The sequence below is a fragment of the Saccopteryx leptura genome, chromosome 1 (genome assembly GCF_036850995.1).
Source record: "Saccopteryx leptura isolate mSacLep1 chromosome 1, mSacLep1_pri_phased_curated, whole genome shotgun sequence".
In the NCBI taxonomy this organism is placed as follows: domain Eukaryota; kingdom Metazoa; phylum Chordata; class Mammalia; order Chiroptera; family Emballonuridae; genus Saccopteryx; species Saccopteryx leptura.
Window position 1 is genome coordinate 59,909,136 of NC_089503.1, and position 288,358 is coordinate 60,197,493.

Consider the following 288,358-nt stretch of genomic DNA (forward strand, 5'->3'; position numbering starts at 1 on the left):
ATGGAGAAATAAAGATGACTAGGTTTGGAAGCTTGAGAAACTGGTAGGATAGTTCCCTTTAACTACACGAGGGAAAGAAGAAGAGCTGTTTTGAAAGGAGGGTGGAAAACAGTGACTTTCATGACGTCTCCATCAGGCAGTGGAATATGCAGGGCTGGACTCAGGAGGTCTAGACTGCAGAACAATTTGGGAGTTTCAGCTAGAAAAAAGTGTGAGGTGGGAGGAACACTTAAAATGAGTTGAGGAGGTCTGAGGCCTGACCTACAGGAATACCCACAGGTAAGCCACAAACAAGGGGGAGGACTCAAAGGATGAGTCAGAGAAAGAGCTGGGGGAATAGGGAACAACCAGGAAAAGTACGTTTTTTCCAGCTCAAGGAGGAAAGGAGTTTCAGAAAGGGTCCAGGAGAAAGATATGGAGATGAGGAATGACAAAAAGCTGTTATTGTTGGCAGTTTGTTTCTGGTCACAGTAGGCCTACTCTCAGCCACAATAGCTACCCTCATGTCTAATGAAGCACTGAGACAGGGTTCTGGATAATTTACCTATCCCCACTCACTTTACCTTTAGTTATCAGGGTCTTGCAGAATAAATAAGTGTAATTACTTCATAAAGTTTAATAGTGCTCAGGATTTTCAGTAAAACCCTCAAGTTCTCGACTTCATTTGGTTGAATAAAAGGAAAATGCAAAGAGTGCCTGAGGACCGGATATATAAAGTATAATAAATATTAATAAAGTTTACCCTACTACCAACCAAGTCGAGGAAGAATCTTCTCCGGCCACACCCCTCATGAATATGTAGATAGCGCTGCCCGCCGCTCACTGCCCCTCCCTCTACTCCTCTCCCTCGCAACGGACTCTCCCCTCAAACGGGAAACAAGATGGCGGCGGCCGGTCCGAGTACGAGGGCCTCTTCCGCGGCAGCAGCGGCAGCTCTCAGTCGGCGGAGCCGGCGGGGCCGTTGTGATGAGATGGCCGCAGCCAAGGCTGGGACCCCGGGTCCGGCCTCTGGCTCGGCGCTGCTGGTGATGCCGCAGCCGTTGCTGCAGCCACCGTCGCCGCGGGAGGAATCGGGCTGTGCCCGGTGCCTGGAGACCCCCGGGGAAGCGGCGGCCTTGCCTTGCGGCCACTCGCTGTGCCGAGGCTGCGCCCAACGCGCCGCCGACGCAGCGGGCCCTGGTTGCCTGCGCTGCCGCGCCCGCGGCCCGGGTTGGGCCCGCCGTCGGGCCCGCGACAACGGCCAGGCTAGCGCGGAGGTGCTGGGCGAGCGCTCCCGCCGCGGCCATCCGGAGCGCTGCCGCTCGCGCCGGGACGGGGGCGCGGCCGCCGCGGGGCCCAGGCCGGAGCAGGAGCCGCGCGTCGCGCCCACGGAGCCAGGTGGAGCTTCCCCTCCTCCCCTTTGAGTCCCGAGCGAGGCCGAGCGCGCCCAGCCCGGCCTGGTTAGCGGGTGGAGGGTCCCAGGCCCCACTGCAGCGGGTTTGGAGAGTTCTCGAGGGGCTACAACCGGGCTCTGCCCAAGTGCATTATCTGTTTCTGAATTTTGAACTTTGGAGTGAAGTGCGGGCCTCGATGGATCTGGAGGGGCATTGAGGGGTACCTGCGCCTTACGTAAGTCAGAAATTTAGAGCGAACCATAGCATTCTTGTAACAAGTTAGGGGTAGGTTGGAATTGCTGTGTGGAAGGAGGATAATGAACTTACACGGGCCGTAGAGGATCAGAGAAGTGCTGGGTTCAGTGCTGGGTTCAGAGCTTGGGGTCGACTTGCTTGTGGGCCTGAATGGACCATTGAGAGGTGTGGGGTATCTGGAGTTGAGGGAACAGGTTGAGTTGAGGGTGTGAAGGGAGCCAGCTTTTCAGACTTGAGAGTAGAGTGGGTTGAGGGAAGGAGCCCACGTGCAGTTTTCACAAAATCTGAAAAAAATGCATGTTTAGCACAGAGTCTGGCACACAGTGAGGAAACAATATTAAATAACGGCAATATATATGTATAATAACGCTAATAAGATCCAGTGGTGCTCGAGGAAGAAAAAACTAGACGGGGTTTAAAAGTTTAGGAAACCGAGATTGGTTGCCGACGGCTTCTTTTATCTCCGTGGCAGTTAGGTTTCCTAGTTCCCTACTATGATCCTGGCAATTAAAAGTTTCAGAACTGTTGCCTTCAACTTTGCCTTTCCTAACGCCCACAGCTTGCCACTCTTTGGTCCTGAGCTTAACATAGAAAGTGCCCCGTTTAAAACACGAAACAAAACTGTTACAGCTTAATTTAGGACTCTGAGGCACGCCCAGTCAACGCATCTCCACTTTGATTAAAAAAAAAAAAAAAAAAAAAAAAAAGCTTACCTAGGAGATAGGAGATTTTCAAGAAACATAATCAGGAAAGGCCAGATATTTGCATTTTTTTGTATTGGAAATTCTGCCATGTGTTATTTACAGTAGGGTAAAGGAGGAATTGCTTGTGTATGAAAGTGCAGTCCTTAGAAACTACAGGTTCCAGAATGCAGCCTGTTTTGATTCAAGCAGACACCTGCCACTGTTCTTTTATTTCTGCGTCTTACTTTCTGTGTTTCCTCTTTTAAGCTTCATGACATTCTTATGAGACAGGTACTTTTATTTCCATTTTAGATGAAATTGAGACCTGGAGAGGTTTCATCCTAAAGATAAAAACCCAATTCTACCTGATTCCTGCTGAAATCAGGGATAGACGACTCCTCAAATGTCATTTAACTCGTGGATGCTGTGTGACTATCTCCTGTGCTGTTTAATTTGCTTCAAATTCTGAGATCATGTCCAAATAATAAGACAGTATTTTTCTGGTCTTTTTATTATTAGTACTCTTGACTATATGGTCAAATAGGATAGGAATTTCTATTTTTAATTTTAAAGCCTGGACTCCCTTGCGAAATATCTGGTCTGAAATTTGAATCATGAGTATGACTTGAGATTTGTGCAAAATTCTTCCCTTGAAAAAATTTATCAGCCCTGGTCAGTGCCTCAGTGATAGAGAGTTGGCCTGGTGTATGGATGTCCTGGGTTTGATTCCTGGTCAGGGAACATAGGAGAAGTGACCATCTGCTTCTACCCTCCTCCCACTCCCCCTTCTCTCCCTCTTTTCCTCCAGCAGCCAGTGGCTCAGTTGGTTTGGTGTTGCCCTGGGCGCTGAGAATAGCTCCTTTGGAGTGCATTAGCCTCAGGTGCTAAAAACAGCTTGGATCCGAGCATTGGCCCCAGATGGTGTTGCCAGGTGGACCCTGGTGTGTGTGTGAGGGGGTTGGCATGTGGGAGTCTGCCTCACTATTTCCTCCTCTCACCTAAAAAAAAAAAAAGGAAAAATTTATCAAAGTGTATCAGTGATTAAGGAAAATTATATAAAATAAGATTCCAAATTAGGATTTATTGAGTCACTGAGTATCCACTGAATTTCTAATTACTTTATATGTTTATATAAGTACCCTAATGAAAGAGATTTTTTTTTCTTAAATGTTCTTGTTGGATCACTAAGTGTATATAATTACATGCTTATTAAGTCAATGTGTTATAGAAGAATAGAATATTGTTGGACAGGATTTGGGAATTATCTTTTAGCTTCAGCATGTTGTCTGGACTTTTATGTTATATACAATATTTTTTAAATTTAAAGTTGTAGTAGGCAGTGCATTTGCATAATTTAAACAATATAAGAAAGTACACAATAAAGTTTCTTCCTACCCCTTTCTTTATTTTCCCACTCCCACCAAAGAATCTTATTTATTCTTCCACAGTTTCTTAATGCTTAAATATGAAATTCAGATATATTTTATTTTTTGGTCTTTTTACACAAAATCTTGTATATTATGCACACTGTTCTATAACCTGCTTTTTTCATGTAACAATGATGGAAATCTTTTCATATCTGTACATAGAAAGTTTATTCATTCTACTCACAGTTGCAAGGAATTTCATTGAATGGATATAACATAGTTCGCTATCTGTTAGTGGACATTAAGGTTGTTACCTTTTTTTTGCCATTATAAATAATTGTTTATAAAATCTTTATATAAGTGTGTGTGTTCATTTTTATGGAGAGGTCACCTGTAGCTTTCACCAAATTCTCAAAGGCTTACAAAGAAAAGGTTAAAAGAACCATTGCTTTAACTCAGATCCCTCATTCTACAGCTGAGAGAAATGAGGCCCAGAACATAGAGTGACCAGCTAAAGGTCATCATGTGTTAGTAGCCGATAAACAAGGACTGAAAGGGTAGCCCATTTTTAAAGGCTAATACATAGCCTAATTCACAGTTAAATGCTTATGATGGCTTTTTCTTTTCTTTTTTTAATTATGAAGTGAGAGGCAGGGAGGCAGACAGACAGACTCCTGTATGTGCCTTGACCAGGGTCTACCCTTCAAGCCCCCTACAGGGCGATGCTCTGCTTATCTGGGGCTGCTGCTCTGTTGCTCATCCTAGCTATTTTAGCGCCTGAGATGAGGCCATGGAGCCATCCTTAGTGCCCAGGGCCAACTTGCTTGAACCATTTGAGCCATGGCTATGGGAAGATGATACGGGTGGGATGGGGGGAAGGAGAGAGAAGCAGATGGTTGCTTCTCCTGTGTGCCCTGACTGGGAATTGAACCCAGGACTTCCACTCCGAGCCAATGCTCTACTGCTGAGCCAATCAGCCAGGGCTGCTTATGATAGCTTTTAATAGGGAAAAATACCTGTTTCATAAATATTTATATTACACTTTTAGGAGTGGGGAACAAAATTAGCAATTTTAGGTATATTCAGAAGTACTGCTTTTAGTATACTTTTGTCAAAGTTAGGTCAGTTGATAGAAGAAAGGTCAGGCCTGCTCTGTAATACTGGAAATGAAATTTTGTAGTAAATACACTGATGTTTAAGTGAAATTCTTAAAATTAAAGAAATTTTGTTGAAGTCCCATGACTTTTTGGAGTTGTATCATTCTATGAGCGTTTGCTTGCTGAAAATTTTGGTTGTGCCATTGACATTTTTGTTTTTTGCCAGCTTGGTAAGCTCTAAAGTTCAGAACATTAATAATTCCTGTGTAAAATGTTTTACTTCATTCTTATATGCATTGTCAGTTTGCTTTTGGATATAGTATCAGTTGGTTGTGTAACACTGTGTTTGCAGGCTAAGTCAGTGATCATTTTAAGATGGACCCTGACTTCAACTTTATGTGTTTGAAGATCTGCAGCTCATTGTATATGAAGTATTTGGACCATCTTGAGCAATAATCAGCAAGTATGAATGCCTACTCTTTGCCAGGCACACAGTTCTAGATCTTTGGAGACATCTGTGCTTGAAATATACAAAGATCTCTCTGAGCTTATATTCTAAATTTAGAGGCCATACTGGTCCATTATGGATTTTTAAAAAATGGACATTTACCACACAGGCGTACAGATTTGCAACTATGTACAACAGTAACACTTACACCCCATTGTTAATAATTAATGAATGTTAAGAATTCATTTAGCCTTATGATTTGAAATCAAGCATGATCATGCTAAATTATACTGCCTTTGAACTTGAAATCAAGACCTTTTTAGGACAGTTCTTTTTCTCCTACCATGGGTAATAATAATTAGAAAAGTTAGACAAAGGATGATGAATATTTTTAATTGGTAGTTTGAAACTTTTATCTATTTGTGGTGTTAAAAGTGCATTTCAAAAATTGAATAGATAAAAAAAATTGATAATGCCTCATTTATCCCTTCTCTTTATCCCATCCCAAACTCCCTGTTCAGGATTAGCATTTATACATTTAAGAAATTTCCTCTTGCCTGACCAGGCAGTGGCGCAGTGGATAGAGTGTCAGACTGGGATGCTGAGGACCCAGGTTCGAGACCCTGAGCTCACCAGCTTGAGTGTGGGCTCACCTGGTTTGAGCAAAGCTTACCAGCTTGGACCCAAGGTCACTGGCTTGAGCAAGGGGTTACTTGGTCGGCTGAAGGCCCACGGTCAAGGCACATGTGAGAAAGCAATCAATGAACAACTAAGGTGTCACAACGAAAAACTAATGATTGATGTTTCTCATCTTTCTCCATTCCTGTCTGTCTGTCCCTATCTATCCCTCTCTCTGACTTTGTCTCTGTGAAGAAAAAAAAATCTTTCTGTGTAAAACAAGTACTTCTGGTTTATTACTCAGTTGGCAGACAATGTTTGCTATGTGTGCAGCCTAAATATCATTTAAGACTAATGAATAATGAAATCATGTGATTATAGTGTAAAAGGACAGGAATTTTTCTGGCCTGTACGGCTTTGTTTTAAAATGTATAAAATGACTCAACATTTTATTCTTAATGACATGTATTCCAGAATTTGAGTGTCCTTATGTGTTATACTAATGCAGGAAATATTTGTCCTGTGCTTATGTGTTTTTTAAAACTCAGGATGAGATTACTTCACCAACTAAGCATTAATCACCATTGAGGGAATAGTTCCATTCTATAGAATTAATGATAGAGCAGCAGGAAGTTAGGAAGTATTTGTTTTTGTTTATTTATATTTCTTGTCTAACTTCTGGTTAATCTTGGAAGAGTGTGTACCTTGAAATCATTTATATCTGAGTTTGCTTGCATGTAGGATATGTTTTTCAAATTTCATTTCACTAATTCAGTGAGAATTTTGGGGCACACACTGTATAAGGTAATACAATAAACAAGATGAATAAGAATGAGATGTTCCTTAAGATTCCACAGTTTGGTTGGGGAAACACAATATCAAATAACAATACACAGTGGTAAGTGAGGTAAATACGTGATGCCAACAGAGTATAGCAGCAATATTCAACCTTTTTCATCTACGGCACACATAAACTAATTACTAAAATTTTGTGGCGTACCAAAAAATATTTTTTGCCAGTCTGAGAAAAAGATAGGTATAATTTTTATTCATTCACATCGGGCAGCTATTGTGTTTGTTGGCTGTCATTTTTTTATTTGACAGTCTAGGGGAAAGAGGTCAGTGCCCCTGACTAAATATCCAGTATTGCATGTTTTAAAAATTCCTGTGGCACATCAGTGTACCTGGCATGACACATTGGTTGGAGATCGCTAGAGTATAGGAATGGGACAACTGACAGTCTGGAGGAAAACTGAAGAAGGTGTTTTGAGCTGAATGTTGAAAAAAGCAAGAATTTACCAGGTTAGAGGAAGGGATGGCCGAGCCAGACAGAAGAACCTGCATATACAAAGGCATAAGGTGCTTGGCATATTCAAGGACTGATAAGAAATTAAATATAGATGGATGTGGGACTGGAATGGGAAAAAGGAGAAGAGACTGTAGAATTTAGATCATGAAGGGCATGGTATATCATGCTAAAGGAGTTTGGGACTTTATCTTATAGGTTAGTGTGATGCTGTTAAAGATTTGTAAGCAGTGGAATTACATCATAATGTGGTTTCGAAAGATAATTGTTGTTGCCTGGCCAGGCGGTGGTGCAGTGGATGGAGCATCGGACTGGGATGCGGAGGACCCAGATTCGAGACCCCGAGGTCGCCAGCTTGAGTGCGGGCTCATCTGGTGTGAGTGGAGCTCACCAGCTTGGACCCAACGTCACTGGCTTGAGCGAGGGGTTACTTGGTCTGCTGAAGGCCCATATGAGAAGGCAATCAATGAACAACTAAGGTGTTGCAATGAAAGACTAATGATTGATGCTTCTCATCTCTCTCCGTCCTGTCTGTCCCTGTCTATCCCTCTCTCTGACTCTCGCTCTGTCTCTGTGGAAAAAAAAAGAAAAGAAAATTGTTGGAGTGTGAAGGAAAGATGTGAGTAGAAACTGGAGGAAAGGAGTCCAGTTACGGGACTATTTTAGTAGTGCAGGCAAGAGATGAAGAGGGGCTGGAATAGACTAAAGCAGTGGCTTTGGGATGTTTCCTTGAATCACTCATTAATTTAGTAACATTTTGAAGGCCTTCGGTGTACTAGGCACTGGAGCTACAAATAAAAACAGCATGTCTCAAAGTCAGTGTAGTTGGGAAGATTGGCATATAAACACGCAACTGAAATGTGTAATAAATGCAGTTATAACTGATTTAAGAAATAATTGTAGAAGGCAATATAGTATAAATAAAGCAAGTTCTGGAGGCAGACTACCTGTGTTCTAACTTTAGCTCTGCCATTTATAGCTGTGTGTCATTGCTTAACCTCTCTGGACCTTAGTTTCCCCATTTTGAAAATGGGGATAGTAATAGTAACAAAATTGAAAGATTTTTAAGATTGAGTTATTAGAATGCTTGGTTCTTTAAATGGCCCAATAAATAAATGTTAGCTATTTTCACAAAAAGAGAACTCAGCTTCAGTAAAAGGCAGACACTTAACTACCAGTATTCAGTTAGTGGATGAGGGCAGAATAAAGATGAGGGAAAACAGTACATTGAAAAGCATAGGAGTATGAAACAAGGAGTTCTAGGGATTGTAAGTAGGAGTGGTTGGAGTAGAGAGTACATGATTGAGAGTGGAAGGGGTGGGGTTGGCAGAAATAAACAGTTCCTGGATAATAGTAGACTTTGGATGCCATGCTAAGGAATGAGGAACCACCAAGAGTTCATCTGCATTTTAGAGAGATCACAAGTATGGGTGTAATGTAGCAGATGGATTGGAGAGCCCAAATTCTCTTCTGACAAGATGGCTGAGATAAGCTGAAGGCTCTTCTACTACAAATATCAAGAAGAGCTGAGTGATACAGAACAGTTCTTTTAAATGCATTCCTGAGCTTGTAGAAAAGACAGGAAAATCCCCAGGTTCCAGAAACAGAAATGGAACTAAAATCCAAAACGAGTAAGCCCTTCAGCTCTTGCCGTGTTGCCTTGGAGCAGGGTGAAGGGTGTGGAGTGAAGGCTTATTTCTGGTTTTCTATTTCTAGCTGATTGCATTTAAACCATGTGGAAGAAGGAACCAAAACTAAGACTTCTGCATAAAGCTGGGGTCTTGATGTGCTTCATCCTAGGTGATAGGGTAGACTAGAGAAAAATCTTTTCACTGACACAAGTCAATAAAAAGAAATCTTGTTTTAATTTGCCTGGGTTTTATGCAAAGAGGAAATGGGGGGGAAAAAAGCTTACCTGAGAAATTGAAGCACAAGACCTATGCCCCACTCATATTTGGGGTCTGAATTTATATTATATGGGTCAGGTTTCTCCATGCTGGGAAATTAATATAAAAGCTGGCTCCAAGCTAGTGATACCCCTGGGTCACCCAAAGAAAGGCAAAACAAGATTCCAAGGGGTACTCCCATATCTCAGGCCACAGGGGATTTTTACAGAAGTAATGAGGCCAACTGAAGATGAATTTATAATTAAAAATTACACACAAGAGAACAGTTTTCTACCACAAATGAGAGAGAATAAGCAAAAGGATTTTAGCTCCGAGAACTGGGATAGTAGAATGGCAGTTTGAAAGATAATTTAAATGACCATACTTTAAGTAACTAAATATATTTAAAAAACAAACTGACACCCAAAGAAATGAATAATACATTATGAAACAGGCACATTTGAAAAAGAATTAAACAATGAAAAATACACATGGCCCTGGGCAGTATGCTCAGTTGGTTAGAGCGTCCTCTCCATACGCTAAGGTTGTGGATTTGATCCCCAGTCAGGGCAGATACAAGAATCAAACAACAAATGCGAAATAAGTGGAACAACAAATTGATGTCTCTGTCTCTCTGTCCCTCCCTCTCTATAATCAATAAGAAAAATTAAAAATATGTGGGTTAAAAACAAGTAATAGTTTGAAGAAAAAATCAGTAAGCAGGGAATTAGAAGTGAATAAATCCTGAGAATGTGAAACAGTAAGATGAAGGAAAATCTAAAAGAACAGGAAGACCCAACATCTAATATTAATTCCAGAAGGAGAAAAAAATGAAGGAGATGTAGAATTTAAAGAGACAACAAGGAGAATATTTTGGAATTAATAAAAAGAGATGAATCTTGAGGCTTAAGACTCATGAATCCCTAGCAGGAATTAAATGAACAAAACGAAACCTCACAACTAAATGCATTGCAAAGAACCAAAGACACTATTAAAAGCAACCAGAAAGGAACAACAATCAGTCTGAGAGTAGATCTTTCTTAACAGAAGAGGCCAGAAGAAAATTGAACACTTTTCCAAGTGTTGAGAGATCTGAATTTCATACTCAGTTAAGTTATTCAAAAGTGAGGGCAAAATAAAATATTTTTATATAAACAAAAATATAGAGACTTCACCACACTTTCTGAAAGAACTGTTAACAGTGTACTTCAGGAAGAAAAAAAATGTAACTTAGGGCATAGAGTAGGATACAAGAAGTCATGGTGAACAAAAATCAGTAGGTAAACTTAGCAAACATTGACTATATGAAACAAAAATAATTATGACTTAATTTGTGGGGGCTAAAACCAAAGTGGGACTAAAATACCAGGCAAGTATGAAATGTAAGCTGGGAGGTGGCGGGAGAGCAATTGATCAGCATTGAAGAGTTCTAAGGTTCTATATATAGTTCAATAGAGATGTTGATTAACTTTATGCTTTCACTCAGATACATATTAAAAATTTATGGGTAACCACTAAAGAAAAAGAAATGATGTATAACTTGACCTATTATAAAACCATAACCCTCCCACATTAGAAAAATATACATTTTTTTTTTCTTCATTTTTCTGAAGCTGGAAACAGGGAGAGACAGTCAGACAGGCTCCCGCATGCGCCCGACCGGGACCCACCCGGCACGCCCACCATGGGGCGAAGCTCTACCCACCAGGGGGCGATGCTCTGCCCATCCTGGGCTTCTCCATGTTGCGACCAGAGCACTCTAGCGCCTGGGGCAGAGGCCACAGAGCCATCCCCAGCGCCCGGGCCATCTTTGCTCCAGTGGAGCCTTGGCTGCGGGAGGGGAAGAGAGAGACAGAGAGGAAGGAGGGGGGGGGTGGAGAAGCAAATGGGCGCTTCTCCTGTGTGCCCTGGCCGGGAATCGAACCCGGGTCCCCCGCACACCGGGCCGACGCTCTACCGCTGAGCCAACCGGCCAGGGCCCTATACATTGTTTTTAAACAAATGTGAGGCATTGATATAATTTGGCACAAATACCCAAGATTTATATATAAACTATGTTATCTGACTCAATACAATACACTTAGGAATTAATAACACATATAGGCAATTCCCCTGCTTCCAATTTCTTGTTTGAAAATTAAAAAGCAAAAACAAAAACTTTTAAATGATGTATAGATGAAGAATAAAATCATGATTATAACTGAATAAAAATAGGAACCCTGCCTGTCAAAATCTGTGCAATACACCTGAAACAATACTAAGAAGAAAATTTAAGTGCCCATATCATGTATCATTGAATCTTAAGCTGCCATGCTTTCTAAGATGCACTATTATTTTCCAAACACAATGCCTTGCTACCACTTAGGCTTTTTAACTTTATACTTAAGAATTCTCATAAATGTAGTTGGATGTAGATTTAGCATATCACTGGTGCATATATTTATAAAAGGAAGTGAATTAATAAATTAGAATATTCCTGTGACTTCTTCATATTCAAAGTCTGATTTTTCTAAATAAGAGTGCTCCACAGCTATTTCCAGCATTTTTGTTTTTCAGACTGCTGGCACTCAGAAGTTTTGATGCTGATACTTTATTGAGTTTGCCAGAAGTTATCAATGAAAGGTTTTCAGGTGTGACTTGTAGCTCTTCCTCAGATGGTCGGTAAAAGTTTTTAACATTAAGAGGTTACAGTTGTCTAGTCATGCCGCCAGGGATAATCACCAAATCACTACATATTTCTTGAAAGCTTGTTCTTTATCTTTTTTTATTTTTGTATTTATTTGAAGTGAGAAGCGGGGAGGCAGAGAGACAGACTCCTGCATGCGGCCGCCTGGGATCCGCCTGACCGGGATCCACCTGGCAAGCCCACCATGGAGTCCCATAGCAACCAGAACCATTCTAGCACCTGAGGCTGAGGTCATTGAGCCGTCCTCAGCACCCAGGCCAACTTTGCTCCAATAAAGCCTTGACTGCGGGAGGGGAAGAGAAGGTAGAGGGGGAGGGGTGGAGAAGGAGATGGACATTTCTCCTGTGTGCCCTGGCTGGGAATCGAACCCAGGACTTTCACACGCCAGGCCAGTGCTCTACCACTGAGTCAACCGGCCAGGGTCAGCTTGTTTTTTATTTTATGTTCACTATGGGAGCTATGACAGTGGCATCATCACTGCTGCCTGGCTGACAGTGACTATAAGATTGCAGTTAAGCCTGACCTCTGGTGCCCGGCCCAGTGGATAAAACATCAACCTGAACATTAAGGTCACCAGTTTGAAACACTGCACTTGCCTGGTTAAGGCACATACGGAAAGGAACTATCATGAGTTGATGCTTCCCACTTCTTCCTCTTCTTTCTCTTTCTCTCTCTCTCAAATAAATAAATAGATGGAAATTATAAGAACACCCCAAAGCTCTGGCCGGATAGCTCAGTTGTCTGGAGTGTTGTCCTGAAGCACGGAGGTTGCCATTTCAATTCCTTGGTCAAGGCACATACAGCAGCAGCAGAGAGAGAAAATGTTCCTTTCTCTCTCTCCCTGCCCCCCCTCAAAAAAAAAAGGAAAATCTCCACTTCAGATATGTTAATATGGAAAAGTGTATATCCTAGAACCTATAAGGTACTTACATAGGAGAAAGGCAGAAAACAACTGAGTTAGTAGCCAACTTAAGAAGTTAGAAAAGGAACAGCAGATTAAACCTAAAGGAAGTATTGTAGAAGATAGGAAAGAATAAAGATAACAGAAATGAATGAATAGAAAACAAGAGAATCAGCTGAAATCTAATTGATGAATTAACATAGCATCTATATTCAAATCTGGCAAAACTGGTCAAGGAAAAAGAAAAAGGAAGAAGGTACAAATAATATTAGGAGTGAAACAGGGAATACATCTATAGATAAAGATTTTTAAAAGCCCATAAATATAGAATATGAAAATCTTTATGCCCATGAATTGGAAAAATTGTACAAAATAGTTTCCAAAAAAAAATGGAACCTATCACAGCTGACTCAAGAATAAGTAGAGCCTGACCTATGATGGTGCAGTGGATAAGGCATCACTTGGAATGCTGAGGTCACTGATTTGAAGCCCTGGGTTTGCCCAGTCAAGGCACATACAAGAAGCAACTACTACTATGAGTTGATGCTTCCCACACCTCCCCCCTTTCTCTCTCTACTCTCTCTAAAATCAATAAATAAAATCTTAAAAGAAAACAGATACATGAAAAGATGCTCATCTTCACTAGCTATTCGAGAAATGCAAATCAAAACTGCAATGAGGTAACACTTCACACCTGGTAGATTAGCTATCATCTACCAGACAAGTAATAAGTTGTTGGAGAGGCTGTGGAGAAAAAGGAACCCTCATTCACTGCTGGTGGGAATGCAAACTGATACAACCATTTTGGAAGACTGTATGGTGGTTCCTCAAAAAATTAAGAATAGAATTACCAATATAGCCCAGCAATCCCTGTAGTGGGTATCTACCCCCTAGGCACCCACGTTCATTGCAGCATTATTCACAGTGGCCAAGACATGGAAACAGCCAAAGTGTCCTTCGACAGAGGATTGGATAAAGAAGATGTGGTACATATATACACTGGAATACTATTCAGCCATAAGAAATAATGACATAGTGTCATTTACAACATGGATGGACCTTGAGAACATTATGCTGAGTGAAATAAGTAAATCAGAAAAAGCTAAGAACTATGGTTTCACACATAGGTGGGATATAAAACTGAGACTCATGGACATAGATAAAAGTGAAGTGGATATCAGTGGGAGGGGGTGTGGGGGAGAGATGGAGGAAGGGTATAAAGAGGGACAAATATATGGTGATGGAAAATGATTTGACTTTGGATGATGGGTATCAAACATAATCAACAGTTCAAATGCTATAGAAATGTTTACCTGAAACCTATGTACTTTTATTGATCAATGTCACCCTGTTAAATTTAATTTTCTAAATAAAATTTTAAAAAAGATAAAAAACTAGAAAATGTGAATAGGAATTAACTAAAAAAAAGGACTGAGTAAATAAGTGATTTGTGGATACAATGAGTTAAATCCAGAATGTGGAAACTACATGACAGATGGTTTATTTTCTTCTACAAATATGTGAAGAAAAAGCAATAGAAGGGAAATCTATAGAATAAAAGTTAAGCAGTTTAAGTGGATGAACTTATTTGGATCCTGATTTGAAAAACTATAAAAACATTTGATAGGAATTGAATACTGGTTGGATGTCTGATGTTATTAAAGGTCATTAAGCTCTTAGTGTGAAATTAGTTTTCTGGTTACATATTTTAAGAGTCCTTATCTTTAAGAGAGATGGGCCTGACCTGTGGTGGCTCAGTAGATAAAGTGTTGACCTGGAATGCTGAGGTCCCTGGTTTGAAACCCTGGGCTTGCCTGGTCAAGACACATATGGGAGTTGATGCTTCCTGCTCCTCCCCACTTCTCTCTCTATCTTTCTCTGTCTCTCCCCCTCATCTCTCCCTTTTCTTTAATGAATAAAGTCTTTAAAAAGTTAAGAGAGATGGTAAAATATATAAGTAAGATGATATGATATCTGGGATTTGCTTGAAAATCATTCAAAGGGAGAGGGGACAGGTAGTGATTAAAGGAATAGATGTAATAAGATTGCCAATGAATTGATAATTGAAACTGAGTGATGGATATATTGGGTTTTATATAATGGTCTCTAATAAATATTTGAGACTTTACCATAACAAAAAGCAAATTTTACCTATAAAAAAGCACCATAAACAGATGGTTTTAAAGGTTACCCAAATATTGCAGACTATTCTAGGGACTATAAAAATTGTTTCTAGCCTGACCTGTGGTGGCACAGTGGATAAAGCATTGACCTGGAATGCTGAGGTTGCTGGTTTAAAACCCCAGACTTGCTGGGTCAAAGAACATATGAGAAGCAGCTACCACAGTTGATACTTCCTGCTCCTCCTTTCCCTTTCTCTCTCTTCTCTCTCTTTCTCTCTCTCTAAAAAAAAAAATTGTTTCCAAACTTATTGGGGAGCTGTTACAATTTGATACCCAAATCATACAAAGACAGTATAAAAAAGGAAAAATACAGGTCAATCTCATGAATGTAGATTTTTTTAAAAATCCCAAATGAAGTATGCACTGATCTAGTAATATATTTAAAAATTACAATGAAATAGCATTTATTCTGGGAATAGGGGTGCGTAATAATATAATGTAATTCACCTTATTAATAAACTAAAGGGTAGTAAAACCATATGATCATCTTAAGAGATTCTCAAAAGAGCATTTGCAGCCCTGTCTGGGTAGTTCAGTTGGATCATGCATTGTCCCGATATGGTCAGGGCATGTATAAGAATCAACCAATGAATGCATAAGTAAGTGGGACAACAAATTGATCTCTATCTCTCTCTCTCTCTCTCTGCTCTTCTCTCCCCCACTTCCTCTCTCTCTAAATCAATCAATAAAAATTTTCAAAACATTTGCAAATTTACTATTCATTTATTTAAAAAGCTAGAACACTTGCAATAGAAAGAAACTTTTTTAAAAAATGGAACTTGTCAATAAGGATGATGAGTGGCTAATAACAGCCAAGGCCATTTGGGAGCACATTACTTTATGAAATATTAAGCTATTATAAATGGTAATTAAAAGAGGTATTGATGTCATAGATAGTTGAATAACCATGTTACATAATTAGAAATTACAAAAAAAAAAATAGAGTCCAGTATCATACTCTCATATATTTGAATTTGGGAGATGACAGGTGGAATTATAAAATTGGTCGGGCAGAGATTACCATTTTCAGAGATTACCATTTTGTTATGGATAGTAAGCTAACTTTTAGAAAACAAGAAAAAATAGATCTTCAGACCATGCACAAAATTGATTTAAGGTCAAACTATAAAACTGAGAAAATACTAGGAATATGTCTATGAAAGTGGGGTTGAGAAGGATTATTTATATGAACAAACAAGAAAAGGCATAAAGGAAAAGATTGGTATTTGGCCACATAAAAAAACCCCAAAAACTTTTGTATTATAACAGATGATATGAAGTAAGGAAAAAAAAAACTACACGGTGGGAGAAAATATTTGTAATAAAATAACTGACAAAAGCTTACTATCCAGAATTTATGAAGAACTACACATCACTATGACAGACACCTCAGAAAAATGGTGAGGGAATCTGAATACACATGGTACGGAAAAGGAAAACTGAAAGCCAGTAAACATTTGGAATAATAATCAGTATCATTAGTAATTAGAGAAATGTAAATTAAACCAATGATGTAAATTAAACCACTGCCTTAGGATATCACTCACATATATCCTGTGTATCTGAAATTCAGTACATCTCTTTAGGTCCCTATTATGGTTCTCTTAAAATGCAGGTATTTATGAGAGATAGAAGTAGTTCGTGTAGAGAAGTGATTCTCAAAGTGTGCGCCAGGGCACACTGGTGCGCCCTAGAAGATTTCCAGGTGTGCCCTATGGTATTCCAGAGAAATATGTACCTGTTGGAACCAACAGGGTTTTTGGAGTTTAGATTTTTGGAGGACAGAGGTGTGGGGAATTGGCTGTAAACTGTCTGCCCAAACCCCCACCTCACTTGCCTGATTAGGTTGCAAAAGGCTGTTAAACTGTAGTGCTGGATTGTTTACACTACCTGCCATGTACCCTGGAAAGACTGGAGGCAAGTTTCTTCTATCCTTTGTTTGGTGTCAAGTTAAGATGATATGTATGGTGGGGTTTTCTGCACTCAACACAAGAGTAAAAAGAGAGGAATTCTTCAACATATTAATGAGGAAATGAGAGTTTGCCTTTCAAATATATGCCCAAACATGGAAGAAATTGCTAGGACACATCAGGCTCATGTTTCTCATAAAAACAAGAATAAAAAAACTTAACACATTCGTGCCGTGACCTGCCGAATTTACTAAATCTTACTAAGAATGTATCTATATATGTAAAAAGATAACTTTTTTGCCTTTTTTATTTTTTTGGTTTTTTTATTTTTTAACCCCTCTTTTTTACAAATTCTAAAAAGCATAACTCAAAAAATGTAACAAAAAGGTTTTTTTTTTTTGTATTTTTCTGAAGCTGGAAACGGGAGAGACAGTCAGACAGACTCCCGCATGTGCCCGACCGGGATCCACCCAGCACACCCACCAGGGGGCGACGCTCTGCCCACCTGGGGGCGATGCTCTGCCCCTCGGGGGCGTCGCTCTGTTGCGACCAGAGCCACTCTAGCGCCTGGGGCAGAGGCCAAGGAGCCATCCCCAGCGCCCGGGCCATCTTTGCTCCATGGAGCCTTGGCTGCAGGAGGGGAAGATAGAGACAGAGAGGAAGGAGAGGGGGAGGGGTGGAGAAGCAGATGGGCGCTTCTCCTGTGTGCCCTGGCCGGGAATCGAACCCGGGACTTCTGCACACCAGGCCGACGCTCTACCACTGAGCCAACCGGCCAGGGCCCAAAAATGTTTTTTAATGTCAGAATAAATTTAATTTTGTTGTATTTATTTTGTTTAATTACCATAAAAGCACACTTGGACTTTATATTTTTTCTTTAATATTTGACTTATTATAACATATTTCTCAGAAATTTGTATATAGTGTGCCTACAATTATTTGTAGGATTTTTAAATGTGCCCCGACTTCAAAAAGTTTGAGAACCACTAATGTAGAGTATGAAAGATTTATCAAATTTTTGCATTCTTAAAGTTGGGGTAGTTTTGTAGAGGGGAGAATTAGTATTTATGGAATTTACTATGTACTATGTTCTACATATTAGGTTTTATAGTTTACTTACTATACATTTCTAGAGTGCCTACTATCTGTAAGGCATAGAACTAGGTGTTTAAAAAGGTTGGACTTAGCAAGAATGTATAAAAAAAATTTTCATACACAATAAGTGTGCTCAGTCTGTTTTAGAAGAATTGGTTAAAATACGTGTTAGACAGTTGTGATGGAAAGCATAGTGTTTGCTAATTATTCTGATGAAGATGATGTGAGTTTGTCCAATTTCAACATCTCACTATTCTTGTTTTCCAGAGGAAATGGATACTATTACTGTGAAGATGTATGCTAAAGCTGAGCAGGCTTATTCCAGATTGATACCTTCCATACAACTGATATTAGTGGTTTTGATTTGTTCTTAGGCTAAAGATTCTGTTTGTTTATCAGACTACACCCACTCATTGAACTCTTTTGTGCCTGTACTATAAACTAATCCTGGGGTTCTTTATAGGTCTTTCTTGGTGACTTTATTGAGCAGTTTTGATAGCATGGTGAGGATAAAAAAAAAAAGGCCCTAATAGAATGGGTTGAAGTCCTAATAGAATGGGTTGAAGTTAGAATTAGAAGTGAGAAAGCAAAAACAAAGACAATATAGATTAATTTTTGGAGGAGTTTGCTTTAAAGTTGGGGGGGGGCACAGAAACATGGGTCAGTACCTGCTGGGGGACAGGAGCTCAGGAGGTTTTTTAAAGCCAGATGATACTATGTTATGTTGTATGTTAGATTTGTATATTACCATAGCAGAGAGGGAGAAATTGATGGTACTGGAGAGAGTAAACTAAATGAGCTACAGGCATGAAGAGGTGAGAGAAAATGAGATCTTAAATACTATGTGTTTAGGGGAGGGGTTTGATCTTTTACTGTACTTGAATAGGGGATACTTCTGCCATTCTGGTGACTGGGTACTCATTACCTTCTTACTTTTGGACAATTTTAATTGTTTAAAAGTTTTCAGACAACAGTGTGGGGACTGTAGGAGGACAAGAGGAATAAGGGGACATAGAGAAGGGTAGAGGGGTAATAAATGGTGATGGAGGGAGACTTGACTTGGGGTGAACACACAATGCAATATACAGATAAAATATTGTAGAATTGTGCACCTTACCCCTGTATAATTTTCTTAACTAATGTCACCCCAATAAATTCAATAAAATTTTTTATTAAAGTTTTCTAGTGAATCAAAATCTGCTTCCCTAGTTCCAATGTTCAAGTATTTAAGGACCATGAGTATTTCTAAGTTTTACATTAAAATTCTCAAATTATTCTCTTTGGTCCCCTTCCTCCCTTTCTCAAGATCCTGGTCATACCACATTCCTTAGAGTTTTTGAAATATCGTATGTTTTTATGAAAACTTTGATCTTTTGTCACCTATAATTATTCTACCTATGATATTCTGCCTTCTTATCCTTCTGTCAGATTATATTTGTCTTTTAAATGCAGATGAAACAAGTGCTCTGTGAAATTTTTTCTCACTCAGATGTGAGTCAGTTAACTTCCTTTGTGCCACCATGTGAGTGTGTGTATCCCTTATGTCACTATTTCAGTTCCTTGTTTGGTTCCTTGTTTGTGTGTCTGTCTCTGGTACTATACTCAACTCTTTGAGGTCAGGGATTATATTTTTGTATACTCAGCACTTAATATGGTACTTAGAATGTGTCAGATACTCAGTAAATGTTTGATGAAAGGAAAAGATTCCTAAAACAATTCTTAAAAATGTACTTTGGGTACTATGTCATGATTTCTTTTCTTTTTTTAAAAATTTATTTTTGTGACAGACAGAGAGAGTCAGAGATAGGGGTAGATAGGGATAGACAGGAAGAGAGAGAGATGAGAAGCATCAATTCTTTGTTGCAGCACCTTAGTTGTTCATTGATTGCTTTTCTCATATGTGCCTTGACCAGGGGGTTACAGCAGACGGAGTGACCCCATGCTCAAGCCAGTGACCTTGGGCTCAAGCTGGGGAACCTTGCTCAAATCAGATGAGCCCACGCTCAAGCTGGTGACCTCTCGGGGTCTCGAACCTGGGTCCTCCGCGTCCCAGTCCAACGCTCTATCCACTGTGCCACCACCTGGTCAGGCATGTCATGATTTCTTTATCTTTCTAGTTAGTCATCTTTAAATATGCCATTCAGAACTGACCCTTAAATAATGGCTGACTAATGCAAAGTGTATTGGGGTTTTCTGTCTCTTTATCTGGATGCTAAATTCTTATTAATACCGCCAAAATTGCATTGGTCTTGCTCATACTGAATTTGTAGGCAAAACTGCTTTTCTTCATGTGCTGCTATTAAGCCAGTCTTCCTCATCACATGTGTACAATTAAATTTTTAAGCCTGAAGACAACTTATATCCAATTTTGGTTTTTATTTTTCTGAATAGCAGTGGGCTTACTTTCCCTTTACTTCCATTTTTTCATTTCTCTTGTGATTTTTCTAGTATGTGGTCTGTAAAATTACTATAATAAAACCTTAAAAGATTGAACTCCATTAATTTGGAGTTTATTTGGAGTTTACTAAAGGTTACCTTTTCTTTAACTGTAAAGAAAAGCTTTACTAAGTTCAACTCCCTTCAGACAACAAACTCTTTAAAAGACTTTAGTACAAAATGGTGCTGGTATTAAAACATTTTCTCATTGGTTCGTTTAACAAAAGAAATTTTAAAGCCACTGTCTTACACTGAGACACATACCTAGAGATATCTTTAAGGAAATCTCCTCCTTTTGGGAGTCAAAGGTAGAAGCACAGAATTACAACACGGGTAATGAATGCTACTACAAGTAAGATAAATGCTGAGTTGTGAGGGCCTACAGGAAACTAATACAGTTCTCTGGGTTGGTGGGAAAAGCTTCACAAAGGAAAGGGCAGTAAACAGGGTGTTTTATTTTTCCTTTTTCCATTGATTTGAGAGAGGAGGGGAGGAGGGAAGGAAGGGGATAGAGAGAGAAGCATTGCCTCATTGTTCCACTTAGTTGTACACTCATTGGTGCCCTGACCAGGGATGGAGCCCGTGACCTCAATGTGCCAGGACAACACTATCCACCTAGCCACCCAGCCAGGTGGGTTTTGAACTAACTATCATATAGCGAGGAGAAAAAGCATTCTGGGAATAGGAAGTGGCATATATAAAATCATAGAGGAAACACAGGGTATGGCATATATAGAAAGAGTAACATGTGTGGAGGCTGGGAAGTGGAAAAGATTAAGAGAATGTTAGAAAATGCAGCTGGAATGGTAGATTGGGTCCTATTTATAAATCTTGGGAGGCAGAGAGAAGCCAGTGAAAGTTATTAAGCAGGAGGATAATTGGGGTTAGGTCTCTGTTATAAAGAACTAGGGAAACAGTTTGAAAGATCTATAGATGGAAAGACAGAGTCTAAGCAACATAGAGGCTATTTAGGCTGCTATTTAATACACACAGGATGTGTACCGATTAGATATTTGAGGATTAGACAGGTAAACAATCCTGATAGGGTAGGTGTTCCTCCTGTTTTATGGATGCAGAAACAGGCTTAGCAAGGATAAATACTAGTAGGTATGGAGCGAGTGAGTGGTAGATTTGAACGTAGGTTGGCATGGTTTCAAATCCTGCACTCTTTCTAATTTTGGTATTATTCCATTTTATGGACTAGTGTGAATGATTCTTTGCCTCAAACAAAGCAGAAATGAATTTGTATTGGAACATGGCCAAAGGAGTTTGTACTAGGGTGATGGTGGATATAGTGATGGGTACAAGCACATGACCTTGGTTGGCTTAGGTCTGCAGGGCCTTTATCTCTGCAGCATTGCTATAACTACATTTGCTTCTGTGATGTCCTTTACTGTGTGCCTTGTTTTACTTTGACTATTATTCAATGTGGGCTGCCTGTCTAGTTGTTTGGGACATTTCTGGTTTCAACAAGGCATCTTATTTACTGTTTAATACCTACTTTTGTAAATCCTGTTGATCTCTACTCTCTTACTTTGTCTTTCTCTAATCCAAGGGTTTTAGTCAATCTGGACTGCTAAAACAGAATATCATGAACTGGGTGGCCTATAAAAATTTTTTATTTCTCACAGTACTGGAGGCTGGAAAGTCAAAGATCAAGATGCTGATAGATTTGGTGTCTTGTGAGGACCCACCTATTGGTTCATGGACAGCTGTCTTCTTGCTGTGTCCTTACTTGGTAGAAGGGCAAAAGAGCTCTCTGAGGTGTCTTTTAGAAGGACACTAATCCCATTCAAGAGGAGTTTGCCCCTGTAATGAAATCATCTTTCTTAGGCCCATGTCCAAATACCATCATTAGGTTTCAGCGTGAATTTCAGTGGGACACAAATATCACAAACATTCAGTTTATAGCACCGAGAGTCAGCAAACTATGATCAACAGGACAGGTCCAGCCTGCTGCTTATATTTGTAAATCAAGTTTTACTAGAACATAGCCATATTCATTTATATTGTCTCCAGCTCTCATGTTGTAACAGCAGAGTTGAGCAGTTGTGACAGAGACCTTACGGACTACAAAGCAGGAAATAATCACTCTTTGGCCATGAGTGTACATAGCCTCAGGCTGTTGATGACGCATTTTTCTTTTTGGATATAGGTACAAATCAGCATTAATTTTTTTTTTTTTTTTTTCAGTTTAAGCGAGAAGGGAAATAGGCTCGCATGTGTGCCCTGACCAGGATCCACCCGGCGGCCCCTGGTGCTCTGCCCATCTGGGGCCCATGCTCACAACCGAGCTATTTTTAGCTTCTGAGGTAGAGGCTCCATGGAGCCCTCAGCCTGGGCCTGGGGCCAACATGCTCAAATCAATCGAGCCATGGCTGCGAGTGAGGTGGGGGCGGGGGAGAGAGGAGAAGCAGATGGTCACTTCTCCTGGGTGCTCTGAATGGGAATTGAACTTGGGACTTCCACATGCCAGGTCGATGCTCTACCACTGAGCCAACCGGCTAAAGCCCAGGTTAATTCTTTAAGGTAAGAGAGCAAGATACAACTTGAATTTTAATATTATCATTAATTTTTATCAGCAGTTAATTTAATAAGTAAGCATTGTCCAGTTGCCCCCTGATATGTAGAAAAAAAATACAGTACCCTTTTTTTTCCTCTTGAATGCCTTATCCTTTCCTTAAATTCTGAGACATTCTATCCCTGAAAAGGTTAAGTAGAATTTTTCTTTTTCCTTATAGGGAAATAACCAACATTTAATGAGTGTCCATTATATACCAAGCACTTACCAGACGTTAAATCATGTCATTTTATTTATTTATTTGTTTGTTTATTTATTTATTTGACAGAGACAGAGTCAGAGAGAGGGACAGATAGGGACAGACAGAAAGGGACAGAGATGAGAGGCATCAATTCTTCGTTGTGGCACCTTAGTGGTTCACTAATTGCTTTCTCATATGTGCCTTGGTGTCTACAGTAGAACGAGTGACCCCTTGCTCAAGCCAGCAACCTTTGGGCTCAAACTAGCGACCATGGGGTCATATCTATGGTCCCATGCTCAAGTCAGCGACCCCATGCTCAAGCCAGATGAGCCTGCATTCAAGCTGGTGATCTTGGGGTTTCGAACCTGGGTTCTCCGTGTCCCAGTCTGACGCTCTATCTACTGCACCACTGCCTGTTCAGGCTCATTTAATCATTTATAACAATTAATTTGAGGAAAAGCATTATCTTTTTCAGATATGCGGAAACTGAGGGCTAGAGAAGTAGTGTGTGCAAAGTCAGTATTGATAAGTGATGGAGTCTGATTAGTCTCCACAGCCCAGGATCTTTCTACTTAGAAAAGTTATTGGACATACTCATGTGGCTGGTAAAGTGTTATAGTTTAACTGAGTGACCAGACAGGCATTCCTGATACAGTTACTAAAGTACCTCCCTCACACTCTGCAAAGAAGATTCTGCTCAAATTTGGAATTGTTACCAAATTAAAGAATACCCTAGTCCCCAATCATGACATATTAATAAGATTAAACACGGTGGTATAATTATTGCCGACAGGATGAGTTCTTAGCTTAATGTTGAAGGTTCTCTATAATCTGGCCCCAACCTACCTTTTTGGACTATACAACTTTCCTATATAAACTTTCTGCTTTAGCGGAACAAAAATTGATATAAATATTTACTATCCAGCCTCCACACTTAAAAAGTTTTAATTGTGGTAAAAAACACAACATAAAATTTACCATCTTAACCTTTTAAGTATGCATTTCAATAGTGTTATCACACTTTTGTCATACTCTGTTGTTCATGTGACTTGTTCATACTCATCTGTTCACTTATCTAAGTTTTGCTGGTGAGACTCAGCCTGATACCTTCTTAAAGCCTTTCCTTTCCATCCCAGTCTCTGTCTCCTCCGACGGATATGGCAACATTTGCTTTAAGATTAATTTGGCAGTTGTTTATTTTGTGACATTGCATCTGTCATCGTCTCTGTAGTTATTTTAATCTGTTTTTTAGAAACTTCTTAATGAATTTTGCTCACCTAGTAAGTTGTATTATAAATGCTTTGGGGAAAGGGTCTCATGCCTTTTTGTGTGTGTTCTCCCTTCTGACAGTACTGCCTTCTTCTTTACTGCTCAATCTCTTTTTAACTTCCTATTTCTGGTAACTGTTTCAATGATTCTTACACACTTTTATGTAAAAACTTGATCTCACCACTAGTATTTTCTTTTTCTCCCTTTGCGATTTCAATAGTAACAGTACTGTTTCTTTTTCCATTTGTTATTGCCATTTCTGTTTAATGTTTTTTCATGTTTTAAACGATGTCATATTTCATATGGAAACTTGTATCTCATTTAATTTAAACGATTTCCTACCTTATTAAAGCAATGTCATGTTATTAAAAATTCTTTCTATGTAATTTTAATGGCAGAATAATAATACATTGTATGGACTACTGATAATTAGCCTAACCATTCCCTGAATATTGGATATTTAGGTTTTTTTCAGTTTTTGTTTTATAATTATGAACATGCCCCAATGAGAAATTTTTTATGTAAAAGTGTTTCTATATTTTAGGTTTTCTTACATACCTAGAAATTAAATTATTAGGTCTAAAGTTATAAACAGGTTTTTAAAATGTGGGCTCTGACATTTTGATTAGTTCTTCGCTAAAGCATAATTTTAAAACATAAGTAGTGTAAGTTAATGTAGTAGTAATCTGTGGTGTTAATTATGGTACTTAAGTAAGCAGCCTTAAAATTTTATATTGATATATTATTATCATTTAACTTTTTCTCTAAGTCTATATACTTCCTCTTCTTCCCAGATAAACACTCTTATATTATCAGTTGTAAATTGATACTTGTCTTGGGCAAGTGGGTAAATGAGAAATTGCACTGGTTTAAGACAGTTGGTGCTTGGCTGTCATCTGTACTCTTGGCGAGTTAGTAGTAAACCAAAAATAGTATATAAAATAGAAACCACTTTAGTTTGGTTTTAGAACACATTTGTGGTTCACTTCCTATATTTCTACTTTCCAGCTTCTTCTGGTGTGCTTAATTTCACATGAAAATTTCTCCTTCTGCATATCCATTTGACAGTGGTTGTTTGGCAGTTTAGAAAATAGTATAAGCAGGTGACCTTGAGATTAATACGGATAATGGCCCTTTGTTTTTGGTGTATCTGCACTAGACATACTCTTTACTACCTTTTGGTGTTCTGTGCAACACTTAGATGTTTAGTTTTATAATTCTTTGATGTTCTATAATTGTTTTACTCACATGTTTTTCCTTCCCTAGTGAGACTGGAAGTTTTTTAAGGACTTGTACTACTCATGTTCTACCTTTATTATGTACCTTTTGTGAATTTCTCAAAGGAGTATCCTGTACTTTTGTTTTCTTTCTCATTGCTCATTTCCTCTTTAGTAATGGTTTGTGCTTCCATGGTAAGGATCTTGCATTCTCTACTGCTTATAAAGAATGTAGATTTTGCTTCTGGCTATGAGGAAACAGACTGAAGCAGACCAGAACTACTGCTGAGAATAACTAGAAAAGCCTGATTTAAAAAAAAAATCTATATGAAGACATGGATAAGTTGTCAAGGCAGACAGGACTTCAGACATTTGTGAATTTTTGGCAAAGGGAGAGTGCAGCTATTAAGAACCAGAACAGCCAGCAGAGCTTTCCTCATGGATCTAGAAATAAAAAATAAATGTAGTTCAGGGCTGCCAAGGCAACCAGAACTTGAGAGGCCAGATACTAGAGAGAAAGGAGGCATACCCCCCTCCCTCTGGTCCCCCCCACCTACTTTTTTATCTTGAGGCATTTGCTGATTCTTAAACTATGCCGAGTAAAAGGAAAAGAGGCTTCACAGAAAGCTCCTAGAAAGCAAATCACTTTTTAGCAGTTCTCCAGTGTTGAGAAGAAAAAAATCAGGACCAGGAACATAGGCTTGGTAGACACCCCTAGACTTTCAGTTGGACCCTTGAATGGCTCCAGACTAGGATAGAAGGAGCTTTACAAAGATTGCAGCCTGCCTTGAATCAGCTCATGTCCTGCCCTCATTCTAACTGCCTGTCAGAGTATATGGTGAATCCTCTGCAGGAATATAATACCATCCAGAGCCTCGACAGTTTTTCATACACGATGAATGACGTAACAAAATTACCAGGTAAACCAAGAAACCACTCCAGGAATAAAAAAAAGACAGTATAGAAATGCATTTGTGGTATACCAGGTATCTGAAAATTTATTCAGTCTGTCTCTAGTTGAAGGACATTTAGGATGTTTCCATTAGGATGTTCTTTAGTATTGAGTGATTTTTAGTGAACATTCTTATATGTATACCTTTGTACATATGTATGGTATTTATCTTTAAGATAAAGGATGTCCTTGCTAACTCTTGCCTTTATCAAACTTCTTTTATCTTTGCTTATCTGATACATTAAAGCATTTTGGTTTAAAATGTTTTAACATCTTGAAATATGAGTGAAATTGAACAGTTTCTAATGTGTTTATAAGTCATCTAAGTTTATTTTTTTCTATTAACTGCCTGTTCATGCCCTTTGCCCATTGTTATATAGGGTTGTTGACTTAAAAAAATTATGAAAGAGGTAGTAAGACATAGTTAGAACACCGATCCTAGAGCCAGATTGCCTGGGTTTAAATCATAGCTCTTTCACTGATAGCAGTGTAACCCTGGACAACTTAAAGGCTCTGTGCCTCAGTTTTCTTATTTGTAACCTGTTGATAGTATCTCCCCATGGGGTCATTATAAAGACTAAATGAGTTAATAAATACACAGTCCTTAGAATTGGGTTTGGCATAATGTGCTACATAACTGTCAGCCATCATAATGATGCTGCTGATGGTGACAAATGAAAATTGGCCAGAGATTTTTGTATTTGCCCAAGGGCAAATAGCTAGTAAGTGGGAGAATTCAGATAAAGGTCTAGGTCTTAAGACTCTTAAGTCCAAAATTATTTTCTATTCAGCTGCACTGGTAAGTTGAATCTACAGAGGAAGAAACTAAAACAGCCAGGTACCAAGGGATGATTGGTTACCCTTGGATTTGAGAGTTGTTAAGGTAGCATCTTCCCAATAAAGTTCAGTGAGTTTCTTTTCTAATTTTGGACTGAGTGTGAATGCTTTGACAATGAATGATACAATTCATTCCTGAGGGTTTGGTGTAATTAGAAAAATGCTTGTTTTCTAGTCTGGTTTGTTTGTTTGCCTTTATTGATAACTAGTCTCCATGCCCCAGAGGAAATTCTTTTTAAGAAGGACCTTCAAGGAAGAATAGCTGCTTCTATAGTTTACATTCGGCTGAATGCAATGAATAATCAGCTGAAGTCACTAGCCACAGGTGTGTCATTCTAAAGGCATCATATTGTTAGAGTTTCTCTTCCTGTTAAACATAGTAGTAGTCAGAGGACAGTCATCAAGAAAGTACTTGAACCATTGGGTTCATTTACTAATACCAAAATATTCAACATCTTATTGCCACCTGAAGTAGTTGCTAGCAATTTTTTTTTCTCTGTGAGGTGAAGGAAGGGTGAGTGTTTGTTTCTTTGGCACTGAAACTTGAAAATCCCTGTAGAGCTAGCTGGTGGAGGGACTGGTGAGTTGGGGACCACTTCCTTGGGACTAAGAAATAAGGAGGGTGGTGTTACCTTTTTTAGTTCTTTTGATATTTTGTTGCTCTGGTTATTATAATTACTTTTAAATAATTTGTTTTTATAACAGTTTTAGTTTCACAACAAAATTGAGAGGAACGTACAGAGATTTCCGATATTCCCTGCTCGCATATATCCATAGCCTCCCCCATCGTCAATGTCAGAATGGTAGATTTGTTACCAGAGATGAATCTACAATGATGTAAGCACTCAAGAACCATAGTTTAGGCCCTGGCCGGTTGGCTCAGTGGTAGAGCGTCGGCCTAGCGTGTGGGAGTCCCAGGTTCGATTCCCGGCCAGGGCACACAGGAGAAGCGCTCATCTGCTTCTCCACCCCTCCCCCTCTCCTTCCTCTCTGTCTCTCTCTTCCCCTCCCGCAGCCGAGGCTCCACTGGAGCAAAGTTTGCCTGGGCGCTGGGGATGGCTCTGTGGCCTCTGCCTCTGGACGCCCCAGATGGGTGGAGCATTGCCCCCTGGTGGGCATGCGGGAGTCTGTCTGACTGCCTCCCTGTTTCCAACTTCAGAAAAATACAAAAAATAAATAAATAAATAAATAAAAGAACCATAGTTTACATTAGGGTTCACTCTTGGTATTATACATTCTGTGGATTTTGAAAAATGAATAGTGACATATATTCATCATTATAATATTACAGAGTATTTCACTGCCCTAAGAATCCTCTGTGTGTTGCCGGTAGCTCCATCCTTGGCAGTATTTGGTGAATGTAAATTGGTATTCCTCCCCTACCCCTGCCCACTTTTTTTATTTTCAAATAAATCAAGGCATAGTAAGATTTCAGTCAGTATGTGGAGTTCCTACTTAGTCTTTTTCGTGAACTTTGAGATTTCTTAATAAATACAGATATTTCAAAGTGAATTTAGCTTTTCACTCACAATGCAGTATATAGAGATATGTTGTAGAATTGGGCACCTAAATTTGTATAATTATGTTTACCAGTGTCACCCCAGTAAAATTCAATTAAAAAAGAATCTGGGGAATAAAAATAAGAGGTTTTAAATTTGAAAAGATTTTAGCTTTTCATAGTTGGATTGTTATCATTGTTTCTTATAAATTGTACTTGCAAATAGTGACAATATCTTTATGTCACTAACACCAGAGACAATTTTATAGGTATTAGATTCTTCTGCATGTCACTACTGGCTGAAAGAGGTTATAAAATATTTTCACTCTCATTACAGTCACTTGATCCTCATAATAGTCTGTCATGATAGGTATTCTGATTTTACAGAAGAGGAAGTTGGGGTTGGCTTATCCAAGACTCTGGAAGCTTCTAACTGTATTACACTCTATAATGAAGATGTTAATTAAGCTCTTTAGACATTTTGTTCCAAATGTCAGTGAGAACCATTTCAGACAAAGCAAAATGTTCAACAGTAAAATGAACATCATTTCCACCAGGTTATTATTAAGGTTTTTTTTAGTCCATTGTGTTGGATAGTACACTTATTTATTTATAAGTCTGAATATCATTATGTTCCATATGTTGCTTCCCAAATAAAATAAAGATTTTGAATTTTTAAAAGTAGATATGAGAAGAATCTTATCTTTTGTACCAAAGACTATGCTAGAATTTATTATATCTTGGCCTGAGGAATGTCTTTCCAAATATGATGTAAAATGTAGAAGCCATAAAAGAGAAGTTTGATTAATATAACTACATAAAAATAACCACTATAAGCAAAGTCAAGACCAATGATAGAGAAAGTATTACTATTCATGTGACATAAGACTGGTTTTTCCTATATAGAGAGAGCTTTACCAAATCAAGAAGAAAAAGTTAACTCAGTGGCAATAAAGGAAATTTATATACATTTCATGTCAAAAGAAATGTAAATAACTCAAACATGAAAAGTACTCAATTTTACTCATAATAATATGTAAAATTTCACCTACTAGATTGACAAAGCTAAAAAGTTTCAACATTGTTGGAAAAGGTGTGAAGAAATGGCGCTTTCATTCATTGCTGGTAGGACTATAAATTGATACAAACTTCATGAAGGAAAGGTGATTTTGTGTTGTCTGTCAGAATTACAAAAACACATAGCTTTTGACCTCAGTAGTTTTGATTCCAGCATTTTAATCTATGGATATACTTGCAGGCTTTCAAAATGATACATATGCAAGATCATTCCTTATAGCATTGTTTTCATAGCTCTCAAGATTTAAACTCACCTTGATGACCATATTTTGGTCCTTGCCTTTATTCTTGGTACTAATTTGTCTTCTCTCTTCTTTTTGTTTCTTAACCAATTTTACTAGAGGTTGGTTTATTGGTCATTTCATATAAAAAAAAGAATCAGCAGGGTTGATAGTTGTAATCTGTAGAAATTGACTCTGGCAAACTTAAGCAAAATATTGAGAAAGAAAATTGGGTAAACCAGAATAATCAGCCAGGAGCTAGAAAACTTGACTTAGAAAATAGCACTTGGATTCAAGAGCAAGCTCTATATAATATGAATTCTTTGAAATTTTTTGAAATTTCATTGTGACCTAGTATATTTTTAATTGTTCCTTGTTTGCTTTAAGGAATATATATTCTGTTCATTGAGTGAATATAAAGTTTGTTAATTTTATTATTCAATTTTTTAAATATTTTGCTAATTTTTGGTCTGCCTGATCTATGTGTTATATTTTCTTACCGTTATTTTGGATATATTAATTTCCCCTTATAACCATATCAGTTTTTGCTGTGATGTATGTTCATTAAGTTCATGATTATTATATCTTCTTGATGGGTTGCCTTTTAATTCATTATGTAATTTCTGTCTTTGTTCTTATTAATGCTTTTCTCTTGGTGTTGCCATGCACTAGTTCTGGGGCCTTGAGCAAGTCATTAACCACTCATTTTCCTTATTGTAAAATGTGTATAATACCTGCCTTATGAAGTTTCTGTGAAGTTTCACTGAGAAAATATATATGAAGTATCTTACATATAATAGGTTCAACATAAAAGGGTTGAAAGTATTTTTTGCCTTAAGGGTTTTTCTTTTCCTTGTCTTCTTCCCCTTCTCTTTTAAAGCACCTAATTTTAAATACTGTTACAGTGGTTGGCAAACTCATTAGTCAACAGAGCCAAATATCAACAGTACAACGATTGAAATTTCTTTTGAGAGCCAAAGTTTTTAAACTTAAACTATATAGGTGGGTACATTACTTATCAAGGTAGCGCCCACACATGATGTTTTGTGGAAGAGCTACACTCAAGGGGCCAAAGAGCCGCATGTGGCTCGCGAGCCGTGGTTTGCTGACCACTGGCCTAGAATGCTTAAGGGACCTGATTATGATAGTCATCAGGACTTTTTTTTTAAGTGAATGAAGGTGATGGAATGTTTTATTTCCCAAAGCTTGGGTCTAACAATTCTCTAATACTTGGTAGACCTTTACTGTTTTCTGCACCAGCATTAGGTGCAGTGTTTTATATCTAAGTAATTTCCACTCTTCTCAGGTGTACCAAATAAAGTCTTTCTAAAATAGGTGAATCAGCTGAAAATAACAAAGGTCATCTTTTTGAGGAGCCTACTTTTTTGTAAGTACTTATCAACCTCACTGGAATGTAGAGTTATTAGTAAATCAAAATAAATACTGTTTCGATCACTAAATATATATACGGGTATATAGAAGTGTGTACTTTCTCCCTCCTTTTTTTATTTTAAGGTGAGAGGAGGGGACATAGTGAGGCAGACTCCTGCATGTGCCTCAACTAGGATCCACCTGGCAATCCCATCTGGGGCCAATGTTTGAGTACCAAACTATATTCAGCACCTGAGGCCAACATGCTCCAGTAGAGCTATTCTAAAGTGCCTGGGGCCACACTCAAACCAATTGAGCCATTAGCAGCAGGAGGAGAAGAGGAAGAGAAGGGAGAATGGGAGGAGGAGAGAAGCAGATGGTTGCTTCTCCTGTGTGCTCTGACTGAGAATCGAACCCAGGATGTCTATACCCTGAGCCAATGCTCTATCCACTGAGGCACTAACCAGGGCCCCTCTCCTTTTTAACAACATTTAAGACTTATCCTTTATTCTTATTCTTTCTTTTTTTTATTTTCTATTTTTCTGAAGTGAGAAGCAGGAAGGCAGAGAGACAGACTCCTACATGCTCCCTCCCTGTATCCACCCGGCAAGCGCACTAGGGAGTGATGCTCCACCCATCTGGGACGTTGCTCCGTTGCATCCAGAGCCATTCTAGCGCCTGAGGCGGAGGCCGTGGAGCCATCCTTAGCACTCGGGCCAACGGAGCTCCAATGGAGTCTTGGCTACAAGAGGGGAAGAGAGAGACAGAGAGAAAGGAGAGGGGGAGGGGTGGAGAAGTAGATGGGTGCTTCTCCTGTGTGCCCTGGCTGGGAATTGAACTCAGGACATCTACACGCCAGGCTGACTCTCTACCACTGAGCCAACCGGACAGGGTCTATTCCTGTTCTTAACTTGAATTTTTATCATCTATTTATATAATCAACATATATTGCATGCCTCCTGTGGGCCTGGATATCTTGGATTCAGAATTATAGCTGAGAAAATATGGCATCTATATTGTAACTAGGGTTGAAAGGGAGAGTGTTTTAGAAAGATAGTTATGCTCAGTCTCTGGAGAACCTTGAATGACATGTTGAAGAGTTTTGACTTTATTTTCTAGGCAGATCAAAACCACTGAAGGCTGTGAAGATAACAAATCTGGTTATATACTGAAAATATGTATAGACTGTGTACAAGAAAACAGTCCGGTGGCAGTACTGAAAAGAAAACAGAAAAATACAGTATTATGAATAAAACTTCAGCTCATTTAAAATGTTATTTTGTAACACTGAACTAAGAGTGTTAAATACAGTTTTTCCTTAAGGTCTTTTAAATATGTTACTTTACCAGTGAGCCCCTTCCAGGCCACTCTAAATAAAATAATCTTTTTCTTTAATTTTACATTGATTTTTCTCCATTGCATTTAGTACTGCCAGTTGTGTTACATACACACACTTATTTGTTTCCCTTTACAATATTGTAAACTCCATATGAGCAAGGACTTGATCTGTTCACTGCTTCTCCCCAGTGATCAGAACTGAGCCTGGTTTACACATTTTAATAATTATCTGTTGAATGAATGAATGAATATTTAAATTAAGATGACAACAATTTTTTTTTTTGTATTTTTCTGAAGTTGGAAACGGGGAGGCAGTCAGACAGACTCCCGCATGTGCCTGACCGGGATCCACCCGGCATGCCCACCAGGGGCCGATGCTCTGCCCATTTGGGGCGTTGCTTTGTTGCAACCAGAGCCTTTCTAGTGCCTGAGGCAGAGGCCACAGAGCCATCCTCAGTGCCCGGGCCAACTTTGCTCCAATGGAGCCTTGGCTGTGGGAGGGGAAGAGAGAGACAGAGAGGAAGGAGAGGGAGAGGGGTGGAGAAGCAGATGGGCGCTTCTGCTATATGCCCTGGCCGAGAATCAAACCCGGGACTGCTGCACGCCAGGCCGACACTCTACCACTGAGCCAACCTGCCAGGGCTGACAACAATTTTTGATGTAGTTTATAATGTGAGGAGAGCAATAAGACTAGGTGTTGGTTGGTTGCTTCCTAGAAAGTTCTGTTAAAAATTGTGTTCTTTTTCTCTTTCTTCCAGAGTTTATATTCAGAACACCAATCAAATTAAGCAAGCCTGGGGAACTTCGTGAGGAATATGAAAACCTAAGAAAGGTATAGTATACATATTATCAAGCCATTCATTTTCTAAAGTAAATTGAAGTAGTAGCATTAAAGAATGATTAGTGGGAATTTTTATTTATCGAGGTGTTTTTAAAATTTGCAGTGCAGAGCCTGTCTTTCTCTACACTAGCTTATGGCAGCATAGTTAGATTGTAGCTATAATGGAAGTAGAGGAAACCTTAACTAGGAACCGCTTTAAGCTGTCCTTTCAAAGATGAACGTGTAGCTCATAGTGCCTGTCACACACCTGCTGCAATAACTGGTCATCAAGAGAAGTATTCTTGACATTTAAATGTTAGTTAAAAGCTAACATTAGAGCTTTACTAATAATAGCTTGTATTATTCTTCCTTATCTCGCAAGGATCTTCTAATTACATGTAACAGGCATTCTCTTTTATTGCTTTCTCTGTTGTAGAATAACTGTAACTTAGGCCAGTAAGCAGGTAATGGAATAATTTCCCTTGGGAAAGCTTTTACCTGTGTCCACATCATCTTATTTTGAGTGTTTTCAAGCTAATTGTCCGGGAATCACTTAGAGAATTAATACCCCAAAAAGGCTGGTAATAAAAAAACTATTAGAAACAGAAAACCAATACAGTAAAGTTGCAGGATACAAAATCAATATACAAAAGTCAATTGCTTTCCTATACGCCAATGATGAAACTTCGGAAAATGAATTAAACAATTCATTTTACAACTGCAAAAACAATATCAAAAAATACCTAGGAATAAACTTAACAAAGGATGTGAAGGATATATATATTGAAAACTACAAAGCATTATTGAAAGAAATTTAAAAAGACACAATGAAATGGAAAAATATTCTATGTTCATGAGTTGAGAGAATCAACATAGTTAAAATGGCCATATTAGCCAAAGCAATATACAAATTTAATGCAATCCCCATCAAAATCCCAATGTTAGTTTTTAGAGAAATAGAGAACAAAAACTCACCAGGTTGGTATAGAACCATAAAATACCCTGAATACCCAAAGCAATTCTGAGGAAAAAGAATGAAACTGGAGGTATCACACTACCTGACCTCAAATTATAATATAGAGCCACGATAATCAAAACAGCATGGTATTGGCAGAAAAATAGACATACAGACCAGTGGAACAGAATTGAGAGCCCAGAAATAAAACCACATAGATATGGACAAACCAGCTTCAACAAAGGAGCCAAAACCACACAATGGAGAAAAGAAAGCCTCTTCAATAAATGGTGCTGGGAAAATTGGGAAGCCACATGCAAAAGAATGAAACTTGACTACAGTTTGTCCCCCTGCACAAAAATTAATTCAAAGTGGATCAAAGACCTAAATATAAGATCTGAAACACTAAATTACATAGAAGAAAACATAGGTACTAAACTCATGGACCTTGGCCGTAGAGAACAATTTATGAATTTGATTTCAAAGGCAAGGGAAATAAAGGCAAAAATAAATGAATGGGACTGTATCAAAGTAAAAAACTTCTGCACAGCAAAAGAAACTGACAACAAAACAAACAAGCAGCTATCTAAACGGGATGATGATATTTGCAAATAACAGCTACGATCAGAGGTTAATATCCAAAATATGTAGAGAACTCACGAAGTTCAGCAACAAACAAGCAAACAATCCAATTAAAAAATGGAGGACCCAAACAGACACTTCTCCCAAGAGGACATACAAATGGCCAACAGATATATGAAAAGATCCTTATCTTCATTAACTTTTCGAGAAATGCAAATCAAAACTAACAGATACCTCACACCTGTTAGATTGGCTTTTATCAACCTGACAGTATGTAATAACAAGTGTTGGAGAGGCTGTGGAGAAAAAGGAACACTCATTTGCTGCTGGTGGGAATGCAAATTAGTACAACCATTATGGAAGAAAGTATGGTGGTTCTTCAAAAAATTAAAAATAGAACTACCATATGACCTAGCAATCGCTCTACTGGGTATCTACCCCAAAAATTCGAAAACGTTGGTACGTAAAGACACATGCACCCTTATGTTCATTGCAGCATTATTTACAGTGGCCAAGACATGGAAACAACCAAAGTGTCCCTTGATAGAGGATTGGATAAAGAAGATGTGGTACATATATACAATGGAATACTACTCAGCCATAAGAAATGTTGCCATTTATGACAACATGGATGGACCTTGAGAACATAGTGAAACAAGTAAATCAGAAAAAGCTAAGAACTGTATAATTTCACACATAGGTGGGATATAAAACTGAGACTCATGGACATAGAAGCATAGTGGATACAAGGGGGGGATAGGGGAGTGGTAAGGAGAAGGGAGTAAAAAGGGACAAATATAAGGTGATGGAAAATTATCTGACTTCGGGTGATAGGTATAAAACATAATCAATAGTTCAAATGCTATAGAAACGTTTACCTCAAACATATGTACTCTTATTGATCAGTGTCACCCTGTTAAATTTATTTTCTAAACAAACAAAAAGGCTGGTAATAAGAGTTATGTTACAGATTTGTATCATCCTTCCTCTAGCCCTCTCTTCCTGAAGCACCATCGCTTACCCACCTTCATAAATAATTAGATAATCATTCTATATGTGGATATTTAATATTTTATAAAGATAAGTATTCCACTTAATCTAAATCAGACATTTTCATAAAACAGAGGTGAGACAGTAACATTATTTATAGCATTTTTATATTGAATGAAAAAATCAGTATTAACAAGTTCATGTTAGCCCTGGCTGGTCACTCAGTTGGTTTGAGTGTCATCCCGGTGCACTAAGGTTGTAGGTTTGATCCTTGGTCAGGTCACATACAGGAACAAGGCCATACTTGAGAAAAGATGATAGAAAACTGTGCTCATATAGTCTATATATTCTTTGAGCTTTTTAAAAATGAGGATGTCATGTGGGTCCTCATGCTCCTTTTATATTGGTATATGGTACTGATTTTTTGTTAGGTTTATTTATTTATTTATTTATTTAGCGAGATAGAGAAAGGGAGGGTGGGGCAGACAACAAGAAGGGGGAGAGATGAGAAGCATGAACTCGTATTGTGGCTCCTTAGCTGTTCATTGATTGCTTTCTCATATGTGCCTTGACCGGGGGGCTACAGCTGAGCCAGTGACCTCTTGCTCAAACCGGCAACCTTGGACTTCAAGCTAGTGACCTTTAGGCTCAAGCCAGAGACCATAGTGTCATGTTTATGATCCCACATTCAAGCTGGAGACCTCGAGGTTTTGAACCTGGGTCCTCAGTGTCCCAGGCCAACATTCTATCCACTGCACCACTGCTAGGTCAGGCTGTCTTTTAGGTTTCTTAAAAAATCACTTTCAAAGCTTTTTTTCTACATAGTAAGAAATTATTCTCAGGGACCACATCCAAAGAACCACAGATTTCTCCTAAATAAAATTCCTGACTATGCAGATGCTTAGTTTAATGTAACTTTTCAAAAACTTGGAGAATGTGGAAATTTTAAAAGTATTAGCTTGAATATAGAGAGAAAACAAGGACTGGGAGGTAAAAAAAAAATGAGTTAAAGCAGAAGACAAAGTAAGAACAGAAAATTTTATAAGCCTAGAGAGAAAGAATAAACCTTGGAGAACTGTACTTTGTTCCTGTTAGGAGAAAGAGAGAAAGATAGCTTTAAAAGGGACTGTTGGCAAATGTTGAAGGAAACTAGAATGGTCTCACCCTGTATAAGGTGGATAGGATTTATAACCTGTGTCATTTGGGTTAAATAAGAGCGATAGGTCCTTCCCCGCAAATATCCAAGTTATCCTGCATCCATTTCATAACCTGCAAAATTGAAATTCAAGTCGTAAAATCAAAAGCACTAGTGGCACATCTATACAGTGGAATACTATTTAGCAATACAAAGGAATGAATCATTAATACATGCTACCACATGGATGAACCCCCAAAAGATGCTAAGTGAAAGAAGCTAGATACAAGAGACCATATTATATAATTCCATTTATAGAAAATGTTCAGAATCTACAAATGTGTAGAGACAAACAATAAATTCATGGTTAGTTGAAGTAGGGGTAGGAATGGGAATTAACAAGAAATGGGTATAAGTGATTTTATTACAGTGGTGAAAAATTTTAAAACTGATTTGTGGTGTGTTCCACAACTTGATAAATTTACTAAACATCATTAAATTATACACATGAAATGGATGAGTTATATAATATGTAAAATATGCCTCAATAAAGTTATAGAAAATTTGCAAGGACTAGACATTTGTATGGAGAATTTGATAAGAGAAAAAGATGTCTCAGAGTGCATATTTCTAAAACAAAATAAATATATAATTATCTGGATGAATCTCTAGGGGAGGAAGGTCTTTAAAAGTTGGTACTGGGCAAGGGATGGTAAGTGGGAATTAATTCTACAGAACTCACCATTACTAATTTGATCTGTAACATACTACTAATAAAATTTTATTCGGTATACTTTATTATCTTGTATAAGTGGCAGTATAACCCTTTATAAAGGCTATAAAAAGATAAGAAATTTTATTTTTCTAATTCTGGTTCTTTTAAAAGGTATTTACTTAATCATCATTGATTATGCTACCCGTGGGGTAGTGTTATGCTTACTATGTGTTTCTAAATTTTTTGATTCTATGAATAGGTTTATATTTCTAAGTATGTTTAAAATTTTCTTTCTACCATACGTTATAGTTTAAAGTAGAAAAGTAATGCAGAAATATGCAGAGCAAAATGTGAAAGATTTTTTTCCTTATTTCCCATTCTCTTTCCCAAAGGAACTGTTGTCAATAGTAGATCCTTTACTACTTATACATGCACATGCACACACACATGCATGCACTCATGCTTTTAGTCTTTAGTATAGATGAGATCATGGTGTGTATTCACTTATTGATTGTGTCCCTACTGTATGCCAGGTGTTGAGGGGGTGGGGATACAGTGCTGAATATGATACTCAATACTCGAGGTACTTGCCCTCAGGGAGATTCCATTCTAGTGGGGAAGACAGACATTAAATAAACAAACACGTACTTATATATATGTATTAATAAAGGAGAATAAGAAGAGTTAAGGGAGTGAAAGGAAAATTTAAGGAGCCACAAATAGACTGTTTTAGATAAGAGTGATCAGGGAAGGTCTGTCAGAGAAGGCACCATTTAAGTTGTGACATGAAAGAAGTGCAGGAGCAAACTAAGTAAAGGTATGAGGAAAGAGCATTCCAGGTAAAGGGAGCAGCAAATGCAAAGACCCTGAGACAGAAACGAGTTTGGCTTTCAAGGAACAGTGTGGCTGGAGCTGAGTGTGCAAGTGGTGAGTGGACGGGTGGTAGGAGATGAGCTGAGAGAGAAAGGACTAGTTGACCTGGTAAGGAGTCTAAATTTATTTAAAATGTGATGGGAACCTAGTTATATGATCTGGCTATTACTTTAAAAAGGTTTCTGGTTGCTGTATGGGGAATAAGTTGTATTGGGCCTAAGAGTTAGTAGTTACCGTGAATAGTAGAGACCCCAAAATAATGACTCAAACAAATTTGGAGTTTTGTTTTTCTCAAGTAACAGAAACTAGGCCTGGGCCGGTTGGCTCAGTGGTAGAGCATTAGTCAGGCATTTTGGAAGTCCCAGGTTCAATTCCCATTCAAGGCACACAGGAGAAGCACCTATCTACTTTCCCACCCCTACCCCTTCTCTCTCTGTCTCTCTACCTCTCCTGCAGTCATGGCTTGATTGACTTGGGCAAGTTGGCCTCAGGTGCTGAGGATGGCTCCATGGCCTTACCTCGGGCACTAAAAAAAAAAAAAAGGTGGCACCGATTGCAATGGCCCCAGATGGACAGAGCATTGCCCCCTAGTGGGCTTACCTAGTGAATCACAGTCAAGGCACATGTGAGAGTCTGTCTCTCTGCCCCTATTCCTTTCACTAAACATAAATAATAAAAACAAAAAAGAAACTGGATGTAGGCAGTCCTCAATGACATCAGGGATTCAGGCTCCCTTTGCCTTTCTATTTAGACATCTTCAAATGTGTCTGTCTTACTGTAGTTAAGTTTGCTGATTCTTCTCTAGAATCACATCTAGACAGAAGGCAGGAAAGTACATGTCAGCTGAATTGGGTCTTTTTAAAGAGCTTTCTTCAAAGCCCCACCCAGTGACTTCACCTTTTTTTTTTTACATTCCAGTGTCACAGACTTCCTGTAGCTGCCAGGGAGGCTCGGAAGCATGGTGTTTTGCTGAGTACATTACCTCCCTAGCAAATCTGGGTTCTCTTATTAAGGAAGGAGAGACTAGCTATTGGGTAGACATCTGGCCATCTCTGCCTTATTGGATCAAGAATGGAAATAAGACCAATTAGGACACTTTTGGAATAAGCAGTGTGTTGTGTTTAACAAGCGTTAGGGTTTTGCCAGAAATATGTTGGAGGGAGAGATGCAGTGGACTTGAATGTCTAAACAGGTAGTTGGTATATATAGTTTTGGGACCATGGGTTTTTTTTTGTTGTTGTTTTTTTAAGTGAAATGAGGGGAGATAGTGAAACAGACTCCCGCATGCGCCCCAACCAGGATCCATCCAGCAACCTGTCTGGGTCCAATAAGAATCAACTGGGCTATTTTTAGCACCTGAGGCTGACACTGACCAACAAGCCATCCTCAGCGCCCTGGGCTGACACTTGAACCAGTTGAGCCACTGGCTGCCAGAGGGGAAGAAGGAGAGTAGGGGGAGAGACGGGGGGAGAGAAGGAGATGGTCGCTTCTCTTGTGTGTCTGACTAGGGATCAAACCTGGGACATCCATATGCCGTGCAGACGCTCTAGCCACCAAACGGTCAGGGCTGGGACCATGGTTACTTGAGGGAATTGAGAACAGGAGGTACACAATGGTCAGTGAAAATGTTATATGGTCAATGGACTGGAAGTTTTAATGGTGATAAAGAATTGTAAAAGTAGGGTTACTAGCATAAAGGTAAGCTGGAAAGCCGGGAAGTGGTGGGCTAAATATGAGAGGCAGTGAGACTGGGAGGTGGTTTAGTTACTGGAGATGACAAGGTTTAGGGTATGATCATAGGAGTAGATAACTAAGTAGGATGGAAGAAAAGATTTATTTAGAAGGAAGTGAAGGAACTGATAGAGTATACTGATATTGAAGTCTTCAGGAATGATCACTGAAGTAGCTGGAGAGAAACTTAGATGATAAGTTTTTCTGTGAATTAGAGGATTTGACAGAGGTAGGTAGGTAACTAACATAAAAAAGGGTTATGGGTTTGTCAGTCTATAAATACTTGAAAGAAGCTAAGATTTTTGAGGGATATAATCTTTCTGCTTTTTTTTTTCTTACTAACAATATTTTTTTTTTTGGAGGGGAGGACTTTTATATAAATTCTTTTTCATCCTGAATGATGTTTCATAGTATGGATGAGGCATAATTCACTTAACCATTTATTATTATTGGTCATTTAAATTGTTTCCCATTTCTCTCAATTTAAAAGAGATGCTGCACTGAACACACATGAACATAAGTGAGCAAATACTCCCTTTAGGTTAAATTCCTAGAAGTGAAAGTGCAGATTTAAAGAGTATATACACTTTGTATCTTGGTGGATTATCAACAAATTACCTTTTAAAAAGACTTTTTCAGCTTACTCTTTTAGTAACAGTAAAAGAGAGACCCCCTTTTCAAATCTGTGCTTTAAACCATTGTCATTTTTAATATTTTGTTAATCTGCTGGGTAAGATGATTTCTTATTTTTTTAAATTTACATATCCCTATTATTAGGGAGAAGCATCTTATGCTTACTGGCCATTTATATGTTTTGGGGAACTGCTTGTTTATAACCTTTAGATATGAAAACCAGTTCCATCTTTTCGGTATTTGTGATTTTGACTGCTAATGTCATGCTTTTTTGTTGCTTTTCTGTGCTTTTATAGATATAGTGTATTAAAAAGAAGTTTTCTGACATTTTATGACATTTTATGACATTTTTAACTGAAGGGAGAATATTAGCATGTGCTCAGTCCTCCGTCTTGCTACATTGAGGAATTATTTATTCTTAAAAAAATATGTGTATATGTGTGTGTGTATATATACATATATATACACACACACATACACACACACACACACACACACAAACATACATCTTTTTTTGTGACAGAGACAGAGAATGGGACAGATAGAGATAGACAGACAGGAAGTGAGAGAGATGAGAAGCATCCATTCTTCATTGTGGCACCTTAGTTGTTTGTTTATTGATTGCTTTCTCATATGTGCCTTGACGGGGGCGGGGCCTACAGCAGACCTAGTGACCCCTTGCTCAAACTGGTGAGCCTTGTTCAAACCAGATGAGCCTGCGCTCAAGCTGGCGACCTCGGGGTTTTGAACCTGGGTCTTCCGCATCCCAGTCCATTGCTCTATCCACTGCGCCACCGCCTGGTCAGGCACAAACACACATTCTTGTTACATCCTTGTCTGAAGTAAATATTTTGAAATGAAAAAAATTTTCAGGGAGAAATTATTTTTCAATATTGATTTCATTTGATTTATTCTATATGAGATTGTGAGTCATTTTTGTCTTTTGAAATAATTGATTCATTTTTTTTTTTTTTTTTTTTTTACAGAGACAGTGAGTCAGAGAGAGGGATAGACAGGGACAGACAGACAGGAACAGAGAGAGATGAGAAGCATCAATCATTAGTTTTTCATTGCGCGTTGCAATACCTTAGTTGTTCATTGACTGCTTTCTCATATGTGCCTTGACCGTGGGCCTTCAGACTGAGTAACTCCTTGCTGGAGCCAGTGACCTTGGGTTCAAGCTGGTGGGCTTTTGCTCAAACCAGATGAACCTGCACTCAAGCTGGCGACCTCGGGGTCTCGAACCTGGGTCGTCTGCATCCCAGTCCGACACTCTATCCACTGCGCCACCACCTGGTCAGGCTGATTCATTTCTTAAGTTCTATTTATTTGTTGGATTAAGCTTCTTATTTACCCCAGTATTTTCTCTGCTTATACAGTTTGTTAGGTGCTTAACCTTGACCATGTAGTTAAGTAATAGTTACTTTATGTTAAGAGTTGGGAAATATATGATCCAGCATGCTTTTGTCTGTCTTTCAATCAATAGACTCTGGAAGGTTGAAGGTAGTGAGGGAAAGAACCTTGGCTTCTAGACTGCTTATCTCCCTGGTTTCTGTAGGAGGAAAGATGAACTGCTTTCAGTAATTCTGTGGATCACATGAGTGGTTTAGGCTTTCTCTCAATTGGCTTACTAACCTATTCATTTTCTTTTTTCTCCCTCCCCACTGGTTCATTTTTTAGGAGTATTTTTCCCCATTGCTAGCTAAATTATTCAAGTAGTAAGCATGCAGTTCTTAGCCAGAGTGCAAGGTAATCAGATATGGTCAATGAGTTACTGAAATGAATAATGTCTCTATAAGGCAGACATTAACTTTTGTGAAGGAATTTTTTTAAAGGTAAATAAACTTTTAGGACCTAATTATGTATAAAATTATATATTTTTAAAATTCCTTTTATTTCTGCCATGAACTGTTAGAATATAATGTACTTTATTAAAACTTGAACATTTCACTTAAATCTATTTGGCTGTGTAATGAATCATGAGCTGAATGTTGAGCTGGCCGTACCCCCAACCCCTCCATTCATTCATTCACTCACTCACTCACTCACTTACTTTACTTATTTACTTATTTTATTTACCTGGTAAGTTTATGTTATGTCACACTGCAGAAGATCAGGTTATTTGCTCGTTTAAAATATTTTTTTTTTCGCCTGACCAGGCAGTGGCGCAGTGGATAGAGCGTCAGACTGGGATGCAGAGGACCTAGGTTCGAGACCCCGATGTCGCCAGCTTGAGTGTGGGCTCATCTGGCTTGAGCAAAAAAAAGCTCACCAGCTTGGACCCAAGGTCGCTGGCTCAAGTAAGGGGTTACTCGGTCTGCTGTAGCCCCACAGTCAAGGCACATATGAGAAAGCAATCAATGAACAACTAGGGTGTCACAACGAAAAACTGATGATTGATGCTTCTCATCTCTCTGCGTTCCTGTCTGTCCCTATTTACCCCTTTCTCTGACTCTCTCTCTCTGTCCCTGTAAAAAATTAAAAAAATAAAATAAAATAAAAAATATTTAAAAAAATTGTTTTTCCTGTTAGGCTAAATTTTAAGATGGATCTGTTTGTTTAGTCTCTTTAATTCTCCACTGCATATAATATAATACTACATCTTGCACATAGGTAGTTATCATATGCTGACTGAATTGAATTGTTGGTTATATAGTTTCAGAGCCACCTCTTAAGAGAAATGACTTATGTAAGGATGGATAGCTGGTTCATGACAGAACTAGTGCTATTTTATTCTAGAGTTCTTTTGCTACATTTTTTTTTTCTTCCTCTCAAATGCTATGTAGTAATCTTTGAGGAAATGCTTACTTTCGGCATGTGTTTAAATGCCTCTTTCTGGAACCAGAAAACAGATACAGAATCTCCTACATCTTTATGAGTAGGTAAACTATATAATACTAAAAAGGAAAAAACTCAAAAGAATAAGTTTTCATTTTGACTGCATGAGGAAAGAACAGTTGTTTTATAGGATGCTCAAATCTAAAAATGTTAAACATGTTTGTTTTTTTCTTTTGCTACTTACAACTACCCAGATGAGGAAAAACAACTTTATCAAGTAATGTGCTTTTTTTTTTTAAATAACATTTTTTATTTTTTTATTTTTTACAGAGATAGAGAGTGAGTCAGAGAGAGGGATAGACAGGGACAGACAGGAACGGAGAGAGATGAGAAGCATCAATCATTAGTTTTTCGTTGCGCGTTGCAACACCTTAGTTGTTCATTGATTGCTTTCTCATATGTGCCTTGACCGCGGGCCTTCAGCAGACTGAGTAACCCCTTGCTGGAGCCAGCGACCCTGGGTTCAAGCTAGTGGGCTTTTCCTCAAACCAGATGAGTCCGCACTCAAGCTGGCGACCTTGGGGTCTCGAACCTGGGTCCTCTGCATCGCAGTCTGACGCTCTATCCACTGCGCCACTGCCTGGTCAGGCTTGTTTTTTATTTTTTATTTTTATTTATTCATTTTTAGAGAGGAGAGAGACAGAGAGGGAGAGAGAGGAGAGAGAGACAGAGAGAGAGAAGGGGGGAGGAGCTGGAAGCATCAACTCCCATATGTGCCTTGACCAGGCAAGCCCAGGTTTTCGAATCAGCGACCTCAGCATTTCCAGGTCGACGCTTTATCCACTGTGCCACCACAGGTCAGGCCAAGTAATGTGCTTTTTAAAGAAAATAACTCATTTGGGAAATTAAAGCATGATCAAATTTAATCAGAATAGCAGGTTATTCAGGTTATATCTGCAATGTGCTCTTTCCTTGTTTCTTTTATTTATTAGAGGAGAGGATCAGTAGTTATAAGATTACTAAATTAGTATAGTAGTTACTATGGGTTAGAAAATAGTTTAAAATCATTTCAATGCTAGTGGAAATTCAAACTAGAGAATTTTTGAGAAGCTGTTGCAACTCTGTCTCTAGTAGAAAACAAAATATTTTGTTAAATGTTTTATTAGTGAGGGTTTTAGTAAATTAAAATAGCTTTATTTTTTCCTGTTTATATAAAAGTAAGTAGAATTGTAAAAGTCTATGAAAAAAGTTTAGATTATAAAATATTTTGCCATTTTAATCATGTTAAGTAAAATTCAGTAGCCTTAAGTATATTCACAATGTTATGCAGCATCACTGCTATCTTTTTCCAAAAGTTTTTGATCACTCTAAACAGAAACTCTGTACTCTTGAATCAATATTTCCCTATTTCGCTATCCCCCAGCCACTGGTAGCCTCTAACCTACTTCTTATTTCTACAGATTTGTCTCTTCTAGATTTATAAATGAAACCATACAATATTTGTCCTTTTGTGACTGGCTCATTTTACTTGGCGTACTGTTTTCAAGATTCAGCCACACTGTAGCATGTTTTAATATTTTGTTCTTTTTTATGGCTGAATAATATTCCGTTGTATGCATATATCACTTTTTGTTCATCCATTCATCTCTTGATGGATGAACAAAACAGATACAGAATCTGGAACATTCTGATTTGGATCATTTTCACTTTTTGGCTATTGTGAATAATGCTACAATGAACACTGGCATACAAATGTCTGTCTGAGTCCCTGTTTTCAGTTATTTTCCATGTATTCCTAGGAGTAGAATTGCTGGGTCATACAATTATGGAATGTTTAATTTTTTTAATTTTTTTATTCATTTTTTTTTTAGAGAGGAGAGGGAGGGGGAGAGAGAGAGAGAGAGAGAGAAAGGGAGAGAGAGAGAGGAGAGACAGAGAGAGAGAAGAGGGGGAGGAGCTGGAAGCATCAACTCACATATGTGCCTTGACCAGGCAAGCCCGGGGTTTCGAACCGGCAACCTCAGCATTTCCAGGTCGACGCTTTATCTACTGTGCCACCACAGGTCAGGCGGAATGTTTAATTTTTTGAGAGATCATCAAACTGTTTACCACAGCAGTTGCACCAATTTACATTTCAGTCAGCAATGTATGAGGATTTCAATTTCTCCACATTCTTGCTGGCACTTACCTATTTTTTTTTTTAAATTTTAAAACTTTATTGCTTGATTTTAAAGAGAGGAAGGGAGGGAGAGAAAGAGAGATAATGCGTTCATTTGTTGTTCCACTTTGTTGTGTATTCACTGTTGCTTCTTATACGTGCCTTGACTGGGGATTGAACATGCAACCTTGGTACTTCGGGATAATGCGCTAACCGACTGAGTCAACTGGCCAGGACTTTTTTTCTTTTTTTAATAGTCATTCAGTGGGTATCTCATTATGGTTTTGATTTGTATTTTCCTGATGAATAGTGACGGTAAGCATCTTTTTATGAGTATTTGTATTTCATCTTTGGAGATACATGTATTCAAGTCCTTTGTTAATTTTTGAATTGGGTTTTCTTTTTGCTGAGTTGTTAAGAGTTCCTTATGTATTCTGAATACTAAATTCTTATTAGATGTATATATGATTTGCAAACATTTTCTTGCATTCTATAGGTCTTTTCAGTTTTTGTTAATGTTCTTTGCACAGAAATTTTTATGAAGTCCAGTTTATCTGTTTTTTCTTTTGTTGCTAATGCTTTTCTATTTGGATTTTTCACTCAGCATAATTTGAGATTTATTTACTTTATTGCATGAATCAATGGTTTAGACTTTTTAATTGATAAGTAGTATTTCACAGTATGGTTTTGTCAATTTTTTTTATCTTATTGATAATTTGTCTTATTGTTAATTTATCTTATTGTTAATTTATTTACTTATTGATAGACACATTTGGGTTGTTTTCAGTTCTTGGCTGTTAAAAACAAAGCTACTTTGAGCATTCATTTACAAGTCTTTGTGTAGACATGTATACAGTGTGTCCGTAAAGTCATAGTGCACTTTTGACTGGTCACAGGAAAGCAACAAACGATGATAGAGCCTGACCGGGGGGTGGCGCAGTGGATAGAGCATCAGACTGGGATGTGGAAGACCCAGGTTCGAGAACCCGAGGTCTCCAGCTTGAGCGAGGGCTCATCTGGTTTGAGCAAAAAGCTCACCAGCTTGAGCCCAAGGTCGCTGACTCGAGCAAGGGGTTACTCGGTCTGCTGAAGGCCCGTGGTCAAGGCACATATGAGAAAGCAATCAATGAACAATTAAGGTGTTGCAATGCGCAACAAAAAACTAATGATTGATGCTTCTCATCTCTCCGTTCCTGTCTGTCTGTTCCTGTCTATCCCTCTCTCTGACTCTCTCTCTGTCTCTGTAAGAAAAAAAAAAGATGATAGAAATGTGAAATCTGCACCAAATAAAAGGAAAACTCTCCCAGTTTCATACCTATTCAGTGCAGTTCGATGTGGGCTCACGCACAGATTTTTTAGGGCTCCTTAGGTAGTTATCCCGTATAGCCTCTACAGACTTGTCACTGACGGCCTACCAGAACGGGGTTTCTCCACCAAACTGCCGGTTTCCTTCAACTGCTTATCCCACCGAGTAATGTTATTCCTATGTGGTGGGGCTTCATTAAAAACATGCCGATATTCACATTGCACTTTGGTCACGGATTTGAATTTAGTGAGCCCCAGAACACACTGAACTTTCCTCTGTACTGTCCACATCTCGACTGGCATGGCTGTGGGCTGCTCCACTGTATACACGGTGTTATGTCATCATCTGCGCATGCACACATGCTGCCACATCATCTTACAGAAACTGGGAGGGTTTTCCTTTTATTTGGTGCAGATTTCACATTTCTGTCATCTTTTGTTGCTTTCCTGTGACCGGTCAAAAGTGCACCATGACTTTACGGACACACTGTATTTCATTTTCTCTTAGGTAAATACTTGGGCATAAAATGGCTAGATTATTTGATAGGTGTTTGTTTCATTCTTTTTTTTTAATAAACTGCCAAACTTTTCCCAAAGTGATTTTACCATTTTAATTCCTACCAGTAGTGTATGAAAGTTCTGGTTTCTCTCAATCTTTGCCAACATTTGATATGGTCAGTCTTTTTAATTTTAGCAGTTCTAATTGGTGTGTAGTGATATCTCATTGGGGTTTAAATTTATATTTTTCTAATGACTAATGTTGTTAAACATCATTTCAGGTGTTTGCCTTCTGTATATTTTATTTGGTTTATTTGTTCATTCAAACCTTTTGTTCTTTTTTTAAAAGTGGGTATGTGCTCTAGCCAGATAGCTCAATTGGTTAGAGCCTTGTCCCGAAGCGCAAAGATTGCCAGTTTGATTCCTGATCGGGGCACATACAGGAACAGGTCAATGTTCCTGTCTCTCTTTCTCTCTCTCTCTTCTTTTCTCTCTAAAATCAATAAAAAAAAAATAGTGGGTCATGTATTTTGAAAGATCTTAATATATTCTGGGTACAAGTCTTTTATCAGGTATATCCTTTGCAAGTATTTTCCTCCTGGTCTGTCAGTCTTTCTATTCTCTTAGAGTCTTTTAAGGAGAAATTTTTACCTTTCAAAATTACAGTTTATAAATTTCTAAATTTTTTCCTAAGAATTCTTTGCTCAGCTTATGATCACAAATATTTTCTCCTATTTTTCCCTTGAAGTTTTATAGTGTTAGGTTTTACATTTAGGTCAATGCTTCATTTTTACTTAATTCTTACATATGGTGTGGAATATAGATCCAAGTTGCTTTTTGTGAATATGGATGTCCTAGTTGTTTTAGTACCATTTGTTAAAAAGATTCCTTTCTCCACTGCATTTTCTTGCACCCTTGTTAAAAATCAGTTATCTATATACTTGTGGGTTTATTTCTCGGCTCTATATTCTATCTGTACCATTGATCTGTTTGTTTTTACACCAATACTATGCTGTTTTGACTAACTTTATAGTAAGTTTTGAAATCTGGTAGTATAAATCTTTTTTGTTTTCTTTTTCAAAGTTATTTTGGCTATTTTTGGTTCTCTCTATATGCATTCGCATTTAAGTATTGGCCTGCCAATTTCTACAGAAAAGGCTGCTTGGTTTTTTATTGGAATTGCATTGACTCTATTGATCAGTTTGGGGAGAATTGACATTCAATAACATGGAGTTGGCCTGACCTGTGGTGGCGCAGCAGATGGGGTGTTGACCTGGAATGCTGAGGTCACTGGTTTGAAGCCCTGGGCTTGCCTGGTCAAGGCACATATGGGAGTTGATGCTTCCTGCTCCTCCCCTTCTCTCTCTTTCTCTCCTCCTAAAAATGAATAAATTCTTAAAAACAAACAAACAAACAATAACATGGAGTCTTCAGACCCATCAACATGGTGTATCCAACTATTTATTTAGGTCTCCTTTCATTTCAGCAATGTTTTGTGGTTTTCAGTTTTCAGCTCTTTTGTTAGATTTATTTTAGGTATTTTATATTTTTGATGTTACTATAAATGGCATTTAAAATTTTTAATTTCTAATCGTTTATGTGAGTATATAAAAATACAATTGATTTTTATATTGTGATATTCTATTTTACAGCCTTACTAAACTCATTTAGTAGTTCTAGTAGCTTTTTGTAGATTGTAATGGATTTTCTTCATGGATTATGTTGTCTGAAAATTATGGCTTATTTTTGGATGACTTTACTATCAGATTTCAAGACTTAATATAATGCCAGTTATCAATACAGTATGGTATTTACATAAGGAAAAACATATAGGTCAATGGAGTGGAATATAGTCCTGGGATAGACTCGCTCATATATAATCAATTTATGTTCACAAAGGCATGAAAATAATTCAGTGGCAAAAGAATAGTTTTTTAACAATGGTACTGGTATAAACAATATCCTATGAATAAATAAAAGTGAATCTTAATCTCTATACAATATAAAAAATAATTCAAAATGGATCATGTACTAAATGTAAAAATTATAGCTATACAGAAGAAAACAGCAGAAAAAGATTTTGACTGTGAGGTAAGCAAAGATTTTTCTAGACAGGAACACAAAAAATCCTAGTAACATTAGAAAAAATTGATACATTGGACTTTATTAAAATTAAAAACTTCCATTCATTAAGGAAATGAAAAAGCAAAGCAAAGACTGGAAGAACATATTCTCAAAACGTGTATCTAACAATGAAGTTGTATCCAGAATTTATAAAGAAATCTTGCACATAATAATAAGGTTAAAAAAGGTTAAAAGATTTGAACACATACTTGACAAAAGAAGATATGTAACTAAGCACATGAAAAGATGCTCAACATAATTAGCTGGCGGGAAATACTTATTAAAACCACAATGGGCCAGCCTGTGGCAGGCAGTACAGTGGATAGAGTTGGAACGCTAGGTCACTGGTTTGAAACCCTGGGCTTGCCCCTGGTCAAGGCACATACACAAACATTCAGTGAACAACTAAAGTGAAGTAACTATGAGTTGATCATTCTCATTATACACCCCACCCCAACAAGGGGGTCCTTGTGTTATGACAGTCTTGGCATAAGACGTTTTGAGTTTGTGATGCTTACTCCCATAAGAACTTTAAAAAATTGAGATGTGTTTTGGCTTACACTGTTAGCATTGTACGTTTTTTTACACTCATTTTTTTGGTCATTTTTTTCTGTTACTACAGTACAATATACAGTACAGTATATTTATGTCTTTTTCTTTTTCCTGTGGCATAGTTGTGTTTTTATGTCCTTTTCCTTTTCCTATGGCTTAGTTGTGCTTTATGATTTTACAATAGTGTTAGGATAAGTGACTTAGGCTAGGGTGAATTTCGACTTATACCAAAATTTGGGTTATGTCACTGTCATAGGAACAGAATTGTGTCGTAACCCAAGGAACTCCTGTAAATAAAAGCTTAAAAGAAAAAGGAAAACCCTGATAGTATGAAAAACTTCCAGGAAAATATACTTTACCAATATAGATCTCAATAGAAGTAGGAAGTCTAAACAGAACAATATCTACAGAAGTAAGGGAGGAGTGTATAAGAATGTGAGAATGTGAATCACCTGGATTGCTCATGCATTGCTAGTGACAGTAAACAGGCATGCCTCATTTTATTGTACCATACTTTATTGCTTCTCACAGGTGTTGCATTTTTTAAAAATTGAAGGCAAGACTCACCACCAGCAAAACATTGCAACTTGCTTTATTGTGATATTCGCTTTACAGTGGTGGTCTGAAATCAAACGTGCAGTCCATCCAAGGCATGCCAGTAAAGTGGTATAACCACCATGGGAAACTTTTGGGTAGTTGCTTTATAAATTTAAACATATACTTACTATGTGATCTAGCAATTCCACTTGTAGATATTTAGCCAACCAGAATAAAAACATCTGTCCACAAAGGACATGAATGTTCATAGCATCTTTATTCATAATATTCCAAAACTAAATATAACCCACATGTCCAACACTTGAACAGATAAACAAATTGTGGTACATTTATACAATGGAATACAGGGTGGGGCAGAAGTAGGTTTACAGTTGTGAATATACAAAACACAGTTTATTTTTGTATACTGCTCACATAAATTAGGGGATATTTTATTGCTTCATTCTCATTTTGAAATATCCCCTAATTTTTGTGAGCTGTATATTATAATTTCTTTTCCCATATGAACAACTGTAAGCCTACTTTTGCTCTACCCCATACAACTCATCCATAAAAGGGATGTCTTAATAATAAACTCAGTATTGTTGATAAATCTCAAAAATATGCTGAGTGAATGACACAGAGGAATCTATGCTGTATAATTTTATAAAGGAAAAACTAATCTGTAGTCATAGTTACCAGATTAGGGGTTGCCTAAATTTGAGTGGGGTGGAAGACTGATTGCTGGTGGGCTTGAAGAGACTTCCTTGGGTGGTAAAAAATGTTCCATATCTTTTCTCTTTTTCTTTTTACAGAGACAGAGAGTCAGAGAGAGGGATAGACAGGGACAGACAGGCAGAAATGCAGAAATGAGAAGCATCAATCATTAGTTTTTCATTGCGCGTTGCAACACCTTAGTTGTTCATTGATTGCTTTCTCATATGTGCCTTGACCGCGGGCCTTCAGCAGACCGAGTAACCCCTTGCTTGAGCCAGCAACCTTGGGCTCAAGCTGGTGAGCCTTTTGCTCAAACCAGATGAGCCCGCGCTCAAGCTGGCGACCTCGGGGTCTCGAACCTGGGTCTTCCGCATCCCAGTTCGACGCTTTACCCACTGTGCCACCGCTTGGTCAGGCACATGTTCCATATCTTGATTAGGGAGATGGTTACATGGATATATACATTTATCAAAACTCATTAAGCTATATACTTCCTGTAAGCATTCATTTTATCATATGTAGATAATACCTTAACATAGTTAATTTTAAAAATTAATTCTTACTGGATTGTAGATTTAAATGTAGAAGGTCAAATAATAAGCTCCTTAAAAATAACATAGGAGAATTTCTTGAACAGGATATAAAGGCGCTAACATTAAATTAAGCTGCATTAAAACCTGGAACTTCTTGTCTTCAGAAGACACTAAGAGTGTGGAAAAGGCAAGCAACTGTATAAGGGGGGAAAGGTATATGTGCATACACATACATAAATACACATACACACACATATATTTTGTACAGTAGTCCCCCCCTTACTTGTGGGGGAGATGTTCCAAGATCTCAGGGGATACCTAAAACTGCAGATAGTACTGAATCCTTTATATACTATGCTTTTTCCTATACATATACATCTGTGAAAAAGTTTAATTTATAAATTAGGCACAGAAAGATTAACAGTAATAACTAGTAATAAAATAGAACAATTATAACAATAAAATAAGGGTTACTTCAACACAAGCTCTGTGATACCATGACAGTCAATCTGATGACCAAGATGGCTACTAAGTGAACAGGTGGGGAGCATATACAGCATTGATTTGCTGGCATTGCGAGATTTCATCTGCTACTCAGAACCGCACAAAATTTAAAACTTATGAATAGTTTATTTCTGGAATTTTCCATTTCATATTTTCAGACCATCATTGACTGCAGGTAACTGAAGCTGCAGAAAGTGTAAACACGGATAAGAGGGTACTACTGTATGTATTTTTTTCTTGAAAATTGCCTTATATCCAAAAAAATATGAATAGCTCTTATAAATTACTAAGGAAAACCCCAAATAGCTAAAAGAAAAAGGCAACAATGTGAACAGGCACTCTATAAATGAGAATTTACAAATAGTAAACATGAAAAGCTGCTCCACATCTTTGGAAGGGAAATGCAAATGGAAGTCATAATGCAATACCAGTATATTCTTACCAGAATGTCTGAAATAGACAAGCTGAAAGCAACGATCCTTCTGCTACTTTGGGGAGTGGGAGAGTAATTTGTACCAGTTTAGAAAACTATAGCAGCATACTCATAATTTAGGACTAAATAGTTTCTCTTCTAGAATATACCCCACAGAACGGTATGTGTATGAGGATACATATTCAAAAATGTTCATAGCAGTTTATGTGTAAATAGCCAAAAACTAGCATATAATACTATAATACTATAAAATAGTATTTATAGATACTATAAAACAATGAGAAAGAACAAAATATATGTACCTACATGGGTGAATCTCACAACTAGAATCTTGACTGAAGGAAGATTTAATGCATATAAGATTTCACTTGTGTAAAATTTAAAATAGGTATAATGATTTTTTTTGGTGTTGGAAGCTAGGATTGTGGTTACTTTTGGATGAGGAGTTGGTACGGGGTACCTGGTAATATATATACCATTTCTTGATCTGGGTCAGGGGTCCCCAAACTTTTTACACAGGGGGCCAGTTCACTGTCCCTCAGACTGTTGGAGGGCCGGACTATAAAAAAAACTATGAACAAATTCCTATGCACACTGCACATATCTTATTTTAAAGTAAAAAAACAAAACGGGAACAAATACAATATTTAAAATAAAGAACAAGTAAATTTAAATCAACAAACTGACCAATATTTCAATGGGAACTATGCTCCTCTCACTGACCACCAATGAAAGAGGTGCCCTTCCAGAAGTGCGTCGGGGGCTGGATAAATGGCCTCAGGGGGCCGCAGTTTGGGGACCCCTGATCTGGGTGGTCATTGCCTGTGTTGATGATTTGTATACTTTTCTGTGTATAATGCTTTGATTTTTTAAAGTTTATTTTTAAAAATTATGGCAAAGAAAAGATATTTTCAGGAAATTTCCACTGTATTCTTGATACTGTGACTGAGTATGAGATTAATGTACATAAGTCAATAGTTTTTCTCAAGTAATTAGCATCTGAAAAAAGAAGCAATAAAAATCATTTCACTTATAGTTGTGGGTAGCTCTAGTTCATACAACCTGAGATCTCCTTGTAGGGAGCCAACTGCTTGCCTCTTGCTTTTAGCTCTTGTTATAGCTGTAATTCCTACTTATAAGAACTTAAGTTGTTCAAACCAGTATGAGTATCTACCACCATATGGAGCAAACTTTGGTCATTGGGAGGTGGAAATCAGTAGATATATGATTCCCTTTTTTTCACTGAAAAATGACAGTTTTGAGATGCATTGCAAAGTCTTGTTTTGTCCTCTGTAACCAATGATTGGGCTAGTGTTCATGCATTAAACCTTCTTAATAGACTCTGCTCAGCCCATCTCCCCCCATAACAAAGAATTATCCAACCCAAAATATCAGTAATGCTGAGGTTGAAACACCCTGTGTTTCTGAAGCCCTGGTATCTGAAGGCAATGGTTTGCTATAAAATTCAAGCTCCTCCATATTTAATCACTATGACTTTGGAAAATAACCACTGAGTATTAATTTTTGTGTTTATAAAATTATAATTATAGATACAAACAGAGCCCTTAAAGATTAAATGAGGTAAGCTCTATAAACTTTAATTCCTGGACCATAGAAGAGTTTCATATACAACAGCGTCCTTGATATTTTTTACTCAAATTTATATGCTACTTTCTTTTCCTTTTTTTAGATTTTATTTATTCATTTTTAGAGAGAGAGGAGAGAAAGAGAAAGAGAGAGAAGAGGGGGGAGGAGCAGGAAGCACCAACTCCCATATGTGCTTTGACCAGGCAAGCCCGGGGTTTCGGGCCAGCAGTCTCAGCGTTCCAGGTCGGTGCTTTTTTCCGCTGCGCCATCACACGTCAGGCCATATGCTACTTTCTGACACACTCAGAAGCATTTTCCATGAGTATAAAAATTATTTCCTAGAGATCAAGTTCTCACATCCTTATAAATAATTGCTGAAAGGACAAAAAAATAACTTCTATAAAACCCAGCATAAAGAGAAAATACCAACATGATTCATGTGAAAATTTAAATGGATATATGGTTTTTTCCATTGTATCAATATAAATTTTTAGCTTTGTTAAGATGGTGCTGTGTTAGCAGAGACTTAGCACTGCAGTGAAAAAGTGGTTTTTCCAGCAACACAAGTCTGTTTTCAAAAACTTTGAGAGCAGCAATAAACATTAGGAGGTAAAACGATACATCCTAAAACACTTAGAAAAGCCAAAGGACATAGTATGTAAATACCATAAAGCATTAAACAAATTAACACTAAAATATATAAAAGAAAATTTATTATTTATTATTTTTCATTGTAACATCTGTGTGTATATATATATTATTGGGGGCTGTCCTGTGTATTTAGGATGTTTAGTAGCAATCTTTGGCCTTTTAGCCACTAGATGCCAGTAGCACACATACTCTACCCTTAAGTTGTAATCAAAAGTGTCTCCAGAGATCGCCAGAAGTACCCTGAGAGTCAGTCATTGGTTGAGAACCACTGAGATAAACCTAGATTTGAATTCCAACTCTACAGTTATAACTCTGAATTTGAACACATTACCAACTTTGACATACACTGTCATTTAAATTTTGTTAAAACCCCGGGTAGTAAAAAGAGAATGAGATGATTAGGAAAGGAAACTCTTGATGTACTGTAAGTATGTGGCAAGACACAACATTAAGTACTTTATTAACTAATTTACTTCTTATAATAATATCTGTAAAGGAAGTGGCATTATCTGTTTTGTAGCTGAGTATATGAGGGTTCATTTTCCAAAGATCATCTCGCTGATACAAGTGACAGAACCACTAGAATTCAGGTTTTTATTCCAAAGCCCATCTTATTTTTATAATGCCATCTGACCACCTCCAAATGAGGAGCATATGCCTCTGCCTTAAATTTCTTTGTAGGTCATATATCTTGACCTATTCTCTGGACCATGGACAATAGCATAAATTATAGGACATTGGAACTGTGATAAAGTCATTTTTTTCTATTGCGACCAGGCCTAAAGACCTGTCTTGCCTAGCCCCACTTTCTGTACCTTTGTGGCCTACATCTCTGCTCTTCTCCTGGCTCAATACATTTATATCTGGTTTAGGGAATAAGAAAGTTTTTAGGTTCAGCCTCTTTTAGCTAAATGAATAATCTTTATTTTTTGATTGTGTATTATCTATAGTTTTGTATTGCTCGAGAATACAGAGCACTTAAATCTTAAGCCATGAAACATATGCTTGGCAAGGGCTGACTTAATTAAAAATTAAGCCTGACCAGGTGGTGGCACAGTGGATGGGGCGTTGGCATGGGACACTTAGGACCCAGGTTCAAAACCCGAGGTCTCGACCATGGAGCCACCAGATTGAAGCCCAAGGTGGCTGGCTTGAACAAGGAGTCACTAACTTAGCTGGAGCTTTCTAGTCAAGGCCCATACAAGAAAGCAATCAATGAACAACTAAGGTGCCGCAACTATGAGTTGATGCTTCTCATCTCTCTCCCTTCCTGTCTGTCCCTCTCTCTCTCTCTCTTTCTCTCTCACTCGCTTAAAAAAAATAAATTAAGAAGGCTTTATATTTAATAAGGAAAATAGTCTTAAAACTGCCCTGTGATGTTTGTTCTAATACACTACTGAAAAAAAGATATTTTTAAGTCTATAGTTGCCTGAAATTTTACTGTCTTTGTGTGATTTTTATTTTTAGCTGAAAGAAGAAAAATTACAAGAGGAGAAAACCTCCGAAGGTCAGATCCACAAGCTGTTACCAGAGGATACTGAAACAGTGAAAAGGAAAATGGAAGAACAGAAAAAAAGAGATGAACCATTAGTACTGAAAACAAATATGGAGCGTGTAAGTAGATCACTTTTTTGATGAACATCTATCTCAAAATGAGCAATTAGCCGAGGTGATGTGGATTTGAAAAACTTATGTTGGTGAACTGTGAGACTAGTAATAGTCATTGACTGTGAAGCTTAAGAGTAGAGAGAAACTTAGCATCCAGATGTAACCTGAAGAAAGTAATTTATGAATGGGATAATGAGATTCATGTGGAAGGATTAAGGGAACAGTGAAGGGAAAAGGTGAAAGGAAAAACCTAGTATTGTATAGTATATTAATTGTGGTAAATTTTATACATAGATTGTCATTTTGACTTATGTGTTATTTATTATTTGAGTTTTGTCTTATATCCTCTACTATATTTCCTTAAAGCTTGAATTTCCCTTTATTCTTTATAATGCCCTAAGCAGTGCAGTGCTAGATATAAGATATTACAGTATTTCCCCACATATCAGATGCACCCTTTTTTGAAAAATTTGGGGTCTAAAAAATGGGTGCTTCTTACAAGTGATTGTAGTTATTTTACTTGCATTTCCTGCTTTTTTTGCGCTTGTTTTTTGCACTCATTGTTATAGGTTTTTTTACTTGTCTGGGGACAGTTTGACACCAGCAGGAAGACTGAAGAAACCAACTATAGGAGAACTTTGTACCTGGGTGAAAAGATCCTGGGATAATATCAAGATTGAGATCATTTAAGAAGTGTGGCATTTTAAATGCCATAGATGGAACTGAGGACGAGGCAATATATGAAGACAGTGATTCATCATCAGACACACATGAGGATAAGTTAATGGATGGGAGTTTTGACAGTGATGAGGAATTGTTTGAATTTTATGATGAATAAAACTTGAGTTTGATAACTTTATGTAATACTTTTTTTTTTCCAAATTTCGGGCCCCAAAATTAAGGTGAGTCTTATACATCAGTTGTCCCCAACCCCCGGGCCGCGGAACGGTACCAGTCCGTGGGCCGTTTGGTACCGGTCTGCAGAGAAAGAATAAATAACTTACATTATTTCCGTTTTATTTATATTTAAGTCTGAACAATGTTTTATTTTTAAAAAATTCCCTCTGTTACATCTGTCTAAGACTCACTCTTGACGCTTGTCTCGGTCACGTGATACATTTATCCATCCCACCCTAAAGACCGGTTCGTGAAAATATTTTCTGACATTAAATCAGTCCGTGGCCCAAAAAAGGTTGGGGACCACTGTTATACATGGAAGTGTCTTATACATGAGGATATACGGTAGATTTTATTAGATTAGATATTTAGTTTAAACTTTAACCTAATTAGACTTCCGTTTGAGCCAAATCTTGCCTGAATTTCTCTCATTACTTATTTACCAAGAATATTACTGGAAAAGGTGTAAGTAGTATGTTTAACTTATGTAAGAAAGCACTTTTCATGTATGGACATGGAGATCATTATGCTAAGTGATCATAAACTAGTCAAACAGAGGAAGACAAAACTCTTCCTATTAGATTCCACATATGATTTCACTCATGTGGGATTTAATGAACAAAATGAACTAATAAGCAAAATAGAGACAGACTCATAGAGAGCAGGCTGAAAGCTAGGGGTATGGTGGGGGGTTGGGTGAAGGAGGTGGAGGGATAGAGCAAAAAAAGACAAAAAAAACACTATGTTCATTAGATTCCACATACACTATATGTGCGTCTTATACATGGGGAAATATGGTAAGTGAGAGCATACAATACTGTATTTGTCTTTCTCTGCCTGGCATATTTCATTTAGCATAACAATCTCCAGGTCCATTCATGGTGTTGCAAAGGTAAGATTTTCTTTTTTTCACAGCCACGTTGTATTCCATTGTGTATATGTACCACAACTTTTTATCCATTCGTCCACTGTTGGACACTTGGGCTGCTTCCCGATTTTGCTTATTGTAAACAGTGCTGCAATAAACATGGGGCTGTATATCTTCTTTTGAATTAGTATTTTGGGATTCTTAGGATCTTTTCCTAGAAGTGGGATACCTGGGTCCTAAGGCAGTTCCATTTTAAATTTTTTTATTAAATGCCATACTGTTTTCTACAGTGGCTGCACCAGTCTGCATTCCCACCAGCAGTGTGGGAGGGTTCCCTTTTCTCCACATCCTCACCAGCACTTGTTTGTTGATTTGTTAATGAGATTCTGACTGGTGTGAGGTGGTATCTCATTGTGGTTTTAATTTGCATTTCTCTGATAATTAGTGACATTGAACATTTTTTCATATGCCTTTTGGCCATCTGTATGTCCTCTTTGGAGAAGTGTCTGTTCAGTTCCTTGGCTCATTTTCTAATTGGATCATTTACCTTCCTGTTATTGAGTTTTATAAGTTCTTAATAAATTTTGGTTATTAACCCCTTATCAGATGTATAGGTGAATATGTCCTCCCCTTGAGTGGCTTGTCTTATTGTGTTAATGGTGTCTTGCTGTGCAAAAGCTTTTTAGTTTGAGATAGTACCATTTGTTTATTTTGTCCTTTATTTCACTTGCCCATGGATATATATTGACAAAATATTGCTACGAAAGATATTGGAGAGTTTGCTGCCTGTGTTTTGTTCCAAGATTTTTATGGTTTCATGACTTACGCTGAAGTCTTTTTAAGTCTTTTATCCATTTTGAGTTTGTTTTTGTTAATGGTGTAAATTGGTGGTCTAGTTTCATTTTTTTTGCATATACTTGTCCAATTTTCTGAACACCATTTATTTAAAAAACTGTCTCCATTGTATATACTCTTGCCTCCTTTGAGACATATTAATTGGCCGTAAAGGCATGAGTGTATTTCTGGGTTCTCTGTTCTGTTCCATTGATCTGTATGCCTGTTCTTATGCCAGTACCAAGCTATTATGATGACAATGCACTTGTAGTATAACTTGATGTCAGGAAGTGTGATACTTCCCACTTTGTTCTTCACTTTCAAGATTGCTGATGCTATTCAGGTTACTTTTTGGTTCTACATAAATTTTTGGAATATTTGTTCTATATCTGTGAAGTATACCATTGGTGTTTTAATAGGAATTGCACTGAATTTATAGATTGCTTTGGGTAGTATGGACATTTTAATGATGTTAATTCTTCCTCTCTATGAACATGGTGTATGCTTCTATTTGTTTTTATCTTCCTTCATTTCTTTTTTCAATGTCTTAATTTTCCAAGTACAAGTCTTTTCCTCCTTGGTTAAATTTATTCCTAGGTATGTACTTTATTTATTTACTTATCTTTTTGTTGCAATAGTGAAGGAGATTGTTTCCTTAATTTCTCTTTCTGACAATTTATTGTTGGTGTATAAAAATGCCATTGATTTCTGAATATTAATTTTATATTCTTCCACCTTTCTTGAATTCATTTATCAGGTCTATTAGTTTTTTGACTGAGACTTTAAAGTTTTCTATGTACAGTATCATGTCATCAGCAAATAATGACTGTTTTACTTCTCTTCCAATTTGGATGCCTGTCATTTCTTTTTCTTGTCTAATTGCTGTGGCTAGGACTTCCAGAACTATGTTGAACAAGAGTGGTGAAAGGGGCACCCCTATCATGTTTCTGATCTTAAGAGAATTGCTTTTAATTTTTGCCCATTAAGTATGATGTTTGGCTATCAGTTTGTCATATCTGACCTTTATTATGTTGAGCTGTGTTCCCTGTATTCCCACTTTGCTCAAAGTTTTGATCATAAATGGGTGCTGGATATTATCCAATACTTTTTCTGCATCTATTGATGTAATCGTGATTTTTATGTACCATTTTGTTTATGTGATGAATTTCATTTATTGATTTATGATTTTTTTTTAAATTCAGTGAGAGGAGGGGAGGCAGAGACAGACTTCTGCATGAACCCCAACTGGGATCCATCTGACAAGCCCACTAAGGAATGATGCTCTGCACATTTGGAGTGTTGCTCCATTGCTCAGCAACCGATGTCTTAGCACCTGAGGCAGAGGCCATGGAGCCATCCTCTGTGCCCAGGGCCAATTCACTCCATTTGAGCCATGGCTATAGGAGGGGGGTAGAGAGAGATAGAGAAGCGAGAGGGGCGCCTCTCCTGTGTGCCCTGACTGGAAATCAAACCCTGGACATCCAAATGCCAGGCCGACACTCTAACACTGCACCAACCGGCCAGGGCCCATTTGTGAATATTGTACCAGCCTTGCCTCCCTGGAATAAATCCCATTTGATTGTGATATATGATCTTTTTAATGTATTGTTGGATCTGGTTTGCTAATATTTTGTTGAGAATTTTAGCATCTATGTTTATCAGGGGTATTGGCCTATAGTTTTCCTTCTTTGTAGTGTCTTTACCTGGTTTTGGAATGAGGATAATGCTTGCCTCGTAAAATGAGCGTGGAAGTCTTCCCTCCTTGAATTTTTTGGGATAGCTTGAGGACAGGTGTTAGTTTTTCTTTGAACATTTGATAAAATTCACCTGTGAAGCCATCCTGTCCAGGAATTTGGTTTGCTAGTAGTTTTTGATAACTATTTCAATTTCATTTGTTGTCATTGCTCTGCTTAGGTTTTCTGATTCTTCCAGATTCATTTTTGGAAGATTGTATGTTTCTAGGGATTTATCCATTTCACCTAGGTTGTCCAATTTTTTGGCATATAGATCTTCATAGTATTTTCTTACAATCCATTGCATTTCTGTGATGTTAATTGTTACTTCTCTTTCATTTCTAATTTTATTTGGGTCCTCTCTCTTTCTCCCTCTTTTTTTTTTTTTTTTACTGAGAGAGAGAGTCAGAGAGAGGGATAGATAGGGACAGACAGACAGGAATGGAGAGAGATGAGAAGCATCAATCATCAGTTTTTTGTTGCGACACCTTAGTTGTTCATTGATTGCTTTCTCATATGTGCCTTGACCGCAGGCCTTCGGCAGACTGAGTAACCCCTTTCTCAAGCCAGCAACCTTGGGTCCAAGCTGGTGAGCTTTTTGCTCAAGCCAGATGAGCCTGCACTCAAGCTGGTGACCTCAGGGTCCTGAACCTGGGTCTTCCGCATCCCAGTCCAGCGCTCTATCCACTGCGCCACCGCCTGGTCAGGCTCTTTTTTTCTTGATGAGTGTGATTAAAAGGTTTATCAATTTTGTTTACCTTTTCAAAGAACCAGCTATTGGTTTTATTGATCTTTTGTTTTTTCTTTTTTAGTCTCTGTGTCATTTATTTATGCTCTGATCTTTATTATTTTCTTCCTTCTACTTCCTCTGGGCTTTATTTGTTGTTCTTTTTCTAGTTCTTTTAGGTGCAGGGTTAGATTGTTTTTTATTTGGGCTTTTTCTTCTTAAATTATGCCTGTAATACTATGAACTTCCCTCTCAGGACTGCTTTCATTGTATCCCATAGGTTTTGGGTCGTTGTATGTTCATTTTCATTTGTTTCAAGGAAAATTTTTATTTCTTCTTTGATCTCATTGTTAACCCATTCATTATTTAATAACATGTGATTTAGCATTTGAATATTTTTCAGTTTTTCTGTTGTAGTTGATTTCTAGTTTCATGCCATGGTAGTCAGAGAAGATGCTTGATATGGTTTCAGTCTTCTTAAATTTTTGAGACTTGTTTTATGTCCTAACCTGTGGTCTGTCCTAGGAAATATACCGTGAGTCACTTGAAAAGAATGTATAGTCTGCTGCTTTGGGGTGAAATGTTTTGAAGATACCAGTTAAATCCAGTTGATCTAGCATGTCATTTAAGGCCACTGTTTCTTTGTCTGGAGGATCTATCCATTGTTGGTAGTGGAATATTAAAATCCCCTACTAATATAGAATTGCTGTCAATCTTACCCTTTATGTCTGTCAAAATCTGCTTTATATATTTAGGTGCTCCTATATAGAGTGCATAAATATTTACAATGGTTATATTCTCTTGTTGGATTGATCCCTTTATCATTATGTAATGACCTTCTTTGTCCCTTACAATAGCCTGTTTTGCAGACTATTTTGACAGATATAAGTACTGCTACCCCAGCTTTTTCTTCATTTCCATTTGCATAAAATATTTTTTTCCATCCCTTCTCCTTTAATCTATGTTTATCTTTGTTCTGAGGTGGATCTCTAGTATACAGCATATATATGGGTCTTGTTTCCTTATCTATGCAGCTACCTTATGCCTTTTGATTGGAGCACTCAATCCATTTACATTTAAAGTTATTTATTATTAATAAGTACTTATTTATTGCCATTTTATTCTTTAAACCTATAATCCTCTTTCTCTCGATTTCTTTTTTCCTTTGTTCTTTTTATAGCGAGCCTTTTAACATTTCTTGCAGTACTAGTTTGGTTGTAATGAATTCCTTGAGTCTTTTTTGTCTGGGAAGCTATATCTTCTTCAATTTTAAATGATAGCTTTGCTGGATAGAGTAGTTTTGGTTGTAGGACCTTTTTTGCATCACTTTGAATATTTCTTGCCAACTCCTTCTGGTCTGAAGTGTTTCTGCTGAGAAGTCAGATGTCATCCTTATGGGGGCTCCTCTGTAAGTAATTAATTGCTTTTCTATTGCAGGTTTTAGTATTTCTTCTCTGTTTCTTAACTTTGGAGTTTTAATTATGGTGTGTCTTAGTGGGCCTCCTTGAGTTCATCTTTAATGGGACTCTCTGTGCTTCTTGAACTTGTGTGACAATTTCCTTCATCACTGTGGGGAAGTTTTTGGCTATGCTTTCTTCAAACAATTTCTCTATGCCTTGTTTGTTCTCCTTTAGGAAACCCTATGATGTGGATATTGTTCTAAGCCCTTTTTTTTTTTTTTTTTTTTTGCTGCTGTTTCTATGCTTACATTTATCTTGTCCTCTAAATCAGTGATCCCCAACCTTTTTTGGGCCACGGACCAGTTTAATGTCAGAAAATATTTTCATGGACCAGCCTTTAGGGTGGGACGGATAAATGTATCACGTGACCGAGACAAGCATCAAGAGTGAGTCTTAGAAGGATGTAACAGAGGGAATCTGGTCATTTAAAAAAAATAAAACATCATTCAGACTTAAACATAAATAAAACGGAAATAATGTAAGCTATTTATTCTTTTGCTGCGGACTGGTACCAAATGGCCCACAGACCGGTACCGTTCCGCAGCCCGGGGGTTGGGGACCACTGCTCTAAATTACTGATTTGATCCTCTGCTTCATCCAGCCTGTTGTTGATCCCTTCTAGTGGTCTTCTTTTATGATATTGCATTTGTCATTTCTGACTAGTTCTTTTTATGATTTCAGTGTCCTTTTTAATGCTTACTATCTCTTCCTTTAAGTTGTCATTATGATTATCAATTCTCACTTTAAAATCCTTAAGCATCCTAATAATCATTATTTTAAACTCTGTGTCTGGTAGTTTGGTTACTTCCATTTCATTTAGTTCTTTTTCTAGGAAATTCTCTTGTTGATTCATTTGGGTCATATTTCTTTATCTACCCATTTTGTCTGTGTATTAGATAGCTCTGCTCTGACTTTCAAATTTGTTGTGGTATCTTCATGAGAAAGATGGGCTCAGTGGTACTGACCTCCACACCACCTGAGTTCCTTACTCTAGGTATGCATCTTGAGTGTTATATTTACCCTCCTGCAGTATGTGAGTGTTGGCTTAGCAGTAGAGCATTGGCCTGGCATGTGAAAGTCCTGTATTCAACTCCCGGTCAGGCCACACAGAAGAAGTGACCATCAGCTTCTCCAGCCCTCCCCCTTCTCTCTCTTTCTCTCTCTCTCTCTCTTTCTCTGTCTCCCCTCCCACAGCCAAGGCTCAAATGATTCGAGCAACATTGGCCCCAGGTACTGAGGATGGCTTCATGGCCTCACCCTAGGTGCTAACTTAGCTCAGTTGATGAGCAATGGAGCAATGCCCCTAATGGGCAGAGCATTGCCCCATAGAGGGCTTGCCAGATAGATCCTGGTCAGGGGCACATCTGGGAGTCTGTCTCTCTGACTCCCCACCTCCCATTTTATAATAATAAAAAAAGAATGCATGAGTGGGGTTATCCCTTCAGGCTGGCTGGTTTTAAGGGACAACCTTGATCACAGGTATTAGACACTGTGCAGCGGCTGTCCTTTTGGGTGTATTTATTCTCCACAGTGTCTGATGCCTGCTGGACTCCTTTTGGCATACCGCTTGTGTAGCTAGTTGAGTCTAGCATTGGTGCGTTCTGTCACTCACTACTGATTGTATTGGTTCTGAGTCTTCTTGGGCGGGGTTCGGATATGCTTTGACATCAGGAGTTTGTAACCCATTGTGGGCTACCTGTCTGGAGCGACTGCTCTGTGTTCACTGTTTGTGCCTGCAGTTTCAGTACCTGGGTAGTGTGGGAAGGGCCAGCCTGTGTATAAGGATCAGCTTCCTCCTGCTTAGCGCTAACAGCAGCTCTGTAAAAGGGCCCAAGCTCATAAGATTTGCCTCTAATTTTCAGCTGCTCCACCTCCTCTTGTAGCTGCCTGGTCTTCCCACAGTGTTTTGTAGAAAGACTATAGTGTGGGCTCAGACTGGCCTCACCCCACCAACCCCTCTACAGGTTGCAATCTTGATGGATTAGGACAGCTGATGTTGGAAATACAATGTTTGTGGGACCCCCTACTTCAGGGATCTCTTGATCCTGAAGAGTTCAGTATGGGGAAAGTGACTCCTTCTCCAGATCCTAATCCCTCAGACACTGCTGGATTCTCCAATTCTATTTCTTCCCAGTGAGGTGAACAGCAGGATTTGATTGGGTGGGGCTGACAGTCCCCTCTACAGAAGTTCTTCCAGCTGGGAAGCTCCTGGTCTCAGGAAGAAAGACTGAGTGTCCTTCCCTGGGGCTGATTGTGACCCCTCCCCCAGTAAGTGGCTAAGCCCCTTGACCAGTCCCAACAGTAGGCTCCAGAAAACCCACACATTGAATATCTGTGCTCCAAGTCTCTCTCTCTTCCTCCTGTGGAACCTAAGCCCAGCAGGACAGGATATCCAGGACCTGGTCTGGCCAACTGTGAAGCTCCACCCTGTCCAATGTGCACGTGAGCCGCTGTGCCGGTGCTGACCACAGAAAACAGAACTAGCCTCAGCTGGGCCTGGTATCCCACGAGCTCTCCCTTAGGACACAACACCAGCAAGAGTTGTTAGGTCCTGAACTGATGTGCTCTGCAGCTGGACACTATGTCAGTCTTGGGCCTCCCTGGAGAGAACTTGTCACAGACCAGGGCAGGACCCTGCCAGTGACTGGCCCTCAGCAACCTTCTTGGCTCTATAAGCAAACCAGTTTGTGGATGCTCTACACCTAGGCTGGCTTTTACCGCATAGAACCTTGGGGCAAGTCGGCAAAAGGCCCAAGGTTCCCCGAGAGCTGCCTCTTGCTCCCTCTATCTGCAGGCTACTTGTCAGGCTTGGCCACTGAAGTAAAACCTCTGGCAGTGTCTAAAGCCTGGGGCAATTCAGGGTTTAGGAAAGATGGTAGGTGTGGCTCCCATCCTTTGGCCCCAGGTTTCAGTCTGTCCTGACTTTTTTAACAGATCTCAGTAGGTTTGGCCAGCAGGAGTCAGTGGGTGTGGCCTCTGAAACCTAGAGATGTGATCTGCCTTCAGTCCAGGCAGTTTCTACTGAATCTCCTGTGAGGTGGAAGCACCAGTCATACTCTTGGGAGTGTGTGGGGGAAAGCTCTGGCCTCAACACCAGAAACTGAGTCACTGACGCACCCCCTACTACCTGGCTTCTCAGAACGGCTCAGTCTCCTTAGTGTGGGGACTGCAACATCCAAGAAAGATGTCAAGTCCAGCACCGGAGAATGACTCAGTACAGGAGTTCAGTTGTTCATCCCCCACAGAGTCTCTCCCTGGGCCATCAACTTCACACAGTCCCCAGGCAACTCTAGGCCTCTCAGCTCTCCCTCTGCCGGAGCCCCAGGTAAGTGGCTGTGAACAAGATTTTCTGTGTGGGCCATTTAAGATGGAACCTGCATCTCTGAGAGCTCCCCTCTTTTTCACAGAGAGAAACCTTCTTCTTTTTACCACCAAATGCTATGTGGGCACCTCTTCTAGGCTCAGGTACTCTAGGCTGGGGCTTAGGACCCTTGCCTCTTAGGGCAAACCTCCCTGCAGTCAGAGTCCCTCTGGGCCCTCAGCCACTGCTTGATCTGGAAGTGGGGCAGCCCTTTTTCATTTTCACCCTTCCTACCAGTCTCAGTGTGGCTTTTGCAACTCCTTGGTTACAGACTCCTCTTCATTTAGTCCAGAGTTGGTTTTTCAAGATGTTGTTCTTAAATTTAGTTGTAAACCAGTTTGGTCCTGGGAGGTGGCAGTTGGGATGTCTGCCTAAACCATCATGATCTTGGAATCCCCAAAATTAAATTATTTAAGTTTTCTTGGAATGATAGTATTTGCTGATTATCAAAAGGCATGTGAGGCTTCTTGAATCCAGTTGTAATAATAATTTTTATTATTAAAAACAACTAATTCTATTTTATAGGGTATCAACCTTCTAAAGATTCAGTTTAACAAACATAAAATGCTTGTATACTCTTAATAATCTGTTTATTGGGAACTACAAAAAGATTGCTACCAGAGACGCTATTTGACTAGGAAGGCAAGAATGAAATATATGAGTCTTCTGCATATAGTATATGTCTTCTGATATCCCCAATTATGGTCTGTGGTCTCTAAAGACTGCAGTTCTGCCTGTGACTTCACCCCCACAAGACTGTCCATTAGCCATCAGGTAAAACAACCTAGATGTTCATTTACCTTTGTTCTGGGTTTTTGATAGAAAGAACCTGCTGATTTGGCCTTATCAGATCCACGTTTTCTCCAGGAAATGGTCTCTAGTATTAATTCATGTCAAAACTGGGAAATTGGTATAATGATTTTTTCTTTTGCCACTACCATCTTTGAAACAAAAATCAATTACATCAACCTAATTTTAATCTTAAAAGGAATCAGGAAGTGCAAATTCTCATTTATGTTGGTAATAGCCAGTTATAAAAATTCTCTATGCAAAAACACATTGAATAAAATCTGATCTGTGGTCTGAGTGGTGGTGGCACAGTGGATAGAGCAGGGGTCCCCAAACTACGGCCCACGGGCCGCATGCGGCCCCCTCAGGCCATTTATCCAGCCCCCACCGCACTTCCGGAAGGGGCACCTCTTTCATTGGTGGTCAGTGAGAGGAGTACATTGACCATCTCATTAGCCAAAAGCAGGCCCATAGTTCCCATTGAAATACTGGTCAGTTTGTTGATTTAAATGTACTTGTTCTTTATTTTAAATATTGTATTTGTTCCTGTTTTGTTTTTTTACTTAAAAATAAGATATGTGCAGTGTGCATAGGGATTTGTTCATAGTTTTTTTTATAGTTCGGCCCTCCAACGGTCTGAGGGACAGTGAACTGGCCCCTGTGTAAAAAGTTTGGGGACCTCTGGGATAGAGCATTGTGTGGGATGCTGAGGACCCAGGTTTGAAACCACAAGGTCACTGGCTTGAGCGTGGGCTTATCTGGCTTGAGTGCAAGTTCACCAGCTTGAGCACAGGGTCACTGGTTTGAGTGTGAGATCATCACGATCCCATGATTGCTGGCTTTAAGCCCAAGGTTAATGGCTTGAGCAAGGGGCCACTGGCTTGGCTTGAGCCCTGCAGTCAAAGCACATATGAAAAGCAATCAGTGAACAATTAAAGTGATGCAACTCCAAGTTGATGCTTCTCATCTCTCTCCCTTCCTCTCCCTTCCCCTCTCTTAAAAGTAATCTCATCTATGAACACTTCAAATTTTAGATTTTTTTTTTCTGTTTGCTTTCATAATTCTGAGGATTTTTAAGTAGGTTTAATTTTGCTTTAAAAATGTTAAGAGCCTGACCAGGTGGTGGCGCAGTGGATGGAGCGTCGGACTGGGATGCGGAAGGACCCAGGTTCGAGACCCCGTGGTCGCCAGCTTGAGCACAGGCTCATCTGGCTTGAGCAAAGAGCTCACCGGCTTGGACCCAAGGTCGCTGGCTCCAGCAGGGGGTTACTCGGTCTGCTGAAGGCCCATGGTCAGGGCACATGTGAGAAAGCAATCAATGAACAACTAAGAAGTCGCAACGCGCAACGAGAAACTGATGATTGATGCTTCTCATCTCTCTCCGTTCCTGTCTGTCTGTCCCTGTCTATCTCTGCCTCTGTAAAAAAAAAAAAAAAATGTTAAGAATTTTTGCTGTTGAATAGATAATTTCATTTAGTTTAGCCAAGACTACATTCAAATTGGGACCAGAGAAAACCTCAAGTATACTTCAGCGGAAGCCAGATGAAAGATTGTATTTTATATAGTGTGTTATGACTAAAGTGGATTATTTCACTCTTTTGTCCCCCAAACCTCAGGGACTGGACTCCCTGTTTCCTCTGGACTTAAATGAGAACTCTTCACCCCAACATTGAGATCCTTAGTATTATTCTAGCTTATATTTCCACCTGTTTGTATCCCAAAACTCTATGAAATGGAGCTGTTCGCTTTCCCCCAAATATATACTGTGTTTTCCCTTCTTAGAGTCTTTGCGCTCACATCTTCATCTCACTGAGAAGTCATCCAGCTTACCTGTTGAAAGGCTATTCATCTTTCTATGTCCAGTTCAAAAGCTGTCACGTTCCTGTGACCTATAGGGATTCCTCACTCCCATCATCCACAGCACTTATTTCATTTATTCTCCTTTATCTTGTAGTTTTTTGTGTGTTTGTGTTTTTCTACTAGATCTGTAAGTGTCTTGAGTATAGGAAATGTCTTATTTTAAAATTCCCTATCGTATTTTATGTATCACAAGTGTTTGATACATATTTATCAAGTTGAATTCAAATGGAGGAAGTAAAGTGCTTATTCCAGAATCAGATTATCATCTGTTATTTGTTCAGAATGGAAATAAAATGGGTAATGTTTAATTTATGATTTGTTATGCTACAACTAATAATAATAATGTAAATTATTGGAAAACAACTTGGTATAACAATTATAGTTGTACCAAAAAATATAAAACAGAAGTGAAAAATTGCTTGTCATCCCAAAATCTAGAGATAACCCTTGTGAACATTTTAGTAAATGGTCTTGCCAGACTACTTTTCAAAGTGCATATAAACCACATATATATTTTTTCACTTTAGAGAATGCAAGCCAGTGTACATATTGTTTTAAACCTTTTTTAAAAAATAAACTATTACTTTGTGGATGTCTTTGTGTGTAAATAAAGAACCCTATATCATGGTTTGAGCAAAGCTCACCAGCTTGGACCCAAGCAAGGGGTCGCTGGCTCGAGCAAGGGGTTACTCAGTCTACTGAAGGCCCATGGTCAAGGCATATATGAGATAGCAATCACTGAACAACTAAGGTGTTGCAACGCACAATGAAAAACTAACGATTGATGCTTCTCATCTCTCCACTCCTGTCTGTCCCTCCCTCTCTCTGACTCTCTGTCTCTGTAAAAAAAAAAAAAAGAACCCTATATCATTATTTAGTGGTCTCTTAGTATTTTTTACTGTAGAATTTAATTTCTTTCCTGTTGATGTTTTGCTATTTTATTTATTATTTTTATTTATTTATTTATTTTTTGCTATTTTAAACCACTACTGTGATTAGTTCCTTCAAATCAGGGGTTGGGAACCTATGGCTCGCGAGCCAGATGTGGCTCTTTTGATGGCTGCATCTGGCTCACAAACAAATCTTTAATAAAAAATAATGTTAAAAATATAAAACATTCTCATGTATTACAATCCATTCATTTCCTACCGCTCATGTTCATGGTTGCAGGTGGCTGGAGCCAATCACAGCTGTCCTCCATGACAACACCAAATTTTTATTGGATAATGCATAATGTAGATGGGTCGTTGTATGGCTCTCACAGAATTACATTTTAAAATATGTGGCGTTCATGGCTCTCTCAGCCCAAAAGGTTCCTGACCCCTGCTTCAAATAAATGATCAGACATGGAATGACCAGGTCAAGGGGAGTGTCCTTTTGAAGACTTTGGGTACTTATTCATTTGACCTCCAGGAGGTTTGTACAGTTATATTCCCACCAATAGTCAAGTACTAAACTAATTTCCTCACACCCTTGCCAAATGTGTATTGTCATTTGTTTAATTATTTTAGGTAAACTTAAAAAATATTTTTTTGGGGATTTTATTATTCATTTTAGGAAGTCGTTAGTGCTATAGGTTTATTTTTATCTAAAGGGAAAGATGAGAAGTAAATATCTTTTTATCTTATGGTTCTAGGTTTTGTGAGGGTAGAAATAGAGAGACATGGAGGGTATTTTCTGTTTACATAGTTATTTATAATATTGTAAATGTATTTTTCAATAATTGAAAGTAACCTAGGATATTTCTATTATAATGCTCAAGTTTTTAAAAAATATTAATAGCATTTAAATTGATAAAAAATATAATCATCTTTTGAGTACTTATTACTTGTTAATGCACTAAGTGCTTTTATATAATCTTTGTGGTTTATACAATCTTTATAGTAGATGGAGCAATCTTTATTTTATAGATGAGGAAACAGGCTCAGAAAGGTAAAACAACTAACCTACAGTGACCAGGACAGCTAAGGAATAGAGCTGGGATTTGAACATTCTTTTATTTGGTACTGAATTGACTATATGGGAACACCTAAATAGAAACAGCCATTATTGAGCCCTGTTGAGCCAATAGATGTCAAACCTTTTTCTTCTTCTCAGAATTGATAAAGAGAATATTATATAAAATTTGGTAATGGGTTAGTACTGTTAAAAAGTTTCTCCAGTCAACAGTTTGTACAGCAGGATTCTTTAAGGAGTGGTGCCCTACAAAATTGAAAAGCTTCCCTGTAAACTGTAATCCTTCACCTTATTTCTCATTTTGGTAGTCATTTGGTTATTAGACAACTGGTTAATCATTAGATGATTAGACTTTTTTTTTTACCCATTCTATAATGGTATTGGGAGTCCTAAAGAAAAGATGGTCACTTGCTCTCACAGTGTTTATTGTCTAAAGCAGAAGACAGATTCTTAAATCAGAAGCTTCAGTTCAATGTAATTGGTTGCTCCCTCTAAAAAAAAAACACTCTCATATTGAATCCTGAGGCAAATCCTCACTGTATGTTGTATGCAAAAGGCACATGTAAAAGAAACTTCAGGCCCTGGCTGGTTTGCTCAGTGGATAGAGCACCAGCCTGGCACATAGACATTTGGTTTGATTCCAGATCAGGGCACACAAGAGAAGTAAGCACCTGCTTCTCTTCCCCTCCATTTCCCACTTCTGTCCCTCTTCCCCTCCCCCAGCCAGTGTCTCCATTGGTTTGAGCATCAGCCCCAGGCGCCAAAAACAGCTCGGATGATTCGAGCATCAGCCCCAGATAGGGGTTGCCGGGTGGATCCCATTCGGAGTGTACGTGGGCGTCTGTCTCACTATCTCCCTTCCTCGTAAAAAAGAAAAGAAAAAAAATTTGGAATGACTTGGGGAAAAAACCACTTCAAACGTAAATTGAAAGACTTAAAAAGAGACTAAAATAAAATAAAGGTAAATGAATGAGTATCAAGATGGAAATAGGGGTATTTGGGAGCCCCTTCAGAGAAAGAGACATTTAAGATGCCTCTGAAAGAGCAGTGAGAATTTTACAGGCAAAGAATGTGGAAGGGGAATATTAGGCAAAGGGGGAATAGCCTACCCAAACAAATAGAGGTTTTGAAAGACTATAATGTTACATGTGGGGAGTAAAAAGTAGTTTGGTTGTACTAAGAGCTCAAATAATTCCCTGTGTGGCAATTGGTGTGAGGAAAAACTGTGAAAGAAAGTTGAGTCTAGTTTTGAAGATTAATGTATTATGCTGAGGTGTTGAGACTCTATCCTGAAAGTCACCAATAGTTAAGCAGGATTCCATGTGCTTGATAGGATAGTGCAGAGGAAATTGGAGGGAATAAAGGCCGAAGACAGTGAGACCAGTAAGTAGATTATTGCAATGGTTCAGGCAGAGGATGATGAGAATCCAAGGAAAGGCAATGACAATTGAGTATACATGGGAAGATTTAGATCTGAGAGACATTTTAGCAGTAGAATGGAGTAGAATGAACATGGAGCAGTTTGAAGACAGATTTAAGTACCAGTGGTAGCTCTTTATTTACTCTACAATCCTAGGCAAATTAACTACACTGAGCCTCAGTATTCCATCGTTAAAAGAGAGCTAATAATTCCCTTTTAATAGAGGTGATATAAACAGTAAATAAAATAAAATATTTAGAAGTGTTGGGGTACTCAAAACTTCTATGCAGTGCTGTTATGATTTCAAAGAAGGGGGAAGAAAAGAGTCATACATGACACCAAGGCTTCTAGCTGGGTTGGTAGTGGGCTCAGAGAAGATACATAGTGATTCTATTTTTGGATATATTCAATTTGAGCTACATTTAGGATATCCAGATTGGGATCTCCAGGAGGCAGCTGGAAACATAAACATAGACTGCAGCTCAGACAGAGTGACATATAATAGAGAGATTTGAATCAATAGCTCTGGGAGATTCAATGGGAACCCCAAATGGACAGTGTTGTCTCCCTTCTCTCCTGCCAGTGTCCTGCACGTCTCTCAGACTCAGAGAATGAAGAACCTTCCCGAGGCAAGATGACACAGACACACCGCTCTGCATTTGTTGCTAAGAACAACTCCTACTCCTTAGCTTTCCTGGCAGGGTAAGAAATTGATACTGAATTCCATCAGGATTCTTTCGTTTGGGGGTATGAGACAGAAGGGACTGGGGGAGCAAAAGTATTTGTTGTAGCCACTTTCGGGGAGGTGGGAGTAGGGAAAAGAGGTGGGAACTGGTTTTAAACACAGTTGAGGGACAAGGGACTCATCTGAATTATTTTTATTGAGAGGTAGGGAGGCAGACAGATAGATTCCCTTAGGCACCCCACCCGGCAAACCTCCTACAGAATATGCTCCCTTGCTCTGGCTATTTCAGCACTTGAGGCAGGGCCACGGAGCCGACCTTACTTAGCACCCGGGGCCCACTTCAAGCCATGGCTGCTAGAGGGAAGAGAGGGGAAGGGGAAGTGAGGGGAGGGGTGAAGAAGCAGATGGTCGCTTCTCCTGTGTTCCCTGACTGGGAATCAAACCTGGGACTTTTATACACCTGGGCTGATGCTCTACTGCTGAGCCGGTCACCCAGGGCCTTCATTTTTAAAGAAAAGTAAACTTTATGTATTTCTGGTATCCTCAGAGTAAGACTGTGCTAACGGATCTGCTGCAAAGTGTAAATTTTCCATTCTGGGAGGAAACAATAAGGCCTCACTCAGCTAGCAATGTCCATGGATTCTCTCTGTGGCCTTTTTTCTCTTAGTAGGAAAACCAGAGTTGGTTCAATGGCTGGAACCAAAATATATAGATAGGTTTCAAGAGAGCAAACTGAAAAGTTTTTAAGACCATTGTCAAGGCACCTCTTGATTCTTTTAGATTTTGCAGGCCCTGGTAAAGTGAGGAGGGGGTAATTGGATTGCATGTTGGATGACTGGGGAATAATGAAGGGTTGGAGGGAAGGAAGGAAAGGAAGAAATGGAGGAAGAAGATAGGAAGCAATCATTCATTCAACAGGAATTTTGAGAGCAGCTACTACGTGCCATGCTCTATTTTAAAATAAAAATGAAGACAATCTTGACCCTATTTTGTTATCTTTTTTGTTGTTGTTTAAAGCTGACATTGCTCACCCTTATTTCTAGGGTTCCTCTCTTCCTTCCCAGCAACACTGTGAAGTACAGTAGTCCTCTTTTCCTGCCGCTATAGACGTATACCTGGACCTTATTTGAAGGCTTTTTATTGCTAATCACTAATAAATATGACCAAACAAAGCTACCAAGTTTAAGAATGTTATAAAGTATATACTTTTATGATCCCTGATGTAGTTTTTGTATATATTCTTTTGGAGCAGTCTGACTTCTCCTTATTTCTCAGAGTAAAATTCATTACCTTCCTCCTTCCCTTCAATGCCTCCCTTCTCTAGGTAATGGTAACTCTTTCTTCCAGGAGGGCCCTTTCCTAAAATATTTATTCACTCATTTATTTGTTGTATTGTAGCCCCTTAGGCTTGATGTAATCAGGGCCCAATAAGTAAGATATAAGCCAGTTTACATTTATGATGAAGATGAAACTCTTGCTTTGTATTGCTTTGTATATGTGAGTTGAGCTATAGATGCCCTCTAATGTTAAAAAAGGTTGCTTGACTAAGAATTGTCAGCTGCTAATTGTGAATATGGACCCCCCCCCCCATTTATAGCAGGCGTACCTTAATGATTATAAAAGGAATCTGTTAAAGAGAGATAAAGACCATGCCATTCTTTCAGTCAAATCATAATAAATACTTCCTGAAACAAATGTTGCTTTAGGCAATCTCTGATTAATTAATATCTCATAATTTGGAATGACTTGGAAAAGAAGAAAATTTTATTACAACCCAAATATGATAGATACCAAGGCCAAATTGCCTGTTAGTTGGAGTAGGTATGAAACAGGTGAATTACCAATTCCAGTCTCTACCTTTGTAATTCATTCTTTTACAGCTAGTTGCAGGTTAATATATCACTACCTAGAAATGCCTATAAGGGAATTTAGGAAATTCTTCTCTAAAGGGCAAAACCTAAAGCCTATATGGTGGGGTTGTGTTTTTGATTATGTGTGGCTCTGGAATACCTGTAATATATCTTCATTTCCTGCTCTTTGGCCCACCCTTGCCCTTATCCTATATTGCTGAGCCACATTCACTTAAGAGTTTACTGTTAAGAAATGTTTGTGATCAGTTTTACACATTTCTGGATTTCAGTATTCATTTTTAAAAAATAGTCAAGGTTGTGGGCTGAATTCAGTTATTAGTATAGTTATTAAAACAACTGGATTTGGTTGGTAGAAAATAGTTTGCTGATGCCATGGAAACCTTAGGTTGGAAAATCTATTATGGTAATATTGTGAATTGCATCTCTTGTTTAATCAACATGCTTTTCTCCTTAGGTAAGAAAATTATTAAGTTCTAGTTGCAAATGTTATTTAGGAAAACAATATGGAGTTGTTGGTGTTGACAATGAGATGTAGCATATGGATGGATATATTGAAAAAGAATTAGTTTGGTGATGGTCGCACAACAATGTGACTGTTAACTTAAAATGGTGGCCCTGGCCGGTGGCTCACTGGATAGAGCATCATCCTGGCATATCAACGTCCAGGGTTTGATTCTTGGTCAAGGCGTACAGGAGAAGCAACCATCTGCTTCTCCCCCCTTCTTTCTCCCCCTTCTCTTTCTCTTCCCCTCCTGCAGCCAGTGGCTCTATTAGTTCAGGCATCAGTCCTGGGCACTAAGAATAGCTTCTTTGGAGCTTATCAGCCTCAGGCACTAAAAATAGCTCAGTACTCGAGCATTGGCCCCAGATGGGGTTCTCAGGTGGATCCTCATCAGGTTGTATGTAGGAGTCTGCCTCACCATATCTCCTCTCACCTAAAAACAAACAAACAAAAGATTAAGTTGGCAACTTTTATGTTCATTATATTTACCACAATAAAAAAGAATTAACATTGTTAATAGTTTTTGGATATTTCAAATGCATTTTTTTTTCTGTCTGTTAAGCAACAACAAAAGAAAAGGTTTTCTCTGCAAGTTATTTTCATAAAGAGTGTTTACATGTAAAAGTTTCAAGTTTTAACAACTTTATATGAAATAAATCTGCATTTTTTTTTTACTTCTCTACTTTATAATTTAAGCCCAAAAACATGGAGGTAAGAGTGAGTAGACCTGATAGAATGGTTATTGTGGAAGGAATCCATCAGTAGATTCTGGCTGTGCCAATAGCTTGGTATATTTTCATTTGAAAAATTCAAAGCAAAGAGGCTTTGCAGCACTATTATTGAAGTTCTATAACTCTTCAAAAACAGAACTTCTAAATAGGAAGTTAAGAGTAATAGTTAACCCCAGGTCATTTCCAAGTTAATCACAAAACATATGTTAATTGAAAAAAAATAACTTGATATACAATTGTAAAGTTAAATTTTATTTTAAATATCTGAACAGGTTTTACGTTTAAAATTTATTTTCCTTTACTCCTAATTACTGTTTTCCCTACTAGAGTTAAACAAATAACCTGGTTGCATATTTTCCTAAAATCTCAGCCTGGAAAAACTCCCTGTTGAGCTACATATAAGCGTTACATGTCATTTGTATTTCCTATTTGCTTTGGCTGTTAGGACAGTTTTCAGTTCAGTCATCATGGCTTTAGTCAACATGTTATATTTAATTTATTCATTTTAGAAAGGAGAGAGAGGAGAGAGAGAAGGGGGGAGGAGCAGGAAGCATTAACTCCCATATGTGCCTTGACCAGGCAAGCCCAGGTCAACATGTTATAGAACAGAGAGTTTGTCCACCTGGTGCGAGCACAGCCAAACACTACCCATCGAGAATTGCAGAGAAGATTGGCATTTTATTATGAATTGTGCCACTCAGCTAATGCTCAAAAGCATGTGAAAGCACTGATGGGGTAAGTTTTAATTGGAGGACCTTGAAGCTTGGCCATTTATAATAAAGTGGGGGCGGTCATCACAGGGTCTTCCTAGACAACGAACCCTCCATTCCTGATATTGATTCTTAGGTTGGCTGAAGTGGGGTTCGTGTACAGTGTCGTATAAAAAGTATTCTGTTGGACCTGCACTTGGAGAAGCTTAGGCTTTTGCAGTAAGATTTATCAGGGTTGAAATAGAAGGTTGTTTACAAGTTCCCAATGTCTCACTTTCTTCCATCTTGCCATGGAAAAAGTCCAGAATTGTCTTCATTAAGCCCAGTAAAAAAAAACAACAAAAAAACCCACCGAAGTCCAGATATTGTGTCACAGTTTAGCCCATATCAAAGCTTAGTCCAGTCCAGATGCTGCTCAAAGCCTATACTTGGGAGATCATCTGGCTGCCAGCCCACAAAGCACAATTAGCACCTTCCCAAGCAGGAAGGCAGAGACGCATGGAAAAAAGGTCAAATCTCTGTTAACCCTGTGTTTATTATGTTGGGGCTCAGAAGGACTACCTTTCCTTAAACTAACCAATCAATTTCTTTAAAATTTTGCAGGCTTGTGTTGGTTCCTCCCACTAACCAATTAGATCCTTCTTCTAGGTTAGATTGACACAGTTCTGTGGTGGCCATTCTGGCTTCCACTGTGCTGCCTTAAAGTGGAAGCACAGAATCGCGTCCCTCCAGCCCTGGACCAGCAGTGCCTTGGGGAGATTCCTTCCAAACCTGAGCGCAGAGTGCTGAGGCACAGTGGACACCGATGGCACAATAGATTCCTGAAATGTGCAATTGAGCCTCTGAACACTTTATCCTTATAGCAAATTAAGCTAAATGGGATGTTGCTGCTTCTTACTTAAGCAGGCTTTCCAAGTTTTATAAAATAAAATGTCCAACTCCCTTTGCTCTCTTTCCCCATCAATATCTAGCTACCTGCCTACACGAACACTTCTGAAAGGGTTCCTGTGTTCAGGTTCTGGTTATTTCCTGGTCCTCTGGTTTCAGGTGTAGCTGGAGGTTCAAGTTCTCTCCTCTGGGCATGCTTCAGCTGCATGACTTACAGTTTTGGTCTGTTGTCCCTGAAAAACTGCTCAGTATCTCATTAAACAGGATAGGACCATTCTGAGCTGGTTCTTTGGTTACAAATTCCCGTTTTGTTGTTCATTCCTCAGTCTTGAGGTAGACAGGGCAGCCAGGTCCAAGTTCCATTAAGATGGAGGATTAGCTTCAAGATGCAGTCAGATATGTCCACCCATTGCACTCCTCTTATGGCTCTTACATTCTCATGCGCCTACCTTGTACACAGTGGTCATTGAGCCTTACAGGGGGCCGTCTGGGTGTTTAATTTACAAGCAGAGACCGTAGTAATTGTACGGGTAAAGTGGGCCAAAATACCTGTACCCTGATATGAGATAAGGATAAAGAGTAACTTTTGTTATTATGTCCCGCAGGACCCAAACCATGATGATCATTGGGGAGCATGTAGTCTAGGTGCAGTTTGTAATCGCAAGGCTCAGGAAAACTACAGTTTTAGTTGTGAACACTTCCGAGTCAAAGGATGGGAGAAAAATTGGAAACATATTTGGAGCATCATAGGCAGATACTGGAGGAAACTAACATAACTCAGGATCCAGTCCAGTTTACAAGTAGAAAACAAAACTCAAAAGACAATGAATAGCATTAGACTCTAATATCCACAAAGGTATATTATAGTTTCTATTGAAATATAATTTTTCTCTCTAAAAAACCACCTCCATTTTTACCAAAGATAACCAAATTAAGACTAATTTATTTACAGAATAAGTCTAATTTCAATAAATTTGGCTTATTTGTATAAGCCCAGCAAGAATAGTAACTAGCCACATAGGCACTTTTAAATCTGCTTTGCTGGAATTCTTTTCATAGCAATCTTCAGGTTGAACTTAAAATAAAAATAAAGCTTCTCAAGGCCAGAAAAACAATGGAAGGACTTGCCATCAGAGGATTTCTACAGTAGTTTGGGGCGAATTCCTCTCTTCAGGTGCTCAACGTTTCCTGAGGTTCTTTCCTCTATAAATAACAAGTACAGTGGCCTTCTCTGTTATTACTAAACATGTTCTTCCACTTGGTTGTGTGAAGGTGGTGAATATCAAGCACATTGTCCAAACTGGAGAAAGTTGCTCGCATTTGCAGTTTGAGTGGGTGCAAAAGACTCTGCTAAGCGGCCTATCATAGTGGTTTTGGTGTGATTTCCTGTCCACAGAGCATTTTAGCCCAGATTTCATCAGGATCAATGGGGGATCACTTTAGCTGGCTAAGACACACCTTACTCTCTAACAAGACATACCCTGTTTCACTTGGGGGAAGTTGCCTGTCTAACCCCTATTCAAGCAGCCTCTCTCTTGGTTCAGTATCTTGAGGGGCTCTGAACAGGAGTTGATGTTTGCCTTTTGTTAGCTCTGGCGCTAAGGCATCAGGCTGTAACCTTTAACAGACAAAGCCAGAGGATCTTCCTTTGCAGAAGTGCCTCAGCCTTGTTAAGGAGTCAACCCCACACTATCAATATTATCGGCCAAATTCATTTTTCTAACTGCCTAGGCAATAACTTTTGCCTACCCATGCAAATTAGAAGATTGTTAAAAACCCTGCAGCTGAGAGGGCTTAAGGAATGGAACTGCTTTGTACCTAATTGCAAATATTCACATGTGTTTGGTTAGGCACTGTTGTCCTGTATTACTAATATTTTTACATCCTGGTCTCTAGCTCTTGAGCCACAGTTGACCAGTATGTAGATACCACTCTGTTCGAAAGGATATATTCCAAAGCAATACAACTTTGGCCAAAGAGTCTTGGCCTCCTTTTGATATGTTATTGCTAGAGCCGTCTTGTTGGCTATTATTTCTAAAATTATTGAAAGATTTCTAATCACATTCATTATCTCCTACTCCCCACTGGAGAGATAAGGTCCTGCCAAATACTGTCCAAAAGCTGTCTTCCTCTATGTTAAGTAGATACTCAGAATACTATGGATAGTTAGAATATTGTAGATAGAATATTGAGGAGCTTCCCCTTTTGAGTTGGTTGAATAAATTTAAAGGAAGCCAATTAAATTTTATATGTACAAAGAAGATGGTTTTATTTTTTCATGTAGTACTTGACATATGAATGAAAATATGTAATATCCCTTACAATTTTTTTACATTTGTTTTTTTGCTGGTTTTTTTTTAATTAATTTATTTTTTACAGAGACAGAGAGAGAATCAGAGAGAGGGATAGACAGGGACAGGCAGACAGGAACGGAGAGAGATGAGAAGCATCAATTATTACTTTTTCATTGCGCATTGCAACACCTTAGTTGTTCATTGATTGTTTTCTCATATGTGCCTTGACCGTGGGCCTTCAGCAGACCAAGTAACCCCTTGCTGGAGCCAGCGACCTTGGGTTCAAGCTGGTGGGCTTTTGCTCAAACCAGATGAGTCCACGCTCAAGCTGGCGGCCTCAGGGTCTCGAACCTGGGTCCTCTGCATCCCAGTCTGACGCTTTATCCACTGCACCACCGCCTGGTCTGGCAGGAGATGGTTTAAAGCAAGTGGAATATATAAAAATACAGGCAAGTAAATTGAAGACAAGAAGGCAAGGAAGTGAGTTGAGCCTTATCTTTTTTTTTCCTTTGTATTTTTCTGAAGTGAGAAGCAGGGAGGCAGAGAGACAGATTCCTGCATGCACCCGACCGGAATCCACCTGGCAAGCCCAGGCAAGCCTACTATGGGGCGATGCTCTACCCATCTGGGTCGTTGCTCCATTGGAACCCGAGCCATTCTAGAGCCTAAAGCAGAGGCCATGGAGCCATCCTCAGCATCCAGGCCAATTTTGCTCCAATGGAGCCTTGGCTGCAGGAGGGGAAGAGAGAGGTAGAGAAGAAGGAGAGGGGGAAGAGTGGAGAAGTAAATGGGCACTTCTCCTGTACGTCCTGACCAGGAATTAAACCTGGGACATCCACACACTGGGCCAATGGCCAGGGCAAGCCTTATCTTTTGTTGGCTGTCTTCTACTCAGTAATTTGAGATCTGTTAGGGGTTTGCATGAGTATTCCGACTGTTGGTACATATCTATGGTAAACAGCAGCATGTCACCTCTGATTTCTGGAAGCCTTCTGAATGATGTTTTTGTAGGCGGTGAGGCTGTCCTGCTGTCCTTAAGAGCCAGGTCAATGTAACAGAGGAACAGATTCTTAAAAGAACCTGGTATAGCCCTACCTGGTTAGGCTCAAACTGATTATCAAGATGTTTGTGCTTCCATGATTTAATAATACCTATCTCTGGGACTGATATGATGGAAAGGTACATTAGTCAAGTACATCATCCTTCTAGAAGCAAACATATAAATAGCTATTAAAATTAGACCTAAGGACTGCCTATAAATAACAAAAATTTGCCTGACCAGGTGGTGGAATAGAGCGTTGGATAGAGCAGTGGATAGAGCGTTGGACTGGGATGTGGAGGACTCAGGTTCGAAACCCAAGGTTGCCAGCCTCCTGGCACGGGCTCATCCCTCAGTTGGTTAGAGCATCAGCCAGAAGCACAGGGGTGTGGGTTGGATTCCTGGTCAGGGCACATACAGGAACAGATACATGTTCATGTCTCTGTCTCTCCCTCTTTCTCTGTCTCCCTCTCTCACTAAAAATCAACCACTAGTAATAAAAAAATTGAGAACATATCTTTGAGGCATTTCAAGGGGTCCACTGGAATAAACCAGAACCCTGGAAAGTTTGTCAAAATATATCAAAGGTTTGAACATTTGACTAAATAGGATCGTAAGTCATTAGGGAGCAATACTTAATTGCCCATTTAACCAAAGTGACAATAGAAGTCAAATATAGAAGTTTTACATAATTGTTAGCAAAACTTAGTTCTTACTAAGTTTTAAGAGATTGTTTTCTTTAGTAATCAAGGACCTGATTAAGACAACATAAAACAGAATCTTTGCTTTATAGACAGTATCTGTAGCAGACCAATAGTCCAAGAAACTCTGTTCTTCATAGCAGAGAAAGAAAATAAAACTCTAATTTTATATCAGCTTACTTTTGCTATTTCTTTTCTCAGGATTCCTTTTCCATAAACCTTCCACAACTTTCTTTTTTACATTCAGATTTTGTCTTTTTTTTTCCCTTTCTCATTCTGAAACAACCAGCTGCACTTCAGGATAAAATTCCTTTCCCTCAAAACTATACCATATTTCCCCATGTATAAAATGCTCCCATGTATAAGATGCACCTTAATTTCGGGGCCCGAAATTTGAAAAAAAAAACGTATTACATAAAGTTATTGAATTCAAATTTTATTCATCATTAAAAAACGAGCGCAAAGACAACACACACGAAAAAGCAGGAAATGCAAGTAAAAAATCTACAACCACTGTATAAGACGCACCCAGTTTTTAGACCCCAAATTTTTCAAAAAAGGATGCATCTTATACATGGGGAAGTACAGTAAATAAACAGTCCATACCTTATACCTTTTTTATTGAAAACATTTTCTTTCAGATTAACTTATAATTCTTAACCCTTAAAAACCTTAATTTTTAATAACTAAAAATATAGTCAATTAGCATTCTTTAGATTTGCAAATATATGAATACATTTTATAATCTCTAGAAACAGGCTTTTGTTAGCAATTACAATTTTTTAGAAACATTTTTTTAAAATAAAGCACAAGACATTTACTGATAGATCCAAATTTATATTTTAGTTTCTCTGTAATAGGAAGCCAAAAGTAGGTAAACTATACTTACCTAGCAAGTAATGTTTCATCATTTCATGTTATTTGGAAATATCTTAGATATTCAATAATCTATATATATATTTTTTTGTGACAGAGACAGAGACAGGGACAGACAGACAGGAAGGGAGAGATAAGAAGCATCAATTCTTTGTTGGGGCACCTTAGTTGTTCATTTGATTGATTTCTCATATGTGCCTTGGGCCACAGCATATCGAGTAACCCCTTGCTCTAGCCAGCGACCTTGGGCTCAAGCTGGTGAGCCTTGCTCAAACCATATGAGCCTGTGCTCAAGCTAGCAACCTTGGGGTTTCGAACCTGGGTCCTCCGCATCCCAGTCCAATGCTCTATCCACTGCGCCACTGCCTGGTCAGGCTCAGTAATCTTTTAAAAATTTTTATTTTTTGAGAGATTGATTTTAGAGAGAAAGAGAAAGGGAGAGAAATGTTGATTTGCTGCTTCACCCACCCATGTTTTCATTTACTGAGTCTTGTCTGTGCCCTGATCAGGGATCCTACCCACAACCTTGGCATATCAGACCCACACTCTAACCAACTGAGCTATCCAGCCAGAGCCTCAATTATTATTATTTAACTTAACTTAGTAAAACTCTAAAGTTCAAGGTACCAAAGAGATTTAGAAAACCATTAAAGAACACATACAACATAATTACTGCTAGAGTTAACTAAAAAGAAAGTTTTTAACCCATTTAAAATTATTTAATCTACATATTTGCTCCTAACAATTAAAATTAAATTCAGATTACTTATGAAAATTTTATCATACCAATTTTTTTAAAATTTTTTTTTTGTGGCAGAGACAGAGTCAGAGAGCGGGACAGACAGGCAGAAAAAGAGATGAGAAACATCAATTCTTCGTTGCAGTTCCTTAGTTGCTCATTGATTTCTCATATGTGCCTTGACCAGGAGCTACAGCAGACCGAGTGACCCCTTGCTTGAGCCAGCGACCTTGGGCTTGAGCTAGCGACCTCAGGGTCTTGAACCTGGGTCCTTCGTGTCCCAGTCCGACGTTCTATCCACTGCACTACCGCCTGGTCAGGCTCAAGTTAATTTTCTTTCTTTATTTATTTTTGTATTTTTCTGAAGTTGGAAACGGGGAGGCAGTCAGACAGACTCCCACATGCGCCCTACCTGGATCCACCTGGCACGCCCACCAGGGGGCGTTGCTCTGTTGCGACCAGAGCCATTCTAGCGCCTGAGGCAGAGGCCACAGAGCCATCCTCAGCGCCCAGGCCAACTTTGCTCCAGTGGAACCTCGGCTGCGAGAGGGGAAGAGAGAGACAGAGAGGAAGGAGGGGGGAGGGGTGGAGAAGCAGATGGGCGCTTCTCCTGTGTGCCCTGGCCAGGAATCGAACCCGGGACTCCTGCACGCCAGGCCGACACTCTACCACTGAGCCAACTGGCCAGGGCTGATCAAGTTAATTTTCTTACAAATTTTGCAATAGGGATAACACGAACTTATTTGGCTAATAAACTCAGTTGGGATAAAAGTATTATTTAATTCAGGGGTCCCCAAACTACGGCCCGCGGGCCGCATGCGGCCCCCTGAGGCCATTTATCCGGCCCCGCCGCACTTCCAGAAGGAGCACTTCTTTCATTGGTTGTCAGTGAGAGGAGCATAGTTCCCATTGAAATACTGGTCAGTTTGTTGATTTAAATTTACTTGTTCTTTATTTTAAATATTGTATTTGTTCCCGTTTTGTTTTTTTACTTTAAAATAAGATATGTGCAGTGTGCATAGGGATTTGTTCAGTTTTTTTTATAGTCCGGCCCTCCAACAGTCTGAGGGACAGTAAACTGGCCCCCTGTGTAAAAAGTTTCGGGACCCCTGATTTAATTGATGATTCTAAAAATATGCCTATTTATCCAAACTCAAACAAAATATTTAATATAAAATATTTTCCCACATCACAAGATTCTGAAAAGCACTTGGGTTAGTTTATGTTTTTGAAAATTCTCATGTATTTTTTTAAGTCCTCTCGCTCTCTCTCTTTCTCTCCCTCCCTCCCTCCCTCTCTCCTCTTCCTCCTCCCTGCCTCCCCCTTCTGCAGTCAGGGCGCTGAGGATGGCTCTCTGGAGCCTCCCCTCAGGCACTAAAAATAGCTCTGTTGGGAGAACGGCCCTATGGCGGGGTACATGCAGGAGTCTATCTCCCCTCCTCTCACTTGGAAAAGAAAAAAAATTATAATCAATCATAGAATTCACTCCTTTGTCTCTTAAAGGCCTGAGGGCCTTTCCTTCAACTGTGCCGCCCTTAAGGTGGACTTGTCAACAAACACAAACAGAGAATAGATAGCAAGTGTGCACAATAAAGTAGGAAGGCTCAGAAAGTAAAAACAGTGGGGCTTCAGAACACCTGACTGACTGTCAAGGGCCAGATTTCCCCAGAGGAAGATGGCCCTGGGAGCCTGAGTGCAAGATGGCGGCTGCCACCTCCGGAGACAGCTGGGGGAGGGGAATAAGCGTCAGATGCGGGTTTACCCCCGTGTTTGATCTGCCAGTGGGGCCCAGCCACAAAAAGAAAAGGGCTTTTTCCCTTTGAGGGTGGCTACAGTGAACACGGCATGGGATAAACCATGACTGGGTACTGAAGTGGGGCCACAATGGTCAGAGCACCATCCAAACCGCCAGAACCCGGGAGGTGTGGGTTAAACTGACGGAGTACCACACGGATTCCTCTCTGGCACCGGAACCGGCACCGGCAGCGTGAGTTCTGACAGCCTGGGAGGGGTGTTCAGTCCCCAGTCCCCTGGGAACAACTCGGGGTCCGGGGAGAGCAGCGCCTCTCTTCTGTGTGGTGAGGAGGCTTTCACAAAGGAGTCTGCTATGGTCACTCAGAACTTTAGTTCCTAAAAGTAAAATCATTTAAAACAAGAACAAACAACATACCTCACCGATATTCAACAAACAACATACCACACCTCCACCCTCATACACAACTTGCATACTTAATTTGCCCGTTCTAGACCAAGCTCAAAACTCATTTCAAGTTAGAAACAAAATTCCGAGGCTGGGTTCAAACACACCAATTTCAAGCTCAAGTACCAAGGTAACTTCCCCAGCCAGTTCCCTCCTGTAACCAGAGGGACATTCCCAAACGACCCAAGGGGAAGGCTCCCTGCCATGGACACACACGATGTACTCACCGGGCGACCTCTCCTCAGCTGAGCAATGGAAGCGGTTTCTCTCACTGAGCAAGGGAAGCGCCGTAGGTCAGCCGCGCCGGCTCAAGATGGCAGGTGAGTCCCTGGAACAGCCAAGCAGCTGGTTTGACAGAACCTGAAGAGACTGCCACCGGCCAGGAGGCCAGGAGTCCCTGAATAGCAGGCGGATCACCCGCTGCGGGCTAGGACGCCCGTGGTCGCCATTTTGGTTGCGGAACGGAGAGTTCCTCTACTGCTGCGGACAGAGCCAAACATTAAACACCAATAATTGCAGTAGAGAAATGTTGGCTATTTTATTATGAATGGTGCCAACTCAGGAGAACAGGAAGCTGATGCTCCAAAGCCCGAACTCCCCATCCAGAGTTCAGGGTGTGTTCTTAAGAGTAGAGGGGACAGGTATGCGGAAGCGCTGGCGGGGCAAGTTTCAATTGGAGGGCCTTGGAGCGTGGCTGTTTCTGGTGAGGGATGTCGCCACAGGATCTTCCTGGAAAACAGATCTGCTTCTGGGAGGGTTCCAGTGTTCAAGTTCTGCTTATGTCCCAGTCCTTTGCTTTTGGGTGCAGCTGGAGGTCAAAGTTCTCTGCGCATGCATCAGCTGCATGCCTTAATAGTTTTGGTCTGTTGTCTCTGAAAAGCAGCTCAGTATCTCGTTAAATAGGATAGGACTGTTTTTGAGCTGTTCTGCGGTTGCACATGGCCCATAATTTTTAAAACAATATTTGTTGATATAGTCTTCCCATGTTTATTACTTAATGTAGTCTTTATTTTCCATTAAAGCCAGTCTTTATGTATTTTTATTGTAAGTCACTTGAATTTCTTCTTGGAAATAGAATAACCATAAAAAAATATATATAATCAAACCATCTATCCTCTTTGCAGTTTAAAACAATAAAAAGAAAGTGATGCAGTAATGCTAGTCCTGCCGTGCCATAGAAAGTTGTATCTTAAGTAAATGGTGGCTAGCAAGATTGCTGGCACATGATAAGGCATTGTTGCTGCTATTTTATCTTTTAGAATGTGGACTCCTAAAGCTGAAAAGGGCTTTAAATGTCTTATCTAATTATTTTGTTTAATGGATGAGAAGACTAAAGCCCAGAGAAAGAATATGGCTTGCCAAATCTTAGAGAGCTAGATTAGTAGGAAACTAATTTAGAATTGAGATTTCTTGGCTCTTTCCACTATAACCCATTGTCCCCCATGACCTTCTTAAAGATCCCTATGCTGCCTCTGTGAAAAGTAATAGAATATGGTTAGAAAACGAAAATAGCTTAAGGAGAAGTGATGTGGAACTTAAGAAGAATGAGAGGTTTCTGAGGTGTCAGTAGTATCCCTGACATATTAGAATAGAAATGTCCTGGTAGTTTTCAGAGGGGCCTGGCAAGATGGTGAGGGAACTTGCCTTTTCCCAGTGCATCCTGCCATGTTAAGTGTTTTTACATACCTCATTTCATTTAGTTCGTACATTAAGCCTAGAAGATTTGTAATATTCTCATATTACAGCTAAATAAAATGCAGTTCAAAGAGGCTAAGTAACTCATCCAAGAACTTATCACCTCTGTACAGTGACAGACAAATTTGGAACTCAGGTTTCTCTTTATGTAAACCTATGCTCTATCAAACCATTCTCAGAATCCTGTGACAAAAGGCCCTGTGCTTGGATCTTTGCCTTGAAACAATCTACCTTTGTAACAGAAAGTTGTCTTTCTTCTTTTTGATGGATAATTTATATCCTGTCTTGTTCTAAAAAGATACAGGGTTGCTACAGAGATCCAAGAAGCTGTCCAGTTATCATGGTGTTTGAGGGGACTCAAATCCTTTTGACTTATGCTATGGAAATAGCGTTCCTATCCATCTATAAATGAATTATAGTGTATGTCCAGAATAGAGAAATATATAGAGATAGAATGTAGATCAGTGATTTCTTAGAGCTGGAAGAAAGGGTGGGGTTTAGGAGTATTAGCTAAAGGATATGAGGCTTTTTTATGAGGTGATGGAGATGTTCTTTATGAGGTGGTGGTTAATAACTGAATATAGTAAAAACTTAAATTGTACACTTAAAAAAAGAAAAGAGTACTGGTGAGCACAATGCACATAACCCAGATTATAAATATACAAGGGGAGGATTTTAATAAAATCTCACCCATTTCTGGTTGTATGGCAGCTACAACTAGGCCTAAGGAAGCTGCCAGTTTCATTCAAATGTTTATGTGGGATTGGGAGAGTGGTCGGTGAGAGGCTGCCTTTATAGGGCGATGTTGAAGTTTTCTACCTGTTCCAAAAGAAATCTCCCATTAGGTAGTACAACTCTCACATTATTTTTTTAGGTTCAGTGTTGAATTTTCTTGGTGAAGTGCAGTCATGTAATGCAGGTTGGCCACCCCTTTATTCCTATTAATAATAGCATTAGTTCATCAGATTGAAGCCATCTAGCAAGGTGATGTGACCAGGAGACATAGGATGAGAGGGTGTTGAATGACAGCAATAACACAGAAATGCTGGAATGGAAGCCATTGTGGACAGGCAGGACAGGCTTTTTTGCTAGAGATGTAGGGAGAGGAGAGGGACACAAGGAATATACCTTATCACTACCTTTGTAAAATTTCCCGGCATAGTAAAACTTTAAAAGTAAATCTTCTGCGAAAAAAAAAGTAAATATGATATATTCCATTCCAAAGCTAAATAGAACTATTCAGGGAAATAATTTCTGTTTGGGATCATCTGCATCATTATGTATCCACCTTGACTTCTGGCTTTTCTAACCCTGCTCTCACTCCATTCCAGGTAATTAATAACTCTCTCTTTTATGCCAGTCTGTCTTTTATTTTTATTTTTAAAACATTTTGTTCTTTGATTTTAGAGAGAGGGGAAGGGAGAGAGAGACAGGAACATTGAGCTGTTCCTGTATGTGCCCTGACCAGCCATCAAACTGGCAACCTCTGCACTTGGGCTGACACTAATCAACTGAGCTTTCTGGCTGGGCAGGTGCTATTCTGCCTTTTAGGCACACTTTTTTGTTATATATCATTTCACTGTATTGTACTGAATTATTTATTTGTTTGCCTCACTGGACTCTGATTCCTTAAAAGCCTAGACTGTGCCTTATTATTCTCTGTGTTTGCTGTCCAGATAGTGCTCATCTGTGAGTGGCATATAGAAAGTGTGTGATCAATGCTTATTGAATAGAGTTGTATCACAGGTATAGATCAGTTGCAAACCTTTGTAAAAGCATTATTCTCACCAGACATGTATTAGGCAAGAATTGGAGAGTGGGAAACAAAGGTGAGGAATAAGAAAAATCAAGAATTCCTACTGGCAGTTTATGGGGTAGGTGAGAGTCATCTGCACATAATTCTTATTAAGATTAATGTTATAAAAAAAAAGAAAGAAAAAAAAGATTAATGTTATAACACAGGTACTGTGAGTATTGCTTTGGATTATAAAGTCATAATGTAATGCATGCATAAGATAAAAAATCATGTGTTCTTGAAATCTCTTAAATCACCAGGATTTAGGAAGCTAAATGTAATGGATTAAGTGAGAAACTACATTTAGTTTGGACTCCCTATATAAAGATCTAGTGCACTGCTGTGCATTTTGTAGGTACTTAAATATTTGTTTCATGGCTGATTTAGATTGCTTTGCAGAGACGTTTAGAGGAAACAAAAATCTGTTGTTTTCAAAGGTGATTGAACACTGTATCTACCCTATTAAGGAAGGTGAAGTATCCCTAGATCTCTCAAAACATAAACAAAATAGCCATTGGTCTTGTGTCATTTAATCAGTCTCAGTTGCAGACAAAGGCTCAAACCAAATGTCTTCTCTGGAGAACTCCTTCTCTTTTGACAAGATTTATTCTTCATTCAAAAAAATTTATTCTTCATTTTGTTTCCTTAGCTAGCATTTGGGCTACTCTTGACTACTTGTCTTTTCTTTCTTTATTTTTTTTTAGGAACCTAAAGGTAGAAAGGAGTCAGAGCTGCAGTGACACTGCTCAGGACAGAGCAAAGAGCAGACTCCGAGCAGCCCCAACCAGCAAAGCCAAGGTAAACCTCGGACGCAGCCTTCTGGGACTTTCTAGTCCCATCCCATAACCTACTGCCCAGAGTCATGGAAGAAACCATTTGATGAGAACAGGCAGAATGGGTTCTAGACATACTAATTATGCTGGAGAATTTTACAAATAGGTGCGAGGGAAGAGAGTTTGCATTAATGGCCAGATGGGTGGCATGAGGGTTGGTAGAAGAACGTTTTTTATAAGTTCTAGATGACTTTTTTATCCTATAGATTTTCAGTTTTATTACTTCAAGTGTTTGGGAATTTCTGCAAATGGTGTACATTCTAGGGTAGGGTTTTCCCCATTTCTTAGGCTCATATCACTTTTTATCCCTCTTCTTTTCCCCCTATATATGTATGCATGTATAATCTTTTTACTCTCTTTCAGGTCACAACTGTAACCCCAACCTCCAACCCTATTATTGGTGTCCTATTGTCCACTCAGAACAACCGCTGCCTCTCGGCCCCTGACTTGACCATTGAAAAGCGCCTGCCTTTCAGCTCCCTCTCCTCCTTGGTGTCCCTACATAAGCCTGAGCGCTCCATCAGCCCTGAGAGCAATGACAGCATCTCTGAAGAGCTCAACCATTTCAAGCCCATTGTCTGCTCACCATGTACTCCTCCTAAGAGACTGCCTGATGGCCGCGTGCTAAGCCCCCTCATCATCAAATCAACACCCCGCAACCTGAACAGAAGTCTGCAGAAGCAAACTTCTTATGAGGCCAGTCCACGGATCCTTAAAAAGTGGGAACAGATCTTTCAGGAGCGGCAGATCAAAAAAACCCTTTCGAAAGCCACCCTTACCTCCTTGGCTCCAGAGACAGGAGAAGACTTGCTAGTCTCAGATGTTATCGATTCTAGCAAGGAGAAGCCACTTCTGGCTTTAAACACAAGACTGTCCAGTGGGCATGTACTCTCTGAGCATACTGGACCCACCCCTGCTGACCTGGACTATTTCTCCTCTGTGAGCCAAACAAAAGCAGAACAGGTCAGTGACAGTAAAAGGAGTGCTGAGATCCCAGTGGAAACCTGCTGTTCTTCAGAACTCAGAGTGGGAGCCAGTGGCACTCTGGAGAGAGAGCAGTTTGAAGGGTCAGGGTCAACCCCAGATGCCAAGTTAGACAAAGCTTATATAAGCACAGCCATGAAAGTCTCAGCAGTTCATCCAGTGCTGCCCCAAAACAGTGTTTTGGATGGGGTCCTCAAAACAAAGAAACAGCTTAAGACAGTGAACCATTTTGATCTGCCCAATGGTGTTCTGGCTGACAACCTAGGTGATGAGCCACTCCCTTCCCTGCGTCGAGGCCGGAAAAGACACTGTAAGACCAAGCACTTGGAACAAAATGGGTCCCTTAAGAAACTGCGACAAAGCAGTGGTGAGGCGGGTCTGGCCCCAGCAGATCTAGTAGTACAAGAGATGGAACAGAAATTGCAACAAGAGGAAGAGGACCGACAGCTGGCTCTGCAGCTGCAGCGCATGTTTGACAATGAGAGGCGGACTGTGAGTCGGCGAAAAGGAAGTGTGGATCAATATCTCTTACGGTCCAGCAACATGGCTGGGGCCAAGTAGCCCCTTGTGAACAGTGTTACCTATTTTTAAGAGATTTTGGGGCTTGATCTTTTATCCTGAAGAGTGGAGTGTTCTCTGGGTTTCTGTTAATGGCAAAACACCGTGATGTGGTTCTGAGAGGTTCCAGAGCCTTTGTAGTCTGTATCCAAGGGAATTGTGTCTTTGCCTCCCTGTGACCCGGGCCAGAAGCACTCCCCACCCCCTAAGTAACCCATGCCTGAAGGCTTCTAGGCCAAACCTGGCAGCACCCACTTGGAATGAGATTCAAGAGCACAATGGCCAGAGTTAGAAATGGTAGAGGAAAGAGGGGATACCTTCTCAAACTGATAGACCTCCTAACAGGGTGAATTTTTAAATCAGCCTTGCAGATAAAAATAAGTTCCATCTTTTTCAAGAAAGTGGAACAGTGTAGTTCTTTGACAGTTCCGAAAAGATTATGTTAGCCCTTCTCCTGACCCTTGCCACAAGTAAATATTTCTAATGAAATCAGTTGAGTTTTAGGAAAGCTAATTAACATTCTCTGTTAAAAAGTAACATTCAATTAATGCTAGATAATTGACAGACCATTTCAGTCGTTAACTTGGTCTTGCCGGGAGACCTAACATGTAAGTGGGATTAACCCCATTTTTAGATGATGAAACTGCAGTTCAGGTGTTCAGGTTCTCTCAACTAAGTGGCATAGCCCAGACTGACCACTGGGTCTCCTGACCACAAATCCCATGGATTTTCCACACTAACAGGTTGCCATATGGACTGCAACCTAAGGTCCTGCCAGGGAAGCCTAGGGAAAGCTGGCCAGGTAATGAGTACCCTTTGTGTAAAATCCACGTGCGGATCATTGAGATTTCTTGGAACTACCAACATATCCTGTGCAGTTAGCCCTACCCCCACAGTTTATAGCCTTCCTTTTGCCAGATTTCTACCTGTGAGATAAGGACAGTTGGGCGTCATTATTACTCTCCACATGACCAAGGGGTTATCTGCAATGTTGACCTAAAGTCCAAAAACTTTGCCCGGAAGTCAGGCAAGAACAATGCTGAAACTCCATACTGTGGAAATAAGGTATCTAGCTGGATGCAGCTAGTAAATTCAGTCCCATGGACCTTTGGGGTTTATTTTCCTTAGCAGCTGACACCGTGTGTCTTTGCATCCCTGGTGGTGCTTGGTGCTTCTGCCCATCTGGGCTCATTGAGAATAAGGATAAAGATATTGTAGGGGAACTCAGATGGGCTGGCATTCCCTGTGCATGTATGAGCTGTTACTATAAAGTCATGTGACTGGCATTTAACAAACCTTTCAGAGCTTATATATCCCAATGTATGTTGTCCCCCTTAAGTGGCCCCAGCAGGATACTGCATAGTTTTTCCAATGATGTTCCCACTGGTGAAAACATTTCTGGAACTGTCCTCAAAGTCTAGAAACATCTAGAAACATAAGACTCCTAAAATATTAGAACTGGAAGGGACCTTAATGGTCATGTATTCCAGTTTCTTATTGTTAAGGCAGAAGCTGAGATCCAGAACACTGACTCACTGATCAAGGTCACTAGAGACTTACTCTATCACCTGATTTTGCTTCCTCTCAGGAGATTTGCCTTGAATCTTTTCGGGTTATGGGAGAGATAATTTTAAGTTTGAAACTAGTCAGAAGCTGTTTGAAGCCTCTGGAAGAAAAGGAGGGTTAACAAGAGGGTTTGGAGTCAGGAATGAGGTGCATCTGTAAAGTAGTCAGAGCCATTTTCTTGAGCAGCTCATGAACAGTTCCCAGAGAGAAGTTCCAGAGATGTCTTAAGCATTTTGGTGATCATTGAAATATGTGGAACCTCCTCAGAGACAGCTTTGGTGGGGAGTCACTCACCTGAATGTATGTATTCTGTGTTCTCTGTCTCTGCGTTGCACATGTGCAGATGTATGTTTAAAAAACATACATCAGTATCAGTCTCATTACTTTATATTCACACCACTTCAGTTCTAGGTCCTACCAGCCACATATGCCCTCCAAAGGCTGCTGGAGGGCATATTTATGCCCAAGATAGAAGAGCTAGCACTGGTCTGCAGAAGACAGAGAGGGTGACTCACTAAATGCCCTTAGAGAAAGCTTCAGTTACTGCCACTTCAGATAGTTCCTTTTTGATCTTAGTATTATTGGGAGACTAGTCTCATTGATAGTAGCAAAGACACTTATTTTTCCACTTGTCACTTTTTTCTGTATCTCTAATAATTTGAAAAATACTTTTCAGTTGGAACTGATTTTTGTTTTTGGAAAAAAGATAAATATTTTTAATAGAAAAAGATATATTTTAAATATTTCCCCAGAGTAATTCTTTCATTTTAAGAAATTGCATAGTAGTAGCAGCGAGTTTTAGCTTCAGGTGCAGAATTAAAAGCTACTTCTTGTTAAGCAAATATCCCAACTTCTGCATCCAGCTTACTGCTTTTCCCCCTTGGCCCTGCTGTGGTGCCTACGATGGTATTGACGGTTAGTCCTCCAAATATAGGCAAAGCAGTTTAGGTTAGGGAGGGACGAGGCTTCATCTTTAATCTGCTTGGCTTTGGAGGAGGCAAAAACCACTAAGGTATTATCTATATTTTAAGATGCTTCCCATACTTAATAACTAAAACCAGAACACTTCTTTCTGAAAATTTTCTCTCCTGTTGCTTTATTGTCAAGTTGGTCACAAATGGAGTTGTTGACATGAATTCTTTGAAGAAAAAGAATGACAAGGTAGGAGAATAGAATCATGGGTGGAGGGTTTCTCAGCTAGAATGAAACACACTATTTCACAAATCAAATATTTCTCACATATTAGGATCTGATCACCATACAAATTTCTCATGTTCTACTAACTGTTCCTTGTGTATATGCATTCTTTGTTTTTTCTTATTAAAGGGGAAGTTATGAGAGGTTGGAGGATGGAGGTCATTCTGATGGGAAATCTAAGAAATGTACCCTGAGAAGGGGGCTTTCAGCCCTTTTCATAGAGTGGGAAAGTCACTTTGGGAACGTGTTTATGACTCCGTTGATTGTATCTGTTGGAAGAAGTCATCTGGGCTTGTTGGGTTGGTGTCAAATCAGGGGAGTATGTACCTAGCCCCTGCCTCTTTCATATAACTGCCTCTTTTTAAAAGGTTAATTCTTCTTGGGTGAGGTTTCCTGCTTTTGTAAGTGGCTTCATTTATTTTTTTTAAACTTAATTTAAAATTTTTTGCCTGGAGGGAACGCTAGTGATAAATGCCTTCTGTGTTTTTTGTTCATTTTCTCTAAAAGAAAAATGCCCTCAAGAGATTAAAGCTGCTTAATAATTGCTTATGATTACAAACTGACTAAAATGGGAAGCGGCCACTGTGTGTGACGGGGAAGCTGCTGACGGAAGGCTGTGTTGTTTGTCCTTGCTGTTTCATGTGACAGACATTCCTGAGCTGCTGACTCGTGCCAGCTGTGTGCTGGGTCACTGGGTCACGGAGATACAGAGATGGGAAGGACATCCTCTGCTCTTGTGGAGCTCAATGCCTAATGGAATGTGTACTGCTCACAAAAACTAGGGGATATTTCAAAATGAATATGAAGTGATAAAATATACCCTACTTTTTGTGAACAGTGTATTTGAATGTATAGGTGGCCGGAGAGTTTGTTCATGGTCTTACGGAAGGCCACTTCTTTCATAGTGATGATCATGGATGGTCCCATTCAAGACACTGTTCAGCACCAACAGGCTGCCTTGAACATTTTAGATACTTCCATCAGTATTTGTGAATTTGATTCCAACACTGCTTTCCACTTCCTACCTAATTTTACCAGAGGAGAATGAATTTTATCCTCCTGGGATTCTAGAACATTAAGATCTCTTCAGAAGCTATAATACATCTGGCATAAGCCCCAAGAAATGAGGCAGGTGTGGATCCCTGATATGGTTCGAGGCCCACATCTCAACTTAGTGAGCACCTAACCTCTTCCTCCGTCAGACCTCTCAACTGGGGCTGGCAGCAGCATGTAATGTCTTTCCCTTCTCCTGCCTGGCTTCTCATGGAGATGGAAGGCCAGCAGGAGAGGAAGGAAAAAAAATCAGAAGGCTGGATCATAATCATAAAATGTGATGTAGCTGGAATGGGCATGGAAATCATCCACGTCAGACCCTCCTCGCCACTCCTCCTTTTTTAAGAAACGAGGAAGTTGATGGCTAGTGCCCTGTGCCCTATTTTGTTATAGTTTTCTAGGGTCTGAATAAATAGTCCTTTAAGTTACATACGCTAACACACAATTGGGTAATGAGGAGGAGGAGGGACACACTCAAATGATTTAAAGGCTTTTTAACAGCTTTTCTTACTGATTTTTTCAGTTAGAATTGAAATGTACCTATATCCCCCTGAATATACCCAGGTAGGGAAAACTCCCATAGTGTGAGCAATGTGAATATGGAATCTTAGGAAAAGATATATTTTTATTAGAACAGTTATTTTAACTATCAAGGATTAAAACACAGCCAGCCCTTCATTTTTCTTTGAAAATCAAGAACTTAAGGACTTAAATCATTCTCAGCCAGTGTTTTCCTTCAACCCACAGAGTGGTCTTTTGGCCTGGTTTTTAGAAGTGAGTATAGCTGCTTATAAATTCTTGGGGCTCAATGAGAAAGCAGGTCTGGGGGGTTGGGGAGAAGTGGGATGCTAGGGAAAGAGGCTGCTGAATATATTTTCCTCCAAAGAGGATCCAGAAATGTATCTTTACACATGGCTATTATCCACTGTAACTTTCTGAAGGTGATTGTTCTACAAAAAATGCTATTTCAAGATATATAGAGGTCACCAGTTTAGAGACTGGTTAAATTGGATGAAGGAAAAGTGCCAAGATTATATGTGCACATTGTTTTATGTATTATCAGTATTTTTTCTTACTAAGAAAAATATTTACACACTTTGCTTTGTGAGTAAATGCTTCCTTAATGTCTTGTCAGTAAGTGTGGGAGGCAACCTCAGACCTGAGACAGGCGCCTTCTCTACCTTTTCTGGTGTCGTAAATCAAGAACTAGTTAGATAAAGCCAAGGTAAGGATGAGCCTGCTCATCTTCCTTTCCTCGAATTTAACAAGGGGCGAGAACAGGCAATGTACTCCTCAAAGACCAAACTGTTAGAGCTGCAGAAGCCGCGGCTGGGTCCTGGCTTCTCTGCTGACGGCAGCAGAGTCCGTCCCTCGCTGGCCCTGCCCACCTTCCAATGGGTCATCAATGGGACCTGCGCTCTGCCTCAGTGGGGTCAGCCCTGGCCTCCAGCAGAACACTTAAAGTGCCTAAGAGAGAGGGAGTAACTCAAGGAAAAAAATGTTCTCATAAATGCCAACTTTTGGAAGGGGGAGAGAGAGAAACATCAGCCCATTGTTCTACTTCACTGGGCACTCATTTGGTTGTTTTTTGTATGTGCTCTGGCCAGGGACTGAAACCACAGCCTCAGTGCACCAGGACAATGCTTTATCAGCAACCAGCCAGGGCCTACTCGCAATTCTTTATATAACACTTGTCCTAGGGCATTTTCCCTTCCCACCTAGAAATAGAAAACTGGTTGTATATTGGTTTTATTCAACCTGCTGTGTGCAGTAGGATTGGAGAAGGGGCCTGGATCCTTGTGTACTGTCACTGCTGGCCACCTCCGCTCATCATAAAGAACATTTTGACAAATACAGAGGACTTAGAACAGGGCATACCCTGTCAGGATGCTTCTGCCAACGAGGAAATGGCACGGAATCAAATGGGACAATGTGTTGTTTATTTAAATGGTACCAAAGTACATTCTTTAATGGATGTTTACCTGTTTGAGGAGAGGCCCAAGTTGAGAATATAGTAAAGCAAACTCATAAAAGTAAATGTTCTCTTTCTAGTCAAAAGTCTGATCAGTGGAGAGCAATCTCAGGCAAATCTGGGCTAAACTTAGACTATATATGTTTCATTTTTGATGCTATCTTTGCTCTGGGGAATGCCCCACGTTGGAATGTCTTGCTTTGGCAATCAGAATGATGGGAGAAATTAGGTGGGACAGGGTTTCCATGGTATACAACTACATCTTCTGAGTTATTTCCAATTTACAACTGTTACTCATGTTCAACCATTCTTCTAATGAATGCACCAAGAAATCATTTTAGTAAAGAACAAATGTATAGTATGACATTGTCCTTGTAGGGCTTTACTTAGAACATCTGATTTTTAAAAATACTGTCTTTTGGAACCATAACTCAGGTATCAAAATCCCTTTAGTGTCCATTTCTCATCCAACAGAGAACAAATGTATCCATTTCAACTAAACTTGTAAAACCAATTTGAAGGACTGATGTAAGTGTCTATGCCATGCAAGGTAAACCAGCATTTGAGGGACCTTTGACATAATCTGGCCCAGCCTCTTCCAAAGAGGGTTGTTAAAATGACTCACAAAAAACAATACAGCTGCCTGGCCTGTGGTGGCACAGTGGGTTAAGTGTCCCCCTGAAATGCTGAGGTCGCTGGTTTGGAACCCCGGGCTTGCCTGGTCAAGGCATGTGTGGGAGTTGATGCTTCCTGCTCCTGCCCCCTTTCTCTCCTCTCTCTAAAAATGAATAAATTTAAAAAAAAACAAAAAAACAATACAGCCAGTTGGAGGTATGAGAACAGAACTTGATTGTCCCTTGGCTCCTAAAGTAACAGACAATGCTCTACATACCACACTCATTACTTTCTGGCCTGATGCTGAGAAAGGGGTGGCCTTCACTTTGGATAGGAAACTGGCCTTGACATATCTGGAAGCTGGGTTTTCTGACTCCAGAGCTAGTGATTGTTTTTTTTGCAGCCTTGGCTCAAAACCTGAGGGTGGCGCCATCCTCCCTCGCTGGCTGTGGCTAACAGTATAGTTCCAGCTGCTTTCTGAGTTGGCTTTCCACCTGGACTGGGCCTCACAGGGCTAAGAGATCAGAGTCTTCCCTCTGTACCCACTGCAGGGGTGGGAGGTAGCAAGTATCACGAGACACGATCTGCATCTAAATCAGTTGTCTACTGTGGCCACAACTGACTCCGGGGTGCTCACTTGCGCCTCGGATAAGAGATATGGAAAACATTTTGAAAAATTGATGAGAGAAACTTGCTTCTGCTTTGCTCTTGTTAGAAGGCTGGAGAAGGCTCAGCAGAGTGGCAGCCAGCTTCCCCAATGCTTATGAAGAAGGAAGAGGGCTGTGGGGGGAGAGCCAGCCAAGGGAGATGATCACTGTGGTAGGTCAGACCTGCTGGGGAGAGTGACTGTGCTGATGACAGGGAGGGAGCTACCACCCAGAAGGCCTTCGTGATTAATTATGAATGCCACTTCATTTGATAAATCTAGTCTGATGCCTTACTCAAATAAGGACTAGGTCATGTCTATTCAAAAGCACAAAACTCAGGAAACCAAGTGACTGAAATTTGCTCAGTGAAGAACCCTACCTCAAAGTTTGTTTTTTAACACCTGAAAGACCCATAGAAATTGCGAACTCTATGGCTGCAATGGTAAGGTTAAATGAGCTGCCCTATGTTATACAGCAAATAAGGTTAAATATTGAACCCTGTTAATGTGACTGAGTCCGATGACTCTGGAATCTTAGAAAAGAGTTAGACACTAGTGGTAAATGACTGAATGACTTCAGAGATGCAGTGATTCATTGAATGGGAGGGTGAGTTAGTCTGATACTCTGCCTTAAAATAGCAGGCAGATTGAAGTACTGTTTTCTTGACAGGAACATGGTGGTTTTAAAGGAAATCTGAGGCAGTACCTGTAGGAACATGCCTAGCACTGGCTTCAAGTGTCTTAGCCCATAGCTGTGTATAATCTCACTATTATAGCCAGCCTGAACTATTTCCCATTTTGCCCACATATTCAATCTTATTATTCCCTGGATTCAGGCCCTGGGCTGAGCACCAGTGGTATCATTTCTTGGTACAATTCAGTGTGATGCCCAATGAGATTATCTAGGTCACAAAAAAGGAAAGCCCAGTTCAGTGTGGGAGGAGAGTTCAAGGCTAAAAGGATGAATAAGAAGCATTAGCTCCCAGGTGGTCTTACCAGGTCTTAGCCAGGTCTCTTCCTAGATAGGTAGCAGAGTTGCTGTGTACCCTCCTAGCGGCTTCCTCCCTGGGAGCATGATTTGGCATGATTTGGTTACATGTGGTAGAAAAGGGGCCAGCACTCTACACTCACTCTGTAAACAGCCTCCATGATGGCAAAGCCAATAATCAGGAATTCAGAATGACTTTGGCAGCCTGTCATCTTAGTTCCAGGCTGAGACTAAGATGAAGAAATTTTTAAAATCCTGCATCAGACATCAAAGGTCAATTTCAAGTAAAAAACCAAAGTTTTTTTTTTTTGTTTTTTTTTTGTATTTTTCTGAAGCTGGAAACGGCAAGAGACAGTCAGACAGACTCCCGCATGCGCCTGACCGGGATCCACCCGGCACGCCCACCAGGGGCGATGCTCTGCCCACCAGGAGGCGATGCTCTGCCCCTCCGGGGCGTCGCTCTGCTGCAACCAGAGCCACTCTAGCGCCTGGGGCAGAGGCCAAGGAGCCATCCCCAGCACCCGGGCCATCTTTGCTCCAATGGAGCCTTGGCTGCAGGAGGGGAAGAGAGAGACAGAGAGGAAGGAGGGGGGGGGGCGGGGGTGGAGAAGCAAATGGGCGCTTCTCCTATGTGCCCTGGCCGGGAATCGAACTCGGGTTCCCCACACACCAGGCCGACGCTCTACCGCTGAGCCAACAGGCCAGGGCACCAAAGTTCTGATATTAGTAGTCTGCTGTTAAAAGCTGAAGCCGTAATGTCATTGGTTTCAAGGGTATGCAAAAGGCAAAATGTCTGGCTGTATAAAAATATCCTGGCCAGAGAAGGGAGTGGGCACTGCTGCTGTGAGCTGCTGGACCTGGCTGGAGGACCGCAGCCGGGTACTTTGAGTAGGGGAAAGCCCTCAAATCTAAGTCTGTGAGAGGCAGTCTGTGGAATAACAATGTTAGGAGTGTTTGGCCAGGATAAATGTAGCCTTTTCAGGATGTTTTCACACTGGTGAAGGGTAGGCCTTGCTGAACAGAGAGAACAGATACTTTCTTAGCCAAAAAGCAGAGCTAGGACAACTGAGGGACTTAGGCAGACAGCTTAGCCCAATGGCTAGAACTATATATAGCTTTACCAACAAAGGAAGGGACAGCCTTCGGAGGGAGTGAGCTCCCTGCCACTACACGTACAAGCAGGAGCTGAAAAATCTGTTGTGTTTACAAAAGGCTTCCTGCCTTGAGGTTGGAATAGGATGCTCCCAGGAGGAGCCTTTCAGGCCTGAGAGCCCACGGTCTGATAGTGTTTCTGAGGAGAGTGGTCCAGTTCTCCAGAACTGGAACCTAGTGAGGATAGTGTGAATGATGGGGTAGCTTCTCCCTCCTGACATTAGGGGCAGGGTGATTTGGGACCCCAGATCCAAGGTGGTGCACCAGCAACATGTTCCTGCACAGGAGTGCTGCTGTGCTGTATCTGCCGGGTGCCTGTGTGAATGAGTGATGACTGACTGCAACTTATGTGTATGTGACTGTATGATTGAGAATGTGTCTGGTATGGTAAATATTTAATGGGCCACATATGTGAGGTTGGTTGAATATGATAGTATGCAAATGTTCTGTGTCCTAATAGAACCTCATGCTTGAAATACAGCATATATTCTGTACTTCTTCTGTCAGATCTGTGGCTACAAGACTATATTTCTGGCCCTGGCCGGTTGGCTCAGTGGTAGAGAGTTGGCCTGGCGTGAGGGAGTCCTGGGTTCAATTCCCGGCCAGGGAACACAGGAGAAGCACCCATCTGCTTCTCCACCCCTCCCCCTCTCCTTCCTCTCTGTCTCTCCTTCCCCTCCCGCAGCCAAGGCTCCATTGGAGCAGCGTTTGCCTGGGCGCTGAGGATGGCTCTGTGGCCTCTGCCTCAGGCGCTAGAATGGCTCTGATTGCGGCAGAGCGATGCCCCAAGATGGGCAGAGCATCGCCCCCTGGTGGGCAGGGCGTCGCCCCCTGGTGGGCGTGCCGGGTGGATCCTGGTCGGGCGCATGCGGGAGTCTGTCTGACTGCCTCCCCGTTTCCAACTTCAGAGAAATACAAAAAAGAAAAAAAGGAAAAGAAAAAAAAAAAAGACTATATTTCTATAATCTCCATAATTACAATTTAGGTTGTGGAAGTTTGTTTTTTGCTAATGATCCCAAATTCTTGTATCCCTGCTTTCTGGACTCAGGGAACTTAAAGCCTGCTTTCCAGGTCCAAACTGAAGGTACCTCTAGGACAGCAGCCTTAGGACTGAGGATTCTCCCAGTGTTGATCCCCTAATGCACATCTCTGGAACCCCCCACCCCAGCCCCAGTGGCCTTCTCGAGTCTCTCCTCTGTGGCGTTGACTACTGAACACTCACAAGAGTGGGACAACCCCACAGGCTGCCTTGGCCAGAATTATGTAGTTTACTTACATAGTTGACATTGGCCAGAACTAGTTTACTTAAGTAGCTGACCTAACATAGCCCCAGGTTCTGTATTACAGCACAGCTCATCATGTTTACTTATGGGGCTTGTTTGTGATCTAGATTAGAGTCCCCTGTGAAACTGCACGTAAGTCCTCTCCTCAGCTTGTCCCAATTTGTGGCCATGGCTAACTGATAAGGGAATTCCAATCCTCTCTTCCTCCCTTCCCCACATTTGCCCTCACAAGAGAAAAAGCTATCCAACAGGAAAAGCACCATTTCTGGAGATTGACGGCCTCAATTTTGCCACCCTCCCCCCACCCACCCACCCACCCACACACACACACACACACACACATTAGTGGCTGTAGGCGAGTTAACTTCTCTGAGCTTTAGACTCTGTATTGCTTCTCTTCCATCAACTCCCTTTTCTATCCCAGTGGTCAGTCAACACAGCTCTGTTGGACACACGTAACTCAGAACTCAGGCAGGTTTGCCACCGGACTGCAGGGATCTTTCCCCAGTGTAACAGCCTGGCATAGGCCCAATAAGAACATGGACTACCCTGCTCTGTGCACCCACAATTTATTGCTGCTGGGCCAGGCGTGGGTCCTGCCAGGCCTGGGAGAGGAGGTCCTGACGAGCTCCCCACTCTGGCGGCCGGCCAGCCTGCAAGGCTGAGCTGAACTCTGAGGCCCACGCCCAGCTGAGCCTGCCCGAGGCTCTGTCCAGAGTGCGCAGCCCTCAGGGAGGGTGTGGGGCACAGGCCGGGGGGCACATGGCCCTGTATGCGGCTCTAGCCTTTTGTGTCACTGGCCGATTCCGATTCCGGGCAGAACTCATCCATGAACTGGAGGAAGCGGCCGAACTTAGGCGGGCCCTCATTGAGGGCCGGGTGGGCTGGGGGCGGTGCTGCGGCCCTGAACACGGTCCGCAGCGAGCCACGCACCAGATCCCGGTAGCGTGCGCGAAACTCCTTCAGCAGCCTCTTGGCCTCCAGGTACTGCTTCTGGTTCTCCAGCCGCCGCCCTGCCCGCTGCTGCAGGACAGCGCCTGCAGGGAGAGAGCCAGGAGGGGCAGGCTCATTCTGGGTCTTACCTAGCCCAAGGCAGTGGGGGGCTGGATCTGTTGTCCCCTAGAAAGTGGGATGGAGTGACAGAAGGGTGTTCAGGGAACTGGCTGAAAATGGCCTCTCCAGCTTGGGGCATTAGGAAGCCAGCAGGTGCCCCCTCCTGATGCTATTCTATCTCAAGCCTTAGTTCCAGTCCCTTACATGCTGCCTCACTCAGACCCCCATCTGCACAGGCGAAGGGCTAGGACAGATGCTCCTAAGGGCCCTTCCTGCTCTGACATAGGCCTTTGCCTTATGCCAGCAGATAATAAAGTTCTAGATCTTGGGTTCTGGTGGCTGACGACTAGGGGCCAGAGCCATACCTAACGGAGCTTCTGTGATGTTCCGGGGGTCATGCATACGAAGGAGGATGTCATCCAGCAGCTGGGCTCGAGTCTTCCGTGGGGGTGGGACAAGGATCCTCTGGGCCTGATAGAAGTTGAAAGGAGAGTGTTATCCCAGCCTGTGATCAGTCTTTCTGGCCTCACCTCATATGCTCGCAGCCAGAGGCCTAGAAGCAAGTGGGGACTCTGGGAGAGCACGGACCTTAGGAGGCTTGGAGGTGACAGCCACCTCTGCTCCTGTGGGTATCCCCAGTGGGTATTTGGATACTCAGTGAGGTGAAGGTTTACCCGTTTCTCCTTGGGAACATAGGGTTTCTGAAGAGCGTCCATCTTGGGCTTGGAGGAACAGGACAGGAGCGGGTGCTTCAGTATGTGCTTCAGGGCCCGTGCATTCTTTTGGATTCCTACTGCAGCAAGGCAAGGTGGAGGCCAGGCACTTTGCCCTCCTTCTCCTAGATCCCTCCCCCAATCTCTTCATCCCCCATAGACTAGAGGGGGGAATGGGTAAAAAAAAGAAAAGCCCCACATCTTTCCCTGGTCTGTTGCAGTGTCAGAAGTGCCACCATTCATGCAGTGAATACCAATCTCCTATGAGCAAAGATCCCAATGGGAAAATAGCATTGGAGTGGGGAAAGGAGCTGCCCCCAGTATAACCCCATTAGCTTCAGGGGGGTTAAACTGAAGGGACTGATACCCAAGAGAACACAGCTGAGCATCAGTTCCTTTGAAAGTACCAGTACTGTTAACACATCAGGATGAAATAAAGGACTCAGAGAGGGCACTGGCTAGAGTCTCTGAATAGCTGTGGCTTCCCAAAGCCATTTAAATCCTAGGCCAGGAGTCCTGACATGTAAGGCTCTAAACCAGGACACCCTCAGGGCCCTTTGGCAGATACTCATATAGAAGACAGCACCCTGGTCTGGAAAAGAGTCTTGTCACCAGTCTTGGCTTTGCCAAGACTTGATCTGGGCTGTGGAGATGGCCCCTACCTTGGAGGCATTCTCCTCACATACCCTTTGGCTCAATGAAGGCTGGATCAGGGTTGGCTGTCAGCAGCTCTTGGTAGCCATTGTATTTGCTGGAGAGTGAGGCAGATGTAAGCTTCCTCTGAGACCTCTTCACCTCTCTGGGTGCTGGGGTTGGTGGTGGTGGTGGTATTTGGTCCTTCTCTACCTCTGAATCAACTCTCTGGAGGATGGAGTAAGGCAGCCCACTCACCTGTGCCCAGGAAGAAAAACACATTCCTTCATTCTACTAACACTTCTTATCAGCTCTATGTGAGTCCCTATATGGGGCTCTGTTAAGGGCAAGAACCAAGGCTGGGTAAGAGGAGAGAGACATGAAAATAGACAATAACCTATACCCTGATACATCTGTAACAGAAGGGAGCACAAAGGTTCCAGGTGAGCTCATAGGAAGCCCTAACCCAGCCTGGGGTGTCAGGAAGCTTCCTAGAAGAAGTAATGCCTTAGCCTGAACTAAGTCTTGAAGAATGAGGAGAGCCATCCCAAGGCAGGGGTGGGAGAGGTGTGGGCTGCAAGAGATGAAAAGGAAAGACTTTTGCAAGCAAGGGATAGTATGATACTATTGAAGCAAGGTGCACAGGTAAGACAGTAAGGTGCATTAAGGGGAACTTAATATTAGTATAGTTGGAGTATACCATGAAGCCATAGACAGCTGGAGAAAAATCAGAGCCCAAACCATGAGAGACCTTCAATTGCCAAGCTGAAGGTGTTTATTTTGTCTTGGTTTATATTTTCTTTTTTTTTTAATTTATTTATTCATTTTAGAGAGGAGAGGGAGAGACAGAGAGAGGGAAGTGGGGGAGGAGCTGGAAGCACCAACTCCCATATGTGCCTTGACCAGGCAAGCCCAGGGTTTCGAACTGGCGACCTCAGCATTTCCAGGTCGATGCTTTATCCACTGCGCCACCACAGGTCAGGCGGTTTATATTTTCTTTATCCACACTATGATGGACAGCAAAGCGTTTTAAGGGAGTGAGTAAACACTGTCTGGAGTCACATTTTTAGTCTACCCCAATAGGTTTTATAAAGAAACAACTTTATGAAACCTGTATTACATGTAGGATATAGTTATACACATTATTAAAACTTATGGCTGCCTAAAAATAAAAAACTAGAAAATATGAATAGACCTATAACAAGTAAAAAGATTGAATTAGTAATTTTAAAACTTCCCACAAAGAAACACCATTGACTAGATGGCTTCAGTAGTGAATTCTACCAAACATTTAAAGAAGAATGGACAAGGTAATAGAAAACAATCAGAGCAGCAAAATAATAATAATAATAATAATAATTTTAAAAATTGAGAATAATCTAAGGGACCTCTGGGACAATGTGAAGCACAACAACGTCTGCATCATGTGATCCCAGAAGGAAAAGAGAAACAGCAAGAAATTGAGAATCTATTTAAAGAAATAATGGCTAAAAATTTCCCTAACCTGGTGAAGAAAAACGATACACATGTCCAGGAAGCACAGACAGTCCTAAACAAGATGAACCTAGAGGCCCACACCAAGGCCCTGGCTGGATGGCTCAGTGGTAGAGCATCTGCCTGGCATGTGGAAGTCCCAGGTTCGATTCCCAGCCAGGGCACACAGGAGAGGCACCCATCTGCTTCTCCCCCCCCCCCCCCCGTTTTCTATCTCTCTCTTCTCTTCCTGCAGCCAAGGCTCCATTGGAGCAAAGTTGACCCAGGTGCTGAGGATGGCTTCATGGCCTCACCTCAGGTGCTAGAATGGCTTCAGTTGCAATGGAGCAATGCCCCAGATGTGCAAAGCATCACCCTCTAGTGGGCTTGCCAGGTTAGGCACATGTGGGAGTCTGTCTCTCTGCCTCCCTGCTTCTCACTTCAGAAAAATACAAAAAAAAAAAAAAAAAGCCCACACCAAAACACATCATAATTAAAATGGCAAAGGTTAAAAACAAAGAGAGAATCTTAAAAGTAGCAAGAGAAAGACAGACAGTTAGTTACCTTTAGGGAGCTCCCATAAGACTGTCACATGATGTCTCAACAAAAACATTACAGGCCAGAAGAAATTGGCATGATATATTCAAAGTGATGGCCTACAATCAAGACTACTCTACTACCCAGGAAAGCTATGATTTAAAATTGAAGGTGAAATAAAGAGTTTCCCAGACAAGAAAAAACTAAAGGAGTTCATTGTGATTACAAAATCATTATTACAAGAAATGTCAAAGGGTCTTATAAAAAAGAGAAACACACAAAGAATAAAATGGCAATAAATATGTATCTATCAATAGTTACTTTAAATGTAAATAGCTAAATGCTCCAATGAAGAGACATAGCCCTGGCCAGTTGGCTCGGTGGTAGAGTGTTGGCCTGGTGTGTGGAAGTCCTAGGTTCGATTCCCAGTCAGGGCACACAGCAGAAGCGCCCATCTATTTCTCCACCCTTCCGCCTCTCCTTCCTCTCTATCTCTCTTCCTGTCTTGAAGCCAAGGCTCCATTGAAGTAAAGTTGGCCTGGGCGCTGAGGATGGCTCCACAGCCTCCACCTCAGGCACTAGAATGGCTCCAGCAGCAATGGAGCAACGCCCAGATGGGCAGAGCATCGCCCCCTGGTGGGCATGCCAGATGGATCCTGGTCGGGCACATGCAGGAGTCTGTCTGACTGCCTCCCTGCTTCTAATTCAAAAAATACAAAAAAAATTTAAAAAAAATGACATAGCATAGCTAAGAGAATAAGAATACAAGACCCATGTATATGCTATCTATAAGAGACCCACCTCAGAATGAAATACACACAGACTGAAACTAAAAAGATACTTCATGCAAATGGAAAGGAAAGAAAAACTAGAGTAGCAATACGTATATGAGACAAAATACTTTAAAACAAAGGCTATAATAAGAGACAAAGAAAGACATTACATAATGATAATGTATGTATGGATCAATCTAACAAAAGGATATTACCATTGTAAACATTTATGCACCCAACATTGTAGTACCTAAATACACAAAGCAAATCTTGATGGGTATAAAGGGAGACAGCAACAGTAATACAGTCATCACAGAGGATTTTAACACCCAATTGATATAATAAAAAGATATTCAACAAAAAAATCAGTAAGGAAACAGCAGCCTTAAATGCACATTAGACCAGATGGATTTGATTGATACAATTAAATACAATTAGCAAGTAGGTTTATAGTTGTTCTTATGGAATACATTAATTAATAATAATTCAAGAATAAACTCTGTACTATGTACTTGCAACTGTAAACCTATTTTTATCCCACACTGTATTTTTGGAACATTCACACCAAAGCAGTGAATATACATTCTTTTCAAGTACACATGGAACATTTTTCTAGGATAGGCACAAAACAAATCTCAGTAAATTTAAGAAGATTGAAATCATATCAAGCATCTTCTCCAACCACAACAGTATAAAACTAGAAATCAATTATAAGAAAAAAAAACTGAAAATAACACACAAACACATGGAGGCTAAATAATGTTACTAAACAATGAATGGGTTAACAATGAGAGCAAGAGAGAAATCAAAAGTTACTTTGAGACAAATGAAAATGAACACACAAGAACCCAAAATCTATAGGACAGTGTGAAAGCAGTCCTAAGAGAGAAATTCATAGCAATACAGGCCTACCCCAAGAAGCAAGAAAAATCTCAAATAAATAATCTAAGCCCTGGCTGGTTGGCTTACTGGATAGAGTGTTGGCACAGTATGCAGAAGTCCCAGGTTTGATTCCTGGTCAGGGCACACATGAGAAATGACCATCTGCTTCACTTCCTCTCCCTCTCCCTCTTCTCTCTCTTCCCCTCTCTCAGCCAGTGGCCTGATTGGTTTGAGCGCTGACCCCGGGCACTGAGGATATCTCAGTTGGTCCGAATGTTGGCCTCAGGTGCTGAGGATAGCTCTGGTGATTCAAGCATTGGCCCCAGATGGGGGTTGCCAGGTGGATCCCATTTGGGGTGCATGCAGGAATCTGTCTACTTCCCCTCCTCTCACTTAAAAACAAAAGCAAAAAAGAATAGAACCTTAAACCTAAAGGAACTAGCAAAATAACAACAAACAAAGCACAAAGTGAGTAGAAGGAAGGAAATAAAGATCAGAACAGAAATAAAGAAAATATATACTAAAAATAATATAAAAAGATCAATAAAATAAAGAGCTAATTCTTTGAAAATATAAACAAGACCAATAAACCTGTGATCAGATTCATTAAGTAAAAAAAAGAGAAGACTCAAATAAATAAAATCAGAAATGAAAGAGGAAAGGTACCAACTGATACCACAGAAATAAAAAGGATTGTAGGAAAATATTATGAAAACTATATGCCAACAGATTGGACAATCTGGAATAAATGGATAAATTCCTAGAAACATACAATTTTCCAAAACTGAATGAAGAAGAAACAGAAAATCTGAACAGACTAAATACAACTAATGAAATCAAAGCAAAATCAAAAAACTTCCAGCAAACCAAAGTCCTGGACTGGATGGCTTCACAGCTAAATTTTACCAAATATTCAAAGACTAACACCAATCCTACTCAAACATTACCAAAAAATTCAAGAGGAGGGAAGGCACCCAACCTCACTTTATGAGGCTAGCATTATCCTAATTCCAAAACCAGATAATGACACTACAAAGAAAGAAAATTAGAGGCTAACTCTGATGAACATAGATACCAAAACCCTTACTATTAGCAAACTGAATACAGCAATACATTAAAATGATGATACACCTTGATCAAGTGGGATTTAGTCCTGGGAGGCAAGGTTGGTACAATGTCTGCAAATCAATTAATGTGATCACAAACAAAATGAAGGATAAAAATCACTAGATCATATCAATAGATACAGAAAAAACACGACAAAGTATAGCACCCATTTATGATTAAAATTCTCAGCAAAGTTGGAATAGAGGAAACATACCTCAACATAGTAAAGGCCGTATATGGCAAACCCACAGCCAACTTCATTGAGGGCACACACAGGAACAGATTGATGTTCCTGTCTCTCTCTCTCCCTTCCTCTCTTGCTAAAAACAATAAATAAAAAAATTTAAAAAGATTTAAATGTAAAACTCAAAATGATAAAACTCGGCCCTGGCTGGTTGGCTCAGTGGTAGAGCATTGGCCTGGTGTGCAGGAGTCCCAGGTTCGATTCCCAGCCAGGGCACACAGGAGAAGCGCTCATCTGCTTCTCCACCCCTCCCCCTCTCCTTCCTCTCTGTTTCTCTCTTCCTCTCCCACAGCCAAGGCTCCATTGGAGCAAAGTTGGCCCGGGTGCTGAGGATGGCTCTGTGGCCTCTGCCTCAGGTGCTAGCTCTGGTCGCAACAGAGCAACGCCCCAGATCAGCAGAACATCCCCCCCTGGTGGGCGTGCTGGGTGGATCCCGGTCGGACGCATGCGGGAGTCTGTCTGACTGCCTCCCTGTTTTCAGCTTCAGAAAAAAAAATCTCCCCCCCAAAATCATAAAACTCCTAGAAGAAAACATAGGCACTAAAAGCTCTGACATTTCTCTTAGCAATATTTCTTCTGATATGTCTCCTTGAGCAAGTGAAACAAAAGAAAAAACAAATTGGACTCTATCAAACTAAAAAGTTTTTGTACAGCAAAGAAAACCATCAACAAAAGGAAAAGATAGCCTACTGAATGGGAGGACATATTAGCCAATAATATATCTGATTAGAGGTTAATATCCAAAATTTATAAAGAACTCATCATAATCCAAATAAAAAATGGGCAGAGTACCTGAAGAGCTTCTCCAAAGAGGACATAGAGATGGCCAATAGACATGTGAAAGATGTTCAACGTCATTGTCAGAGAAATGCAAATTAAAACCACAATTAGCCTGACCAGGTGGTGGCGCAATGTGGTACTGAGACACAGAGGATGCAGGTTTGAAGCCCCAAGGTTGCTGGTTTGAGCGCTGTCTCACCAGCTTGAGTGCTGGGATCATAGACGTGACCCCTTGATCACTGACTTGAGCCCAAAGGTCACTGGCTTGAAGCCCAAAGTTGCTGGCTTGAGCAAGGGGTCACTCAGTCTGCTGTAGCCCCCTGGTCAAGGCACATATGAGAAAACAAAAAGTGAACAACGAAAGTGCCCCAACAAATACTTGATGCTTCTCATTTCTCTCCCTTCCTGTCTGTCCCTATCTGTCTCCCTGTCTCTCTCTCTCTATCTCTGTCACAAACACAAACCAACAAACAAAAACCCCACAATTATATATCACCTTACCCCTGTCAGAATGGCTAGTATCAATAAATCCACAAACAATAAGTGTTGACAAGGATTTGGAGAAAGGGGAACCCTCGTGCTGCACTGCTGGTTGGAATGCAGACTGGTGCAGCCACTATGGAAAATAATACGGAGGTTCTTCAAAAAATTATAAATGGATCTGCTGCCTGGCCTGTGGTGGCGCAGTGGAGAGAGCATCAACCTGAAATGCTGAGGTCACCAGTTCAAAACCCTGGGCTTGCCCGGTATGACAAGCAATCAATGAACATCTAAAATGAAGCAACCATGAGTTGGTACTTCTTGAGACCCCCTACCCCTGTAAAATCAATAAATAAAATCTTTTTTAAAAAATGGAACTGGCTCTTGGTTCCTGGGATGATTAGCATGAGAGAGCAGAGGGAGCAGAGCAGAGAGCAGAAAGAGGCCATGTGGCCAGGAGAAGCAGCAAAGATGGTGGAGTGCTGAGTGAGATGCCAGTTTGTGTAGAGTTTGTATCTGGGATAAAGAAGGAGATGGGGAACTGAGGAGAATAAGGCTGATGAGCTAGAAACCTTTGATTCTAGGAAACTTGGATAAGTCAGTAGCTTTGTGAGCACTGAATGTGAGTGGGTTTTGGAGCCCAGTGTGTGTTTTTACTTGCCCACCGGGTGCAAGCTAGAATTAAAGCTAATGGCCCACCAAAAAAAAAAAAAAAAAAAAAAAAAAAAAATGGAACTGCCTTATGACCCAGTGATTTCACTTCTGACTACATATCTGAAGAAACCCAAATATATGTGTGTGTGTGTGTGCAGTGTTATCTACCATAGCCCAGATATGGAAGCAGCCCAAGTGCCCATCAATAGACAACTAGATAAAGATGAAATGGTACATATGTACAATGGAATATTATTAGCCATAAAAAAGAATGAAACCTTGCCATTTGTGACAGTCTGGATGGACCTAGAGGGTATTATGCTAAGTGAAATAAGTCAGAGACAAATTCACTTATATGTGGAATCTAAAGAACAAAATAAAGAAAACTATACACACAGCGAGCAGACTGACTGTTGCCAGAAGGAAGGGGATTTGGGGGATTGGGTGAGAGAGGTGAAGGTATTAAGAAGCACAAATTGGTAGTTATAAAACAGTCATGGGGATGTAGAGTACAGCATAGGGACTAAAGTCAATAATATTGTAATAACTATATATGGGGCCAGGTGAGCATTGGAAATATCAGGGGAACACTTGTGTATGATTATCTAACCACTATGTGGTACACCTGAAACCAATTCAAAAAATATTAAAAGTAAACTGTAATTGAAAAAAAAAATTTGCTACAGCAGAGATGAGGAGTAAAACAAAATATCAAGCATATTCAGGGATTTTTTAAAAATAAGAGTTAGAAAAAAATCAAGAAGAATGAATGCCAGTCCCTCACAAACTCTTCTAAAAATTAAGGGAAGAGGGAATACTCAAGGTCAGTTTTACCCTGAAACCAAAACTAAAGACAGACATAAGAAAGGAAAACTACAAACATATCCTTATGAATATAAATACAAAATCTTCAAAAAATACTAGCACACTGAATGAGCAACATATAAAAAGAATTTATATGTCACCAAGTGGATTTATCCCCAGGTATACGAGGTTGGTTTAATACTTGGAAATCAAATGTAATAATATGCTATATAATTATATAAAGTATACAAACCACATGATCATCTCAACAGCCACAGAAAAGAACATTTGGCAAAATGTAACACCCCTTCAGGATTAATAACACTTAAATCAGGAATAGAAAGAAATTTCCCATACCTGATAAAAGACCTTTATGAAAAACCCACAACTAACATTATAATTAATGGTGGAAGACTAAAAACTTTCTCACTAAGATCAGGAATAAGACTAGGATGTCAGCTCTTTCCGCTTCTATTCAACATTGTACTTGAGGTTATAACCTTGGTAACTAGGCAAGGGGGAAAAATGACTCAATGTTATTGCTTTAGGCAGTACATCTCTGAGAGCAGCAGTGTGTGATGTGCATGCTTGTGTGACAGAATCACCCTTGGACTTACTCTTTTCCTGTCCATACTGTTCTTTCATACAGCTCCCAGTTTATTTTTTTAATGCTTACTTGTGTATACTCGACTGCAAGATGTTCTGTTACAGTTCACAAAAATGCTTTTATGTGTATGAATATGTAGGTCACTATAAATCACCTGTGGAGTAAGAGATGAATGGAGGACTAGACATATTGTAAATGTGTGGCTGGATGTATATCTTGGACAGATCTGGCAGACTGGATGTGGGGTGACCAGGGAGGGCAGCGATACAATAATAAAGTTGTAGGGGGTGCTGCCAACTCCTCCAGCCTTGTGTTGCCCTTTTCCTACATGTCGCCCTTCTGTTGCACGGACACTGAACCATTCGTGGTTCTTCGTGTACATTTTAGTTTCCTTCCTCTGTATCCCGCTCCATGCTGTTTACTCTGCCCAGCAGCCCTTGTGCTGTCTTCACATTGTTCACTTCTCCTCTGCCTGCAAAGCTCATCCCATTTGGACCTCTTTCAGAAAGCCTGCCTTTCTGGTCTGCAGCAGAGGCATGCCCCGTCCTCTAGGTTTCCAGCCCCCGAGTTTCTTACTCTGAGCGGTGACTGTGTGCACTATTGCTGTCCATCTCCCTCGTTTATAAGGACATCTCAAGGCAGGACCATGTCTTATCCATTTGTATTCCCAGGATTCAGAGGCAGCATCAGAAGTGAGGTGCCCTTAAGCAGATAGACAGAGGCAACAGCAACCCTTTCTAAAACTGGCCAGAACCACACCCTAGCCAGACCCCAGGTGTTGTCTCTGCCACGGGACCATGACTTGTCCCCATAGGTACCCCCATCAGTAGCCACGGATAAGTGGGTCTCTTAGAGGGCCTTGCAGGGTGCTGCCTTCTGGTTTCCAGACCTGCCCTGTGCTTGCTCACACATGTAGATGCCTACAGTAGTTGGGCCATGTAAGGGCTGCGCAGGAACCTGTGGGGGCCGGGAACAGGTGGCCAGGGCCAGGTGGGTCAGCACCTGTGTCAAGAAGATGGACTGTGTGCTCTTGGTGTCATCGTCTGATGGGTACTCTGGGCTGAGGTGGCCAGCAGTGTCGCTCCGGCAAGACGCGATCTCTTCACTAAGCACAGTGGAGCTGGAGCGGATGGGAGGAAGCGGCACGAAGGCCCGGTGGGACAGAGAAAGGCCCCTCAGGCCCTCGATGGGCACCTCTGGCTTCAGAGCACTGTCTCTGGCAGGGGGCAGCAGGTCAGCCAGCTGTGACTCCAGCCTCTCTGCGGGAGACTTGACTGTGACAGCAGGTAGGTGATGAGGAATCAGAGGTTGCTTTGGCACCTTTGGGACTTGGGTTTTCACCTGTCATGGGAGAAGGACTGGGTTGGTTTGTTTCCTAACTGGAATCTCTCCTCCTGGAGCTTACCAGCCTAATGCCACCTGGTACAGTGATCAGAACACTGGGTGAGTGCTCAGGGGGGGTGGGAGGGAGCAAAATCACACTTACTGGGCATCCATGATGTACCCTCTACAAGACATGTGTTGTTTCATTTAGACCCAGTGAGTAATTATCCTCATTTTATAGAAGGGGAAATGGGCTCAGAGAGGTAAAATGACTTGTCCAATGTCACAGAGTTTTTCAGTGGCAGAGCCTGGATTATGTAATTCCTGTCCTGGATTCCAGGTCTAATTCTGAACCCTGACCATATCACTCTGGTCCTCAGTAGCCTTATCTCTCTGTTCAAGGTTGACACACGCCCTTGACCCTTGGGGACTCCTGGGGCAAGTGAGAGATGGTCCTGCATCTTCGAGAAGGCAGCAGCAGAAGGCCCCTTCAGGATGCTCGTCCCTGCACCTTATGTAAAGATCCATAAGGTAAATCTCTCTCAGGGTTCAGGACCAAGGAATCAACTTCTTTCTTGCTGAACTGCTCAGCTTCCTTCATTAGCAAAAGCTTGTCATCCTTCCTCTCTCCTTCTTTGCCTCAGCTGCCAGGAGAGAGCTATGTGCTGTTTCTCTCAGCTGGTCTTTGTACCACCTCCCCTCCCAAGTTACATGGTGGTTGACTTTATTCTTTGCCAAAGGTATTTGGTCCACTGCTATCTACCATTTATTTGGCAGATAATGTAGTATAGTAGAAATATCCTAAGCACTGTTGTTAGAAAAATACGGGCTGGGCCCTGGCCGGTTGGCTCAGTGATAGAGCGTCGGCCTGGCGTGCAGAGGTCCCGGGTTCGATTCCCAGCCAGGGCACACAGGAAAAGCGCCCATCTGCTTCTCCACCCCTCCCCCTCTCCTTCCTCTCTGTCTCTCTCTTCCCCTCCCGCAGCCAAGGCTCCATTGGAGCAAGGATGGCCTGGGAGCTGGGGATGGCTCCTTGGCCTCTGCCCCAGGCGCTAGAGTGGCTCTGGTTGCAACAGAGCGACGCCCCGGAGGGGCAGTGGATCCCGGTCGGGCGCATGTGGGAGTCTGTCTGACTATCTCTCCCCATTTCCAGCTTCAGAAAAATACAAAAGAAAGAAAGAAAGAAAGAAAGAAAGAAAGAAAGAAAGAAAGAAAGAAAGAAAGAAAGAAAGAAAGAAAGAAAGAAAGAAAGAAAGAAAGAAAGAAAGAAAGAAAGAAAGAAAGAAAAATACGGGCTGGAATGCAGTTCTAGCCTTTGAGCATCCACCTCCTTCTCTTGAAATGGGAGAACAGTCCCTGCCCTGCCTGTACTGCAGAGTGCTCCCCAAAGAGATGACGTATGCAAATGTACCTAACTAAAAAGTGAAGGAAGGCTGTTATAAACAATATTTGCTTTTTGAAAATATATAAAACTGTAGTGTTTAGACTTAAAGCCTAGGGACCCAGTCTTTCCTCAGAACCCACGCTGCAGCTGTCATTGCTGCTGGGCGGAAGCGGCAGCACTTCCTCTGCCTGTCCCAGGTCAGCGCTGGAGCGGGCGTGGGTGGGGCGCCGCGCTCTGTCTACTCCTCCACCACTTCCCCAGCTCCTTCTCGAGGAAGAACGGAAGAACGGAGAACGTGATGCAGCAGAGGCTGACAGTCACTGGGGCCTGGGTGCCTGGTGACCTGGACGGGCCAGCATCACGGGCGGAGTGTTTTATCTCCCATTTGTGTTCTCACACGCAAAGGGCTCCCACAGCTTCTTGGTTACGTGTTGGGTGGATCTGGCCCCCTCTGGCAGGTTCTCCATTTTCCCCAAGTTCTGTCCATGCCTAGGCCTGAGGGAGGGCCAGCAGCCTTCGTCCATGTGACTGACTGAGTAAAGACTCAGAGTCTGCTGTGTGTATCAGCCCATCTCTGTAAGCACATTGGGACAGACAGGCAACTCCAATTTAGCTAAAGACAGTCTGCACTGGAGGTTGAATGGTGTTTGCCTAGATGCACAAAGCATTGGTTTCTCATCTGGCCACTGGATTTGTGTTTATCCTCTATTAATCAGAACCTAAGAGGCTCTCTGGACCTACACACTAACTTTTAATAAGTAAGTTATTTCACCTGCTTCCTTGTCTGCTGTGAGGATTATGGGATGGCACACGTGCAAGCGCTCAGCAGAGTACTGGGCATGGGTGCTCTGAGTGTGGGAGAGGATTATGTACTTAGCCTCTGCTCACTCTGATTCTACCCCTTCCCAGCTGCTCACAGGAAGGGAGGTAGTTGCCTAAGAGGAGGCAACAAACAAGGGGAAGATGATGGAAACCCTTTGAATTTCTGTCTTTTTCTGGTTTTCATTGCTTCTCAGGTCCTATGAGGGCTTCCAACAAGAAAGAGCTGGGCTGGACAGAGACAGGCTATAGAGCGGGTGGCAAGGGCAAGACTGTATTTAACTTTTGTTACCAGCAACACCCAGTCCAGCTTTGGGCTGTAGGAAGGAGGAAGGAGCATTTCGCAGAAATTTCTGAAACCTAGCAGATGAAAGGGGGATTGGATTTAACCAGTGGTGGGATTCAAATAATTTAACAGCTGGTCCTCTGCCCTAATGACCATTTCGTATAAAAAAAAAAGATATACTGAAAGGCAGTTTATTATTTCATGCATTTAATACTTAAATAAGAATAATAAAAGAGAGGCCCTGGCCTGTTAGCTCAGCAGTAGAGCGTGGGCCCGGCGTGTGGAAGTCCCAGGTTCGATTCCTGGCCAGGGCACACAGGAGAAGTGGCCATCTGTTTCTCCACCCTTTCTCCTCTCCTTTCTCTCTCTCTCTCTCTCTCTCTCTCTCTCTTCCCCTCCCTCAGCCAAGGCTCCATGGGAGCAAAGTTGGCCGGGGCACTGAGCATGGCTCTATGGCCTCTGCCTCAGGTGCTGATGATGGCTCCAGTCGCAGCAGAGCATCACCCCCTGGTGGCCATGCCGGGTGAATCCCAGTTGGGCACACACAGGAGTCTGTCTGTCTGCCTCTCTGCTTCTCACTTCAGAAAAAATACAAAAAAGAAAAAAAAAAGAACAATAAAACTGTTAAAAAAAAAACTAGATTAGGTTATAAGAAAGAGTTTTAAAATATTAATGAAAAAATATTCAATAATACCTGACAAAAAACAATACAAGTTGTCACCCCCTGGTTGTTTGGCACTTTTTCTGTTTATGTTATATATTTGCTTATTGAAGTAACAAACACAAGAGAATTAAAATGTAGTATTTCATCAAAGGTATAATGAGTCTTATGAAATGAACAAATAAATATTACAAGCATAGTTTTGTCAAATTTTTTCACCTATTACTACGAGTACTTAGAATATGCTGTTGCACAAATGAATGTTAAAAAAAAGAGTAAGGCCTGACCAGGCGGTGGCGCAGTGGATGGAGCGTCGGACTGGGATGTGGAGGACCCAGGTTCGAGACCCCGAGGTCTCCAGCTTGAGTGCAGGCTCGTCTGGTTGGAGCAGAGCTCACTGATTTGAGCCCAACTGGCTTGAGCCCAGGGTCGCCGGCTCGAGCAGGGGGTTGCTCGGTCTGCTGAGGGCCCGCGGTCAGGGCATATATGGGGGAGCAATCAATGAGCAGCTAAGGTGTTGCAACACGCAACGAAAAGCTAATGATTGATGCTTCTCGTCTCTCCGTTCCTGTCTGTCTGTCCCTGTCTATCCCTCTCTCTGACTCTCTGTCTCTGTTAAAAAAAAAAAAAGAGTAAGGAATGTAATTTGTGATTTCCACATTGGGTGGCTGCCCATGCACCCACCTTAGAGAGAACCCTGATTACAAGTGCCATTTTAACAACCAGTTAGTGGAACTCACCAAAAAATTAGGTATTGGTTCTGCCAAACTGGGGTGAACTTACTGAATCCTACTACTGGATTTAACTTACTTTCTGGCATCTAGAATGCAAGTCTAAGACCATTGGCTGGGGAAGATACAAAGGGAACCAATTGCTCTCAACATTAGAGAATGCTTCTTAAGATTCAGACAGGAAACCCTGGCTAGTTGGCTAAATGGTAGAGTGTCAGCCCGGTATGTGGATGTCCTAGGTTCGATTCCTGGTCCGGGCACACAGGAGAGGCACCCATCTGCTTCTCCAACCCTCCCCCTCTCGCTTCTTTCTCTCTCTCTCTTCCCCTCCTGCAGCCATGGCTCAATTCGAGTGAGTTGGCACCGGGCGCTAAGGATAGCTCATGGCCTCTGCCTCAGGCACTAAGATCTCAGTTGCTGAACAATGGAGCAATACCCTAGATGGGAAGAGCATCGCCCCTATTATGCTTGCGGAGTGGCTCCCAGTTGGGGCGCATGGAGTAGTGTGTCTCTCTGCCTCCCCTCCTCTCACTGTATTAGAAAAAAAAAGGATTCAGGCAGAAGGCATGCATTCTGGGCCTAGCACAGCCTTCATGACTGCCACAGGTGGTTATAACGTGCACTGGTATGGAGTTGGGAGTTTATCGCGAAAGCATCTGTTGCTTCATCCAGTCCTCTCAGCAGCTCTGAGAAGTTTTAGAATTGAGAAGCTGAAGCTCAGAGAGTGAAACTCTTGCCCAAGGTCAAACAGATATGGGAAGTGATGGGGCCAGGCTCGTACCTGGGTCTTCTGATTCTCCCCACATCTTCATAGCTCCTTCTCTGGGCCTCAGTTTCTCTGTAAAATTAGGGGTCAGACTCAATGGCCTGCAAGGCTCCTCCTGACTCCGCCTCTCCTGCCTCATCCTTCTCTGTATTAATAGATTAAGGAGAGGAGAAGACACTACTGCTAATACAAACCTGATGGCAGGATTCCGGGCATTGCGGGAGATGTGGCTCTATCACCAGGTTAGTCCACATGCATTGACACAGGCTCCATTCTCTCTGGGGTTGGGGGCCCCACCTTGGAAGCCTTACCTTCCGCGAGGCCTTCCGTGGCACCAAAATATGATGCTTAGCCTTCACTATCTTCCTTCGAATTAAGTGGATCCCCAGCCGCTCCTGGAGAAAGCTTTTTAGCAGTGGAGGGAGCCCTGATGAGAAAAGTTTATAGTTAGCTAGCATTTCCTGGGGGTTTACTATGTGCCAGACACTGTTCAAATTGCTGTACATATATTACATATATTAACATACTTAATTATCACATCAACCCTAGGAGGTAGGTACCCATATTATTCCCATTTAATAGGTAAGGAAACTGAGGCACAGAATGGTCAAGGAGTTTGCCTAAGGCAGTGCACAGATGGTGTGGTGTAAGGACTAGAACTCTGCTACTGTCACCTCAGGGCCTAGGATTCCAAAATGCCTTCAGCTGCCTCGTCTTTGACAGTGGCTTCCACTGTATTCAGTGTGCTTAGGATGGGACAGCCTTGCCCTTCCCAACTGGTAAATAAGGTTACAACAGACTTGATGTGTGTCCAAAAGCAGGGGGTTGCTTAAATACCTCATGTAGGATCTAGGTAAGACCTTTCTTGCTGTGTGACCTTGGGCATGTCCAAAACCGCACTGATTCTCAGTTTCCTCTGCTGTGCACAGGGGCAGTAGTGCCCGCCCACAGCGTTGCTGTCAGGAGGAGTGGGTGTGGAGCAGTGCTCAGCAGTGTCTGCTGTTTTCTCCATCCCCCTTGGCCACCCACAATGGGAGCAGAGCCCAGGGCTTGGCATCGATGAGGTGGGGATGAAGGTACCCATACTGTTTCCTGGACACCGGGCTGGGGGGTGGCAGCTTTGCAGGCACCATACCTCGTCTGTGGGTTACCAGAGGGTTGTTATGAAAGATGAGCTCACAGAGAGATGGGAAGAGGGCTACAGGCAGGATGGCATCTTCCTTCGCAATCTGTGAGGCATGCAGGAGAGAGCACTGGGTTGACATGTCCCCCCACCTCTGCCCACGTGCCTCTGGGCTCACGCCACAGGGCTACATGCTTGCTAGGACTGGGGTGAGGCTGGGGAAGTGACGTGCTGTGGGCGGGACTCATGCTGGGCAGCCTCTTATCCCTGCAATTTCACCTGCTCACACCCAGAACACTTGGCCCCTCCTATCTGAAATTCCATCATCACTGTTCCACATTTGAAAGTTAAGAGTTTTTCTCCCTTCTCCACACTGGTTATGTAGCCTATACCAAGTATTGAGGATACTGGTAGCAAAATAATAGCACATCTAGCTCTTGTCTTGCAAGGAGTCTGGAAGGTAGGCAAGGCACTGACTTTGACCTCAGGAAACAATTTGTCTGAGACTTCTTTTCCTCCGTGTACCCTCTGCATCCCCTGTCAGTCTGTCAGCAGCACTTCTGATGATCTCCTTCACTGAAGCCTGTCCTGGGTACTAATCTAGGGAGGGACAGGGGACAGGGGGTCAGGGGAGCCCATCTATCTAAGGGATAAGCAGAGCCCATGGTAAGGGAGGCTTCATGGCTGTCTGAGGCTCAGAGGCCAGTACACCCCTGTAAGGCCAGCCTCAGAAGGACAAAAAATACACAGTCCTTGTTGAGCAGAGTGGCTGGAACATCTGGGGACAACCTTGGGGAGAATGTCTATTAGGAAAAGAAAGTATGAGAGCTATGAGTGTCACCGGGACCAGGAGTAGGGCAATGACATTCCAGATGCCTGGATACACTGAAAGCTATAGGGTCAGATTCAGGACCCATAGAAGGCACTAAGGTCTGCAGGCTGCAAGGGCAGCACTGCACTTTGACTTCCTCTGGAACTTCACTGTGCTTCACTCGGTGATGCAAGTGTGGGCCAGACTAAAGCTAGTTACTGTCTTTCGTTTTTGTTCATTCAATCATATAGTTACTGAATGCCTACATGGGCCAAGCATTGGGTTGGGAATGAATAAAACATAACTTCTGTCCTCACGGAGCACTGGAAGAAATAGTAACATTAAGGAGAGTGGATTTACAACTATGATTAGTGCCACGAGAAAGAGGCACATGAAATACTTGGGTGGTCTGACCTGGTGAGGGAGATAAGATAAGGCACTCCTGCCATCTGAAGGGTAGGTTGAAGGTAATCAGTGAATGCAGTGGGGGATGGAGTATGTGGCAGAGAAAACTGTATTAACCAAAACCATTTCCTCTCCTTCCTGGGCACACAGCTAGATTGTGCATCTTCTTGTCTACCAGGCAGCTAGATGTGGTCATATGACTCAGTTCTAGCCAATGCAACCTCAGTGGAGTGATAAATGTCATTTCCAGGCATAGCCTGTTCAAAACCTTCTTCATGATCCTCTATATCACTCAACCACCTATCTCCAGATTCATAGGATCCAATAAAGGACTCTTAAGACTCTATGGGATGCCAGAGCCATAGCCAGAATGGACCTGGGTCTCTTGATGATTACGTGGAAGGCTACCAGCCAACCAAGAATATCCCGAGTGGATTTTGTAAAAGTGAGAAACAAACTTTTGTTGTAGGTCACTGAGATTTTAAAGTTTGTTGCAGCAGCTAGTATTACTCTACTTAACACAGAGAGGAAATGTTCCATGCAAAGAGAGCAGTGCGTGAGAGCCCTGACAGCAAGGAGGAGGAAAGCCTGGTGGAGGGATTTGAAGGAGGCTAGCATGACCGAAGCAGAAGAAACAGGCACTTCCTGCAAATGAGACCAGTGATGCAAGTATGGGCCAGACGAAAGCTAGTTAAAGATTTTGTTTGGTCCTTGGGGAACCTATTTGATGAATTTTTAGAAATATAAGCACCTAAATCTGACAAGACTTGTTAGAGGAGATATGGGTGGGGAGGAGTGATGAAAGCAGAGAAGTATCAAGGAGGAGAACCAGGTTTTGGCTTGAGAAACTGGGTGGACATTGGAGCTATTCCCTAAGGCATGGAGCAACAAAAGAACGTCAGACTTGAAGGGGAAGATCATTAATTCACTGTGGATACATGTTCTTTGGAGGTACCTTTGAGATTTCAAAGTAGAGATTCATGTAGGCAGTGGCTACACTGGTCTGGAGTACAGAGGTGGTCCACAATGGAGCTATAAATTTGTGAGTCACTGTTCATAGGCCAATGGGTATGTGAAGTCATCCCTAGGGAGAGAGTACCGAGTGAGAGAAGAAAAGGAACAAGGAGTGTGCTTTGACCATCTAGACCAGGGGTTGGCAGACCTTTTCAGGGAAGGGCTAGGTAATAAATACTTTAGGCTTTGCAGGCCGTCCAGACTCTGTTGTAACTACTATATTTCAACTTTGCTGTCGTAGCACAAAAGCAGCCACAGACAATTCAGAAACAAATAACTGTCGTGGCTCTTTTTCAAAAGAACTTTATTTATGCACTCTAAAATTTAAATTTCATATAATTTTCATGTCATGAAGTGTTATCCTTCTTTTGATTTTTTTTTTTTGTATTTTTCTGAAGCTGGAAACGGGGAGAGACAGTCAGACAGACTCCTGCATGCGCCTGACCGGGATCCACCCGGCACGCCCACCAGGGGCGATGCTCTGCCCACCAGGGGGTGATGCTCTGCCCCTCCGGGGCATCGCTCTGCCGCGACCAGAGCCACTCTAGCGCCAGGGGCAGAGGCCAAGGAGCCATCCCCAGCGCCCGGGCCATCTTTGCTCCAATGGAGCCTTGGCTGCAGGAGGGGAAGAGAGAGACAGAGAGGAAGGGGGGGGGGAGGGGTGGAGAAGCAAATGGGTGCTTCTTCTATGTGCCCTGGCTGGGAATCGAACCCGGGTCCCCCGCACGCCAGGCCGACGCTCTACCGCTGAGCCAACCGGCCAGGGCCTCCTTCTTTTGATTTTTTACAACCATTTAAAAAATGTAAAAATCATTTTTAGCTTGAAGACTATACAAAAACCAGGATGGGAAGATACAGCTCATGGGCCAAATCCAGTCCCCGTCTGTTTAACAAAGTTTCATTAGAACACTGCCACGCTCATTCATTTATGTATTACCTTTTGTGCTACAAGAACAGAGTTGAGTTGCTGCAACAGAGTAATACATTTACTATCTGACCCTTTACAGAAAAAATTTGCTCACTTCTTATCTAGAAGCTAGAAAAGGAGGGAAGGAGGATGAATCTACAAAGAAGCCTCATATGTGTTGATATATACTATAAAAAATGATATATACTATAAAAAAGTGGTTAAAGAGGGTGCAGTCTATTGTATACAAATCAAGTGGTCAAGAAACAGTCAAACAGGATGGAGGATGGAAATTTTAATTTCATCAGGATGTAAAATTCCATCCATCCAAATCAGGCGGCTAGAATGGTGAAGAAAGCTACAATTAAAACTGGTAGAAAGCTGAAAGATACACAGGGCATATGTGTCATATTTTCTGTGAAATTAAGTTCCAGCTGAGATATGGGCTTAGGATTCTGGCTGATATAGTAAGAAGAATTTGGCCATCAGGCTAGCTTGTCCCCTACAAGGTGAGTTGAGTGCCCCTAGAAATAAATTTAGATACCAATGACAAATTGAAATTTCTACCCAATTTCATTGGGTTGATGAGAATATAACTTAATCAGAAGTAAATATGGTTAAAGATTGAGTGAAAGTGTTGGTTCCAGTCAAGATGGCAGTGAAGGTAAATGTGGTACTCGAATCTTCCCACAACTACATCAAAATTATAACTGAACTACAGAACAACCATCATTCAGAATGCCTGAAATCTAGCTGAACAGAAGGTAGTCCTACAGTCCTTCAACTAAAGATATAAAGAAGCCATAAGACTGGTAGGAGGGGCCGAGGGGAGGAATGGGCTGATCCCACACCCAAGTGTAGCAGATAATAATCGGGAGGGATTTCTGGCTGTGGAAGTCCCCGTTGAGGAGTGAGGGGTCCTAGCTCCCTACCAGGCCCCATAGGCCAAGATTCCAATGCTGGGAAGAAGGGTCTCCATTACTTCTGGCTGTAAACAGCAGTGGAGATTACGGCTGAATGAGACAGAGGGCTGCTGGAATCCCAGGCATTCCTCTTAAAAGGTTTGCACACTGACTCACTTGCTGATGGGTTCATTCTGAGCTCCAGTCCTGGGGAAGCAGCTCAAAGGGCACCAGGGACATATGGGAAGGAATGGAATTGTCTAGCTTCAAAACAAGAGCTGGAGGGGAAGCTTTCTCCCAGATAGAAGTGCTGGCAGAGGCCACGGTTCTTTTTCTAAGACCTTCCCTCAACAGAGCCAATAGGTGGGTGCCATATTTAAGTCTCCGTCAACTTGACTAATACTGTTCAACTAGCCCTGGTGATTCCCTGAAACTCTGTCCCACCCAACCTGTGCCCCCCCCCCAAGCTGTTTCCAGTGTCTTTTCCATACAAATAGCCTGTCTTGGCTCATGCTTTAGACTTTCCTAAAATCTCTCAAACAAGCAGAATCTGACTTCAGTATGCCATACCACTTGTTAAGTGGCCCCAGGCCCATCTTAGTGGCATCCAGCCTTGGTTCACAGCTTGGCCCCTCCTGGATACCTCCAACCTCAGCACAAGATGATGCCATTTGTAGACTGCTTTATAGTTTATGCTGGTGGCCCTGGCCAGGGCATAGGTGGAGGCTGACCTTGGCCTGCACCTCCTGGGAAGCCCCAGAGCCAGAGCACCCAATGGGCAACTTCAGACCACATTGAAAAACCACCCTCCCACCTCCATAAGCAACACTCTCAAAGGGTGAACTCAGCAGGCACAGAGCTCTGCTGAAGTAAGTAAGTCCTGCTTCATGAGGTTGGCCACTGTACAATTGATCCACCACAGTGATCACAGCCAGTCCTCACAGCTGATTGGCCTGGGAGTCAATATCTGCCATAGACCTGCCAACAGCAATCAAGGAGGGTATACACAGCCTACATGGGGGGTGAAACCTGGAGCCTACAGGACACCTACTACATAAGGCCACTCTACCAACGCTACCTAATACACAGAAACAAACACAGGCTTCCTAAAAGAGAAGACAGAGAAACATGTTCCAAATGAAAAAACAGAACTCAAAACAAAAAACAAAAAACTAACAAAATGGAGACAAGCAATCTACCAGATACAGGGTTCAAAACACACTTGGCAAACTTAGTGAAAATTATAACAAAGAGATAGGAAACTAAAAAATGGAGAGAGAAAACATTAAAAAGTCCTGGCTGGATGGGTCAGTTGGTAGAGCTACATTTCAAAGCACAGAGAAAACAAAAAGAAACTAGACAAAAATGAAGAATACTTTATAGGGAATTGATAGTGGAGTAGATGAAGCAGATGATCAAATCAAGATTTGGATGACAGGAAGCAGAAAACATCCAATCCTAACAGCAAGAAGAAAAAAAAAAAGAATCTAAAAATTAAGGATAGTGTAAGGAGCCTCTGGGACAACTTCAAGTGTACCAACATTTGCATCATGGGGGTGTCAGAAGGAGAAAAGAGAAAGCAGAGAATTGAAACCTACATGAAAAATAATGATGGAAAACTTCCCTAACCTGTGAAGGAAACAGACATACAGTACAGACAGTCCCAAACATAATGAACCCAAAGAGGCCCACACCAAGAAACATCATCATAATTAAAATGCCAAAGGTTAGAGACAAAGAGAGAATCTTTTCTTTCTTTTTTTTTTTTTTTTTACAGAGACAGAGTCAGAGAGAGGGATAGATAGGGACAGATGGGATTGAAGAGAGATGAGAAGCATCAATCATTAGTTTTTCGTTGCAACACCTTAGTTGTTCATTGATTGCTTTCTCATATGTGCCTTGACTGTGGGGCTACAGCAGACTGAGTAACCCCTTGCTCGAGCCAGCGACCTTGGGTCCAAGCTGGTGAGCTTTGCTCAAACCAGATGAGCCCACGCTCAAGCTGGCAACATCGAGGTCTCAAACCTGGGTCTTCCACATCCCAGGCTGACACTCTATCCACTGTGCCACCGCCTGGTCAGGCAAAGAGAGAATCTTAAAAGTAGCAAAAGAAAGGCCATACCTACAAGGGAGCTCCCATAAGACTGTTGATTTCTCAACAGAAACTTTGTAGGCCAGAAGGGATTGGCACAAAATACTCAAAGTGATGAAAAGTGAGGGCCTACAACCAAGATTACTCTACTTAGCAAAGCTATCATTTAGAGTCAAAGAACAGGTGTTGAGCTTTCCAGACAAGGCATGGCTAAAGGAGTTCATCACCATCAAACCAGTATTATAAGAAATGTAATACTGAATACTAAAGGGTCTTCTTTAAAAGATAAAGAGAACAAAGATTAAAAATATGAATAATAAAATAATAATAAATACATATCTATTAACAATTACTTTAAATCAAAGTGTTAAATGCTCCAAAAAAAAAAAAAAAAGACACATGGAGGCTGAATAGATAATGAAACAAAACCCTTACAACATATGCTGTCTACAAGAGACTCACTTCAGATCGAAAGACACACACAGATTGAATGAGATGGAAAAAAAATTTCATGAAAATGGAAACAAACAAAAAGCTGAGGTAGGACTACTTATACCAGACAAAAGGCTATATAACAAGAGACAAAGAACAACCCAGCAACTCTACTTCTGGGAATTTATCTGAAGAAACCCAAATCACTAAATGGAAAATACATATTCATTCATATATTCATTGCAGCATTATTTACAATAGCCAAGATATGGAAGCAAGCTAAATGTCTACCAGTAAATAAATGAATAAAGAAGCAGTGCAAATATACAGTAGAATATGACTCAGCCATTAAAAAAAAAATGAAATCTTGTCATTTACAACAACACGGATGGACCTAGAGAGTATTGTGCTGAATGACCTGAGAGAAAGACAAACGTCAGATGTTTCACTTAGAGGTGGAATCTAAAAAACAAAATGAACAAGCATAACAGAAATAGTCTCCTAGATAAAGAGAATATTTTGGGATAGATGTTGTACTACAGAGTTGTACACCTGGAGCCTGTATAATTTTATTAACCAATGTCATCCCAAAAAACTCAATATGAAAGTAAAAAAAAAGAAGATATGGGAAAAAACTAAAGAAACCATTTTGATGGTTGCCAGATAGAAGAGGGGTTGGAGGGATGGGTGAAAACGGTGAAGGGATTAAGTACACATTGGTAGTAACAGAATAGTTAGGGGGTGTGAAATACAACATAGGGAATATAGTCAATAACATTTAATAATTATGTATGGTATCAAATGGGTACTTGATTTATCAGGGTGAACACTTACTAAGTTATATAATGTCTAATCACTGAGTTGTACAGCTGAAACTAAAATAATATTGTATGCCAACTATAATGAAAAATAAAAAACTAAATAAGAAAAGGTTGAAAATGGTTATTTTTGACAAAAAATTGCTAGATATCTGAGTGGATATTTTGAGCATAAGTTTCTGTTTGAAAGTAGAATTGGCATTAAAATTTGTAGTTTTATATATATATATAGAATGTTAATTTCAATTTCAATAAAGGTAGCTATGAGTATTCCTTGATATGATCATTCATCTAACAAACTTACTGACCTTTTATATTAGTTGTTATTTTAGATGATGGAGATAGCTATAAGCAAAAAAAGTTATAGATCTAAAAAAAAAAAATACATTCTGGCAGTAGACAACTGATAACAGACAAAAAGATATGTGTGTTAGGTGGTAAGTGCCATAAAAGAAAATACCATTTAAAATCTCAAGTGAGAATACAGAAGAAATGGAAAGAGTGTTGCTCCTCTCCTCACGAGGAAAAAAAAATAAGTTGATATCATAAGTCTTGAGTCCAACAGAGAGCTAAGGTCTCAGGCCAATTAAGTGGCCTGAAATCTAACAGACTGGCAACTCGAAGGAGAGATGGGACACAGACACTGACTCACATGTGGCAGAATGTGGGAGGAAGAGATGGTGAGTGCTGTATACACATTTAAGAAGAAAACAGCTAAAGATTTTAATGAATTGCTAAAGGCCGAATGTGGGCTAGAGGAAGAGAACAGGCTGCAGACACAAGGGGAATTCAGAGCCACTTGTGTGTGAAAGACTGGACCCAGGAAGGGGACAGGACGCCTTCCTCAGGGTGCAGGCCTGGAGGAATTGAACAGCTGCCCACTGAAGGAAAGGCAAAAATTCTTGCCAACTCTTCTTCCCAGTAAACAAAAGGCTTAAGTTGCTGAGGAAGGTCAGCAAACTCTGTTGGGCCCAAGGCTGAGGGCCCTGCATGGGGGGATGTGGGGTAGGGGGAGATGGGAAAATATTAAAACCTACTACTCCTGGTGTAGGGGCAGGAAACCAACTGGGGCCCACTACATTAGAGGTCTTCTACTGATGGGGGAGGGGTAGAACCACTGAGAAAGACTCATTCTTGAGACCCAGGAACCAACGGTCTACTTAAGACTGGGCTTGGACCCTCTTGTTGGCCCTGTTACCACCAGACTAGCCAGCACTAAGCAACAAACAAAAATGGTCTATTAATGGGGAAGGACAAGAGTGTGGAGATAAACCCTTCACTGTAGGAACCCAGGGAAGGCTGCAAGCTGAGGACAGAGCAGGAACACAGGAGAATGTGCTGTCACCCCAGCAAAAACCAACTATATGCTGTCTCAAAGAGAAGTTCTTTAAATACCAAGCCATAAATCAGTTGGAAGTATGAGGAGAAAAAAAGATACACCATGACAATAGTAAGAGTATGCCATGTATGTATATTAAAACCAGACAAAACAGATATCAAGACAAGGAGTATTATCAGAGGCAAAGGGTGAAAATCATAATAATGAAAGGATCAACACATCAGATAGATATAAAAATTCTAAATGTTCAGTGTAGAGCTTCAGAACATATGCAGCAAAACTGACAAAACTTGCCTGACCAGGTGGTGGCGCAGTGGATAGAGAGTCAGACTGGGATGTGGAGGACCCAGGTTCAAGACCCCAAGGTCGCCAGTTTGAGTGCGGGCTCATCTGGTTTGAGTAAGGCTTGCCAGTTTGAGCCCAAGATCACCGACTCAAGCAAGGGGTCACTCAGTCTGCTGGAGCACCCCCATCAAGGCACATATGAGAAAGCAATCAATGAACAACTAAGGTGCTGCAACAAAGAATTGATGCTTCTCATCTCTCTTCCTTTCTGTCTGTTTGTCCCTTTCTCTGACTGCCTCTTTCACACACACACACACACACAAACAAAAACAAAAACAAAAAACCTGACAAAGCTTAAGGGAGAAAAAAACAAACCCATAGCCATGACTGCAGATTTTAATATGCAGCTCTCAGTAACTGATAAACAAATAGACAAAACAATGGTACAGAAAAGATCTGAGCGACACTACCACCTCTTTAATAGATATTTATAGAAGATTGCCCCCCCAAACTGAAGAATACACATTTTTTTCTAAATATACATGGAATGTTCATGAAGATAGAATACAGAGTAGACCATAAAACAAGCTTAAACAGATTTCAGAAGAATAGAGTCCTATAGCTCATGTTTTCTGACCACAACAGAATTAAATTAGAAATCAACAAATACAAGACATGTAAAAAAGCTCCATTTATTTGAAAATTAACTCACTTCTAAACAACCTATGGATCAAAGAAGAAATCATAACAAAATTTTTTAATATTTTAATTGAATGAAAATAAAAATATAAATCACAATTTGTAGGGTGCAGCTTAAACAGTGCTTAGAAATTGTTTTATATGCTTATATTAAAAAGTAGAAAGGTTTAAATCAATGGCCTAAAAGTACACTACTTGGGAAACTAGAAAAAGAGAAGCAAATTAAATTCAGTGTGAGTAATACAAAAATAAAACTTTGAGCAAAAATAAGTAAAATGGAAAAAGACAAAAAGAAATAATATCTAACAATTGTAGATCAATAAAATGTGAGAAAAGACACAAATTGCCAATTTCAAGAATGAAAGATAGCCTGATTAGTGATGGCACAGTGGATAGAGCATTGACCTGGGACACTGAGGTTCCAGGTTTGAAACCCCAAGGTCGCCGGCATGACTGTGGGCTCATCTGGTTTAAGCTTAGGCTCTCCAGCTTTAGTAGGGGGTTGCTGGCTGTTGGCTTCAGCAAAGGGTCTACAAGTTGATACTTCTCATCTTTCTCCCTTCCTGTCTGTCTGTCTGTCTCTCTCTAAAAACATTTTTTAAAAAGGAATAAAAGAGGGACCCATCATACTTCTATGGTCCTATACTTTGTATAAGGTGAGAAGATCATTCAATGGGGAAAGAATAGTCTTTTCAATAAATGATGTTGAGAAACCCCTATTTCATACTACTTTTAAAGTGTAACCCAAAAGAGATAAAAAACCTAAATGTCAGAGCTAAAACTATAAAACTTTTAAAAACACTTGTGAACCGAAACAAAGAAGAAAAGAACCAAACAAGACACAGAGCTACCAGAAAACAAAACATAAAATGTCTACAGGAAACCTTCAAGTGTCAATAATTACCCTAAATGTAAATGGACTGAACTCTCCAATAAAGAGGCAGAGAGTAGCAGATTGGACAAGAAGCAAAACCCAACTATATGGAACCTTCAAGGACAAAAGTAGACTCAAAGTGAAAGGTTGAAAAATGATTCTCCAAGCAAATAATATCCAAAGGAAAGCAGGTGTAACCATACTCATATCTGATAACACTGACTTCAACAACAACAAAAATAACCAGAGACAAAGATGGATATTTCATAACTAGAAAGCCCGGCAGTCATACAAAATGACCGCTGTTCTAGATATTATAAATTGTAATTAAAATGATTTGTGCAAAGGTGTCTGCTAATTCAAACTGAATTACCCAGGGCAGGCGGTGAGGACACCCCTTTGCTTAGTGCCCCACGGGGTTTCCCCCTTCTACTTGCTTAATTGCTTAAAGTAGAGTGCAATGAAGGAAACCATTGGTGGTACATTTCTTAAGAGCCACCGCTAGCTCAATTAATAAAGGTGATTTAAATATGTTTTAATCCTTTTTGCGTTTCGGTCAGCATTACTCTGTCGTTTTTTTGCATTTCTCTCCTGCCTTTGTTCAAGGGACTCATTTTGTCGAGACAGGCTTTTTTGTCTTGCATCTGAGGCAAGCCTTGTTTCTCTATGCTCATCAGTCTCATTTTGCCGAGAAAGACGCATTTGCTCTGCGACTGAAGCAAGCCTTGTCTTTCTCTGCTCAGTGGTTTCTTTTTGTCGAGAAAGCCGTTTTTGTGCAGCTTTAGCTCCTTTTCTCTCCTCTTCGGTGCTGTATTTTCTAGGAGGCATTCTTAAAAGAAATTACGTTAAGACATAGTTTTTATGTAAAACAGATGATTGCCAATGCAAACAAATGTTCACCTTCCCCCTGACACGCTCAATTTGCGTTCAGCCTTAAATTGTTTCAAAAGCAGATGATTGCCAATGCAAACAAATGTTCACCTTCCCCCTGACCTGCTCAATTTGCGTTCAGCCATGGCAACTTCACCCCATTGGCTAGTACAGTTACGCAAGCAACCAATAAGCTATCGGTGACAAACTGACACTTAAGCCGCATATAATAAAGATAATAAAGGGGACATTGTATCAAGAAGACATAACATTTCTTAATATATATGCACCAAACCATGGAGCACCAAAGTATATAAGACATCTACTAACTGATCTAAACATAGAAGCAGACAAAAACACAATCATACTTGGAGATTTCAACATATCATTGATGACTTTAGATAGATCATCCAAACAGAAAATCAATAAATAAATAGCCTTAAATGACACATTGGACAAAATGGACATAACAGACACTTACAGGACATTTCATCCCAAAATATCAGATTATACATTCTTCTCTAGTGTGCATGGGATATTCTCAAGGATAGACAATATGTTGGGCCACAAAACTAACATCAACAAATTCAGGAAGACTGGAATTATACTAAGCATATTTTCTGACCATAAGGCTTTGAAATTAGAATTTAACTGTAAAAAGAAAGTAAAAAAACCCACAAAAAATGTGGAAATTAAACAACATACTTCGAAAGATGACTGGGTCAAAGAAGAAATAAAAGCAGAGCTCAAAAGATATACACAGCTTGACCAGGCGGTGGCACAGTGGATAGAGCGTCGGACTGGGATGTGGAAGACCCAGGTTCGAGACCCCGAGGTCGCCAGCTTGAGCGTGGGCTCATCTGGTTTGAGCAAAAGCTCACTAGCTTGGACCCAAGGTCACTGGCTCGAGCAAGGGGTTACTCAGTCTGCTGAAGGCCCGTGGTCAAGGCACAAATGAGAAAGCAATCAATGAACAACCAAGGTGTCACAACGAAAAACTGATGATTGATGCGTCTCATCTCTCTCCGTTCCCATCTGTCTGTCCCTATCTATCCCTCTCTCTGACTCTCTCTATCTCTGTAAAAAAAAAAATATATATATATATATATATTAAAAAAAAGATATACACAAGCAAATGAAAATGACAACACAACATATCAAAATTTCTAGGATGCAGCAAAAGCAGTAATAAGAGGGAACTTTACATCATTACAGGCTTATATCAAGAAACAAGAGAGATCTCAAGTAAACAACCTAACATCACATCTTAAGGAACTAGAAAAAAAAGAACAAAGGCAACCCAAAATCAGCAGAAGAAAGGAAATAATAAAAATTAGAGCAGAACTAAATGAAATAGAAAACAAAAAAACTAGAAAAAATTAATAAAACAAAGAGCTGGTTCTTTGAAAATATCAATAAAATCAACAATCCAGTGGCTAGACTCATTAAAGAAAAAAGAGGAAGGACTCATATAAACAAAATCTGAAATGAAAGAGGAGAAATTACCACAGATATCACAGATATACAAAAGATGATAGTAGAATATTATGAAAGATTATATGCCACCAAATTCAAAAACATAGAAGAAATGAATAAATTCCTAAAACTATACAATCTTCCTAGACCAAGTCACAAAGAGGTGGAAAACCTAAATAGGCCTATGGGCAGGGAGGAAATAAAAAAACAATTAAAAACCTCCCAAAAAACAAAAGTCTAGGACCAGATGGCTACACTAGTGAAGTCTACCAAACATGCAAAGAAGATTTGGTACCTATCCTTCTCAAAGTCTTCCAAAAAATAGAAGAAGCAATACTCCCTAACACATTTTATGAGGCCAACATAACCCTCATACTAAAACCTGGCAAGCACAGCACACACATACACAAAAACTACAGACCAATATCTCTAATGAATACAGATGCAAAAATCCTAAACAAAATACTAGCAAATCAAATACAATGACACATTAAAAAAATTATATATCACTATCAACTGGGATTCATTCCAAGAGCACAAGGATGGTTCAACATATGAAAATCAATTAACATAATACACCACATTAACAAAACAAAGAACAAAAATCATATAATGATACCAATAGATGAGAAAAGGCATTCAACAAGATACAATATCGCTTTATGTTTAAAACTCAATAAAATTGGAAAAGAAGGAAAGTACCTCAACATAATAAATGCCATATATGACAAACCATCAGCTATTATTATACTAAATGGTGAAAAAAATGAAAGCTTTTATTTTAAAATCAGGAACAAGATAAGGCTGCTCACTCTCTCCACTCTTATTCAACATAGTTCTGAAAGTTTTAGCCAGAGTGATCAGGCAAGAGAAAGAAATAAAAGACATCCATATCGGGAAAGAAGAAGTAAAGGTATCACTTTTTGCAGATGACATGATCCTGTATATAGAAAACTCCAAAGACTCCATCAAAAAACCATTAGAAACAATAAACCAATACAGTAAAGTCTCAGGATACAAAATCAATACACAAAAGTCTATTGCTTTTCTATATGCCAATAATGAAACTTTGGAAAATGAACTCAAAATAACAATTTCTTTTACAACTGCAACAAAATAAATAAATAAATAAAATACCAAGGAATAAACTTAACAAAAGATGTGAAGGACATATATACTGAAAACTACAAAACATTATTGAAAGAAATTGAAAAAGACACAACGAAATGAAAAATAAAAAAAATATTTCATGTTCATGGATTGAGAGAATCAACATAGTTAAAATGTCCATATTACCCAAAGCAATATACAAATTTAATGCAACCCCCACCAAAATTTCAATGTCATGTTTTAAAGAAATAGAACAAAAAATTACCAGTTTTTATGGGACCATAAAAAAAAACCCAAATAGAGCGTCGGCCTAGCATGCGGAGGACCTGGGTTCGATTCCCGGCCAGGGCACACGGGAGAAGCACCCATTTGCTTCTCCACCCCTCCGCCGCGCTTTCCTCTCTCTCTCTTCCCCTCCCGCAGCCAAGGCTCCATTGGAGCAAAGATGGCCCGGGCGCTGGGGATGGCTCTGTAGCCTCTGCCTCAGGTGCTAAAGTGGCTCTGGTCGCAACATGGCGACGCCCAGGATGGGCAGAGCATCGCCCCCTGGTGGGCAGAGCATCGCCCCTGGTGGGCGTGCCGGGTGGATCCCAGTCGGGCACATGCGGGAGTCTGTCTGACTGTCTCTCCCTGTTTCTAGCTTCAGAAAAATGAAAAAAAAAAATGAAAAAACTCCAAATAGGCCCTGGCCAGTTGGCTCAGTGGTAGAGCATTGGCCTGGCATGCAGGAGTCACAAGTTTGATATCTGACCAGGGCACACAGGAGAAGCACCCATCTGCTTCTCCACCCCTCCCCATCTCCTTCCTCTCTGTCTCTCTCTTCCCCTCCTGCAGCCGAGGCTCCACTGGAGCAAAGTTGGCCCAGGTGCTGAGGATGGCTCCATGGCCTCTGCTTCAGGTGCTAGAATGGCTCTGGTTGCAACAGAGCAACACCCCAGATGGGTAGAGCATCGCCCCCTGGTGGGCATGCCGGGTGGATCCCGGTCGGGCGCATGTAGGAGTCTGTCTGACTGCCTCCCCGTTTCCAACTTCAGAAAAATACAAAACAACAACAACAACAACAACAACAAAACCCAAATAGCCAGAGCAATGCTGAGGAAAAAGAATGAAAATGGAGGTATCATACTACCTGACCTCAAGTTATGCTATAGAGCTACAATAACAAAACAGCATGGTATTTTCAGAAAACAAACATACAGACCAATGAAACAGAATCAAGAGCCTAGAAATAAAATTATATACAGTGATACCTCGGTTCTCGAACGCCTTGACTTTCGACCAAATCGGTATTCGACCAGGAAATTCGAGAAAATTTTGTCTTGGAATCCGAACAAATATTTGGAACTCGAACGTCCGAGATTAGCCGAGTTGAGCCGAATGGCGTTCATTCGGCCGAGCGCGCCTTGCCTGCGTCATCAGTGTGAGTCACGCTTTGTCACGCTTTGTGGAGAGAGAGAATCACGTTTTTGTGGAGAGAGTCACGCTTTGTGGTGAGAGTCACGCTTTGTGGTGAGACTCACGCTTTGTGGAGAGACTCACGCTTTGTGCACGCTTTGTACACTGAATTTAACCCTTAGACATGGGTCCAAAGAAAGCCAGAAGTGGTAATGCAGACAAAGGTAAGCGGAAAGCTGTGAGAACAACGATTGAGCTGAAAAAAGAAATCATTGCCAAATATGAACAGGGCACACGTGTTTCAGATCTGTCTGCTGAGTATGGCATGCCAAGATCTACTATCTCAACTTTCCTTAAGAATAAAGCTGTTATAAAGGCTGCCAATGTTGCCAAAGGTGTTACATTGTTAACAAAGCAAAGGCCTCAGATAATGGAGGAAATGGAGAAGCTGCTTCTTATTTTCATTAAAGAAAAAGAGTTAGCAGGTGACAGCATCAATGAAGTCGTTATTTGTGAGAAAGCACCAGTAAATAGGCATATTTTTGGGGCTTGGAACAAATTAATCCAGTTTCCATTATTTCCTATGGGTTTCATTGTTTCGGTTCTCGAACAATTTGGTTCTCGACCGTTCTCCCGGAACGAATTATGTTCGAGAACCGAGGTATCACTGTATATGGACAAGTCATCTTTGACAAAAAAGCCAAAAACACACAACAGAGAAAAGAAAGCATCTTCAATAAATGGTGCTGGGAAACTTGGAAAGCCACATGTAAAAGAATGAAACTTGACTACAGTTTGTTCCCCTGCACAAAAAGTAATTCAAAATGGATCAAAGACCTAAATATAAGATCTGAAACACTAAATTACATAGAAGAAAACACAAGTACTAAATTCATGGATCTTGGCCATAGAGAACAATTTATGAATTTGACCCAAAGGCAAGGGAAGTAAGGGCAAAAATAAATGATATCAAAGTAAAAAATATATCAAAATAAAAAGCTTCTGCACAACAAAAGAAACTGACGACAAAACAAACTGACAGCCAACTAAAAGGGAGATGATATTTGCAAACAACAGCTACAATCAGAGGTTAATATCCAAAATATATAAAGAACTCACAAAGCTCAGCAACAAACAAGCTAACAATCCAATTAAAAAATGGGGAGAGGACCTGAACAGATACTTTTCCAAAAGGACATAGAAATGGTCAAAAGATATATGAAAAGATGCTCATCTTCACTAACTTTTTGAGAAATGCAAATCAAAACTACAATGAGATACCACCTCACACCTGTTAGATTAGCTATTATCAACAAGACAGGTAGTAACAAGTGTTGGAGAGGCTGTGGAGAAAAAGGAACCCTCATTCACTGCTGGTGGGAATGCAAATTAGTAAAACCATTATGGAAGAAAGTATGATGGTTCCTCAAAAAATTAAAACTAGAACTAGCACATGTCCCAGCAATCCCTCTACTGGGTATCAATCCCAAAAACTCAAAAACACTGGTTTGCAAAGACACATGAACCCCCATGTTCATCACAGCGTTATTCATAGTGGCCAACATATGGAAACTACCAAAGTGTCCCTCAATAGAGGACTGGATATAGAAGATGTGATATATATATATATATACAATGGAATACTACTCAGCCATAAGAAATGATGACATAGTGTCATTTACGACAACATAGATGGACCTTGAGAACATTATACTGAGTCAATGAAGTAAATTAGAAAAAGCTAAGAACTGTATGATTTCACACATGGGGGGGGATATAAAACTGAGACTCATGGACATAGATAAAAGTGAAGTGGTTACCAGGGAGAGGGGATGTAGGAGAGGAGGTTGGGAGGAGGGGGTGGGGGAAGGGTGTAAAGAGGGACAAATATAAGGTGACGGAAAATGATTTGACTGGGTGATGGGTATGAAACATAATCAACAGTTCAAATGCTACAGAAACGTTTACTGAAACCTCTGTACTCTTATTGATCAATGTCACCCTGTTAAATTTAATTGTCTAAATAAAATAAAATTTAAAAAGCCTGGCAAAAAAAAAAAAAAAAAAGTAAAGACAAGACTTGGGAGTTTAGCTGGACCAACTGCTTGCCTTAGAAGGAAAGTGAGCAGAGAGTACCTTCAAAGTTGCCTGCATTGGAGATATGAGTAGAGCTCAACTAGTGGGGTTTACAGGAATTTAAACAGGACATGGATATTGGCAAAGTATGTTGACGTAAATATGTTAAGGAAAAACATGTTAAGTCTGTTCTATGGACTTTACATCTGCTGTACCCTAGGGCTAGAACATTTCTCTACACTCTACCCTTAGTCTTCACCTCACTAAATTCCTTGATGCAGATCTCAGCTTAAATATCACTCTCTCCAGAACCTTCCCCAACCTCAAATATTAGGTTAGATGTCCCCCAACCCCGTCATATACTTTATAGCACTGTTTATTGCTTCATAACACTAAACATGCTTATATTGTGGTTCTTTGTCCAGTATTAGTCTTCCCTATAAGTAACAAGCCCCATAAAGGCAGAGGCCCAATATTTCTTTACACAGCTGTGTACCCAGGGCCTAAAAGAGCCTGATATATGGTAAGTGCTAAATAAATATCTATGGCTGAATGGGATTGACTCCTGCTTTAGCCTATACTCCCTCTACTTCCTCTACCCTGAGAATTCCTGAGCCCTGACACCTGTACTGCAGGGAATCAGAGGGCTGGACTTCAGGCCACAGCAGCTGGCTGGCATCCCCTCCTTTCTGTGCCCCTGAGGAAATAGGTAGGGAAGCAGGGAGTCACCTTGTTGTAGGCCAGGCTAAGGTATCTCAGCTCTGGGAAGGGTGGGGCCAGCGTCTGGTTCCTGGACTTCAGTGACTTCACAGGAAGAATCTTGAATATGGGAGGAAGTGAATATATCTTGGTTGTCTTAAAAGAAGAAAAATATCAAAGTCAAAGTGCCTTGATGATAAAGAAGTTGAAAGCTGCCAAGGGCCAAGAGACTCTTTCCAATGGCATATGGTGGAAAGAATGAGCGCTGACGATAGGCTTGTCAAAAGATACATGTTGGGTCATAAAGGAAGATGTCTCCAAGGGCGCATGGTTCTGGCTCCAAGTTCTCTGAGGTCACATGTGAGCTAATTCCCCAGTACCCAAAGTTCCAGTTTCAAGTTCCTTGAGGCCAATGGAAAATATAGCATTGGTGTAGATATTGGAGTGCTTGCCCCCACTTCTCATACTCTGCTCTATAGCAGCTTATCCTGAATTGGACCCTCCCTCTACACAACTGGGCAAACATCTCGCCAGAGGACAAAGGGACAGTTGCTTGCATTATTAAGGGGACTCTTCCTAGTGGGGAGATGGAGAAGAGTGACCTGAGTCTTGAACACATGGGCTGAAGGGTTAGCTCACTCCTTTCGGGGATGGAACAACAGCTAAGTCCTGAATTACTTTAGGCAGACTCTCTAGGTAACTTGCAGGGTCATCTCAGCACAACCCAGCTTGCCTCAGGATCAACATGTTTGACCAAACAGAAAATTGAAATTGCTAGATTAATCACACCTAACTTAGCTCACTCACTGATTCCTTGAGCTAGATGGAATCAAAGAAAATTATAAAGTGCCGTATTTCCCCATGTATAAGATGCACCTTAATTTTGGGGCCTGAAATTTGAAAAAAAAAAAGTATTACATAAAGTTATCGAACTCAAGTTTTATTCATCATAAAATTCAAACAACTCCTCATCACTGTCAAAACTCCCATCCATTAGCTTGTCCTCATTTGTGTCTGATGACAAATCACTGTCTTCATATATTGCCTCGTCCTCAGTTCCATCTATGGCATTTGAAATACCACACTTCTAAATGACTTGACAATGATCTCAATCTTGATATTATCCCAGGATCTTTTCACCCAGGTACAAACTTCTCCTATAGTTGGTTTCTTCAATCTTCCTGCTGGTGTCAAATTGTCCCCAGAAGACTTCATCCATTGGTTCCATTCATTTCTCACGGCAGCTTTGAAGAGTTTGTTAATGCTGACATCAAGTGGTTGGAGGTGGGATGTCAAGCCTCCAGGTATGATGGCAAGTTTTGATTTTTGCACTGTAGCAATCTTCTTTGTGTTTTTTGTTATGTGTGCCCTGAACTGATCAAGCACCAATAGGGCAGGTTTATGTAAAAGCCCACCTACTCTCCTTCTCCAAACTTTATCAAACCAAATCTTTATCCCATCATGATCTATCCAACCCTTGTCATGAACATGGACAATCACTCCTCGAGAAATGTCTTCTTTTGGCATTGTTTTGCGTTTGAAAATCGGCATAGGAGGCAGCTTGGTTCAGTCGGCACAATAAGCTAGAACAACTGTATAATGGCTCTTTTCATGTCCACTTGTCTTCACAGTGTTCACCCCCTTCTTAACAGTTCTGTTACTTGGGACATCAAATTGAAGGGGGACTTCATCCATATTTGCAATCTGTTCCAGTTCAAACTGATGTGTCTTCCGACATTGAATGACAAAACGATGAGATTCAAGGACCTTCTGCTTATAAATTTCAGGCATCTTTTAGGCAAGTCTGGTATATGTACGCATGCTTAGTCCATTCCATTTCATGAACCTGAAGCACCAACTGTGTCCTCCTTTGAAATCAGTAACTTCTTTTTCATCAGCAATTCTTCTGGCCTCATGCTGAACCATCTTTGTGGACACAGGAATTCCAATTGCCCTTTGCTCTTCAATCCATATCTTCAATTCCCTCTCTAAATCAGGCCATTTTGCTGACTTGCCTCTCATTGCCTTCTTCTGCTGTGGTGTTTTCAGTAGTGTTTCTTCTTCCTGTAGCCAGTCTCAGATCGATTTCTCAGTTGGAGAAGGACTAAACTTATGTTCACCAGCACTATTTCCATTCACTTTTGCAAACTGGATCACTTTTAACTTGAATTCAGCACCATACAAAAATCTTTTCTGAGCCATTTCTGGGTAGAACGTGGCAAAATATAACCTACTGTAATATACCGGTAACAACTGTGAAACAAAAGCGGGAAGTGCAAGTAAAAAAAATCTACAACCACTGTATACAACGCACCCAGTTTTTAGACCCCAAGTTTTTTTTTAAAAAGGGTGCATCTTATACATGGAAAAGTACAGTAGATACTGGGCTAATGACTGACTTCAAATGAACTGGATTCTGTTCCAAGCTCCATTAGTAGTGACTACTTGGAGAGAAAAACCAGTATTCTGGACTAACAAAAATAAAGTGTCTAAGCCAGTGGCACCAAGGATTAGACCCTGGATGATGGTGTTTTTGGCAAGGATCACTCACTTTAGGGGGCTCTAATTAGGAGTTAATAAAATCCATCCTGTGGGCAACCTCACTTCAATGCCACCTTGATCACTGAGGCAGCAACCTCAACCTACGGAGTAGCCCCTGCTGTCCTGAAAGCTGGCCTGCAGCCGTGGGAGGCAGGCCCCTGTCTGTGGTCCAGCACTGCGTCTCCACAGGCCACACAGTGCCCGGTATGTGAGAGGTGCTCAGGAAACACTTGCTCAATGAATCGGCTTCCTCGATGTGGTATGTATAACTGTCTCTCATGGCTCCATTAGCTTATTTTTGTTCATTAAAATTAATGTTCTAATTCAAGTCACAGACATAAAACAAACAGTTCCTACCTCTGAGGCTGAAAATCCAGGGTAAGATGTGAACACAACCTCTGCAACAAAAGAGAAACAGAACAAAGGTGGGGGAGAGCAGGGAGTGACCCCAGAGGCCAGGGTCTCGGTCTGCCGCCCACTGTGTGCAGGGTCCCTCCTAGAAGGGGTCCTCACTGGCCCTCAGCTCCAGTACTAACTGCGAAGAGGAGCTGGCTGTGACATCTGTCAGGTATACAGCCCTTTGCACTTAAAATCCAAACTCCTTGGCAAGTCCTCAGAGTTCCTGCCTCACCTGACCCCTGCCTACTTTTCCAGTCTTATCTCATGCTACCCTGCGTCCTCCCTTACTGTATTTCAGTAAGTAAGATACTTACTGAATACTCACAAACTGCCTTTTTGACTTTGCAATATATAAGCTCTTTCTAGCCTAAGAACCACTAGGCAGTCAGAATTGATCAGAAAGCAAACCGTTTCTTAGAAGAGAGAAATGTGGATATAAGATGTTGTCAGAGGATTTGAAAATACTAGTTGTTATATTAGTAGAAATAGAATGTGTTAAGACTGTGAATGCAGGAGAAAGACTAAGAATAACCAGCAGCACAGTAGTAAGGAAGAGGCTGCGGAGTGATTTTATTCTTGGGACCATCAGAATGAGATGAACCAGGACAGGGCTGAGTTCAACCTAATAAATCAGAGTGTTGGCTGAGACTACAATCTGTGCAGGCACCACTCACCTTCTCTCCAGGTAAGAAGACCCCTTCCATATGTTAATGAAATTATACTGACAAACATTACATGAAATGACATTAAAAATAATATGGGTGGAACACAAGCCCTGGCCGGTTGGCTCAGCGGTAGAGCGTCGGCCTGGCGTGCGGGGGACCCAGGTTCAATTCCCGGCCAGGGCACATAGGAGAAGCGCCCATTTGCTTCTCCACCCCCCACCTCCTTCCTCTCTGTCTCTCTCTTCCCCTCCCGCAGCCAAGGCTCCATTGGAGCAAAGATGGCCCGGGTGCTGGGGATGGCTCCTTGGCCTCTGCCCCAGGCGCTAGAGTGGATCTGGTCGCCGCAGAGCGACGCCCCAGAGGGGCAGAGCATCGCCCCCTGGTGGGCGTGCCGGGTGGATCCTGGTTGGGCGCATGCGGGACTCTGTCTGACTGTCTCTCCCCGTTTCCAGCTTCAGAAAAAAAAAAAATGGGTGGAACACATGGTATAAATAACTTCTCCGGTGATGAGGGACTGGAAAGGATTTTAGGAAAGGTTTGTACCAGGAACAAAGTAGGGATTAGCAGGAGGATGGGCCATGGTCACAAGTGTGGGTGCTGAAGAGAGACCGTCTGGGAAGCAGAGAGCCCCGCCCCTAGGAAGATGGGCTGCATCATGCTCTGCCTGAATGTGTGTCCTGCCCGTGCCCACGGTCTCAGGAAGCAGCCCCAGATACCAGACCCTGCATCCGAAGGTTCTCATTGGGGACTGTTCAACAAAAAGATGGACAATTAAGAATCTCTTAATATTTGAGGAAAATTAACACTATGAAAAAGTTATTGCATAAGAAAAACAGAAAAACTAGCATCTGAAAAGAAAAAAACAGAGTTTAGTTTAACAAAAGAATAAAAGAATTTAAACAGAATAATTGTATCCTCTGAGGAATTCGAAAGGCTATTTCATTCCTAAAACAAAAGCAAGGGAAAGACTCTATTAACAATTTTGTGAATTTAAAATATGATAATCAAATAAAAGACATAAAAAATGTGCTGGATAAAAGAACAGGCCCAGTTGAAGAACTAATTCATAAAAGGAAAGGTTAAGCTGAGAGACTCTCTCAAAATGCAATGCAAAGGCAAAGAAATATAAAGTATAACAGAAGAGGAATAGAAGACAGACACAGAGCTTTAAGCATATAATGGATTTCACAGGAAGATGACAAAGAGAACGGAAAGGAGAAAATAAAGAAAATTTCTCCAAGATGAAGGAAACCACACATACGTCTTTGATTGAAAGAAACTTTAAAATACCTCAGAGGATAAACAAAAAGAGTTGTATGTGCAGATGCATCTGAGTAAAATTTTCCAAGGATAAAAGGGATATATTAAATTTCAGTCAGCAAACATAGGTTTCCACAGAGAGATTAGAATCAGATTGGCAACAATAGGTCTAGCGGGCAAGGGAGTACTATCACCAAAGTTTTAAGGGAAAATAATTTCAAAGCTAGAATTCTCTATTCAACCAAACTAGCATTTAAGTCTGATAACAAAATGAAGGTGATTTTTCAATATTTTCAAAATTCAGAAAAATCTACTACATGTAAACTCTCTTTTAAAGAATAATTCAAACAGCAAAACGAAAAGCAACACACAAAAGGAAACTATCTTTGTGATTATGAGAAAGAGAGCTACTCTACTTTATTTTTTCTTCTTTTTCAAGTGAGAGGAGGGGAGATAGAGAGACTCCTGCATGTGCCCTGACTGGGATCCACCCAGCAACCCCCATCTAAGGCCAATGCTTGCAACCAAGCTATTTTTAACAACTGAGGTGGCGGCCAGGACCTATCCTCAGTGCCTGGGCCTGGGCCAACTGTGCTCGAATCAATCGAGCCATGGCTGTGGGAGGGGAAGAGAGAGAGGGAGAGAGAGAGAAGAGAAGGGGGGGAGAAAAGCAGATGGTCGCTTCTCCTGTGTGTCCTGACTAGGAATCTAACCCAGGACATTCACATGCTGGGCCGACACTCTACCACTGAGCCAACCGGCCAGGGCTGGGAGCTACTTCTTAAATAAGAACCCAAAGGCATAAACCATATGGTAAAATTGTGTAATTTATTATAATGGACTCAACTGTATCCCCATCAAAATCATATGTTGAAGTCCTCACCCCAGGATCTTGAAATGTGATTATATTTGGAGATAGAGCCCTTAGAGAGATAATTAAGGTTAAATGAGGGCATTAGGATAGGCCTTTATCCAATATGAATGGTTTTCCTATATATAAAAAAAAGGACATTAGGACACAGACAATACAGACAGAAGAATGACCGTGTGAAGACAAAGCAAGAATGTGGTCATCTATAAGCCAAGGAGAGAGGCCTCAGAAAAAAACCAAACATGCCAACACCTTGATCTTAGATGTCTAGCTTCCAGAACTAATACATTTCTGTTCATTAAGCCACAACCCCTTGTTGTTCAAGAATCAACTGTATGTGAATTTTGAATCAGGCAAAACTTATGTATGGTGATAGAATGAGGGTTATTCTTGGAGGAGGTACTGACTGGGAGGGTTCCACTTGGGATGCTAGAAATGTCCTATATTGTAATATGGGTGGTGGTTTAAAAAGTATAAATATGTAAAAGTTCAAGTTCTACATACCATTTCTGTATTTCACTCTATATATTTCTATAAATAAATGTTTAAAAATATATACAGTGTGGTAATGGCACAGTAATAGAGAACTAGATCAGGGGAGCAGAATATATAATAAAGGTGACATTTCTTTCCTTTTCTGCTCTGAATGTTGCCCTCTGGCTGTGGTCCTTGGCACTGCGGCGGCCATCTTGAGACCTCAATGGGAAGCAGCCTACCAAGACGAGCAAGCTGGCCAAGGATGGCAGAAAAGAGGATGGAAAGAACCTGAGACCCTTGAGAACATCAATGACTCCAGAATTAATCATCTCTGGAAAGCCTTACCTCTGGGTTTCTTGTTAACAAATAAACTTTTAATTGGATTTAAAAAGCATCTTAACTGAGAAATAGTTAGGAAGTCACTGAAATAATTCATGTGAGACCTCTACATCCTCAGGCCCAATAGCTTAAGTGCAGCAGCTCCCCAGGGAGCCACAGACTTTCAGAATAAACTCGAAGAAGCTTAACCCCACCACGGGGCTAGCATCTCCGGAACAAGGGCATCATTCACCTGTCCGGTCATCATCCTTTCTCAAGGGCAGTACAGTATAATCCGGTTGCTCATCTGAGGCTTCAGACATTCTTGACTCGGGCTGCAGCATGGATTGGGGACCTTTCTGATGACTGCCCCTGCCCTCAACGCAATCTCCCGACATGTCTTGGAGCAGAACCTGCTGTAGGTGTGGGATCCGGAAAATCCTGTTTTGGTCCAGGCTTAATTTCTTCAGTCTTCAGTTAAGGAAAGTGAAATCAGAATCACAGCAATAATTAAACCTCAGGGACACTACCAAGCAACTTTAGGGACAGAACATGGAATCAGTCTTGGACACTTACTCCTCCTGTGTGACCTTGAGCCAGTGGCTTACCCTCTCTGGGCCTCAAAATCCCTCTCTCTAAAATGGGGATAATATTTATTAACTCTTCAAGGTCCTTGTGAAGATGAAATGAGACAATGTAAATGTGCTGGCACAAAGTCGTGGTCAGTAAATGGTAGCTGAATCCGAAGTAAATTTTCCAAGGCTCTAAAGCTTAACCATTTACGTGCCATTATTTTCATTACTTCAACCAAAAAAGCAGTTAAACTTATCTTTCTGATACTGCCTCTTTATTTTTCTCTCTCCTCTCTCAGGGTTAGGATCCTGCCTCTGGTAATATCTCCTCCTATCCTTTTTTCTCTTTGCTGCTTCTAATCCAGTCACGTGATCAGAAATGTCTGCTGATTCTCTACTTTTATGGCTGTGCTAAAGCTCAGAGGGGAGAAATGACTTACCCATGGCCACACAGCAGAGATAAGTGGTGGAGCTGGAATTTAGACCCAGGCCTTCTGGCTTCCAGAGCAGCACTCAGGGTGTCAGATAGGCTGGGGGGTTATGGAGGGCCCTGCAGAGAGAGGCTGTGGCTTTACCTCCTGAGCCCAGCCAGGCTGGCGAAGCAATTGGGGTTGGAGAGTTTGTTGTCATCCAGCATCAGTGTCTCCAGTGCTGGGAACCTCAGGAGGTACCTCTTGTTTGTCAGCGATGTTACAGATGCCTCCCTGTGAGTGCAAAGATCTTGGTTAATGAGCAAAGGCAGGGGACAAACTTCACCATTCCCAGGAAGAAATGGAAGATAAAGAATCAATCAAGAGGTCCAATCAGCTTGAAAACTTCTATAGTGGCCAAGAAAGGTCCCTCAGAGAAGGGTCAGAACATGTAGCTCCTTCCCCAACCCCACTCACACATACAGTCTTCTGCACGGAGAAAGGCTGCACACACTCACTGACGGGCTCTGTGAGACTGGGGTGGGACAGGACGGGGGCACTTGCAGTGCTCATGGAAAATACCAGAGTGAAGCGGTCTAACCAAGTCGGGGGAAGCATTCTGCAGGGGGAACAGTGCCAGTTTTTGGGTCAGGACAGACACTGGGTATGTTCTGTCACCCCAAGGATGATCAGCATGAGAGCCCCAGGAGACGATGCCCTTGGCATGGACAGCAGCTTGGCCCCTGAGCGGGAGAGGTAACGCAGGCTGGCTGCAGTGAGACTAAAGAGGCTTCATAAAATGTACACAGCAGGAAAAAACTGAGAAGTCCCTTTTTAAACTTAAACTCTGAGGATTCCCAGAAACACCCAGGAGTGGGATGTAACAGGCTGAGGCTCTGAGTCACACAGTGGGGCAGGAGGGAGTGGCATTCTAGGTACAACCATTAATGTGACCTCATTTTCGTTCCCAGGTGGATGAGGCCTAGATAATTCTTTTTTTAAGTACACAAAGGTAGATGACTCAAACCATGTTTCCATTCTATCCCCTCCATATACCCAAATAAACCCACACACAGACATCCAGTTACCAAGACATATAGATACAAACAGCAAGAGGAAGCATTTCCTCAGAGCTTACTGCCTCCCTGGCATTGTGTTAGGTGTTTTATGTATGTCCTCTCAGAATGGCACTATGGAGGACAGGTGTTATCTCCTTTTCAGATGAGCAAACTCAAACTCAGTGACTTGCCTAAAGTCTCATAGCTAGAATATGGTAGAGCTCAAATTTGAATGGAAACCCCAGGCCCTGTCCTGCAGCAGACACCTCTCACATCACATCTGCAAGCCCCATGTAGATGAAAGGGTGGGGAGATGGAAGGGCAGCTGCTGCCTGGGCCAGAGAGAGCTTCATCAGGATAGGCAGTGAGTTCAAAAGTCTGAAAGGACTACAACAGCACACTGAAAGTCAGGAATACTTCAAAGGTGAATTTAAAAAGGGTATAATAGCCACTCATCCATCTATTCATGCTCAAGTATTTATGGAGTCAGGCACTGTGAATACAAAGAGAAAAAGAACAAACACATCCCTCACCTCAAGGTGCTTACCTTGCAGAGGAGGTGGACACACTGCGCGCAGTGGGACAAGTGCTATAACAGAGGCAGGCGCAGAGCTTGTGGGAGTCACCCACTCTGGTGCTGAGAACCCAGGGAGGGCAATGTTTAAGCTAAACCACAAAGAACGGAGAGGGCATCTACTGTGCTCTTAACCACCGTGACAGAGGGAGGACAGGGAGAAAAATGATCTTTTTGTGGAGGAACTGTAATATATTTAGAAGCTCTGGCAGCCATGTTTCCCCTCATGGGGCCCAGGGAGACGCAATCAACTTGCTTATGCAAAAAAATGAGGTGAGCAGAGAGGAGCAGATGTGAAAGCCGAGACAGAACTTCTGGCCCCTCTGTAATGACTAGGACCTACATTTGGTATGTTCCTAAGGCACGGCTGTGAGATTCCCTAATGTTCTGGTAAATTCCTCCTTTTCTGTTACTCTAGTACCAATGGACTTCTGTGAGTTATAACCATGACAGTTCTGAAGAACAAGGGAGCAGGTCAGATATGGTGTCAGAAAGAGCCCTGGCAGTGTGGGGGGAATAGGTTTGATGTCCAAAGACCAGAGACATTCAACAGAGAAGGAAAGAAGTCTTTGTTCATGGTATTTCAAGGTCACAGATGATTCTTTTTTATTCCTGAATGGATCAACTTTCATACACTAAATTTTAAATTTCCACCTGAGAGCAATTACAGGGTGCACAGCAGCTCTGTTGATTTATAATTAATTGGCCAACCTTTATTTTATCCAGTGAAATACAAAACAGCTAAGAAATAAGCCCTCAAAAAATTCCTCATACCTTCCCCAATGGAGAAGTTGGCTCTGTCCTGTCTCATGTGACAAGTTACAGTGCTTTGCCTTTTAAAAGTTTACCCTAATTATAACAGAAAAGTTTCATTTGTCTCCAAAACAGAGGTCTTAGAAAAGGGGTACAGTCCATAGGTGGGTGAGGAGGACAAGATGCAAGACTTTAGAGGAAAGTATCAGCCTCTCCCACTGATCCCTTCCTGTGGCAATTTTGGGAGAAGAGCGCTTTGAAGTGGCAGGAGTCTGTTCATAAGAGGAGAGGCCAAGGCATCTGGCTGTTCAGAGTGGTGCTATTTTTATTATACCTTCTTTTGGCCAAAGGAATCAATGCCATTTAAAACCTGATGGATTTAACTTAATTTTTTTTAGAAGCTAAGAGTATTCTCCCCCGGGGCTGGATTCAGGAATGGGACATTTGTGAGTCGTTGTAGAAGCATGGGAAAGGGGATCAGGAGTCTTGGGCTCTGGTTCTGGGGCTGCTGCTGCTTTGCCTGCAGTCAGCTCTAGTTGGTGCTGAGCACCTCTGGGCCTGACCACTTTATTTATCTGTATAATGAAAGGAAATTTCTTTTATTTTATATTGTAAGACTTCAGCTTAAAAATACTGCTCAGTGGTAGAGCATCGGCCTGGCGTGCAGGAGTCCTGGATTCAATTTCCGGCCAGGGCACACAGGAGAAGCGCCCATCTGCTTCTCCATCCCTCCCCCTCTCCTTCCTCTCTGTCTCTCTCTTCCCCTCCGACAGCCAAGGCTCCATTGGAGCAAAGTTGGCCCGGGCGCTGAGGATGGCTCTGTGGCCTCTGCCCCAGGCGCTAGAGTGGCTCTGGTCGCAACAGAGCGACGCCCCAGATGGGCAGAGCATCGCCCCCTGGTGGGCATGACGGGTGGATCCCGGTCGGGCGCATGCGGGAGTCTGTCTGACTGCCTCCCTGTTTCCAACTTCAGAAAAAAAAAATATGGTTAACATGTATTTTTATTTTCTGTTTCTCTTTTTAAAAATTTTTTATTGATTTTAATTTATTGTGTTTACATAGATTCAAATGTCCCACAGAATATATCACCCTACCCCTGTGATCCCCTTGACACACCCCTTTGCTCTCTCCCTCCAATACCCTCCCCCCTTCCCTCCAGGATTTGCTGTCCTGCTCTCTATAACACTGTTATGTATATATAATTTCACCAATCTCTCTCCCTTCTCTGATCTCATCCTCTCATCCCCTTTCCCTCTGACCACTTTTTCTCTGGTCCCTTTGATTCCGCCTCTGCCTCTATTCCATTACTCAGTTCACATTGTTAATTAGATTCCTCAAATGAGTGAGGTCATATACTTTTCTTTCTCTGCCTGGCTTATTTCACTTAGCATAATAGTTTCCAGGTCCATCCATGTTGTTGCAAAAGGTAAGACTTCCTTCTTCACAGTGTATTCCATTGTGTATATATGTACCACAGTTTTAATCCACTCGTCCACTGATGGACACTTGGGCTGTTTCCAGATCTTGGCTATTGTAAACAATGTTGTGATAAACATGGGGTGTATTTCTTCTTTTGGATCAGTGATTTAGTATTCTTAGGATATATTCCTAAAAGAGGGATAGCTGAGTCAAAAGGCAGTTCCATTTTGAATTTTTTGAGGAATCTCCAGGCTGTTTTCCACAGTGGCTGCACCAGTCTGTATTCCCACCAGCAGTGCAGGAGGGTTCCCTTTTCTCCACATCCTCGCCAGCACTTATTCTGTGTTGTTTTGTTTATGAGTGCCATTCTGACAGGTGTGAAGTGGTATCTCATTGTGGTTTTAATTTGCATTTCTCTAATGATTAGTGATGTTGAGCATTTTTTCTTTCTTTTTTTTTATTGTATTTTTTTTCTGAAGCTGGAAACGGGGAGAGACAGTCAGACAGACTCTCACATGCGCCCGACCGGGATCCACCTGGCACGCCCACCAGGGGCGACCGCTCTTCCCACCAGGGGGCGATGCTCTGCCCCTCCGGGGGTTGCTCTGCCGCGACCAGAGCCACTCTAGCACCTGGGGCAGAGGCCAAGGAGCCATCCCCAGCGCTTGGGCCATCTTTGCTCCAATGGAGCCTTGGCTGCGGGAGGGGAAGAGAGAGACAGAGAGGAAGGAGGGGTGGGGGTGGAGAAGCAAATGGGCGCTTCTCCTGTGTGCCCTGGCCGGGAATCGAACCCGGGTCCCCCGCACGCCAGGCCGACGCTCTACCGCTGAGCCAGGGCCAGAGCATTTTTTCATATGCCTATTGGCCATCTGTGTGTCCTCTTTGAAGAAGTGTCTTCATTTCTTGTGCCCATTTTTTTTTATTATTTATTCATTTTAGAGAGGAGAGGGGGGGAAGAGAGAAAGACAGAGAGAGAGAGAGAGAGAGAGAAGGGGGAGGAGCAGGAAGCATCAACTCTTGTATGTGCCTTGACCATGCAAGCCACGGTTTTGAACCGGCAACCTCAGTGTTTCCAGGTTGACGCTTTATCCGCTGCGCCACCACAGGTCAGGCTAGAACTTTTGTGCCCGTTTTTGATTGGATTGTTTACCTTCCTGGTGTTGAGTTTTATAAGTTCTTTATAAATTTTGGTTATTAACCCCTTATCAGACGTATTGTCGAATATGTACTCCCATTGTGTAGTTTGTCTTTTTAGTTTGTTCATATTGTCTTTAGCTGTGCAAAAGCTTTTTAGTTTGATATAGTCCCATTTGTTCATCCTGTCCTTTATTTCACTTAACCGTGGAGATAAATTAGCAAATATACTGCTGCGAGAGATGTTGGAGAGCTTATTGCCTATGTTTTCTTCCAAGATGATTATGGTTTCACAACTTACATTTAAGTCTTTTATCCATTTTGAATTTATTTTTGTGAATGGTGTAATTTGGTGGTCTAGTTTCATTTTTTTTTTTATATAATTTTATTTTTTTAATGGGGTGACATCAATAAATCAGGATACATATATTCAAAGATAACAAGTCCAGGTTATCTTGTCGTTCAATTATGTTGCATACCCACCACCCAAAGTCAGATTGTCCTCTGTCACCTTCTATCTTGTTTTCTTTGTGCCCCTCCCCACCCCCTATCCCTCTCCCATTTCCCCCCTCCCCCCGTAACCACCACACTCTTATAAATGTCTCTTAGTTTCACTATTATGTCCCACCTACGTATGGAATAATACAGTTCCTGTTTTTTTCTGATTTACTTATTTCGCTTCGTATCATGTTATCAAGATCCCACCATTTTGCTGTAAATGTTCCGATGTCATCATTTCTTATGGCTGAGTAGTATTCCATAGTGTATATGTGCCACATCTTCTTTATCCAGTCATCTATTGATGGGCTTTTTGGTTGTTTCCATGTCCTGGCCACTGTGAACAATGCTGCAATAAACATGGGGCTGCATGTGTCTTTACGTATCAATGTTTCTGAGTTTTTGGGATATATACCCAGTAGAGGGATTGCTGGGTCATAAGGTAGTTCTATTTTCAGTTTTTTGAGGAACCACCATACTTTCCTCCATAATGGTTGTACTACTTTACATTCCCACCAACAGTGTATGAGGGTTCCTTTTTCTCCACAGCCTCTCCAACATTTGCTGTTACCTGACTTGCTAATAACAGCTAATCGAACAGGTGTGAGGTGGTATCTCATTGCCGTTTTGATTTGCATTTCTCTAATAGCTAAAGAAGATGAGCATCTTTTCATATATCTGTTGGCCATTTGTATTTCTTCCTGGGAGAAGTGTCTATTCATATCCTCTTCCCATTTTTTTATTGGATTGTTTGTTTGTTTGTTGTTGAGTTTTATGAGTTCTTTGTATATTTTGGATATTAGGCCCTTATCTGAGCTGTCGTTTGAAAAAATCATTTCCCATTTAGTTGGCTTTCTGTTTATTTTTTTATCAGTTTCTCTTGCTGAGCAAAAACTTCTTAGTCTGATGTAGTCCCATTCATTAATTTTTGCCTTCACTTCTCTTGCCATTGGAGTCAAATTCATAAAATGCTCTTTAAAACCCAGGTCCCTGAGTTGAGTACCTATGTGTTCTTCTATGTACTTAATTGTTTCAGGTCTTATGTTTAAATCTTTGATCCATTTTGAGTTAATTTTTGTACAGGGGGAGAGACTGTAGTCCAGTTTCATTCTTTTGCATGTGGCTTTCCAGTTTTCCCAGCACCATTTATTGAAGAGGCTTTCTTTTCTCCATTGTGTGTTGTTGGCCCCTTTATCAAAAATTATTTGACTATATATATGTGGTTTTATTTCTGGACTTTCTATTCTGTTCCATTGGTCTGAGTGTCTATTTTTCTGCCAATACCATGCTGTTTTGATTGTCGTGGCCCTATAATAGAGTTTGAAGTCAGGTATTGAAATGCCCCCAGCTTCATTCTTTTTCTTTAGGATTGCTTTGGCTATTCGGGGTTTTTTATAGTTCCATATAAATCTGATGATTTTTTGCTCTATTTCTTTAAAAAATGTCATTGGAAGTTTGATGGGAATTGCATTAAATTTGTATATTGCTTTGGGTAATATAGCCATCTTGATTATATTTATTCTTCCTAGCCAAGAACAAGGTATATTCTTCCATCTCATTATATCTTTTTCGATTTCCCTTAACAATGGTTTATAGTTTTCATTATATAAGTCCTTTACATTCTTTGTTATGTTTATTCCTAAGTATTTTATTTTTTTTGTTGCAATCGTGAAGGGGATTATTCTTTTGAGTTCGTTCTCAGTTGTTTCATTGTTGGCATATAAAAAGGCTATTGACTTCTGTATGTTAATTTTGTATCCTGCGACCTTACTGTATTGGCTTATTGTTTCTAGTAGTCTTTTTGTGGATTCTTTGGGGTTTTCGATGTATAGGATCATATCATCTGCAAAAAGTGATACCTTTACTTCTTCTTTTCCGATATGGATGCCTTTTATTTCTTTGTCTTGTCTGATTGCTCTGGCTAGAACCTCTAGTACCACATTAAATAAGAGTGGAGAGAGTGGACAACCCTGTCTTGTTCCTGATTTAAGGGGGAAAGCCTTCAGTTTAGTGCCATTTAATATGATGTTAGCTGATGGTTTATCATATATGGCCTTTATCATGTTGAGATATTTTCCTTCTATACCCATTTTGTTGAGAGTCTTAAACATAAAATTGTGTTGTATTTTATCGAAAGCCTTTTCTGCGTCTATTGATAAGATCATGTGGTTTTTGTTCTTTGTTTTGTTGATATGGTGTATTACATTAACCGTTTTACGTATGTTGAACCATCCTTGAGATTCTGGGATGAATCCCACTTGATCATGATGTATTATTTTTTTAATATGTTGTTGTATTCGATTTGCTAGTATTTTGTTTAGTATTTTAGCATCTGTATTCATTAGAGATATTGGTCTGTAGTTTTCTTTTTTTGTGCCATCCTTGCCTGGTTTTGGTATGAGGGTTATGTTGGCTTCGTAAAATGTGTTTGGAAGTATTGCTTCTTCTTCAATTTTTTGGAAGACTTTGAGTAGAATAGGAACCAAGTCTTCTTTGAATGTTTGATAAAATTCGCTGGTATAGCCGTCAGGGCCTGGACTTTTATTTTTGGGGAGGTTTTTAATGGTTTTTTCTATTTCTTCTCTACTGATAGGTCTGTTTAGGCTTTCTGCTTCTTCTTGACTCAGTCTAGGAAGGTTGTATTTTTCTAGGAATTTATCCATTTCTTCTAGGTTGTTGAATTTAGTAGCATAAAGTTTTTCATAGTATTCTACAATAATTCTTTGTATATCTACGGTGTCCGTGGTGATTTCTCCTCTTTCATTTTGGATTTTGTTTATATGAGTTCTCTTTTTTCCTTGGTAAGTCTTGCCAAGGGTTTGTCAATTTTGTTGATCTTTTCAAAGAACCAGCTCCTTGTTCTATTAATTTTTTCTATAGTTTTTCTGTTCTCTAATTCATTTATTTCTGCTCTGATTTTTATTATCTCCTTTCTTCGGCTGGTTTTGGGTTGTCTTTGTTCTTCTTTTTCTAGTTCCTTAAGGTGGGAAGTTAAGTGGTTCACTTGGGCTCTCTCTTGTTTGTTCATATATGCCTGAAGTGATATGAACTTCCCTCTTATCACTGCTTTTGCTGCATCCCATAGATTCTGATATGTCGTATGGTCATTTTCATTAGTCTGTATATATCTTTTGATCTCTGCACTTATTTCTTCTTTGACCCATTCATTTTTTAAAAGTATGTTGTTTAGTTTCCACATTTTTTTGGGATTTTTTTCCTCTTTTTTGCAGTTGAATTCTAGTTTCAAGGCTTTATGATCAGAAAATATGCTTGGTACAACTTCAATTTTTCTGAATTTGCTGATGTTGTTTTTGTGGCCCAACATATGGTCAATTCTTGAGAATGATCCATGTACACTGGAGAAAAATGTATACTCAGTCACTTTGGGATGAAATGTCCTGTAGATGTCTATCATATCCAGGTGCTCTAGTGTTTTGTTTAAGGCCACTATGTCTTTGTTGATTCTCTGTTTGGATGACCGATCTAGAGCCGTCAGCGGTGTATTGAGGTCTCCAAGTATGATTGTATTTTTGTCAGTTTTTGTTTTAAGATCAATAAGTAGCTGTCTTATATATTTTGGTGCTCCTTGGTTTGGTGCATATATATTAAGAATTGTTATGTCTTCTTGATTCAGTGTCCCCTTAGCCATTATGAAATGGCCATTTTTGTCTCTGAGTACTTTTGCTGTCTTGTAGTCAGCATTATCCGATATGAGTATTGCTACACCTGCTTTTTTTTGGATGTTATTTGCTTGGAGTATTGTTTTCCAGCCTTTCACTTTGAATTTGTTTTTATCCTTGTTACTTAGATGAGTTTCCTGTAGGCAGCATACAGTTGGATTTTCTTTTTTAATCCATTCTGCTACTCTGTTCCTTTTTATTGGTGAGTTTAATCCGTTTACATTTAGTGTAATTATTGATACTTGTGAGTTCCCTATTGCCATTTTATATCTTGCTTTCTGTTAGTTTTGTGTCTTGTTTGATCCTTCTCTTTTGTTTTTCTATCTTTTGTTTTTATTTGGTTGTATTCCATACATCTTTCCACTGTTGCTATCTTTTTTATCTCATGTGCTTCTGTGGTGGTTTTTTCAATGGTGGTTACCTTTGAATAATGAAAAGGGTCCCTACCCTGTTCATTGTAGCGAACTATTTTGTGAGTACTTTTGCACTCCATCGTCCTTTGCTACTGTTAATCTCCATCTTCTCCCCCTCTTTCTTTTTGTTGTTGTCACAGTTTAAATTTGGTTTTATTGTGTTCTTCTTGGAGCTTTTACTTTTGGCTCTGTTTTTTTTGTTCTTTGTATCTGATTGGAGAACCCCCTTTAGTAATTCCTGGAGTGGGGGTTTTCTGATGATAAATTCCCTCATCTTTTCTGTATCTGTGAATGTTTTTATTTCTCCTTCATATTTGAAGGATAGCTTTGATGGGTATAGTATTCGTGGCTGAAAGTTCCTCTCTTTCAGGACTTTAAATATTGGGGTCCACTCTCTTCTAGCTTATAGAGTTTCTGCTGAGAAATCTGATGATAATCTAATGGGCCTTCCTTTATATGTTGTATTCTTCTTTTCCCTGGCTGCCTTGAGAATCTTTTCTTTGCTGTTGGTTTGTGTCAATTTCATTATGATATGCCTTGGAGTAGGTTTGTTGGGGTTAAGAAAACTTGGAGTTCTGTTTGCTTCTTGAACTTGAGGCTTTAGTTCTTTCCACAGGCTTGGGAAGTTCTCATCTATTATTTGTTTGAGTATGTTCTCCATTCCATTTTCTCTCTCTTCTCCCTCTGATATACCTATTATTCTGATGTTATTCTTTTTGATGGAGTCAGATAATTCTTGTAGGGCTATCTCATTTTTTTTAATTTTTGAGTCTCTTTCTTCTTCTCTCTGTTGTGCCTCAAGTTGCTTGTCTTCTATTTCACTAATCCTCTCTTCTATCTGACCTGTTCTATTAGCTAAGCTTGTTACTTCGTTTTTCAGCTCGTGAATTGAGTTTTTCATCTCTGTTTCATTTGTTTTTATAGTTTCAATTTCCTTGGACATATATTCTTTGTGTTCATTGAGTTGTTTTCTGAGCTCCCTAAATTGCCTTTCTGTGTTTTCTTGTATATCTTGGAGGATTTTTAGGATTTCTATCTTGAATTCTCTGTCATTTAGCTCCAAGGTTTCCAATATATTAAATTTTTTCTCCATAGATTTTTCCTCATCTAGCTGTGTTACCTCTCTTTCTTTTGTATCCATGATATTCGATTTTCTCTTCCTTAATGGCATCTGAGGGTGGTTTTGTTGATAGTATTAATGAGATTTAATAAAGAATAAAAAGTAAAAAAAAAATAATAAAAAAATAAAAAATCGAAAAGAGTTGTTTTTTTAAAAAAAAATTAATAATGAAATAAAGAAAAATAAAATAAAATAAAAATTTTAAAAAAAAAAGGAAATTATTCCCCCCCTCCTTTTTTCCTCTCCTCTCCTCTCCCCTCTTTCTTGATAAACTCTTGTGGTGGACTGTGAATTATAACAAACAATGCCTGTGATGGAGGGCCTGAATTGGGGAAAAGTAATAAAGGGGCAAGAAAAAAAAAAAGAAAGAAAAAAGAAAAAAAAGAGCGTATGGACCCACAAAAAGCAAATAAGGAAAAAATTTGGGTCAAGAATAAAATGATTTGCTTTTAGGTGTTGGTTGTCTAAGAGTTATGATGAGAGGATTAAGAGGAAAACGGAAAAATGGGGGGACAAATTAAAAAATTACTATTGTATTTAGTGGAACAAGAACTAGATAATATGGAGAGCCAGGGATGGGAGCACTGCTAGTGAGTTAAAAAGGTGAAGTAAAAACCCCCCAAAATGCCACAAACATAAGTTTGAGTCCCAGATAAGATAATTTGTTTGTTATTGAGGTTTGAATGAGAGGAGATGTAAAGGAAAAAGGAAGAAACTAATATAGAGGGAGAAAAGAAAGAGAGAGAGAGAGAAAAAAAAAGAGGGAACCACTAAAAGAAGAAAAAAGAAAGGAGAGAGAGAGAGAGAGAGTTAAGGGTTTTGGAGTGCAACCCTCATAGAGAGAAAGGAAGAGAAGAGAAAAGATAATGGGAGATGTAACACTTATGGGTAGTGTAGTTCAAGGAGAGGAGAGAGTAAGACCGGTAGAGAGTTAATCGGCCAAATTGGAGGAGGAAAAAAAAAGTATCAAGAATGGAGATAAGAGAAACAAACGAACAAATATAATAAAATGGGATAGGTTATAAAGTCTGCAGATTATTCTTGATTTTGAGAGGTTATCTTCTTGCTTTTTCTTTTCTCTCCCTCTTCCTGGTCGGTGACTCTGTACCCCGGGTTTTGCCCCTTTGCCACGCTCAGGTGGAGGTTTGCAGTTGATAAGTCTCTATGGCAATGTCATGTATTGTGCTTTAGTCTCGTTGGCAGTCGAGGCTCATTAGCATTTATAGGCTCCGACAGTGAGAGAGTCCGTGTTCCTGGAGCCTTTCTCCTAGTCTTTCCTTCCTCAATTAGTAGCCTGATAATCCAGCTATGGGGTTGCTGCTGCCTCTGCCTGGATAGTAAGAGGCTCAAAGAGCTGGCAACTCCCCACTCTATTTCCACTCAGCACAGGGCTCTGGGTAAGGCTCAGTCAGTCAGAGCTGCTAGCATAATCAGGCGGGCTTTCCACCCACTCACAGACCTCTGGCTCTGCCACTCTGTCCGGTAACACAAGCGGGTGCCCACTTCCGGGGCGCTTGGAGAAAACTCTCACTCACTGGCTGCGCGCGCAGACCAGGATATCCGGCCAGCAGTCTCACGCTCTGAGTGAAACCCCCGACCGCAGGGAAAAGTTGCAGCGTTGGAATTGAGTCTCGCTCCGTCCCCGTGCACGGCTTTTGCAAGGCGCTGGGGCGGCCCGAGATTCCGCTTTGGCCCACACAAAGGCCCCTGACTCTGCTCCTCTGTGCGATGACACGGGCGCGCAATGCCGAGGCACTCGGAGGAATCGCTCACTCCTTATCTGCGCGCGCAAACCAGGATATGAGGCCGGCCGCTTTCCCTCTGAGTGAAACACCCTCGGCAAGGAAAATCTCCACCATTGGAATTAGTTCTCACTCCCTCCCGTGCGTGGCTTTCCCAGGGCACTGGGGCTGCCCAGAGACTCTGCCCTCGGCCCACAGAAAGGCCTCTGACCCTGCCTCTCCGTGGGGCAACACGGGCACTGACTCCCGGGGCCTAGGAAGAAATCTCTCACCCACTAACTGCGCACCAACCAGGAGACCGGGTAAAATGGCCGCGCCGCTTGTCTTTCTTTGTTTGGGTTTGGCGCGAGTGTTAGCTTGTATTGCCCGGGTTGCCACAGGATCAGATTTTCCTCGGCTTGGATCTCCGTGCCACAGCCTGGTTCGGCCGTTTGTATTCACCCCCTTTGCCCGCCTCAGTTTCTATATTCACAGTTACCAGAGAAAGCCGCCCTGTTTAGGTTAGTGAGGAAGGCGGAGCATTTCTTACTCCCTATTTCCTTCGGGGTTTGGTTATATATTTAGCCAATTTCTCACTCAATCATACCTTTGGGTGTATTGCGAAGCATCTGGAAGCTCCAAGTATAGGTTTTTCTGTTTCTGGTTGAAGATCTTGTTGAGTTTTGGGGGAGATTTATCGGTATCGCTTCCTACCCTGCCATTACTCTGACCATCCTAGTTTCATTTTTTTGCAGGTAGCTGTCCAATTTTCCCAACACCATTTGTTAAAGAGACTGTCTTTACTCCAATGTATTCTCTTACCTCCTTTGTCAAATATCAATTGTCCATAAAGGTGTGGGTTTATTTCTGGGTTCTCTGTTCTGTTCCATTGATCTATATGCCTGTTCTTATGCCAGTACCAAGCTGTTTTGAGTACAATGGCCTTGTAGTATAACTTGATATCAGGAAGTGTGATACCCCCCACTTTATTCTTCTTTTTCAAGATTGCTGAGGCTATTCATGTTCTTTTTTGGTTTCATATAAATTTTTGGAATATTTGTTCTATATCTTTGAAGTATGCCATTGGTATTTTAATAGAAATTGCATTGAATTTATAGATTGCTTTGGGTAATATAGACATTTTAATGATGTTTATTCTTTCTAACCAGGAGCACAGTATATGCTTCCACTTGTTTGTATCTTCCCTGATTTCTTTTATCAATGTTTTATAATTTTCTGAGTATAAGTCTTTAACCTCCTTGGTTACATTTACTCCTAGGTACTTTATTTTTTTGTTGCAATAGTGAAAGGGATTGTTTTCTTAATTTCTCTTTCAGACAGTTCATTGTTGGTGTATAAAAATGCCTCTGATTTCTGAATATCAATTTTATACCCTGCCTCCTTGCTAAATTCATTTATCAGATCTAGTAGTTTTTTGACTGAGACTTTAGGGTTTTCTATGTACAGTATCATGTCATCAGAAAATAATGATAGTTTTACTTCTTCTTTTCCAATTTGAATGCCTTTTATTTTTTCTTCTTGTCTTATTGCTGTGGCTAGGACTTCCAGAACTATGTTGAATAAGAATGGTGAGACCTGTGGTGGCACAGTGGATAAAGCGTCGACCTGGAAATGCTGAGGTCGCCGGTTTGAAACACTGGGCTTGCCTGGTCAAGGCACATATGGGAGTTGATGCTTCCAGCTCCTCCCCACCTTCTCTCTCTGTCTCTCTCTCTCCTCTCTCTCTCTCTCTCTTTCTCTCTCCTCTCTAAAAAAAAAAAAAAAAGCCTGACCTGTGGTGGCGCAGTGGATAAAGCATCAACCTGGAAACGCTGAGGTTGCTGGTTCAAAACCCTGGGCTTGCTTGGTCAGGGCACATATGGGAGTTGATACTTCCTTCTCTCTCTCTCTCTCCCCCGGTGTTTCCCAACGTGGGGCCCACGCCCCACAGGGGGGCAATTCGATAGTTAAGGGGGGCAATTTGAAAATGGACTCGACACGACTTTAACTCTTTCACCCCGGGCCATTTAAATGCAATGCTAGATATCAGTGCCAAATTTAACAAAAAATGCAATTCTTAAATAATTGTGGTAAATAATTATTAAGTATAATTTCTTTTGACGAGACCAAAATATCAACTGGGTGATTGGCGTCATCAAGTAAACTTCGTCCTGGGTTCACCGTGGAGCATGCCGTCTGCCACGGGGAACCCCGGACGTTTTAAAAATTCACTAAACAACGTAGTTATTCTCACCTAATTGGCCCAGCGCAACTTCTGTAGTGTTTCACATCATTCAGTTGGTGTTAATTTGAAATAAGTGTCAGTCAAAACTGTTGTAAAAGCTCGTTGATTTAATAAATATATATATATTGTATAGATATAATTGGTAAGTATTTGATTTTATTTTTATCAATATTAAACTCTTTATTAAGTACTTCTTGCATCGGGGCTAGAAAGCACTAATATTTTATAAATATTATTGGGGCTATAATAGTGCATGCACGACAATTTTAATTTTAGAAGCATAACTTTCCAGAAAATTTTGTCAAGTGGAAAAAATATAGATACCTTTTGATTTGCGGTGGTAGTGTAGCAAATGTGTTATATACATTTAAATAAATATGAATTTTTAGTATACATTTACTCTATGTCACATTGAATATATTTTAACACATTTTAATATTAGTTTTTAATTGATCTTATTTTTATTTCTTATAGCCCATAGTAAAATGAGTGGTGCAAGCAAGAAAAAAACTCGTCAATATTGGGAGGAATATTTAAAATTTGGGTTCATACCCGCTGTTCACGATGAGCGGATTCCTTTTTGTCTTTTATGCCAGCAATGCTTGACCAACGAATCAATGAAACGAGGTCGTCTTGAGGCGCATTTGAAGGCAAAACATAGTGCTCATATTAATTCAGATTTGAGTTACTTTAAAACTTTAAAGAAAAATTTTGAAAAAAGAACAACATTAAAGTCTCTATTTACTGCTCATACTTCAACTAATAATCGTGTTCTTGAGGCTAGTTATCAAATTTATTCATCGCTAAAACTGGAGAAAATCACACTATAGGAGAGAATTTAATAAAACTGTCAATATCAGCATTTCTTAAAACGGTTCTTGAAAAAGATGACAAAGATGTAAAAGCTATGCCACTCAGTGACAATACTGTTAGCAGAAGAATAGACGAAATGAATGAGGATATTGAAAAACAACTTATTGAAAAGCTGAAAACAAGAAAATTCTCCTTGCAAATGGATGAATCAACTTTGAGAGACAGTGAGGCAGTATTGATAACTTACGTAAGATATATTGATAAAGGACATTTTGCTGAAGAAATGTTGTTCTGTAAAAGATTAGAAAGCACTACACCTCCAAAGATATATATAATAAGCTAAAAAACTACTTAGATGTCAATGATATACCAATGAAAAACATAACATCTTGTGCTGCAGATGGTGCTCCCAATATGATGGGCAAGAAAAATGGCTGCTTAAAATTGATGAAAGATGCGAATCCAGAAATGATTCTTGTGCATTGTGTTATTCATAGGGAAAACTTGGTAGCTCAAAACATCTCGCCTGTTCTGAATGAAGTATTACATACAGTACTAAAGTGTGTTAATGCTATTAAAGCTAGTGCCAAATGTGAGCGTCTTTTCAAGCTATTTTGTGAAGAACAAAATGAAGACCATGTGAGACTTTTACTTCATACTGAAGTAAGATGGCTATCTAAAGGAAACTGTTTGAAAAGATTTATGGAACTGTTTGATACTCTTAGTGATTTTATAAGCAACAAACCTGAAATGAAGTATCTGTTAACAATAGATGATAAAGCATTTGTGAGTTATTTGGCCGATATCTTTGAAAAACTAAATATATTAAATAAGCAACTTCAAGGAATAAAACTCTTGTCGATGCAAAAGCAAAGATATTTGGTTTCATTACCAATATTGAGTTATGTCAGAAACATATTAACAACAAAAACTTTAAACAGTTTCATTGGCTCCAAAAATGTGAAGTAACTGATACCGCTTTACTTGTTATTGTCAATCATTTGAATATTCTATCGGCTGATTTAAAAGAAAGATTTTCTGATTTAAAACAAATTGATTTCCCGACATGGATGATGCAGCCAATGTTAGTGGATTTGTCTGATATATCAAATATGCAGTATCAAGAAGAACTCACAGAATTGCAAAATGATGAGTCAGTTAAAGCTTTATTTAATATCAAAGGAGCGATGGCATGGCTTTGTGAGGAAACAGAAATCAAATACCCAAATTCAACCAAATGTGCAAGAAAACTATTGCTATCGTTTCCATCTTCATTTTTAGCTGAATGTGGATTTAGTGCTGTAAATGATTTACTGGTAAAAAAAGGAAATCGGCTGGATATAACACAACGTGGAGACTTGAAACTAAAGCTAACCAAATTGGAACCTAATATAAAATCTCTGTGCAGCAGGCATCAAGCGCAAGGATCACACTAAATGAAAATAATAAATTAATATAGAAAAATCTGTATTAAAATTATTTGGAATTTAAATTTCTGTTGTTCATTATATGTTTTGAAATTTTACTTACTGTGTTTTGTTAACAATTTCATAGTGATTTCTTCCTAGAACCTATCATTTATGTTTATTAAGTGAACAAATCAATTTTTTAATGTTAAAAATTATGTATGTTACATAGGGGGGGACATAAAAATTTTAGAAAGGTTAAGGTGGGGCATGGCACAAAAAAGGTTGGGAAACACTGCAATAAAATCTTTAATAATAAAAAAAAAAGAATGGTGAAAGGGGGCACCCCTGCCTTGTTCCTGATCTTAAGGGGATTGCTTTTAATTTTTGCCCACTGATTATGATGTTGGCTGTGGGTTTATTATTGATGGCCTTTATCATGTTGAGGTATGTTCCCTGTATTCCCACTTTGCTGAGTTTTGATCATAAATGAGTGCTGGATTTTATCAAATGCTTTTTCTGCGTCTATTGATATTATCATGTGATTTTTCTCCTTCCTTTTGTTTATGTGATCAGTCACACTGATTGATTTGCAAATACTGTACCAGTCTTGCCTCCCCAGAATAAATCCTACTTGATCATGATGTATGACTTTTTTTCATGTATTACTGGATCCAGTTTGCTAATATTTTGTTGAGGATTTTAGCATCTAAATTCATCAGGGATATTAGCCTATAATTTCCTTTCTTTGTGTTGTCTTTGCCTGGTTTTAGAATCAGAATTATGCTCGCCTCATAAAGGGAGCTTGGAAGTGTTCCTTCCACTTGAATTTTTTGAGATAGCTTGAGAAGAATAGGAGTTAGTTCTTCTTTAAATATTTGGTAGAACTCACCTGTGAAGCCATCTGGCCCAGGGTTTTTGTTTGTTGGAATTTTTTTGAAAACTGTTTCTATCTCATTTGTTGTAATCAGTCTGTTTAGGTTTGCTGATTCATCCAGACTGATTTTTGAAAGATAATATATTTCAAGGAATTTGTCCGTTTCACCTAGGTTGTCTAATATTTTGGCATACAGTTCTTCATAGTATTTTCTTACAATTCTTTGTATTTCTGTTGTGTCAGTTGTTACTTCTCCACTCTCATTTCTAATTTTATTTATTTGAGTCCTCTTTCTTTATTTCTTAGTGAGTCTAATGAAAGGTTCATTAATCTTGTTTACCTTTTCAAAGAACCAGCTCTTGGTTTCATTGATCTTCTGTATTGTTTTTTAGCCTCTATGCCATTTATTTCTGCTCTGATCTTTATTATTTCCTTTCTTCTACTTACTCTAGGCTTTACTTGCTGTCTTTTTCTAGTTCTTTTAGATGAAGGGTTAAGTTGTTTATTTGAGCTTTTTCTTGCTTCTTAAGATATGCCTGTAATGCTATAAACTTCCCTCTCAGGACTGCTTTTGCTATGTCCCATAAATTTTGAGTTGTTGTATGTTCATTTTCATTTGTTTCAAGGAAATTTTTTATTTTTTCCTTGATTTCATTGTTAACCCATTCCTTATTTAATAACATGCTGTTTAGTCTTCAAGTATTTGAATGTTTTTTTTTCAGTTTTTCTATTGTAGTTGATTTCTAGTTTCATGTCATTGTGATCAGAGAAGATGCTTGATGTGATTTTAATCTTCTTATATTTTTGAGACTCGTTTTGTGTCCTAACATGTGGTCTATCCTAGAGAATGTACTATGAGCACTTGAAAAGAATGTATATTCTGCTGCTTTAGGGTGAAAGGTTCTGAAGATATCTATTAAATCCAGTTGATCTAGAGCAGCGGTTCTCAACCTGTGGGTCGCAACCCCGGTGGGGTCGCCTAAAGTTATCGGAAAATACATAATGCATATCAGGCATTTACATTCCGAATCATAACTGTAGCAAAATTACAGTTATGAAGTAGCCACCAAAATTATTTTTTGGTTTGGGGTCACCACAACATGAAGAACTGTATTGCGGGGTCACAGCATTAGAAAGGTTGAGAACCACTGATCTAGAGTGTCCTTTAAGGCTGCTGTTTCTTTGCTAAATTTCTTTCTTGAGGATCTATCCATTGATATTAGTGTGGTATTAAAATCCCCTACTATTATAGTATTGCTGTTGATCTCGCCCTTTATGTCCATCAAAATCTGCTTTATATATTTAGGTGCTCCTATATTAGGCACATAGATATTTATAATGGTTATATCTTCCTGTTGAATTGCTCCCTTTATCATTATGTAGTGACCTTCTTTATCCCTTACTATAGCCTTTGTTTTCATGTCTATTTTGTCAGATATAAGTATTGCTACCCCAGCTTTTTTTTTTCATTTCCATTTGCTTGAAATATTTTTTTCCATCACTTCACTGTCAGTCTATGTGTATCTTTTGTTTTGAGGTGAGTCTCTTGTAGACAGCATATGTAAGGGTCCTGTTTCCTTATCCATGCAGCTACCCTAGTCTTTTGATTGGAGCATTTAATCCATTTACATTTAAGGTTATTATTGATATATAGTTATTTATTGCCATTTTATTCTTTAAATATACATTCCTCTTTTTCTAGATTTCCCCCCCTTTGTTGTGTTTACAACAGGTTTCTTAACATTTCTTGCAGCATTGGTTTAGTTGTAATGAATTCCTTGAGTTTTGTTTTTTTTTTTTGTTCTGGGAAGCTTTTTATTTCTCCTTCAATTTTAAATGATAGCCTTGCTGGATAAAGAAGTCTCGGTTGTAGGCTCTTGTTTTGCATTATTTTGAATATTTCTTGCCATTCTCTTCTGGCCTCCAGTGTTTCTGTTGAAAAGTCAGATGTCATCCTTATAGGGGCTCCTTTGTAGGTGATTATTTGCTTTTCTCTTGCAGCTTTTAGTATTCTTTCTTTATCTCTTAACTTTGGCATTTTAATTATGATGTTCTTGGTGTACATCTCTTTGGGTTCCTCTTTAGTGGGACTCTTTGTGCTTCTTGAACTTATGCAACTTTTTCCATCACCAATTTAGGGAAGTTTTCAACTATGATTTCTTCTATCAGGTTCTCTATCCCTTGTTCTTGTTCTTTCTCTTGTCCTTCTGAAAACCCTATGGTATGGATGTTGTTTCTCTTCATGTTGTCACAGAGTTCTCTAAGAGTTTCCTCAGACTTTTTGAGCCTCTTTTCTTTTTGCTGCTCTGCTTCCATGCTTTCATTTATCTTGTCCTCTAAATTACTGATTCAATCCTCTGCTTCATCCACCTGCTGTTAATTCCTTCTAGTGTAATCTTTATTTCTGATACTGTATTTGTCATTTCTGATTCTTTTTTATGATTTCAATGCCCTTTTTGATGCTTGCTATCTCTTTAGGTGCTCATTATGTCCATCTATTGTTGCTCTAGGATCCTTGAGCATCCTAACAATCATTATTTTAAACTCTGCATCCAGTATCTTGGTTATTTCCATCTCATTCAGTTCTTTTTCTGGGGATTTCTCTTGTTGATTCATTTGGATTGCATTTCTCTATCTTCCCATTTTGTTTGTGTATAGACTGCTCTTTTGGGTGTGCTGTTTGTGTAGCTAGCTGAGTATAGGGTTGGTGTTGTCTGTCCCCAGATTCCAGTTGTGTTGTTTCAAGATCTTCTTGGGTTGGCATCAGCTGTTGTTTGTAATCTGTTGTGGGCTACTTGTCTGCTCCTACACTCTTTTTGTTATTTGTGTCAGTGTTTTCTATGCCTTAGCTGGGTCAGGTGTGAGGAGCCCTTCCTTACGATACCACTCTAACTAGGGTTGTTAGGTCCTGAGCTGATGCTCTCTGTATCTGGTCAGTGGATGTGCCAGCTCTTGACCTCCCTGGCTGGAACCTGGCACAGACCAGTGGGGGTCACTACCTATGACTGGCCCTTAGCAACCTTCTTGGAGCTACAGGCGATCCATTTTTTGTGGCTGCCTCTGATGGGCCCAGGTGCTGTTGTAAATATCAGTTGCACGCCTAGGCTGGCTGTTATCTACCCTTGGCCAGTGGGTGTGGCCTCTGAGTTCCCGAGGTGTGGTCTGCCCGCCAGCCCGCTGGCACTGCTGCCACCTTGGGCATTAGGGTACAGGCACTGCCAGGTGTGTGGGCCGCCTTGTCAGGCGCCACCCACGCCACTGTGAGCATGCAGCTGCCACCACTGCTGCAGCTGGACCGCCCTCCCTTTAGAGGGTACTCAGCAGCATGGGGGGCAGTGTATCCCAGACCTCAGCACTCAAAACCTGTTTCCCTGATGCTCCCCCTGCTTCTAAGTGACTCTTTGCTCTGACTGGAGTAGGAGAGCCTCCAGTGGGCGGGGTAATTGCTTCCCTTTGCTGGTGCTGCTTCTCCCAGGAAAAAATGGCCACTTAAGATTTAAGGAGTGACACAGCAGCACAGGGGTTAGGGTGGCTGTCTCCACAGTCTCTCCCTGTGCCTCCGAGATTACTCTCTCCTCTTGCAACTCCAGTCCTCACAGCACTCCCCACTCCCAGAGTAAGTATCTGTGAATGAGGTTTTCTGCATGGTCCCTTTAAGACAAAGCCTGGGTCTGAGAGTTCTGTCTCCTTCTCGCAAATGGTAACCTGGCTCTTCTCTCAGCTAAATACCATCTGTACGCGTCATCTAGTCTCTGGAGTTCTAGACTGGGGCTCCGGTCCTGGGGCTGAGGACCCACAACTCTCCAGGCAACCCATCCTGCTGTAAGAGTCCCTCTGGGCCGCCACTCGCTCCTGGGAGCAGGGCAGCCCTTTCCACGTCTCCGCCCTTCCTACCAGTCTCAGTGTGGCTTCTTCAGTGATCTTCTTCAATGGATTCCTCTTAGTTTAGTCCAAAGTTGGTTTTTCAAGATGACTGCTCCTAAATTAAGTTGTAATCCACTTTGGTTCTAGGAGGTGGGAGTTGTAACATCCGCCTACTCTGTCACCATACTCTGGTCTCTCTCTTTTTTTAAGGGTCCCAATATTTTCTTCTGCACCCAAGGCCTCAACTGACCTTAATCTGCCTCCGGTCAGGGCACACAGAAGAAGTGACTATCTGCTTTTCTATCCCTCGATCCCCCTCCTCTCCCTCTTTCCCTCCTGCAGCCAGTGGCTCAATTGGTTTGAACAGGGCTGGGCACTAAGGATAGCTCGGTTGGTCCTAGCACTTTAGCCTCGGGTGCTAAAAATGGATCCCAGTCAGAGCCCATGAAAGAGTCTGTCTCACTATCTCCCCTCCAATCACTTTTAAAAAATTAGAATATATGGATAAAAATATATATATATTAAAAACAATCTTTAAGGCATTTGGGAACTAACCAGCTGTGAAAAGTTGGGGGGATGTCAATATTTGGGAGAAGAGATGCAAAGGGGTTTGTGCAGTATTTGGGGCCACTTTTCCAGTAGGACTGTGTGCTGACCCCAGAAGTGGCAGAGAAGCTGACAAAGCCTCACAACCAGAATGAAGGACACAGAAATCAATGAATGAAAATGAGAGCAGCTCCTCTTACCTGTGTACCTAACAATCCATTTGCAGCATTTTTGCTTCTCATCCTACAACTGAACTCTTCTGAGTCAGAAGAGGTCTTAGTTTCCTAAGAAGGAATGCTTTTACAGGGGACACAAGACTAGTGCCACTTAACTAGAGGTTGAGTGTGCTACTGGCTACTTGAGTTCCTTGTTTCACTGAACCCACTGGCAGGGAAAGAGGGGTTTCCTATATTCACTGGGTGATTGGTACTGATGATCAAAAGTAGACATGATTTCTGTTATACCTGAGGGCAGAAAGGAATATGATTGGAACCCCGGGAATTATCTGGTATTCTTCTTAGAAGTGTCAGGTTCAGTAGTCAAAGTTAATGGATTTTTTGCAAGAAGGAAAGAGTTCTGGAGAGGAATGGTGGTGATAGTTGCACAACAATTTGAATATACTTAATGCCATTGTGTGTACTCTTAAAAATGATTAAGATGAGATAGTTTCCGAAAGGGAAAGGAAAAGGGTCTGAGCTAGTCCTTGGAATATGTACAGAATATGCATAAAAAGAAAACGCAATGGTCATAAGCATGGTCTGTGGGGTCAGAGGACTTGGTTCAAATCTTGGCTCTGCCATTTACTAGCTTTGTAACTCTGGGTGAGTTATTGAACCTAGCTGTGCTTCCATTTCCTTGTCTATGAAACGGGATAACAGGACACTTACCTCAAAGGATTGTTGAGAGGATTAAATGAGTTAATATGTGTTAAGAACTGAAAACAGTGTCTGGCACAGAGTAAGCACTACACCTGTGTTATTATTAAGAATGGAAGAACCAGTACATTCTGGCCAGAAGGCACAGACTCAGCAAATGTACAAAATGAGAACATGTAAAGCTTAGTTAAGAGGGTTCATGAAGCAATATCCATAATTTACCACTGACAAATCAAGAGGTAGATAAAGCAACTTGCCAGACACTTCTCTCTTTCCCAATAGCACAGAGAAGTGGGGGACACCCATCTGAGTCCACCCTATCCTTCCGGGCCCTGTTCCCCTGGTTGCCTTCACTGGGAGTTTTGGTAGATGGCATTCTCCCTGCTTTGAGCACTCACAGTCTGTCTGTACAGCACTTCTGACCTGCTTCAGACTATTTCCTTGGTTATGTGGACCCAGACAAAGGTTCATGAGGGGACATTTAGAATGGACTCTTGGATGTAGAACTTACTGCTCTGTGACAGCCAAATTAGGTGGCAGGGAGGTGAGCCCATTGCCTGTGAGGAGCAGGACACGGAGGTGTGGCAGAATCCCCAGAACACAGATGGCTTCTGCAGTCAGGTTGTTAAAGGAAAGATCCAGGAACTATAGTGCAAAAATAAAAAAAATGTAAGAAAATAAGTACTATCTGTGACAATGATTTTCATACAGGAGGTGGGAAATAGTTACTGGTTGTTTTTTTGTTTTGTTTTTTTATTCATTTTAGAGAGGAGAGAGGGAGAGACAGAGAGACAGAGAGAAAGAGGAGAGAGAGACAGGGAGGAGGAGTTGGAAGCATGAACTCCCATATGTGCCTTGACCAGGCAAGCCCAGGGTTTCGAACCGGCGACCTCAGCATTTCCAGGTCGACGCTTTATCCACTGCGCCACCACAGGTCAGGCCTTAGTTACTGTTTTTTTAACCTTCTTGGGTGGGAGCCCATCAACCAAGGCTAAAGCAATCCTGACTCTCTGGATTAACATTTAAGGTCTACTAGAGTCAGTTCTCAACCTATTTGCCAGCCTCAGCTCCCACTGCAAACCTTTATTTATCCTGTGTGCCGGCCAAAGTGACTCTTCCCCATTCCCTGCCTCCCCTTACCTTTTCACTAAACCAGGAATGCCCTTTCTCCAAGTATCTCACTCTAAGCCCCAAAATACCAGTTCAAAAGCTGCCTCCTTATAAAATCTTTTCTAATTCTCCAGCTAGATAGAATCTCTCTCCTCTGATTTTGAGTGCTTTACTAGACTGCTCTGGGGGGTTTTCTCACAGTAGGCCAGACATCTGCAATAGCCAGATACATGTCTGAGGAATAAAGATATTGGCACATGGATGTGCCCAACAGAGTCCTGGCACAAAGTGGTGGACTAGATCATGACCCTGAGGTCACGGTCCATGCCACCATATCTCTGTATCCTTGTAAAGTAGTTTAGGTGGCACTAAGTAGGTGCACATAAAAAATCAGCTGAAATGAACTGGCTTATGAGGATAATAGCCCAACTTGTCATATCATCATCAACTACCTTCTAACTGGCCACCCAGATTTTTAACATTTTTTATTTATTGATAAGAAAGAGTGAGAAAGAGAGAGAGAAACATTGATTTGTTGTTCCACTTATGCATTCATCCATTGATTCTTGCATATGCCCTGATCACAGATCGAACCCACACCTTGGCATATAAAGATGACAATCTAACCAACTGAGTTACCTAGCCAGGGTAGCCACTCAGATTAATGAGATAGTTGATGGGGTCAGGGACCAGTCAAAAAACTGAGTTTGTCTCTACAAAGACAAGGACAATTGGGATAAATGATATCAGCCCAGTTTTGTTTTCTCTCTTCTGAGCCTCTCTAAACACTCATTTTAGCTTTTATGTACAAGTCTGTTCCCTTCCCTTTTCTTCCACCCACTGGAGCTTGTTGAATTCAGCATCTCATCCAGCTGGTCCTGGTGCAAGGTCTTTGGTCAGCCACTTAAGTATTACACAGCCAGACATATACAAATGACTGCAGGTCACTGCCAGAGGACTGAGTTTGGTCTGACTCTACTGTAGTAACTAAATGAAGAACTCTGTAGACCTGGATTTAAGTCTTGGCTAACTGTGTGATCTTGGGCACATTACCTAACCTGAACTTCCTTATCTATAAAGTGAAAAATACTAATGGGCTTTTATGATGAATTATGTAGGTAAAGCCTTTACCATGGATGCTAGCACACAGTAAATGCATAGTTGATGTTAATCGCAGTCACCATCACCATCCCTTCATTCAAGGTCCCTATAATAAAGGTTTGCTTTGAACCAGTTCCTGCCCTCTGCAAGTTCACTGCCTAGTCAGGCATCTAGATACATATATGTGCTGGGATAGATGTCTGAGCACAGGCCAATGGAAGGAATGATCATCTCTACCAGGGATCCAGACCAGTTTCATAGAGCAGGTGACACTTAAGTTCAGAGACTAGTGGGTATTACCAAATTGTTAGGAGCAAAGAAAGATGCAGTGCAGCAAGTGGCATGTACAGAAGCCAGGCGGCAGGAGGCAGCCTTGCTTATTCTGATAACTGTAAGTGGTCTGGCTATAACGAGTCCATGTTATTAAGAAAGAGCTTGATAAGACTGGACAGGCTGTGACAGGTGCCAAGCACTTAGTGAGTGCCAACTTCATGCCACCAGCAGCAAATTCCAAGTTTTGAGAGTTCACACAAAGGGGTGATTCCACTTGGCAGGGCCAAAGAGAGAAACAAGCCTTCAAGGAGGAAGACTTGAAAAGCTAGCTCAGATAAGCACAGGTAACAGTGGGGAAAATTCTCTCCTGCATAGCGTATGTGGGTAGTCAGCAGACAATGGATTCTACCTCCCTAGAATCTCCCACACTTGTTCCTTCTAATCCATTTTTCATACAGGAGCCATAGTGATTTTTCTAAAATACAGTTCTGACCCTCAGTTCCAAACCCTTCAATGCATCCCTATTATCCATAGGAAAAGGTTCAAATTTAAACTCCTTAGCAAGACTTCCAAGGTTCTCCACAGCTTCTCTTGTGTTACCTCTTCAAGCTCATCTATCTACACTCTGCTTTGTCTCACTCTCCATTCTAACCATAGTGAGCTGTTTCACCAATGTTCTATCTCAGCAGTTGGCAAACTAAGGCCAGTGAACTAAGAAAGATTTTTATATTTTTAAATGGTTAGGAGGAAAATCAAAATAAGAATGATATTGTGTGAAAATTATGTGAAATTCAAATTTCAGCATCATAAAGCTTTAGTAGAACACAGCCCTATATATGTGTATTATCTATGGTTGCTTTCCTTCTACAACAGCAGAATTGACTAGGTTTGACCATATGGACCACAAAGCTGAAAATATTTACTGTCTGGCCTCTTATAGAAAAAGTTTGCTGATCCCTGTTTTAGCTGCTATAGCTATTTAAAGTTGGGTCCAAATTTGCTTTCCATAGAATTAAAGGCAGGCCTGACCAGGCGGTGGCGCATGGATAGAGCATCGGACTGGGTTGCAGAAGACCCAGGTTCGAGACCCCAAGGTCGCCAGCTTCAGCGCGGGCTCATCTGGTTTGAGCAAAAAGCTCACCGGCTTGAGCCCAAGGTTGCTGGCTCGAGCAAGAAGTTATTCGGTCTGCTGAAGGCCCGTGGTCAAGGCATATATGAGAAAGCAATCAATGAACAACTAAGGTGTTGCAATGTGCAACGAAAAACTAATGATTGATGCTCCTCATCTCTCTCCGTTCCTGACTGTCTGTCCCTGTCTATCCCTCTCTCTGACTCTCATCTGTCTCTGTAAAAAAAAAGAATTAAAGGAAGCTCAAAGAAATGAATAGTCTTAGAATCACAAGTCACAGAACTTCACAGCTGGCCAAGAATTTACAGAGGGGGGAAACTTAAGCCTCAGAGGGAGCGTTACTTGGCCAAGGAGGTATGCCAAAGTAGTGGCAGAACCAAGGCTAGAAACAAGTTCCCCTGACTCTCAGGGCAGGACTCCAGCTGACCCCTTTTCAGACCTGGTTGCAGAGAATCAAATCATTGCAAAAATTAAGTTTTTCTAAATTGACTCCTGAAGAATTCTACTCTGAGTGGCAGCCTTCTGGCAAACAAGGGCAGAAGACTCCTAACCTAGCTCCTGTATCTGCTGAGTCACATCAAATTTGATCATACATCAAAATATTCATTACTGTAAGCTGCAAATTCAGGACATTTGACAGGTTTATTCTTTTCCTCAAGGAGCCCTTGCAAATCACAGAGATGAAAACAAGTAATTGGCCAAAAGGTTTGGTCTTCTCATTTATATTCTGCATTGTAACTTGGGTCTGTTCTCTTACATGAATAAATCCCCTTGGGTAAGGCTGGGTCTGCTGAATAAATACTATTCATCAGAATCTATCAAGCTATGAAGTAGGGCAGGGGTCCCCAAACTTTTTATACAGGGGGCCAGTTCACTGTCCCTCAGACCGTTGGAAGGCCAGACTATAAAAAAAAAAACTATGAACAAATCCCTATGCACACTGCACATATCTTATTTTAAAGTAAAAAAACAAAACGGGAACAAATACAATATTTTAAATAAAGAACAAGTAAATTTAATTCAACAAATTGACCAGTATTTTTTTTTTTTTTGTATTTTTCTGAAGTTGGAAACGGGGAGGCAGTCAGACAGACTCCCACATGCGCCTGACTGGATCCACCCGGCACGCCCACCAGGGGGCGATGCTCTGCCCATCTGGGGCGTCACTCTGTTGCAACCAGAGCCACTCTAGCGCCTGAGGCAGAGGCCACAGAGCCATCCTCAGCGCCCAGGCCAACTTTGCTCCAATGGAGCCTTGGCTGCGGGAGGGGAAGAGAGAGACAGAGAGGAAGGAGGGGGGAGAGGTGGAGAAGTAGATGGGCACTCCTCCTGTGTGCTCTAGCCGGGAATCGAACCTGGGACTTCTGCATGCTCTACCATTGAGCCAACTGGCCAGGGCCATGACCAGTATTTCAATGGGAACTATGGGCCTGCTTTTGGCTAATGAGATGGTCAATGTCCGGTTCCATATTTGTCACTGCTAGCCGTAACAAGTGATATGATGCACTTCCGGAGCCATGACGCATGCGTCCCGCGTCACTGGAAGTAGTGCTGTACATGAGCGACGCTGCACTTTGTGGCACTACCACATACAGTACTCCAGGACCACCAGTGAGCTCCTCTCACTGACCACCAATGAAAGAGGTGCCCCTTCCAGAAGTGCAGCAGGGGCAGATAAATGGCCTTAGGGGGCCGCATGCGGCCCGCGGGCTGTAGTTTGGCGACCCCTGAAGTAGGGCCTCCAAGAAGTCAATCAGGATCACGCAGATCCAAGCTAGTCAGCTGTGTGTCAGAGCCTATAGTCATGTCTTCTCCCCATGGCGTACTGGCATATGAAATAAGGGTTTGAAATAGTAGGAGTGAGAAAGACAAGATGCCTGGCACCATGCGTGACAGAAAGGAGATCAATAACTGCTTTTTAAAAGAAAAATAATGAATAAATAAAAGTTCCCAAGAAGCTCCCAGACCTGTAAGTCAGGGTAATGGCTCCCAGTATCTCTGGAGCATCTGGAACCTGTTTCCCACTATCTATACAAAAACTAGTATAAAATGCTTTTAATATAGAGTAAAATTGCATCAGTTGTAAATTTTTCTATTTTATTGGACTTTTAGGAGCTATGCTTCCTGGACAAGTCTGAGGACCACTCCTGTTCAAACCATAGAAATCCCTGTTATCCTCAATATAATCTGAAAACATGGAGAGAAGGAACTATTACATTCAGTAAAGCGTGCTTTAAGAATGCAAGGATATGGTCCTGGCTGGTTGGCTCAGTGGTAGAGCGTCGGCCTGGCGTGCGGAAGTCCCAGGTTCGATTCCCGACCAGGGAACACAGGAGAAGCGCCCATCTGCTTCTCCACCCCTCCCCCTCTCCTTCCTCTCTGTCTCTCTTCCCCTCCCACAGCCGAGGCTCCATTGGAGCAAAGATGGCCCGGGCACTGGGGATGGCTCTATGGCCTCTGCCTCAGGCGCTAGAGTGGCTCTGGTGGCAACAGAGCGACGCCCCGGATGGGCAGAGCATCGCCCCCTGGTGGGCATGCCGGGTGGATCCCGTTCGGGCGCATGAGGGAGTCTGTCTGACTGCCTCCCCGTTTCCAGCTTCAGAAAAATACAAAAAAAAAAAAAAAAAAAAAAAAAAAGAATGCAAGGATATACAATCCTTTTTAGCAGAATTGTCATCCCAAGCACTTAAAATTTTTTAAACTTTGGTATATATAGGACATCAACTTTATAAAAAAAATTCACTCTGTAGAAGGTCTCTCTTGGTATCTCTCTTTCTTTGATTCTGGCAAGACCAGATTAAGTGAGGCTTTGGTGAAGAATGGCTGACCACTGATGTTTGCAGATTAAATAATTTAAGTTACCAACTCTCTGAGACAATGACATAGAGACATTTTGCTGAGGTTTGAATCAGAAACACTTCTGCTGTAAGGCTAATGTGTGGGGAAGAGCCCATTATTCAGCGAGGGAGCCTGGCCAGATGCCCAGCCCCACACCTCACTCCAGCTCTGTTGTCCTCTACTCTCCTTGTACACAATGGCTCTCAGGTAGTAGTAGCAAAAGCTGTTTCTTTGTGAAAAGTGTACGCAAGTGTTCATTGAAGTTGAAGAGATGATTAACTTAAAGTACGAGAACATGCACAGGAAATGCACAACTATGGGAAATTTAGGAGAAAGCCAAGAATGCAAACTCATTTTCCTGTAGAGTATTTTCAAATCTGGGTTTTAATGAACAGCGGCAGATGTTCAAATGTCAAGAGTCTGCTATAGAACCCACAGGAATCCTGTTTTGTTTCACATTCATCTCTGGGCTTACAGACTAGGCCTACAGCCTGCCTTGTTCAAGCCCAGTGGACCCAATCTGGCTCAGAGACCAGGAAGGGTCTCTGGACTCAGTCCATAATGCCTCTGGTTTGGCTGGTCAATCTGCTGTACTTAGCACTTAACTTCCATGTCTCCTCAACCCCCACTGGATCCAGATCTCCCCTCAAGCTCCCCTTCCTTTAATGTTATACTCTGCTTAAACTCACTTTTATACATAGAATCCTTTCAACATGACAGCATTATTTTCCAGGACCATGCACCACCACCATCACCAACCCTATTACCCCCATCACTACACCAACTCCACCATCCTCCCCAGAGGACTGCTCTGAAGCAAAGGTCTGGCTATAAAGGCCCAGAGAGCCCTTTCACACAGTTATAAGCAGCAGAGAGAGACACTTTTACACCATTCCTTACAGGGAAACAGGTGGGCACCAAAAACTTCCTACCTCCAACTTACTTCCAAGAACTCAAAGTCTCCATACTTCACGCGGACTGTTTTGATGCCGTTAAGTGCAAGCTCCAGTTCCTTTAAGACTGGAAATGTGTGAAATGTCTCTATAGGGGGAGGAGAAAGAGAATCTTCAGCTTGTAAAGAACTTAAGAGAAAGATTTAACAGTGATCATTTATCGGGTTCCCACTGGGTAAGGCCAGGCATGGTCGGTATTGGGTGCTTTACATATATGACCTCTAAGTCTCCGACAGTCCTGCCTGACCAGGTGGTGGTGCAGTGGATAGAGCGTCGGACTGGGATGAGGAGGACCCAGGTTCGAGACCCCAAGGTCGCCAGCTTGAGTGCGGGCTCATCAGGTTGGAGCAAGGCTCACCAGCTTAAGCCCAAGGTCTCTGGCTCAAGCAAGGGGTCACTCGGTCTGCTCTAGCCACCCCCCCCCCACCGGTCAAGGCACATATGAGAAAGCAGTCGATGAACAACTAAGGAGCCACAATGAAGACTTGATGTTTCTCATCTCTCTCCCTTTCTGTCTGTCCCTCTCTGTCCCTCTCTAAGTGATTTGCTAAAACAGAATTTCTGGTAAGTGAAGGGCCAAAAATCGAATCTGTGTCTAACTCCAAAGCCCATTTAAAAAGTATAATAAAATATGATATAAAGGTAATAATTTCTGGTTATCAAAGTAAAACAAGTCCACCAAAAACATTTTTTTAAAACCCCACAGAAAAATAATAGTTGCCTTTAATCTTAATACCCAGAGATAACTGTTGAAAGTTTCATGTATACACCCCAGACTTTTTCTCTGGTGTGCAATGACACATACACACTTCTTTTTACAGAAATGGAATCATACCATTCACTGTACTATGACTCACTTTTTCCCCTTAACAATACGAGTTAAAGATTACTCCATGTCAAAATATGTAGATCTATATAATGTCTGAATTATGTTCTACAATAGAGACATACCCTAGTTTATTTAACTGTTTCCCTATTGATAGCTTTTAGGCTATATGGATAAAAGGTAAAAACACTTTTCTCCTTCTGCGTGGCAACTGGACCTTGGGTTAACTTTCTAGGCCGTTCTCCTCGTAACTTGAAACAAATGGTATGAAGACTGTTACTAGGCAATATTGCTGTGGTAAAAACCACAGCGGGACTAGGAGAAACTATAAATGAACAATAAACATCTGAAAGAGACACTATAACTTTGAGCTTCCCTGTCACAATGACAAAAAACTACTCAGATACCAAATGAAATGCACCTAGGGGCCAAGGTGAGGCAATAGTCCTGGTCAGCAGATCAAAGGACTGAAGCCCCGTCTCCAGCCTTACTCAGATATTAGCAAGTACAAAAAACTCAAGGAAGTGGAAAGACGATGTTTTCAGGGGGTGAAATAAAGGACAAGGAACATGCTGACTCCTAATCTCTGTTCTGAGAGCCTAAACATTTTCTATTTCTAAATCTCAGCCTGCTGTTTTGCTGTTTCCAGCATGCACTGTCTCCAGTACAGGTCAGAGAGACCCCTGGACTCTCACCCACTCAGGGCTTTCACCCTAGGGCACCTCGCTGTCTCTAATTGTTATTCTAACTTTGCATGTTTTCACAGCATGTTCCTACACTTCCCTGCAAGTGGTGACTCCTATCATTGGACATGTTCTTTACAGCAACTCTCAGAGCTATGTCTATGGAGTGTTACAGTAGCTATTTGTTCCTATGGGGAATGAAGTTTCTACTTCACCAGAGTGGTTTCTGCATCCACCCAATAATGTAATCTCACTGTCTTGGATGTGAGCTGGTGCCACAGAGAATGGCTCAGGGATGGTTACATGGATTGCTACACAAAATGCTATGAGGATTTCACTGAAAAGGAACTGATGATGCTGTGTGGCTGGCATACTGTGTAGTGAACCTGGTGTCAAGTGTGGTCCTGTAAGTCAGACAGTTCAGTAAAGCCTAAAAAAAAAAAGTCTTGGTAGATATTTCAGGATATTTCCAATGAACATCCTGTACAAGTGTGTTTCTATAGAATAAACTACTGGAAGTGGAACAACTAGATTAAAGGCAATGACTGCCTGACCTGTGGTGGCGCAGTGGGATAAGGCGTCGACCTGGAACACTGAGGTTGCCGGTTCAAAACCCTGGGCTTGCCTGGTCAAGGCACATATGGGAGTTGATGCTTCCTGCTCCTCCCCCTTCTCTCTCTCTCTCTTTCTCTCTCACACACACACACACACACTCCTCTCTAAAAATCAATAAATTAAAAAAAAAAAAAAGGCAATGACTATTTCGCCTGGCCTGTGGTGATGCAGTGGATAAAGCGTCGACCTGGAACGCTGAGGTCTCCAGTTTGAAACCCTGGCTTGCCCAGTCAAGGCACATATGAGAAGCCAACTATTGAGTTAATGCTTCATGCTCCCCCCTTCTCTCTCTCTCTCTCTCCCCCCTCTATCTAAAATCAATAAATAAATTTTTTTTTAATATTTATTTATTTATTTATTTATTTTTTACAGAGACAGAGACAGGGATAGACAGGGACAGACAGACAGGAATGGAGAGAGATGAGAAGCATCAATCATTAGTTTTTCGTTGCACTTTACAACACCTTAGTTGTTCATTGATTGCTTTCTCATATGTGCCTTGACTGCGGGCCTTCAGCAGACTGAGTAACCCCTTGCTTGAGCCAGTGACCTTGGGTCCAAGCTGGTGGGCTTTTTGCTGAAACCAGATGAGCCCGCGCTCAAGCTGGCGACCTCGGGGTCTTGAACCTGGGTCCTCCACATCCCAGTCCGACGCTCTATCTGCTGTGCTACCGTCTGGTCAAGCAATAAATAAAATCTTTTAAAAAAAGAAAAGGAAATAAGGCAATGGCTATTTTAAGATACATGCTCAAATTACCTTCTGAAGATGTTGCACCAATTTATTACATCTCTGCCAATTGAATACAGGAGTGTCCATTTCCCTACCAATGCCAACTGCCTTCAATCCTCATTTTTTGTCAATATTTGATAGGTAAAAAATAGTATTTTGATGCTGCTTTAATTATTAGTGAGGTTGAACATCTTTTCATATTCCTGTTGGCCTTTGTATTTCAAGCCCATATTCTGGACAGACACTGTTTCCTCAAGGTCAGGGACTTTGTCACATGCTTCTTTAAAAATACCCCTCCAAGTCAATATGTTCAGACTGAACTCATCCTACTTCTTCCCAAATCTGCCTCTCCTCTAGTGCTGTCTCAGGGAATCGCCTTGGTTTCCTCCCTCTCCATATGCCCACTAGTTACCAAGTCCTGTTAGCTCTACCTCCACCTGAATCTCTCTCTTAACCCCTTTCACTCCTATTGCCAAACCCTGCTTCAGGCCTCCTCTTCCCTCCCCTGGAAAAATGAAACCATCTCCCAGCTTTCCTGGTCTCTACCTTCTTCTTCATTTATAACCCACCCTCCTCAGAGCCACTGCAGAGGCTCTCTATTTAAAAGCTGTTCAGCCTGACCTGTGGTGGCACAGTGGATAAAGCGTCGACCTGGCAACACTGAAGTCGCTGGTTCGAAACCCTGAGTTTGCCTCATCAAGGCACATATGGGAGTTGATGCTTTCTGCTCTTCCTCTCTCTCTCTTTCTCTCTCTCTCTCTCTCTCTTTCCCTCTCTCTCTCCTATCTAAAATGAATAAATTAAAAAAAAAAAAAAAAGCTGTTCAAGGTTCTCTTTGCCTATGGGATTAAGTCCACACCACCCAGGGCCTTTGATAATCTAGTCTCTACATACTTTCTAGTTTCCTTTCTTTACTACCTACATCTCCTGCAAACTTACAAAGCTTCTTCAGGGACCCTGATCAGGCACTGCTGTCCCACATCTGCCCTGTCAACCTGAAATGCCTCCTTAATTCCCGAGTCTCTCCTATCTACCTGTTAGATCTCAGCTTAGGTGCTCCTCTTCTCAGAAGTTTCTCCAGACACTCTAGCCCAGGTTGATGTCCTGCTTATATACTTCCATAACATTTTGTGATTCCCTCTATCATTGCATTTACCACACTCTTCTATGACTGTGTCTGAGTCAATCTCTCCCACCAAACTATGACGCACCAGAACAGGACCTGGGTGCATTCATTTCTAAAAGCCAAACATTCACATAGTCCTGACACCCAGCAGGGGTCGCTGTGGATTTGCTGAACAAACAAGAAGGCTTTATGCTCCAACAGAAGTTCTTATGTATGCAAAAATGTCTTTATATACTCATCTTATCTGAGCCTACCAAGCATCCTCCCTTTGGGAGGAAGAAAGGAAGAGAACTATTTCCATTTACAGGTAGAGGAGCAGCAGCTCACAGAGAACTGTTCTAAGTAGGCAGTGCCTGCTCTGGGCTGGAAGCCAGGTCTGTGTGTTTTCCGGGGCCCAGCTTGGTGTACTCCAAAAAACAGATGAGTTGCCAGTCACTGATGGACTGACAGGCAATTTCTAACATGAGTTAGAACAAGAGGCAGAAGATAGTTTTCAGGAAGGAAAAGCTCACCTAGAGGCAGCAGGTTTTCTGAGGCATTGATGTAAATCACAGAATCAAAATGCTTGAAGTCCTTTTCATTAGCCTGTGGGAAGGCATTTCGAAAGAATGTTTAGAAAAGTATAATGAATGACACTCTGAAGATCCATGTAACCACTGTCTAGCTCTAATAAGTCAGAATATGTATTTTGCTGTCTTTGCTTCCAATCTCTTTCCTTTTCTTTTTTAGAGAAAGGGAGGAAGGGAGGGAGAGAGAGCAAGGAGAGAGATGAGAAGCATCAACTAGTAGTTGCTTCACTTTAGTTGTTCATTGATTGTTTCTCATACATGCCTTGACTGGGGTGGGGGTCTCTTCAAGCTGAGCCAGTGACCCCCTGCCCAAGCCAGTGACCTTGGGTTTCCAGCCAGCAACCTTTGGGCTCAAGCCAGCCACCTTGGGATCATGTTGATGATCCTGTGCTCAAGCTAATTGAGCCTGCGCTCAAGGCAGCAACCTCGAGGGTTTGAACCAGGGACATCAACGTTCAAGGTCTGCATTCTAACTACTGTGCCCCCACTGGTGAACCTGCTTCAAATTTCTTTAAAGTAATAAAACATTTCACAGTTTCCCTGACGCCCATATCCTTCTCCAAACACAATCTCCTCCCTCTCTCCCACAGATAACAGCTATTCTGGATTGGTAATTATCATCCCCATACTACACACACACAGACACTACATATATGTGTATCCCTAAACCACAAATAAATTATTTACATATTTTTAAAACTATATTAAATGCAATCATACTGTAGATATTCTGCAACCTGCCTTTCTCACTCAACACTATGCTTTTGAGATTTACTTGTGTTGGTGCATGCAGCTCTAGTTCATTCACTTTAACTGTTGTGTGGTATTATACAAGCAATCTCTCTTCACATGCCATGGAAGGCCTACAGACCAAAAACACAGGCTACAATATCCTGTGCTCACATTGGTTAATGGTAGGCCATGCACTTGGCTCTGAGATACCTATTAGCCAGTGCAAAGAAAGAAACATGACTCATTACATTAGTCACAGTATCTACAAGTTAAGAACAAAGCAGCATCTTGGGAGAACCATTACCACTCCTGGCACTGAAACCTGACAGAAATTTCTCCTGTAGGCTCCTTTGATGGGAACTCCATTACACAATGAATCATACCCCAACAAAATTCTATGGCTAATTCAAATCCACTTCCACAAGTCTATTTTCTTTAATTCACCTCACATGGGACAATACCAACCTTAGAGCAAAAAGTTGTGTCTTAATGTTATTTCCATCCAATGATTCCTTGTCTGACCCTCTCCCTCCCTTGTGAACAGATTCCCATTTCCCAGGGATGCTGGAGAGCCAATGGACAAGGAGCCAGGAGCCACCCCAGGTCTGGCTCAACCCAGCTACATGACTCCTGGCTGGCCTTACCTTGGAGAACTTGAGGCCACTCACGTTAATGGTGCACAGGTCTGATGGCTTGCTCACACAGTGGTGCTTCAGCTGGAACACAGTGCAGAGAGTCAACTCTCAAGGCCCCCAGAAAGCTTTTGTTTTTGCTTTCAAAGTGAGAAGAGGGGAGATAGTAAGGCAGACTCCCCCATGCACCCCAGCCAGGACCCACAAAGCAACCCCACTCTGGTGCCTATGTTCAAATCAGCTGAGTTATCCTCAGCACCTGAGGCTGACTCACTCAGACCAACTGAGTTATCCTCGGTGCCCAGGGCCACATTCGAGCCTATCGAGTCACTGGCTGTGGGAGAGGAAGAGGGAGAGAAGAGGGGCAGGGGAGAAGCAGATGGTCGCTTCTTTTGTGTGCCCTGACTGGGGATCAAACTTGGGATTATCTATACACAGGACTGACGCTCTATCCACTGAGTCAACCAGCCAGGGCCCCAACAAAGTTTAAATAATTGGCCCGAAGAACAAATGACTCCCTGTTGAGGAAGGCAGCCTGGTACAGCAGAAAGCGCATGCGCTTTGAAGTTGTTCAGAACCTGATAGGTAAAATGGCTACTCAGTCACCATCTTTCTTAAGCACAATGCAGGCCTGAAGGAGGAAGAAGGACTTGCCTACTCAGTAATGCCGCTCAGACCTCCCTGGTAGCTGGATGCTGATAAGGGACAATTGGACTAGGGTACATACAATTTTGAGGAACTGTGACGCCACTCCCAACCACAAACAGAAGAAGCGATCTTGCAGCTGCCTTTGCCCAAGGCCCTTTGATGAATCCATATAACCTCCACCCCATCTGTCCCTCAGGGCTGACACCCTTTGCTGGTCTCAGCCTGCCTGCACCCAGGCATTTTTTTTTTCTGTTTTTTTTTAGTATTTTTCTGAAGCTGGAAACGGGGAGAGACAGTCAGACAGACTCCCGCATGCGCCTGACCGGGATCCACCCGGCACGCCCACCAGGGGCGACGCTCTGCCCACCAGGGGGCGTCGCTCTGCCGCGACCAGAGCCACTCTAGCGCCTGGGGCAGAGGCCAAGGAGCCATCCCCAGCGCCCGGGCCATCTTTGCTCCAATGGAGCCTTGGCTGCGGGAGGGGAAGAGAGAGACAGAGAAGGAGGGGGAGGGGGTGGAGAAGCAAATGGGCGCTTCTCCTATGTGCCCTGGCCGGGAATCGAACCCGGGTCCCCTGCACACCAGGCCAACGCTCTACCGCTGAGCCAACAGGCCAGGGCCTGCACCCAGGCGTTTTTTAAAAAATCTTTCCTTTTGGAACACACTAGCCTTGTGTTTTGGTTTGGCCTGTGGTTTCTGCCTTTCAGTCTGGTGCCAAAACCCAGGAGGTATGTGTACCAGAGACTAGTTGGGGGTCTAGCCATGACTCTGGGAAGGGTGAGGTTTGTAACCTGGAGAGCAGTGATCAGTGGCAGCTAATCTCAGGCTTACCCCCGGATCCTGCCTCCCTTGCTCATAGAGTTGTGGGACTAGTTCCCCCCCCCCCTCCGCCCTTCCACCCTCTGGCCATGCCGCCTGAACCCTCCAAGAAGAGAAACTCCCTTTCCCTGTATGGAGACTGCAAAGCTAGTATCCACGGTCACCATCTGTTGGGCAGATAAAATATATTATGCTCACTTTGTTAAAGATGGCGCTGCCCACGTGGAGGCCGTTGCCCAGGTGATATTAATGTGTGTCTCTGTGGGCCGTGGGCAGGTAGAATCCTTGAAGCCTGGGGCTTGGTTTTGGGATTAAGTTTTTCCCACCCTTTTTGATGTGGGGCGGTACAATCCCATCATGTCTCTGATAAGTGACTTCGTATTAGAGACTTCCCTATTTTCTATATTGGATTAAAGGTTTTGATTTCTACACTATAAAATAGAGGCAGACGGGAGCTTGCTCTCTCTTGGTTCCTGAGATTAGCAGAGAGGAGAGAGCAGAGAAAGGCCACGTGGAGGAGGCCAGGAGAAGTAGCCAAGATGGCGGAGTGTTGAGTGAGAAGCCAGTTTGTGCAGAGTTTGTGCAGGGAGAAGGAAGGAGATGGGGAACAGAGGTGAATAAGTCTGGTGAGCTAGAAACCTTTGATTCTAGGAAACTCGGATAAGTCAGTAGCTTTGTGAGCACTGAATGTGAGTGGGTTTTGGAGCCCAGTGTGTGTTTTTTGCTTGCTCGCCGGGTGCAAGCTAGGATTAAAGACTATGGCCCACCAGTTTTGGGCTCCGTTGTTTCTTTACCAACTGTCCGAATCCAATGCGAACCTGCATGGGCCGGGCTGCTGTGATAGTGGCCTTACTCTGCTCTCCAACCTGCTCTCTGCTCTAATGCTAATCTCAGGAATTGAGAGAGCAAGCTCCCATATAGTGCAGAAATCAAAACCTTTAATCCAATATACAAAATAGGGAAGTCTCTGATACAAAGTCCACCCCACATCAAAAAGGGTGGGAAAGGCTTAATCCTAAAACCAAGCCCCAGGCTACAAGGATTCTGCCTGCCCACAGCCTGCCCCCAACACACATTAATATCACCTGGGCAACGGCCTCCACGTGGGCAGCGCCATCTTTAACAAAGTGAGCATAATATATTTTATCGGCCCTGGCCGGTTGGCTCAGCGGTAGAGCGTCGGCCTAGCGTGCGGAGGACCCGGGTTCGATTCCCGGCCAGGGCACACAGGAGAAGCGCCCATTTGCTTCTCCACCCTCCGCCGCGCTTTCCTCTCTGTCTCTCTCTTCCCCTCCCGCAGCCAGGGCTCCATTGGAGCAAAGATGGCCCGGGCGCTGGGGATGGCTCTGTGGCCTCTGCCTCAGGTGCTAGAGTGGCTCTGGTCGCAACATGGCGACGCCCAGGATGGGCAGAGCATCGCCCCCTGGTGGGCAGAGCGTCGCCCCATGGTGGGCGTGCCGGGTGGATCCCGGTCGGGCGCATGCGGGAGTCTGTCTGACTGTCTCTCCCCATTTCCAGCTTCAGAAAAATGAGAAAAAATATATATATATATTTTATCGGCCCAACAGAGGCTGTAGCAATTTTGGGATCAAGAAGGTATTGAGCCCAAGAGGACAAGTTAACATGCTGAGGCTATAAGAGCAAAAAGACAGAGGAACCTGGACCTTGAAAGATGTCTTTAAGCCAGATAATTAACTTATAGTGGAATAACAATGCCTCTGGATTCTTTTTATTTGAAATAAAAGCTCCTAGTTGGGTCAAATTACTTAGGAAGTTACTGAATTAGTCAATAAAAGATGATAAAGACTCTGATTAAGGTGGTGGCAATGGAGATGAGGAGAAGAGTACAGATTTGACAACTATTAAATAAAAGTGCCAGGGCTTGGCAAGGGTGGGCTGGGGGTGGAGAGAGAGAGACAGGGGTCAAGGATAAGCCCAGCTTACTGGTTTAGGGACGGGGTAGATAATAGTGCCATCACAGAAACAGTGGAGGAAACACTAGAAGAGAGGTAAGTGTTGGGGCTTGGAGTAAGGGGACTGGTACAGTATGTCAATATGAGGTGCCCGTGAAACATCCAAGTGGAACCATCTAATAAGTGGGTAGGTGGTATTGCATTACGCTGAAAAACATCCTTGTTGCCTCTGCTATTCAAAATGGCAACCTGTTTCTGCCCCTCCTCAGCACTGTTATTTTAGTCCTCCTCTCCCAATGTGAAGTGAACAAAATCACAAAAGAAATTCCATAGGACTCCGCAAAAAGCTTACACTTCACCACTCGAGGTGAAATGCAACCAGCTATCTCCTCAAAGCTCTTTTAACATCTGATCTGTGCAGAAACCCATCTCTTGGGAACCATAAGTGAGCCTGAGAACAAACTAGGCTGCCAGAGAGTTCTTTGTAGGGAGCTACGAGAACTGGACTGCACATTAATATTGGCTTAAATATGTCTTTCTCTGCAAAGCCACTGAGGCATGCACAGAGCAGATGTGAAATTAACCTGACTAGTCTCCAACACAACCATCCCCAACACCTCTTGTTCATCAAGAGATCTCCCCAGAGCAGGAGATCTGTTCTAATCCTGAGTAGACCAGAGTTTTAATTACTAGCAGTAATTTACCTTGGCCAAGGCAAATTAGCCCTCAGGGCCTCATCTGCATGATAACAACTTAATAGGGATAATAATAGGTACCCCACAAGGTGGAGGTAAAGAAAGCTTTACACATAAAGTTTTGGGTCCCTTGATCATCCTACTACTCAATTTGCCACTCTAACAGTTTGGGGTGTGTTGGGGGTGGTGTACCAGAGTGGAACCACCAGGACAGCTATCAGCTGATATTTCCAACCATTCTAGCATTTACTCTCACCAGAAAATCCCCGTCTAGCACATAGCCAGGAATGTCCACTTGTTTTTTCCATCGAGAGCGTTTCTTCTTTCTGACTGCAAAAGAAATCTTCTGGCTTTCCTGACCTTGAGCTGGTGTCCCAGCCACACCCTTGGGCTTCTTGAGGTTACATTTCCGAGTCACTAACCAGTGTCCTCGGCCTGTTGAGAAGATCAGAACAGTGAGAAGCAAACTCTTTCAAAGCCACAGCTAGTGTACTTGCACATTATTTATCTATAATGCTAAAATTAAAAATGGCTCCTCATTACCTAATATGCACCAGATACTGTGTGATACTGCTGGCAATAGGCGGTGGGGGGGAGGGAGATGTCTACATACCTATTTCAATTAATTGGCCCCCAAATCCAGTGAGGATATGGTACTGTCTCATTTCACAGATGAAAAGGCTAAGACTCAAAGAGGTGAAAGGAGGGTGTTATATTGAGTGGGACACTCCCAATGCCATCCCCATCTGGGGCATGGACTTTTGTCTTATATCTCAATAGCCCTGACTCTTGGAGACTCCAGTCTGAGTTGTTGCCAAACACCCAACACAGCCAGGAAGGCCCAGAGTGTGTCAGGAGATGAACATGAGGGAACAGAGGTGAGGCTGGGAGGTCAGCAGAGTCAGATCAGAAAACGTCTTGAGGACCAGAATAAGGAGCTTGGGTTATAATGGGGTAGGCTTATAGCAGAAATAGTATCTATGGGAAGGTTATTTTCCCCTCATAATTTTCATTTTGAGATAATTTTAGACTTCCAGAAAAGTTGTAAAAATAGTACAGAGTTCCTGTACAGCTTTCATTCAGTTTCCCTAATGTATTACATAATCATAATACCATGATTGAAACCAAGAAATTAACCCTGGTATAATATTAGTAACTAATCTACAGCCCTTCTTTGAATTTTGCCAGTTTTCTCACTAATGTGTTCTTTTTGTCCCAGGATCCAATCCAGAATCTCATATTTCCTTTAGTTGTCATGTCTCCTTAGTCTCCTCCAATTTGTGACAGTTCTTTGGTCTTTCTTTTTTCTTAGGTGATCTTGATACTTTTGAAGAATACTAGTCAATTATTTTGTGAAATGTCCCACAATTTGAATCTGTTTGGTGCTTTCCATAACTCAGCGACAGCTCTGCACTTTGGCAAAATTACCACAGAAGTGATACTATGCTCTTGTCAGCATATCAGAACAGAGGGTATGTCTTATTGTGGTGACGTTCATTTTGATCACTCAGGAAAGGTGGTGTCCACCTCGTTTCTACAAGTTACTTAATTTTCCCTTTGTATTTGCAAAGTGCCTTGAGACTATACAAATACCTGTTTTTCATTATTCTTTGACCCACTAATTCCAGCACCTGTGATGGTTAATTTTAGGTGTCAACTTGCCTATGGTTTGGTAAGGAGTTATTCTGTCAAACACTAATACAGGTGTGGCTGTGCCTGACCAGGTGGTGGTGCAGCAGATAGAGCATTGGAATGGGATGCAGAGGACCTGGGTTCGAGACCCCGAGGTCACCAGCTTGAGCACGGGCTCATCTGGTTTGAGCAAAGCTCACCAGCTTGAGCCCAAGGTTGCTGGTTCGAGCAAGGGGTCACTTGGTCTGCTGTAGCCCCCCCCCCCCATCAAGGCACATATGAGAAATCAATCAATGGACAACTAAGGAACTGCAACAAAGAGTTGATGTTTCTCATCTCGCTCCCATCCTGTCTGTCTGTCCCTCTCTCTGACTCTCTGTCTCTACCACACACACACACACACAAAATACAGGTGTGGCTGTGAAGGTATTTGTAGATGTGGCTAAGAGCTACAATCAGTTGACTTGAAGTAAAGGAGACCATCCTTGGTAATGTGATAATGTGCAGACATCTCAGCCAATCAGTTGAAAACCTTTCTAAAAGCAAAAAATGAGGTTTCTCAGAGGAGAAAGATTTTTGCCTTTAGACTGTAGCATTGCCTGACCAGGCGGTGGTGCAGTGGATGGAGCATTGAACTGGGATGTGGAGGACCCAGGTTCGAGATCCCGAGGACGCCAGCTTGAGCGTGGGCTCATCTGGTTTGAGCAAAGCTCACCAGCTTGGACCTAAGGTCGCTGGCTTGAGCAAGGGGTCACTTGGTCTGTTGAAGGCCCATGGTCAAGGCATATATGAGAAAGCAATCAATGAACAACTAAGGTGTCGCAACAAAAAACTGATGATTGATGCTTCTCATCTCTCTCCGTTCCTGTCTGTCCCTATCTATCCTGCTCTGTCTCTGTAAAAAAAAAAAAAAAAAAAAAGAAGACTGTAGCATCAATGATAAGCAATCAATGAACAAAGGTGCCATAACTGTGAGCTCATCTTGGTCCCTTGTCTGTTTCTCACTAAAAAAAAAAAAAAAAGGCTGTAGCATTAGCTCTTTCCTAAGGTTTTAGCCTGCTTCCTCTATAGATTTCAGATTTGCCAGCCCATCATGATATATAAATTACCTGAAGTATGTAATGTGTATATACATGTGTACATCTATATAGTACACAAATACATATATGTACTGTATTTTTCACTTCATAAGACGCACCTGACCATAAGATGCACCTAGGGTTTTAAGGAGGAAAATAAGAAAAATATATTTTGAACCAAATCGTGTGTTAAAGTATTTAATAAAACATACCACAATAATATTTCAACAATGTAAACTCAACTGCAGTTTTAACAACCATTAGCACTGTTATTAACAAATGAGAAGAGACTGATGTTCAAACACTCTTCTAGTTGTCCGGGAGCCCCAGGAACTCATCATCTCTAGTGTCAGAATTTAAGAAGCTCAGTTATTCACAATCACTGGTATCACTTTCTTTGCTATTTTCATATATGATACCATCTTCAGTGCCATCTGAGGCACTGCTAATGCCACATTTTTTGAATGACCATATCACAGTTTCATTCTTCACTGACTGCCATGATGTTTTCACCCATTCACAAACTTGAGTGATAGTGGGTCTCTTCATTCCTCCAGTTGGTGTCAGATCATGATTACCAGAAGCCATCCATTTGGTCCACTCTTCTTGCATAAAGACTTTAAATGAAGACCTGAAGATGGCAGCGAAGTAGGCAGACGCACGGACTCCCAGCTCATACCACCGAACTGGATTATAAACTAATTTATGAACAATCAGTGCAAAAAACCAAATCTGGACTACAAGAACAGCTCTCAAAAACCAAGGAGCAAAGAAGAAGCCACAACAAACCTGGTAGGCACCAGAATCTCCTACCTGAATCTCCCCTGCTTACAGGAATGGAGGGGGTGAGGCTGAGAGTGCAGAAGGGATCTCACTCCAAGGAAAAGAGCAGTAAATACTGCTCACAGCCACTTGCCTGGCGACCAGGGAATGAGGTGTGTTGAAAGGGCCGGCTTGTCTTCCAAAAAGAAAGGGGGAGAGAGAGAGACAGACGGTGAGGGGCAGAGAAATGCAGGGGACCTGAAAAGCTGACTCATTCAGTGCTAGAGGCAGCCATAGTTGGCTGGGAGGGGCTGATCCTTCCACAAAGTGAAATACAAAGTGCTTCCAGGTCACAGATCTCCAGACATCTCTCCAGCTCCAATCAGCGCAACAAGACACAGCTGAAAACAAGAAGTGGGGAGGAGGGGCAGTAACTCAGGTCTCCATGGAGATCTGAGATAAACCTCCCCCTACTGAAGCTGAGAAAGCAACTCGCCCCCAGAGAGATTAACTGGCAGAAGAGGACTTCAGAGCCTCAGATTAAACCCACCGCATTCCGGAATACAGTTTCAAATAAGCCCCCTGCTGAGATCAGCAAACAAGACAATCACCTGTAAGAAAACAAACAAATCAAGACTTCAAAGCAGCCCAAATCCAAAAGTGGATTACTAATAATAGCTGATGCCAACCCAAGAAGACCTAGAAATAACACAATTGAAAACTGGAGGCAGACAACACCAAGCCTAGACTCAACCAGCTCGACAAACAAAACACCCAAATACACAGATATAATGAGAAGACAGAGAAGTGCAATCCAAATGAAACCACAAGAGAAAGATCCAGGAAATGAACTGAGTGATATGGAAATAACCAAACTTCCGGATGTGGAGTTCAAAATAATGATTGTAAGGATGCTTAGGGATCTTAGAATAACAATGGATGGTCATTATGAACACCTAAATAAAGAAATAACAAGCATAAAAAAGGATATTGAAATATTAAAAAAGAATCAGTCGTAGATGACAAATACAATATCAGAAATGAAGACCACAATGGAAGGAATTAAAAACAGGATAAATGAAGCTGAGGATCAAATCAGCAAGTTGGAGGACAACTGGAATGAAGGCATGAAAGCAGAGAAGAAAAAACAAAAGAGACTCAAAAAGTCTGAGGAAACTCTTAGAGAGCTCTGTGACAACATAAAGAGAAATAACATCCACATTATAGGGGTTCCTGAAGAAGAAGAGAAAGAACAAGGGATAGAGACTTTGTTCCATCATATCATAGCTGAAAACTTCCCTAAATTAATGCAGGAGAAACTCTCACAAGTTCAAGAAGCACAGAGAACTCCATTAAAGAGAAACCCAAAGAAACCTACACCAAGACACATCATAATTAAAATACCAAAGATAAGTGATAAAGAGAAAATATTAAAAGCTGCTAGAGAAAAAAAGGCCATCACCTACAAAGGATCCCCCATAAGGATGACATCAGACTTCTCAACAGAAACACTTGAGGCCAGAAAGGAATGGCAAGAAATATTCAAAGTAATGCAGAACAAGAACCTACAACCAAGACTACTTTATCCAGCAAGGCTATCATTTAAAATTGAAGGAGAAATAAAACTTTCCAGACAAAAAAAAACTCAAGGAATTCATTACAAAAAAACCAATGCTGCAGGAAATGTTAAGGGGCATGGTGTAAACCAGGGGTCCCCAAACTATGGCCCGCAGGCCACATGCGGCCCCCTGAGGCCATTTATCCGGCCCCCCACTGCACTTCCGGAAGGGGCACCTCTTTCATTGGTGGTCAGTGAGAGGAGCATAGTTCCCATTGAAATACTGGTCAGTTTGTTGATTTAAATTTACTTGTTCTTTATTTTAAATATTGTATTTGTTCCCTTTTTGTTTTTTTACTTTAAAATAAGATATGTGCAGTGTGCATAGGGATTTGTTCATAGTTTTTTTTATAGTCTGGCCCTCCAATGGTCTGAGGGGCAGTGAACTGGCCCCCTGTCTAAAAAGTTTTGGGGGAGATGACGTCAGAGTAATGGCGGGGTAGGAAGCGATACCGATAAATCTCTCCCAAAACTCAACAAGATCTTCAACCAGAAACAGAAAAACCTATCCTTGGAGCCTCCAGATGTTTCGCAATACACCTAAAGGTATGGTCGAGCGAAAAATTGGCTAAATATATAACCAAACCCCGAAGGAAATAGGGAGTAAGAAATGCTCCGCCATCCTCACTAACCTAAACAGGGCGGCTTTCTCTGGGATCCGTGAATATAGAAATTGAGGCGGGCAAAGGGGGTGAATAGATCCAGGCCGCGGCACAAACGGCCGAACCAGGCTGTGGCACGGAGATCCAAGCCAAGGAAAAACTGATCCTGTGGCAACCCGGGCAATACAAGCTAACACTAGTGCCAAACCCAAACAAAGAAAGACAAGCGGGGCAGCCATTTTACCCGAGCTCCTGGTCGGTGCGCACAGATACTGGGCGAGAGATTTCTTCCTAAGCCCCAGGAGTGTTACCCCACAGAGAGGCAGAGTCAGAGGCCTTTCTGTGGGCCAAAAACGGAATCTCTGGGCAGCCCCAGTGCTCTGGGAAAGCTGCGCACAGGAGGGAGCGAGAACTAATTCCAACCGTGGAACTTTTATGTGCTGGTAGGGGATTCACTCAGAGGGAAACGCGGCCAGCCTCATATCCTGGTCTGCGCGCGCAGATAGTGAGCGAGAGATTCCACTGAGTGCCTCGGCAGTGCACGCCCGTGTTATTGCACAGAGGGGCAGAGTCAGGGGCCTTTGTGTGGGCCAAAGCGGAATCTCGGGCCACCCCAGCGCCTTGCAAAAGCCGCGCACGGGGACGGAGCGAGAGCCAATTCCAACGCTGCAACTTTTCCATGTGGTTGGGGGTTTCACTCAGAGCGTGAGACTGCTGGCCGGATATCCTGGTCTGTGCGCACAGATAGTGAGCGAGAGTTTCCTCCAAGCGCCCCGGAAGTGGGCGCCTGCCTGTGTTATCGGACAGAGTGGCAGAGCCAGAGGTCTTTGAGTGGGCGGAAAGCCCGCCTGATTATGGTAGCAGCTCTGACTGACTGAGCCTTACCCAGAGCCCTGTGCTGAGTGGAAATAGAGTGGGGAGTTGCCAGCTCTTTGAGCCTCTTACTATCCAGGCAGAGGCAGCAGCAACCCCATAGCTGGATTATCAGGCTACTAGTTGAGGAAGGAAAGACTAGGAGAAAGGCTCCAGGAACACGGATTCTCTCACTGTCGGAGCCTATAAATGCTAATGAGCCTCGACTGCCAACGAGACTAAAGCACAATACATGATATCGCCATAGAGACTTATCAACTGCAAACCTCTACCTGAGCGTGCCAAAGGGGCAGAACCCGGGGTACAGAGTCACCGACCAGGAAGAGGGAGAGAAAAGAAAAAGCAAGAAGATAACCTCTCAAAATCAAGAATAATCTGCAGACTTTATAACCTATCCCATTTTATTATATTTGTTCGTTTGTTTCTCTTATCTTCATTCTTGATATTTTTTTTCCTCCTCCAATTTGGCCGATTAACTCTCTGCCGGTCTTACTCTCTCCTCTCCTTGAACTACACTACCCATAAGTGTTACATCTCCCATTATCTTTTCTCTTCTCTTCCTTTCTCTCTATGAGGGTTGCACTCCAAAACCCTTAACTCTCTCTCTCTCTCTCTCTCTCTTTTTTCTTTTTTCTTCTTTTAGTGGTTCCCTCTTTTCTCTCTCTCTCTTTCTTTTCTCCCTCTATATTAGTTTCTTCCTTTCTCCTTTACATCTCCTCTCATTCAAACCTCAATAACAAACAAATTATCTTATCTGGGACTCAAACTTATGTTTGTGGCATTTTGGGGGGTTTTTACTTCACCTTTTTAACTCACTAGCAGTGCTCCCATCCCTGGCTCTCCATTTTATCTAGTTCTTGTTCCACTAAATACAATAGTAATTGTTTAATTTGTCCCCCCATTTCTCTGTTTTCCTCTTATTCCTCTCATCATAACTCTTAGTCAACCAACACCTAAAAGCAAATCATTTTATTCTTGACCCAAATTTTTTCCATATTTGCTTTTTGTGGGTCCATACCCCCTTCTTTTTTCTTTTTTTTTTGCCCCTTTATTACTTTTCCCCAATTCAGGCCCTCCTTTACAGGCCTTGTTTGTTATAATTCACAGTTTACCACAAGATTTTCTCAAGAAAGAGGGGAGAGGAGAGGAGAGGAAATAAGGAGGGGGGGAATAATTTCCCTTTTTTTTAATTTTTATTTTATTTAATTTTTCTTTATTTCATTATTAATTTTTTTTAAAAAAACAACTCTTTGATTTTTTATTTTTTTTTTACTTTTTATTCTTTATTAAATCTCATTAATACTATCAACAAAACCACCCTCAGATGCCATTAAGGAAGAGAAAATCGAATATCATGGATACAAAAGAAAGAGAGGTAACACAGCTAGATGAGGAAAAATCTATGGAGAAAAAATTTAATATATTGGAAACCTTGGAGCTAAATGACAGAGAATTCAAGATAGAAATCCTAAATATCCTCCGAGATATACAAGAAAACACAGAAAGGCAATTTAGGGAGCTCAGAAAACAACTCAATGAACACAAAGAATATATGTCCAAGGAAATTGAAACTATAAAAACAAATCAAACAGAAATGAAAAACTCAATTCACGAGCTAAAAAACGAAGTAACAAGCTTAGCTAATAGAACAGGTCAGATAGAAAAGAGGATTAGTGAAATAGAAGACAAGCAACTTGAGGCACAACAGAGAGAAGAAGAAAGAGACTCAAAAATTAAAAAAAATGAGATAGCCCTACAAGAATTATCTGACTCCATCAAAAAGAATAACATAAGAATAATAGGTATATCAGAGGGAGAAGAGAGAGAAAATGGAATGGAGAACATACTCAAACAAATAATAGATGAGAACTTCCCAAGCCTGTGGAAAGAACTAAAGCCTCAAGTTCAAGAAGCAAACAGAACTCCGAGTTTTCTTAACCCCAACAAACCTACTCCAAGGCATATCATAATGAAATTCACACAAACCAACAGCAAAGAAAAAATTGTCAAGGCAGCCAGGGAAAAGAAGAATATAACATATAAAGGAAGGCCCATTAGATTATCATCAGATTTCTCAGCAGAAACTCTACAAGCTAGAAGAGAGTGGACCCCAATATTTAAAGTCCTGAAAGAGAGGAACTTTCAGCCATGAATACTATACCCATCAAAGCTATCCTTCAAATATGAAGGAGAAATAAAAACATTCACAGATACAGAAAAGATGAGGAAATTTATCATCAGAAAGCACCCACTCCAGGAATTACTAAAGGGGGTTCTCCAATCAGATACAAAGAACAAAAAAAAACAGAGCCACAAGTAAAAGCTCCAAGAAGAACACAATAAAACCAAATTTAAACTGTGACAACAACAAAAAGAAAGGGGGGGAGAAGATGGAGATTAAAAGTAGCAAAGGACGATGGAGTGCAAAAGTACTCACAAAATAGTTCGCTACAATGAGCAGGGTAGGGACCCTTTTCATTACTCAAAGGTAACCACCATTGAAAAAACCACCACAGAAGCACATGAGATAAAAAAGATAGCAACAGAGGAAAGATGTATGGAATACAACCAAATAAAAACAAAAGATAGAAAAACGAAAGAGAAGCATCAAACAAGACACAAAACTAACAGAAAGCAAGATATAAAATGGCAATAGGGAACTCACAAGTGTCAATAATTACACTAAATGTAAATGGATTAAACTCACCAATAAAAAGGCACAGAGTAGCAGAATGGATTAAAAAAGAAAATCCAACTGTATGCTGCCTACAGGAAACTCATCTAAGTAACAAGGATAAAAACAAATTCAAAGTGAAAGGCTGGAAAACAATACTCCAAGCAAATAACATCCAAAAAAAAAGCAGGCATAGCAATACTTATATCTGATAATGCTGACTACAAGACAGCAAAAGTACTCAGAGACAAAAATGGCCATTTCATAATGGCTAAGGGGACACTGAATCAAGAAGACATAACAATTCTTAATATATATGCACCAAACCAAGTAGCACCAAAATATATAAGACAGCTACTTATTGATCTTAAAACAAAAACTGACAAAAATACAATCATACTTGGAGACCTCAATACACCGCTGACGGCTCTAGATCGGTCATCCAAACAGAAAATCAACAAAGACATAGTGGCCTTAAACAAAACACTAGAGCACCTGGATATGATAGACATCTACAGGACATTTCATCCCAAAGTGACTGAGTATACATTTTTCTCCAGTGTACATGGATCATTCTCAAGAACTGACCATATGTTGGGCCACAAAAACAACATCAGAAAATTCAGAAAAATTGAAGTTGTACCAAGCATATTTTCTGATCATAAAGCCTTGAAACTAGAATTCAACTGCAAAAAAGAGGAAAAAAATCCCACAAAAATGTGGAAACTAAACAACATACTTTTAAAAAATGAATGGATCAAAGAAGAAATAAGTGCAGAGATCAAAAGATATATACAGACTAATGAAAATGACAATACGACATATCAGAATCTATGGGATGCAGCAAAAGCAGTGATAAGAGGGAAGTTCATATCACTTCAGGCATATATGAAAAAACAAGAGAGAGCCCAAGTGAACCACTTAACTTCACACCTTAAGGAACTAGAAAAAGAAGAACAAAGAAAACCCAAAACCAGCCGAAGAAAGGAGATAATAAAAATCAGAGCAGAAATAAATGAATTAGAGAACAGAAAAACTATAGAAAAAATTAATAGAACAAGGAGCTGGTTCTTTGAAAAGATCAACAAAATTGACAAACCCTTGGCAAGACTTACCAAGGAAAAAAGAGAAAGAACTCATAAGAGAAAGAACTCATATAAACAAAATCCAAAATGAAAGAGGAGAAATCACCACGGACACCGTAGATATACAAAGAATTATTGTAGAATACTATGAAAAACTTTAGGCCACTAAATTCAACAACCTAGAAGAAATGGATAAATTCCTAGAACAATACAACCTTCCTAGACTGAGTCAAGAAGAAGCAGAAAGCCTAAACAGACCTATTAGTAGAGAAGAAATAGAAAAAACCATTAAAAACCTCCCCCAAAATAAAAGTCCAGGCCCTGACGGCTATCCCAGCGAATTTTATCAAACATTCAAAGAAGACTTGGTTCCTATTCTACTGAAAGTCTTCCAAAAAATTGAAGAAGAAGCAATACTTCCAAACACATTTTATGAGGGTAACATAACCCTCATACCAAAACCAGGCAAGGATGGCACAAAAAAAGAAAACTACAGACCAATATCTCTAATGAATACAGATGCTAAAATACTAAGCAAAATACTAGCAAATCAAATACAACAACATATTAAAAAAATAATACATCATGATCAAGTGGGATTCATCCCAGAATCTCAAGGATGGTACAACATATACGTAAAACGGTTAACGTAATACACCATATAAACAAAACAAAGAACAAAAACCACATGATCTTATCAATAGACGCAGAAAAGGCTTTCGATAAAATACAACACAATTTTATGTTTAAGACTCTCAACAAAATGGGTATAGAAGGAAAATATCTCAACATGATAAAGGCCATATATGATAAACCATCAGCTAACATCATATTAAATGGCACTAAACTGAAGGCTTTCCCCCTTAAATCAGGAACAGGACAGGGTTGTCCACTCTCTCCACTCTTATATAATGTGGTACTAGAGGTTCTAGCCAGAGCAATCAGACAAGACAAAGAAATAAAAGGCATCCATATCGGAAAAGAAGAAGGTATCACTTTTTGCAGATGATATGATCCTATACATCGAAAACCCCAAAGAATCCACAAAAAGACTACTAGAAACAATAAGCCAATACAGTAAGGTCGCAGGATACAAAATTAACATACAGAAGTCAATAGCCTTTCTATATGCCAACAATGAAACAATTGAGAACGAACTCAAAAGAATAATCCCCTTCACGATTGCAACAACAACAAAAAAAAATACTTAGGAATAAACATAACAAAGAATGTAAAGGACTTATATAATGAAAAACTATAAACCATTGTTAAGGGAAATCGAAAAAGATATAATGAGATGGAAGAATATACCTTGTTCTTGGCTAGGAAGAATAAATATAATCAAGATGGCTATATTACCCAAAGCAATATACAAATTTAATGCAATTCCCATCAAACTTCCAATGACGTTTTTTAAAGAAATAGAGCAAAAAATCATCAGATTTATATGGAACTATAAAAAACCCTGAATAGCCAAAGCAATCCTAAAGAAAAAGAATGAAGCTGGGGGCATTACAATACCTGACTTCAAACTCTATTATAGGGCCACGACAATCAAAACAGCATGGTTATTGGCAGAAAAATAGACACTCAGACCAATGGAACAGAATAGAAGTCCAGAAATAAAACCACATATATATAGTCAAATAATTTTTGATAAAGGGGCCAACAACACACAATGGAGAAAAGAAAGCCTCTTCAATAAATGGTGCTGGGAAAACTGGAAAGCCACATGCAAAAGAATGAAACTGGACTACAGTTTGTCCCCCTGTACAAAAATTAACTCAAAATGGATCAAAGATCTAAACATAAGACCTGAAACAATTAAGTACATAGAAGAAGACATAGGCACTCAACTCATGGACCTGGGTTTTAAAGAGCATTTTATGAATTTGACCCCACAGGCAAGAGAAGTGAAGGCAAAAATTAATGAATGGGACTACATCAGACTAAGAAGTTTTTGCTCAGCGAGAGAAACTGATAACAAAATAAACAGAAAGCCAACTAAATGGGAAATGATATTTTCAAACAACAGCTCAGATAAGGGCCTAATATCCAAAATATACAAAGAACTCGTAAAACTCAACAACAAACAAACAGACAATCCAATAAAAAAATGGGAAGAGGATATGAACAGACACTTCTCCCAGGAAGAAATACAAATGGCCAACAGTATATGAAAAGATGCTCATCTTCTTTAGCTATTAGAGAAATGCAAATCAAAACTGCAATGAGATACCACCTCACACCTGTTCGATTAGCTATTATTAGCAAGACAGGTAATAGCAAATGTTGGAGAGGCTGTGGAGAAAAAGGAACCCTCATCCACTGTTGGTGGGAATGTAAAGTAGTACAACCATTATGGAAGAAAATATGGTGGTTCCTCAAAAAACTGAAAATAGAACTACCTTATGACCCTGCAATCCCTCTACTGGGTATATACCCCCAAAACTCAGAAACATTGATACGTAAAGACACATGCAGCCCCATGTTCATTGCAGCATTGTTCACAGTGGCCAGTACATGGAAACAACCAAAAAGCCCGTCAATAGATGACTGGATAAAGAAGATGTCGCACATATACACTATGGAATACTACTCAGCCATAAGAAATGATGACATCGGAACATTTACAGCAAAATGGTGGGATCTTGATAACATGATACGAAGCGAAATAAGTAAATCAGAGCCCTGGCCAGTTGGCTCAGCGGTAGAGCGTCGGCCTAGCGTGCGGAGGACCCGGGTTCGATTTCCGGCCAGGGCACACGGGAGAAGCGCCCATTTGCTTCTCCACCCCTCCGCCGCGCTTTCCTCTCTGTCTCTCTCTTCCCCTCCCGCAGCCAAGGCTCCATTGGAGCAAAGATGGCCCGGGCGCTGGGGATGGCTCTGTGGCCTCTGCCTCAGGCGCTAGAGTGGCTCTGGTCGCAACATGGCGACGCCCAGGATGGGCAGAGCATCGCCCCCTGGTGGGCAGAGAGTCGCCCCTGGTGGGCGTGCCGGGTGGATCCCGGTCGGGTGCATGCGGGAGTCTGTCTGACTGTCTCTCCCTGTTTCCAGCTTCAGAAAAATGAAAAAAAAAAAAAAAAAAAAAAAAAGAAAAAAAAGAAATAAGTAAATCAGAAAAAACCAGTAACTGCATTATTCCATACGTAGGTGGAACATAAAAGTGAAACTAAGAGACATTGATAAGAGTGTGGTGGTTACAGGGAGGAGGGGGGAATGGGAGAGGGAAAGGGGGAGGGGGAGGGGCACAAAGAAAACTAGATAGAAGGTGACAGAGGACAATCTGACTTTGGGTGATGGGTATGCAACATAATTGAATGACAAGATAACCTGGACTTGTTATCTTTGAATATATGTATCCTGATTTATTGATGTCACCCCATTAAAAAAATAAAATTATTATAATAAAAAAAAAGTTTGGGGACCCCTGGTGTAAACAGATCAAAGTGAGAAAAGAATATAGCAAAAGAGAAATACAGCTTTAAAGAATAAAATGGCAATAAACCACTACATATCAATAATAACCTTAAATGTAAATGGATTAAATGATCCAATCAAAAGACATAGGGTAGCTGCATGAATAAGAAAACAGGACCCGTACATATGCTGTCTATAAGAGACACACCTTAAAACAAAAGATGCATATAGACTGAAGGTAAAAGGATGGAAAAAACCATTTTATGCAAATGGAAATGAAAAAAAAGCTGAGGTAGCAATACTTATATCAGACAAAATGGAATTTAAATCAAAGAAAAAAGTAAGATAAAGAAGGCCACAACATAATGATAAAGGGAGCAATCCAACAGGAAGACATAACTATTATAAATATCTACACACCTAATATAGGAGCACCTAAATATATAAAGCTGACTTTGATGGATATAAAAGGCAAGATCAACAGCAATACTATAATAGTAGGGGATTTCAATACCCCACTAACATCACTAGATAGATCCTCAAGAAATAAAATTAACAAAGAAACAGCAGACTTAAAGGACATACTAGATCAACTCAATTTAACAGATATTTTCAGAACCTTTCACCCTAAAGCAGCAGAATATACATTCTTTTCAAGTGCTTATGGTACATTCTCTAGAATAGACCACATGTTAGGGCACAAAAGTGGTCTCAACAAATTTAAGAAGATTGAAATCATATCAAGCACTTTCTCTGATCACAATAGCATGAAACTAGAAATCAACCACAACAGAAAAGCTCAAAAATTCTCAAACACATGGAAACTAAATAGCAGGTTGTTAAATAACGAGTGGATTAAGAATGAAATCAAAGAAGAAATAAAAAAATTCCTAGAAACAAATAATAATGAGCATAAAACAACTGAAAATTTATGGGACATAGCGAAAGCAATACTGAGAGGGAAGTTCATACCACTACAGACACACTTTAAGAAGCTAGAAAAAGCTCAAATAGACAACTTAACCCTGCATCTAAAAGAACTAGAAAAAGAACAGCAAGTAAAGCCTAGAGGTAGTAGAAGGAAGGAAATAATAAAGATCAGAGCAGAAATAAATGACATAGAGGCTAAAGAAACAACATAGAGGATCAATGAAACCAGGAGCTGGTTCTTTGAAAAGGTAAACAAGATCGATAAACCTTTAACTAAACTCACCAAGAAAAAGAGAGAGAGGACTTAAATAAATAAAATTAGAAATGAGAGTGGAGAAATAACAACTGACACTACAGAAATACAAAATATTGTAAGAAAATACTATGAAGAACTGTATACCAAAAAACTAGACAACCTAGATGAAATGGACAAATTCCTTGAAACATATATCTTCCAAAATCAATCTGGAAGAATCAGAAAACCTAAACAGACCAATTACACCAAATGAGATCAAAAAAGTTATCAAAAAACTCCCAACAAGGCCCTGGCCGGTTGGCTCAGCGGTAGAGCGTCGGCCTGGCGTGCAGGGGACCCGGGTTCGATTCCCGGCCAGGGCACATAGGAGAGGCGCCCATTTCCTTCTCCACCCCCCCTTCCTCTCTGTCTCTCTCTTCCCCTCCCGCAGCCAAGCCTCCATTGGAGTAAAGATGGCCCGGGCGCTGGGGATGGCTCCTTGGCCTCTGCCCCAGGTGCTAGAGTGGCTCTTGTCGTGGCAGAGCGACGCCCCAGAGGGGCAGAGCATCGCTCCCTGGTGGGCAGAGCGTCGCCCCTGGTGGGCGTCCTGGGTGGATCCCGGTTGGGCGCATGTGGGAGTCTGTCTGACTGTCTCTCCCTGTTTCCAGCTTCAGAAAAAAATTAAAACAAAACAAAACAAAACAAAAAAAACTCCCAACAAAGAAAAGTCCTGGGCCAGATGACTTCACAAGTGAATTCTTCCAAATATTCAAAGAAGAAATAACTCCTATCCTTCTCAAGCTATTTCAAAAAATTCAAGAGGAAGAAAGACTTCCAAGCTCCTTATATGAGGCAAGCATAATTCTGATTCCAAAACCAGGCAAAGACAACACAAAGAAAGAAAATTATAGGCCAATATCCCTGATAAATTTAGATGCTAAAATCCTCGACAAAATATTAGCAAACTGGATCCAACAATATATGGAAAAAATCATACACCATGATCAAGTGGGATTTATTCTGGGGAGGCAAGGCTGGTATAATATTCGCAAATCAATCAATGTGATTCATCACATAAACAAAAGGAAGGAGAAAAACCACATGATAAATGCAGAAAAAGCATTTAATAAAATCCAGCACCCATTTATGATCAAAACTCTCAAAAAAGTGGGAATACAGGGAACATACCTCAACATGATAAAGGCCATCTATGACAAACCCACAGCCAACATCATACTCAATGGGCAAAAATTAAAAGCAATGCCCTTAAGATCAGGAACAAGGCAGGGGTGCCCCCTTTCACCACTCTTATTCAACATAGTCCTGGAAGTCCTAGCCACAGCAATCAGACAAGAAAAAGAAATAAAAGGCATCCAAATTGGAAAAGAAGAAGTAAAGCTATCATTATTTGCAGATGATATGATACTGTATATAGAAAACCCTAAAGTCTCAGTTAAAAAACTACTTGACCTGATAAATGAATTCATCAAAGTGGCCAGATATAAAATTAATACTCAGAAATCAGAGGCATTTTTATATACCAACAATGAACAGTCAGAAAGAGAAATTAAGGAAACAATCCCCTTCACTATTACAACCAAAGAATAAAGTACCTAGGAGTACATTTAACCAAAGAGACTAAAGATTTGTACTCGGAAAATTATAAAACATTGATAAAAGAAATCAAGGAAGATACAAACAAGTGGAAGCATATACCGTGCTCATGGTTAGGAAGAATAAACATCATTAAAATGTCTATATTACCCAAAGCAATTTATAAATTCAATGCAATACTGATTAAAATACCAATGACATATTTTAAAGATATAGAACACATATTCCAAAACTTTATATGGAACCAAAAGAGAACAGGAATAGCCTCAGCAATCTTGAAAAGGAAGAATAAAGTGGGAGGTATCACACTTCCAGATATCAAGTTATACTACAAGGCCATTGTACTCAAAACAGCCTGGTACTGGCATAAGAACAGGCATATAGATCAGTGGAACAGAATAAAGAACCCAGAAATAAACCCACACCTTTATGGACAACTGATATTTGTTTGACAAAGGAGGTAAGAACATACAATGGAGTAAAGACAGCCTCTTCAACAAATGGTGTTGGGAAAATTGGACAGGTACCTGCAAAAAAATGGAACTAGACCACCAAGTTACACATTCACAAAAATAAACTCAAAATGGATAAAAGACTTAAATGTAAGCCGTAAAACCATAAGCATCTTAGAAGAAAACATAGGCAGTAAGCTCTCTGACATCTCTCGCAGCAATATATTTGCTGATTTATCTCCACGGGCAAGTGAAATAAAAGACAGGATAAACAAATGGGACTGTATCAAATTAAAAAGCTTTTGCGCAGCTAAAGACAACAAGAATAAAAAGACAAACTACACAATAGGAGAACATATTTGACAGTACGTCTGATAAGGGGTTAATAACCAAAATTTATAAAGAACTTGTAAAACTCAATACCAGGAAGACAAACAATCCAATCAAAACATGGGCGAAAGAAATGAATAGACACTTCTCCAAAGAGGACATACAGATGGCCAATAGACATATGAAAAAATGTTCAACATCACTAATCATTAGAGAAATGCAAATTAAAACCAAAATGAGATATCACCTCACACCAGTCAGAATGGCGCTCATCAACAAAACAACACAGAATAAGTGCTGGCGAGGATGTGGAGAAAAGGGAAGCCTCCTGCACTGCTGGTGGGAATGCAGACTGTGGCAGCCACTGTGGAAAACAGTATGGAGATTCCTCAAAAAATTCAAAATGGAACTGCCTTTTGACTCAGCTATCCCACTTTTAGGAATATACCCCAAGAACACCATAGCACTGTTTGAAAAGAAGAAATGCACCCCCATGTTTATGGCAGCATTGTTCACAATAGCGAAGATCTGGAAACAGCCCAAGTGTCCGTCAGTAGACGAGTGGATTAAAAAGCTTTGGGACAGCCTGACCAGGTGGTGGCGCAGTGGATAGAGCATCGGACTGGGATGTGGAAGACCCTGGTTTGAGACCCTGGGGTCTTCAGCTTGAGTGAGGGCTCATCTGGTTTGAGTAAAAAAAGCTCACCGGCTTGGGCCCAATGTCACTGGCTCAAGCAAGGGGTTACTCGGGGTCTGCTGAAGGCCCGCGGTCAAGGCACATTAAAAAAAAAAAAAAAAAAAAAAAAGCTTTGGTACATATATACTATGGAATATTACTCAGCCATAAGAAATGATGACATCGGATCATTTACAACAACATGCATGGACCTTGATAACATTATACTGAACGAAATAAGTAAATCAGAAAAAACTAAGAACTATATGATTCCATACACAGGTGGGACATAAAAATGAGACTCAGAGACATGGACAAGAGTGTGGGGGTTACGGGGTTGGGGGGGAGGAGAGGGAGGGGATTGGGGAAGGAGAGGGGCACAAAGAAAACCAGTTAGAAGGTGACGGAAGACAATTGGAACTTTGGGTGATGGGAATACAGCATAATCAAATGTCAAAATAACCTAGAGATGTTTTCTCTGAACATATGTACCCTGATTTATCAATGTCACCCCATAAAATTAATTTTTAAAAAAAGTAGCTTGGTAGTCAAGCATCAGCCGAAAATATGGTTACTGGGTGAATCCTGGTCGAGGTGCATGTGGAAGTCTGCCTCACTATCTCCCCTCCTCTCACCTAAAATAAAAAAATAATAAAACAAAAAGATTAGGCCCTGGCCGGTTGGCTCAGTGATAGAGCGTCGGCCTAGCGTGCAGAAGTCCCGGGTTCGATTCCCGGCCAGGGCATACAGGAAAAGCGCCCATTTGCTTCTCCACCCCCCCCTCCTTCCTCTCTGTCTCTCTCTTCCCCTCCCGCAGCCAAGGCTCCATTGGAGCAAAGATGGCCCGGGCGCTGGGGATGGCTCCTTGGCCTCTGCCCCAGATGCTAGAGTGGCTCTGGTCGCAGCAGAGCGACGCCCCAGAGGGGCAGAGCATTGCCCCCTGGTGGGCAGAGTGTTGCCCCCTGGTGGGCATGCCGGGTGGGTCCCGGTCGGGCGCATGCGGGAGACTGTCTGACTGTCTCTCCCTGTTTCCAGCTTCAGAAAAATACAAAAAAAAACAAAAACAAACAAAAACAAAAACAAAAAGATTAAAAAAATTTAAATCATGCTAGGGAAGAGGGAGGGCAGACTAAAGGAGGTGATTCAGGGAGGGCAGACTAAAGGAGATGATTCTTCCAAAATGCCATGTATAGCGTGACCAGCAAGTCACTTATCTAGAGTAAACAAAGGGTACTTCTCCTTGCTCTACTCTTTCAAAGCAATGGATCCAATCCAGTGAACCATACTTCCTTGGCAGTACTCCTCCTGTATGTCTCTGCTCGGTGTTGTGAGGAGTCCTTACTGCAGAGGAGTTTTTAATTAGATAAAAGTTTGAAGGCCCTAGCCGGTTGGCTCAGTGGTGGAGCATCAGCCTGGCGTGCAGGAGTCCCAGGTTCGATTCCCAGCCAGGGCACACAGGAGAAGCGCCCATCTGCTTCTCCACCCCTCCCCCTCTCCTTCCTCTCTGTCTCTCTCTTCCCCTCCCGCAGCCAAGGCTCCACTGGAGCAAAGTTTGCCCGGGCACTGAGGATGGCTCTGTGGCCTCTGCCTCAGGCGCTAGAGTGGCTCTGATTGCGGCAGAGTGACGCCCCAAAATGGGCAGAGCATCGCCCCCTGGTGGGCATGCTGGGTGGATCCCGGTCGGGCACATGCAGGAGTCTGTCTGACTGCCTCCCCGTTTCCAGCTTTGGAAAAATACAAAAAAAAAAAAAAAAAAAAGTTTGAAAAATTACTTAGCTGGGTTAAGTTTAAGCCATTTTATTTAGGATCTTGTCAGAATATAATTAATCATCAAAGAGGAAACAGAGAGGGATGGTTCACAAGAGGATGGGACTGGGGGCTGAAGTAGCTAGACATGTGGAAGAAGTGGGAGAAGACCAGGGCTTTGTGAGATGGGAAGGGTTGGGATAACTGGAATGAAGACTGGAACATTCTCGGCAAATAAGAAAAAGCTATGTGAAATGAGAGCACTATGGAATCAATAGGGTATAAATAAAGGAAGGGTTGTCCGAAGGATACGTGGAGGTGAGACTATGAAGACAGAACAGCAGGTGAGGGAACCAGCAATGAGAAGTCACTGAACAGAAGGGAACACAGTGGTTAGACGTGCCCTTTAGCAGGCTCCCCAAGGCTCCTGAGGGAAGATGGACAGGAAAGGATGGGATTGGGTGGGACAGGGAGCAGAAGTCAAGGCGCTGGAGAAAAACGACTGTGAGAGACATTCTACAGCACAAGCTGGCTGTGAGCCAAGGGTGCCAATTTTTGAAGTCAGCTGACCTTCCTCTGGTTTCTGAAGCAGACTTTTGGCTGGAAAGCAGTTGTAGAGGTAAGGTTTCCCATCATCCAGCTTGTAGATTCCCGAGGAGGACATCTCCCTGAGAGCCAAGCAAAGAAAAAGAGGAAGTATAAGAGTGAGAAAGTACAGCACTGCTCTCTCATCTCAATACAGCTTGTGAGCCCCTCAGGACCACCGCACAATACATACCCCCTATCTGGGAGGCCTAGAGGCCCACTGCCCTGCTCCAGAAATAAGCTGCCCCTTTAACCCTTTGGGTAGTACAAATGTTCATGTACGTCCTCGTGCCTCCTGACCATCCAGAGTACAATCATAACAAAAATTTTTATTTTAAAAATGTATGAGGCAACATTTAAAAAGGGCAAATGTATGTTCATCTTGTTTCCATAAATTGGTTATCAAACAAACATGATTTTAAGTTACTAAAACTGGAACTGGAACTAATTTCATTTTTTGAAAAAAAACTCACTCCCTGGGGTCAGCGAGCATGAATAAAACTCTCTACTCAAAGGGTTAAAAGAAGAGGGAGACAAGGCCTTGGGTGTTTTAGTTCAAATCAATCCTAACCCAGTGGATCAGTAGCAAGAGCATCATCACCTTTGGGCTTAGGCAGACCCGTTTTGAATACTGGCTGTGATTTTCCTTGCTCCATGAGTGGGAAAGTTACTCTATCACTCTAAACCTATTTCCTCACCTGTAAAATGTGGGTAATAACACCTACCATAATAGACAGATAAAAGGCTCGAGGTAGAAAGGTAGTGCCTGGTACATATTAAGTGCTTACTAGAAATGTTCTTTGTTTCAACAGCATTCAGGGAAGAGAGGGCTCACATTTTAGGCAAATGAGATTTGAACTGGATAAGTCAGATTTGAGGGATGAACTAAACATAAAGACCATACATAGGACTGAGGACATAGTAGTAGGCATGTCTGGCGCAGTAAAGAAACCTGACCCAGGAAGGAGATGTGTGTTTGGGAGTCCTGGACAACAAGGCTAGAAGAAAGCATGGTGTCTGCTCCTGAAGGATCTTCATTCAGCACCAGGCTAGGAGCTCAGGTTCCGTCTTGTAAGTAACCAAGAGCCATGTATGGTACCTGAACTGCAGAGAGCAATGATCCCAAGCCATGCTTTAGAAAGAAGAGATCTCATCAAAATAATGCTAGCAGAAATGGCTTTTCATTAACTGGTCAATGAGTCATAATTCCAGCTCAGAAATACTGTTCAAAATACTTTTCTCTGTCTCTTGCTGATTTCATTAAATCTTACACCGCCACCCCTGAACCCCAGTCCAATACTGCAAGTCTTCTGACTGGATTTCCACTGACCATGAAGGCCAAATGCTTGATCCTGGTCTTGAAGGCCCCTAATTCCAACCCTTCCTGCTCCAGTTAGCCCTACCCATCAGGCTCACAGAATCATTTCCTATCCCTACAACATACCATCCACATTCAGTCTTGCCTGCCTTTGTTCTTAGCCTTTCCATCTTAGTTCATCTGCTTGATCTTGTCCTATGACATTCGGCTCAAATACCAATTCTTTTAGGAATAAATTTCTAATAAAAGATATAAATTTCTTAAATCTTGAGCGCTTAGAGATTTGAGGGTCTTCATTCACAAGACCCAGTCTTCCCCAGATCTGCTTTGGGAGAGCTTGAGGTAGCAGAGGTTCGGGAACCTATAAGCACTGGGCTTATAGGAAAGCTCTGGGAAGAATGTGGAACCCTGGAGGATCTGGGAAGAGGTTCATTCAGTAAAAGGAAGGGCAGAGGGGAAGCTGGGATCAGGTGTCCTCAGGAAATGTTTCCTGGAACTGACAAACTTCAGAAGTAGAGTGGTGCAGTAGGAAGGGCAACAATTTTGGAGATGGGAGGATTAAATTTGAGTCTGGTTTCTGCCATTAAGCTGAGTGCCCTTGAGCAAATCAGTTTATCTCTTTGTGCCTAAGATGTCTCACATATGAAATGAGGATAAAAACCTGCACTGCAGAAAAGTGTAAAAATTAAATTAGGTAAAAATAGAAAAATAACTTTTTACATCCAGTGCAGATGTCACCTCTTCCACAAAGCCTTCCCCTTCTGGTGCGAAATAATTGCTGCTGTGGCTAAACCCTGGAGTATCTCTTCTGTACCTCTCTCATGGATGGAGCCTGTCTACCTCAGAAGATTACTAACACTCTGGAGGGGTCGGCTTCAGTGGCCTATGAACCTTCAAGTCTGGACACGCGTCCAATTTACTGTCTCTCCTCCACACCTGGAATGCTCACAGGAAATGTCCAATAAACATGTGTGAGCTAAAGGAAGGATACAATGGTAATCCCAGGGCCCAAGGTTTTTTTTTTAGTTGTTGTTTTTTTAAAGATTTTATTTATTGATTTTAGAGAAATTATATAGAGAAAGGCAGTGGGGGGAGCAGGAAGCATCAACTTGTAGTAGTCTCTTTTCACATGTGCCTTGCCCAGGCAAGCCCAGGGTTTCAAACCAATGACCTCAGTATTCCAGGTTGATGCTTTATCCACTGTGCCACCACAGGTCGGGCAGGGTCCAAGGGTTTTTATACATATTTCTGAGTCTCCTAATTAGATTATAAGCTCCTCCAGAGGAAGGACAGCATCTATGATGTCTATCTCTTTATTCCCAGCATCTGGCACATAACAGATTCCATATATGTAATCTTAAAAAATAAAAATTGTGGAATAAATGAGTGATGTTGACAGGTTTTTTTTTTGTCCAACACAGGATACTCTCAATTTTTATTTCTTTGTGTGTGTGTGTGTGTGTGTGTGTGAGAGAGAGAGAGAGAGAGAGAGAGAGAGACAGGTAGGGGCAGACAGACAGGAAGGGAGAGAGATGGGAAGCGTGAATTCTTCATTGCAGCTCCTTAGTTGTTCATTGACTGCTTTCTCATATGTGCCTTGACTAGGGGCTACAGCACAGTGAGTGACCCCTTGTTCAAGCCAGCGACCTTGGGCTTTAAGCCAGCAACCTTTGGGCTCAAGCCAGAAACCATAGGTCATGTTTACAATCCCACGCTCAAGCCAGCAACCCTGCGCTCAAACTGGTGAGCTTGTGCTCAAGCCAGCAACCTAGGGGTTTCAAACTTGGGTCCTCTGTGTCCCAGTCTGACACTTTATCCAATGCACCACTGCCTGGTTAGGTGGCACACTGAATTTCTTGATCCTTGACCACCCTGAAAAGAATTGGAATCCTCTCCTTTGTTCCCATGACAACCTGTTCTTGTCCCAGTGTAGTACTTATTACTTTATTATAATTGTTTGCTCCCCTTACCAACTTCCCATCTACCATGGGGCCTGTGATACATTACTCACTTATGTAATCCCAGAGGCTAGCATAGAGCCTAGAACTCACTAAAAATGTGTTGAGATGAATGGATTGATGGATGGATGGGGAAAGATCAACAGTCATTCACCGAATCTGTCTTTCAGGAAATCTTTCTTGTAACCAACCCCACCTACCTGCCAGATAGGTGAATAACTGAATGAATAAATAGCTGGCTGGGAAATGTTAGAGATGATGACTATTGGAGAAGGCTCAAGTAACTTATAGAATATAGAGAACTGGCTTCTAGTTTGCATAGTACTTACTTGATCTTTGATCTTGGAAAATACCCCTCGACTTCCTTTTTCTTTTTTTTCTTTACCTGTAAAATAGATATTACACTCTTTAGCGTGCCATTCAGAGTTCTTGACCTTTCTCATTAATTATATTCTGCTATTACCCTTCTCTCCAAAATGTGTCTCACTTAAGGCCTAGAAAAATACTGCAGGACTAAAAAGCCCAGAAGTAGATTGATACAGATGTAGAAATGGAGACAGAGACATACATGGGAAGGTGGAACAAGAAAATAATATTATTGACAATGGAGTGGGGCTAGAGTACTTACATAAGATGTGCAAATCACAAGTCAGTAAGGAAAGGATTGGTTTATATAATCTTTTATACAAAAAAATTGATAAACAGTAACAGTAGCAAAAGACAATGTTGAAAGATAAGACATAATCTTGGAAAAGATATTTGCTATGCACATAACAAAAGAATGAATCAGACTCATGTTCAAGGGGACATATAGACCTGCACACTACTAAATTGAGAAGGTGTGATTTACAACTAGTGGTCTAGAAAGGGCACATAACCTTCAGGTTTATTGTCTAGAATATAACCCAAAGAGAAATATGAAATTTATTTGGATGATGGAAAAAGTCCAAGTATCAGACTTAGAGGCTGCCAGCCTAGTTAGTTTCAGCTACTGCTGGTCTCCATCTCAAACTTGAAGCAGCTAATCTCAATCTAATTGTAGCGCCTCCCAGTTCTAAACACACACAGAGACACGCGAGCACGTGCACACACATGCACACAAATGCTTCTCATCTGCTTGTCCCATTCCTTTGGCCTATCCCGCTTCTGCCCCTCTTCTTTGCCTGACTTACGCAGATGTCCTCTCTGCAGGTTGACCCTTCCCTGTGCTACCACCTTAGGCCCACCTCTTAATGCAGGCACTCTGTCCCAGTATATTATACTGTTTTGTTTAACTGCCTGTTCTCCACTCCAAACATCGCCAACCCTAGGCTGTGAGCTCCTCTAAGGCCAGGCCTGGGTCCTGCCTACATCTCTGTCCCCAGCACCTCATATATCCACTGAAGAGGCTCAATGAGTGTTCACTGAACTAAAATGAACCATGAACACAATGCTATGTAGCACTTCGTTATGTCTGTGAAGGAGGAGGAGGTAAGGACCAGGGAAGATTTCACAGAGCAAGCAGGTGACATTAGAGCTGGGTCTTGAAAAATAAGAAGTTATAAAAAATTAAAATAAAAAAAAAGCTACAGAAGCATCTGAGTGCATTGCTTCACAGAGGTGAAGAAAAAAATTTTTTTTTTTTACAGAGACAGAGAGAGGGATAGATAGGGACAGACAGACAGGAACAGAGAGAGATGAGAAGTATCAATCATTAGTTTTTTGTTGCGACACCTTAGTTATTCATTGATTGCTTTCTCATGTGCCTTGACCGTGGAGCTACAGCAGACCGAGTAACCCCTTGCTCAAGCCAGCGACCTTGGGTCCAAGCTGGTGAGCTTTGCTCAAACCAGATGAGCCCATGCTCAAGCTGGCGACCTCGGGGTCTTGAACCTGGGTCCTCCGCATCCCAGTCTGACGCTCTATCCGCTGTGCCACCGCCTGGTCAGGCAAGAAATCTTGTCTAATATTGTTTAGTGATAATTACCAGATGAATGCTAGCTTCACCAAGACAGGTATTCTACCATTTTTATTCAATGAAATATCCCCAGTGACTGCTACATAGTAAACACTATAAATATCTGTTCCATTATTTGGACACTAATGAGGGGTTTATGGGGTTATAAAACAAGTGATACAATGTAACTGAGCATGGTATAATACAATCCTATTATGTGATAGCTCTGGATCACTAGGAGTTCCATGAGAGTAGGAAACAGAGCTGTCTTGATCCCCCTGTATCCCTTAGTACAGTTCTGGGGAATGTTGGTTCTCAAAAATTTTTGTGGGAAAAGTGAATAAAAATCTAGAATACTATTACATCCTAAAACTGTAAAAGCAGAGCAGCAGAGAGAACATACCACGAGTTTTTTTTTTGTTGTTGTTGTTTTTCATTTTTCTGAAGCTGGAAACGGGGAGAGACAGTCAGACAGACTCCCGCATGCGCCCGACCGGGATCCACCCGGCATGCCCACCATGGGGCGACGCTCTGCCCACCAGGGGGCGATGCTCTGCCCATCCTGGGCGTCGCCATATTGCGACCAGAGCCACTCTAGCGCCTGGGGCAGAGGCCACAGAGCCATCCCCAGCGCCCGGGCCATCTTTGCTCCAATGGAGCCTTGGCTGCGGGAGGGGAAGAGAGAGACAGAGAGGAAAGTGCGGTGGAGGGGTGGAGAAGCAAATGGGCGCTTCTCCTGTGTGCCCTGGCCGGGAATCGAACCCGGGTCCTCCGCACGCTAGGCCGACGCTCTACCGCTGAGCCAACCGGCCAGGGCCATACCACGAGTTTTGGTGTTAAAAAATAAATCTGGCTTGACCAGGTGGTGGCGCAGTGAGTAAAGTGTCGGACTGGGATGTTGAGGACCCAGGTTCGAGACTCCGAGGTCGCCAGCTTGAGCGCGGGCTCATCTGGTTTGAGCAAAGCTCACCAGCTTGGACCCAAGGTCGCTGGCTCGAGCAAGGGGTTACTCGGTCTGCTGAAGACCCGTGGTCAAGGCACATATGAGAAAGCAATCAATGAACAACTAAGGTGTCGCAACGAGCAACGAAAAACTAATTATTGATGCTTCTCATCTCTCTCTGTTCCTGTCTGTCTGTCCTTGTCTATCTCTCTCTCTGACTCTCTCTCTGTCTCCGTAACAAAACCCCCCAAAAAATCTGGCTTCTAAATCAAGTTCTGATACATACTATCTGGCCTTGAGTAAGTTCCTAACTTTACTCATCTGACAAGGTTGTTAGGAGACTAAGTCCATGTAAAGAAGATGTGGTAGGCCCTGGCTGGTTAGTGGTAGAGCGTTGGCCTGGCGTGTGGGAGTCCCGGTTTCAATTCCCGGCCAGGGCACACAGGAGAAGCGCCCATCTGCTTCTCCACCCCTCCCCCTCTCCTTCCTCTCCGTCTCTCTTTTCCCCTCCTGCAGCCAAGGCTCCACTGGAGCAAAGATGACCCGGGCGCTGAGGATGGCTCTGTGGCCTCTGCCTCAGGCGCTAGAATGGCTCTGGTTGCAACAGAGCAACGCCCCAGATGGGCAGAGCATCGCCCCCTGGTGGGCATGCCAAGTGGATCCTGGTCGGGTGCATGTGGGAGTCTGTCTGACTGCCTCTCAGTCTCCATCTTCAGAAAAATACACACACACACACACAAAAAAAAAGATGTGGTATATACCCACTAGGAAGTATTAGTATTACTCAGCCTCATGGCTGCCCTCAGACCCCTCGTGAAACCCAAGATAGTCAAAAAGAAGACCAAAAAGTTCATCTGGCACCAGTCAGATTGATATGTCAAAATTAAGTGTAACTGGCAAAAACCCAGAGGCACTGACAATAGGGTGCACAAAGGATTCAAAGGCCGGATCTTGATGCCTAACATTGATTGCGGGAGGAACAAGAAAACAAAGCACAGGCTGCCTACTGGCTTTCGGAAGTTCCTGGTCCACAACGTCAAGGAATGTGAAGTGTTGTTGAGGTGCAACTAATCTGTGAAGATTGCTCATCATCTCTCCTTCCACAACCACAAAGCCATTGCAGAAAGAACAGCTCAACTAGCTGTCAGTCACCAATCCTGATGCCAGGCTGTGCAGCTCAAAGCAAATGAATAGAAAACTTATGTGCACACTGCATGTGGGTTAGTAAAGCCATAAAATTATGCCATCTGGCATTTCAAAAATAAAAAACAAATAAATAAAAGGAATGAAATCTTGCAATTTGTGACAATATGGATAAACCTAGAACAGGGGCCGGGAAACTTTTTGGCTGATAGAGCCATGAACGCCACATGTTTTAAAATGTAATTCCATGAGAGCCATACAATGACCCATGTACGTTAGGCATTATCTAATAAAAATTTGGTGTTGTCCCGGAGGACAGCTGTGATTGGCTCCAGCCACCCACAACCATTAACATGAGCGGTAGGAAATGAATGGATTGTAATACATGAGAATGTTTATATATATATATATATATATATATATATATATATATATATATATATATATATTTTTTTTTTTTTTTTTTTTTTTTTTTTTTTTTTTTTTCTTTTCTGAAGTTGGAAACGGGGAGGCAGTCAGACATGCGCCCGCATGCGCCCGACCAGGATCCACCCAGCATGCCCACCAGGAGACGATGCTCCGCCCATCTGGGGCATTGCTCTGTTGCAACCAAAGCCATTCTAGCGCCTGAGGCAGAGGCCAAAGAGCCATCCTCAGCACCTGGGCCAACTTTGCTCCAATGGAGTCTTACCTGTGAGAGGGGAAGCGAGAGATGGAGAGGGGGAGGGGTGGAGAAGCAGATGGGCGCTTCTCCTGTGTGCCCTGGCCGGGAATCAAACCCAAGACTCCTGCAAGCCAGGCCGATGCTCTACCACCGAGCCAATCGGCCAGGGCCTGTTTTATATTTTTAACATTATTATTTTTTTTTTTATTAAAGATTTGTCTGCGAGTCAGATGCAGCCATCAAAAGAGCCACATCTAGTTCGTGAGCCATAGGTTCCCGACCCCTGACCTAGAAGGTATTATGCTAAGTGAAGTTAGAGAAAGACAAATACAGTATGATTTCACTTAAATGCGTTGTTGTAAGGTACCAGAAAGCTGAAAAATTAATATTCAAAATTCATCTGGACTGGGTGTCTCTATGTAAACCCGTAGAATTGAGGTATTGAGGTACAGGTACTTTACAACAGTGTAATCTAAAAAAATAAAACAAACGAACCAAACAAAACATAAACAGACTAATAGAAACAAAGATCAAACTGATGGTTGCCAGAGGGGAGAAGGATGGATAGGTGAGAAAGGTGATCAAGCTTACTGTGATCTTTGCACAGTGGCAGATGATTACTAGACTTAGTGTCGTGATCAGGTGGTAAGGTATATAAATGTCGAATCACTATTTTATATGCCAAAAACTATCATAATATTATATACCAACTAAACTTACATAAAAAAAAATAAGTATACGCACAGAGGACACTGCCTGGCAGACAGCAGTCACTCTATAACACGAAAACACTGCTAACGGCCAAGACGACAGTCACCAGAGAGAATAACTGGTAAGTGCTGTAACTGGGACAGAGAGAAAAGGATGAAGAACAAGCTCCCGCCCTACGTTTGGAAATTTTACATTTGGCGCCGAGGAGATTGTAACACCTCAGGCAAACTCAGTTTCCAAGTCGCACCTGCCTCTGGCGTCGCTTCCGCCTCCGAGGCGTTTGCGGGGGCGACCTCCCGGTCTGGCGGGATGAGCGCCTGAGAGCCTCACGGGAACGTCGGAGCCGCTCCACGGTGGCGGTAACGCCTCCCAGTACCTCCTCCACTCCTTAGTAACCACGACGCGGTGGCGAGCCGTGTGGACAGCAACCGGCAGCAGGAGGGCCTAACTACTACAAATCCCGGCAAGCCCCGCGGCCGCTTCTGCCGGCAACCTCGCGTCAGCCCGCTGTAAACTACCAATCCCGGTGCACTCTGCGCAGCGCGTCACGCCGTGCACTTCAGCCAATCGGCTTCGGACAAGTAGTGGGAGGGAGACGCTGAGGCAGACAAGATGGCCGCGGCGGCTGCACAAGGCGGGAGGAGTGGTGGTGGCGGAGGCGGTAGTGGGTCTGGCGGTGGCCCTAACTGCGGGACAGGCAGTGGGCGCAGTGGCTTGTTGGATAAGGTGAGAGGCCTATTCTTGGGAACAATTCAGGCCAGCGGAGTGTCGGGAGGCAGCGAGCCCACCTTCCCATCCCCGCCCCCCTTCAGAGGGTTCTCTAGGGAGTAGGGTCTGGCCCACCGTGGGGACTTTACGGGCGCTTGCTGCCCGCTCTCTCCATGCTGTCAGACTTGAGCTCTTTTCTCGGAAGTGTACCTGGGCCTTAATGCTGGTCACCACATCTTTCTAGGAAAATTTGATTATTTCCACATTTCAGCGCGGCCGTGGCTTTTCCTCGGAGGTGCCGGGGGCTACTGTTCAATGTGCTCATTTCACCGATGGGGAGAACTGAAGCCCGGAGGAATGAAAGCCGCTGCTGGGAGTCAGTAGTCCCCAAACTCCTCCCTATGAGTACCACCCTTGGGTCGCTACGGATTCCTTACTGCTTCGTAGCGTTTTGTTTTCTGAAGTTTCTAGGCATCTTATCACGATACCTCGAATACTGAACTTATTTGGGTTTTGACTTCCCCTTTTGGACTGACAGGAACCTTTTAAAACTTATCTTTTGCCATCTTCACAGTACCCCCCCCCCCCCCCCCCCCCCCCCCGCACACACACACTGCCCTCACTTCTCCCCTCCTGCTGCCTCCAAGTGCTCTGGGTGAATCAAATTCACGAGTTTGCAGTTTGTTCCTGCTTGCCTCTTTCTCCCTCTGCGCATCCACTTTTCAAACTGCCGTCCTAGCAGCAAGGGTTTAGAAGAAAAGGAAAATCTGTTCTTGGGTTGGCCCCTCTTGTCCTTTGCATAGCTTTTTGGAAGCGACGATTGCATGGAGATCTGCATTCTAGCACTGGTTCTGCTTTTGCTTCTAATTAGCTGTGTGACCTTGAAATATACTTGTTTTTCCTATGTTTCCTCATCTGTGAAAGGAGGCGGTTAGCTTTAATGTACCCTAAGGTCCCTTCCAATTCTCTCGTTGTAGGGCCCTGAGCCAGTTTGATGAGAAATGTTAAGCATAGGGTCTGTGATATAGTAAATAGGTTCTTTTTTTTTTTACTTTGAAAACAGCTTTTAGACTTCCCTGTGCTTAACGCACTGTAGATGCTTAAGAGGTAAATACATGATCATATTGAGGGGTCCTGATCTTTTTGCTTCTCTTTTTGGGTGCTATTGATTTTGAATTAGATGGTTCTCACACTCTTAACTCCTTAACCGACAGGAAGTTGAGATGGTAAATTGCTCCAAGATGTGAGAGTGTTTGGGATTGATTGTCATTTTCATACACAAATCCTGCCTTTCTACTGAGTGAGCATCTTATATATCCTGTGCTCATCCTATTCTGTTGACTGCTTCTCTCTTCCATCTATTTGGATTGTCCCCAGCAAACATTAAGCGTGGGCATTATGCTACGGTAGTGCTTGATGAAAAGTATACGGCATCATTGTGTTATTGAAAGAATTTGGATTTGGGGATCATAAGATTTGGGCTTTGAAGTAGCTCTGCTACTTTCAAACTGTATGAAGACTTAGTTAACTTTGCTAAGACTTTTCTTCTTCATCTGAAATGTTAGGGTTTTGGGGAGAGAATCAAATGAGATGGTATGCATTAATCTCTGTCACCTATAGTATCTAATAAAAATATGTGATGGCAGAGGAATAAATCAAGAATCCTATTGTCAGAAAGTATATACTCAATATTGTTGAATATACGACATGGGATACCCAAAATATTAAACATTGAAGTGTTTTGTGTATTCAGATTGTGAACATTATACAAAAGTTCAAATGAGAGAGAAAAGGATCCCTGAGATCTAATTGATAAGGGGGTAATGGCCCCAGGGGATGACCTTTTCTGAGAATAGTGCTGAGACCTTAAATTTGGGGGAGAGAGAGAAGGACCACATATACCAGTTAATGTCGTAGAGCAGAGATACACAGATGATGTCTGATGTTTCTCGGGTAGTGAGTTGACTGGATGGTTCTTCCGAGAAACCTGTAGTGACAAAATTGAAAAGGGCATGGATTACTTGAAGGTAGGAGTAAGCAAGCGTTAAAGATTTTTTTTTTTTTTTTTTGTATTTTTCTGAAGCTGGAAATGGAGAGGCAGTCAGACAGACTCCCACATACGCCTGACCGGGATCCACCTGGCACGCCCACCAGGAGGCGATGCTCTGCCCAACCGGGGCTTTGCTCTGTTGCAACCAGAGCCACTCTAGTGCCTGAGGCAGAGACCATGGAGCCATCCCCAGCGCCCGGGCCATCTTTGCTCCAGTGGAGCCTTGGCTGCGGGAGGGGAAGAGAGACAGAGAGGAGGGAGAGGGGGAGGGATGGAGAAGCAGATGGGCGCTTCTCCTGTGTGCCCTGGCCGGGAATCAAACCCGGGACTCCTGCACGCCAGGCCGACGCTCTACCACTGAGCCAACCGGCCAGGGCCACGTTAAAGATTTTTGAGGCTAAAGTGGTTTTAGGAAAATTATTCAGATAGTTTGGAGAAGTAAAAATGAAAAGCCTTCTAGTAAGGCCTTATGTCATAGTAGTGTATAGGGTTTAATGTAAAAAGAAAAGTTAGAGTTCTTGTGTAGCATGTCAAAAGCTACATGGCCTTGGATAAGTTACTTGGTATTACTGAACTTAAAATCTCCTTATGTAAATATCGTGGATGCCGATATATACACATACATATTACAGACTTGTAAATATTAAATTGTATAATATTGATAAATAATGTTATTTGTAAAGGGCTATAAAAAGAATGACAAGGTGATGAGAACCCCCAACTTGAGTAACAGAAATATTTATTTTATTTTATTTACTCATTTTTAGAGAGGACAGAGAGAGGGAGAGAGAGAGACAGAGAGAGGAGAGAGAGAGACAGAGAGAGAGAGAAGGGGGGAGGAGCTGGAAGCATCAACTCCCATATATGCCTTGACCAGGCAAGCCCAGGGTTTCGAACCGGCGACCTCAGCATTTCCAGGTTGATGCTTTATCCACTGCGCCACCACAGGTCAGGCCAGAAATAGATTAAAAAAGGGAAAAAAAGCCTCACAAAGGAGCACTTGGTAGAATTAACCAAAAAGTGAGACAGAAGTAAATCAAGAAAGGTTTAGGTATTTTCTTTTGGAAAACTTTATTTCTGCCTTACATTGAGTTGTTCCCCTTCTGAATTCTCTAGCATTTATGGCACCGGGTAATTAAACTGTCACTTAATGTCATAACTGCCTACTATCATACCAGTTTGTATTTGTCCAGTTTCCAATGAGAGGTTCTGGAATAAGTACATGCAGTACTTACTGAATTAAGCAGAGAAAAAACTTCAGCTTTGCCACCTCAGTTTTCAAAAACAACCTTAGAAGATGGTACCTCTAATTGTCTAAAAACTCAGGGTACAGGCCTTGGCTGGTTGGTTCAGCAGTAGAGCATCAGCCTGGTGTGTGAAAGTCCTGGTTCGATTCCCAGCCAGGGCACAGGAGAAGCGACCATCTGCTTCTCCACCCCTCTCCCCCAACTCCCCCACAGCCATGGCTCCAAAGGTTCAAGCAAGTTGGCCCCAGGTGCTGAGGATGGCTTCGAGGCCTCGTGCAGAGCAACAGAGCAACAGAGCAGTGGCCCCAGATGGGCAGAGCATCGCCCTGTAGGGGGCTTGCCAGGTGGATCCTGGGCGCATGTGGGAGTCTGTTTGCCTTCTTGCCTCTCACTTAATAATCAAACAAACAAACAAACAAACAAGAAAACAGGGTACTGAGGAAGAGAACATGGGGAAAAAATGTTATTCTCAATGGAGCAGGATCTGAATTAATAGAGAAGCTTCTGCTCTGTGGGAATGAGAGGCTGTTTTCTTACAATCTCTGATTTGTCTTGACTTTTTGGGAGGGTTTTTATTTTATTTCCTGCAGCTATAGTTTTACTTGCTATAAAAAATGCAATAAAGAGATTCAAATGTGCTTATAGTTTTCCTTAAGCAGGTGTAAATTTCTGTTTCTGTGAAACCTACTTTAAGAACAAAGCAATTCTAGCCTGGCCTGTGGTGGCACAATGAATAGAATATTGACCAGCTCAGGTTGCTGATTGTAAACCCTGGGCTTGCCCCTTTAAGGCACATAGGACAAGCAATCAATGAACAACTAAAGTGAAGCAACTATGAGTTGATATTTCTTGTTCCTCACCCCCCCCCCCTGTAAAATCAATAAATAAAATCTGAAAAAAAAAGAACAAAGCAATTGTTTCCTGATCTTAAAAATAGGTATGCAGATATAATCTATACTCCATCACAGAATAACCTAGATCATTGCAATAAGTTATTTTGCCCCAAATACATCAAAACATTTTGTTCTACATAGCAGGCTCAAAAGAAAAACTGCTTGCTTAGTTTGTTTTGGCTATTAAATCAATATGTTGCATTAAACCATTCTTCCCAGAAACTATCCCCAAATCCTTTTAACATGATCTGAGTCTCTTTCTCCTGACTGGATTTGTTTTGGCTATTAAAAAGTGGTATTAAATCATGCTTTCTAGAAACTATAGTCAGACCCTTTTAACCTCATAGCTGTATTTCTGTCACCTCACTAGACTGTCAGCTTAATCTTAAAGTCCAGCTTTTATAGCTTAGTAGTTGAGAACACAGGCTCTGGAGCCAGACTATCTGTGTTTTTGAATGTCTCTACCACTTACCAGGTATATGTTCTTTGGCAAGTTAGTAAATCTCAGTATGTGTTTCCTCATCTGCAAGGTGGTAATAATTGTAGTATTTATCTTAAAAGGTGGTGTCTGGCACATAGTAAGTACTTAACAAAATACATATAACTACTGCTAAATAGTGGTTATTCTGGGCTCTAGCTTCCTTATATAAATATTTTTTATAACATGATATGGAGACTGGACATCAGACCCCATTGGGTTCTAGTTAAAAATACAGATATCTGGACCTCATCCTAGACCTGAATCATTCTCTGAAGGTGGGACCTGTATAGCTGCATGTTTTCACACAGAGCTATTTATTTCCTCTATATTTTAACAGTTACTTCCAGTTACTTCCGGGTTGAGGATTACTGTCCTAGATGACTTGTGATATTTTAAGGTGGTTTTTTTTTTTTTTTTTAAACCTGCTTAATCAGTAGTGGTTTCTCTAAAATATTTATAAAGAAGAGACTTCAAAGCTCATCTGTGTCAGCCTCCTCATTCTATAGACATGGATACGTCTGGAAAGGGGAAGAGGAAGCAACTTGCCCAAGACCATGCCTCGAGCTAGTAACAGTCCAGAACCTGGTTTCCCCAGTTCTTAATCCTGTTGTCTTGCCTTACTTAGTACATTGCCTTTCATTCTGGAACAGGCCATGTTCTAGCTAATATAATAGTGGAAAGAGCATCTGTTTTGAGATTGACCTATGCTTAAGCCTTGGTTTTGTCACCTACCAACCTGTAAACAGGTCATGTATTCTCCTTTACTCTTAGTGATGGTATCTTAATTTGCCAGACTTCTGGGTGGTATAGGTCTGTATCCTGACCTAGCTCTGAGAAAGACGATGAAGTTTTTTTCACGGTACTGTAAGTCTGTGTGTGTTTAAAGAAACAGGGTGCTGGCCTTTTAACACTTGCAAACTAAACTTTAATAGTATCTCAAAACTCATTTTTTACTTTAAAATGGAAAACATTTTTGTGTCAAAGGACACTATCAAGAAAGTAAAAAGACAGTGTACAGAATGAGAAAAAAATGTTTGAAAATTATATATCTAATAAGGGTCTAGTATCTAGACTGTATAAAGAATCTTATAGCTCAATAATAAAAAGAGCCCAATTTTAAAAAGATTAAAGGATGTGAATAGACATTTCTGCATAGAAGATAAACAGATGGCCAATAAGCACATGAAAAGATGTTCAACATATTAGTCATTAGAGAAATGCAAATCAAAACCACAATGAGAAACCACTTCACACCTCCAAGTATGACTATAATTAAAAATAAAAACCAGTGTTGGTGAGGATGTGGAGAAATTGGAACCCTCTTACATTGCTAGTAAGAATGTAAAGTGATGCAGCCACTTTGGAAAACAGTGTGTTAGTTCCCCAGAAAGGTAAACATGCAGAGTTACCATATAACTGCGTATTACAGTTCTAGGTATAATAAACCCAGTAGAATTGAAAATTATGTCTGCACAAAAACGTGTATGTAGATGATCATAGCAGCATTACTCACAATAGCCAAAAGGGGACACACCCACACTCCATGTATCCATTGGCAGATGTATGGGTAAACAAAATATGATACTATATCAATATAATGCAATATTTGGTTATAAAAAGGAATAAAGTAGTGGTAATTATTACAACATGGATGAACCTTTAAGACATGCTCAGTGAGAGAAGTCAATCACAAAAGGCTGCATATTGTATAATTCCGGTTAGTATATAAAATGTCCAGAATAGGTCAATATATGCAGACAAAAAGTAGATTAGCGGTTACCAGGGCTGGAGAGCAGCTGAGAGGGGAGTGACTGCTTATGGATATAGGGTTTCTTTTTAGGGTGATGAATGTATTCTGGAATTAGATAGTGGTGATGGTTGCACAACCTTGTGAGTATAATTAAAAACTACGGAATTGTACATTTTAAAATGATGAGTTTTGTAGTATATGAAGTGTGTTTTAACTTAAATTCTTTTTAAAATCTTCACTGTGTTTATGGAGTAACCTTTGAAGCTTCAAAATATTAATATTGTTACCTGCTTATTCATCATTATGTGACTCGGGGATATCACCAAAGTTAATAGCCCCCATTGGCCCAGGTCCCTCTTTTGGCTCCTGCCTGCACTGTTTCTCTGCTGTGCCCTCATCAAATCTCAGTAGTACTTTTTCATATTATTTGACCTATCAGTAGAGTTTGACTTAATTATTTCTTTCTTGAAATAGTTTCTTTATGTGGCTTCAAGAACACTACTAGCCCCTGGTTTTCTTCCTCCTTCATTGGTCTCTTTGTCTTTGTTTTTTTGTTGTTGTTTGGTTTTTGTTTTGCTTGTTTTTTTGGTCTTCTTTCTGACCTGTAAATGTTGGCAAGCCTCTGGCCTTGTCCTCTGTCTATACTCATTCCAAAGAGATGCCCAGTGTCATGACTTAAATATCGCGTGTGTGTGTGTGTATAATAAGCTCAGCAACAAACGAGCAAACAATTCAATTAAGAAACGGGGAGAGGACCTAAACAGACACTTCTCTCAAGAGGACATAGAAATGTCAACAGGTACATGAAAAGATGCTCATCTTCACTAGCTATTCGAGAATGCAAATCAAAACTACAATGAGATACCACCTCACACCTCAAGTGGCTGGTTTGAAACCCTAGGCTTGGCTGGTCAAGGCACATATGAGAGTTGATACTTCCTGCTCCTCCCCCCTTCTCTTTCTCGCTCTCCCTCGCTCTCTCCCTTTCTCCCTCTCTCCCCCCCTCCTCCCCTAGATATCTAAGTGGAGATACATTTACATATAAACATTTAATATGTGATAAATATATAATAATTACTGTTATAAATGCTGTTGCATTTATAGCCTTGTATATTATTGCATGTCTGCAAATACGGAAAAATTCCCAGAAGTGGGAAGTTGAATCCAAGTACTAAATTGTCTTCTATAGGTGGTGTACCATTTGAATTTCTGCCAACAATGTGTGACTCTTGCCTCTGAGTAACACAGTATTTGGTAACCTTTCTCAACTTGTATAGATGAGGGAAATTGAAGCAGGGTTTGTCCAAAAGTCACATAACTCCCTGGTGATATAACTTGGTTTTTAATTCAAAATATTTTTTCCAACAGACTACACTGGACTTGCTATTTTCCTATAGTTAAGACATGCTGGCAAAATATAAAAATTGTTAGCTGACAGAAATATATTAAAGGAGACCTTCCTCATTTTGATATTGTTTGCAAGTCCATGGATTTATATTTTCTGAGTTTTGAGATCACAGAATGAAAGGATGACCAAATGGAGATTTTGTCTATATTCAAATGTGGGTAGAACAGGGATGGGATATGAGTTCACGCTATAGTCTCTGTAGCCCGTGTAAGTTTGTATTCTGATTTGGGGTGGTAGATTTTGCCTTCTCAGCACAGAGAGTGACAATATCAAGAGTACCACCTGATTTGTTGACTCTAGTCTCCTTCACCTTCATTTTAAGTGTTTTGTCTTTTAGCTGTCCAACATCTGAAGACAAAGGGTAAGCGATAATTATACTTAAGGATGTTCTTAAGAAAGTAGTTCTTTTTATTTTCAGTAAGATGCCATATTCTTGATGCACAGCTCTTCTGTTTTACAGTGGAAGATTGATGATAAGCCTTTAAAAATTGACAAATGGGATGGATCTGCTGTGAAAAATTCTTTGGATGATTCTGCCAAAAAGGTACTTTTTGAGATGGCAGTCTGTTAGCATGCGTATACCTGATGTTCATCTGCAGGATCTTTTTCTTCTGTTGCTTGGAATGACCTTAATTTTCTGTGTTAGGAAGCGAACCAGAAAGCCTGTTTCTAAAATCCTTACAATGTATGTAGGGAGCATGTGTTAAAAATGTTAGCTACCTGGAGCCCCTCAAATTCTCTAATGTTTTAACATCAGAAAGCTGTTAATCTTGTTTTTGAGGTTAATTAGCCAAGAGCCAAGAAGATTGAGAGTATATAAGATGAATATTCATCCATGATTGGTCATGTCTCCATTTGAAAAAGGAAAAGAAAATTTTAGTTTCATTCTAAGGAATAAGTTGAGGATTAAAAAGATGTATGAGAAGTTGATGAACTTTTTCTCTGGGATCTATTTGTAAACAACTTGAGTCTTTTTGCTAGGAGTGTTAAAATTCTGATTAGAGAGAACTAGGTAATTTATGATTCTAATGTAGCTTTTATCATGGAAATTAAGAATAAAAGCAGGTTCTAGGAAGGAAGCATTTCTGTTAGCTTGATTCCTTGTTCTTCTCACTAGGTACTTCTGGAAAAGTACAAGTATGTGGAGAATTTTGGACTAATTGACGGTCGCCTCACCATCTGTACCATCTCCTGTTTCTTTGCCATAGTGGCTTTGATTTGGGACTATATGCACCCCTTTCCTGAGTCCAAGCCTGTTTTGGCTTTGTGCGTCATATCATATCCTTTATTTACACTCAGGTTTGTTTCTAGTGACTTTTAAAATCTCTACTGATAACTTCCCTGCTACCTACAAAAAAACAAACTTTGATCTGGAGGTCTGCTCATGTTAGAATTTAACATTATCAGCTCCTAGGAATCTGTAAATTTATGTAGTAATTATCACTGATATTTTAGATTTAATATGGTTATTTTATCTTTAATTCTATTTAGCTGTGAATATAGAGGATATTGTCCTCCAGGTGTCAGCACCCGTTAGCAAAACACAGTAATAGTGACGGCCCGGCTCTTATTTCTAGTCCAAAACTTCTCCCATTAGGCCATGTTGCTTCAAGCCACTCAACCCAGGATATTCAGAAAGGCTCAGACTTGGAGGTACAGATCTGTGTCAGGTTCGCTTGAAGCTTGAGGGGCTGGACTGGGAGTTACTGAGCATGAGATATAGGTGTGGCTTGTGTAATAGTGGAAATAAACCTATTCTGGAGTTAGAAAAATCTGGGTCTGAAATCCAAATTGTTTTGTGATCTTGTGCTAATAAGAACTTAATTTTTTTGCCCTGGCCGGTTGGCTCAGTGGTAGAGCGTCGGCCTGGCGTGCAGGAGTCCCGGATTCGATTCCCAGCCAGGGCACACAGGAGAAGCGCCCATCTGCTTCTCTGATTCCCAGCCAGGGCACACAGGAGAAGCGCCCATCTGCTTCTCCACCCTTCCCCCTCTCCTTCCTCTCTGTCTCTCTCTTCCCCTCCCTCAGCTGAGGCTCCACTGGAGCAAAGTTGGCCTGGGCGCTGTGGATGGCTCCTTGGCCTCTGCCTCAGGCGCTAGAATGGCTCTGATTGCAGCAGAGCGACGCCCCAAGATGGGCAGAGCATCGCCCCCTGGTGGGCATGCCAGGTGGATCCCAGTCGGGCGCATTCGGGAGTCTGACTGACTGCCTCCCCATTTCCAACTTCAGAAAAATACAAAAAAAAGAACTTAACTTTTTTGAGACCAAATGCTGCTTATTTATAAATAAGGGTAATTACACTCAGGATTATCATAAAAATTAAATGAGATATTTTATAATGTGTTTGGTATGTAATTGGTTCTGAGATATTTTCCCTATCCTTTTTATAAATGTAGACTTGTGTTTGTTACCTACCTGGCTTGATTATTTCTCAAAAAACTGAATATAAAGAACTTTTATATTATACTATTACTATTATTACAAAAATAATACATGTTCATAGTACCAGTTTTCTTGTGGTTCCCACACTTTTTTCCAAAATCAATCTGTACATATTGTGCTTTTATTTTGAACTTAAAATGTAGATTTTTTCCTATCAGAGTATACAGATCTGTCTTATTTGTAATAACCATAGTGTTACTGAGTGTCTGCTATGTGTCATTACTGCTATTTGTTTAAAACAAATCATTTTGGTAGGCTGTTTACTTTTCTTAACAGTGTTGCCATAACCTGAAATATTTCTAGAATCTTGGCATTTACAAAGCCATTTAATAAAGCAGGTCCTGATCAAAAATACACTGCTCACAAAAATTAGGTGATTTTTTTTTTTTTTTTTTGTATTTTTCTGAAGCTGGAAACGGGGAGAGACAGACAGATTCCCGCATGCGCCCGACCGGGATCCACCCGGCACGCCCACCAGGGGGCGATGCTCTGCCCCTCCCGGTTGTGGCTCTGGTCTGCCGCTACCAGAGCCACTCTAGCGCCTGGGGCAGAGGCCAAGGAGCCATCCCCAGCGCCAGGGCCAACTTTGCTCCAGTGGAGCCTCAGCTGAGGGAGGGGAAGAGAGAGACAGAGAGGAAGGAGAGGGGGAAGGGTGGAGAAGCAGATGGGTGCTTCTCCTGTGTGCCCTGGCCAGGAATCGAACCCGGGACTTCTGCACGCCAGGCCGACGCTCTACCGCTGAGCCAATCGGCCAGGGCCAAATTAGGTGATATTTTATCACTTCATATTCATTTTGAAATATCTCCTAATTTTTGTGAGAAATAATAGTATCATCCAAATTGATTCCAAATCATAGTCCCCAGACTTGCACCAGCAAGTCATCCCATTATGAATTTTTTCATTATTATTATTTTTTTTTTGTATTTTTCTGAAGCTGGAAACGGGGACAGACAGTCAGACAGACTCCCGCATGCGCCCGACCGGGATCCACCCGGCTCTGCCCCTCCGGGGCGTCGCTCTGTGGCGACCAGAGCCACTCTAGCACCTGGGGCAGAGGCCAAGGAGCCATCCCCAGCGCCCGGGCCATCTTTGCTCCAATGGAGCCTCGGCTGCGGGAGGGGAAGAGAGAGACAGAGAGGAAGGAGAGGAGGAGGGGTGGAGAAGCAAATGGGCGCTTTTCCTGTGTGCCCTGGCCGGGAATCGAACCCGGGACTTCTGCACGCCAGGCCGACGCTCTACCACTGAGCCAACTGGCCAGGGCCTTTTTCATTATTTTTTTATTTTTTTAAGGACAGTAGGGGAGATAAGAGACAGATTCTTGCATGCACCCTATCTGGGGCCACTCTCAACCTCACTATTTTTAGCTCCTGTGGTGGAGACTAGAGGTAACCATCCTCAGTGCCTGGAGCTGATGAGCTTGAACCAATCAAGCCATAGTGGAAGAGGGAAGAGAGAAAAAGAGGGAAGGGTGGAGGAAGGGTGGATAAGGAGATATTTGCCTTTCCTGTGTGCCCTGATCAGGGATCGAACCAGGACTTCCACACACTGAGTCAATACTCTACTGCTGAGCCAACCAGCCAGGGCTGAATTTTTTCATTATTAATGCAGTTCAAAAGAATTTGCCATATATTCTAGAGATAGTTCTCAAAGTAGTTCCAAATCCAAAGAGGTTGGTTTTTTTTTTGTTTGTTTATTTTTAGTAAGAGAGAGGGACAGACAGGAAGGGAGAGAGATGAGAAGCATCAACTCGTTTTTGTGGCACTTTAGTTGTTCATTGATTGCTTTCTTATTTGTACCTTGATGTGGGGGGTCCAGATGAGCCAGTGAACCCTTGTTCAAGCCAGTGACCTTGCGCTCAGGCCAACGACCATGGGAATATGTCTACTATCCCCCGCTCAAGCTGGTGACCTTGGGGTTTCAAACCTGGGTCCTCAGTATCCCAGGCTGATACTCTATCCACTACACCACCATCTGGTCAGGCCTAAAGAGGTTTGAAGAACGAGTAACATTATTGGAAAATACAGCCTCCCAAGAGAACTAAGTAGCTTCATGGAATTTTATTTGTTTGGTTATATTTGTTTAAGATTTTGCTGATCATGTCAGTTTTAATATAATAATAATGACATAAATGCCTTCTGTGTGCTAGACACTTAAAAAATATGTATATACATATATATACACACTATTTTTTGCTCCATAAGACACACCTGACCATAAGACACACCTAGGATGTTAAGGAGGAAAATAAGAAAAAAAATATTCTGAACCAAATGGTGTGTTAAAATATTTAATAAAATACCGTATTTTTCACTCCATAAGATGCATGGGCATTTCCCCCTCCACTTTTTTTTGGGGGGGGTGCGTCTTATGGAGTGAAAAATACAGTATATGAAATCTCTAAGTCTCATGACAATTCTAAAAAATCCGGTATTTCATTTTGGAGGTGATTAAACTTGGGGAAGGAAGTAATTTATCAAGGTTACATTGGTTAAAAGCCAGAATTTAATTCGAGGACTGTCTCACTCTGGAACCCAGTACTTGACACAATACTTTCCTGCCTCTCACTGTCATAAAATTTAAATTATACAATGTATACAAAGCTATTATGCGAACTTCTGGCACATAGTAGGTTCTCAAAATGGTATATTTATGGTGAAAAACTGAATATAATAATAAACTATATGTGTATAGGAAGTAATTGTTCTTTTATTAAGTGAATCTGAAGTCACTTTTTTAAAATTTTATTTTATTTTATTCATTTTTTTTAGAGAGGAGAGAGAGGGGGAGAGAGAGACAGAGAGAGAGGAGAGAGAGACAGGGGGGAGGAGCTGGAAGCATCAACTCCCATATGTGCCTTGACCAGGCAAGCCCAGGGTTTCGAACCAGCGACCTCAGCATTTCCAGTTTGACGCTTTATCCACTGCGCCATCACAGGTCAGGCTGAAGTCACTTTTAATGACCCTTGAAATTGGTTGAGCTTGGTCAAGTCCAGTGTGATTACTAATTTTGTATGTTATAGAGAAATAAGCACAAGGCTTGACTAACTAGATAACAGGATCTTATACATGTTATCCTTGAACAGAAAAGATGAGAGCTGGTTTATGTTCTTTACTTGTTTTTCATTCCCTTTTTGAAGTATTCCCCTTTGAAGTATTCTAAACCAAGAAAGCCTTGCTTCTCTTGCTACATAAACATAAGGATGAAAATGAAATAGCTAAATTTTCACTGTTTTTGCAGGAAGACAAAGCTCTTCTTTGGTAGTTTTTGTAGCCCTTGCTTGTCAATTTGTGTTAGTTCTCTTTTGTGTATATGTTTGTGTGTTTCCTCCTTAACTTTATTTGAACATATTTTGTGATGATGGGGATCCTGACCATTTATACCTCGTATAAGGAGAAGAGCATCTTTCTCGTGGCCCACAGGAAAGATCCTACAGGGATGGATCCTGATGATATTTGGCAACTGTCCTCCAGTCTCAAAAGGTATGACTATCCTCACAGATTCTTAAATCCTGGTATTGGCTTTCCCTATCTATTGAGTTATTGTCAACAACATACTATTTTATGCCTACTCTATGCAGATCATGGTATTAGTCATGTAAAATGAATAAAGGGATTTGAACGATCTAGAAGGCTTTTCCAAGCATTGCAGGTCTGAGCTGGCATTATCACAGATAAACTCAGGGAGAAAGTACTTTGGTGGAAGAAGGAAGAATGATTCTCTCTTTTTTTAAAATTTTAAGTGAGAGGATGGGAGATAGACTCCTGCATGTGCTGTGACTGGAATCCACCTGGTGACCCCCAGCTGGGGCTGATGCTTGTAGCCGAGCTATTTTTAGTGGCAGAGGCTTGACAGAGCTATCCTCAACACTGCCAGCACACTCTATAATCAGTTGAAACATGGCTGCAGGAGGGGAAGAGAAAGGGGGATGAGAGAGAAAGGAGGAGGAGGGGAGGAGAAGCAGATGGTTGCTTCTCCTATGTACCCTGACAAGGAATTGAACCTAGGACTTTCACATGCTGGGTTGATGCTCTGCCACTGATCCATCCGGTCAGCCTGATACTCTTTTTCCTTGTGGCTAAAGTTAAGTGAGTCAATTAGAGTGCAGAATTATAAAGGCCAAAGGTATAGTCAGTTATCTTTAAAGAATCCTGTTAGCTTTTATTTCTTTTATATTCTAATTGTACTATGTGCAGTCAGGAATCTATGAAGTGATATACCAGGGAACTTAGAGAAGGGCATTTCCATCTGTGACCAGGAGTGGGTATGACTTTGTCCAGCTGACAACTGAGGTCTATCCAGAATAGGGTTCAAGTTCAGCTGTGTGACTTTTGATATGTCATTTAAAGTATTTGAGCTTTAGCAGGGTCAAAAATGATTTGCAGAGTAAAGATGAAATACTCGTTATAATAATAGCAAGTTTCTATTGAGCAAAGTGCATTATCTCATATAAACCTAGAGCAACTCATTTTATAAGTAAGAACACAGGTCTAGCCTGACCAAGTGGTGGCACAGTGGACCGAGCATTGGCTTGGGATGCTAAGGACCCAGGTTCGAAAACTTGAGGTCTCTGGCTTGAGAAAGGAGTCACTCGTTCTTCTGGAGTCCCCTAATCAAGGCACATATGAGAAAGCAATCAATGAACAACTGAGGTGCCATAACGAAGAATTGATGCTTCTCATCTCTCTTCCTTCCTGTCACTCTAAAAAAAAAAAGAACACAGGCCTAAAGGTTTCAATGAATTATTCCAGGGTTATACAGCTCAGAAGTGAATTCTGGCAGGTATACCAGCCCACATCTGAGCCCATAATTCATGCTTTTAGTCACAATCCTAAAGACAAATGATACAGTTTCTAGAATATAGTAGGCTCTCAAATTGTAGAGTGCAATTATTCATAAATATGAGGGTAAGTAAAGCATCAGTGCCAAAAAGCCTCTCATTACCAACTTGTGAAGATGCCTGTTCTTATACCTGAGTTCTTATCTCCTCCTGGCCAGGCTCCTGTTTGCCCTTTTGGCCTCAGCCATCCTAAATCTGTGCTAGGCCACTGAGCAGTGTTGCAGAATTTTAGACCTTAACAACATCTTGATTTCATTATTTTCATTCTCACATGTGTTTTTAAAACAGCTTTACTAAAATATAATTCACATACCATACAGTTTACCCATTTAAAGTGTACAGTTCAGTGGTTGCTAGTGTATTTACAGCTGTCATCACAGTCAACTTGAGAACATTTTCATCACTTCAGAATCAAAGCCTGTAGCCTTAGCTGTCATCTCCCTCTGCCCCCATTCCCCATAATCTTAAGTAACCGTTTATCTACTTTATGTCACTAGATTTTCCTGTTTCGGATATTTCGTATGAATGAATCATATAATACATGATATTTTTGTGACAGTCTTCTTTCACTTCAGTGTTTTCAAGGTTCATCCATGGTATAGCATGTATCAATATTTCATTTCTTTTTATGGTGAATAATGTTCCATTGCATGTATATACTACATTTTGCTCATCCATTTATTGAGGACATTTGAGTTTCCACCTTTTCGCTATTATGAATAACGATACTCTAAACATTTGTTTCTGTGTGGACATATATTTTCATTTTTTAGGTTATTTACCTAGGAGAGGAATTACTCTCCTACGGGTCAAATGGGTCAAGTGGTAACTTTTTAAATTGCTTGAGGAACTGCAAGATTATTTTTCAAAACAATTTCACCATTTTACAATCCCACTAGCATGTCTGAGAGTTCTGAATTTTCCATTTGACCTGCTGTTTGTTTTTTTTCACTAACTGCCATGTTGTCGGTGCCTGTGGAGAGGAAATACACCACCTCTGTTCGTTTTGATTGTAGTTAAATATAGATCCACTTCTCTTGCCTTGAAGAAAGTTCCTGGTTCATTGGCACTCTCTCTAACATAGCTCTTTCCAGAAGTCTTGGTGACTCTGTGTTCTAGTGGATGATTATTCCAGTACTTTGGCCCTCAGTTTTACTTCTTTTCTGATTATCTTGTTTACTACTAAGACCTTGCTATTTCTGGTAACTAATTACCTTGAGTAATTTCAGTTTTAAGTATCCCACTCTGACCACTGCTTCCTATTTTTCTAGTTTATCTCCTTGTAGTTCTCTTGTCCTAATAGTTCTTCAGCGCCATTGGCATCTGTAATCCGTTGAGCCTACCACCTTTTCACTTCCTCCCTGCCCAGTTTAGGTTCCATGTCATTTCTGTAGTCCAGTTACTCTTCCACTGACCTAGAGGGTCTTTCATACCTTCTTCTCTATCCTCAAACCTTCTCCCCTTCTTCTGCACCTTTACTCTCAGCTTCTTTTGTTCATGGGAAGATAGAAACAACCGGAAGTCTCACATCATTGCCTGTTGCATATTCCATCTTTCTAAGTTCCTACCTGAAGCCTCCGCTTTATTTGTCCACTAGATTCCTTTAGATTCTTTTTTTTTTTTTCTGAAGTTATAAGTGGTGAGGCAGTCAGACTCTCGCATGCGCCCGACTGGGATCCACCCGGCATGCCCACCAGGGAACGATGCTTTGCCCATCTGGGGCGTTGCTCTGTTGCAACCAGAGCCATTCTAGCACCTGAGGCGGAGGCCATGGAGCCATCCTCAGCGCCCAGGTCAACTTTGCTCCAATGGAGCCTTGTCTGTGGGAGGGGAAGTAAGAGATAGAAAGAAAGGAGAGGGGTAAGGGTGGAGAAGCAGATGGGCGCTTCTCCTGTGTGTCCTGGCTGGGAATCGAACCCTGGACTTCCACATGTCTGGCCGATGCTCTACCGCTGAGCCAACCAGCCAGGGCCTGTCCACTAGATTCTTATCCCATCTCATTTACTTGATGTTTCTCCTGCTGAATTATTGTTTCTGGCATACAAACAAGCTGTAATTTCTCCTAATTAAAAATTAAAATAAAATTTTCTTTCCCCTTTTTTTCCTCGCACTGCTCCCTTCTCCCATTGTTTCTTGACCCGCCCTTGTCTTCACTTCTCTTTCTTCATTGTACTCGACCTGTCAGCAGCATGTGACACAGTGGATCACTCTCCTTGTTAACGCTTTTTGTTTTTTTAACTAGGCTTTAGTATACTATAATGTTCTAATTTTCATCTTAATATAATGCCTATTCCATAATCTCTTTCATAATGCTTTATTCCCTTTCTCTAAATTTAAAATGTGACCATGGTTGTTCCTTGCACCTCTTTATATTCACTCACTAGGTTTAATCTTACTAGACTTTTAAGATTTTAAATACTGTTTAAATCTGAATTTTTGCCTTAGACCTCTACTGTGAACTCCAAATATATCCTAACTTTCTATTTGACACTGGATCCTGATGAGCATCTCAAGATTAACATATTCAAAGCATAACTCTGCTATCCCTCATTTAAACCTGCTTTTCCCATCCCAGTGTAGCAACTCTATCCTTCTAATTAGGCCAGAACTGCAGAATCATTTTGACTGCTCTTTCTCAGTCCTTCCAGCAAATCCTGTCACAAGCTCTACTTTCTAAGTATGTTGAGTCTGACCACTTACCATTGCCACTGCTACCATGATCTCTCAATTAGGTTATTGTAATAATGTCCTAATGGGCCTCTGCACTGCTGTCTCTGCCCAGTCTATTCCCAGTACAGCAGGCAGAGTGAGCCTTTGAAAACAAGGCAGATCAACTCATCCTCTGCTGAAAATCCTCACTGAGGGGAAAAAAACTAAAATCTTAAGCATTGCTTAGAAATCCAAACTTGTTAATTTTCTGCATCTCTCACACATATGCAAACACATCCCTCATCTCCTGTGACTTTTAGCCTTTTTCGCCGCATTATGTTCTTTTCTCATTGTTTTGTTTAAACATAGGCTTGGTGAAGCCCTTCCTACTTACCATATTTAAAAGAAACATTGTGTTTTTATTTTATTTTTGGTTTTCTTACACACACTACTAGTCCCAAAAGGTGAAATTTGTCTATTGTGTTAACTGCTGTATATTTATAGCATCTAAAACTACTTGATGTGCATAGACTGAATAAAATATTTATTGAATTAATGATTACTTCTAAAATGTATTAGATCACAGTTCATCAGATCATGTTCTGTCATCAAAGCCATGGAGCTGCCAGTGGAACTGGGTCCAAAAGTCAGATATTGCTCTGATATCAATTGGCAGCGATTGGTCAGACCTTGAGAAAAAATTTTGAGGTATTGAAAATAGTTCAAGAACCTTCGCTCTTAGCTGTCCAGGTTGGGAGTAACTGACTAGATGACAGTTTATTGAGTTACAATTTTTTTGAGGAGTGGTTAGTGATAGTTACTGTTTTAACCATGACAGTGATCCTGAAAAGTAGTTGGTAGTTTTCCTGATTTAAATATGTAGAAACTGGCTCAAGGAATTATTTCCTCTAAAGATAATACCAACCTGACAATCCTCTAAGTATGCCTAAATGGAGGCAGTAAAAGGTGTGGGTTGGGGAGGAATGTCAGCCTGCCAGAGGCTGTTGTTACAAACCTTCTTGAATGGGTAGAGATAGTAATGGCTTTCAAGATGAACTGAAGGCATGGATAAAGGATCTCTGAAATTCATTGAATAAAAGACATCTCTGACCTGGGATCAGGGTAGAGCCTGGAGCTCAATTGATGATGGGGTATTAGGACTGAGCAACCTGGAATTGGAGAACATCTGTGAAAACAAAGTTTCTTCATTTATAAAAATGTGATTACCCACCAAATGCAAACACATAAACATTATTTCAATAGGTGATTTTATTGACAGCATGGGAACCGAACACTAACACCTGGCACTCAGTATTTGACTATTGATTGATGGTGTCATGGCAGACAAAGGAGAGACGTCTGACCCAGTTTGGGAACATTTGGGAAGGCTTTCCCAGCCCTAATATTAACAAGTTGAACCCAGTCAAGATTGGAGAAAATTGTCTGCTAGGAAGAGCCTTCTAGCATAACAAGTGTAAAGTCCAGAGGAGAGAGAAGATGGTCCATATGGCTTATCAGTCTATGACAAGGTAAAGGAGGTACGCAGTAATTGAATCAGAGAAGACACAGCAACACCCCATGACTCAATTTTATATCTTGAAGGCAGTTAAGAGCCCTTGGATTTTAACTTAATTTAATTTAATTTTTGATAGAATAAATATTTGTATAGGCCTCTCAACCCTGTTCTTTGAAAATATTTGGTGCTCTGCTGTTACTGGTTGAATCTGTGTGTTTGGTTTTTGATTTATTATCTTTGCTTAGGTTTGATGACAAGTACACTCTGAAGCTGACCTTCATCAGTGGGAGAACAAAGCAGCAGCGGGAAGCTGAGTTCACCAAGTCCATTGCTAAGTTTTTTGACCACAGCGGGACACTGGTCATGGATGCATATGAGCCTGAAATATCCAGGCTCCATGACAGTCTTGCCACAGAAAGAAAAATGAAATAGCCAATTCTAAAAGCAGCCATCCTTCTGCAAGATTATGTGGAATTATGGGGTGACAGGCAAAGAAAAAAAAATGTTAAATGTACCTGTTTTGTCCTGAAATTTAGTCCATTCCCCATAAAGGGTTTTCTATCTGGGATATGAGAAATTGTAGCTCTGATATCTAGCTGTAGCCTCCTTGTTCTGCTAATTACACTGTTTTGATTTGCTTTTCTGGAAAAGAATTTGCTAAAAACTGAACAGACTTTCTCCTTCATATCTAGCAGTCTAGTGGAGCTTTGTGCCATGCAACGTTTGAAGTATCCGTTTTTAAAATTGCTAATCTGTTGCTGGCTTTATTGTGTTAATCTCTGTTTCAGCAGCTGTTTCTCTTAATTCAGGATACAATTTCTTGTGTACATTTTTACACATCATTTTTTTGTGGTGTGTATATATCTGACTTGGGAAAATTGGAAAAAACACAGCTTTTTAATTTGTATAAAACAGACCTTCTGCCTGTTACATTTTGTGTTCTCTTACCAATTAAAGAAGCCAATGACATTTTTAGTTTTATATTGTCTGTGCTTTTCCCTAGTATATTCCTGTTGATTTGCTGATTGGTTTGTATCCTTTATTAATTTTCTAAAATTTTTTTTAATAAAAGGAAAGAAGATGTGAAAACATGGAGTATTTGATGGATAGTTTTGATGGGACAGAGCAGCAAGAGTTAACAGTTCAACTCTACTGTAGGTTCCTTTCATTTCTAGGCTGTTTTATAGGCTCAGAGTTCCCTGAGGAATTAGAGAGGAACTGGTGGCTTTCCCTGATGATAGTACTTACTTTTGTCTTAGGTAGTGTTCCAAGTACTTACATATATTAACTCACTAATGCTCACAATAATCCTAAGAAGTAGGTACTATTATTATCATCTCAGTTTTATAGCTTGAGGGAACCGAGGCACAAAAGTTGAATACTTTGTCACACAACTAGTCATAGAACTGGAATTTAAGCCTGGGTAGTCTGGCTCCAAAATTGTGAGCAGCTTTTCCAGTATTTTCCTATTGTGGTCAGAGAAGAACTGGGTACTTGCCTAGATCCTGTGACCTATAGGAATATTGTCCTCCTATCCTTACGGAAGTACAATTCTAGCTGAACCTAATGTCTAAAACCACATTCACCTTATAAAACATCACATTTTTTTCTCTGACTTGGGAATATTGTCTTCTCTAGTGTCACACCATAGGGGTTATGAGACATCACTGGGTTGGAGTTGAAGCCTTGGGTTCTATATTTCTGTCAACCTTGGATAATTCTCTGAGCTTCTAGAGCACCCCCTTTGATGATAATTCTATTATGTCAGCAATTGCAAACTTTTGAAAGTGGATAATCATGTCAACATAAACTTACAAACCTGTAAGAATTTTTATGAGTTTATTTGAGCCAAACTGTCGACAATTGCTGGGAAGCAAAGTCTCAATGGGTTGAGAAAATGCTCCGGAAAATGGCGGTTTCACTACTCATTTTATATATACATCAGAATCTAAGGGGAAGACTTAAGGTGGTTACATGAAATTGATTGGTGATCGAGGGAGGCTGGAGAAAGCAAAGCAGGGAAATCTCTGGGATTAGGTAAAAAGTGAAAGTGTATATGCTGAAATTTCTTTCACCTGGGCAGGAACAAAATAGTTAACAGTTAATGGTTCACATAACAATAACAATGAGTCTGTTGGCCTCTGCTCTGGTGGGCTGTCTGGCCTGATGGAAAAAAAGGAAGACAACCCTTACATTCCAAAGGCATGTTATCAGGTACATTATTGTAGATGCAAAAGACAGCAGACAGGCTTGAGTAAAAGCCTCATTGACCTTTGTTTAGAGAAAGTTCTTTCCTAGGACGTGACTACCCACCATGAACTGTTTTTAGTTAGAAAGGTTTGCTTTAGACCATCCTGTGATTACCTTAGTTCTCTGAGTTCACAAGGCCATTGTGTAGGCTTTCCCTGAGCTTGTCAGATTCAGTTTGACCACATCTTGATTTATTAAAAAAAATTTTTTCCATCTACAATCAAAAGGAGTTACTATTAGACACAGGGATCCCAAGGCTTGTAGATGTAGACAAGTAATATCCCTTTCCAAGACTATTTCTTAGATTCTTTTACACTGGGTTACCTTTTTCTTTTTTTTTTTTTTTTCTGAAGCTGGAAACGGGGAGAGACAGCCAGACAGACTCCCGCATGCGCCCGACCGGGATCCACCCGGCTCTGCCCACCAGGGGGCGATGCTCTGCCCCTCTGGGGCGTCGCTCTGTCACAACCAGAGCCACTCTAGCGCCTGGGGCAGAGGCCAAGGAGCCATCCCCAGCTCCCGGGCCATCTTTGCTCCAATGGAGCCTCTCTGCGGGAGGGGAAGAGAGAGACAGAGAGGAAGGAGAGGGGGAGGGGTGGAGAAGCAGATGGACGCTTCTGTGTGCCCTGGCTGGGAATCGAACCCAGGACTTCTGCACGCCAGGCCGACGCTCTACCAGTGAGCCAACCAGCCAGGGCCACCTTTTTCTTTACATATACAAACATGTAATTTCACCTTTTTTTTTTTTAAACTACTATCACCTTTTATTGAAGGAAATGAGTGAATTACAGAGGTAATGCATTTGGAAATGCTAATACTAGGTGATATTGTGAAATTTTGAGATCTTAAGAGAAGCCTTGGCTATTCAGGAGCCTTGAAACGTCACTTTTTTAAACAAAAATTGAATTATGTTTTAAACTATTTTGTTTAACTTAATATTTTTAGGCACTTTCCCTGTCAGTATATATAAGTCAAACTTTATTTTTTTTTATTTTTTAAAGAAGGACAGAGAGAGGGACAGACAGGAACGGAGAGAGATGAGAAGCATCAATCATCAGTTTTTCGTTGCGAGACCTTAGTTGTTCATTGATTGCTTTCTCATATGTGCCTTGACCGTTGGGGATACAGCAGACCGAGTAACTCCTTGCTCGAGCCAGCAACCTTGGGTCCATGCTGGTGAGCTTTTGTTCAAACCAGATGAGCCTGCACTCAAGCTGGCAACCTCAGGGTCTCAAACCTGGGTCCTCTTCATCCCAGTCCGACGCTCTATCCACTGCGCCACCGCCTGGTCAGGCAGTCAAACATTTTTAGTAGCTGCATGATGTTCAATAATAGGAATGTTTTTAATTGAACTCTTTCCCTATTGATAGATATGCTTGTTTGTTTCTAGCTTTTCACTATCCCAGGGGAGGAATGGGTTTGAGGGAGAGGGGGAAAGAATAGTTTCTCAAGTGAGAGATGAGAGACCTGGGTTGTTGCTAGCTTTATTCTAATTCGCCAACCTTGGGCAAATGTCATTCCTTCTCTAGGACTAAATATCTGAATGTTGGTCAAACAAGTTTGTAAGTATGATATATGTTTTCTCGCTTATAGTTTGCATTGGGTGTGGGAGACAGGATGTAGGCCAGCAAGGTCCTTATTGCCTAAGGCAGCGGTTCTCAACCTGTGGGTTGCGACCCACAGGTTGCGACCCACAGGTTGAGAATCGGTGCCCTAGATAATTCCCAGGGACTAGATATGATATATTTTTACTGAGTCTCAAGCTCTTGCCAATGGCCTAGAATTCTGTAGTATCACAAGTCTACAGACTGTCAGAATAAACACACTGCCTGACCAGGTGGTGGTGCAATGGATAGAGTGTTGGACTGGGATGCGGAGGACCCAGGTTCGAGACCCCGAGGTCGCCAGCTTGAGCGCGGGCTCATCTTGTTTGAGCAAAAGCTCACCAGCTTGGACCCAAGGTCGCTGGCTCGAGCAAGGGGTTACTCGGTCTGCTGTATCCCCGACGGTCAAGGCACATATGAGAAAGCAATCAATGAACTAAGGTGTCGCAACAACAGCAACAAAAAAGAATAAAGACACTATTCTTTAGTGCCACAAACTAGAAACGAATTACAGCCATTATAATTTAACTGTCTGGGTCACTCATATAGATGCGCACAGTGGGGGGCTGATTTTTGGTGAGACCAGCTGGAATAAAGCTGCTGCTGCTGGAGCCTGGACCACTCAGATTGCCACCATTGTTGCCTGGATCCATCATCATACCAGACGTGGCATTATACTCATCATTGTAGCCTAGGCACAAAGTAAAACACGTTTCTGATGCAGAGGCTACTGCTGCATGCCAGATTGTGACTCATGTCAAAAGCCCCATTTGTCTAGGTGAGGACCCATAGCACAGGATGTGACTGCCATCCACTCTTGGCTGATTGATTGCATCAGGCCTTTGGCTTCCTCTGGGAGTTATCAGTCGTACCTCACCACTGTTGACTTTTTTTTTTTTTTTTTTGTATTTTTCTGAAGCTGGGAACTGTGGCAGACAGACTCCCGCATGCACCCGACCGGGATCCACCCAGCATGCCCACCAGGGGGCGAAGCTCTGCCCATCCAGGGCATCGCTCTGTTGCGACCAGAGCCACTCTAGCGCCTGAGGCAAAGGCCAAGGAGCCATCCCCAGCACACGGGCCAACTTTGCTCCAATGGAGCCTTGGCTGCGGGAGGGGAAGAGAGAGACAGAGAGGAAGGAGAGGGGAATGGGTGGAGAAGCAGATGTGCGCTTCTCCTGTGTGCCCTAACCAGGAATCGAACCCGGGACTCCTGCACGCCAGGCTGACGCTCTACCACTGAGCCAACCGGTCAGGGCCTGTTGACATTTTTTCAGGTTAGTGTTGCTTTTTCTAGTGTTTTCAGTCAACTTCACACAATTTTGGTCTTTAAACTTATGTCTCATGTCTTTGCTTTTCTTTTTCTTTTTTCTTTTTTTTTTTTTGTATTTTTCTGAAGCTGGAAACAGGGAGGCAGTCAGACAGACTCCTGCATGCACCCGACCAGGATCTACCCGGCATGCCCATCAGGGGGCGACCCTCTGCCTATCTGGGGCGTTGTTCTGTTGTGACCAGAGCCATTCTAGCGCCTGAGGCAGAGGCCACAAAGCCATCCTCAGCACCCGGGCCAACTTTGCTCCAGTGGAGCTTGGCTGCGGGAGGGGAAGAGAGAGAGAGGAAGGAGAGGGGGACGGGTGGAGAAGCAGATGGGCGCTTCTCCTGTGTGCCCTGGTCGGGAATCAAACCCAGGACTCCTGCACGCCAGGCCGACGCTGTACCACTGAGCCAACCGTCCAGGGCCTCTTTGCTTTTCTTGACTACATGCAGTCTGATAGTGGTGCAACTTTTATTGCAAAAGCCAGTTAATAGTAGGCTATATGATAGTCAAAGTGGTTGAACCTTCCACTCTTTCATCCATGGGCATCTAGTATTGTTTATTTTTATTTATTTTTTAGGTGAGAGGAGGGGTGATAGACTCCTTCATGTGCTCTGACTGGGATCTACCCAGGAACCCTCCGTCTGGAGCCAATGATTGAATCAACCGAGCTATCCTCAGTGCCTGGGGCTGACATTTGAACCAATTAAGCCAGTGGCTGTGGGAAGGGAAGAGAGAGAGAAGGGAGAAAGGAAAGGGAAGAGAAGCAAATAGTCATTTCTCATGTATGCCCTGACTGGAGATCGAATCTGGGCTGACCACACACTGGGCTGACACTATTTACTGAGCAAACTGGCCAGGGCTAGATTGTTAACTATTGGGACAACCTATTAAAAAAATGTACTTGAAAGATTTCTGACTCTACATCTCTAACCTCATCTTGGTCAATACATTTTAGTAAGGCAGTGTGGTCACTAAATGTGGCTGTCCCTAGAAAGCGGTCACTTCCTCTTGACTACTATGTTAGGGTTCTCCAGAGAAACAGAACAAATAGGATACATGTGTGTGTATATACAGAGATGTATTATGAGGAATGGGCTCACAATTATGGAGGCTGAGAAGTCCATGATCTGCTGTCTGTAAGCTGGAGAGCCAGGAGACCCAGTAGTGTAGTTTCAGTCTGAGTCTGAAGGCCTGATAACCAGGAGAACTGATGGTGTAAGTTCCCATCCAGAAGCAGGAGACTGATGTCCTACCTTGCAAACAGGGAGAAAGAGAGTGAATTCTCCCATACTCCAATTTTTGTTTATTCTGGCCTCCACCAAATTGGATGAAGCCTGCCAACATTACGGAGGGCAGTCTTCTTTACTGAGAGCAGCTATTCAAATAGTAATCTTATGCAGAAACACCTTTAGACACATCCAGAATAATGCTTAACCAAATCACTGGGGATCCTGTGTTCCAATCAAGTTGAGACATAGAATTAATTACAGTTGCTTACTGAGTAAGGTTTGGGGAATGTTTTACAGATGTATTTTGAAAATTCAGTTTTCTGCTTTCCTGACTATTGCTGAGTGTGATGTTATATATATATTATATATATATATATTTTAAATTTATTGGGGTACAGGCTTAGGTGTGAAACCTAATCAAATATCATCTGCGTACTGCATCATATGCCCATCACTCCAATTATGTTTTCTTTGCCCTAACAGCATCTCCAGGCCAACCTGGTTTTCATACCTGGTTGCCTCCAGGTGGCACCTTAGCCAAAAGGAGGCCTTAAGTATTCACATTTAATTCTTATTCAGCCACATGGATTTTCTTGTTGGTTTGACATGCTCCTAGATAGAACATTTGGATAAAGAGTCATCTCCTGAAGCCTTCCTTTCAGAGTAAAATGGCTTAGTACAACTCTCCCAAACTGATGTGAGCTCCTCAAACTTGGCTGATCAGTGGTTTTGCCACCTGCCACCAGATGACTCTGATGGCACTTTGATAGCCATTTCCTTTAACCTTCTGAGAAGTGTATCAGAAAATCAGCACTTTCAGTTCCTATACCTCTCATGCAAAACATGTCACAACTTCCAGAACCTCCCACCCCTGATTCTTATAGCTCTTACTCAGTCATCCTATGGGGTGGACAGATACCACCTGGCTGATGGTGTGGCCATATGGGACAGCTTGGACTAATTGCCATTGGGAAACCTTTCCAAAATAAGGACTGCTTTCAATTATTCTAAGTGAATGGGGAGCCCTGAGGCCACATTAAGGACAGTTTGTAATCCCTGAGTGATGTGGGTCCCATTTTGGGGAGGCCCCAACAATGTAGACAGGGGCATCATATATGGCCCCAGGATACACACAGAATATCCCCGTGTGGAAGCCAGGCACAATCTTGCCTTCCTCCCTGAAAACGTGGTGCCATGCACCATAGGGAGAGTCTTTATCAACTTTCAGGTGTTTAGGGAAGCATCACCAGTAGATCATGTAGCCATGAGATAACTGAAGATTGCTCCAAAAAGAGGCTACCCTTGGTTACATGGGGGAGCTTCCTGGAGGGCTAATTTATGCACACTCTGTGGGAGGTTATCCCTATCTTTTTTTTTTTTTAATTTATTTTACAGAGGAGAGGGAGAGACAGAGAGAGAGAGAGGAGAGACAGAGAGAGAGAAGGGGGGGAGGAGCTGGAAGCATCAACTCCCATATGTGCCTTGACCAGGCAAGCCCAGGGTTTTTAACTGGCGACCTCAGCATTTCCAGGTCGATGCTTTATCCACTGCGCCACCACAGATCAGGCGGTTATCCCTATCTTAATGGTCATTCTATTAGAAATGTTGATATGGATTTTGTTCCTAACTTTAGATGAAGCCATCAATGATACCAGCTTAGCCCTGGAATGAATTTGAGTAAGCCTCAACTTACTGGCCAGGATGATAGAATTGTTCTCAACATTCTTGTTGGCTAACATAGTCTGTAATAGCCAATATGATCCTGCTGTACCTGAATTAATGCCTCAGGCCAGATTCAAGGTCAATATAGAAGTTAGAGGATACCACCTGGCTTTCTAAGGTATACCCCGATGACTTTTATTTTTATTGAGGTGGGGGAGGGAGAGAGATGAGAAGCATCAACTCATAGTTACAGCACTTTTATTTATTTTTATTTTTTATTTATTTTTTATTCATTGTAGAGAGGAGAGGAGAGAGAGAGAGAGAGAGAGGAAAGAGAGAGGAGAGACAGAGAGAAGGGGGGAGGAGCTGGAAGCATCAACTCCCATATGTGCCTTGACCAGGCAAGCCCAGGGTTTCAAACCGGCGACCTCAGCATTTCCAGGTCAACGCTTTATCCACTGTGCCACCACAGGTCAGGCCAATTACAGCACTTTAGTTGTTCATTGATTGCTTCTCATACATGCCTTGACCGGCAGGCTCCAGCTAAGCCAGTGATGCCTTCCTTGCTCAAGCCAGCGACTTTGGCCTCAAGCCAGCGACATGGGATCTTGTCAATGATCCCATGCTCAAGCTGGCAACCTTGCACTCAAGCTGGTGAGCTTGTGCTCAAGCTGGTTGAACCCACACTCAATCCTGCGACTTCAGCGTCCCAAGTCAATGCCTTATCCACTGTGCCACCACCGTGTCAGGCTGTTTTGTTTGGGGTTTTTTTGGTGGTTGTTTTTCCAGCTGGTTTGGTCAAGGTCCTTGGGTATGATTGAGGTCAATTCTGCAGATTGGTCTCATCCTGTTTTTTGGAGTTCTGTTGACAACACCCTTAATTAAATGCTGTATGAAACCATCAGAATAGATTTTTTCCCCATTTTTGACAGATTAATCAGTGTGACCAATGGAGTGATATAATCAGAAAATTCATTAGAAACAAGCTGTACAAAGTACTGTGGAGGCTGATAAGAGTTACTGTTTTAGCATGGAGGACTATGGGGTTCTCATACAGGAAGTGAAACTGTTTGAGCCATGAAGAGAGTCAAGTGTGCCCATTCTACAGATGAGGAACCTGCAGTACAGAAATTAAATAACTTGCCAAGGTCACTCAACTAGGAAGTGGGAAGTCAAGATTGGAGCCAAGATAGCTTCATCTCCAAATATAGAGATTATGTACTACTAAACCTCACTGCCTCAGGCATAAGACTGAAACCATCAGTCAAACAATTGAGAAAGATTTGGTGTTAGTTTTAGATTTTTTATTTTTAAATTGACTTGGTGATCCATGGAGTTGATGATTGTGAATTTGGAGAAATTTGAAGAACAACCCTAGCATTTTGTATAGGCTTATCTATAAAAATGAAATATTTCAGACATAATTAAGTTTAAAGAATAATAAAATGAACACCCATGAAACCACTGCCACCTTTAAATAATTACAAATACAATTGAAACCCTTTGATTATCCTTAATCATATTCTACTTCCTGCACTCCCAGAAGTAATGGCTATCTTGTGCTTGGTAGCTCCTATTGCTGTGCATTTTCTTCATACATATGTGTCCGTTAACAAGCTATGGTACTATATTACATATTTTTAAATTTTTTATGTGGTATTTGGTTGAGGGTCCCCAAGAGCGCTCCTGGTTTCAGAGGTTCACTAGGAATCATAGAACTCAGCATATAGCCATACAGCTAAGACATACAATGATGTATGTAGTAAGGACACACATTAGATCATAAGGAAAAGGCAAAGTGTGGAGGCAGCCATGTGGAGGCTTCCTATGTTCTCTCACTCTCATGAGGGAACACACTAGGCACACTTTCCCCTAGAGATGAAAATTCAGCGTGTGTGTTCTGTTTCTGCCCAGGAAACCCATGAGACTCAGCACCCACAGTTTTTATTGGAGGCTCGTCTTCTGCCTAGCATGTAGCAAATTTCTAGACTCCCAGAAGGCAAATGTGTTCAGCATAGTCTAATTTATGAATTGGAATTCTATAAGAGCTGTCCTTTCTTCCCCGTTTACTTCCTTATTCAATTATTCCTATAAATCTGGACTCGTGGGTTTTTATTGAGGTATAATCTAATGCTATTATTTTCTAACTCAATATATACACATAATATATATATTTTATATATAACATATAATAGTATATAATATATAACATATATAATAACATTATTGTACTTATTTATTTATTTTTGAGTAGGAGTGGCCCTAAATTCTGGCTCTCGGGTCCTTTTTGTGGACTCTCGTCTGAAGTCCGGAACCTTTTCTTGACTCTCAGGCGGTCCAGGGACGTTTTAGGCGGTGATGCTTACTAACAGACTGGCAACCAATAGTGGGGATAGAGAGCTGAAGAAGGGGTGGAGGGAAAGGAAATGAAAGGGTGGGGGGCGGAGCCAGGGAGCTGCACAGCCCTTGGGAGCCGTTGTAGGCCTAAGACTGAACTGGACTGAGGCCTGGGGTGGGGGTGGGGGGCGTGGTCAAAGAGAACAGGGCAGAGCCCTCGCCGCGCCTGAAACTGGGCTGGGGACTGAAGAAGGAGGGACATCCGAGGGTGGCAGCGAGGGGGCGGGGCTGACTCCGGGCCTCGGCCAACCGGCGGTCGTAACAGCTGTGTGTCCTCCGCGCGTCTCCGCTCCCCTTCCTCGCCTGCTGGGGCTCCGCGTCCCGGGTGGGTCGGCCTCCCGACCTCTTGATGTCTCTGTCTCCCTCTTTCTTCACTTTTGATGATTTTCGTGTAAGCAGCCTTTTTCTCCGGCCTCCCTCTCCCCAGCCTCGGTTATTCTCCCAGGCGCCGGTGTCCAAGACGAGAGCCTGCCTCTGCGCTCAGCTCTGCCTGGAGAGAGATGGAGGAACCGGGGTCCCACGCAGGTGAGCGGGTCTGGGAGACTGGAGACTCCCGGCACCCCCACCCCACGGAAAAGTGGGGCAGTGTGATGTGGGGACGAGTTCGGCAGCACCAGCTAGTCTTAGGAACTCCAGTCGTAAGACGGTTAAGTCAGAGCCAACTCAATCGGTTAGCAACTCAGACAGCCGGAGAGTATTCTTGGCTAGTTACGTTTTTATTTTCCTTCCACTGAGGCCAAACTTAAATCCGAGAATTAGTATTTTAGAGATCAAAGGGAACGGAGACTGGGAAAACCCTTCTTGCTAGAAAGGGGTTTGTGGGCCGCAGAGAGCTTTGAGTTGTAACTGACTAGGAGACCTGGGTCCTGGTCCAGGTTTTGCTAATGACCCATTGAGTGGCCTTACATAAATTTATTCCTCTGCATGGATCTCAATCGGTACCATGAGAAGGGTTGGGACTACAGGATCTCCAAAAGCTTAACATATGATGGGTGCTCCTTAAATGCTAGTTGTTTAGGAGTGAATAAGTGAGATAAGGACGTCTCCTTCCTGGGTTCACTGGAGGCTGCCAGCTGCATTGTATTAACTAGGAGTCTGTAGAATTATATTGGTCTTACAGCCTGAGAAATAGGTGTTATTATCTCCATTACAAGTGAGAAAATGGGCTCATAAGTAAAGCAATTTGCTGGTAAATAGCAAAGCCAATTCCATTTCAAAGTCCATGCCACACCATCCTCTTTCCCAGTAAGAGAACAGGGAAGACTTGGTTGAAAGGAGCAGCAATTAATATGAGTTCTCTGCTAAAGTGAATAACTCTACGGCAGAACTGTGCCTCATTCTTCTCAGTTTATGGTTTTTGTGAAATAATCTGGATGTCAATGCCAGAGCCATCATCTGTGTTTACACTGGCATCAACATAATCAGCATAATCATAACAAAAGTTAATGATTAATGACTAATTGTTGTAGTGATAACAAAGTCATAAATGAAATTGTGAAGACATCAAATTTTATAGTAAAGACTTTTAATTAAGGTGCTTTAAAGTTTATAAAGCACTTTCCAATGGTCCTTCTTATGGATCATCTTAGGTTGGTATAATTATTAGGCCCATTTTACAAGTAAGGAATCCAAGACCTAGAGAGATGAAGTGACTAGCACAAAGTTACACGATAAAGAAATAGAGCTGGGACACCAGTTGGGTCCCATATGATATGTTGTGCTTCTCCTTTGGTGCTCTCTCTACGTCCTCTCCCTTTCCTTAGTCCTTCCTCCCCACTCTGCCTATCCTATGCTCCGTTCTTATCACTGAGAGAATTATTGTTTTGATGTTAACTAATCATCATGTGTTGGGTGATGATTAATAGTGTTGGAATTAATTCATAATTGAAGTGTCAGGTGATAAGAGTTTAGAATATGATCACTGCCAGAGGTGCAGAGGGGTTTAAATGTTTTAAGAAGGGGAATTGCATTTCATCATCATTTTCATTCACAGATTTCAAGGAATAAAACTAGAATATGCAATGATTGACTATCTAAAAATAATAACTCATATATTGAGCTCATATTATAGTATGTCATGGGTCCTGTACCAGCCACTTAAACTTTTTAACTTAATTCTGTCAACCACTCTATTGAATTTTATAAATGAGGATTCTGAAGCATACAGAAGTTAAATAACATGCCCAAAGTCATGTAGTCCTGGCCTGGTCCAAATCCTATGTTCTTAACCTTTAACCAGATTGGCTTAGGGACTGATTTTTACTTAAAAGAAAGCCTGATCCTCCCTAACAGGAGAGCCTGATTTGGGGGAGGGAAAGAAGTTCTAGTATTGTGTAAAGAAGAACTTCACCCATGCTTTTAAATTCAGCTATTGAGAGCCCAGAACTGGAGTGAGGGGAGGTTTTTCTTCTGAACTCAGGAGATCACCCCCCACACACACACACACACCTCTCATGATAGTGAGTCATGGTTCTCCTTAAGTTAGAAATGGTGACTAAATGAATTATTCATATGCTACTGATGAAAATTTGTCTTGGTTAACACTAGGAGAATGCAGCCAAAAGCAGTGTAAATTTCCCCTTGCCCACAAGGCCACCTGAGAAATTGGTCTAAAATGCACACTGGATGATGCCATTCTTCTGCCAGAAACTCTTATGTGCCTTCCTATCTGTGGGATAAATACTTAATAAGGCATCAAAGCTTCCCAGGATCTGTACTCTGCTGACCCCTTCAGTCCCATCTCTCCTCATAGCTTTTGACTGGGATAGTTATACTGGACTACTGAGATTCCCCATACGTCACTGTTTTCTTCATGTAGGCTTTTCACGTTACCTCTCTGCCCCTCTCTTTCAGTTGGCTTACCCACTATTCATCTTTTAAGATCCAGCTCACCCATTCAACAAATACTAGTCAGGTGTTTATCAGTTGGCAGGCATGGTTCTAGGTGTAGAGGTATATAGCAGAGAAGAAGACATACATACAGTATCCCTGTCCTTTGCAGAGTGTCTGTTTTGTACTATATATTAAATACAATATGTGGATGGTAAGAGCAGGGAAAGGGGATGAGGAGTGCAGGAGAGTTTTCAGGGAAGGCCTTGGATTGGATGGCGTTTGAACAGAGCTGGGGAGGTGAGGGAGTGAGATCTGTGGCTATCTGAAAGAAGAATATTCCAGACACAGAGTATAAGGACAATATTAGACAGGAGCTCCCATGGCTCAGTTGTTACCTCTCTGAAAATCCTCTGCTACCTTGATGTGCCCATTTCTGTTTTCCTACATGCTCTCCTGGTTTACCTTTAAGGTAGCATTTGTTACATGATGTGTAATTGTCCATGTTTATGTCTGTTTCCTTTACGAGGATGTGCCTTTCTTGAGGGCAGGGACCTCTGGTTTCTGTCTTCTTTGTAACTACTTTATGGCCTGACTTGGAGCAGCCACCCGGAAATATTGATTAAATAAATGAATATAGTCTTACAGGCCTCGTTCTTACAGTTTAATAATTTTTACGAATGATTTGTAAGATAGGGCGTGAATGAGAGCTGAGAGAGGAAAAGAGAAAAAGAATTTTAAGCCTTGTTCTGGCTGGACTGACTGACTGATTCGCTTTTTGGGCCTTGAGAAGTAGAACACCTGATTCTCTTTGAGAAATGTGCCTGGAGACTTCCATTTTCAGGATTAGGGCTTGCTATCTAACCTGTAAAATGGTGGATAAAATGTAACAAAGTCTTTTTATAGCTGAATTTTCAAGAAAGTAAAATCCCCAGGAGCCTAAAAACCAAGAGTAAACTGTAAACCAGAGCATTAAAACCCCTTTAACTTGACCTCAGCTGCTCTGGAAGTTTGCTGGTCTTACTTACCTAGCTAGCAGCTTGGTCTTTAATAGACCTGCTGTTACATTGAATGAAACTGTGGACCTGCATGGGTTACACTCTGGTTGGCACTGAGATCCCTGCGTGAAGTCACATCCTTTGAAAATCTACACCTTCTCATGGGTGGACTAGGGGAAAAATCTTGCTACTGATGCAAAGATGACAAAAGAGATCGCCTTTTATCCCAGGCTCCAGTAGAGGGAAAAGTTTCTTCAGAGAATTCTTAAACATAGGCAAACAGGCATTCCCGCATATGGATTTGGGTTTATATTTATTTTACCAGAATGCCCTTAAAACTCCAAGCCAAGAAATTGACATTAGAAGCCATCTGGGCTAATAATATCCCTGGGTGCCTGGCAGAAGCACATGCAGAATCTTTGGAGAGATCCACTTGACACAGGCTGCATAGGATTCTCACAAAGCCTGGAAGGATATGTTAAACCAGAATGCATATTGCTCGCTTTGTATTGTTGAGACCATGATGTTATTTTGGCATTAAAAAAATAAACATTTCAGTACATCTCTGCCTCTCAGTGATCTCCAGAAATGGAACGATACAACAGAACTTACATGCATGCCAGCGTTTGGATATGGATATACATTTAGCTGCTTCCTATTCTTGCAGAGGTCATGGAAGAAGTGACGTCGTGCTCCTTCAGCAGACCTCTGTTCCAGCAGGAAGACGAGAGAGGGATTACCTACCGGATCCCAGCCCTGCTCTACATACCCCCAACCCACACCTTCCTGGCCTTTGCAGAGAAGCGCTCTACCTGCAGGGATGAGGATGCTCTCCACCTGGTGCTGAGGCGAGGGTTGAGGACTGGGCAGTCGGTACAGGTGACTCCTCATCGCAGATCTGGTCCTGAGCCTCCGTTTCTCTCCACATTTGTTCAGAGCATGCAGTGACTGCATTTTCCTATCAGTGCAGGAAAAGCTCTGGGTGGGAGCCGAGAAGGAAAAAACAACAAAAGCAATGCCTCTCACTTACTGAATACTTACTGTGCGCCAGGAGCACATGAATCCTCTCAACCACTCTGACATAGGAATTGTTGTCAGTCTTATTTTACATTTAAAGATGAAGACACTGAGATTCAGAGAGCTTGTCACTTGCTCAAGATCACACAGCTATAACAAAGGAGTAGAGCCCTGGCCGGATAGCTGGGTTGGTTAGACTAGCATCATCCCAATATGCAGAAGTTGCCATTTTGGTAACCCGGTCAGGGCACATACAGATTGATGTTTCTGTCTCTCTCTCTCTTCCTCTCTCTCTAAAATTAATAAATAATTTTTTTTTAAAAAAAGGAGTAGGAGCAGGTTTTAGACTTAGTCTCTGACTCTAGAGGCCTCCATGGCTCACGTGTATTTTTCATTCACATTCTTTTATCTGTGTAAGTCACCCAGGAATGTAAACACTGTTGGCCTAGGGTCACTGATGATGGATCCTGGTGCTCCAAGAGGTAGTTAACTCATTCAAGACCACAACAAGCAGATGACAGGTTGAGGGTGTAGGATAACAACAGTCATTCTACTACTCCTGCTCTTCTTCCTACCTTATACCTTACTCATTTTTACTCTCTGATTTACTCAGTTGTAGAATCTTGCAATTAGAAGAATCATCAGCCCAACCTCATTCCAAGTATGGAAGTCCTCTGTATTCCATTGGTAGCTGCTAATAGCTTAGTGGTTAAGGGCATGGCTTTGAAGTCAGGCAAGACCTACCATTTATTGGCTGTGTGACCTTGGATACTTGACTCTTTCATCATCTGCAAAATGTAATAATAGCAATCGTAGGAACTCAACACGAGTCATCTTCTATAATGGGTCTGCTTACACAGCTCCTCGTATGAGGAACTTAATCCTGTGGCAGCTGTTAACTTTTTTGAGGGGATGAGATGATCTATACTCTTCTATAATTTCCTGTTGGTCTTATTCTGCCTTCTGGGGTGGTCAATCTGTAATAAAGTCCCTTCTGCTGAAACTGCCCTGTGATGTACCTGAAAGTGTTGTTCATGCCCTGTGAGTCTTATATTTTTTTTGGCTCAACAACTTTATTTCTTTTAGTGTCTTAGGCCACAGTCTGAATTTGGTTTCTGGGCCATTGAAAACTGATTACTCTCCTTAGGTCTGGGCTGGGATATCAGTGTCCTGTTTCAAAGAATGGTACTCAGATTGGAACTTCGGACCCCAAAGATAGAGCCACCCCAGCAGTGAGGGGGCTGTCCCATCTTGTATCCTTTTCATGCATCCTAAGGGAAAGGAGCATTTCCTTTTTTGATCCTGCATAACACAGTTGACTAATATTAAGGAATTGGTCAGTTAAAACCTCCTAGTTGTTTTTTTCTTTGTTCTTTTTTTTCTTAAAACACTTCTAATTGCGGTAAAATATACCTTAAAAAATTGTCCATCTTAATCATTTTAAATGTACATTATGGTATTGTTAACTCTGTGCACATTGTAGAACTGTTTTTAAAACTTTGTCATTGGGCATGATTGCAGTTCTATACACATTGAACTCCTCATTCCCCCACCCCAGCCACTATTCTATTTTTTTCTATGAGTTTGATTACTTTAGGTATCTCATATTAGTAGGATCATGCAGTGTTTATCTTTTTGTGATTGGGTTATTTCATTTAAAACAGCAATTTTCAACTAGTATGCTGTAAGAATTTTTAAAACATGCAATACCTGACTAGTCACAGGCCCTGACCTCTTTTCCCTTAGACTGTCAAATTAAAAAAATCACAATAGCCATCTGAAGTGAATGGATCAAAATTACAGCTTTTTCTTTTTTGTTAGATTGGCAAAAAATATATTTTTTGATGTGCTGCTAAATTTTAGTAATTAGTTTATATGTGCCATGAGATGAAAAGGTTGACAATTGCTGATTTAGAATAATATCCTTAAGGTTCATGTTGTAGCATGTGGCAGAATTTTCTTCTTTTTAAAGGCTGAATAATATTCCATTGTATCTATTTTGTTTTTCTTATCCTTTTCTCTGTTGTGAATAATGTTCTATGAACATGATGTGCAAATATCTCTTCAAGACATTGCCTTAAATTGTTTGCATATATACCTAGAAGTGGAATTACTGGGTCATATGGTAATTTGATTTTTAATATCTTTTTTTTGTGTGTGGCAGAGACAGTCAGAGAGAGGGGTAGATAGGGACATATAGACAGGAAGGGAGAGAGATGAAAAACATCAATTCTTCGTTGCGGTTTTTTAGTTGTTCATTGATTGCTTTCTCATATGTGCCTTGACCGTGGGGCTACAGCAGACCGAGTAGCCCCTTGCTCGAGCCAGTGACCTTGGGTCCAAGCTGGTGAGCTTTGCTCAAACCAGGTGAGCCCACGCTCAAGCTGGCGACCTCAGGGTCTCGAACCTGGGTCCTCGGCATCCCAGTTTGACGCTCTATCCACTGCGCCACTGCCTGGTCAGGCTATTTTGTGTTTTTTTATAGTAGTCATCCTCATGAATATGAGGTGATATTGTAGTTTTGATTTGCACTTTCCTACTTATTAACCATGTTGAATATCTTTTCATATGCTTGTTGGCCATTATATTTGTTGTTCTTTAATTATGTTTATCCATCCAGATTTTTAAGCCCAGACTTGTTTAAGCTTCATCAAGTATGTTTATATTCCATTGCTGCAGCTGGTTGAGATCATTTGGATTCTAACGCTTTCATCTTAGTGTCCTGTTTATTCTAGCTTCATGTCAACTTTATTTTAGACATATGTGGCCCAGATCATGTTCTCCTCTCAGTTACAAAGGATGGCTGAGCTTCTGACTTCCCAATGACTAGCCTGCCCGGTAATTGTTTTCCCTCCTGTTCCTAAAGGGAGTAGCAGTGCTAATGGGTTTCTTATATCTTACTGGATCCTGCTCAAGGTTCTTGATCTGGGTAATCTTAATCATCTAAATGAGTTTGCAGCAGATGAGTTATTTCTCCCATCCAAGTACTAACCAGACCCAATCCTGCTTAGCTTCTGAGATCAAATGAGATCGGTTGCATTCAGGGTGGTATGTAGACAAATTACTTCTCATTGGAAGCACACATTCAGTGCTATCCATAAAGTGTTGGTTTTCACACAGGGTGCAGAGGAGAAGGGCTCTATCCCCAGAGCAACAGTAGAAAATTACATCTGCTCCCCAGGCCCCTTCTTGGCACTTGGGAGGGAGAGGAGCCTCTGGGCATTGTTTATATGTTGTTTCTACCTGAGAGCATTTCTGTGATCACTCCTTTCCCTCTTCCCTTTTGTTCTTCTCTCCCTCCTTTCTTTCTTTCTTCTTCCCTTCTTTCTTCTTTCCTCTCTTCGTTCTTTCTTTCCTTACACAGCATTTATTGAACACTACTATGTTCCAAGCATGAAGTTAGGGTGGATGTGTGGAGGGAAGCGATAAAAAAGTCGACAGATTCTGGCCTCTCTTTGCATAGAATTTGCACAACTTAACTGCAGTAAGAAAGCAGAGCTGTGCACAGATGTAGGTGTCCAAAACCCACACAAGATCCAGGAAGTGTCACAAGGCAAGTCTACTCAGGGTGGGGGATATTCTTAGAAGAAGGTCAAGTGCATTTGAGGATCAGAGAAGCTATTGTGTGGGCCATGGCATTTAAGCTGATTCTCAAAGTGAGTGGGTTGAAGGCGAGCGGAATCAAAGGCTTCTCCCTGGATTCTCCACATCCAGAAATGGTCTTTTCCTTCTCTGCCAGCCACAGTGCTTTGTTTCCTCTCTCTGAGGGAGGCTGCGAGGCCCTGGAATCTGCTCTGGGGTGCCTTTCCTCTCCTCAAGGCAGGTCTGGCTGTCCCTCCCGCTAGTGGCCTTCTGGATCTTGAGTCCCTGAGAGTCACAGCTGAGGTCCTGCCTCCAGGAGTTTAAAACGCAGTCAGACAGTGATATGAACTTCTTATGCATAGAGAGTTTCCAGAGAGTAACAGTGCCATTTGGGAGGATTTTGGAAGCAGTCTTTTCTTTTTTTGACAGAGATAGAGAAAGAGTCAGAGAGTGGGACAGAAAGGGAGAGAGATGAGAAGCATCAATTCTTTGTTGCGGCACCTTAGTTGTTTAGTGATTACTTTCTCATATGTGCCTTGACTGGGGACTACAGTAGAGTGAGTGACCCCTTGCTCAAGCCAGCAACCTTGGGCTTCAAGCCAGCCACCTTTGGGCTCAAGCCAGTGACTATGGGGTCATGTCTATGATCCCACGCTTAAGCCAGCGACCCTGCGCTAAGCCGGCGACCTTGGGGTTTTGAGCCTGGGTCCTTCATGTCCCAGTCTGACACTCTATCCACTGTGCCACTGCCTGGTCAAGCACAGTCTTCCATTAATTGGCAATCTGGGAGAGCTTTGTGGAGAAAAGCAGGCTCCTAACCAGTAATCACGTTGATTTTGGTACATATGTTTGAAGTGTTTACAGTGCACAAGGCATTTTGCTATAGAATGGGCTGCCCCAGAGATACGAGTTCTCTGTCCTTAGACTAGTTTAAGGAGAGATGGAATGGTCTTTAACCAGAAAACTTAGAAGAGAATCTTATGTAGGTTGGGAGTTAGCACTAGGTCCTTATGATTTTGAGTATCTATGATCTGAGCTTTGCTTAATAATATGTTTTGCCCATTCATAGGAGAATTAAAAATTTAAAACTTATTTTTTGTTTTGCCCAGTTAACACATTTATATAACTGAAAAATAAAAACAGTATAAAAAGGTATATCTCCCATTCTCAATTTTCTACCTCCTATAGGAACTCACTGTTGGTTTTTATGTATTCTTCTAGTTCTTCATACAGAAACAAAGAAATACAAGTACATACCATTAATACTCTCTTTTAAAACTTTTTAATGTGAAAACATAAGACATAACATAAATGTCAGATCCAAATTGACAGCCAACATTTGTGAATTCACCATTCAACTCAAAAGTAGAATATTGCTAGCACCTTGGAGGCTTCTCCTTTGCCTCCCCTCTCCTTCCCAGAGGTCATCCCTGTCCGGATTTATAGCTCTTGAGTTTAGTTTTGTTTTTAATTCATGAATTTTTTTTCTTAATTATAGTTCATATTCAGTATTTTGTATTAGTTTCAGGTGTACAGCATTGTGGTTAGATAATCATATACTCTATTCTTTTTTTTTTTTTTTTTTTTTGTATTTTTCTGAAGCTGGAAATGGGGAGAGACAGTCAGACAGACTCCCGCATGCGCCCGACCAGGATCCACCCGGCACACCCACCAGGGGCGATGCTCTGCCCACCAGGGGGCAATGCTCTGCCCTTCCGGGGCGTCGCTCTGCTGCGACCAGAGCCACTCTAGCGCCTGGGGCAGAGGCCAAGGAGCCATCCCCAGCACCCGGGCCATCTTTGCTCCAATGGAGCCTTGGCTGCGGGAGGGGAAGAGAGAGACAGAGAGGAAGGAGGGGGGGGTGGAGAAGCAAATGGGCGCTTCTCCTATGTGCCCTGGCTGGGAATCGAACCCGGGTCCCCCGCACGCCAGGCCGACGCTCTATCGCTGAGCCAACCGGCCAGGGCTCTATATATTCTTTATGTTTAACTTCTTTTGTTCAATTTTACAGTCTTGAGGTTAATACAATTTGGGTGTACAGCTGTGATTGTTCATTTTCATTGTTATATAGTATTCCATTCCATTCTTTCTACTGTTGTTGCATATTTGAGTTAGCTGTTATGTGTATAGATAATCCTGCTCTGAATATTTTCATATGTGTTTTCCAGTACTGTGTGCATGTATATGTTGGATTTATATCTATAAATGGAATTACTGGATCTTAGGGTATGTTGATGTCTCGCTTCAATAGCTAATGCCAGCCAGTATTCCAGAGTGGTGGTTGTGAGGGCTGGTCTACTTCAGTTTCACCCCTACTCCTCAAAGCATGACAGTTTACCAGGGCTTTTTTTTTTTTTAACTTCCTAGCCCCACAGGTCTGTCAGGAATTGCTCAGCTTCTCAGCCTTTTTACCTCTTTTAGAACCATAGAGATGCTCGGAGGGGGAAAGGGACTTGAAATATCAGGCCAAACTCTCAATGAACTGTTCTCGTTCTTGGCCTATGATTCTTCATTGCCTTGTTTGCTCCCTGGTGCTTTCAAACATGTTTTTGTTTTAATAGTCTATGTATCCTAGTTCTCAGTAGAAGAGTTGGTTCAAATTACCTAGTTTGTTGTAATTGAAAGTCCCTTTTCTCCACATTTCTTATGGGAGTAGCATACCACATACAATATTGTGTATTTTGCTTTGTTCACTTAACAATATATTAGGGACATCTTTCCATAGCCATATATTCAAGACTATGCTTTTTTTTTTTCTTTTTAAACCCCTTGCATTATGTGCTCATTTAACTGGTCCCCTATTGGTGAATATTTGGGTTGTCTGCAATATTTTGTTGTTTTAAGCAATGCTACAAGTAACCTTTTTTTACAGTTCACTTTCAATATTATTTTATATTAGTTTCAGGTGTGCAACGTTAGTGGTTAGACAATCAAATGTGTTACAAAGTGTTCCCCCCAGTATCTCCAGTACCCACCTGGCACCATACATTGTTATTACAATATTATTGACTATAATCCCTATGCTGTACTTTACATGCCTGTGACTATTTTGTAACTACTGATTTATACTACTGACTTAATCCCTTCACCTTTTCACCTAGTCCTCCAACTCTTCTCCCCTCTGGCAGCCATCAGTTTGTTCTTTGTGTCTATGAGTCTGTTTCAGTTTTTTTTTTTTTTTTTTTGAAGCTGGAAACGGGGAGAGACAGTCAGACAGACTCCCGCATGCACCCGACCGGGATCCACCCGGCACGCCCACCAGGGGCGACGCTCTGCCCACCAGGGGGTGATGCTCTGCCCCTCCTGGGGGTCGCTCTGCCGCGACCAGAGCCACTCTAGCGCCTGGGGCAGAGGCCAAGGAGCCATCCCCAGCACCCGGGCCATCTTTGCTCCAATGGAGCCTTGGCTGCGGGAGGGGAAGAGAGAGACAGAGAGGAAGGAGGGGGAGGGGGGGTGGAGAAGCAAATGGGCGCTTCTCCTATGTGCCCTGGCCGGGAATCGAACCCGGGTCCCCCGCACACCAGGCCGACGCTCTACCGGTGAGCCAACCGGCCAGGGCCTCTGTTTCAGTTTTGTTTGTTCATTTATTTTGTTCTTTAGATTCCACTTATAAGTGAAATCATATAGTATTTGTCTTTCTCTGACTAACTTATTTGACATAGCATAATACCCTCTAGATTCATCCATGCTTTGCAAGTGTTAAGATGTCATTTTTTATGGCCAAATAATGTTCCATTGTATATGTACTACAACTCCCCCCCCCCCTTTTCATTGACTGTATTGGGTGATACTGTTAACAAAGTTATACAGCTTTCAGGTGCACAATTTTACAGCACATTATCTGTATTGTGTGTTCACCACCCCAAGTTAAGTCTCCATTCATCACCATTTATCCCCTCATACCTCCCTCCATCTACCTGTACTGTCCCCCCCCTCCCCCCAGCCATCACCACACTGTTGGTCAATGTCCATGAGTTTTTCTTTTTTTTTTTTTTCCATTTTTTATTCAATCCCTTCACCCCCCTCACCAAGTACCACGCCAACAACTGTTAGCCTTCTATCTCTGAGTCCCTGTTTTGCTTGTTGATTCATTTTGTTCATTAGATTACATACAAAGGCAATGACATAGCTCTTGTCTTTTTCTGATTGGCTAAAAGCTCTTTATTTCACCTTCAATTTTGAATGATAGCCTTGCTGGGTAGAATAGTCTTGGCTGTAGGTTCTTGCTTTTCATTACTTTGAATATTGCTTTTCATCACTTTGAATATTTTGTGCCAATCCTTTCTGGCCTGAAATGTTTCTGTTGAGAAATCTGCTGACAGTCTGCTGTGAGTACCCTTGTAGATAACTATCTTTCTCTTGCTGCTTTTAAGATTCACTCTTTGTCTCTAACCTTTGGCATTTAATTTTGATGTGTCTTGGTGTGGGCCTCTTTGGGTTCATCTTGTTTGGGGCTCTCTGTATTATGTGTCTTTTCCTTCACCAGATTAGGGAAGTTTTAGTCATTATTTCTTCAGATACGCTCCCAGACTCTCGCTGTCTCTGTTCTCCTTCTGGTACCCTTATAATGTGAATAGGGTTATGCTTGGTATTAGCGCAGTGGTTCCTTAAACTATCATCATATTTTTTTAATTCTTTTTTGTTTTGCTGCTCTGATTGGGTGTTTTCTGCTCCCTATCTTCCAAATCACTGTTTTGATCCTCTTATTCATCTAATCTTTGCTATTGATTCCTTTTAGTATATTTTTCACTTCAGATATTGTTTTCTTGATTTCTGACTGGTTATTTTTAATGTTATGTATGTCCTTTTTAAATGTTTAGTATCTCTTTAAGTTCTGAGTTTATCCATTCTTCCCCTAAGCTCTTTGAGCATCCTTATATGCATTGTTTTGAACTCTGTATCTGCTTGCTTCCTTTTTTTGTATTTTTCTGAACTGAGAAGCAGGGAGGCAGAGAGACAGACTCCCTCATGTGCCCATCCAGGATCCACTGGCATGCCCACTAGGGGGCAATGCTCTGCCCATCTGGGGCATTGCTCTGTTGCAACCAGAGCCATTCTAGTGCCTGAGGTGGAGGTCATGGAGCCATCCTCAGTGCCCAGGCCAGCTTTGCTCCAGTGGAGCCTTGGCTGTGAGAGGGGAAGAGAGAGGCAAAGGAGAGGGAAGGGTGGAGAAGCAGATGGACACTTCTCCTGTGTGCCCTGGCCTGGGGAATCAAACCTGGGACTTATACACTCCAGGCTGACACTCGACCACTGAGCAAACCAGCCAGGGCCTGCTTGCTTCCTTTTCACTTAGTTATTTTTCTGGAGATTTTTTCTTTTCTTTAATTTGGGGCATATTTTTTTGGCTGCCTCTGTGTATTTGTTTGTGTGTATTAGGTAGATTTGCTATGTGTTCCAGTCTTGGTAGAGTGGCCTTAGGTAGTAGTTGTTCTGTGGGGCTCAATGGCACAAACTGATCACCTGAGTTAAGTGCTCCAGGGCTGTCTTTTGTGTGGGTTATGCGAATCTTTCTGTTATAGTTTAGTCTTGATTGCTGATTTCCTGTTTGTGGGTGAGGTTGACCCTGACCACAGTGTATGAGCTACTGTGCAGCACAGGGGCTGACCCCATGAAATGAAATTTGTCCCAGTGCAGTCTGGTGCCTGCCAAGATCTCCCTTTGGATGTGCTGCATGTGGTGCTAATTGAGTCATGTTCTGATGTTGTCTGAAGCTCACCATTGTGTGTATTGGTTTTGGGGCATCTTTAGAGGGACTCAGGTATAGGTCAATGTCAGATGCTGCCAGTGCTGGACTCTGAGCTACCAATTAGGAGCTACAAAGTGATCCACAGTTTGTGGCTGCCTCTGATGGGTCTGAGTATACATGGGAGGTGCCAGGTTGCACACCAAGGCCGGTTTGCACCAGCACTGTGCCTGTGGGCAGGTTGGCAAAAGGCCCAAGGCACCCCAAGATCCTCCTCCATTTGCTGGCTGCCTGTTAGGCTCAGTAACTGATTGAATTGCATGAGGGAGGTTGTAAGGCCAAGGGTCGCAGCCATTCAGTGCAGGTTCTCACTGAATTTGGACAGACGGTAAAGAAACAGCTGGGCCAAAAAATGGTGGGCCATTCCTTTATTCTAGCCTTGCACCTGGCCAGTGAGAAACACACAGAGGGGAAAACATTTCCCTTTCCATTCAGGGCTCCCAAAGCCACTGACACATCCGGATTTTCCTAGAATCAAAGGCCCCACCACCACCAATCTTAGTCACCTCTGGTTCCCCATCTGCCAACATGGCTTCTTACTCTGCAAAACTGGCTTCTCTCTCCTTTCCTTCCATCTTGGTTTCTTCTTCCTCTTCTCTTTCTTCCTCCTTAAAAACTATGTGGGCCCACAAAGACCCCTCCACTAGCACACAGTAGCATAACAATGGTCCTTCCCAAGCAGGAAGGTAATTAGCAGTTTCACCTGGGCAATGCCATTTTTAACAAAGTGAGCAAACAAAAATCACATTTTACAAATTTACTTGCCCAACAGAGGTTTTCAGTGAGTCACCCAGTAGGGGTGAGTGGTATTAACCAGGTTGATAGAGATTCAAACTTAGCACCAGTGCTGGGTCTGAGGCCACTCAGCAAAAGTCTCAGGGTACACAAGGCCAGCTACCACCTGCTTGGGGCCTACAGACCTTTGTGGTGAGGTGGGGACTCAGGAGTATTCAGGATGAGGCCACTAGAGTTCATGAGGATAACACAGATTAAATTTTGACTGTGTGGAGGGTGGGGGCATAGCACTGGTCAGGGTGTCTGTTTATTTTGGGGGGCAGGAAATAGACCTTCTTGAGAGCCTTCCAGGAAAGTCTGCACTGCAGGCCCAAGCTGGCCTCAGGCAAAAGACTCCTCCACAGGGCATGAGCTTGACAGGGTGCGGCCACAGCGAGTTGGGAGGGTGGCGCCAGTGCATCCCTACAGGCTGACGTGGCATGAATGGGAATGCTGGACTCAAGAAAGATGGCATCTGGGGGCAATATGGGAAAGAGAGCACAGGGACAGTGGTGGCTGTTCCTACAGGTCTCTCCTTGAAGCCTTACGAGGCTCTCCCTGTATGATTTCGTTTTGCTCTGAGTTGCTGTGCCTCTACCTGAGTGCCTGCAAATGGGATTTTGTGTACTGCACCTTTAGGAGAGCGCCTGGATAAATACAAGGAGACGCTCATATTTATCTGGTAGACGGAGTTTCTGCTGATTTTCATAGCCAGATGTTATGTGAGCTCCTCTTCCTGGCACTGGTGCTCCAGGCTGGGGAGCACGGCATGAGGCTGAGACCCCTCGCTTTTCAGAGGGTACTTTTGCACCTGATATATTTGTCTTGATGCTTAGCCACCACATGTGGGTGCGGGGCCAGCCCTTTCCATGTTTCCTTCTCTACCAGTCTTGATGTGGCTTATTCTGTAAGTCTTTGTCAGCTCTTCAGGTTGCTTATTCAAGTTGATTTTTCTATAATTTATTTATAGTTCTGGTTTGGTTTTGAGAAGTGTGCGTAACTTGCACTTTTTTACTTCACTGTCATCTTGCATCTCCCCCAGGGTGAATAATCTTATACACACTTAGTTTGATGAGCAGATATATCTTACGATAAATTTCCAAAATTGGGCAGGCTGGGAAAAGATAAATGCATGTGTAATTTCGATAAGTCCAACATAAGTGATAAACTATTTTGGACTTCAATTCATATTTGAGAGTGTTTGTTGCTTCACAGTTTTTGCCAAAAGAAGAATATTGTAAAAGTTTATGATTTGCCAATTTGTTAGATGAAAAATACTATCTCAATTTTAATTGCTTTTCTCTTTTATATGTGAGGTTGAACATATTTTCATTTTTATTCTCTTTCTGCAAGTTGTCTGATCTTGCTCTTTGCCCATTTCGATTGGGTTTCTGGAAATTTTCTTATATTGTTTCTAATATTATTTTTAAAATATATTAAGGAGATTAGGCCTCTTTATTTGTGATATCTCTGATTAGTATCATCTCATTTTATCCTTGCAACAACAACTCTGTGAGCATGTTATTATATTCTCCACTTAACTGATGAAGAAACTGAAATAAAGGAGGGTTAAATAATTTCCCCTGGGTCCCCTGATAGGTGATTAAGGCAGGATTTAAACTAGGTATCTCTGACTCCATGCCTGAGTTTTTGTGATCATGGTATCTCCCCTGCCAGGTAAGGATATCCATGCCCGAGTTTTTAATGACACTGTTACGAATTGCCTCCCCAAGATAGCAGAAGAATGAAAATAAATCAGTGCATTAAATTTTTCTTTATTTGCCTAAAAATTCCATGTTTTTTCACTCTGCTTTATGTTTCTTCCTTTGCTTCTTTTTTTCCTTCCTTTTTTTGAGGCAGAGGAGGTCTTTAAAAAATAAAATTTATGTAGCTCCTATCATGTGCTGAGTGCTGGAGATACAGAATTAGAATAATTTGATTTCTACCCTCAAGAGATTCATAGTGTAGGGAGGAAGCCATTCACATAAAAAATATAACATCATGTACCACATTTCCCCATGTATAAGACGCACCTTAATTTGGGGGCCCGAAATTTGAAAAAAAAAAAATTATTACATAAAGTTATTGAACTCAAGTTTTATTCATCATAAAATTCATACAACTCCTCATCACTGTCGAAACTCCCATCCATTAGCTTGTCCTCATTAGTGTCTGATGATGAATCACTATCTTCATATATTGTTTTGTCCTCAGTTCCATCTATGGCATTTGAAATGCCACAGCCACTGTATAAGACTCACCCAGTCTTTAGACTCCAAATTTTTCGAAAAAGTGTGTGTCTTATAAATGGGGAAATATGGTAATAATTGTTATAATTCTTTATGTACAAAGGGGAAGCCTGCTAGAGGATGAGAGGGAATCCCATGGAAGGCTTCATAAAGGAGATGAAAGGAGATGACTTTTGAGTTGGTTTTGGGGGCTGAATTGGGCATCTAGACAAAGTGAGGAGGAATGTTTTAGACAGAAGGGACAACATGAAAATTCAGTGACTACTTGGACCTAAACACTTTTATAGATTTCAATACCATTTATTTCTCCTCTTTGAAAAGTTCTGTTTTTAACGAGCCTCATATCTTCCTACTAGTTTCTCACTCCTGCTCTCTCTCCATTACTTTTGTCTAGTGGGGACCACTGACGCCACTGATGAAAGCCATGCTACCTGGGCATCGGACCATGAACCCCTGTCCTGTGTGGGAGCGGAAGAGTGGTTCTGTGTACCTATTCTTCATTTGTGTGCGGGGCCACGTCACTGAGCGTCAACAGATTGTGTCAGGCAGGAATGCTGCTCGCCTCTGCTTCATCTGCAGTCGGGATTCTGGCCGTTCGTGGAGCGATGTGAGGGACCTGACTGAGGAGGTTATTGGCCCAGAAGTGAAGCACTGGGCCACGTTTGCTGTGGGCCCGGGCCATGGCATCCAGCTGCAGTCGGGGAGGCTGATCATTCCTGCATATACCTACTATATCCCTTACTGGTTCTTTTGCTTCCCGCTACCATGTAAAGCCAGACCTCATTCCCTGATGATCTACAGTGATGACCTAGGAGTCACATGGCACCATGGCAGGCTCATTAAGCCCATGGTGACAGTGGAATGCGAAGTGGCAGAGGTGACTGGGCGAGCCGGCCACCCTGTGTTGTATTGCAGTGCCCGGACACCAAACAGGTGCCGGGCAGAGGCTGTCAGCACTGACCATGGTGAATGCTTTCAGAAGCCAGCCCTGAGCCGACAGCTCTGTGAGCCTCCGCATGGCTGCCAAGGCAGTGTGGTGAGTTTCCAGCCCCTGGAGATCCCACGTGAGTGCCGGGACCCTGCTGGCAAAGATGCTCTTACTGTTCAGCAGAGCCCTCTGCTGGAGAGTTCTCTGAGGCTGGAGCAGGAAGCTGGGAGTCGGTCAGAATCATGGCTCTTGTACTCACACCCAACCAGTAAGAAACGGAGGGTTAACCTAGGCATCTACCTCAACCGGACCCCCTTGGAGGCCGCTTGCTGGTCCCCACCCTGGATTTTGCACTGCGGGCCTAGTGGCTACTCTGATTTGGCTGCTCTGGAGGAGGGCTTGTTTGGGTGTTTGTTTGAGTGTGGGACCAAGCGGGAGTGTGAGCAGATTGCCTTCCGCCTGTTTACAGACCAAGAGATCCTGAGCCATGTGCAGGGTGACTGCATCAGCCCTCATAACAACTCTGAACCAATTTAAAACTAATTGGATTAGGATACAACTTTCCATAGAAGGGAAACTATTGGAAGGCAGCCATAGCCAGGGTAATGGAGGCCGGTATAACAGCTTACTGAAACCTACCGGGAATCCCAGAATTTAATATTCTTCTTCCTGCCTTTTTTCACCTCTTCAGAGAGCAAAATGAAAATTTTGCCATAGCCACTGCAGTGGAAATAGCACTGAATTGTGTGAATTAGGAGACCGTGTTATAATCCTGAACCTGCCACTGACTGGCTCTGGGACCTTGAACTCGCTGGGCCTCAGGTCTGCATCTGTAAAATAAAAAGATTGGCTCTCCTTTCATATCCCTTGGGAAGGCAGAGTGCTTCTGTGCTCCATGATCATCAAGTCCTGGCTGCATATATAAGACTGATCTCAAAATGGAAATCAGAGGACTCATCTTTTCAAATGACTCACCAGTCATCCAAGTGTTAGGTTATAGGCAGGTGTCATGGCACAAAGAAAGATCTGGGTGGTTTGTTCAGTTTTTTTGTTTTGTTTTAAATTTTATTTATTTATTTTTAATTATTTATTTTTAGATAGGAGAGAGAGACAGAGAGGGAGAGGGAGGAGAGAGAGAGAAGGGGGGAGGAGCAGGAAGCATCAACTCCCATATGTGCCTTGACCAGGCAAGCCCAGGGTTTCGAATCTGCGACCTCAGCATTTCCAGGTCGACGCTTTATCCACTGCGCCACCACAGGTCAGGCTGTTCAGTTTTTTATAACAAATATCCATACCCTTCTAATCATGCTCAGAGCTCTACAGGCTGTGCTGGAGGAACTAGGAAAAATGAGGTCATCTACCTTCTTCCACTTTGCAGCTCTACTCAATCGGCCGGTCCTCACCCAGAAAGCATTATCCTTGGTAGAAAGTGAGAGGCTGCGTACTAGTAGTCCTTATTGTTTCTGCTGGCATTGTTCTACGAAGGATGAACCTGAAGTTCTTTATTAGGATGGTTCCTGATGTGAAAATGACACAATTTAGGCTTTAAAGCGTTGGCCAAAACTTCCCAGTCTCTGCCCTCAAGGAGCTCACAGTTTGTGAGGCTAGAAGAGGAAAAAACTTTTTAAAAATAAATGAAGCTAGGGGGATAGTTTGTAGATATTGGGCTCTAAGTTGGTTTGATGGAAGCTATGATGTCATTGTCTTAGTTGCATCTTGACTGTGCCTGGAGTTATCTGCCCCAAGGCTTGTCCAGGCTGCTGGTTTTCCCAAGTTTGTTTTTCTTAAAATGTCCTGGCTCCTCCACACTGTTTGCCAATGGAAAAAGGCTTCGCCCTTAGGAAGGTCTCTGGACACCCCCATACACACACTCCAAACCACTAAATCTGTTTGGACCTACCAAAATCATGATTTTTGAAGTGGGGATAACACTTTGTCTAGTAGTTTGGGGACTGAACTTTGCCAGTACTAGGTCTCTGAGATGATATCAGAGTGGTTACTCTTATTCTAGATTGTTTACTCTATAGCCTGTTACTGTGAGAGAAATTCTGTCATGAGATTTCTTTTTTGTCCCTCTTAAGCTGACTTATCAACTAAATACAGGGTGGGGCAAAAGTAGGTTTGCCCTTGTTCATATGGAAAATAATAATACAAGAATAAACTCTATTTTGCATACTCACAACTATAAATCTACTTTTGCCCCATCCCTGTATATGTGGTGCTAGGAAATGACCCCAGAGAGCAAGTCTTAGTGGTACAGCATATAGCCTGGGATGCACACTTCAACGGGGAAGAGTCCTACAGGAGGAAAGTAGAGATTACCTTCACCTACTTCAGCATAAGGCTTAAGCCCATGACTTAGGGTGGCTTCTCATATCTTTACTGTTATCCATCTTCCCAGTAGTCAGTTATGATCATTTGCTCACTCATTCATACATTTATATAAATATTTCTTGAGTGCCTGTGCAGAATGTAAGATGCTTTCTGTTGCCATTCCCTGGTTGAAAATAATTTATGGCTCCTCGTTGCCTATTAAAGGGTATTTTAGCCTGGCATGCAGCCTTCAGTTGTTGGGTGAAATAATGATTACTTACTTCTTTATATGAAGCCCACTGTCAGGAGGACCTCTGCCAAGTTGACAAGTGGAAGGAGGTGGAGGAATAGGGGTGGGCAGAGTGGTGGTGCAGGGGAGAGAATGAAAAGAACATCCCCCTCTAGAATAGTAGAAACTTCTTGTTCAGCAAAGCTTTCCTGAGCACTGTACTGCAGGTAGATGGGGATAGAGAGGGTGGCCAAGCTCTACAATCAGGCTAAAGGGTGGGGAGAATGAGAACATCAAGACTTCTTTGAGACCATCTGAGAAGGGAGCCAAGGAAGGGGCTTCAGTCACATGCCAGTGTGGACCACAGATGTCCAGTACCATACTCAGAAGATGTCTCTTCCATCTTTAGTTGCCCTCATCTTTAGTTTCTCCTTCCCTTTTGCCTCATGTTTGCTTCTCAGTGAGAAATTCCCTTATTAGGCAAAGGGTCTATGTGCACATATCAGGAATAGCAAGAAAAGAGAGTTGGGGACAGGCATCCACAATGAGGATTTGAGAAACAGTGGGTGATGGCAGCTATGAAGAAAACCACAGAGAATTCCTGGCATGTGTATGAAGAGAAAGTAGCACAGACATGAGGCCCAGGCCAGAGAGATGGTATAGGTGTTGCTTGCTGTGAAGAAGTGATAATAGGCTGGAGCTGTTCCCGAAGCATGTGGCAGCAGACAGAGGCCTGCACAGGGCAGCAGGTTAGGCTGCAGATAAGTTTCTACCAAGCCCTGTGACTAAGCTAGCTTAACATGTCTGCTCTAGGTGACAGACAAAAACAGCTTTAGCCACAACAACTCTGTGCCAATTACTGAATATCTTCAGGGCATTAGGACCTATACCATGATACTGGTATCCTAACTAAGCCCCTTCAGCCACTTTCGGGTTGGTAGAATGGAGAAGGCAGGGCAAGTGGTGGTGGCTGTGAAGAAAACAGGAAGGCAGACTGAAGGCCACTAATCTAGAGGCCTGGAGAGGCTGTGGTCCTTTGCTCCCAGATGCCCCCTGCCCTGTCCTTGGACCCTTAGAATGGATCCATCTAGCACCATCCAGTGCTTTCTCACTGGAAGTACGAGAAAGCACAAGTAGTGGGCTCCTGCTGCTGGTGTGCACCCAGACCAGCCTCCCAGCCATTTAACCTGCTGCTCCTGCTCCTGCTCCTGCTCCTGCTCCTGCTCCCTAAGTCTGGTTCCTCACTCCTAGGCTCCTGATATTTACTTCAAGCCTTTGTTATTTGGATCTGTTTCTCCTGGTTATTAGTCTCCCCTCAGATATCCACAGGGTATCATGTAACTACAAACATAGGTAAGAAACCTTGCAGCTTGCCTGTTGGGTAGCTCATGGGACCCACAGAGGCCACCCTGATACTGCACAGCCTCCGCCCCAGGACAGTGGGATTTAATACTTCTACTTGGGCCAGATTAAGTTGCGCAGTCTCCAGTAGGCAGTGAATTTTCCCCACTGCATTATTCAGTAAATGTGTCATCCTTGCCTGGGCTGCCACAGTGTGCAGTCTGAGCCTCCCTTGGGCCCTACCACAGGCTCCCCTGAGCTATTTATTGTCTTATGTGCCCTTTAGGCCTCTGCTAGGCTGTGAACTCCGTGAGGGCCAAATCTGACTCTTCACTATGTCCTTTTTACCTTGAATCACAATGACTTATTTATAAATAAATGCTTTTTCTATCATATTTTTAATTCCCTGAAGATAAGGGTTCTTGAGTTCTCTCCATCCTCTGCACCCAGCACAGGGCCTGGCACAGGACAGACAACAGTAAAGTTATGCTGAATTAATAAAAGACTTAAAGACCCTTTGCCTTCTGGAGCTAATTGAAAAGGCTGGGGTGAGATTCCTCTCCGAGAGGAGCATGTTGTGCCCCTCTGGATCCACAGCACTCTACATCTGCTGAGTACTCGCCCTAACGGAGACTTCTCTGCTGGCCTGCTTCCAGGTCAGTCACAGTGTTTCCTTAGAATCAGCTTTTCTCTGGCTTGAGCTTGGTCCTGCCTGGAAATCTGAAGGATCACAGCCCAAGCCCAAAGCGAAGCCTTGATTTGAGGTTCTCATTTCACTGGTATTCCCCCTTGTCTAATTGGGTTTTCTATAACTGTGACTCCTCCAGGGCTATAAGGGAAATGCTGGGCTCAGCACATTCTGTGCATGCCTTTTTTATCTTCTTTTTCCAAGTGAGAGGAGGGGAGATAGACTCCTGCCTGCGCCCTAACTGGGATCTACCCGCAGCCCCCATCGTCTGGGGCTGATTTTAGCACCTAAGGCAGAGGCTCCTCAGAGCTGCCATTAGCGCCTGGGGCCGATGCACTTGAATCCATCCAGCCATGGCTGCGGGAGAGGAGAGAGAGAAAAGGGAGTGGAGCAGAGGGTCACTTCTCCTGTGTGCCCTGACTAGGAATCAAACCCAGGACTTCCACACACCAGGCCAATGCTTTACCACTCAGCCAGCTGTCCAGGGCCTGTGCATGTCTTGGCTCTGTGATACCAGTGCCACAAATGCTCTCTGTATTGTAGAAACTGCTGTGACGCTGAAGCAAGGAAGATGAATAAAGAGCATAATTCTGACATCTTCTGGTTTTGTTGTGGAGGAAAGTAGGAGGCCATCATCCTAATACTTATAGTTTGGATCTGCGGCATTTTTTTGGTTTTCATAAGAACTTTTACTTTCAGAAAATATTAATAATTTTTTGCACTTTTACACATTGTTACTTGAACTTAGTTACCAATCAAGGAAAGCAGGCAGAGGTGACTGCACAATAGCTGTTATGTGGAGGTACCAGGGTCCCCCTTCTGACACCAGCCCAAGTGTCTGTCACTTCATGTCTTGTTTCTTAAAAAAAAACAAAAACAAAAAACCTTAAGATTACTCTCAAATTGCAGTTGGAGAGACCACAAACATTTACCTCAATGAAGTTCGGTGATAGCTTTAACTTAGGATTTTTTTAAAATTTATTTTATTTTGTATTTCTCTTAAGTGAAAAGTGGGGAGGCAGAGAGACAGATGCCTTCATGCGCCCAACCAGGATCCACTCAGCAAGCCCACTAGGGGTGATGCTCTGTTACAACCTGAGCCATTTTAGCGCCTGGGGTGAGGCCATGGAGCCATCCTCAGTGCCCAGGCCAACTTGCTCCAGTGGAGCCTTGTCTGTGGGAGGGGAAGAGAGAGAAGGGAGAGGCAGAAGGGTGGAGAAGCAGATGGCCCCTTCCTCTATGTGCCATGACTGGGAATTGAACCTGGAACATCCATACTCCAGGCCAAAGCTCTACCACTGAATCAATCGGCCAGGACCTAACTTGGGATTTTTGCTTGACTTTCTCTTTGTTTTATTGGGATGCTTAACTCTTTCTGCCCACTGTTTCAGCATAACTCCTCCAGTTCTGCCAGTAGGTCAGTTAGCTTTTTAAAAACAAATTGACTTGAAAAAGTTTCAAATGGACATCTTTTGTCATACCACTGAGAGTCATATAATGATAAAAGAATAAGTGAACTTTAGAAAACTGCTAAGTTCTAAAAATAGTTTTATAATAATTATGTAATCATTTTAAAAAATCCAATGATCTATTTTATTATTGTGTGTTTTGTTGAATTTCTTAATGTCTGAGGGACCTCTGGGTTTGAGAGGAGTTTGTACTACTATGTAAATTTTAGTGCTGAGTTTATTAAACTCATTTAATAAAACTTTGAAAGCCTCTTGAATATTTAAACAATAACATTTGATTAATTAAACTGCCTTAAGCAAATACCAGTTACAAATTTGTATAGCTGATCCTTTTGAACAACAGTTCAAACACCCTACACCTACATAGTAGATAAAACAATAAATAAACCCGAAGATTATAAAACACATCCTTATACCAAAATAGAGGACAAAGGAATTGATGCCAGGGGGTTTAACTCTGTTCCTCACTATCATTACACCTTTTAGGACTTCTTTTAAACCTCTTCAGAGTTTTAGTAACTTTACCAGTTTTTTCCCTCCCCTCTCCCAGGGATTTAGTAATAGCAGATCCTAAGGAGAAAGAACACCATTTCCGACAAGCTGTCATTCCACTGGATCATTCAACAGGGTGGTTAGAGGCATGGAACCAAAGATAGCCGTTTTACCCTCCTTGGCCTGGGAGAACGCCTGTGTGCAGTAGAAGCCTGAGAGAAGGGGCCAGGCAGGAACAGTCCTTACCATACCACTGAGGTCCTCGCTGTTACGGGAACCTAATAAACCCCAACCTTTAATTTTTATTTCCTAAGCTAATTTGAGTTGGGTGCATATAACTTGAAACCAAAAGAAGATAAGTACACATTTTCACAAAAAAATTTTGATTAATCACTACTATAATCTTTTAGTTACCTTACAGGGCAGCACTATAGCCATGAGAAATTAACTTTTGATGCACTCTACTAAAGTTTGATCAACAGTGTTATCTAAAGGGTTCATTAACAGAGACATTGGGATAAAATAGAAGAAAGGATGACTAGGAGGAATCAGGAGCCCAGGGTTCTTTTTCTAGAGCTTGCCACTGATGTGATGGGTGACTGTGCCAGTTACTGGCCCTCTGAAAACGCATTCATGCTCCTATAGCAGGAGCATGATCCTTGCCCTGCCACTCACCAGGGACTGGTGTGGATCTGTCGAGCTAGGGAGTCCTCAGAGGGTTTAGGAAGCAGTGCAATGTAATGTAAATAGCAGATAAATTTTATCTTTCACCCACTGATCTCCATTACCCATCAGCATTGGCAACATTTGACAGCTGAATGCTGAAAATGAGGGTCATGGATACAGAGGAGAGGAGGAAAGCAGGGCCCCTGTGGAGGGCTCTGCAAGGCTGGACAGCTATCTCGTGTCACCTACATCATGGCCTTAGCACACTGCAGGCCTTATTTTTTTTTCTTTAAAAAAATTTTTTTTTGTATTTTTCTGAAGTTGGAAATGGGGAGGCAGACAGACTCCCGCATGCACCCGACGGGGATCCACCCAGCATGCCCACCAGGGGGCGATGCTCTGCCCATCTGGGGCGTTGCTCTGTTGCATCCAGAGCCACTCTAGCACCTGAGGCAGAGGCCATAGAGCCATCCTCAGCGCCCGGGCCATCTCTGCTCCAATGGAGCCTCAGCGGCGGGAGGGGAAGAGAGAGAGACAGAGAGGAAGGAGAGGGGGAGGGGTGGAGAAGCAGATGGGCGCTTCTCCTGTGTGCCCTGGCCGGGAATCGAACCCAGGACTCCTGCATGCCAGGCTGATGCACTACCACTGAGCCAACCGGCCAGGGCCTGCAGGCCTTATTTTTGACCAACCTCTGACTTTGCCTCAGACCTTCTGCTCCCTTACAATAGGGAATGAGCCAGCCTGGGTATAAAAGAGGGAAATCTTAGCCCTAAGTAGGAGGGGACTTGGTCTGAGCCACCTCTGTTCTCTGTGCCCACCATAAAGCCATGCATAACACAATAGGAAAGAAAGATACAAGGAAAGTAATATTTTTAAAGTATCTACTATGTGTTTTGAGTTATATGTACTTTTATTTAATTCAACAACCTATTTTAGAAACAAAGTTGAGACTCAAGATTATATGACATGTTCCCAATGTCACACCTGTAAGTGATGAAGTCAAATCTGGTTCCAAACCTATATTTTTGTCATATGGCGACGAAGAGACAGAACTGGGGATGATAGCTTGCAGATTGTTGTGAGGTGGAGTTAGTGCCTCTTATACCTCCTTGAAACATGGTGGGCATTCAGCAGCCGGTATGAGACTGGTGATGATCCCTGTAGTGACATGTCTCACTGTTGCACTAGTTGGCCTGTCAAACCAAAGATCTTCCCCATCTATATCATCCAAGAGAAATAGTTTCTCTTCTATGGAATCCCAGATCTGTCTGGAGATTACAGTGCCCCCAACCTTCAGAGCATCTGCTTCCACGGCCCAGAGTTATCCTGAACATAGATTTTGTTGTCAGCAACTAGGAATAGAATCAGAAATGAGAGCATGGATTCCCTTGGGAGGTAAGCATAGACCTTGAGCAGGTGACTTAGTGCTAAGTGAGGTCAGGGGCTTGCGGGCACTGGGCAGGTCTCTGGATGGGCCACAGGTTGGAGATAGCAATGCTGCCTCTACCTTTCCCACTGTGGACCAGTCCCTGGAGCTGACCCAGAGGCCAGCTCTGACCTCATCACGCCACGTGGATGGTCCTCAAAACTCACAACAACCAGGAAAGCAAGATAGTATTGTCCCCCAAACTACAGACAAGGAAATTGAGCCTTAAAAGGTTAAATAACTTGGGCAAATATCTTAACTATAATATCTTCATCTGTAAAAACTAGGACAATAAAAGTACCTCATGGGACTGTTGAGATGGTTATATGAGATCATGTGTTTAAATTTAGATAAAAGTTTAAAACTGGCACATAGTAGATACTCAAAAAATGAGAGCTGCCATAATTATATTTTCCTGTAGTAATCATATTAGCCCATCGTGAGTGCAGTGTGTTAGCAGTACTTTTCATGCTTATGTGTGCATATGAATCACCTGGGGAGGTTTTAAAAAATAGGTTCCTGCTTCCCTCCCCAAGACTCTTAACTCAGTAGAGTTAGAGTGGAGCCTGAGAACCTGCATCTCTGCCAAGCTCACAGGTAATGTTCATGCTGCAGGCCCACAGACTACTCTTTGAGTAGCATTATATCACGGCAGCTGCCTCTCCATTTTTTATCTTATGTACTCAAGCCCTCGCCAGCCCGCGGGGTAGGAGGAATGTAGACTTCTACCACTAATGTCCACGTGGAACTCAGTTTCTGTTCCCAAATAGGTGTCTATTTGGTTCTCTAGCCTGCCAGTCGGCTGTATCTGTCCTAGGTCCGAAGCTCAGCTTTCCCACGTAGGATAATTGCCCGAGATTCCTATTGATATTCTTGCCAAATCTCATAGAAATTAAAAGTGATACCACAGCTTGGACACAGACCTGGGCCTGTGGGCACAGGGTGTTCTCCCATCTGTAGAGCAGGTTTGCAAGACTCCTGGGTTCAGCCAAGGATTGGCAGGCAGTGGACAAAGAGGCCCCGGGACACAGCTCTGTGAAGAGGGGCTTTTTATTCCCGCAAAGGGGGAGAGAGAGGATCAGCACAGAGCACGAGGTAAGGCTGGACAGTTGCCAAGCTAGAGATTGCTGAACCCCATGGGATTGACAAATATGAGGCTTGGGGCGTGGGGGAATCGGGGTAGGCTCCATAGTACCTGTCAGTCAGACAGTAATCTGATCCTGTGTCTGGTTTGGACTGGCGCGTTCTGTCTTGGTGGTCACACCATGTGTGGCCATAAGGTAAAGATCCTCATTACCGTCTCCTGACATTCCTTTCCTTAGTTCCCGCCCAGGGGCCCCAGAACCAGATTTCTTTGGAGTCAAGACATTGGAAAATGGGCAGGAAGCTGCAGCATCCTTCCTGCTACTCTATTGCCTGGCTTGAAAGCTCAATTTTTGCTTTTTAATTGAAGTTAAATGATGGTTATAGGTCATGGAGTTTGGATTAAAGACAAGTCCTATGGACAGGTATGAACTTTGAGGGGAGGGTGCCATGCCCGTTTGTTCAGGGTATTATTTTATCCCCTAGCATAGTAAGTTCTCAATAATACAGGGTGTGGTTAATGTAGGTTTACAATTGTGAGTACACGGAACACACAGTTTATTCTTTTTTTTTTTTTACAGAGACAGAGAGAGAGAGGGATAGATAGGGACAGACAGGACGGAGAGAAATGAGAAGCATCAATCATCAGTTTTTTTGTTGCGACACCTTAGTTATTCATTGATTGCTTTCTCATATGTGCCTTGACCGTGGGGCTACAGCAGACCGAGTAACCCCTTGCTCGAGCCAGTGACCTTGGGTCCAAGCTGGTGAGCTTTTGCTCAAACCAGATGAGCCCGCACTCAAGCTGGCGACCTCAGGGTCTCAAACCTGGGTCCTCTGTATCCCAGTCCGACGCTCTATCCACTGCACCACCGCCCGGTCAGGTCACAGTTTATTCTTGTATTATTTACTAATTACTGTATTTCTTTCCATATGAACAACTGTAAACCTACTTTTGCCCCACCCTGTATTTGTTGAATGAATTAATAAACGGCCATTTTAGTTGCAATCATTTGGAAACGTGGCTTAGGTGGAATAGAACACTCCTGCTTTTCCAGGCCTCACTTTAGTTTGAGATTTCATGGCATCTAAGTGACTCAAAGGATGATCTCTGGTAGCCTGAGTTAAAGGGGACCATGGACTCAGGGAGTCGCCATTAAGAGGATGCCAGGCTTGAGCTGAGAAACACCTTGCCATTCCATTAATCCTGGCTCATACCATGTTCTGTGTTGTTGCCTAGAAACCTTTCCTAAAGCCTGATCTGGGCCCTGGCCGGTGGCTCGGTGGGTTAGAGCGTCGTCCCAACGTGCCAAGGTTGCAGTTCAATCCCTGGTCAAGGAACATACGAGAGTCAACCTAACAACAACAAAAGAATCAACCAATGAATGTATAAATAACTGGAACAACAAATCGGTGTTTCTCTGTCTCTCTCCCTTTCTCTCTCTAACATGAATAAAATTTTTTGGTGTGTATTGGTATTGAGGAATGGTTGTGTGGGCACAGTTGACCTGGAGTCTTGGAAGTGGGGAGTGAGGCTCCCAAAGGACACCAAGGTGGTGGCGTCAGGGTTGGTGAGAGAAGACCTAAAGGGAAAGTTGAGTCTTGCAGTGAGGTCAGAATCTGATGTGTCATCTACCTTCCACCCGTCACATGTGGATTCTCCCTTGCAGGAAGGTCAGTCTCAGGAGGATAGGGGTGGGGCTTGGGGGTAGGGCTTCCCATTTGAAGTATCCCAGTGCTACAGAGTTGCAAATGGAGGACCCAGCCCAGAGTCAGGAGGTGGGGCAGGTCCTCATCAGCCCTCCCTGAGCCCAGTGGGGCCCACAGCTGCAAATACACTTATACTTGCTGGGGAGCTGAGGCTGATCCTACCAGCTAGGGACAGCTGGTTCCAGATTCAGGAGCTCAGGTAGGTGCTATGTTTGGTGCGGACTGCTGCTTTAAGTGTGCCATATATAAGTGCCTGACCAAGGGACAACTGGGGACTGAAATCCAGCCACATAGAGCTCTTCAAGCCATACGTCTATAAGGCTGCAATTGCCCAGAGGGTGACCCTTTCTCTAATTAGTACAGGGCAAACCACGGGAAAGCCTGGGGTTGGGTGTCTGGGGTTGGGCTAAGCTCTGACTGGGGAGGCTGTGTCTGGCTCTGGGGAGTGCTGGGGCCAAGGGCTGGCTCTCTGCGCCACGTCTGAGGTCGCTGTGGGGCTGAGCTATGCCTGCTGCATCTCAGTGTGGGGCACTCTAGAGCACTTTCAAACGTGGCCTTGTATTTGACAATGGGACCTCTGGCTTGTGGCTTGGGAGGGGTAAAACATTTTTTTCTTTGAAGACTGGGAGGTAGGGAGATAATATGGGAGATTAGGGTTATACTGGGAACCAAGAGGCAGCTTGGAGCAGAGGTAAAGAGTTTTAGCCCTAATTAGATGGTAGCTAGCTCTTTCTGTTTTAGCCCCCCCCACCCTTCCCTCTCTCCTTCCTTCCTTCCTTTCTAACTTAAAGAATAAATATCCAGCTGAGTGAGACGTTGGGCAATTTATTAAACTCTTTGTGTCTGCCTTTGTTCTCTGTAAATTGGACACAGCTAGGACTCAAAGTGCAATGGGACAGAAGGGCAAACTTGTCTGCTCTCCCTGAAGAGGGCCCCACGGTGTCCTGTCAGGGTTGCCTAACCACTCCTCACTGCTGCTCCAGGACAGGAGCAGTTACCTGCTTTGCTCAGAAGAGGAAGTAGAGGCTTAGACATTGTCCAGGTGCCTTGCTGAAGGCCACACAGCAACTTTGTGATGGACTGAAGCTGGACCCAGGTAGTCCAGAGACTCTCTGGAGTTGGCATTTCAATTGTCTGAACTTCTGTAACCCCAGGAGCTGTCCAGGTGGGGGTTAAGAACAGTCCCCCCCCACACACACACACAGAATGAAAGTCCTAGACGGGGCTGTGAGAGAAACCCCAGGAGCTGGGATCTCTGAGTGCCTCCCCTCCCCTCTGTCTCCTGGGGCTGACTCTTGCTTTTGAGTCCTGCTGGAACTCAGACGACCTGCCCAAGACAGGGACATAAATGCAGTTGTTTAGTTTAATGCTCACTATGGTCCTGCAAGGCTGGCATAATTGTCCCACATTTGATATGAGAAAAATGAGACTCAGAGAGTGGCAGTGACTTGCACAAGTTCATTCAATTCAAGTTAGGCCTGGCTCAGCCTGGCGGCTCTAAGACCAAGGTTTTACCTGTAGCTCCAATATTGACCACCAGGTGGCAATCTCCCCCAACTCCCTGCTGGCCACACAACAACCTGGAAGCTTATTAAACATCAGTGCCGGGGTTGGAGACAACAGCAATCTGTCAGTCTTTCAATACTGTTCTGAAGCATCACTTATTAATTCTGTTGTTCCCAAGGAGAAACTGATGCTGGAGGGGCGCCATGGCTCTCCAGAGGAGAGAGTTCCGTGTGTGCATGAGCACGTGATCTCTTCAGTCCAGTTCCATTTGAGATAGATGGACCTGCTGACCACCATGATGGGCATGGTTTTCTTGGTACAGCATTCTTCCCCTCTGCCCCGTTGTTGCCAAGGCCCTGCTCAGAGATGGCAGCTGAGTTTTCCCTGTGTTTGTTTTCCTGCGTGTTCTTTGTGTGGCACATGGGGTCTGCTGTGATCTTCTCTTAAGCCTGCCCAGCCCTTCATTGCTCCTGGCAGGAATGGACCCCCCGCCCCCAGTGGGAGTCCAGCTGCTGGCTAGCTCTCCCAGAAACGGTCTCAGGCTCTGTACGCCTGTGGGTCCCTAGCTTTGCCAGCTTTCTGCCTGAATAAGAGGGCGAGGCTCTCCTGACTGCGTGCCCAGTGTCTGTGAGGGGCTCTGGGACACTCTCCATCACGGCAGGAACTTCTCCGCGGTGAACAGAACACTCCTCACGAGCCTATGGCTGACTTCTCCCCTTTCCCACATAAGTCCTGTGTGTGTGTGTGTGTCCATGCATGCGCGCGTGTGCATGTGAGTGTATCTCTTTACAAAGTGTGGTCTTAGAGCCTCTTGTCCTCAGCTTGGGGCTTCACTGCTATTCCACAGATCATAAGCCTTAACGAAAGTCCTACTCTACCTCTTGTCAAGTAAAGGTAATGACAGCTACCTTGGTGGACCCTGAAAGGGTTTAATACAGGAGTGAGGAAGACCGGGGACGCCTCAGTGGGGCAGGGATCTGCCATTTGAGCTGTGTGTCCCCTGCATCCACCACAGGGCCTGCATGGAGCAGGCATCAGGGAAGGTTTCTTACATGAATGAAAATCCCTGAGGTGACCCCACCCGCCCAGATTAGATCGGGTCATCTCTCAGCGTAGGAGGGGCTCCCCTCCCTCTGTAGCTCCCCACATTCCTTTCTACAGAAGCGGGGGTGGAGAACTGAACAAATATTTATTAAGCATCACACAGCCCTTAGTTCTAAGTTTCCAAGCTTTTCTTAGCCTCATTCCTCCTCCACAATTTTTGCTAAATCCATGTATTATTCATATTTTTCTTTAACATATTTTATGTATATACCCAACTTCTTTTTTTTTAAATTCAGTGAGAGGCAGGTAGGCAGAGACACAGTCTCCTGCATGCACCCTGACTGGGATCCACCCAGCAAGCCCACTAGGGGGCAATGCTCTGCCCATCTGAGGTATTGCTTTGTTGCTCAGCAACCTAGCTCTTCTTAGTGCCTGAGGCAGAGGCCTTGAAGCCATCCTCAGCACCCGGGGCCAACTTGCTCCAATCAAGCCATGGCTGCAGGAGGGGAAGAGAGAGAAAGAGAGCAAGAGCAAGAGTGAGAGAGAGAGAGAGAGAGGAGAGAGAGGTGAGAGGGGGAGGGGTGGAGAGGCAGACAGGCACTTCTCCTGTGTGCCCTGACTAGGAATCAAACCCAGGACATCCACACACTAGGCCTACACTCTACCACTGAGCCAACCTGCCAGGGCCTGTATATACCCAGTTTCATTGTCTCTTAGGTAATAATACTCATGAGATCACAGGCTTGATGTCTTAGTTATATTTTTTCCTAAAACACATGAAAATAAATGTCTCTCTCTTTTTTTAAAAAAAAAAAATGTGTCTCTCTTTAAAAAATAGCAGAGACCACTAACAAACAACCTATGTACCAGCAGTGAGGTATATACCACACTTGGGTTATTTCTGTTTTACAGATGAAGAAATAGAAGCTCAGAGAGGTGAACTGACTCATACAGAGTCTTCTGGTCGTTTCTCTACTGCCTGCGAATAGGAGATGGGAAGACAGGAGTATGTGCTTAGAGGGAGGGTGGAGTAGGGGGGATGGGAGAGGAGGTGGGGCGGCTACCCATGAGAAATGAAAGAAGGCAGGGAAGATTCACATCAAAAAGGCAAATGACCTGAGTCTCAATGTCCTATGCACAGTAATGGCCATGAAAATAGCTGCAGATCTGACTGCATTTGTGTGACCAAGATTTATTGTGCCAACAACTCCAGTAATTGGATGATGAAGGCACTGCAGCTGGCGCTGTTGGCTGGAGATTAATTGTTAGAGAGGACGGGGTGTGGCCTGGATGATGCAGGCAATGGAGACTGTCACCCTTCGGCAGAGCAGGGGCAGACCTCAGAAATCAATAGACCCCTCCCCACTCAAGCAGAGAACCAGAGAGGGAGGTGACTAGCCCGGAGCCAAGCAGTCCCAGAGCAGAGCTGGGTGAGAGCTCTGTTCTGAGTGTGGCTGGTTCCGGGCGAGATGGGCAGCTACAGGAGCAGGGCTGCCTGGCCATGGAGTCCTGAGGCCAGAGAGGAAATCCCAGCCTTACTGGCTTTGTAGCCTTAGGAAGGTGATTTAATATCTCTGAGGCTCAATTTTCCCAGCTATCAAATGAGGATGATGGTGCTGATTTTACCAAAAAGTGGTGAGAATCCAAGGAGATTGTTGGGCCTTTTGTAGACTTGGGATTCACTCTGGGCAAACTTATTCTCACCCACACTGCTCAGATCTGGCCCTGTTCCCCTGCCTGGGTCCTTCAAGCCCCTTCACCCCCTCCTCAGAGACCTCAAATGTTATGCCCAACCCCTGTGGGCACTTTCTGCATGAATGGCAAGTGTCCCTGGTGTGATGAGAAAACCCAAAATGGACTATGGAGGCCTCTTCTTCCTTGAGGGGAAGGCAGATTTGGAGAACAAATCAGTCCTGAGTCCAGGCACCTCCCAGCTAGGAGAGCTTCTTACTGGCATCTCCCACTTGGTAGAACTCTGGCTGGGCTTTACGGGGTTTGCTGTCCCCCTCTTTCAGGAGTGACAGGGCCTGAGGGTAAGAGCTGGGGATAAAGAGTGGGCTCTGGAGAAAGAAGGCTCTTGGATTCTCATTCTAGCTCTGCCAGTTCGCCAGCTAGCTGTGTGTGACTTCACAACCCATTTCCTATCTCAGCCTTAGTTTTCTCATCTGCTAAATGTGATATATTTTATTTGCAAATAAAAATAGGGATTTCTTTAGTTGCAAAGAACAGAAAATCACAAGTCCATCTAGACAAGGAGGAGTTAGGGAAGGAGCCAGCTCTGAGGACAGGAACCGGACCAAACACTGAGCAGAACCGAGGCCAGTGGAGAGCTGGCACCGCTCCCACCTCTCTGCCAGTCGGTCTCTGTTGCTATCTGCTTACTTCTCTCCACTCATTGGCTGATTCCTTTCCTCTCCTCTCTGTCTCACAGCTTCTCCCTCCTCAGAGGTCCTGTGCTCTCACAACTTTTGTTTACACATGACTTCTATGGTTACAACTCAACTCCATGGTTCCTCCCTCTGAGCCACCTGGCAGTTCTCACTCCGTGCTAACAGATGCCCCAACCTTCCCAATTCATAGGCACGACACAGGGAATCTGATGGACCCTGCTCATTTGTCCTGCCCAGCCTTGCCGGACATTATAGAATCTTTTGTGGTCTGTACCTGTCGGGGTCACAAGGCCATCATAGGCCCGAGGGAGGGACAGGCCCCTGGACTTACCGACATGCTTCTTACCAGATGGAGGTGGGGGTTGGAGGTTGTTCATGGCTTCTGGAAAACTGTACTGCTCAGACAAGTTTACCTGAGTGAAACTCAGCAATCCCCCTCTCATACCATAGACCTTTCTCCTGGCCCCTTCCTCTTGCCCTCACCTGGGTGAAGGCCTCCCGCCTTGGATCCCCTCACCTCTGAAACTTTTCCTGGTCTCTGTTTGTCTCCTGGCAGCCTGAATGTTGTCCCACCCAGACCCTCTGCAGCGCCCAGCACGTACCACCCTGCCCCCTCCCCCAGCAAACCTTCCCACACTTAAAGCTCCAGACCCAGTTCTGCCCTCCCTCTCAGCAAGGTCCTGTCAAGGTCCACGTCATTGGGAAGGAAGCAGGGAATAACTGTAAGTGGCTACCGTTCATTGAGCACCTCCAAGTGCCGGGCCTTCCCCATCCCCCTTCTGATGGAGCTTTGTCCAGATGAAAGAACTGAGGATTGGCATGATGAAGAGAAGTGGACCCAGCTCTAACTCCCAACTGTAGCTCAAGAGCAAAGCTGTTGGTGTGAGCTCTATCATTATTTCTCCCTTCCAAGTGGAGTTTCCACAGGTCACATCGATATTTTCCCCTTCTCTCTAGCTTTACAAGATGAGTTTGCTAACACCTAATTTGTGTTGACCACTAACAGCTAACTTTTTTTTTTTCTAACAGCTAACTTTTATCAAGCACTTAATATGTGCTATGCACTGTTCTAAGCTCTTTAAATGTATCAACTCATTTGATTTTTATAGTAACTCTGGGACAGGCAGTGTTAATATCCCCATTTTGGAAACAAGGAACTGACCCCTCAAGTCAAGTTAAGTCACTTGACCAAAGCCATGCGATCCCGATGGAGAGAGATTTCAAAGCCAGACCATCAGTCTAGTGGCCACAAAGCGGCCCCCACTCCAGTTTAGGGCCCTGGAGCTCATTTTCTGCCCACTTCCTCCAGGAACTAGTTCCACGAATTACTGCCTCTCCTCTTTAAGCTCTCTCTCTTCACTGGCTCCTTAGTATTTAGCATGTTTATGACTCTCCCATCTCAAAAATGTCCTTCGTCCCATGTTGCTCCACAGCTACTCCTCTCCCTTCACTCTGACAACACAGCCCATTTTCTTGTTTTGTTTTCTACATGCTCTCTACACCCCCCCCCATCTCACTGGCTTCCGCTCCCCACTCCACCTTAACTCCAGTCTAAGCCCCCCCCCACCTTTCCAGAGGAAAAAAATTGTATGCCCATCAACAGCCTAAAAACACCCTGTCAATAAAACATGAAATTAGCTAGGTAAAGTGTGAAACATGTTACAGCTCTAGCCAAATTTTTAATCAAGTTTGAAAGGAGCTGCAAAGACAAACACTGAGTACTTTGGTTTAACCCAATTGATGACACTGGAGTCAGGTTTTCTCTTTCCAGCTTGAGTTTTACTTTTTGCCCACATGCACTCTAATATTATACCCAGCCAATGTGTCATTCAAGTGCAAAGACAACAGCCCAAGTGTCTTTAAAAGCGACATAACTGACACTTGCACGGCTCTGTTTCCCAGGGTACACACAGTTCTTGTTCTTCTTCACTTATTTAACAGTCAGCCATGGTGGATCGTGGCTTCTCTCTTGGTAGCTATAATTATTATAAAATAGCATCAAAATTCTCCTTTTCTTCTTTGTGGTTTCTCAGTTATCATACCTCCCTAATAGTCTTTATACATTTCTCAGTCTTTCTTTCTTCCTCCTACAATCTTTTGTTTTCTTCCCTTCACATCTCTCTCTCTTTCTAACACTGCTACTTTTCTCACCAGGCTTGGGATTTCTAGGAGAGTTTGGATAAGAGTCACTAATTTTCCAGGGTCAGAAAACACCCCTTTGCTGCCCAAAGCCTAGTGCAGAGACAATTCAGGCTCATGAGTAGGGTATAGAGGCCCCACCAATCACTTGGTTACACTGTGCCCTTGAAGACTACTTTGCCGAGGTTCCCAATGACTGCTGCATGGAGCACTCACTCACTGCACTGCTGCATGCTGGTCCCTGCACCCAGCTCTGAGCTTTCATGTCACTGACCACTCGGCAGCATCAGAGACCACTTCCTCTTTGAACTCCCTGAAGCAATTCCATTTTTTCTGGATTGACATCACATTGCATCATTCTGATTCCCTATCTATCCTCCTGCTGCTCATCCTCTAAGGGTTTGATTTCTCTGAAGTTCTAACCTCAATCTTCCATTTAGTGTACACAGTCCCTCTAATGACCTAGTCCACTCACACAACTGTGACTACCTGTGTGTCGATGATTTCCGAATCTCTGGCTCCAGGCTGGGTCTTGGCTCCACACCCAGATATTCAACTACCCTCTACTTCAACAAGCCAATACCGAACCCATCCACTGCTCCCAAACCTGCTCCTCCTCCTTACTCCCCTCTCCACCCAGCTTCCCTGGACAGAAGCCTGCACAGCTGCCTGAGTCCTCTTTGCCACTTGCTTTCCATGTCCAACCAATAGCAGAAGTAAGATGAATTCCATAGTCCCTCAGGCTCTCTGGAAACTGTGCCTCCCTTTCTAGGAAGAACACAAAACAAAGAGTAGGGTTAGACAGACCCGGCTTGAACCCCCCCCCCCCCGCCACTGATTGCCTATATGACCTTTGGTGACTCTTAATTCAGCCCAGGCTTAATTTTCTTATCCACAAAATGGGGGAAATAACCACTTTGAAGAGTTGTTGTGAGGATTAGAAGCAATGACGTAAACACCTAGCACTGTGCCTGTCCCACAGTAACAATAATAGTATTCATCATAATGGTGATAATGGTTATTATTATTTCGGGATTCACTGTTATTGTTCTAATCTAGGACATCATCTTCTCTCTCCTGGACCATTGCATCAGCCTCCTCCTCATTGAACCCCCTGCCTTCATTCTCCATCACTATCCCCCAAACCGCTTTTTAGACAGTAGATGAAGAAATTTTTTTTTTGAAAATGCAAATGTAATCATGACACTTACTTGCCTAAAAATATTCTCTCTCCCAGTTCATCCAGCATATGCCCCAGCCATACTCTCAGGGCTCTAAACGCATGGTCACCCACTGCCTTCCGCCATATTTTATTCAAGTAACTTCTGCCTCTGCCTGAATGTTTCTTTTTCCTCCATTTCCTCATACCCTACCTGGAGAATCCTACCCTTCATGCCTGCCTCCATGGGATGTTGTTTACTAGGAGTTGGCTGCCAGCTCCGTGAGTGGAGGGGGCAGGTTGGCTGGCTCTGCTCTGTGGCCCCTGCCTGGCTGCACGGGGCTCTGCACAGAGAAAGGTCACACAGAATGTCTTCAGACCCTCGCCCGTGGTGAGCAGCAGAGCCAAGGTTTGAACTCAGGTCCCTTGTCTTCCTGCCCAGACTCCGTTCTCCCAGCAGAGAGCAGGAGCCCAGGGATGGAGGACCTCTCCATATGAGGGCAGCAGGCGACCTGAGGACATCACATGCCTCATCTCAGTGCACTGTCTGATGAGTGAGGGAAGGATAAAATTATCCACTGTCCACATCTTCCCGTCCGACATGGACGAGAGATAAAAAATGAACGACACAAAATCCAATCTTCCTTGTTGCGAAGGCTGGCAGGGTGCAGTGTGGGTGGGGCCGCTCACGGCGCAGCACATTTCATATTTATTGGCTCGTAATTGAAGGCAGCCTGGAGATGTCCCAGCACTGGCCCCAGCAAGACAGATGGGGCACAATGACTGTGAGGGAGGGAGTCAGGACACAGACTGCCCGGACTGCAGCCATAGAGTGGAGCCTAGGGAAAGGAAGGCAGTAAGCAGGCTGCTGCACTGGCCCCAGGAGTCTGACCCAGACCCAAGGTCCTGCTTCTGCCACCCGCTTGTGATGCCCTTGAGTCAGACCCTTCCTCTCCAAGGCCATAATTTCAGGCTTCTGGGTTTTGTTTTTGTTTTACCAGGTTATAAGAGAGCTGTATTGAGATTTGGGGAAATCTGGGTTATTAATATGCTGTGTGGCTTTAGGTGAATCTCTTTACTTCTCTGGGCATTGTGCTTTCTCCTTGTAGAGAGGAGAGAATTGATCTTACTTCCATATGAAGACTGAGGGAGTTGGTTGGCCTATAGGCAGCTAGGTCATGCATTTCAGCGACAGCACTAGAAGGTGCCTATTGGAGGAAGGCAAAGAAATAAGAAATGCTGCCAAATATTAAGAGCCTGCCATGGCTCCCAACTGTGCATGGGAATGGTCCAAATTCCCAGGCTTAGCATTCAAGTCTCTGAAAGCTGCCTGGTTCTATGGCTGTTTGTGGCTGTTGTGGGGAAAGGGTTTGGGGCTGGGAGCCAGGACACCTGCGTCTGGACCCGTCTCACCACTACCTTGCTGTATGACTTTGGACAGCGCTGTCTCCGGGTCTCAGTTTCCCCATCTGTAAGATTTCTGCACAGGATCAGTGAGGCAATTAAGATCCCTAAGAACCAATCAATGACTAAGTTCTGTTGTCTTTCCTTCTAAGTGTCCCCCTAATCCATCGCTTTCCCCTCCAATGATGGCCATGCCTTACCTTGGTACTCCTCTTTCTTACTGGACCAGTACAGTAACCTCTTTGTTGGTCTCATAGCCTCCACCCTCCCCTCTCCACACTCTAGTCAGAGTGACTCTTCTAAAGCATATATCTGACCATGCCACCCCCTTTGCTATGCCAAACCTTTCCTCAGCTCCTTGTGTGAGCTCCTTAGAGTGGTATTTAAGCCCCAACATGACCTGGCCCAGTCTTGTCTTTCTGCACCTTTCTGGCTGGTCTCCTTGCTTCCCTCTCCCACGCCGATGCCCAAGCTGTTCTCCTACACCCCTCCCGGTTCTCTCTTGAGCTCTGACACCCGGCCTGGGCTTTTCCAAAACTGGCCACTAGGAGAGGGTGGAGAGTTTCTCCCCAGGTCCTGCCCTACCTTCCAGGTAACCATTGTCTCAGGGCTGAAGGCACAGCTTTGGATGAAAGACTATTTTATGCAGGCCTAATGTGACAGTTGCATCAAGTGACACCATTCAGGAGCTTTTCCAACTCTGAGGTTATTAGTTTCCTAGATATAATTTCATTGGAAGAGTATGGCCAAAATGGAACCTCATCAGTCTAACAGCTGAGGCAGCCTATTCAAGATGCAAAATTGAATGTTACCTACATAACATGTCTGTCTGTGATGTCATAACCCTGTATTCACTCTACAAATAATGAGAGCACTGCAGGCTAGACTCAGTGCCAGGCTTGGGGGGGAGGTCCACAGTCCATGCTTCCATTTCTTTTTAGTTTTTATAATTTTATTTTCACATTTCATTCTTTAACTCATTTAGGGCTTACTTGGGCATCTAATATAAGGAGAAGTGCTAAATTCATTCCCCCCACCACCACAATTGAATTGAGTATGTGTGAATTGTAATCTAGGTTAAAATTTTCCAGAGTGATGCTGCAGAATACTTGTCCCATAAGATGCTTAAGGGTCAAAAGATCTGTAGTCAACAAAGTTTAGGAACCGTTCCATCTCATAACCTTGTTAGAGATTCAGAAGAGATGTGTACATAGCAAAGGCTCTGAGGAGTTCTGCAGTAAGTAAACCCTTCTGTCTTGTTTCCTAATTTTATTTGACTACAGAACCCACTTTTAAATAACAGCTGTGAACACAATGCAGACATCCACTTTGGAGTAAAGACCATAGTAGGGAAGAACTGAGACTGGGGCCTCATCTGCCTCAGATCCTGCTCCTACTACCTTGTGGATCTGGGGTCTGCCTGGGGTGAATGATATGCAAACGACCAGTTGTGCTCCAGGGCCCGCAGTGCTATGAGCTTGGCCAGGAGCCAGAAACAATGGGTACCCCAGGGCAGACAAGGTGGCCTGCCTGGCACTGGACTAACACTTCACAGAAGAGTGTTTGCTCTGGGCCTTGAAGGCTGAGCAGAAATAGCTCTTGTGACAGAAGACCTCCAGTGGTAACACCCTGCCAGGGCAGTGGCACAGACCATGCCTTCAGAACCAGGGGATGGAGAGAGAGCTATGTGAACGGGGATGCCCAAAGTAGATGCCCCTAGGGAAGCCAGGTGAGAACACACACGCCTATGACCTGGGACAGAGGTGGGTGTTGGCATGCAGCCAGAACAGGTGCTGGGCAGGGTACTTAGCATTCCCCTTCCGAGTTCTGGGTCTGCCTTGAGGCAGGTGCTCCTGGGGCCTCATTATGACAGTTGGCACAGACCACACATGAGAGCCTCCCAAGGCCTCCCTTCCCTTGGGGAGTCTGCAAAGCTCCTTTCCTGTCTGGAACACACAACTGGAGAGTTGGGAGTGGAGTGAGAGGAGAACGTGGGGACCCAGATTCCCAGGGATTAATTAAGGCCCTTCAATGAGATCTGTTTCCTCCTCTGGAGACCAATTAGGGTATCTGGAAACTTGGGTGGTGAGGAGAGCAGAGGTAGGTATGTGAGTATGTGTGGGCCCATCTTTACTCTGCTGGGCTGGGTCCCTCTGCGGGGACAGTAGCCTCCGGGGCCCCCTCTCCACTTACAGGAAAAGTACAAGTGCAAAGATAATCATGGAGCTGTTTCATCATCTAAGAAAGGAACTTCAGTGCTGCGCTGTATGAAGTTCACTGTCCTCACTGCAGAAATCAGCCTGCCCTCTGTAATATTGTCCTGTGATAGGCACTCACCAGGGGCTGAGCCCTAGGCTAGTCCTGTATGTTCTTGATCCCCAGCAATGCACCGGGGTCCAGTTTTTCCATATCCTCACTAATCCTTGTTCTCTGCTTTTGATACTAGTCATCCTAACGGGTATGAAGGGGTATTTCATTGTGGTTTGATATGCATTTCCTTAATAATTAGTGATTTTTGAGCATCATATCATGCATTTATTGCCCATTTGTGTATTTTCTTTGGAGAAATATGTATTTGAGTCTTTTGCCCATTTTTAAATTGGGTATTTGATTTAGTTATTGAGTTCTTTATATACTCTGGGAATTAATCCCTTATCAGATATTTCCTCCCATTCTATGGGTTGCCTTTTTGCTCCCTTGATAGTATCCTATGATGAAGAAAATATTTCCATTTTGATCAAGCCCAATTCATCTTTTTTTTTTTTTGGCTGCCTGTGCTTTTTTTATCATACCACAAAATCATTGCCAAATCCCATGCCATGAAGCTTTTCTCTTATGTTTTCTTCTAAGAGTTTTACACTCTTAGTTTTTATGTCTAGGCCTTTCGCATAGGCAGTTTTTAATCTTAGTTCACTTAATGAACATCTATGGAGCACCTTCTAAGTGATGGATCTTGGGCTTGAGGATACAATGAGGAATACAGGCGTTAAGTCAGGCATGTTTCACGTGACAGATTTGAGGCTCAGAGCAATGAAGTAAACTGTCCAAGGCCACATCAGAGGCGATTTAACAGCGGGCGCACTGGGCACACACCCTGGGCCCTGACTTCTGAAGGGCCCTGCAGAACC

At 41.9% G+C, this 288,358-nt stretch overlaps 4 protein-coding genes and 1 pseudogene across 5 annotated transcripts; 4 read left to right on the forward strand and 1 right to left on the reverse strand.

Moving 5' to 3' along the window:
- Positions 1 to 814: 814 nt before the first annotated feature.
- RNF169 (ring finger protein 169) lies at positions 815 to 98,065 on the forward strand. Of its 2 annotated transcripts, XM_066368600.1 has the most exons (7): positions 815 to 1,377; positions 33,545 to 33,618; positions 57,065 to 57,211; positions 66,864 to 67,049; positions 73,694 to 73,812; positions 90,541 to 90,634; positions 91,033 to 98,065. In XM_066368600.1, exons 1-7 carry the CDS (start codon positions 882 to 884, stop codon positions 92,212 to 92,214), a joined length of 2,298 nt encoding a protein of 765 aa, XP_066224697.1. In that variant the 5' UTR covers positions 815 to 881; the 3' UTR covers positions 92,215 to 98,065. The 2 variants fall into 2 exon arrangements, with proteins under 2 accessions (XP_066224697.1, XP_066224708.1); XM_066368611.1 differs by lacking the exon at positions 66,864 to 67,049 and having other exon boundaries at positions 820 to 1,377.
- A 5,324-nt stretch (positions 98,066 to 103,389) lies between these two features.
- On the reverse strand, positions 103,390 to 216,014 carry XRRA1 (X-ray radiation resistance associated 1). Its single transcript, XM_066368587.1, has 19 exons — positions 215,855 to 216,014; positions 210,540 to 210,595; positions 206,920 to 207,017; positions 186,878 to 187,056; positions 182,559 to 182,630; positions 181,126 to 181,198; positions 176,624 to 176,721; positions 169,741 to 169,874; positions 146,399 to 146,527; positions 145,505 to 145,722; positions 141,619 to 141,659; positions 138,751 to 138,876; positions 120,529 to 120,622; positions 119,705 to 119,820; positions 114,426 to 114,764; positions 105,136 to 105,340; positions 104,411 to 104,526; positions 104,102 to 104,207; positions 103,390 to 103,720 (listed from the first exon to the last, which is right to left on the reverse strand). Exons 3-19 carry the CDS (start codon positions 207,011 to 207,013, stop codon positions 103,464 to 103,466), a joined length of 2,397 nt encoding a protein of 798 aa, XP_066224684.1. The 5' UTR covers positions 207,014 to 207,017; positions 210,540 to 210,595; positions 215,855 to 216,014; the 3' UTR covers positions 103,390 to 103,463.
- Positions 213,882 to 216,120, forward strand: LOC136388052 (large ribosomal subunit protein eL32-like; annotated as a pseudogene).
- Positions 216,121 to 216,174: 54 nt separating this feature from the next.
- On the forward strand, positions 216,175 to 236,569 carry SPCS2 (signal peptidase complex subunit 2). Its single transcript, XM_066368574.1, has 5 exons — positions 216,175 to 216,333; positions 224,605 to 224,688; positions 225,262 to 225,421; positions 229,930 to 230,065; positions 235,834 to 236,569. The coding sequence occupies exons 1-5, from the start codon at positions 216,220 to 216,222 to the stop codon at positions 236,018 to 236,020; spliced, it is 681 nt and encodes a 226-aa protein (XP_066224671.1). The 5' UTR covers positions 216,175 to 216,219; the 3' UTR covers positions 236,021 to 236,569.
- A 9,686-nt stretch (positions 236,570 to 246,255) lies between these two features.
- Positions 246,256 to 268,147, forward strand: NEU3 (neuraminidase 3). The gene is given in 4 exon segments (XM_066368623.1): positions 246,256 to 246,573; positions 250,543 to 250,754; positions 263,638 to 264,696; positions 264,698 to 268,147. Coding segments are annotated over 4 exon segments (1,428 nt in total). The 5' UTR covers positions 246,256 to 246,548; the 3' UTR covers positions 264,830 to 268,147.
- Positions 268,148 to 288,358: the final 20,211 nt, after the last annotated feature.

Bases quoted from the DNA above. Each gene is read 5' to 3' on its own strand.
- RNF169 (XM_066368600.1), top strand. From the start codon at position 882: ATGGCGGCGGCCGGTCCGAGTACGAGGGCCTCTTCCGCGGCAGCAGCG. The intron at 33,619-57,064 runs GTATAGTATACA...TTTTATTTTTAG, and splicing joins AATATGAAAACCTAAGAAAG to CTGAAAGAAGAAAAATTACA. The intron at 67,050-73,693 runs GTAAGTGGCTGT...CTCTCCTGCCAG, and splicing joins TCCCTCTGCCGGAGCCCCAG to TGTCCTGCACGTCTCTCAGA.
- XRRA1 (XM_066368587.1), bottom strand. From the start codon at position 207,013: ATGTCCTCCTCGGGAATCTACAAGCTGGATGATGGGAAACCTTACCTC. The intron at 145,723-146,398 runs GTAAAGCCACAG...CCTTAACTGAAG, and splicing joins AGCCTGGCTGGGCTCAGGAG to ACTGAAGAAATTAAGCCTGG. The intron at 120,623-138,750 runs GTGACTCCCTGC...CATGCCTCACAG, and splicing joins TTAGCCTGGCCTACAACAAG to ATTGCGAAGGAAGATGCCAT.
- SPCS2 (XM_066368574.1), top strand. From the start codon at position 216,220: ATGGCCGCGGCGGCTGCACAAGGCGGGAGGAGTGGTGGTGGCGGAGGC. The intron at 216,334-224,604 runs GTGAGAGGCCTA...TCTGTTTTACAG, and splicing joins GCAGTGGCTTGTTGGATAAG to TGGAAGATTGATGATAAGCC. The intron at 224,689-225,261 runs GTACTTTTTGAG...TCTTCTCACTAG, and splicing joins TGGATGATTCTGCCAAAAAG to GTACTTCTGGAAAAGTACAA.